Source organism: Pseudophryne corroboree, chromosome 2 (assembly GCF_028390025.1).
Source record: "Pseudophryne corroboree isolate aPseCor3 chromosome 2, aPseCor3.hap2, whole genome shotgun sequence".
NCBI lineage: Eukaryota > Metazoa > Chordata > Amphibia > Anura > Myobatrachidae > Pseudophryne > Pseudophryne corroboree.
In genome coordinates, this window is record NC_086445.1 from 625171777 (window position 1) to 625460134 (window position 288358).

Sequence of the window (288358 nt, forward strand, 5' to 3'; positions counted from 1 at the left end):
TGATTGGCAGTCGGGGGAGATCTTACAATGGGGTACCATCTGTAATAAAGAATGTATTACGCTTCCTATCCGAGTAGCTGCCGCCGTTCCCGCACCCATTCCTGTGGAATACCAGGATTTTGTTGATGTATTTTCCAAGGGCAATGCGGATATTCTGCCTCCCCATAGGCCTTATGATTGTGCCATTGAGCTAATTCCTGGTGCCACGTTGCCTAAAGGAAGGTTATATGCATTGTCTGGTCCTGAAACTGTGGCCATGAATGAGTATGTGAAAGAAAGCCTTGGGAAAGGATTTATCAGGCCATCCAAATCCCCTTTAAGTGCAGGTTTCTTCTTCGTAGAGAAGAAGGATGGTTCTCTCAGACCCTGCATTGATTTTAGAGCTTTGAATAAAATCTCAGTAAAGAATACTTACCCTCTGCCGCTGATCTCTGTCCTCTTTGATCAGCTACGTTCGGCTGTGATTTTTTCTAAGATTGACCTGAGAGGAGCATATAACCTCATCAGAATCAAGTCAGGGGATGAGTGGAAAACGGCATTCAGTACTCAGTCAGGCCACTATGAGTATCTGGTCATGCCATTTGGCTTGTCTAACGCTCCGGCAGTCTTCCAGGATCTCATTAACGATGTGCTCCGTGAATTTCTTGGAAGGTTCGTTGTAGTCTACTTAGACGATATTTTGATATATTCTGATTCTGTAGAACAACATGTTACCCAGGTGCGTCAAGTTCTAAAAAAATTACGTGAAAATCACCTGTATGCCAAGCTGGAGAAGTGTGAATTTCATGTTACGGAGGTATCCTTTTTAGGGTACATTATTTCCCCTCGGGGATTCTGTATGGAACCAAAGAAGCTCCAAGCCATCCTTAGTTGGGCGCAACCCACCAACTTAAAAGCAATTCAGCGCTTTTTAGGGTTTGCGAACTATTATAGAAGATTTATTCACTCTTTCTCTGACCTAGTTGCTCCCATTGTGGCACTAACTAAGAAGGGAGCAGATCCTACCAATTGGTCACGTGAAGCTGAGTTATCTTTTCAGGCCTTGAAACAAGCCTTTGTCTCAGCCCCTGTCCTCGGACATCCCAACCCAGAATTGCCTTTCATTGTTGAGGTTGATGCCTCGGAGGTTGGAGTGGGGGCTATCTTATCTCAGAAGGATCCGGATTCCCTTGAATTACATCCTTGTGCCTTTATGTCCAGGAAATTCTCATCTGCAGAATCCAACTACGATGTTGGTAACCGGGAATTGCTGGCTATTAAATGGGCTTTCGAGGAGTGGAGGCATTGGCTTGAAGGAGCGACTCATACTATTTCAGTTTTGACTGATCACAAAAATCTTCAATACATTGAATCAGCTAAGCGACTTAATGCCCGGCAGGCTCGTTGGGCTTTATTTTTTACTCGTTTCAAATTCATTATCACCTTCAGGCAAGGTTCCAAGAATACTAAGGCAGATGCCCTGTCACGCAGTTTTCTTCCAGTTCAAGACAACAGTCCTGTTACTCCCATACTGCCGTCTTCAACCATTCGGGCAGGCCTCACACAGGATGTATTTACCCAGTTAAAGCTGCTTCAACATCAAGCTCCTGGAAATACTCCTGCTGGTCGTCTTTTTGTCCCTGAGTTTTTGAGAGCAACTGTTTTGACGGAGTTTCATGATAGCAAAGTTGCCGGGAATCGCTAAGACTTTGGAATTAGTCTCCCGCTCAGTATGGTGGCCTGGTCTTTCCAAAGACATTAAAGAGTTTGTTTTTTCGTGTCAGGTCTGTGCACAGCATAAAGTTCCCCGTTCTTTACCCATCGGTCAACTTATGCCCTTGAATGTTCCTCTTAGGCCATGGTCGCATATCTCCATGGATTTTGTGGTGGACCTCCCTCTGTCAGCCGGATGCCGAGTCATATGGGTGGTAGTGGACCGTTTTAGCAAAATGGCCCATTTCATTGCTCTTCCCCGATTGCCATCTGCCCAGGGATTGGCAGTCTTGTTCCTCCGCCATGTTTTCAGACTCCATGGCTTACCCACTGATATTGTTTCTGATCGGGGTCCACAATTCATTGCACAATTTTGGAAGTCTTTTTGTGCTTCATTAAAGATGAAGTTATCTTTAACGTCCGGCTATCATCCCCAATCCAATGGGCAGACTGAGCGAGTTAATCAATCTCTAAAACAATATTTGCGTTTGTACTCGGCCAAACTCCAAAATGACTGGTCGGAGTTTCTTCCAATGGCGGAGTTTGCTTATAATAATGCCTGTCATTCTTCCACCAATGTGTCTCCATTTTTTGCAGTTTTTGGTTTTCACCCCAGAGCTAATTCATTTTTTCAACATTCCTCTGTCTCCTCACTGGCCCTGACCTCTCATCTTAAACTTATTTGGAGAAAAGTGCACCTGGCTCTCAGAAAAGCGGCATTCCGGGAGAAAAGATTTTCTGACAGGCTCCGGCGGCCGTGCACTTTTAAAGTAGGAGATAAGGTGTGGTTGTCGACTCGCAACATTAAACTTCGACAAACCTCAGCCAGATTGGGTCCTAAATTTATTGGACCATTTCACATTATCAAAAAAGTCAATCCAGTTGCTTTCCGGTTACGTTTACCAAAAACTTTACGGATCGGAAATACCTTCCATTGCTCATTGCTGAAACCATATGTTTCGTCCAGTAGATTTCCTCGTAAAATATCTCAGGGGAGATCACCTATAAATGTACAGGGTCAGCAGGAGTTCTTGGTGGAGAAGGTTCTCGATTCCAAGTTGTCCCGGGGTCGGCTTTATTTTTTGGTACATTGGAGAGGTTATGGGCCAGAGGAAAGGTCTTGGGTCCTGGATGAGGATCTTCATGCCCCGAGGCTCAAAAGGGCATTTTTTCGAGAATTTCCTCAGAAACCTGGCTTTAGGGGTTCCTTGACCCCTTCTCAAGGGGGGGGTACTGTTAGGCGCCGGGGTCCGCTCGTCGGTGCGGCCCGGCGCCTAGCAACCAGGGACGCCGTGCGCGTACAGCCGCCGGCTCCCTGGCAACGCTAGACGCCGGGCGCACGGAGCCGCTCTGACCCTAGCAACGGGGACGCCACGTTCGGGCCGCGTTCCCCGTTGCTGGGTCTGTTCTAATTGTATCTTGATGTGCTGATTGTATCATGGTGTGCTGGCCGTGCAGCATGCAAGCTGCACGGCATTAATTGTGATGACCCAGTCTGGCTCCTGATTGGGGAGCTCACACTTATAAGCACCCTTTGGACTTCTCACAGACGCCGGTGATAGCTTCCTGTTTGCCTTTGTCAGTTGCAGAGAGTTTCCAGTCCTGCTCAATCCGGTTGTTCCTGTCCTCAGTGGTCCTGTACTCGGATATTTGTCATCTATTCCTGGAGTCTGACCGAGCACCTTTAACATCCTGTGGTGTTCGTGAGTCGCGGCGCAGCCGTGTGTTGCGGCTTGTCCGCTTACTGTTTATTATTTAGTATATTTGTGTTCTGGAGCTTTTGCGGAGGATTCCGCTCCCACAGATCCACTCTGGTATCCAGCGGTGCTGGATAGGAGTAACGGATCAGTGGATCTTTGGTTGTCCTTTTCCCTGGCGGCTAGTCCGCACATACCTTGGTTTAAGTTAGTTAGCTTGTAACCCCTGGCCTGGTTGCTTAGTCAGAGGGCCCCTTGTTATCACCCTGTCTCGGATTTCCCTTTGTCTCCCATTAAGACCTGAGGGGGCATCGGGGTTGGGCAGACATAATCCGCCCTTCGAACGCGGCTGCCATGGGCTCAAGCAACCATAGTCTCGCAGGGGATTTCTGATAACACGGGCGAGACAACGGAGTTAGGGCGCCAGGGGTTACTAGGCTCTCCTGCTCCCACAACCAGCAAATCTTCCCAGTACTCAGACCTCTGCCATTAGATCTCCTCTGGTCTGGAGTACGGGAATCATAACACAATGAAGGAGATCAATTGGGAAATTGTATTTCATGGTAAGAATACTGCTGAAATGTGGGACGTTTTTACAACTGCGCTCAATAAGTACACTAATTTATATATTCCCAAAGTCAACAAAAACAGAAGTAGGAAATTCAAACCGATGTGGCTTAATAAGAAGGTCAAGGAACAAATAAGAGGCGTGCTTTCAAAGCATTTAAGTCTGACGGAACTGTGGAATCATTCCAGTTCTACAAAGAATGTAACAAGAAATGCAAAAAAGCAATCAGAGCAGCTAAAATCGAAAATTAAAAACAAATCGCAAAGGAGAGTAAAACAAACCCCAAAAAGTTATTTAAGTATATAAATGGTAAAAGGTTGAAAAGGAAGAATATTGGGCCTTTAAAGGGCAAGTTAGATGTCTTGATTAATGATAGGGAAAAAGCGGATTTATTTAATAAATTATTTTCATCAGTATTCACGAATGAGGACAGGTTGACGAGAGTAGAGCATAACATAAACTATAATAACGACCCGTTGCTTGGTACTTGGTTAAACGAGGGAGTAGTCCGGGAGAGACTAAGTAAAATTAAGATAAATAAATCTCCTGGGCTGGATGGACTCCACCCCAGGGTTCTTATGGAACTCAACGTAGAGCTATCGAAACCTCTATATTTGATCTTTAGCGACTCAATTAGATCAGGAATGATACCAAAGGACTGGCATATAGCAGAGATAGACCCAATATTTAAAAAGCGTATTAAAACACTCCCTGGTGTCACGATCCGGGTATCTGGACGCCATTTCTTACCCATCAGATGCCTCCTAAGGCTGGCTCAGCGCTCCAGGACCGGATCCCATCTGTTATCCTAATGTTCACATTCCTGCATCCTCTCCTGTCTCTCTGAGACGCTGTCACAGTAACGCCTTATTACATCTGGCATGGCGTCTCCCGCGGCCTCTGCCGCCGTCCCTGAGCTTCTGCATGCAGAGTGTCAGAGTGGCGATTACGTCAGCCGCGGCCTCCGCTGTGTCCGCGTGGTTGGATGTGCACTTGTCAGCCTGGCGTCTCCTGTCTCCAGTGGCCGGCGCCGCCATTACTGTTTTCATTACCACATGGATTACAAACCAAACTTCCCTCCAAGTGTCTGCATGGGCGCAGCCATCTTGGATTCTGTCAGCTGATCATTTCCTCCAATCTGTTGTCAGTATTGTTAATCTGCATAATTGCCTAGCCAATCCCTTCCTTGCTGCAGGTATAAATACACTGTGCCTGAGCAAGGAAGGCGTCAGTGCTTTGGTTGTCAAACCTAGTTCCTGTTTGTCTCTCTCCTGTGATTGTCTTCCAGGTTCCAGCTCCTGTCTCAAGACTTCCACCATAGAGACCCGCACCAGCATTCCACCTGCGGTGTAGCCTGACTCTCCAATCCATTGTGGATTCATCTGTTTCCAGCTACAACATTACCTGCTTCCAGCTCAGCTTCCAGCAGAGTACAGCTTCCCTTAAAGGGCCGGTGTCCTTTCTACACTTTACCACTCTCCACCGGTATTATTATTTCTCCGCTCTCAAGTTCTACATTTCAGTTCATATTTCATCGCTCCCAAGTTCATTTATTATTTAACTGGTTCCAGCCAGTATCCACTCCGTGCTAACAACAGTCTGGTTCCAGCCAGTATCCACAGCAGCTGTTTTACCTTCAGCAACCCAGCTTTTCCTGGAACACCAGCTGGCACAATCCTGGGTTATCTCCATTGCTACAGTCGGGCCTGGTAAGGACTTTCCATCTAGAAGATCATAAGAACTATCTCACACTACCAGTGCCCTGTGGCTCCTGCCATCCTGTAGTACCCAGGAACTGTATTTATTCTTTGCTGACTTTTACGTTTTCTTTTACTGCTGCTGTGTTGCGGAGTTGTCATAATAAACATCATTGACTTTTATCTAAGTTGTCGTGGTCACGCCTTCGGGCAGTTATTATTCATGTCACTTACATGTCCAGGGGTCTGATACAACCTCCCAGGTTCCGGTACATCTCAGCCCCTACAACTGAGGCTGCCTCCCGTCAGCTCAGGCCCTCAGTTGTGACAGTAAGCACTGACCTAATGAATCCAGCCGGAGACCAGGATCAAGCGGCCAGGCCGATGCAAGAACTGGCAGCCCGACTAGAACATCAGGAGGCTGCACAGGGCCACATCATCCGCTGTCTCCAGGATCTCTCTACTCGGCTGGATGGGATTCAGACAACTCTCCGTGGATCAGGCGCATCTGGTGCGTCAACCACAGTGACTCCAGCTATAACCCCACCCACCTTACCCATTTCTGCTCCACGTCTTCATCTTCCAACGCCAGCAAAATTTGACGGATCTCCAAGATTCTGCAGGGGATTTCTCAACCAGTGTGAGATTCAGTTTGAGCTACAACCTGGCAATTTTCCCAGTGACCGTACAAAAATTGCCTACATCATCTCTCTTCTCAGTGGCTCCGCCCTTGACTGGGCATCACCGTTATGGGAGAGGTCCGACACCCTGCTATCTTCTTACACTGCATTCGTGTCAACATTCAGGCGCATCTTCGACGAGCCAGGCCGGGTAACCTCAGCTTCATCCGAGATTCTCCGTTTACGCCAGGGGTCACGTACTGTAGGACAATATCTGATACAGTTCCAGATCCTGGCATCCGAACTGGCATGGAACGACGAGGCCCTGTATGCTGCATTCTGGCATGGCTTATCTGAGCTTATTAAAGATGAGTTAGCTACCAGAGACTTACCTTCTAAGTTAGATGAGCTAATCTCACTCTGCACGAAAGTTGATTTACGTTTCAGAGAGAGAGCAACTGAGCATGGAAGATCATCTGCTCCAAAATCTTCTGCTCCTCCTCCTCGTCAACTGTCACCATCTAAAGATGAGCCCATGCAAATTGGCCGTTCCCGTTTAACTCCTGCTGAGCGCCGAAGACGTCTCTCTGAGTCTCTTTGTCTTTACTGTGCAGCTCCGTCTCACACCATCAATGCCTGTCCCGAACGTCCGGGAAAACTCCAAACCCTAGCTCGCCCAGGATAGGGCCGGCTAGGAGTAATGATCTCCTCTCCATCTCCTCATGATTGTAATCTCCCAGTCTCGCTTCAAGTTGCTCAACGTTATCGGAACGTCATTGCTCTCCTTGATTCCGGAGCAGCTGGGAACTTTATTACTGAAGCCTATGTTAAACGGTGGTCCCTACCCACCGAGAGACTTCCTTCCTCCTTTTCCTTAACTGCCGTGGATGGCAGTAACATTTTTGATACTGTTATTGCTCTAAGGACTCTACCAGTTCGTCTGAGAGTGGGAGTTCTTCATTCCGAACTTATTTCACTTTTAGTGATTCCAAGAGCCACACATCCTGTGGTCCTGGGCCTTCCATGGCTCCGTCTTCACAATCCTACAATTGATTGGACGACTACGCAAATCCTGGCATGGGGTTCCTCCTGTGCAGAGACATGTTTGTTTAAAGTATTGCCTGTCTGTTCTTCCTCCCCCAGGTCGTCTGATGTTCCACCTCCTCCATATCAAGATTTCACGGATGTGTTCAGTAAAGCTTCTGCTGATATCCTTCCTCCTCATAGAGAATGGGACTGCCCGATTGATCTCGTTCCAGGGAAGGTTCCACCTCGAGGCCGAACTTATCCGTTGTCTCTGCCTGAGACGCATTCTATGGAGGAATACATTAAAGAGGACCTAGCAAAGGGGTTCATTCGACCTTCTTCTTCCCCAGCCGGCGCAGGCTTCTTTTTTGTAAAAAAGAAAGATGGTGGTCTGCGGCCGTGCATCGACTACAGAGGTTTGAACGACATTACCATCAAGAACCGTTATCCTTTACCCCTGATTACTGAGCTCTTTGACAGAGTTAGCGGAGCTACCATCTTTACAAAGCTGGACTTGCGAGGTGCATACAATCTCATCCGGATCCGTGAGGGTGACGAGTGGAAGACCGCCTTTAACACCCGTGACGGACATTATGAGTACCTCGTCATGCCCTTCGGATTGAGCAATGCTCCAGCTGTCTTCCAGCATTTTGTCAATGAGATTTTCAGAGACATTCTATACCGTCATGTCGTGGTCTATCTAGACGATATCCTCATTTTTGCCAACGATTTAGAGGAACATCGTTTTTGGGTTAAAGAGGTTCTGTCCCGTCTCCGTGTCAATCATCTCTATTGCAAATTAGAAAAATGCGTCTTTGAAGTCAAGTCCATTCCGTTTCTAGGGTACATTGTGTCCGGTTCCGGACTAGAGATGGATCCTGAGAAACTACAAGCAATTCAGAATTAGCCGGTACCCTTAACCCTCAAAGGGGTCCAGAGGTTCTTAGGGTTCGCCAATTATTACCGAAAGTTTATACGAGACTTTTCCACCATTGTGGCGCCTATTACTGCTTTCACCAAGAAGGGTGCTAACCCGTCCAAGTGGTCTGAAGAAGCCATGCAAGCTTTTCATCTTTTAAAACAGAGGTTCATCTCTGCGCCTGTCCTGAAACAGCCTGACATCGACTCTCCTTTCATCCTAGAGGTGGATGCCTCCTCCGTTGGAGTAGGAGCGGTGTTATCTCAGAGGGCTAAAGATGGCCATTTACATCCTTGCAGTTTCTTCTCCCGGAAGTTCTCCCCAGCTGAGCGCAACTATGCCATTGGCGACCAGGAGTTGCTAGCCATCAAGCTCGCTCTAGAAGAGTGGAGGTATCTGTTGGAGGGAGCTTCTCATTTAATCACCATACTTACAGACCACAAGAACCTTTTATACCTGAAGGGCGCACAATGTCTCAACCCTCGTCAGGCCAGATGGGCACTTTTCTTTTCCAGGTTCGACTTTAAACTCCAGTTCTGTCCGGGCTCTCAGAATCGCAAGGCCGATGCCCTTTCCCGCTCATGGGAGCAAGAAAATGAGTCAGAGTCTTCAGACAAGCATCCTATTATAAATCCGTTGGCATTCTCCACGGTAGGGATGGACTCTACGCCCCCATCAGGGAAAAGTTTTGTGAAGCCGATGCTAAGGAAGAAGCTCATGCATTGGGCTCATGCTTCCCGTTTTGCCGGACATACAGGTATCCAAAAAACCCTGGAGTTTATCTCTAGGTCCTATTGGTGGCCAACTCTGAAAAAGGACGTCTTGGAGTTTATTGCATCTTGCCCAAAGTGTGCCCAACATAAAGTATCCCGCCAGTCGCCTGCGGGGCAACTGGTTCCACTATCCGTTCCCCGTCGACCATGGACCCACTTGTCGATGGATTTCATTACAGACTTACCCATGTGCAACAAGTTCAATACCATCTGGATGGTAGTTGACCGGTTCACCAAGATGGCACACTTCATTCCTCTCACCGGTCTTCCGTCAGCTTCCAAGTTGGCTCAAGTATTCATACAAGAGATCTTCCGACTCCACGGTCTTCCTGAAGAAATTATCTCAGATCGAGGAGTTCAATTCACAGCCAAATTCTGGCGAAGTTTATGTCAAGTCCTCCAAGTCAAGCTAAAGTTTTCCACGGCTTACCATCCTCAGACCAATGGTCAAACCGAGAGGGTGAATCAGGACTTGGAGGCCTTCCTCCGCATCTATGTGTCCTCCTCTCAAGATGACTGGGTTCAATTACTTCCCTGGGCCGAGTTCTGTCATAACAACCAGTATCATTCTTCATCTGCTTCAACACCATTCTTCACTAACTTTGGATTCCACCCTAAAGTTCCTGAGTTCCAACCGCTTCCAGCAACTTCTGTTCCCGCAGTGGATATCACCTTGCATCAGTTTGCCAATATCTGGAAGAGCGTACGATCAGCTCTGCTCAAGGCATCGTTCAGGTACAAGAAGTTTGCGGATAAGAAGCGTCGAGCAGTTCCTGCTCTCAAGGTGGGTGATCGGGTATGGTTATCCACGAAGAATTTGAGGTTAAGAGTTCCCAGTATGAAGTTTGCACCTCGCTATATCGGTCCTTTCAAGATTGAACAAGTCATCAATCCTGTTGCTTACAGACTCCAGTTGCCTCCCTTCTTAAAAATACCCAGGACATTCCATGTTTCCCTGTTGAAACCGCTGATCTTGAATCGGTTTCATTCCTCACTTCCTCCAACTCCGAAAGTCCAAACTCAACGAGGCGTTGAGTATGAAGTGGCCAAGATCCTGGACTCACGTCACCGTTACGGTCAACTACAATATCTTATTGACTGGAAGGGTTATGGTCCTGAGGAACGTTCATGGACCAATGCTTCTGATGTCCATGCTCCTGCCTTGGTCCGGAGATTCCATTCCAAGTTTCCTCAAAAGCCAAAGAAGTGTCCTGGGGCCACTCCTAAAGGGGGGGGGTGCTGTCACGATCCGGGTATCTGGACGCCATTTCTTACCCATCAGATGCCTCCTAAGGCTGGCTCAGCGCTCCAGGACCGGATCCCATCTGTTATCCTAATGTTCACATTCCTGCATCCTCTCCTGTCTCTCTGAGACGCTGTCACAGTAACGCCTTATTACATCTGGCATGGCGTCTCCCGCGGCCTCCGCCGCCGTCCCTGAGCTTCTGCATGCAGAGTGTCAGAGTGGCGTTTACGTCAGCCGCGGCCTCCGCTGTGTCCGCGTGGTTGGATGTGCACTTGTCAGCCTGGCGTCTCCTGTCTCCAGTGGCCGGCGCCGCCATTACTGTTTTCATTACCACATGGATTACAAACCAAACTTCCCTCCAAGTGTCTGCATGGGCGCAGCCATCTTGGATTCTGTCAGCTGATCATTTCCTCCAATCTGTTGTCAGTATTGTTAATCTGCATAATTGCCTAGCCAATCCCTTCCTTGCTGCAGGTATAAATACACTGTGCCTGAGCAAGGAAGGCGTCAGTGCTTTGGTTGTCAAACCTAGTTCCTGTTTGTCTCTCTCCTGTGATTGTCTTCCAGGTTCCAGCTCCTGTCTCAAGACTTCCACCATAGAGACCCGCACCAGCATTCCACCTGCGGTGTAGCCTGACTCTCCAATCCATTGTGGATTCATCTGTTTCCAGCTACAACATTACCTGCTTCCAGCAGAGTACAGCTTCCCTTAAAGGGCCGGTGTCCTTTCTACACTTTACCACTCTCCACCGGTATTATTATTTCTCCGCTCTCAAGTTCTACATTTCAGTTCATATTTCATCGCTCCCAAGTTCATTTATTATTTAACTGGTTCCAGCCAGTATCCACTCCGTGCTAACAACAGTCTGGTTCCAGCCAGTATCCACAGCAGCTGTTTTACCTTCAGCAACCCAGCTTTTCCTGGAACACCAGCTGGCACAATCCTGGGTTATCTCCATTGCTACAGTCGGGCCTGGTAAGGACTTTCCATCTAGAAGATCATAAGAACTATCTCACACTACCAGTGCCCTGTGGCTCCTGCCATCCTGTAGTACCCAGGAACTGTATTTATTATTTGCTGACTTTTACGTTTTCTTTTACTGCTGCTGTGTTGCGGAGTTGTCATAATAAACATCATTGACTTTTATCTAAGTTGTCGTGGTCACGCCTTCGGGCAGTTATTATTCATGTTACTTACATGTCCAGGGGTCTGATACAACCTCCCAGGTTCCGGTACATCTCAGCCCCTACAACTGAGGCTGCCTCCCGTCAGCTCAGGCCCTCAGTTGTGACACCTGGGAACTATAGACCGGTAAGCTTGACATCTATAGTGGGGAAAATACTAGAAGGTATATTAGGGGATAGCATACTAGAATACTTGGATACCTCCAAGGTTATTACTAGGAATCAGCATGGATTTGTGAAGGACAGATCGTGTCAAACTAACTTAATAAGCTTCTACGAGAAATTGAGCGATAATATTGATCAGGGTCAAGCAGTGGATTTGATCTTTTTGGACTTCGCTAAGGCCTTTGACAAAGTTCCACACAGGAGACTAATTCTCAAACTAAGAGAGCTTGGGGTAGGAAACACTATTTGTACTTGGGCGAGTAATTGCCTGTTTAATAGGGAACAGCGAGTGGGGATTAATGGAATGTACTCTGAATGGGCTTCAGTACTCAGTGGAATACCGCAGGGCTCAGTACTTGGGCCATTGTTGTTTAACATATTCATTAATGACCTAGGAGAGGGACTGGAAAGCACAGTGTCAATTTTCGCAGATGATACTAAACTATGTAGAATAATTAATTCAGACAAGGATGTTGAGTCTCTACAGAATGACTTATCTAGACTTGAGGTCTGGGCGGATAAATGGAGAATGAGGTTCAATATAGACAAATGTAAAGTTATGCACTTTGGGACTAAGAACAACCAGGCAGCCTATAAACTAAATGGGTAAAATGTAGGGATAACGGTAGTTGAAAAAGATTTGGGAGTGCTCATCGATAATAAACTTGGTAGCAGTATGCAATGTCAAAATGCAGCAACAAAGGCTAATAAGGTGTTAGCATACATGAAAAGGGGGATGGATAAAAGGGATGAGAGTGTAAACCTGCCTCTGTATAAATCATTGGTGCGGCCACACCTGGAATATTGTGTACAGTTTTGGGCACCATACTATAGAAAAAATATCTTGGAACTCGAAATGGTTCAGAGGCGAGCCACTAAACTGGTTAAGGGGTTAGAGGCACTGGATTATGAGGAAAGACTTGAAAAGGCTTGATATGTTCAAACTGGAAAAGAGGCGACGGAGAGGGGACATTATTAATATTTATAAATACATTAAGGGACAATACAAGGATTTATCAAATGATTTGTTTACCAAAAAAGCACTACTTAGGAAACGAGGACACCCCCTGAGGTTAGAAGAAAAAATATTCCATACTCAATGGAGAAAAGCGTTCTTCACAGTAAGAGCAGTAAGGATTTGGAATGCTCTGCCAGAGAAGATAGTAATGGTGGACTCAATCAATAAGTTTAAAAATGGATTAGATAAATTCCTAGCAGAAAAAAATATATCCAGGGATACAGCATTTAATTAATATAAAAAAATAAATAAATTGAATATAGGTTGAAATCTATGGACATTTGTCTTTTTTCAACCTCAACAACTATGTAACTATGTAACTGCTTATTTAAAGGCCCCCGAACATCATCTCCCAAAGTGCCCCGATTCCCTGACCCCACGGCACCACCAATCTGCTGTTCAACGGCCAGTGATGATCATCGAGATATCGGGGAATCGGGAAAATTAAACAGTTTAAAGATACCCAATTCCCAATCCTGACCGAAACAGACGGTATAGGGGATCAGGATTTGAAACATGTTTAAAGTACAGTGTTCCCAATCCCCTGACCCGGCCATCGAGGGATTTGGGGCATTGTCCCCAATACATCTTAGACCAGGGCCATAACTCTTATTTTATTATACATCTCAGGATGTGAGGAGAGAAAGAAGCTGCGTCTCAATCATGTGGAAATTATTATAATACTTCAGCTATATTACTTTCCAGTGTACCCAAATATTCACATGTTTACACCATCTCCACAATTATCCAAAATATCCTTAATGCTTGAGCTAAGGGGAAAGTCATTGATTTTATTTATGTTTTTGTACTATATTCAATTCTTTTTTGCACTTGCATAGTGACACCTACACCCATTATCCTTCGCTGTCATATGTATAATGAAAATGTTGGCAATGGTGATTCATGTCTAAATAGACCACATGCTGATCACATAGGTGATAAATAGAAAATAAATGATAGCCCGGTAGGGGCTGATTGGTGACCTCCTCACAGTGTGACCGGCAGATCAGCCCCCCTGTATTTCTATTCCTACATATTGTTCCCTTTATGCCAATGGCTGTAAAAAGCCCCTCCCTGGTGTACATTCCAGCAAATCATTGTGCAAGGACTGAGCTGACACCATCGGACACACCATCCAGCCCTACAGCAGGTGCAGATTTTCTGTCTGAGTATGGCCTCCAATGTGAACAATTGGGCTTCTGTATATGAAAACACCTCAGCGACACGCCTTCGACACTTCCATAACACGCCCATAAGACAGACTATAACCCTGCATCAGTTTAGCCACCTCCCAGATACCGCCCAGGAAAGCCCAGCACTTTACCTAGACATTTCTGATACCTTGTGTTTGAATTGCAACAGTGTCTGTGCACCGACTCTGCGTAACACCCGCACCATAAGGATTTTTGAGCATGCACAGTAGCAAGAAATTGCTTAAATCCAGGAACATTGGCAGTGCGTGCATTAGGCCCATAGTGTGTCCATGATGGCTGCCTAGCCTGGTACTATTCGGTGTAGGATGAACAATCTGTGGAACTGATGACTCTGTTGGTTTCTTATATTTGATTTTCATATTTTGTATTCATCCTCTGTAACTATAATAGTGTGCCTCCTAATAATATGGTGTCTGTACTGCAAATGTAAAGCGCTTTAAGTCCTCTTGGAGAAATGTGCTATAATAATAATAATAATAATAATAATAATAATAATAAAATAATAACCATCATCATCATCATCATTATTATTATTATTATTATTATTACTATTATTATTATTATTATTATTATAATTATAATTATTATTATTACTACAGTATGTGGGTGAGATAATGACACTGGGGATCTATCGCCACTGGGTGGAGGGGTGGGAGCAAAGTTACAATGGGGACCTATGGACACTCCCTAGGCATATTGTTTTTACTAAAATATATTTATTAATTAAAAAAAAATGTTTTTAACTTAAATTTCAGTGGATCCCAAACTGGGTACCGTGGCACCCTAATGTGCCACAGGCCACTTGCAGAGGTGCAACAGATTGGTGGTTCAGTATCAAATCAAAAATTTTATAGGCAGTTTGATAGGCAAAACCAGAGCTGGTGGCTGACACTCATAACATATGTGACAAAAAGACGCACAACCCTGTCCACCAACACATAACTGACCCTAAAGCACAATTTACCTAATGCAATCATTTTTGTTCAGTTTCTCAACAAGAAACTTTGGGCTTGGGGTACCATGAAAACACTGCTGACACTCAAGGAAGTTTGGGAAGCACTGGGTTAAGTGCACTTGCATTGCTTGAACAGCACTAAATTATTTTAGCCCATCTGTTGTGTTGTACACATCTTGCAATGTGACTGCCACCTATCTGTAGGCTTGGGTTAGTACCCGTTATCATCAGCAGTGTGCGCACACACCAGACCATGTGTGTTTATGCTTTTGTCTGACTCTGCATAGCCCACAAACATAGCCTACTAACTTACATTAGGTCGACAATCAACAGGTCAACAACTATTGGTCTATATTAACAAGGTCGATACATGAAAATGGTTGACAAGGGACAGGTCGCCACATGAAAAGGTCGACGTGACATTTTTACACGTAACATGACTAGGAACCCCAAATGATGCACCGCGTCCCCTTGCATGGCTGCCTTCACTCGTCATGCTGCGGGCAAGTTGGCTTGCTCCGTTACTGCTGCACTCGGTACAGGTTACTATTCCCATTTGTAGTCCATGTGGATGGTAAAGTATGAAAAAGTTAAAAATATATATTTTTTAAAGTCATGTTGACCTTTTCATTTGTCGACCTGTCCCGCGTCGACCATTTTAACGTGTCAAACTTTTCTTGTGTTGACCATGCCAATGTCGGCCAATAATGGTCGACCTATTGAATGTTGACCTAATCCATGTCGACCTACCATCTGGATACCCCCACTAACATCTCCTCACTGTAAGTTACTTAGATATGAACACCCCATTACATCTCAGTTACGCCCCTTAAGTTGCAAATTAAGAGGCCATTGAATGGTGTGGTATTCATGTGACCGCCGGTCAGCTGACCGACAGTCACATGACCTCCTCCATGAGCCCGACGGCTCACTTTCCCGATGGTCGGCATGCCGACCAATAGGGACTATTTCCACTCGTGGGTGTCCACGACACCCATAGAGTGGGAATAGAACCCGTGGCGACCGCAGGTCGCCACCGAGCCCGCAGCGTGGCGAGCGCAGCGAGCCCACAAGGGGCTTGCTGCACTCGCCCCTCCCCGCCGGGATCCCGGCGTCGGTATGCTGCCGGGATCCCGGCATCGGTAAGCTGACCGCCGGTCAGGAGACCGCCGGTCAGCCATACTACACCCCATTGAATGCACACCACTCTGCATGGCCATTACTTGTTTATGCATGATTCCACAAATGGGCATACGTCCAGTCCAGCGCTGCATCAGCTTCTATGTTAATAACAAAAACTGACAGATAGTACAAGATGGTTATAAGAGTAGCCCAAGTAAGACATCTGAACCAAACTAAAACACTAAAGTCATTTAGCTATTGCAGTTGTCAGTGCCAGATTAAGGTCCACATTGGCATGGAGCTGAAATTGATGAAGGGCCTATTGTGTGCCACCACAGGGAGTGTGACCAGTGCTTTGGTGGTGTGACTAGTGATGTAGGAGGTCCTGTGGGGCAGCATCCAGGGGTGTAAAGTCATTCCAGTGGCAAGTTAGAATTTCGAGCTCATGTGGTCCTCTATGTTCGTATGTGCCTACAGTATGCCTATATGTGCTGCACTATGTCTTTATGTGCCCATGTCCGTATGTGCCTATGCCTAGAGAGTAAAGGGTGGAGGAATAGAGAGAGAGAAAGTAAAGGGAGGAGACAGAGAGAGAGAGAGAGAAGAGAAAAGGGGGGGGAGACAGACAAATAGAAATAAAAAGGGGGAGATGGAGAGGGGAGAAGGGGAGGGAGAGAGAAAGAGGGATACAGAAAGAGAAAGAGAGAAAAGGGGGAGACAGTAAGGGGGAAAGGGGAGAGAAAGGGAAGAGGGGTGAGAGAGAAGAGGGCAGACAGAGATAGAAAGAAGAGAAGACAGAGAGGAGAGAGAGAGAGAGAGAGAGAGAGAGAGAGAGGAGAGAGAAGGGAGGAGACAGACAGAGAGAAATAGAAAGGGGGAAGAGAGTGAGAGAGGTGGGATAAACTCAGGTTGAGAGAGAAGGATGGGAGAGGTGAGAGTGAAAGAGGGGGGGGAGAGGGAGAGAAGGCAAGAGAGTGAGAGAGGACAGAGAAAGCCATAGAGAGAAAGAAAGGGGAGAGAAGCGGGGAGACAGACAGAGAGAGAAAGAAGGGGGGGGACAGAGAGAGAGAGAAGGAGAGACAGAAAAAGGGAAGAAGTGTGCATGAGTGAAAGGGGTGAGGCAAGCATCTCTACCCCCTGCCCCAGTACAGTCGCAGTAATACCTCCTCCCTCAACACCCCTCCCCCAATTACCTCCACACACACACACAGATACACACACACACACACACACACACACACACACGTATCAGTGCTGCAGCAGCGGGACCCCCATAATCAGTGCTGCAGCAGCAGGACCCCCATCATCAGCACCGCAGCAGCGGGACCCCCATCATCAGCGCCGCAGCAGCGGGTTCCCGTCATTAGCACAGCAGCAGCAGTTACCTGTCATTAGCAACAGCGGGTCCTCATATGGTTTTTGCACCGAGGCTGGTCACTAGATCATGGCATTGAGCCCCGGCAACAGTAGTGTCAACGAGGAGAAACTAAGAGCAGAGGAGGGGGAGGAAGCATGAGGGAAGGGGAAGGTGCTGAAATACCTCTTTCTGTTTTGTTTTGACCCATGGCCGGCATATGCCCTCTTAGCACTGTGTGAAGGATCTGCCATATGATTCCAATGAAGTGTATGTGGGCACTATGTGGGGTAGAGAGGGTAAGGGGGGAGTGGGCAGGGCTTCGGAGGGACACTAATGGTGACAGAAAAAAATCACCAATGGCTATGTGCACACTAGTACGATGTGCGACCCATGCGATATCGTATACGATTTCCCGACATATGATATTGGGCATACACACTGGCCCTCATTCCGAGTTGTTCGCTCGCTAGCTGCTTTTAGCAGCATTGCACACGCTAAGCCGCCGCCCTCTGGGAGTGTATCTTAGCTTAGCAGAATTGCGAACGAAAGATTAGCAGAATTGCGAATAGAAATTTCTTAGCAGTTTCTGAGTAGCTCCAGACTTACTCAGCCATTGCGATCAGTTCAGTCAGTTTCGTTCCTGGTTTGACGTCACAAACACACCCAGCGTTCGCCCAGACACTCCCCCATTTCTTCAGACACTCCCGCGTTTTTCCCAGAAACGCCAGCGTTTTTTCGCACACGCCCAGAAAACGGTCAGTTTCCGCCCAGAAACACCCACTTCCTGTCAATCACAGTACGATCACCAGAACGATGAAAAATCCTCGTTATGTCGTGAGTAAAATACCTAACTATTGTGTAAAATAACTAAGCGCATGCTCTCTGCGAACCTTGCGCATGCGCAGTAAGTGACTAATCGCAATATAGCGAAAATCGGCAACGAGCGAACAACTCAGAATGACCCCCACTATACAATGAAACAATAAGATAAGGTGATATTATATCTTATCGGGCTGGAGTTGTTTTAAGTGGCTGACGTCAACCCCCTAAAATCGTATGGTTATATGTACAAACTACAAAAAACTCACAATATTGCACCGTCAAGACGGCATGCAGGTCCGATGTTTGATGTCAAATGTGACCCGCGCAGCCACGCATCATGTGATATATTGTGTGTACACACTATGCGATATTGTATGCAATCATACAATATCAGCAATATTGTGTCTGCTATGTTATGCTGGTTGTCGGGATCCCGGCGTCTAACATACCAGCAGTGGGGTGAGCGCAAATGAGCCCCTTGCGGGGACAGTGGCGCGCTATGCGCACCGTGCTATTTATTCTCCCTCCAGGGGTGTCGTGGACCCTCCAAGAGAGAGAATAGTTGTCGGTATCCCAACAGCCAGCATATAAATGCCTCCCGCAAAAGTGTATGCAATAGTGTGTACGCAGCCAATGTCTAACAGCACTGTCTGGGCCTGTTTTCATGAGGGGCCTGGAGGTGCAGCTCCATCCGCCCCATTGTTAATCTGCCCTTGACTGTTGTACAATATATACAATTTATTTTTTCATCCAGTAATAGAGGTGCTTGTGGGAAAACTTGTGCTGCGCAACAATAGTCAGTTACACTGACATCTTGACAGGGCCTAAGCGCTGACCCACATCTTGACTCCTGCATGGCATAATCTCCTGATGCTTCTCGCAGTATTGCTCACTGTGAAGACGAAGGGTCAAATTGGAAGGTTTAATTGCACTACATTAGTTGCGCCAATGACTTGCAACTGTTTGTAACTGTAAATAAAATAAAAAACTTGCAGAGTTTGCCCCTCAATGATGTTTATACTAATTGCTAAACTCCATAAAAATTGCAAAGAGGATATTATTTTCAGTATCTGTTTTACGCTATATGCTGAGTCATCTAGGATGTATTTAATGATGAAGGTTAAAAATTATGTTTATTAGGGTTATAGGTCATGTTTGGAATGTCACTGTTGTTAGCGAACTACAGTATCTGTCACATATATTGAACCTACCTGTAATAAACTGTTTCTGAAAATTATTTAGATAATAATTACAAAAGATAAAAGTGTACTCAGGGGTGTAACCAGAACTTTGTGGGCCACATTGCGAAATATTGTAGGGACCCCTGTCCCAGTGCTTCTTAACAGACACATCTCCACAGCAGTTATTCATTTTATGCCCCATAATAGTTCCCTAGTTAATTTTTTAAACCAAAGTAGTGCCCTAGTTTATTTTATGAGCCATAGTAGTGCCCTAGTTCACATTAATGTCACATCGTAGGGCTGCCAGTAGACAATATACCACACAGTACCCCCCATCCCCTAATTCACTGTGCCAAGTAAAAGTGCCCTCCAGGTCAAATTATGCCACGTTACAGTGCCCCAGTTCAAATTATACAGGCATATCTTGGAAATTGGTATGAAAACCTTGGTCCGGGACCCGCTAAGCCTCTGGGCCCTATAACAGTGGCACCCCTTACACCCACTATAGTTACACTAATGCACGTACTATATATTATGTACATACAGATGTGTTCTTGTACATAATTACTGCAGTCGTGCCAAACAGACCCTTTTGGTGTGCCAGGTCCCATGATACTCTGCTATCATCTTGCTTTTTTTTTTTTAAGGAAATGTGTCTTAGTCACAATGCGATACAACTAGAACACACCAGTAGACTGTGCTAATAAATTTGATATATCACACTTGTACAGTATATCTGTGTGCGAGGGAGTCTATGAATCTATATACAACGTGCTACAATGTACTGTAGCAGCCGCAGCTTTTTTTCCTTGCCAACTTCCGTTGTCCTCTATATGCACTGTCTCCTAAGTCATCGTAAGCTAAGATGCATTTTGGCAAAAACTGATCCTCAACGCTAGCAGAGTTACATGGGACCTGGTGGCTCACTCACATCAGGCTTCTCACACAGCATGGCATATTGAGGATAAATGTATGAGGGCACATCTGTACAACCAAAAAGACTTGGGTGTGTTATACATTAAAACAAAAGCAGGTGACAAATGCATCTGATAAAAGACGCAATTACATGTGCTTGCAGGCAGACCAACCAGTGCTATATTCCTGGAGCAATGTACGGTAGACTCTAGCGCATGGGTCTTCAACCTGCGGCCCGCCAGCTGCTGTGGAGCTGCACATTCCAACATGCTCTGCCTCAGTTTTGCTATTAAGGCATGCGAAAACTGAGCAGGGCATGCTGGGATGTGTAGTTCCACAACAGCTGGAGGGCCATAGGTTGAAGACCCTTGCTGTAGCGTATGTGCTGGAGCCGTGTAGGCGGCCCACTACACCATTTTCCTGTAAACATGCGCATGCTTAGTAGACTCTGGCAGGATTAAGTGGACCCACTCCAACGCTGCACACAAGCCCCCTCTCCTCATTAGACCTCCCTGGTCTATAGTTTGCACAAAGGTGGTCATTCCGAGTTGTTCGCATGTTGCCGATTTTCACTATGCTGCGATTTGTTGCAAATTGCGCATGCGCAAGGCACGCAGGGCACATGCGCTTAGTTATTTAACACAAAACTTAGCAGTTTTGCTGTGACTTCAGCGGCACTTTTCAGTCGCACTGATGTTCGGTAAATGATTGACAGGAAAGGGGCGTTTCTGGGCGGCAACTCAGCGTTTTTACGGCGTTGGCTAAAAAACGCAGGCGTGTCAGGGAAAAATGCGGGAGTGTCTGGAGAAACGGGGGAGTGGCTGGCCGAACGCGGGGCGTGTTTGTGACGTCAAACCAGGAACTAAACGGACTGAGCTGATCGCAATCTGTGAGTAGGTCCAGAGCTACTCAGAAACTGCAACAAATTATTTAGTAGCAATTCTGCTAATCTTTCGTTCGCTATTCTGCTAAGCTAAGATACACTCCCAGAGGGCGACGGCCTAGCGTGTGCAATGCTTCTAAAAGCAGCTAGCGAGCGACAACTCGGAATGACCCCCAAAGTGTAGAGATGCAGCTTGACAGTGTTAATACTGTAGTAACTGCTAAAGTCACATTACCCTGTTTGTATACACTATGTGGGGTGATTCCGAGTTGTTCGCTCGCTAGCTGCTTTTAGCAGCATTGCACACGCTAAGCCGCCGCCCTCTGGGAGTGTATCTTAGCTTAGCAGAAGTGCGAACGAAAGATTAGCAGAATTGCGAATAGAAATTTCTTAGCAGTTTCTGAGTAGCTCCAGACTTACTCAGCCATTGCGACCAGCTCAGTCCTTTTCGTTCCTGGTTTGACGTCACAAACACACCCAGCGTTTGCCCAACCTCTCCCCCGTTTCTCCGGCCACTCCTGCGTTTTGCAACTAGAACGCCTGCGTTTTTCCACACACACCCATAAAACGGCCAGTTTCCGCCCAGAAACACCCACTTCCTGTCAATCACACTACGATCAGCACAGCGATGAAAAAGCTTTGTTATGCCGTGAGTAAAATACCTAACTTTTGTGTAAAATAACTAAGCGCATGCGCTCTACGAACCTTGCACATGCGCAGTAAGCGACTAATCGCAGTATAGCAAAAATCGGCAACGAGCGAACAACTCGGAATGACCCCCTATATGATCCTGTAAAGAAGTATCATTAGTTAGAAAAGTGTTGGACAGTGTTATTAATAAATGTGAAAATCACACTTACTATGTAAAATACAATAAAATGAAGTCACAAAAAAATAAAAGTACAAATGAATTTAAATTAACATTAAAAAAAAAAATTATTCTCTTCCTGTTTAAAAATGGAATGGGAATCTTCTTTCCTGCCAAGGTCTGAATGCATATGTGAATAAATGGCAGCTACTTCATAACAAAATAGCAGCCACAGTAATATATAGTACAGTATATACTATTAAATACTATCAGTGGGAGGGGTTTGGATGCAATTGTCCAATCAGAAGTGGCTGCCAATCATCAGTTTGTATTTTGCACCAAGGGGTCAAGGATTTACAAGAGATACTTTTACTGACAGATATCAGAAATGAGAGGTCAATCGCTGCACATGCGCAGTGCGGCTTTGGTGCCTTCACAGTGGCAAAAAAATCACTCTACTACATCCGACATCGACATTGGGGGTCATTCCGAGTTGTTCGCTCGTTGCCGATTTTCGCTACGGAGCGATTACGGCAAAAATGCGCATGCGGTTAGTATTTTAACTCAAAACTTAGTAGATTTACTCACGTCCGAACGAAGAATTTTCATCGTTGAAGTGATCGGAGTGTGATTGACAGGAAGTGGGTGTTTCTGGGCGGAAACTGCCCGTTTTCTGGGTGTGTGCGAAAAAATGCAGGCATTTCAGGGAAAAACGCGGGAGTGGCTGGAGAAACGGGGGAGTGGCTGGCCGAACGCAGGGCGTGTGTGTGACGTCAAACCAGGAACGAAACTGACTGAACCGATCGCTATTTGTGAGTAGGTCTGGAGCTACTCAGAAACTGCTAAGAAATTTCTATTCGCTATTCTGCGAACCTTTCGTTCGCTATTCTGCTAAGCTAAGATTCACTCCCAGAGGGCGGCGGCCTAGCGTGTGCAATGCTGCTAAAAGCAGCTAGCGAGCGAACAACTCGGAATGAGGGCCATTGTGCACACATATGAATCAGACCCTCAGTAACATGTTACTCAGCATGCACACACCTATTCCTTCCCAAAGCTGATAAAACAACTGACAAAGACCAATTAGCAAATTGAAAGTAACTAAAATGTTCACAGTGTAATTAGTCTTCAAACACCAAACACTGTTGACATAGCTTACACCTCCCTGGATTTTTATGGTACAATATGTAAGTCTTAACTGTGAAGCTGCTGAGAAATGTTTTCTTCTGGACAAGACTTTAGGCTTCCTACCACTCCCCATCCCACTACATAAAGGACTAACCATCTATAATGCCTGTAAATTCAGTACCCGCCCCTAATCTGTTCTCTCAGTGAGCCTTACACGTCTTTGATCATTCTTCCGTGCTTCACAATACATGTGCAATTAGTTTTGCCAACTGTTATTAGGTACTTTTTAGATTTAGTTAGAATGCCTAGATATTTAGGGGTTGATATCAAGATAATATCATTATTACATGGGGGCCACAAATGTGTAAATTGGTTCATAGAAATTAGTCATCTGTCCTGTTTAGCCACCCACGTGACCAAAGTGTACACACATCTGGGTATTTGGGATTAGGCTGAGCATATAGATTATAACATTGCCAACATTAGTAATTTACAAATATTTGTGTATAATAATCTTATGGAAGACATTGGGATATAAGCTACATGCAATCTAATAATAATAATAATAATAATAATAATAATAATAATAATAATAATGTGTCAGTATACAAATAAGATCTGTACATAGGAGTCTACTCTGTGGGTGCTTTAACTGTATACTGTATGTGGTAGTAGTCACTATCTTGCTGTCATAGTTTGTGTTGGTGGCCTAGACATTCCCAACCTCAGTCCTCAAGGCACAGTAGCAGTGCCTGTTTTAGTGATATCCAGAATACAGCACAGATGGTTAAATCAAAATAAATGAGGTACACTACTAATTAAGCCACCTGTGCTCAAGCATGGATATCACTAAAACGTGGACTGTTAGTGTGCCTTGATGACTGAGTTTAGGTAATCCTGCTCTAGAGCATGGGCTTGGCGATGACTTCTTACATATGTGACAGAACAAACTTACATAGGGAAAAAACCTAGGGAATAAGAGGAAAGAATCAGAATGAAGATGGCCATACCTGTGAGTGGTAACCTATTAAAGGGGGTAAGGGGGCTGGGGTTGGTTACCTGAGAAACATAAATGCTGGAGGGATTGGACCACAAGTTAGGAAGCTAGGGTCTGAAGTATTTTGAAATCTTAATAATGCTTTGGGTCCATTGGGGAAAACACCATTAAGTACGCAATAAATGATACTAAGGGTGATTCAAAGATGGACAAGATATCCTTTTGCATATACATAAATGTGCTATTGATCACTTGCATTTTCACTTCTGTTTGTGAGCAATACACATCTTACTACATGTATACCTTTTAACCATACCGATTTCAGTGAGGCAGTCCCAGTTTGAGGATTGTCCTGATCGCCGAGGACTAAATTGTTCTTATTGCCAGGCATTTGGGGAGCTGTGGCTATCAACTACTGCTCTACAGTGCAGTAGTGAATGGGTGCTGCTTACCCCTTATACTGTCACACGTAACAGTTAAAGGCTTATACTGTAGTATGCAGTCAATGGGCAGTTTAGTAAACTCCCTTAGTGATACATGTACACCCCCTCTGTGACGTGGCCATGTTCCCTGTCCCAAGATGCCCACCTCTGATGGGGTATATTATATGTGCAACCTTATTTTATAGTCCATAGATGGATGAAGTGCAAATATACAGTTGCAAGAAGCACACTTTGCACAATACTTAACAATTGGTTCTTTGCACCAATGGCAAGAAGTCATCAATGTGCATTCTTACTGTTTGTGATGGGCCAATCAGGCAAGGTTAAAGGACTGAATGGGGTGTGGCTAACAAGCAGGCCAACCACAGAAGGGGGCGGGACTGATTAGTGTCCCAGAATGTGGAGGTAAGCTCCATTTCTCTGCACCTGAAATATAAAAACACTGCATCCTTCTCTGCAATCGATGCCGGAGAACCATCAGTTCTCCATCAATGGTAAAACTATCTTGGTGGCAAACCATTGATGGTTGTTAACCATAAGGAGTCTAGTAATCTCCCTGAGACTAGGATGGGTGTGCGCAACACAGTCAGGTCATCACTCACAACTTATCTTCAAATAATCACCAGGGAGATGAAAAAGGAGGATGCGCCAATGTGTACTATAAGAAAATGGCCATCGCTCTCTAGTAAACTGGTGGGTGTATGAGTAGCTATGTATCCAAAGATGTGGGATTAATTACAGTTCATTTAAGTGTTATGGAAGATGTGTGTTGCATTAAAGGGCTACAATACTACAATAATTTTTTTTTTCAGGGATTGTGAGTTGCACTACATGGAATCTGTGCTGAAAGGTAAGTACTGTATTACAGGGGATTTGTAACAGTTGCATGAACCTGGGGAAGAGAGAGAAATAGAGGAAGTAATTTAAGATGCTAGAAATAATAGGGTGCAGGATATATTCACTGCACTATCACATCCTATGGCAAACTCTGGGAGTGTATCTTAGCTTAGCAGAATAGCGAACGAAAGATTAGCAGAATTGCTACTAAATAATTCGTAGCAGTTTCTGAGTAGCTCCAGACCTACTCACAAATTGCGATCAGCTCAGTCCGTTTAGTTCCTGGTTTGACGTCACAAACACGCCCTGCGTTCGGCCAGCCACTCCCCCATTTCTCCAGACACTCCCGCGTTTTTCCCTGACACGCCTACGTTTGCAAGCCGGGGAAACGCTGAGTTGCAGCCCAGAAACGCCCCTTTCCTGTCAATCCTTTTCTGAAAAGCGCCGCAGAAGCCACAGCAAAACAGCTATGTTTTGTGTTAAATAACTAAGCGCATGCGCCCTGCGTGCCTTGCGCATGCGCAATTTGCAACAAATCGCAGCATAGCAAAAATCGGCAACGAGTGAACAACTCGGAATGACCCCCATGGTTTCCAAGGTGAATCGTTATTATCAATTATCGTGTCTGAGACCTGATAATTCTAATTATATATCACCGCTATTTGCTGCAATAAGGCACTTCTTATAAACTACCGAGGCGTAAGTTTATAAGAAGTGCCTGGAAGCTAAAAAGTTATTGGTGTCCCCCACCTACACATACATGAGGTGTGGTATATGTTGCCAGCGGCTGGGATCCCGGAGGTCAGCATACCAACGCCAGAATGCCTGAGGAGGGGAGAGCGCAAAATGGTCCTTGCAGGCTCACTGCACTCACCTCGCAGCAGGCACGGTGGCTCGGTGCGCTCACCAAAGGTTCTATTCCCACTCTATGGGTGCCGTGGACACCCACAAGTGGGAATAGCCCCTGTTAGCTGGGATTCAGGGTGGTGGCATTGTGAGTGTTAGGGATCCCGGTGTTGGTATGCTGACTGCCGGGATACCGGGCGCGTGCGATGTCACCTAATCCCCATACATGCACACATTTATTACCAACACCCAAGCAGCACCCAGACACTCCCCTCATTCACCAATGAATCCCCTCCTCCCTCATTCACCAATGACACACCCTTATTTACCACCATCCAGTCCCCGACACACCCCTTGCCATTTACTAGTACCAACACCCCCTGCAACACTCAGACATTCGTCCTGGCCCTTATTTCTCTACCAATGCCAAACAGCAACCCCCCCTCCCCCGCAGGCCCGGCGACAGGGGGGGTCAAAGGGGACAACCCTCCCGGGCCCGAGCTTCAGGGGGGGCCCCATCCAGGCCCGGCGCTACCTGCTCAGCGAAGGGATGCAGTGCAGGCAGGCGCTGGGACGGAGAGGCGCTCCCCCTGCTCTGCATTCCTTCCCCGCTGCGCCGTCCTGTCCCCACTGCTGCTGCTGCTGCTGTGCCTGTATGACGGGCACTGGCAGCGGCGCTTGTAGCATTAAAATCCTCCTCCCTCCCCTCCCCTCCCCTCACCTTTGTGACAGGACAGCGCTGTGTATGGGACAAAAGGGGGCGGAGCTACACGGGACGGAAGGGGCGGGGCTAAACGGGACCGAAGGGGGCGGAGCTACACAGACCAGGCTGCTATAGTGTACAGACTCAGAGGGAGACTGGCTTAGGTAAGTGAAGGGTGAGAGGGAAGTGTGTGTGTGTGTGTGTGTGTGTGTGTGTGTGTGTGTGTGTGTGTGTGGTATGTCTGTGTGCGTTTATGTGTGCTTTAAGGACGCTACTACTACAGGGGGGGCATTATGTGTAACGTCGCTACTAATGGGGGGGCCATTACGTGTAACAACGCTACTAATGGGGGGGCCATTACGTGTAAGAACGCTACTACTAGGGGGGTCATTACGTATGAGGACGATACTACTACTTGGGTGGGCATTATGTATAGGATGCTACTATTACTTGGGGGGCATTACATATAACAATACTACTACTACTTTGGGGGCCTTACGTATAAGGACGCTACTACTACTGGGGGTGCACTATGTATAAGGATGCTACTACTACTGGGGGGGCATTATGCATAGGGATGCTACTACTACTGGGGTGCATTACATATAAGGACGCTACTACTACTTGTGGGGCATTATGTATAAGATGAATAAGACTGTGCTACATTGTGGCGTAATTTTGAATGGGGGTACTATTGTGTGGCTATGCCCCTTACTTGTGAGACCACACCCCTTTTCCCGGTGCGCGCCAAAGGAATATGGGAGGGCGCAAATTTATAGTTTGCAGGGGGGCGCCGAACACCCTAGCACCGGCCCTGGCCCCATCACTTGCTTGGTCTGGTTGGTCTACGCTTTGTTGCCTTCATTATGCTTGCGGCATGCCTCTCTGCCGCCCCGTCCCTGTCTGACGATCTGCTGCCGCTGAAGAACCGGGCAGCAGAGCAGCAAACACAGGCTACACTGACTGTGTGAGTCAGGGCTCCTTATAGCAGCTGCCCGCAGCACTACCTCTGTCCAACCCTGCTCCCTACGTGCCTGGATGGCACCGTCACAGCCCGTCATACTGTATACTATGTCAAGGTACTGCCATATTATTCTATATAAATGTGTGTATGGTGAGTTCTATGTGTATATATATATATATATATATATATATATATATATATATATATACAAAAAATGTCCCTGGCACTCCGGACTTCCGTTCACCTTGCTCCGGTGCTCTCCCCTCAGATCTGCATCTGTGTATATGGTCCTTGTATGCCGCCCATACAAGGACCATATATATATATGTGTGTGTATATATATGTATAAATTATAATATATATATATATATATATATATACAGTATATGTGTGTGTGTGTGTGTGTGTGTGTGTATGTATGTATATATATATATATATATATATATATATATATATATATAATTTTTTTACAGCGACTTTGTGCTTTATAAGGGGGGGGGGGGAGTCAAGGCAGGGTGGGGGGCCCCGGAGAAATTGGTGTACCGGGCCCCAAGATTTCTCTTGCCGGCCCTGCTCCCCCGCATACAATACTAGTACCCAATCAGGGTTGTATCTACCCCTTGGCCAGGATGGCACTCACCAGGGTTCCGGCAAGGGGGGGGGGGGTGCCACCTATGGCTAGGGGGTAGTGAACTTTCCAGTGCCCCGTCCAGTGAGGAGGGCATCATCAACCAGCTGCACATGTCCACTGCTGAAAGTCACAAGGGGTGTAATTATCTCATCCCACTGCCTCTGCACCACTCTCTGTAACATTACTGAGGTGGGGGCTGTCACGGGTCCGGGAACGCGAGCTTTAATCCTGGCAGTCAGCACAACCAGAGAAGGAGACGGCCACCACTTATCATACAGGTCTGATAATGCTGCTCATTCACTCTGACGTCATTCCTCTGCTAGTGATGTACATGTTTAATTGCATACCTCCTCCTCCCTGCATTTGCAATGCGATCGCATGTCAGTGGAACATTGCATCTATCGGTCCTGATGTTCATCTGCAACGGCAGGCTGAGTAAGTTACCATCGGAGTGCGGCTTCCAAGGCCAAGGTAACTGCCACTCCCGTCCCTCCCTACGAATACGTTTGCATATCTGCGCCTCGATTTCAAGGCCCGTTCGCAGGACCCAATTCTTTTTTTAAGGGGTTATACCATAAGTACTAATTGATAAATAATCCCCAAAATTAAAATATCTGGTTCAAAGCACAGTCTTCTATAACATTTGCATACTACCCCCATATTATGGTACAAAAAATCCCATTGCACCGGCAAACATAAGGAGATTGACAGGAAGAGGGCATTTGTGGGTGGCAACTGACCGTTTTGCAGGAGGGACCAGGAGTTTGGAGGGAGGATTCCTGATGTCAGTACCGGCCCCTATCATCGCAGCAGCTGAGTAAGTCCAGGACTGTGCAGAGACAGCACACACTTCGATTGCACCCCTGCACAGCGATTTCCCCCCCCCCCTGTAGGCGATGACTACCTGATCGCAGAGATGCAAAAAACGCACCCTAGCGATCAGGTCTGAATTAGCCCCATAGAAAACAGGTGCGGTGCAACAAAGAAATTTTGGGCGCCAGACCATCTCGTAATGCAAGAACAGAAAAACTTTTTTTTACACTCCTCCATATCCTCCAGCACAGTAAGTGTAACGGTTTCAAGCTCTAATTCACCAACTTCCTCCAGGGCAATACTTGCAGCAGATTGTAATCGCTGTATATTTTAAGCAGGATGGTTACAAAAGGTTAGTTACACAGTATAGTTTAATTTCCACTCCAAACAAGCATCTCCAGCCAGAGCCGTAGCTGGACATTTTGATGCCCTGTGCAAGAAAGTGATTTGGTGCCCCACCTCCCCCCATATTAAAAAAAGGGACAGTGCGTGCCGCAAACATTAGTGCTTAATAAAATTAGAAGAGTAGCTTCATGGGGAAGGGGCCTGGCCACACGATAGTGCCGCATATACACATTGTGCCAAGTAGAGCCCCTTAGACACATTACACCAGGTAGATCCCCTTAGACACATTGTGCAAGGTAGAGCCCCTTAAACACATTGGGCCAGGTAGAGCGCCTTAGACACATTGCGCTAGGTAGAGCCCCTTAGACACATTACACCATGTAGAGCCCCTTAAACACATTGCACAAGGTAGAGCCCCTTAAACACACTGAACCAGGTAGAGCCCCTTAAACACTTTGCACCAGGTAGATTCCCCTTAGACACGTTGCGCCAGGTAGCGCCCTTAGACACATTACGCCAGGTTGAGCCCGTTATACACATTGAACCAGGTAGAGCCTCTTACACCACACATTGCACCAAGTAAAGCCTCTCAGACACATTGTGCCCATAGAGCCCTTTAGACACTTTGTGCCAGGTAAAACCCCTTAGACAGATCGCGCCAGGTAGAGCCCTTAGACACATTGCACCAGGTAGAGCCCTTAGACCCTAGTCACTCAGCTCAGCTGCCTCTTCCTGTTGCACCATAGCCTCCCCAGAAGCTGTCCCACTTCTCCCCTCCCACCCTGATGCTGCTGCACTTTGCAGTGCAGGGCACTATGGGTGGACTGGGGTGGACTGGGAGAGACATAATTTCTCCCAGATCCACCCACTGCTTAGTGCTGCCTGCGGCTGCCTTATAATGGGGAGGTGGGAGGGGCAGAGCCGGAGTGTCACTGATACCCCTTTCAGACTGGCTGAGCTGGGTCGCAGAGACCAGGTACTGGGTCGACTTGACCCCGGCTCACCGTTCACAGTGCACAGCATCCTGGGTCGATTTTGGCTACAACCAATATCGCAACCTGGGATGAAATGCCAGGATGCTCGACTAGGTATATTCCTTTAGGACACTTTCAGACTGAGCAAAATTGCGGATTGATGCGACTTCACATGCAATAACCTGGGAAATATATGCTAGTCTGAAAGGGGTATGACAAGAGGCTACCTGTGGAAAAGTAGCCAGGCACTGAGCTAGCAAATGGCGGTGGCTGGCAGCGGCGGCCGAGCGGGTGTTGTCAGTGGGGTGCGCCCACAGTTCATATGCGCTGTGAGCCAGGCACCACCTGCCCACTGCTAGTACAGCCCTGCTTCCAGTCTTAAGCATATGACACAGCAGTGAAAAGAGAGCACATACCTGATAGGTACACTGGGCCTAATTCAGACCTGGTCACACGCAGGCTATTTTTTGCACTGTTGCGACCAGGTAATCGCCTACAGGGGAGGGGGTTAGCGCTGTGCAGGGGTGCGAACGGCTGTACAGAGAGCTTCATAAACAAAAGTTTGTGCAGTTTCTGCACAGCCCAGGACTTACTTAGCCGCTGTGACAATCTGGGCTGCTGGTGACGTCAAGAACCCTCCTCTGGAACGGGTGGACATGCCTGCGTTTTTTCCAACACTCCCAGGAAACAGTGAGTTGCCGCCCAGGAATGCCAATCTTCTGATCGCCCCTGCGATCGCTTTCGTTATAGAAACTGTTGGTCGCTGGACAACGACACACCTGTGCATTGCGGCCCGCACGCATGCGCTGTTCAGACCCGATAGCACGGCTGTAAAAAATGCAGCGTGTGATCGGGTCTGAATGACCCTCACTAGATCTACAGCATTTCACTCCAAAAACTACATCATACAGCATACTGGAGACTCCAGATCCAAAGTTCATTGCACTTTCATTCAATCCTCATCGGAGACTGCTAACGTATAGAAGCATCCCAATACACAGGGAACTTCTCTCCTTCTGTCACCCCACATACACTTTCTTCAGACATACTGCCATCCTCTATATCCAAGGACTCTGCCACTAATACTGTACATATCCCACTATCCAGGAACCTTTCATCTAACATGCTGACAACCTTTACCTTATGCAGGCCTTAAAACAGGGATGGGGAACCTTTTTTCTACCAAGGGCCATTTGGATATTTATAAAATCCTTCGGGAGCCATACAAAAATTATCAACGTAAAAATTAGCCTGCCCCCAGTCAGTAGTTATGCCCCCAGTCACTTGTTATGCCCGATTAGATTTGCCCCCAGTCAGTTGTTATGCCCCATTAGATATGCCCACTGTCAGTTGTTTTGGCCCATTAGATATGCCCCGTCAGTTGTTATGCCCCATTAAATATGCTCCCTAGTAGCTCCACTTAAACACTCACACATTAAAAGACAAAAACACAATGCTCACCAGCCCTGCTCCTGCATCCGGAACGCTGCCCTGCCTCTCCTCGGAACTATGGGGCAGATGTCATGATGTCTCTCCCATAGCGGCGCACAGCTACACATGTACACTACCTGAGCCAGAAGCTGGAGTTCAGGAGTGAACTCCTGCCTCCGGCTGCTGCTGAGGAGCCGGGCGCCCGCTGGTGGTAAAATCTTAGCGGGCACTCGGCATCTCCTCTCGTTTAGGAGAGCCTGGCTGGGTTGGAACAAGTGGCTTTGAGGGCCTTATACGGCCCTCGGGCCTGAGGTTCCCCACCCCTGCCTTAAACCTTTCCACTGCTGGCCTCTTCCACTTATGTTTATGGTTACTTAGGACTCTTCAACAGGACTCCCCTCTAGCCTTGCTGCCATCTTGCAATGACCCCTCCCTTACTATGGGTCACTACTCCAGGGGCTATCAACCAGGGATCCGGCATTACACATCACATAGACACTCACACATGGGCTGTCTCTTCACAGGAGAGCTCTCATCTTCCACTATAGCACCATGCAGCACTCACTGGTCTACAGCAGGAGGTCACACTGTACAGGACATCTTTCCACTGCACACTTCTCGCTGCAAGCAGGGCCAGCTCTACCATTAGACAGCTTTAGGTGGCTGCCTAGTGACACCGGCCACTGGAGGGCACCACTGAATTCATGTAGCAAAAAACTGAAAGATGTCTCTGTATGCGGGTCAGTAATGAACTTACAGATGGGGGAATGGAACACAATAAGTTGCATACAAATATATGTATGTCTCTGTGTATATGTATCTATACACATACAATTAAATTGTATACACAATCAATTAAATTGAAGAATGTTTCCCTCCAGGTTTTAACAAAGTATTAGAACTCGAGGATTTAAGGGGGGTACTGACGGGAGAGATGTATGCTGAGCGATCTTAACACAGACCGCTCAGCACACATCTCTCCCCCTGCTCAGCATAGCGTGATGTGCTGGGCGAGGGGGGGTACGGATGGAGGTCCGCTTACTTCACACAACGGTGAAGTGAGCGACCCGCTAGATTGAGCCTGCATGCAGGCTCAATCTAGCACCGGCGATAGCGATGCGCGGGGCCGTGCATCACTATCGCTGGGGGGCATACACACGGCAGATCTGTGCTCAAAATCTAAGCAATCTAGTCAGATTGCTTAGATTTTAAACACGGATCTCTCTGTGTGTACCCCCTATACACTGAAACTGGAGGGAGGCAGGTTCAGTGGAAATTTGAGAAAAAATTACTTCACAGAAAGGGTAGTGGATAAGTGGAATAGCCTCCCATCAGAGGTGGTAGAGGCTAAGACTGTAGCGCAATTTAAACATGCTTGGGATAGGCATATGAATATCCTTACAAAGAATTAACAAAGAATTAAGGTTCAAAAAGGGTTGAGATTACCTAAAGGATAAAAAAAAGGGGCAGACAAGATGGGCCAAGTGGTTCTTATCTGCTGTGAAATTCTATGTTTCTATATTTCTATGTAATTAAAGGGATGTAGTTGGTATCCTGGCAGACGGATGCTGGCGTTCAGAATACCATCACCGGAATCCCAACACCTGTCAGAATCCTGACACTGGAATCTCGTCAGCCGGCATCCTGAATGTTAGTATGCCAGGGAGGGTTAGGCTGTAGGAAGGGAGGGTTAGGGTAAGGGTAAAGTGTAAGGTTAATTCATTTCTTTCAAAATGTCGCTAGGTGGGCTGGGGTGAATTGCATCATTATACATATACAGAGAAAAGGGACTTTTAAAGTGAAAGTATATTGTGAACAAAGTCACAAAATTGTGACCTGAAGTCATGCATGTGCACAACTGCTGGGCACCACCACACCGGACCTCTTTCACATAGCAAGGCGTGGGGATACAAGAACCAGTGCTATATGAAGGCAGCAATTGTTCTCACAGGCAAATTCCGGAAAATGATTGTGTCCAGACCTGATAATTGTAATTATTTATCACTGCTATTTGTGGCAATAAGAAATTTTGATTTGCCCAAATATATTATAATTCACCCACAGGAACATGTGCTCTGAAAGGAGCCCGTCCCTATCGTGTGTAACTAGTTAGATACGTTTTCGGAGTTCAGTGAATAGTATCTGACCCCTAATAATGAATGGCCCGGTACATAAAACATGTGGGAACTACCTTTTCTGCATGGATAACAGGACATTTTAGTGATGAATCCCTGTGTGACAAAATAAGAGAATCTGCTCTCATACACTACTGAGCAACTCTGCACTATTTGTAATTACTGTATATGTAGGAAATAAGTAGCTACAATGTCAGTGATAATATAAGATTACCTCTATAGGACAGACAGGTGACATTGGCTGCCACTGTGTTCAAGTTATCAATTGTTTGCTAGGGAGAAAAAATCAATGTGCATTGTTAGGATGATTCTACTCTATAATAGGTGCAGACACTGGAAAGGTCAGAGTAAGAAACTGCCAATAGGGTCATCTCTTCACTTTGCACTTTCTAGTCACAATGCGCTTAGAATAGAATTGATGTCCTAGGGGGTATTGTTTCAGCTATCCGTTTGAACATGGTGTATGCCAGGATAACAGCATTACTGATAACCTGATTAAAGGAAACTAAATCATTGAGAAAACAATATCACTATTTATACTCTATTGCCACTTATATACAGGTCTAACAAGTATATTATATCTACATGCACAGTATACCTACATATAGCTATACAGACACAATACGCTATGTTCAGTGGACTTTTTATCCCAATAAAAAGAATTCAGCCGTTTAAAGAAAAACCCCACAAGCTATACACCAACCTCGGCCACCATCCCATGCGATAATATTCCCCTGCAGGAGAAGGTGAGTGTGGCAGCTGCCCCTAGGAGAGCAAGCAGCAGGCACAAGAATACACAGCTATTATTTATGTTCCACATCATTTTGTACTGATTATTGTTGGACCATAAACACCTCTGAAAAACATTCTCATAATATGCAGTATTATGTGTGTAAACATATTTCCGTTCTGCCATCACATCAGTGCAAGCCAATTTAAAATAAAATATATATATATATATTTCCCGAGTTTTTGGCAATTTCCTAACACGCATAATATTTATCAGACTCGCAGTAATGTAATGTCCATTCTTTCACCTGCTTATACAGTACATTTACTTAATGAAAATGAAAACGTGTTTCAATTGAGACAATCTGCTGGGAAAGTCGTGAATAAAGTTGTTTCTCTCTCTTTTTGCACTTGGTAGCTTCTTGCTTAACAAGTCCAAAGTTCAAGCAAAGTTTGAGCGATAAACAGAGCCAATAAATGGTTGTGTTGTCACCAGCATAAACAGGGAACCTGAGGCCAGCCTCCATTCTCCTCCTCTCACTGCACCCTGTGTGATTCTGCTGCCGTCCCACTCATTTGCATGTGTTATATTGCCCCACGGAGGGGAGCATGGCTAGTTAGAAGGAGTGGGCCCTTTCTAGGAGGTTTCTCTGCATTTTCTGTAGTAGGCACCAAAAGAACAGGTGTTGTCCCAAGGGGATTTTCTTTTATTTATTTCTTTTCATTTTCCCCTCCCTCCCCTATCCTTGTAAAATGGTCTCCAAATTATCCTCTCTGCAGCAGGAACTACTCAATGCTCTCCTAAATTCTGGAATAACCAAAGACGTACTGATCCAAGCCCTGGAAGATATCATTCCCACACCCAGCTTTGGGGTGAAGCTGGAAAACATGCAGCTGTCTCCCGTGCACGATCCTGACATCAAGCCCGTGTTCCACACACTCACTAATGGGCACCACAAGGGCAAGCTGTCCGGGGACGAGGGTTCGGAGGATGGGGAGGACTTTGACACCCCACCAATTCTCAAGGAACTTCAGTCTCTTAACACAGAGGAGGCGGCCGAGCAAAGAGCTGAAGTGGACAGGATGTTAAGGTGAGGAGGAGAAAACTTCACAATTATTATAATTCTTTTTTGGGGGAAAAAGATTGAATTTTATATTTTTAATAATTAAAACTTTTATTGAGAAATCAGTGACTGCTTTACAGTAAGCACGGGAGTTTGTGTTACTACAGTACAAACGTAATCTTACTACAGGGGCATACATAATATTCAGCCTAGATTTATTTTACGTTTATGAAACAGCCCAATCACTGTGCCACAAACACGGACGCATCTTATAAACTCTTATAGAAAGTTGATATTAAAATACTTAAAATAACAGTAAGTAAAATTATAATATTATCTCTTCTTAGTCAGTTTACCAGGCTTCTGACTTTATGTACATTAAATGAACTTTTCTGGTTTGTAAATTGTACCTTTGGAAAACAAAATGCCTTATTTTCTAGGAAAATTAATAGTCTACAATGTGTGTTATTCCTATTTTCTAGAAACACAGCAGGTATTAGAAATTATATATTGGTAGTGGCTTAAAGAATATGGTTATGTTTTATCTGCATAAACAGCTCCTAATCACAAAGACATAGTAGTAGTAGTAGTAGTAGTAGTAGTAGTAGTAGTAGTAGTAGTAGTAGTAATAATAATAATAATAATAATAATAATAATAATAATAATTCAAGTTCACATTGATTACAATAATACTAGGAATAAAGGCATATTACTTAACTATTATTTCATGTATTAAACTGCACAAATATTTCTATTATTTTCATTAGTCTTCTACTAAATGCATATTTTGATAGTTATGTAGACTGCTTCAGTTTCCTTATATATACATTTAAAGTAGATGAATACCCTTTAAATATAAATTAGGAGTAGTCCGAGTAAAACTATAAATGGTAATACATTTAATTTGTGTAAGAAATTGCTAATTATTGTATAATAAACTGCACACAATTCCACTAATACCTGTGAAAGAAAAAAAGGGGCCTTTAGGTTCCCCTAGTGCAGAACAAATATATACAGAAATATGAACCTTTCCAAAGTTTTGTTTCTTTGTTTATACTTGTTTCTTTAAATGTAGCACGCAATCACTATTTTATATATACTCTTGTATGTTGTCGTAATTGTGTAAACGTTGTAGAGAAAGTTCTTCGGCAGCTGCAGGTGCTGCAGGAATGTAAGTGCTCCAGCAGCAATAATCAGCTACAGTATGTATACACAAAGAAAATGTATCAGATGAATTTCATTCTTTTGTTCTCAGATGCTGCTTATTTGTTCGTAACCAATAATATAAAACCTTAGTTGAATACTTTCTTATCATTTTCTAACGCCTCACATAATTATATACTAAATAACTCTAGTGCCTACTTATTTGTATCTGCTTTATACATAAGTGAGGTTGAGACAGTCAGTACCTGGTATGAAGTTTTTCGTTCATTGTGATTATATAGGATTAATAATTTTCAATGAACGTTCTGTATGCTGCGATTCATTAATTTAACCAGAAACTATGCTCAGTATTTTTTATTAATTGATGTAAAAGGAAGTTGCACTAAAATAAAATAAAACACGTACATAATAAAAACCCCAGCAACAGATGAATCATGTTTTGTTGGTGTTTATGCTTTCTCTTTTAAATATTATCTCAATACTTATGTTTTAACTAATGTAATCTTCGACCTGATTAGCAAATGTACATACTGTAATAATGGACAAAGCATTTTTCTAAAATGTATTTATCAGCCTAACATACTGTAAATAAAAGTCAATGTATGCAAAATATCGAATAGGGATTGTTTTCCATATTTCATTATAATTAAACAAAAAGTTACTATTTAAAATATCAGATATGTCGATTTTTTTATTTTAACAATAAACTTCTGATTTATTTTGTGGTGATACGTTTTGTGCACCCAACACTAACTACGAATCAGCAACGACTATGCAGCTAATTTTTAAAACACATAAATCAGAGATTCTAGGTAGAAGATTATTCATGTAATTTAGTTTAGGGTAAATAGGACGGCTTTTCATTCACTCCTACTTGTGGGGTGCTGAGTGAAACTAATACATCATAGCGGAGATTAATAGCGTGGGACTGAGTTATGCATGGAGGCGTGCATGGATACTGTACGTACATGCGCAATGCGCAGAGTAATGCGCATGCCTCCTCTGTGCGGTACCACTTTGGTGTGTGTGTAGTACACATTTGCCACACAATGAGCTGCTTAGATGAGAAGTGCATTATCACTTGTAAATGCGCTAGAAAGCTGCAATTGTGAAGTTACATACTTATTAAGAAACAAAAAAAAAAAAAGTTGAACACTGGGGGCATTTAGGAAGCGTGCGTCTTCGTAGGTGTATGTACAGTATATAGCTGTAGAGATTATTACACGCATTGCTTTTAGCCTGATGAATGAAGCTTCATAAAATAAAAATAATAATAATAATAATAATAATAATAATAATAAATAGCACACATAATCATTAATGGGTTAATAATAATGATTGCCTTTACACTATGAAACTTACTTAGAGTGCACTGTAAACTTTTTCAATGCCAGGATTACAAATGTATGTGTTCTATGAGTCACACAAGAAGCACCACTACTGCAATGACCATTATAAGCAGTCACTCCCTTTAGACAAGTACTGTAGTTGTGCACGTGGAATGAAATGTGTACATTCTACATTTTGATGGTCATAGTTGTATGTTCTGTACTCACTGTATACGGTATATGTAGCTATACCACTGTGTTTTTGAACTTTAGGTTAAACAGTAAAAAAAAATAAAAAAATATGGTAGGCTAACCGGCTCTTGAGAAAAAATAACCCTAGTGTATATGTGCATGCATTAGGGAATATAGATTGCAATAAGCCCCACTGGGGGACTGATGTGAATGACTGAATATTCTCTGTAAAGTGCTGCGTAATATGTGAGCATTACATAAATAACTGGTAATAAATAAATCATATTTAAACATACAGGCAAAGTTGTATTCATCAGTTAGTTAATGTAACGCAAAACTTATCACATGTCATTTGGCATACCACAGGGAGCTACTTTAATTAGTAAAGGACAAATTAGGGATGCAAATTTCCATTGTAGGGTAATTTATTAAGACTGTAACAAGATGCATAAACCTGCAAATATAATTTAAATATTGGTACATTTATATAATATATTAAATACATGTATATGTTAACTACATAATAATGTATCAATAGTAATATAAAATATTTATTTTCTTCACGTTTTATATATATATGTATATATATATATATATATATATATACATGCTATTTTCTTTGAAAACCTCAAGCAGGAACATTACATATAGCAGAATAACTCTACCAGTTATTTTTACGTGGTGGTCTAAAGCAATGGAAATAGCCTATAGTATGTGGATTTAGTATATGTTAAGGCATATACTGTTGAAGGCATAATCAAGGGAAGGATCCCATTAAATCATTATTACATTTGTGAAGGTTTGTCAGACACATTTAGGAATTACCTTACCAATCAATGGAATACTACATCCAGCCTGTTGGAGCCAGTTGAAAGGTATTTTTGTAGACATTGCAGTATATATTATGATATAGTTATATACAAAACTAAGGTATTTTCTTTGTAAAGCTTTTGCTTCTTAAAAAAAATGTAGATACCACATATTCTTTCATCCTTGCTTTGAATTTAGTTTTCTGAAGATATTATTTGTTCATTGTATGGCATATTACATCTGTATCATATTTTAATACTGTATGTTACATTGTTTACCAAGAGATGGAGATGTCATTTGTATAAAATAAATTTTTCTACAAATTAAGATAAAAATAAGAATATGCCTAGGATCTACATAGCGTTTCGCAAATTAAGTAAATAATCTGATTTTAAATTGTTCATTTTAATCTGATATAGGATTTGACATAAGCAGTATAAACAACAACACTATGGGTTTAATATACCATATTATCTACAGAATATTTTTACTATTTGTCTTATAGATTTATATTGTAGATTCCTGTGTCTGCTATTGGGCATGGCTGGGCATAGACTAAACATAGAAACGTATTCTCCTGCTTTTCTAGATAAATGTTCTTCATTACCAAAGAACGCCAAAGTATATTATCCTTTTACCTGTTATAGAGTAAAGTGACTTAAGGTGATTGTTGTATAATTATAACTATGCACAAATTATATGTATAATTTTTTACATTTTATATTATTTCATGTTGTATTTTTAAAGACAATACAATATAGCTAAGAAATAATGTGCCTATACTGGTCAAGTTAATACTATCAGTACAATGGCTTATTTTTACCCCACCAATGCTGAGCAGAAGTTAATTTATTGCTTACCTAATTGATTCAATGTAGGGGAGTCTGTAGCTTGAAAATCTCTTCTCTGCTAAATATTTACTGCAAGATTTATGGTAGTTGAGTCTTGCTCATGAAGCCCTTAGATGGAGATCCATTTTTCAGTCATAACATTTTCATAAACATGATATTAATATACAATATTTTAATGCAGTTGATGAAAGGTTGTTGTTCCCATCAGTAGATATTCCACCAATAAAATAAATGTTATACAGAATAATAGGTACTAAAAACAATAGGGAAGAAGCTCATCTATTCTTAAAAATAATGGATCAACTCCTGGAAGTCTGTAAACCCTGGTAAAGCACCAAGTAGCCATGAAATTCCACAGTAATTTGCTCTTTCACCATGGTAATTTGAAGCTTTTTTTTGTAGGGCCTTTCTGGAATCAAGTTCATACCACAGTCAAGTCCCTGCTGTCCAGCATTACTCTGTGTTTACCTTAGTATTACTGGGAGAGTTTAGTAAATAACCTCTTGAATAGGAGTTATAGCTATGAATGCCTGTGTGTATTTATTTAATTGGCATAAAAGAACCTGTATGTGTTATATATTAAGCAGACCTTGACTAGCAACTCCTCCACTGGCGTTTCATCTGAGCGATCTTAACACAGACCGCTCAGCACACATCTCTCACCCCGCTCAGCACAGCGCGATGTGCTGAGCGAGGGGGAAAGCCGACGGGGGGCCGCTCACTTCACACAACGGTGAGTGAGCGACCCGCTAGATTGAGCCTGCATGCAGCTCAATCTAGCATCGGCGATAGCGATGCGCGGGGCCGCGCATCGCTATCGCTGGAGGGCATACACACGGCAGATCCGTGCTTAAAATCTAAGCAATCTAGCAAGATTGCTTAGATTTTAAGCACGGATCTCTCCGTGTGTACTCCCCTTTATATCAATTAAACAATTTTGTTTTAGGTAGAATAAAAATGTGACACCTGTAGATAAAAAAAAACCTGTAAACCTTGAAGAAAAATAACCAGAGACTGAGAGAATTTACAGTACTGTAAAGTAAAATTACATTATGCTTATTTTTGCTTTACACTGCCATGGGTGACCCTCCAGCAGCCACGGAACTACACATCCCAGTATCAGGGCCGGTTCTGGCGCTCTGTGCGCCCCGGGCGGCAATAGGGGGCGTGGCTTTATACAGGGGGCGTGGTCATTTACGCCCCCTGTAAAGACTAAAATGATGTGCGGAGCGCGATGACGTCATCGCGCACCGCACAGCAAAGGTCCTCTCCACGAAGGTACACTAGACGCGTAGCGTCTAGTTCCCTTCGTGGAGAGGACCTTTGCTGTGCGGTGCGCGATGACGTCATCGCGCACCGCACAGTAAAGGACCTCTCCACGAAGGGAAACTAGACGCGTACGCGTCTAGTTTCCCTTCACAGCGGCAGGGGCCAGCGGCAGCAGGGGGGCAGCGGGCAGCGGGGGGCACACAGCAGCAGCGGATCTTGCCCTGGTGCGGCGCCCTGCGCCCTCCGGAAGGCAGCGCCCCGGGCAAAAGTCCTGCTTGCCCGTGGCAAGATCCACTACAGCCCAGTATGCCCTGCTAGTTTTGCTATTAAGGCATGCTAAAACTGAGGCAAGGCATGCTGGGATGTGTAGTTCCACAGCAGCTGGAGGGCTGCAGGTTGAAGACCCATGCGGGCCACATTATATGCAGCATGTTTTGTATGGTTACTATACAGATCTATCCATAGTCCCCTATTTAATTACTGCTTTCAATTATATGTTTGAAATGCAGAGATTAATATGTACTATAAAGTTTCTATAAAATAAAATACATACTTTACACAGTTTGTTTTAGGTTTTTTTTACAGTTTGATTTAGTTATCACTAAATTTTTATAATAAAAACATAATATAGAGCCATATTTAATTCATACAGATTATGTTTCATGGTAATATAATCTTTTCTAATATTTTTTTTGGGGAAAGGAACATATTTCTATTAAGCTGACAAACTCACTGTTTGGATGGCAGTATTATTTATGATCTCATGGTGAATATTGCCCCCATCTTTTATATACAGTTTGATAGAGGTCTGAGGAATGTCCCTCTGTAGCGCATGGATGGGCGCACACACATGCAGGACGTCATAAAGTACACATTGTTGCTAGACTGGCATTAGGTTTCCAGCAGTAACCTGTCTGTACAGGATGCTCTGGCTATGCGCTGTACTCTTGCATAAATGTTTTAATGTACTAATGACTCATTTATAAGTGGGAAAAACCAGTGGAATTGCATACAGCAGTTTTTCCCTCAAACCTGGTGCTTACGGAACCCTACCAGTGCATGGTTTCCAGATCATCTAGCTGGAGCACAGGTGTGTTAATTGACTAACACAATAGAGTTACAGGTGGTACTAATTAATCCTGAGGATACCTTGAAAACATGCTCTGTTAATCCAGGTACACACTATATGATATATCATAACAGTATAGTGTTTTGATGTAGATCGGAACAATATATACTGTATTGTATAAATTGTATAGTGTGTGTACACAAAATCCATCATTCCCCAATGTATCTTCCCATCTGATACAATCTTCCAACATGATATGTTGTGTCCTCGTTTTGAAGATTGTGTGTACACTTTTTATTGTGTGTTCTGTGATTTACTGAAATTTAAATGACTGTTGCATGGTTTGTTATATAGTATAATGTGGGGTACCATGAAGACCGAATATGACAAACACTGGCAAACAGCAATTCATACAGAAATCATCTATTGCTTGATTGAACGATCAGCTCAACAAATAGGCAGTCTGAATTAACCATCTTAGGCAGCTTTTTTTGGTTGGAGGTGAAACATTCTTAAATAACAATATATAGGAGCGCAAACTGAGCACCTAAACGTGTCTTCCTTCCAATGTTGTACTAGCTGCTTTTTGTGCAGATTACCTTTCAGATATCTGTCTTGTCAAGTGACTGTCTCTCTTCTGGATGCATGATTTGGTCTTCCTCTTTGCTTCCATGTGGTTACACTTGTACTGTGAAGTATATGTCTAATACCTAAATTTAGCCTTTGTCACACCTCTATTACTTTAGTCCCTAATGCTTTTGGTTTGGTAAAAATAAAATGTTTTCACATTAACTTAAGCATGTAAGCCTGCTAAGATAAGAAGGTTTGATGCTTAAATGCAAGCAATCACTGTTTGATGTCGTTCAGTAAACCTAGACAAGAAATAGGTGCATTGGTCTGCATTTATAGGGAATGAGCAACATTTATCCCTCCAGGACAGAATTCACTAACAGAATTTTAATTCACCACAACTAATTGACTCGCCTGGGGCTATCCTATTAGCCCCGCTGCCTGCACGTTTTGGGGATTTTGTTTTGCCTGTCCCAGGCAGATGAAACCAAATCTCCAATAAGTATTTTTTCCATGATTACTGCCACAAAAACATATAGGTCCGCTATGTGTTTCCATGCGACAGCAGGTCATTTTTTGCACTGAAAAAAATGGGCTATAATTGGATAGCCCGATAATGACCATCAGGCAAAAATTGCCATAAAAATTAATTTTTTCCATGCTAAAAATTACCAAAAGCTAATAGGATACCCTCCTAATTCTGAGCTAGACAAATGGACAGTTGATCAATCATGTTTTAAGTACATATGTCTACAGTTTAAGTGCTAAGATTTAGGCTTCAGTCACACAGCTTTATATTTAATTGTTTATTAGGGGATCACATTCCACTGACATGTTATACTGCATTATTAGGAAAATAGTATTTTTTTTTTAAATATATTTTTTATAGTAAGTCAAGAGGGATCAGGTCAGCAGTCGGAATACAGATGCCAGAATACCGACACTGCTTGGAATACCAACGCCAAGATCCTGACATGGATCTGAATGCTGGTGCTGGGATCCCAAATACCGGGATCCCAAACAAATGTCTAGGGTAAGGGATTAGGGATAGTATGCTCACCACTTTGGTGTCGGGATGGCGCTGTTGGTATTCTGACTGCCGGCATCCAAAACGCCATGATCCCGATACCATCCCTAAATATACAAGTACACAATGTACAGGTGAAACACATGCATACAATTGCATATAAATTTAACAGAGGGGAATGTTCAATTCAATGCAAGCTGCCATCGCATTTATCTGCCAGTTACAATAGGCAGATTCTGATTCCTCCGTAGGCTGCAAGCAGAATCTGCCTTCTGCAGGTGATGCACAGAAGCCACTGGGATCTGATCCATTAGCATCCACATCTAATGGATTCTGCCCCAGAGAGGTGCAAACACAAAGAAAGAGAAGGATACATTTGGGAAGGAGGGGTATACATATTCCGCAGCACTTTACAAAACCATATTTAGTCCCTTACTTCAGTCCTTGCCCCAGTGAGTTTACAACCTATATTCCCTACCATATGTACACAAACACTTAAAAAATTTTTTTTCAGAAGCCACTTAACCAACAATATGTTTTTTTTGCGGAAGGAAATCAGAGTGGAACACACACTTCATGCAGATAGGTTCTTGGTTGGGATTGAACCCAAAACCTTCTGTGAGACAGCAAGCTAAGCATTGCACCACCATGGTTCCCGGTAAAATGCATTTGTGAGCTGTTAAACTGTACTCACAAATATTTTCTAATTTTTTATTAGATTTTTTTTTCATCTTTTTTAAAATGTGGTTTCTGTTGTTTTCTTAGGAATTGTGTTGTTGACTACTACAATTATTTAGTTTTTCCTTGCTAACATTAAAAGTCAGTAATTAGAATTCTGCTTCTGCTGTGTCTTACAGCTTGGAAATGTATGCTGTCACCATAGACCACCAAGTTAGTGTCAGCAGAAATATGTGATTTGTATTGGATTGTTCCTTCTCAGTGGATCAGGTCCACCAGCTCTCTACTGCTTGTTGACATTGCTAAGAGTAACAGGAGTCCAGAATAGTTTTCCTTTACTTATATAGCACCTAAATATGCAGCACTTTACAGGGAATATTTAATCATTTGTATCACTCTCTGCCTCATTGGAGCTTACAGACTAAATTGTCAACCACATGAACACTCGCATATACTAAGGTTAATTTTTGACAGAAGCCAATTAACCTAGCAGTAGGTTTTTGGAATGTGGGACGAAACCAGAGCACCCGGAAGAAACCCTTGCAAGCATGTTGAGAACATACAATTGCCGCACAAGTGCGCAGGTTAGAATTTAACCATGGTGTAACCGCGAGGTGACTGGTGACATGGCTCCTTTACTACCTTGGGGTTGTCGGCCTGGTCACATTCTAGATTGTCTTTGATTCTCACATATATTGTTATGTCCTAAACAATTATATTAACTAATTAGAGCTCTTTCATTGAATGGAATGTACATTACAAAGTGTATTAATGCTAATCTGGTCGCACATAGTGTATTGTTATCGCTTCAGTCGGCAAGCTGAAGATCACCCCTTCTAAAGCATTGTGACTGAAGGAAGAATGCAAATCCACTGATAGCAATGGTTGACCTGATTTTTCTTGTACAGTCCTTTTGGTGGTGATGCCCTCCGGAGAGATATAAATTGGCAGTGGAAGGATTTTCTGTTAGATTCTTATCCAGCTTTGGCAACCTTTTTTTTAAAACGACGATCATGTAATTAATGTTGATTTTTATTAAGATACTTCCTTTATGACATTACATTCATTTGTGAGGATCATTAATAATAATAATAATAAATAAATCATTAATGGGGTTCATAAAGGAGGCTTACCATCACAATGTCAAAAGTGACTTTGTAGACAATAGAATCCTGATATGTTTAATATGCTACTTACAGTATTTTAACTGTGTGGGCATTCAAATTTGAATCACAATTCTAAAGTGGAATGTTTAAAGTTATAATGGGAGCACTGTTAAAATGCTTTAAGCAGCATTTATACCATGTTAGGATTCCAGAGCTGGCTTTCAGGTGTCTTCAGAGCCACTGTCAATACTGTGACTGTAGTGTAGACAGCCAGATTGCATCCCTTAAAGTGGAACACTTACAGTAGCTGTTGTGAGCTGAAACAGCAGTTTGGCATATTGCATACATGCAGAAAGACAGGGTGCTTGCACATGATAAATGATATCCTAAGTCTTGTGTTTCTCTATTATTATTTACAGAACCAGTGGTTGCCAATAAGTTGTTGTTGTTGTTGTTTTCCCTCAAATGCTTCAATTTGATGTCTGTGGAAGTAAATATTTGCCAACATATTCTGCTTATTGTACGGCAGGTGCTTTTTTGTAAAAAAATAATAAAAAAAAATAAGGATTTACTTCACTTGGGGGTCAGGGCAGGCTACTAGCTTTTCAGCTCCGACTCTATGAAACTCACTTTCCCGCACAGTTCAAGAGGCCTCAACTAAAACATTCAAATACAGACTTAAGACTTACCTGTTTATTGGTGCGTTTAATTACTGTCCCTTTAGTTCCTAAAAGAAGAAAATATCACCCAGATACATATAGCTCTCTTTTTTGTACGCTATTAATACTTTTATTTTATATGTTGTTGTTTTTTTTGTTTTTTGTTTTTAAATGCAAATGTAAAGCACTTTGAATCCCATTGGGTGAAAAGGGCTATATAAATATTATTGTGGCGATGATGGTTATTATTATTACAGGTTGAGTATCCCTTATCCAAAATGCTTGGGACCAGAGGTATTTTGGATATCGGATTTTTCCGTATTTTGGAATAATTGCATACCATAATGAGATATCATGGTGTTGGGACCTAAATCTAAGCACAGAATGCATTTATGTTACATATACACCTTATACACACAGCCTGAAGGTCATTTTAGCCAATATTTTTTATAACTTTGTGCATTAAACAAAGTGTGTCTACATTCACACAATTCATTTATGTTTCATATACACCTTATACACACAGCCTGAAGGTCATTTAATACAATATTTTTAATAACTTTGTGTATTAAACAAAGGTTGTGTACATTGAGCCATCAAAAAATAAAGGTTTCACTATTTCACTCTCACTCAAAAAAGTCCGTATTTCGGAATATTCCGTATTTCGGAATATTTGGATATGGGATACTCAACCTGTATTATTATTATTATTTGTGTTGTGTTAATTTCTTATGAACCACTCCTGCAAGTGATAAGATTCACTGGGTTTATCTATCAACAACTTTCCCATAGTACCATCACAACCCTTTTTATAAATAACATAAATAATGAATAAAAAATAATTTTACCATTTTAGTATTTGGAATAAAGCATTGTTTTTATTAGGCAATAGGTATGATATATATATATATATATATATATATATATATATATATATATATATTTATTTATTAGTTAAACTAAAAGCCCAATCTTTCTTAGTATACATTTTTTGTTTTATGTTGCCATTAGTGCTTCATTTTTAGAAATAGGTATAGAAAGTCACTTTACTATAGGACTGGAAGGTGCACAGTTTTCCCCATAAAAGCATGGGGATCAGTGTTGATGCCTGACTCCGCTATAGTGGTGTGTAATTTAAGGCCTTATTGCATTGAGAGAGAGTGTGCACTCTTCCTCAAAATACGGAAAACACCCAGTAATTCATCTGCGCTGCTATCTCATGTAAAAAGCTTTCTTGCTAAATGTATTTTGCATTTACTTGCAAAAGTGAGTTTTCTTATATGCCTAATTCATACTCAGCGAGCAATGCCTCACTCCACCCAACTCCTCCCATCAGCTGGTGCTAAGTAGTATGGTCACTTGCAAACCCTACATTTCACAAAAGCATGTGCTACAGCTTCCATTCATATCTACAGTTTCCATTCATATGGTTCACAAATGACTTTTTATTAATGAATATAAGGAGAAAATGTGTTTCAAATTATTATTATTTTTAAAATTAATTTTAATTATTATTATTTTTTTAAATAGATTTATAGCAATATCTTTCAGACACTTTACTTTTGTTTGGCTCCAGCACCAGTATAGCTAGAATACGTCTCTTTTTATTTTATTATAATTTATGCCATGTTAAGACAGAGCAACTCCTGATGTACTGTAGTATGCTCATTGGGAGGCCAGCAGACCAGGACTGGCTGGATGGTGTTACATGTAGTGATTGTGAATATTTATCTATTTAGCATTACATAGGGACACACACATATATATGTGAATTTAGAATTACATTATCTAAGGTCAATCACTGGACACACATTCATGTTAAATGAACATTTGGTTATTTTCTACATAAATCCTACGGTGTGTTGTGTTTGATCATAAAAAAACAACCATACAAATGTGTGTTACAGGTGTACTGTATGCTTAAGTAAAATAAGGGCTCATTTCATAATGTATATCAAAATTAATGTATCGACATGTGTGAAATAAAGTTTTACTCTCACGGTGTGCGTGTCCTGTTTTTATTTGGGTATTTTTTTTTCAGTAGAACTACAGGTACCAGCAGGCCCATTTTTCTCCCACATGCTGGTACTTGTGGTTCTCCAAGTACCAGCTTGCGGGGGAGGCTTGCTGGGACTTGTAGTACTACTGGAAAAAACAATATTCTTTCATTTTTTCAAAAGGCTATCAGCCCCCCATCCGCAGCCCTTGGATGGGGGGACAGCCTCGGGCTTCACCCCTGGCCCTTGGGTGGCTGGAGGGGGGGGACCCCTTGATTGAAGGGGTCCCCACTCCTCCAGGGTACCCTGGCCAGGGGTGACTAGTTGCGTATTTAATGCCACGGCCGCAGGGCGCTGTATAAAAGTGACCCCCGGCTGTGGCATTATCTACCCAGCTAGTGGAGCCCGATGCTGGTGTTAAAAATACGGGGGACCGCTACACTTTTTGTCCCCCATATTTTTTGTACCAGCACCAGGCGCAGAGCCCGGTGCTGGTTTTAAAAATACGGGGGATCCCATGTCAGTTTTCCCCCCGGATTTTTAGAACCTGGACCGGCTCGAAGAGCCCAAGGCTGGTTATGCTTAGGAGGGGGGACCCCACGCATTTTTTTTTCTGATCTTTACCATTCCATTAAAAAATAATAATAATAATAATATTTTAAAAAATATATAAATAATACTTGTGCCTCCAAAATAGACAAACCAAGTACATAATCCCTTCTAATATAAATAGATATGCTATTACCAATTAAAAAAACACAAAAAAACATGTTTTTAAATTTTTTTATTAGATTCCGCCAGCAAAGTGTGGCGGATTGAAAATGACGAATTTACTGTCTAAAAGCACTGTTGTCGAATTTACAATCTTCAATTGAATATACTTTTGTCGAATTGCCGCATTTGTACCATTGCAGAAATGTCGAATTTGACAAATGTCGAATTTCAAAAAGTCGAATATTGAAAGTCACTTTTTTTTGACGAAAAGTACTGAATTGCATTGTCGATTTTTTTTTTTGGGCGAAAATGTCCCGTTTTTCGACATTTTCGGGAATTCGACCGCAATTGCATATACCCCATAATGGTTGAAGGGGAAATATATCAAACCTTAAAGAGAGATAAAGTGGAAAAGTTGGCCATAGCTACCAATCAGCTTCTAGCTATAATTTATCTTGCACAGTCTATAATATTCTAGAAAGAGAAAAGAAGACTATCTTGGGGGCACTCTTTGAAATATAAATAGGGCCAGATATACCCTCATGACGGTGAGACAGTAGAAGCAATGTACCATGGCATACTGATCATCTTTTTTACTCTTTCCTTTTTTCTCTCTATACCAACTATTTATGTCGGGCTACTAATGAGCGCATAAGATACCATATAAATATGATGGGCATTCTGCATCTCTCAACACTGTGTATATACCATTTGGGCAAATTTTGAATTTTTATAATTATACATGTGTTTGAGAATATAGGAGCTGACGTTCGGTAAATCAATACCTATTCATGATATGGTTGTTTAAACAGTGAGAGATCATAATTGGTTATAAAAAAATCTGAATAAAAATAATTAAAACAAGCTCCTCGGTGAGCAATCAGTGTTCTCTGAACCAATAAGCTCCAAAGTGAGCAATCAGTGTTCTTTGAACTCCTTGTGATAGACAAGTGATCCCAAGGTGTATATGAATAAACCTGTGTGTGTGTTTATATATTTTTCCTTTTCAAATTCCTATTAATTTTAAAGATACAATTAAAGGTTATATTTTAATGATACCTAAGGGTATATCTGGCCCTATTTATATTTCAAAGAGTGCCCCCAAGATAGAGTCTTCTTTTCTCTTTCTAGAATATTTGGTTTTCTGACTCTGGGGAGCAACACCAACCCTGTATTATGGTGAATCTACCCGAGTAATCATAGGTATTTGGTTTTCTTTAAAGAATTAACCCCCCTCGTGTGTTCATTTTGTGTGTAACTGTGTCATCCAGGCACAAACAAGGGGGTATCTTGTTGCGGATCATCACAAATGTTTCTTCCTACAGTCTATAATATGAAAGTTAGAAGCTGTATCACTATATTTAGGTTTGATGCATCTCCCCCTGCAAATAATACAATCAGTAACATAGCAAATCAAGCTGAACATGATACCAGTAATAATTTGCTTTTACTTCCTGAAATGTGCTCGGTACTTTGGGGCCGGATGTGATAGAGTGCGAGGCGGCCGGAGCCCTGAGATCTCGGCCAAACTCGGACATTTTTTTAAAGCAGCAAACATTTACAAGGCAAAACTAGGCTGTCTTGCACTCCATTACACCCGGCCCTTGATCTGAGTTATGTTACCAATAAATGTATCAATTCACTTGTATTCATTTGCATCAGTTTGTGGTATGTATTGACATTCACTGCTTACAGTACCATGGATATCCTAAAGCTTAACTACTTTCTACATGAGTAGAGTCAGTACTAGCTCTTGGCCTTCTTCCACATCACTACAACCATTCTCTACGTAGTTGTATTGTCTTGCTGCTACTTCTTGGTTGTTTGATTTCAGATAATATGATCTGGCTCGCTGTAACAGGCTTGTGCTACAGACACACATTCATATGCCTGATGTTAAACACACTTTATGAAGACAGCACTTCAGAAAGGGTTGGGGCTGAAATGCCGACAGTGGAGTTTCCGATGGCCAGAATACCAAGCGCGACATCCCGCTGTTTAGAAAGCCTAAACCTAACAACCCCCTCTCTCTGCAACCTAAACCTACTTAAATGACTGTTAGAAGCATTGGTTAGTACTTTAGCTCTCTCCAAGCTTTGATAAATCTCCCCCAAAGTAAAAAACAGTCAGCTCCTGTCTTTTAAGTGCTGATTTGTTGGTACTTTATCTCTAGCAAAGCTTTGGTAAATATCCCCTTTTGTTTTATTAATTAATAATTAAAAAAATATTTTAATTGTCACCTGCTTCAATTTTGTAACATATCTAAAAATGTATCATGGTGTCACGGTGTGTAAAATTGACTATGTGCATCTGGTACAAAATACTCTTTATTTATATAGTGCACACATATTCCACAGCGCTTTACAGAGAATATTAGGTCATTAACATCAGTACCTGCCTCAGTAGAGCTAACGACCTATAGTCCCTACCACACATACACTAACACCCTAGGGTTAGCTTTTGCTGGGAGTCAGTTAACCTACCAGTATATTTTTGGATTGAGGGAGGAAATCAGGGTACCTGGAGGAAACCCACGCAAGTATGGGGAGAATATATAAACTCCACAAAGGGCCATGGTGGGAATTGAACCCATGATCTCAGTGCTGTGAGGCAGTAATGCTAACCTTTACACCATCCGGGGTGCACACGGATAGACTATCATGGATTGTGATTTCATGGTGATTTGATTTTATGAATTGTTTATTCACGTAAACTGTGACTGTTTCTTATGACAACAAATGTACCGTGATGGCTCCAGCACTATATGTGACTTGGTTTTCACTTTACTGATTTCAATTCCCTGCAGTGAGGATCCATGGCGGGCAGCAAAGATGATAAAAGGGTACATGCAACAACACAACATTCCCCAAAGAGAAGTGGTTGATATTACAGGACTGAATCAATCACATTTATCCCAACATCTCAACAAAGGAACACCTATGAAAACCCAAAAACGTGCTGCTTTATATACCTGGTACGTGAGGAAGCAGAGGGAGATACTAAGACGTAAGTATGCGAGTGTATGTACCAGACATATCAAACACGAGCAGTACACCCTGGGTAAAAAGCCTAATTGCAATATATATTATTTATTTACAAATCATTCATACTCATGAATAGTTATAATTCCTGAGAATATGATGTTATCCAGGAATATGAAATATAAGTATAGTGAGTGAGCAAAATAGGAACTTGAAGTAAAAGGTGTACAGCAATGATACAGCTATGATACGTGATCTCAGTTACATACTTCCCATGGTCCTAGAGGACTGTTATAAGATGTGATAATTTGGGCTTAACTCTGTGAAGGTATATCAGTACTGTAAGTAAGAGTGATGGTAGTTAGACATTTTCTTGCAAACCTCCAAAACTTAGTGACCTTAGAGCAATATCTGAGCTGGTGCCCACTTCACCAGATTCTCTGGATACAAACCCTAACAACACCCAAAAGGATAAAATGAAACACCCATGGCACTTTCCCTAGCCGCTTGTCATCTTGTACGCTTTGCTTGTTTTCTTCTATTATGAGTACACTCTGTATTAATGACCTTCATTGCTATTTTCTCTATGTTACTCTCCTTGGGGGAGATTTATCAAAACTTGAACAGAGATCTCATAACTGCCATGTTACAGGCTGTATTTGAAAAATGACAGGAGCTGATTGGTTGGTACTTTATCTCTCTTTATTCTATCTCTCTCCGAGCTTTAATAAATCTTCCTCCATGTTTTAAACACATATATCCACAGATAAAGTGCTAAGATGTAGGATTCAGTCCTTAGTTTTGGTATTTGTCATTGTTCTGTTTGATTAACAAACTGCTGTGTGCCCCTTTTTGAATTTGCCACTGTATACAGTATGTACTTTGTTGTGTGCCTGTAACTGTTCTTTACCACTCACTGGGTATATTTTGTTTGTTCCATTCCTCAGAGAAGAATATAATAGGTGAGAGGGGAATGGGGTGGTGGGGGCAGTATCTAATTATTGTTATTTTTGTAATCAGTTTTTATTGTACACACACAAAAAAAAAAAATGCAGAGGAAACAATACAAAACAGAAAGTATGCATGGGTGTACAAAAGTTTAACATTTAAAAACAGTGTACAGGTTATATCCCTTATCCAAAATGCTTGGGACCAGAAGTATTTTGGATATCAGATTTTTCCGTATTTTGGAATAATTGCATACCATAATGAGATATCATGGCGATGGGACCCAAGTCTAAGCACAGAATACATTTATGTTTCATATACACCCTATACACACAGCCTGAAGGTAATTTTAGCCAATATTTCAAAAACTTTGTGCATTAAACAAAGTGTGTGTACATTCACACAATTCATTTGTTTCATATACACCATATACACAGCCTGAAGGTCATTTAATACAATATTTTTAATTACTTTGTGTATTAAACAAAGTTTGTGTACATTGAGCCATCAAAAAACAAAGGTTTCACTATCTCAGTCTCACTCAAAAAATTCAGTATTTCGGAATATTCCGTATTTTGGAATATTTGGATATGGGATACTCAACCTGTATTATATAAATGTATTTTATAGAAGAATAAGAGGTGTAACTGACAATAATAATGAAGAGAGACAGTTATAAGAAATACATAAGAAGTAAGAAAAAAGGGGTGGGGATAAAAGAAAAAGAAAGATCCCGCAATATTCAGCTACTGTCAATATATCACCTGTGGCAATGTGATGAGCGAGGAAATCCAGAATTTAAGAATCGCTTGTTTTGCAACAGTATCAATCAGCATTCTAAATGGGGGATATACTTTTGAGCGGATGTAATCAGGATCTCGGCGGTCGAAATCCAGGCAGTCAAAATCCTGACGCCGGAATCCCGACCGCCAGAATACCGGCAGTGGTGCCACAGCTACCCCCTCTACTGGGTATCCATGACATCAAGGAGGGGGAATAGAACCTATGGCGAGCCACCGAACCCCCAAGGGGCTTTATTGCACTCGCCCCCTCCAGACGCAATTTTGGCAGCCGGGATTCCGGCGTCTGAATTTTGACTGCAGGGATTTTGAGCGCCGGGATCCCGTACCCAACGCCTTTTGAGTAACAGTGCTGTAAGTTCATCAGCTTTGGGATCCTTTATTAATTATTGATTTGTGGCAGCAAAGTTTGATGATCTCAAATGTGTGGCATTATAGAAGATCAGAAGTTGCCTAATATGGGTGTGGTGTTACTCAACTTGGTACACAGCCCCCATGGCCCTTGCAGAGGATACTGTATAGAGATTGTACAGGGAAAGATGTACTAAGCCTTGTAGAATAAAGTGGGGGGAGATAAATTACCAAACAGTCTGCTCCTTACTGTCACAGGCAGCCTGTAACATGGCACTTAGGAGCTGATTGGCTGGTACCTAATCTCTCTCCACTTTATCACTCCGAGGTTTAGTACATCTCCCCAACAGTCTCTTGGTGCCCCAGGCTCAGTCTCAATCACAAATGTTCTGTAAACCCTGTTTCTAATCACTGTTTCTTCCCTCACGCTTTCTCATTTCTTACTAAGGCTAATTAAGCATGCCAAGTCTGAACTGAATGCAGTGGGTGTGGTGCACACGGACCCCTGGGTCCAGGGCGGCATACACACCCCACATCCGGCACCCATATAATTATATTTACCACTCCATTGGCTGCAGAAACCACAGTGACCATTTCAACTACTTTCCTTCATTTCCTTCATTCAACTTCATTACAGTAGATTATGGCCATTAACACATTATTAGTTGCCTGGGCATGAGGGGTAGAATCCATTTGAAGTTAGTATCTAATATATTAGTAGTAACAGAATATTATTAGAAATAATTCCATAACTCATGTAAAATACAGCAGTAAAAACAATAACAGTATGGGGAGGTGGTGTGTGTGTGTGTGTGTGTGTGTGTGTGTGTGTGTGTGTGTGTGTGTGTGTGTGTGTGTGTGTGGGGGGGGGGGGTAGTGTTTATATACTAAAGTACTTTAATGTCATGGCAAAACTACTGAAAAATGCTGTTTCGAATATAAACTTCAGTGTCTTTTGTGGCCGACACAGTCTCTGAGGCTGGAAGCCGCGGGCAATCACACTTTCTTGTTTATCTAAAAGAAATGTTCTCTATGTTGCTTTATATACATATGCAGCAGCTAGATTTTTTCCCCCCCTTTCTTTGCAGAATTCAACCAGACAGTCCATGGTTCTGGAAATATGACAGACAAAAGCAGTCAGGATCAGCTGCTGTTTCTCTTTCCAGAATTTAATCAACAACCTCAAGTCACAGGGCAGTCTGATGATTCCTGCTCAGAACCCGCCAACAAGAAAATGAGACGTAACCGCTTCAAATGGGGTCCTGCGTCACAGCACATTCTCTACCAGGCCTATGAGAGGCAAAAGAATCCCAGCAAAGAAGAAAGAGAGGCTTTGGTTGAAGAGTGCAACAGGTAATGTGGGAATCTTTGGGGTTTATACTGAGCCAAATATGGACTGTTTTATTGGCATAGGTTGTAGACGTGACAATATGGGGCTGATTGAGAGATGCTGCTGAGTTTATGCCACAGTCACATCTGTATCTTTATGCTTATTCCGCTACAAAGCCCTTCCGTTGTGTACATCCATGCATCCGAATGTGCAAGGACAGAATGGCCCACTTGCAGCTTCTTGAGACAATGCATTTCCGTCCAGTGTATCTTTAGAGTAACCATTGCTGAAATCATGGACACTTGCACAAGCCCTACAGCAAGTGCAGTTTCTTTGTCTGACTGTGGCCTCCTATGTGAGTGGCTGTGTGTTCTGTACGTAGCCACTTTCTGCAACATACCTGCAACACTCCCATAAGATGCTAAATCTCTGTGCGTCGTTAGTCACTCCCCTGTTACTGTACCTCCCAGTCATCATCCAGGAATGCCCCTTTCATTTCTGCTCCTGTACTTCTTCTACATTTATTCTGCGACTCTACACAGCTGATGCATACGCTGCCTTAAACCATTGATTAACTGCGAGCCTCATCGACACTACATCCTTCTCTGAATCAGGCCATATTTGTTTTCTAATGTAACGGAACACCCGATTATATAGCCAAATATTGTTACCCAGCAACCAGAAACTGTAGACTTAGGGCCTTATTCAGCGTTCGCATTGCGCACGTGTGAGCAATAATAGCAACAGAAATTGCGTACAGATCGTGATCGCAATGCAGCCGCTGTTTGACTGACAGGAAGCCGGGCGGAAACCTGCCGTTTTCTGGGTGTGTCTGAAAAAACGCAGGCGTGCCCAGTTTTTAAGGAGGGCCTCTGATGTCAGCGATGACCACTTTCAGCCTCTTGTGTCGCAAGAATTGTGGACGACCTTGCCTGGCGCAGATAGGAAAAATCTTTGATGTACCCAGTAATTGCGTATGGTTTTGCGATCAGCCCGCATATTGCGATGCATTCACTATTTCTGCAATGGACCTTTTTCCTCTATTTCAGGGAGGCAACTATTTGATCTCAGCAACTGCTGTTGTGTTTAGCAGACACTGCAATCCTCGCTGAATGGGGTCCTTAAGTTTGTTTTGTTTTTGTTTTGTTTTTAAATAATTGCAAATCTGCTAGGACACAACCATGGGAGAATATCTCTATAAATGGATTTGTGTGCGTTCTTAAAATAAGAAAACCATTCTGATTGGATGATTGTAAATGAATCTCTACGTGCTCATGTATATATTTTATTCATGTGTGTGTGTGTGTGTTTTAGTAGAAAATGTTTTCTGCACTCGTGATGGAGAGTTCTGCACCTGCTGCATTAGAGGGTATTTTTCACATACTTATTGAAACCTAAAAGCATATTTTGCAAGAAAAATCTGGGTGTAAGTCTATGTAACTGATGTTGGAGATAAGCTGGGCACATATACTACTGGTGCCAACCTGTACGTATCATGTGACCTTCTGAGCATAAGTTAGACTCAGTAAGCATCCACATCAGCATCAAGTCTTAGGCCTCATCAGTGTTTTGGCCCTGCCTAATCCAGGAAGTATTTCCATTCCCTAGTAAATCTACGGTAGCATAGACCCATTTGTTACCCAGCTGTACACATCCTACAGTGGAGGCAGAAACATTGTCCCTTTTGTTTATTTTCTAACATTCCATCCCTAATTAGACAAAGAATATAATTCACAACATTCAATACAATTTCATACCCTCCAACATTTTACACATAAAAATCGGTACAAATTCGAAAAGGGGTGTGGCCATGGGTAAAAGGGGCGTGGTCACGTCACTTTCCCTGTACTTTTCATGGAAGTAATCGGTACAGATCATAAAAAAAGGTACTGTACCTGCCAAAAAGGTACAGCTGGAGGGTATGCAGTTTACAGTGGTGCATGCTGTGTGGCAGGTGCATCTATAACCCGCGTCAGACATGATACACTCTACACAGACAAACAATAATTGAGATTTGAATCAAGCATAGTGAATAAGATAAATGTATTGCTATTGTATTGGATAACAGTGTTAGAGCTGTCTCCAGGTCTACTTATTGTGTGTTGGAGATAAAGCAGTGCATCACATTGTGCGATGCTCCATCACTGCTGCTAATTCTGTCACTGCAGACGAGATAACAGAGGAGATGCAAGATTAGGTATATATGCACCATCAGATCCCAGCCAGGGAAAGACATAAGTTGCTGGTGGTGGTCAGCATAGTTGCCAATTCAGCTTATAACAAGCGGAATTGGGCTTGTTTTTTCTTCTGGTTGCTTATTTTTTTGGGTGGTTGCTTGTTGCTTGTTTTTGGGCTTGTAATTTTTTTTGCTGCTTGTTTTTGGGCTTCTTTTGTTTTTAGGTATCACTGACACCAACTTTCAGAGATAATTAGTCTTTCATCCATATAACACAGATCCTCACACAGACATACTGTAGGTGAGACGTTGTGGATTAATACCGTCTTAAAGAAATGATGGGGAGTCATTCATTATGTCTATTGCTGCCGACTGCCGGTTGTGTGTATTCAGTAGGGCTAATTTGTTTTTAACGATGACAACAACAAAGACACTGACCAGACACACAACAGTGAAGCAATTTAGGACCACTTTATGTGGTATTATGTCAGATATGGTTTAAGACGCTTGGGTATTTGTTGCAAGCATTTTAAACCAACTACCAATATGCTTCAGCACTTCAACTCAGGAATGTATAGCATGGAAGCTTCTATAGACGATGGAGACAGCTCAGATGAATTTGCTTATATCCATTTTACATAAAACCTTTGTAATTCAGTGCGCTATGTACTTTACCTCACAGTATGCCATCTGCAATGCACTTTACTTCACACAGTGTGCCATGCACTTTACCTCACACAGTGGGGGTCATTCAGAGTTGTTCGCTCGCTAGCAGATTTTAGCAGCATTGCACACGCTAGGCCGCCGCCCTCTGGAAGTGTATCTTAGCTTAGCAGAATTGCGAACGAAAGATTAGCAGAATTGCGAATTAATAATTCTTAGCAGTTTCTGAGTAGCTCGAGACTTACTCCTACACTGTGATCAGCTCAGCCCGTTTCATTCCTGGTTTGACGTCACAAACACGCCCTGCGTTCGGCCAGCCACTCCCCCGTTTCTCCAGACACTCCTGTGTTTTATCCTGGCACGCCTGCGTTTTTCCGCACACTCCCAGAAAACTGTAAATTTCCGCCCAGAAACACCCACTTCCTGTCAATCACACTCCAATCACTTCAACGATGAAAATTCTTCGTTCGGGCGTGAGTAAATCTACTAAGTTTTGTGCTAAATTACTTAGCGCATGCGCACTGCGTACCATGCGCATACGCATTTTTGCCTTAATTGCTCCATTGCGAAAATCGGCAACGAGCGAACAACTCGGAATGACCCCCATTGTGCTATCTGCAATGCACTATACTTCACATAGTGTGCCATGCACTTTACCTCACATAGTATGCCATCTGCAATGCACTTTACTTCACACAGTGTGCCATGCACTTTACCTCACAGTTTGCCATCTGCAATGCACTTTACCTCTCAGTAATTCCTTTGTTATTTATTGAATTGAGTTACTATTTAATATTTATATATGCATTTATTATTTTGAATTGTCTTAATAATCTTTTGTTTTGTTACCTTGATTTGGCCTCTATTTATTTAATAGAAGTACAAAGTTGAATGTTGTAAGATTATTTGTTTTATCTTTCCATCGAATAAATATTTCACAGTGAATACAAATGACCACAGATACAGTATATACAGTTGGCAATTTTCACTTGAGATTTTTCTTTAGAGGAAACATGAAAGTATAGTATCTTAAATTCACAACTCTAACTATAGTATTTATAAAAATTCCAGTATTCTTTAAAAGCCAGTTTTGTGCTGATAAATATCATTGTAAAGACCTTAAAGGCAGATTATATAAAAAATTATATGTATTTTAATAAGACAAACAATAATGTTTGTTTTTATATAGAAAAATAAAACTTGAGTTGGGCTTTTTTTGGGCTTTTTAGGATTGGTTTGGGCTTGTTTTGGGCTTATTTTTCAGTCATCGGTTGCTTGTTTTTCATTTCAGAGTTGGCAACACTGGTGGTCAGTCATTACAGAGCTTAACTGACTGTTAGTCTGATTCTGCCACCATCAGTTACACTCTCTAACCTTACCTTGCACAAGCCCTATGGTAGGTGCAGAGTTCTTTCTGAGAGTGGCCTCACAGTGAACGATTGAGCATCTGTGTACACAACCACTTCAGTGATACACCCAGGACACTCCCATAACGCGCCCATAAGATGAACCATCTCTGTGTGTCTGTATAGCTACCTCCTGGATACTGCTCAGGAACGCCCAGCACTTTGCCAAGACATTTCTGATACCTTTGTGCACTTGCATTGCGTTCTACAGCAGTGGTTCTCAAACTGTGTGCTGGGGTGCCTTGGGGTACTTGCAGGGGGGCCTTGGATTGGTGGTCAAGGACCAATTCAAATTATTTATGGTCAATGTAATAGGCAAAACCAGTGCTTGTGGCTGTTAATCATAAAATATGTGGCCAAACAGAAGCAGATCTTGTTCCTCACCTCATAAAAGCTACCCTAAGAATGACACATAAACATAATTTACTTAATTTAATATCTCTCTAAATTTCTCAATAAGAAACTTTTGGCCTAGGGGGTGTCGAGAATACATACAGTGCATCCGGAAAGTATTCACAGTGCTTCACTTTTTCCACATTTTGTTATGTTACAGCCGTATTCCAAAATGGAATAAATTCAGTATTTCCCCTCAAAATTCTACACACAATACCCCATAATATTCACTGTTATTGTCGAATACTTTTATATAAATATATATAAAAAAAAAATATATATATAAAAAATTCTTTTAAAGTGATTTGTCAAATTCTGGATGATATCTATGTGTTTAGCTCCCTTAGACACCACCCCTTTCTCTGCATTTGTACTATTGTATTCCGTCTAACAGGGAGTACGTTTTGAGGTTGAGCTCTCCATTTAGCGCTATTGTTAGGTCTACCCCACTTTCCATATATATATATATATATATATATATATACAGTGCATCCGGAAAGTATTCACAGTGCTTCACTTTTTCCACATTTTGTTATGTTACAGCCGTATTCCAAAATGGAATAAATTCATTATTTCCCCTCAAAATTCTACACACAATACCCCATAATATTCACTGTTATTGTCGAATACTTTTATATAAATATATATAAAAAAAATATATATATAAAAAAATTATTTTAAAGTGATTTGTCAAATTCTGGATGATATCTATGTGTTTAGCTCCCTTAGACACCACCCCTTTCTCTGCATTTGTACTATTGTATTCCGTCTAACAGGGAGTACGTTTTGAGGTTGAGCTCTCCATTTAGCGCTATTGTTAGGTCTACCCCACTTTCCATATATATATATATATATATATACAGTGCATCCGGAAAGTATTCACAGTGCTTCACTTTTTCCACATTTTGTTATGTTACAGCCGTATTCCAAAATGGAATAAATTAATTATTTCCCCTCAAAATTCTACACACAATACTCCATAATGACAATGTGAAAAAAGTTTTTTTTTAGATGTTTGCAAATTTCTTAAAAATAAAAAACTAATATACTTATATGGTAACAGTACAAATAGTATTAGATTATCAAAATGGCATACACTAAACATTTCACAGTTTAGTAATATTAAAAATGACAACTGAATTATGAAATAACATATACTGTAGGGGAAGATTTACTAAAGTGTCTAAAAATAAAAAGTGGTAGCATTGCCCATAGCACAAATTGTCTATCATTTTATAGGATGCAATAGAAAAATGATAGGTAGAATCCAGCGGTGTTTCTAGAGAGGAGGGGACCCGTGTGCAGACTCCGTGTGTGGGCCCCCTCCTCTCCTGTAGCCGTCACCGCCGCTGTTAGCGCTCTCATCGCTGACTCTGGCACAGTGCCAGAGTCTACAGCACATGCGCAGGACTCTGAAAAATGGCTGCCATGCCATTTTTTCAGAGTCCTTTGCATGCCCTGTAGACTCTGGCACTGTGCCAGAGTCTCTAGCGCCCAGTGGGCTAGCAGCGGCGGTGGAGACTACGGGAGAGGAGGGGGCCCACACACAGTCACCAATGGATGCCAGAAAGGTATATATAGAAGAAATGGGTGCAGTGTGCGCGGTGTGGGCCCCCTCTGGACCCAGGGGCCCGTGTGCACCGCACACACGGCACCCATTATAGATACGCCAGTGGTAGAATCTGATTAGTTGCTTTGGGAAACACCACCACTTGGTAAATCTATTCCATAGACCAGAGATTCCCATACTCAGTCCTCAAGGCACCCTAACAGTCCAGGTCTTAAAGATATGCATTCTAGAGCACAGGTGACTTAATTAGTACTTCAGTCAATTTGATTTAACCATCTGTGCTCACCCATGGATAGCCTTAAAACCTGGATTGTTAGGGTGCCTTAGAGGCCGAGTTTGGGAACCACTGTCTTAAGGTGCATACACACTTGCCAAGAAAATGAACGATGTCGCTCATTTTCACCCTTCCTGAGCAACGTTGTTCACTTTCCCGGTAAGTGTGTATGCCTGCAATGATGAGCAATATGCGGCCCCACGGGTCGTTAACGACCCTCGCTGTCGGGCATGCATGCAGCTCAATTTGGACTGTCATCCAAGAGCTGCATTCACGGAACGGCCGCTGAGTGACGTCACTGAGTGATATAGTCGTCATATTGCTCAGTGTGTATGCCCTATTGCCAACCTCCCCGGCCCGGGAAGGGAAATACAAGGCGACGTCGCTCATAGAGCACGTCGCATAGTGTGTACCCACCTTTAGACTTAAAACAATAAGAAATGAAAACAAGAATAAAATAAGATGTTGAAATCAATAATATATCTCACTGTGTGATGTGTTTCATGAATCACAGGCAGTATTAACGCATCAGACAATATAAACACTCTAGGACAATGGCCCTCATTCCGAGTTGTTCGCTCTGTAATTTTCTGTGCATCGCAGCGATTTTCCGCTAATTGCGCATGCGCAATGTTCGCACTGCGAATGCGCCAAGTAAATCTGCTAAGAAGTTTGGTATTTTACTCACGGCATTACAAGGTTTTTTCTTCGTTCTGGTGATCGGAGTGTGATTGACAGGAAGTGGGTGTTTCTGGGCGGAAACTGGACGTTTTATGGGTGTGTGTGAAAAAACGCTGCCGTTTCTGGGAAAAACGCGGGAGTGGCTGGAGAAACGGGGGAGTGTCTGGCCGAACGTTGGGTGTGTTTGTGACGTCAAACCAGGAACGAAACTGACTGAACTGATCGCAGTGGCAGAGTAAGTCTGGAGCTACTCAGAAACTGCTAAGTAATTTCTATTCGCAATTTTGAGAATCTTTCGTTCGCAATTTTGCTAAGCTAAGATTCACTCCCAGTAGGCGGCGGCTTAGCGTGTGCAATGCTGCTAAAAGCAGCTTGCGAGCGAACAACTCGGAATGAGGGCCAATAATATTATAATATTATTAAATAAAAAATATTTTGACCCTTACTTAAACATTTAATCTTGCCATAGCTCATGACATTACATGAATAAAATGATACTAGCTGATGTGCCCGGTTTCACCCTCTTAGAAGTCGAATTTAGAAAAAACCCTGTTTAGTGGGTGGCTGCAAATAACTGTCACAGTTTCCAGACCACCCAGCAGGTCATATGTTCCAGGTCACCCAGCAGGTGCGCAGGGAGAGTTCACCACCTGTCACATTCTCCAGAGCATAATGGTGATGCATTGTAAGTGGCAGGCGGGCATTTAGCCACATAACTACAAGACAAAGCTACCAATTACAACGCCAATATTTTTATGCAAATCAACAGACCAAGACCTTTAATATGATGTTGCTTAGACAATGGCATCATAGAAATATGTCACTCATAAAAGTCATCCTTCTGCTATTAATATATAGACTCCAGAGTTAGTTTGAGATTTGCCATCAACTATTGGGTCAATGCAATTAGTCGCAATATTATCGTGGCAACTATCACAGTTTATGGCAGTTCAGACTCATTCAAATCGGCTTGAAGCCCCATAGGGCTGTTAGTAAAATGATTCGAGCTGGGAATGGGCTGCTAGGGGTGTGAGATGTGGTGCCGTTGCCAGCATTTTAATGCCACAGCAACGGCAACTCGCACCCTTCACTGCAAATTGGATTGAGCCCTTAGACAACGCCGAGAATAAATTGTTCTTTGTACTGCGATACTGCTCCCTCATTGTCAGGTAGAATTTAGTTTGTTGCTAAGATTTCAAGACTCTTCTTTAAGGTTCACCTTTTAAGTCATATATGTAGTGTTTGTTCTTTGCCGACCTCCAGCACATGTAAAACCAATTCTTGTCTCTTACAACCCTTTCTGTGGCTCTGTGGGTTACAAGAAATTCATAGTGTTTAGCTGTTGAATGCAGGTAATATTTTTATATATGTATGTATCCTACATGCCTGCATGTTGTACTGATATTAAAAGAAGAATAAACCACTTAAATGGTTTTTACTGATTTAACAGTGATGTGGTTTATGTTTACAGAGCGGAATGTATACAGCGAGGTGTATCTCCATCAAAAGCACATGGTTTAGGATCAAATTTGGTGACGGAGGTTCGTGTTTATAATTGGTTTGCTAACAGAAGGAAAGAGGAAGCATTTAGACAGAAATTAGCTATGGACGCCTACAGCACAGGTTCCTCACAGCCACACAATATGAATCCAATGATGTCACATTGCTCTCCACACCATACACAGTCAAGTTCTTCGCCCCCAAACAAGCTACACGGTAAGAAATAAAAACTACTTGAATAGAATGCAGACATGATCACATAATAATGGTGTCTGCCCTTATGGGCACCTTTAATAAATTCCTTTCATAGCATTATATTAAAATTAATAATAGACGTCTGTCATTTCAGTTGCATTTCTTCCACTGGATTACGTTTTTTGGAGATGTAAGCGAGGTAGCAGACAAAGGAATGAATGATCCAATTTTAGTGTGTTTTGGGAGGAGTGGTGCTTGTCTGGAATGTGCGTTTGTTTAACATTGTTTAACCTTTTATGTTCTGCTATGGCATCCTGCCATTTCCAGGAGGCCACCGAGAGTACATTTTATATCACACGTTTTTAGAATGTGCATGATGTCAGTGATGGGAACAGGAAATGCCTGGCTAAAGGAGAGAGAAAATGGCTAAATAAAATGCCAGCACTATAAAAAGTAGAGATGAGCGGGTTCGGTTTTTCTCGGATTTACTCAGATTTACCCGAATCTCCTTATTGGCTCACAGATGTCACGTGTTTTGGTTAACCAATAAGAAAAATCCAGAAAAAAAGAACTTGCAATAATTCTGGCGTTAAGAATCGAGTAGATCCAAACCCGCTCATCTCTAATAAAAAGACAGTGTTGTGACAGTCACAGATCCTGTGTTGATTTGGCAAACATTTCTTAACAAAATGGAAACAGTTGGGAATTAAGTCACCGATTAAAGTTGACACATGTTGGGCTAAAAGGATGTATATTCTAATCTCCCTATGGTCCAGTTTATAATGTTGGCTAATAGCACAATTAGTTGTGTTTAAGAACAAATGATTGGTTTATTCGGAATAAAAAATAGAGTCATCATTACTATGAGAAACAGGAGTACTGTACCCACTTCATATCATTGGTCAGCACAAGTGTGGTTTACCGTTATATTTCCTAACACTTTTTAATGTGAGTTTGTAGAGCCTGTCTGTCATCAACCGACTAGCAATTAATGGCATGTCTTTTATGGTTTTTGTTTTTTTGGGAGGGAAGGTTACCAAATTCCTATCATCCACTGTCTTATTGTATTTTGCTATCATAGCAAGTTTTCTATGTTATTGTTGTATGATGCAGGCATTTTTAATCAGTATTATAAAAATAAGTTTTTTTTTACCTTTTGGCTGTTCAATAATTATAATGTTGTAGACATCAGTTACTGTACTCAGATACTTTTTCTAGAGCGCATTCATTGTGTATTTTATCCATGGCACTGGTTGATTTGGTTTATAGAAGCGTCTATATCCTATTGTTGATGTGTGTCCAGGTGATAAGATTCCAGACTAGGAGGCCAGGAGAGCTATGATGAACAGTAGGGCAGGAGGTATTGTATGATAGCACCCATTGTCCCTCTACCTGTAATCTACACACAAGCCAACTCAAAAGTCAAACAAAGGAAAGCAGACTTTGACAAGCACAAAGGTTAGCACAGGGTCAGAGCAGGGTTACAGCTCACATCTCGTTCTCAAGAGCTGCCCCATTTATTCATACATTTGTGTGCTAATGTAAGTACTTTGCTCCAGTGTAGGCCTGCAATGAAATGTAAATGAGGGTAACAATTGAACAAATGTTTACTGTAGCTCTAATAGAGTCATAAATATAGTTATCAATAATAATATATAATGCATATGTTGAAAATGGCATTGTACAGCACCCTACAAAACAAGGATGCTACAAATGCACCCCTGTAAATGGAGAGCAAATGAATTGCATGGGTTTTGTGGGTGGATGATTGGAAACTGCTGAGATGGTGAGATGAGTACTTGCGTTAATTTTGTCATTGGAGGTAATGTGATAAAATGGCGGAAATCCCTACTGCCGTTGACAAGTTGAGTTTATCAGTGGAAACAGGATTTATTTTGTCTTTTCTGAGTACATAAACAGACCAAAAGTATGCTCAGTTTCCCAGCAATATTTTCTTTGTTAAATTGAGGTGAAAAAAAAATGTATTGCTGCATTCGGAGAAGTTTTAGTTAATGTTTGTCTTGGTGCCAGTTAGACAGGGACAGAATGAATGGATTAGACTGCAACCCTACTCCCTGCTCCAGTAGAGCTTACTGTCTTATTTCCTTACCACAGACAAACACATACACATCACAGTCACATTTAGTGACCAGCCAATTAACCTCCCTGTATGTCATTGGTCCATGAATGAAACCTGAAACATTTAGAGGAAACTGTCATGAGAAGAACAAACACTATGGGCAAAGATGCGCCCAAGTGGGCTGAGATTATCAGTAGAGCAGGGGGTATAGCAGAATATGACAGAAGGCACCCTGTATCCCAGATGTCTTATTATCCTGTTATGCTACGCCCATGTTTGCCAAGTTTCCTAGGATGCATCGTCCTGTGTCTGTCTTTCTCTTGTGCCTATTCTGGTTGGGTTTTGCTATGTTAAGCATATGGGATCAATTCTTGACTGCGGACACTACAGCTTTTTTTTGCAATTTACGCCCACACTGCAACATAGAGTCAGACACATTATCACAGAGTAACATATTATATTAAATTATGTTGGGTTATAACTTAAATTCAAGCATTGAAATAAGGATTATCAACATTCTGAAATCACATCCATGTACACTTTGCTAGCTGATAGGGACATCAAAGCATGTCACAATCAGTATCGTTTAGGTGGGCTTTGGTGCACTACAACCCTCATCATGGGTTACCTGGTTATAGTTCTTTTATTTAGTTATTTATGTATTTATTTATTTATTTATTCTGTATTACAAATCAGTAATGGAACATGCCTGAAAGTGCAATAAAAGGTGTTCTTGGCTTTGAGTTATAAGACTGGGAAGCGGTTACAATACCGCTAGTCGGGATCCTAGCTTTATGTCACACATAGACCCACCTTACCAATCATTGTAGGATGCAAAATCCATTTCAGATATTCATGTACTGCAATGTTGTATATGAGTTTATATTATATGTTTTGTCACATTTACATTCTAGTCATGCGCTATTTGTATTAATTTTCAAAGACAAATTACTGTTGAGTGGATAGGTCTATAGGTCACATACTGTTTGCACTATTTGTAGACATCTTTCCTACATGACCGCATAGCCACAAATGCACAAACTCTCACCTTCAATAAATTATCAGAAACACATTATTATTATTATTATTATTATTATTATTATTATGCAGAATAATTACAGCTACAGGAATTTCCAGTAAACATACTGAGCAAGGGGAAATGCATTTTGTCCTTTGCCAGTAACACACAACTGCAGTACTGGGGTAAAAAAAAATCACCTGCAACAGATAATCTGTAAAAAGTAGAAGTGTCTCTGTGTGATACGAGCACTTTGCTACTGTCTGTATCCAAGATCTTCTTAGTACGTCTTGCTCTCCATACTACAAATGACTATAAATGAAAGCATCTGGTGCTGCTCTGATCACCTACGATTTAATAGCAACAGTGCAGACATCGTAATATCAATATCATTATGAATTTTTCCGTATTGTGAATGTTTGTAATGGCATGAAAAGCCATTGTGCATATGTTTAATTCTCCAGCTTATTATACAATGTGTATTGGAAGAACTTCTGCAGGTTTTTTACTGCAGTTTCCATGCACTAAAATAAAAATGTATTACATGATTGGTCTTTTTCTGAAATGATGACAGGTCTATAGTGTCTATTTTTTCAAATGACTAAAGGTGTGTACACACAGTAAGTTTTTCACTTTTCGATTCTCACTGTGCTATATGGACTATGGTGGTCATTCCGAGTTGATCGCAGCCAGCAACTTTTTGCTGCTGCTGCGATCAACTTGTTCACGCCTATGGGCGAGTGTATTTTAGCTTAGCAGGGCTGCGATCGCTTGTGCAGCCCTGCTAAGCTAAAAAAATTTCAAGCAGAACAAGACCAGCCCTATACCTACTTACCCTGTGCAATGGATCCAGCAATGATGGGCTCGGCTTTGACGTCACTCCTCCGCCCTCCAATCTGCTGGACACGCCTGCGTTATACTCACCACTCCCCGAAAACGGCTCCAAACGCTCCGGATCCGCCCAACCACGCCTCCTTCCTGTCAATCTTCTTAGTGGTCGGCCCTGCGACCGCTTCCTTTGTAAGTGGCGACGTAACCCGGCGACCCCTGTCGCCAGGCAATGTCGCGCACACCGCGCATGAGCATTCCGCACCTGTTCGCACCGCAGCGATAAACCGATGCATGCGAACAGGTCGGAATGACCCCCTATGGTCGGTATCACAAGCCATCTAGACTGTGCTTGCGATATTGGCTATGTTCGATTTTGACTAAGTGCCAATTTTGACTGTAATTTTATACTAGAAAGTCAAAATTGACTTGCCTGCACCGTCTATCTAGGCTTGTGATACTTACTGACCCTACGGGGCCGCGCATCGGGATCGAATCGGGATCACAAGGTGACTTTAACCTTGCTATATGCACTAACTTTCCTTGAGATTCTGACTATAGAGTCAAAATCGCAAGTACATATCTCACCGTGTGTACACACCTTTAGTTTTCAACTTATGTTCTGGTCTGGTAATAAGATATAGTGTTGACTTCCTTATGCCACCTTGTTTACTTTTATTTTGTAGGCCACACTCTGATATGGGAATGCAATTTTTGGCAGACTTTGATGAGATGACCAAAATGTGACCCTAATTCAGGAATGTCTCACATAAAAGAGTGACAGAAGAGAAGTTCTGCTCTCTGAGACAGATGCCCCAAAATGTAAGACTGTCAGCAAAGTCAGCTGTTTTCAGTGCTGTTCGCTGGCTGTGCTATAATGCACCAGCATGTAGCCTACTGTTGTCATGGCTTTGTTGCTTTTATGCATACTTAAGACAATTAAATTGTGGCTTTGTACAAGTCTTGTAGTCTTTGATGTGCCCTCATCCTTCCATTGCGTACTCAGTCACACCATGACACCCTTTGTATTATTTCTCTTAAAGGGACTGCAATTACTGTACCAGTGTTCATTTATCTTTATCCAGAAGGCCTCTAGGACTCGTAGTTTATTTTACTGGCACTAGACTGAGACAGCAGGAGCTGTCCTAGCATATAGAAGGTATAGTGGCACCCTATTCTGTGGCTCTTTTTCACCACACTGGAGTGATGGTTGCCAACATAATATGGTTACAGAAGTAGAGGTCACATAAGGTCAGTGTGAAAATTGATTGAATGAGCTGGAGACTGGTGCGCACATTGATTAGATTCCATAGAAGAAGGAAATTTACACAGGGCATTTGTTTATATGACATTGAAGCTTAGCTGTATAAATGTGGTTTCTAACAAGATAGGACAGAAAATATATTCTGAGCTGTGGATTACTGGGATTTGTAAATATTTAAAAAGCATGATACTACTAAAGAGAGAAAAATAAATGTCAAAGTAAAATGGTAAAATTGTTTATTATTGTGCTGTATCTCAATTCCAATCTTATCGTAAAAATAGTCGTAATGAAGTTGACACGTTCTAGTTGAGGTAGCACAATCAATTACTGAGGAAATAAGGATCTTCTTAGGGTAAAAGCAGAACTTTAAGCAAGTGCAACCCTGAGAGCAGACATAAAAGAAAAATTAGCATAGACTGATCCTTATAAAAGAGCTACATGTTACAAGTGTTTATGTAAAAACTCCCGAACTACTGCTAGACTGTATTCCATGGGGAAACAAATTTGTTCTATGCACAGCAGGCTTCATGTTCATATGACCAAGGAAGTCCTATACTAAAGCTATTTAGAAACTCTAGAGGGGGTCTCTCACAGCTGATTGGGGAGGAGTTCAGAAGTCAATCGCTTGCAATCAGCTAGCCAGTAAAGAGAACTTCCAATATTTTACGTTCCGTACTTTCCCATATTCCAGCAATTACGTGAAGCCACCTTTACACTTCAGGGAAGCCAGTGAATAGAATCTAATATTATGGGCCCCAATGAGAATAAATAAAATAATCATGAACATTGAAATCTGGAACATAGAGGAATTTCTGTGTAGATATTTCTAATTGTTAAATGGCCCAAGATGCCCTTCACTTTGTATCAAACTGTATTTTTAGCTTATGGATCCTATTACTTTCTCAGCAATCATAGATATATTTTACACATTAGTTACTTCACCAAATTTCCTTTACTTTACACATGTCATGGGGAAGTTTGTATCTCTCCAAGAGATGCCGTACTTTCCTTGCAGCAGAGTATATACCTTCTAGTATTCTAAAATGATATTGATATACTGAGTGGGACGGGTGCATCTACATGTTATACTTGGCATTTACTAGGTGAACCTTTGCACCTGTATTGATGCATTAATTGAACTTATGTAGTTTTGGTCTTTAATAAATATTAGTGAGTCAAGAAAAGCTCACAAAGCACTTATCACAGAGCACCTAATGAACACATAAGGATCACCTGTACTGTATAGGATGAACAGTATTGAAAAATAGGGAGAGACACTTCCAGGGACAAATATTTAAAGCCTGGGACTGCCCCATGGAAATTAGTTGACATGACTAAAATTATCTTTGGAAATAGCATAAAAATAATGGCAACTATTCATGCCCTAAAGAGCTACAAACAAATCTAAAATCAAATACTGAATTGTTAACTTTTGAGAGATAGCGAAAGCATGTAGAAATATACATGTAGAAATTATAGATGAGCGAGTTCGGTTCTCAGAGAACCGAACCCTACCGAACTTCACTATCCGAGCCCGGATCCGAGTCCGACTCCGGTTTTCCCGCCTGAATCGGAAACCAGAACGAGGCAAAACGTTATCATCCCGCTGTCAGATTCTCGTGGGGTTTGGACTCCATATAAGAAGCCGCGCATTGCCACCATTTTCACTCCAATCCTGGAGAGTGTAGTGAGAGGAAGTGTCTCCTCTCCTCAGTGTCTATGCGTGCGGGAAAGTGGGGTAGTGATTTAAGTGCTGTCTTGTGCTGCTCAGTCCAGTGTAGTGTCTTAGCTGCATCAGTCAGTCCAGTGACCAGTCACAGTGGTGGTGTCCTCTGCTGCCATATGTCCAGTGCTGCTGTATAATAAGTCCCTTACATTGTTGCTGTGTTGTCCTGCATCAGACCAGTGGTAGTGTTATGTGCATCAGTCAGTCCAGTGACCAGTCACATATGTCCAGTGCTGCTTTATAAGTCCCTTACAGTGTTGCTGTGTTGTCCTGCATCAGACCAGTGGTAGTGTCCTGTGCATCATTCAGTCCAGTGACCAGTCACATATGTCCAGTGCTGCTATACAAGTCCCTTACAGTGTTGCTGTGTTGTCCTGCATCAGAGCAATGGTAGTGTCCTGTGCATCAGTCAGTCCAGTGACCAGTCACAGTGGTGGTGTCCTCTGCTGCCATATGTCCAGTGCTGCTGTATAATAAGTCCTTTACATTGTTGCTGTGTTGTCCTGCATCAGCCCAGTGGTAGTGTTATGTGCATCAGTCAGTCCAGTGATCAGTCACATATGTCCAGTGCGGCTTTAAAAGTCCCTTACAGTGTTGCTGTGTTGTCCTGCATCAGACCAGTGGTAGTGTCCTGTGCATCAGTCAGTCCAGTGACCAGTCACAGTGGTGGTGTCCTCTGCTGCCATATGTCCAGTGCTGCTGTATAATAAGTCCTATACATTGTTGCTGTGTTGTCCTGCATCAGCCCAGTGGTAGTGTTATGTGCATCAGTCAGTCCAGTGATCAGTCACATATGTCCAGTGCGGCTTTATAAGTCCCTTACAGTGTTGCTGTGTTGTCCTGCATCAGACCAGTGGTAGTGTCCTGTGCATCAGTCAGTCCAGTGACCAGTCACATATGTCCAGTGCTACTTTACAAGTCCCTTACAGTGTCGCTGTGTTGTCCTTTATCAGACCAGTGGTAGTGTCCTGTGCATCAGTCAGTCCAGTGACCAGTTACAGTGGTGGTGTCCTCTGTTGCCATATGTCCAGTGCTCCTGTATAATAAGTCCCTTACAGTGTCGCTGTGTTGTCCTGCATCAGACTAGTGGTAGTGTCCTGTGCATCAGTCAATCCAGTGACCAGTCACAGTGGTGGGGTCCTCTGCTGCCATATGTCCAGTGCTGCTGTATAAGTCCCTTACAGTGTTGCTGTGTTGTCCTGCATCAGACCAGTGGTAGTGTCCTGTGCATCAGTCAGTCCAGTGACCAGTCACAGTGGTGGTGTCCTCTGCTGCCATATGTCCAGTGCTGCTGTATAATAAGTCCCTTACAGTGTCGCTGTGTTGTCCTGCATCAGACCAGTGGTAGTGTCCAGTGCATCAGTCAGTCCAGTGACCAGTCACAGTGGTGGTGTCCTCTGCTGCCATATGTCCAGTGCTGCTGTATAAGTCCCTTACAGTGTAGCTGTGTTGTCCTGCATCAGACCAGTGGTAATGTCGCATCAGTCAGTCCAGTGACCAGTCACAGTGGTGGTGTCCTCTGCTGCCATATGTCCCGTGCTGCTGTATAATAAAGTCCCTTACAGTGTTGCTGTGTTGTCCTGCATCAGACCAGTGGTAGTGTTCTGTGCATCAGTCAGTCCAGTGACCAGTCACAGTGGTGGTGTCCTCTGCTGCCATTTGTCCAGTGCTGCTGTATGATAAGTCCCTTACAGTGTCGCTGTGTTGTCCTGCATCAGCCCAGTCGTAGTGTCCTGTGCATCAGTCAGTCCAGTGACCAGTCACAGTGGTGGTGTCCTCTGCTGCCATATGTCCAGTGCTGCTTTAGAAGTCCTCTACAGTGTTGCTGTGTTGTCCTGCATCTGACCAGTGGTAATGTCGCATCAGTCAGTCCAGTGACCAGTCACAGTGGTGGTGTCCTCTGCTGCCATATGTCCAGTGCTGCTGTATAATAAAGTCCCTTACAGTGTTGCTGTGTTGTCCTGCATCAGACCAGTGGTAGTGTTCTGTGCATCAGTCAGTCCAGTGACCAGTCACAGTGGTGGTGTCCTCTGCTGCCATATGTCCAGTGCTGCTGTATAATAAAGTCCCTTACAGTGTTGCTGTGTTGTCCTGCATCAGACCAGTGGTAGTGTTCTGTGCATCAGTCAGTCCAGTGACCAGTCACAGTGGTGGTGTCCTCTGCTGCCATTTGTCCAGTGCTGCTGTATAAAAAGTCCCTTACACTGTTGCTGTGTTGTCCTGCATCAGACCAGTGGTAGTGTTTTGTGCATCAGTCAGTCCAGTGACCAGTCACAGTGGTGGTGTCCTCTGCTGCCATATGTCCAGTGCTGCTGTATAATAAAGTCCCTTACAGTGTTGCTGTGTTGTCCTGCATCAGACCAGTCGTAGTGTCCTGTGCATCAGTCAGTCCAGTGACCAGTCACAGTGGTGGTGTCCTCTGCTGCCATATGTCCAGTGCTGCTTTAGAAGTCCTCTACAGTGTTGCTGTGTTGTCCTGCATCAGACCAGTGGTAATGTCGCATCAGTCAGTCCAGTGACAAGTCACAGTGGTGGTGTCCTCTGCTGCCATATGTCCAGTGCTGCTGTATAATAAGTCCCTTACAGTGTTGCTGTGTTGTGCTACATCGGACTAGTTGTAGTGTCCTGTGCATCAGTCAGTCCAGTGACCAGTCACAGTGGTGGTGTCCTCTGCTGCCATATGTCCAGTGCTGCTGTATAATAAAGTCCCTTACAGTGTTGCTGTGTTGTCCTGCATCTGACCAGTGGTAATGTCGCATCAGTCAGTCCAGTGACCAGTCACAGTGGTGGTGTCCTCTGCTGCCATATGTCCAGTGCTGCTGTATAATAAAGTCCCTTACAGTGTTGCTGTGTTGTCCTGCATCAGACCAGTGGTAGTGTTCTGTGCATCAGTCAGTCCAGTGACCAGTCACAGTGGTGGTGTCCTCTGCTGCCATATGTCCAGTGCTGCTGTATAATAAAGTCCCTTACAGTGTTGCTGTGTTGTCCTGCATCAGACCAGTGGTAGTGTTCTGTGCATCAGTCAGTCCAGTGACCAGTCACAGTGGTGGTGTCCTCTGCTGCCATTTGTCCAGTGCTGCTGTATAATAAGTCCCTTACAGTGTTGCTGTGTTGTCCTGCATCAGACCAGTGGTAGTGTTCTGTGCATCAGTCAGTCCAGTGACCAGCCACAGTGGTGGTGTCCTCTGCTGCCATATGTCCAGTGCTGCTGTATAATAAAGTCCCTTACAGTGTTGCTGTGTTGTCCTGCATCAGACCAGTCGTAGTGTCCTGTGCATCAGTCAGTCCAGTGACCAGTCACAGTGGTGGTGTCCTCTGCTGCCATATGTCCAGTGCTGCTTTAGAAGTCCTCTACAGTGTTGCTGTGTTGTCCTGCATCAGACCAGTGGTAATGTTGCATCAGTCAGTCCAGTGACAAGTCACAGTGGTGGTGTCCTCTGCTGCCATATGTCCAGTGCTGCTGTATAATAAGTCCCTTACAGTGTTGCTGTGTTGTGCTACATCGGACTAGTTGTAGTGTCCTGTGCATCAGTCAGTCCAGTGACCAGTCACAGTGGTGGTGTCCTCTGCTGCCATATGTCCAGTGCTGCTGTATAATAAAGTCCCTTACAGTGTTGCTGTGTTGTCCTGCATCAGAGCAGTGGTAGTGTTCTGTGCATCAGTCAGTCCAGTGACCAGTCACAGTGGTGGTGTCCTCTGCTGCCATATGTCCAGTGCTGCTGTTTAAGTCCCTTACAGTGTTGCTGTGTTGTCCTGCATCAGACCAGTGGTAGTGTCCTGTGCATCAGTCAGTCCAGTAACCAGTCACAGTGGTGGTGTCCTCTGCTGCCATCTATCCAGTGCTGCTGTATAATAAGTTCCTTACAGTGTAGCTGTGTTGTCCTGCATCAGACCAGTGGTAATGTCGCATCAGTCAGTCCAGTGACCAGTCACAGTGGTGGTGTCCTCTGCTGCCATATGTCCAGTGCTGCTGTATAAAAAGTCCCTTACAGTGTTGCTGTGTTGTCCTGCATCAGCCCAGTGGTAGTGTCCTGTGCATTAGTCAGTCCAGTGGCCAGTCACAGTGGTGGTGTCCTCTGCTGCCATATGTCCAGTGCTGCTGTATAATAAGTCCCTTACAGTGTTGCTGTGTTGTCCTACATCGGACTAGTTGTAGTGTCCTGTGCATCAGTCAGTCCAGTGACCAGTCACAGTGGTGGTGTCCTCTGCTGCCATATGTCCAGTACTGCTGTATAATAAAGTCCCTTACAGTGTTGCTGTGTTGTCCTGCATAAGACCAGTGGTAGTGTTCTGTGCATCAGTCAGTCCAGTGACCAGTCACAGTGGTGGTGTCCTCTGCTGCCATATGTCCAGTGCTGCTGTATAATAAAGTCCCTTACAGTGTTGCTGTGTTGTCCTGCATCAGACCAGTGGTAGTGTCCTGTGCATCAGTCAGTCCAGTGACCAGTCATAGTGGTGATGTCCTCTGCTGCCATATGTCCAGTGCTGCTGTATAATAAGTCCCTTACAGTGTTGCTGTGTTGTCCTGCATCAGACCAGTGGTAGTGTCCTGTGCATCAGTCAGTCCAGTGACCAGTCACAGTGGTGGGGTCCTCTGCTGCCATATGTCCAGTGCTGCTGTATAATAAGTTCCTTACAGTGTTGCTGTGTTTTCCTGCATCAGACTAGTGGTAGTGTCCTGTGCATTAGTCAGTCAAGTGACCAGTCACAGTGGTGGTGTCCTCTGCTGCCATATGTCCAGTGCTGCTGTATAAGTCCCTTACATTGTTGCTGTGTTGTCCTGCGTCAGACCAGTGGTAGTATCCTTTGCATCAGTCAGTCCAGTGACCAGTCACAGTGGTGGTGTTCTCTGCTGCCATATGTCCAGTGCTGCTGTATAATTCCCTTACAGTGTTGCTGTGTTGTCCTGCATCAGACCAGTGGTAGTGTTTTGTGCATCAGTCAGTCCAGTGACCAGTCACAGTGGTGGGGTCCTCTGCTGCCATATGTCCAGTGCTGCTATATAATAAGTCCCTTACAGTGTTGCTGTGTTGTCCTGCATCAGACCAGTGGTAGTGTTTTGTGCATCAGTCAGTCCAGTGACCAGTCACAGTGGTGGTGTCCTCTGCTGCCATATGTCCAGTGCTGCTTTAGAAGTCCTTTACAGTGTTGCTGTGGTGTCCTGAATCAGACCAGTGGTAATGTCGCATCAGTCAGTCCAGTGACTAGTCACAGTGGTGGTGTCCTCTGCTGCCATATGTCCAGTGCTACTGTATAAAAAGTCCCTTACAGTGTTGCTGTGTTGTCCTGCATCAGCCCAGTGGTAGTGTCCTGTGCATCAGTCAATCCAGTGACCAGTCACAGTGGTGGGGTCCTCTGCTGCCATGTGTCCAGTGCTGCTGTATAAGTCCCTTACAGTGTTGCTGTGTTGTCCTGCATCAGACCAGTGGTAGTGTCCTGTGCATCAGTCAGTCCAGTGACCAGTCACAGTGGTGGTGTCCTCTGCTGCCATATGTCCAGTGCTGCTGTATAATAAGTCCCTTACAGTGTCGCTGTGTTGTCCTGCATCAGAACAGTGGTAGTGTCCTGTGCATCAGTCAGTCCAGTGACCAGTCACAGTGGTGGTGTCCTCTGCTGCCATATGTCCAGTGCTGCTGTATAATAAGTTCCTTACAGTGTTGCTGTGTTGTCCTGCATCAGACTAGTGGTAGTGTCCTGTGCATTAGTCAGTCCAGTGACAAGTCACAGTGGTGGTGTCCTCTGCTGCCATATGTCCAGTGCTGCTGTATAAGTCCCTTACAGTGTTGCTGTGTTGTCCTGCATCAGACCAGTGGTAGTGTCCTGTGCATCAGTCAGTCCAGTGACCAGTCACAGTGGTGGTGTCCTCTGCTGCCATATGTCCAGTGCTGCTTTAGAAGTCCTTTACAGTGTTGCTGTGGTGTCCTGAATCAGACCAGTGGTAATGTCGCATCAGTCAGTCCAGTGACTAGTCACAGTGGTGGTGTCCTCTGCTGCCATATGTCCAGTGCTGCTGTATAAAAAGTCCCTTACAGTGTTGCTGTGTTGTCCTGCATCAGACCAGTGGTAGTGTTTTGTGCATCAGTCAGTCCAGTGACCAGTCACAGTGGTGGGGTCCTCTGCTGCCATATGTCCAGTGCTGCTGTATAAGTCCCTTTACAGTGTTGCTGTGTTGTCCTGCATCAGCCCAGTGGTAGTGTTCTGTGCATCAGTCAGTCCAGTGACCAGTCACAGTGGTGGTGTCCTCTGCTGCCATTTGTCCAGTGCTGCTGTATAATAAGTCCCTTACAGTGTCGCTGTGTTGTCCTGCATCAGCCCAGTCGTAGTGTCCTGTGCATCAGTCAGTCCAGTGACCAGTCACAGTGGTGGTGTCCTCTGCTGCCATATGTCCAGTGCTGCTTTAGAAGTCCTTTACAGTGTTGCTGTGTTGTCCTGCATCAGACCAGTGGTAATGTCGCATCAGTCAGTCCAGTGACCAGTCACAGTGGTGGTTTCCTCTGCTGCATATGTCCAGTGCTGCTGTATAAAAAGTCCCTTACAGTGTTGCTGTGTTGTCCTGCATCAGCCCAGTGGTAGTGTCCTGTGCATTTGTCAGTCCAGTGGCCAGTCACAGTGGTGGTGTCCTCTGCTGCCATATGTCCAGTGCTGCTGTATAATAAGTCCCTTACAGTGTTGCTGTGTTGTCCTACATCGGACTAGTTGTAGTGTCCTGTGCATCAGTCAGTCCAGTGACCAGTCACAGTGGTGGTGTCCTCTGCTGCCATATGTCCAGTGCTGCTGTATAATAAAGTCCCTTACAGTGTTGCTGTATTGTCCTGCATCAGAGAAGTGGTACTGTTCTGTGCATCAGTCAGTCCAGTGACCAGTCACAGTGGTGGTGTCCTCTGCTGCCATATGTCCAGTGCTGCTGTATAAGTCCCTTACAGTGTTGCTGTGTTGTCCTGCATCAGACCAGTGGTAGTGTCCTGTGCATCAGTCAGTCCAGTGACCAGTCACAGTGGTGGTGTCCTCTGCTGCCATATGTCCAATCCTGCTGTATAAGAAGTCCCTTACAGTGTTGCTGTGTTGTCCTGCATCAGACCAGTGGTAGTGTCCTGTGCATCAGTCAGTCCAGTGACCAGTCACAGTGGTGGTGTCCTCTGCTGCCATATGTCCAGTGCTGCTGTATAATAAGTTCCTTACAGTGTTGCTGTGTTGTCCTGCATCAGACCAGTGGTAATGTCGCATCAGTCAGTCCAGTGACCAGTCACAGTGGTGGTGTCCTCTGCTGCCATATGTCCAGTGCTGCTGTATAAGTCCCTTACAGTGTTGCTGTGTTGTCCTGCATCAGCCCAGTGGTAGTGTCCTATGCATTAGTCAGTCCAGTGGCCAGTCACAGTGGCGGTGTCCTCTGCTGCCATATGTCCAGTGCTGCTGTATAATAAGTCCCTTACAGTGTTGTTGTGTTGTCCTACATCGGACTAGTTGTAGTGTCCTGTGCATCAGTCAGTCCAGTGACCAGTCACAGTGGTGGTGTCCTCTGCTGCCATATGTCCAGTGCTGCTCTATAATAAAGTCCCTTACAGTGTCGCTGTGTTGTCCTGCATCAGACCAGTGGTAGTGTCCTGTGCATCAGTCAGTCCAGTGACCAGTCACAGTGGTGGTGTCCTCTGCTGCCATATGTCCAGTGCTGCTGTATAATAAGTTCCTTACAGTGTTGCTGTGTTGTCCTGCATCAGACAAGTGGTAGTGTCCTGTGCATTAGTCAGTCCAGTGACCAGTCACAGTGGTGGTGTCCTCTGCTGCCATATGTCCAGTGCTGCTGTATAAGTCCCTTACAGTGTTGCTGTGTTGTCCTGCATCAGACCAGTGGTAATGTCGCATCAGTCAGTCCAGTGACCAGTCACAGTGGTGGTGTCCTCTGCTGCCATATGTCCAGTGCTGCTGTATAAAAAGTCCCTTACAGTGTTGCTGTGTTGTCATGCATCAGCCCAGTGGTAGTGTCCTGTGCATTAGTCAGTCCAGTGGCCAGTCACAGTGGTGGTGTCCTCTGCTGCCATATGTCCAGTGCTGCTGTATAATAAGTCCCTTACAGTGTTGCTGTGTTGTCCTGCATCGGACTAGTTGTAGTGTCCTGTGCATCAGTCAGTCCAGTGACCAGTCACAGTGGTGGTGTCCTCTGCTGCCATATGTCCAGTGCTGCTGTATAATAAAGTCCCTTACAGTGTTGCTGTGTTGTCCTGCATCAGACCAGTGGTAGTGTTCTGTGCATCAGTCAGTCCAGTGACCAGTCACAGTGGTGGTGTCCTCTGCTGCCATATGTCCAGTGCTGCTGTATAAGTCCCTTACAGTGTTGCTGTGTTGTCCTGCATCAGACCAGTGGTAGTGTCCTATGCATCAGTCAGTCCAGTGATTAGTCATAGTGGTGGTGTCCTCTGCTGCCATATGTCCAGTGCTGCTGTATAATAAGTCCCTTACAGTGTTGCTGTGTTGTCCTGCATCAGACCAGTGGTAGTGTCCTGTGCATCAGTCAGTCCAGTGACCAGTCACAGTGGTGGGGTCCTCTGCTGCCATATGTCCAGTGCTGCTGTATAATAAGTTCCTTACAGTGTTGCTGTGTTTTCCTGCATCAGACTAGTGGTAGTGTCCTGTGCATTAGTCAGTCCAGTGACCAGTCACAGTGGTGGTGTCCTCTGCTGCCATATGTCCAGTGCTGCTGTATAAGTCCCTTACAGTGTTGCTGTGTTGTCCTGCATCAGACCAGTGGTAGTGTCCTGTGCATCAGTCAGTCCAGTGACCAGTCACAGTGGTGGTGTTCTCTGCTGCCATATGTCCAGTGCTGCTGTATAATTCCCTTACAGTGTTGCTGTGTTGTCCTGCATCAGACCAGTGGTAGTGTTTTGTGCATCAGTCAGTCCAGTGACCAGTCACAGTGGTGGGGTCCTCTGCTGCCATATGTCCAGTGCTGCTATATAATAAGTCCCTTACAGTGTTGCTGTGTTGTCCTGCATCAGACCAGTGGTAGTGTTTTGTGCATCAGTCAGTCCAGTGACCAGTCACAGTGGTGGTGTCCTCTGCTGCCATATGTCCAGTGCTGCTTTAGAAGTCCTTTACAGTGTTGCTGTGGTGTCCTGAATCAGACCAGTGGTAATGTCGCATCAGTCAGTCCAGTGACTAGTCACAGTGGTGGTGTCCTCTGCTGCCATATGTCCAGTGCGGCTGTATAAAAAGTCCCTTACAGTGTTGCTGTGTTGTCCTGCATCAGCCCAGTGGTAGTGTCCTGTGCATCAGTCAATCCAGTGACCAGTCACAGTGGTGGGGTCCTCTGCTGCCATATGTCCAGTGCTGCTGTATAAGTCCCTTACAGTGTTGCTGTGTTGTCCTGCATCAGACCAGTGGTAGTGTCCTGTGCATCAGTCAGTCCAGTGACCAGTCACAGTGGTGGTGTCCTCTGCTGCCATATGTCCAGTGCTGCTGTATAATAAGTCCCTTACAGTGTCGCTGTGTTGTCCTGCATCAGACCAGTGGTAGTGTCCTGTGCATCAGTCAGTCACAGTGGTGGTGTCCTCTGCTGCAATATGTCCAGTGCTGCTGTATAATAAGTTCCTTACAGTGTTGCTGTGTTGTCCTGCATCAGACTAGTGGTAGTGTCCTGTGCATTAGTCAGTCCAGTGACAAGTCACAGTGGTGGTGTCCTCTGCTGCCATATGTCCAGTGCTGCTGTATAAGTCCCTTACAGTGTTGCTGTGTTGTCCTGCATCAGACCAGTGGTAGTGTCCTGTGCATCAGTCAGTCCAGTGACCAGTCACAGTGGTGGTGTCCTCTGCTGCCATATGTCCAGTGCTGCTTTAGAAGTCCTTTACAGTGTTGCTGTGGTGTCCTGAATCAGACCAGTGGTAATGTCGCATCAGTCAGTCCAGTGACTAGTCACAGTGGTGGTGTCCTCTGCTGCCATATGTCCAGTGCTGCTGTATAAAAAGTCCCTTACAGTGTTGCTGTGTTGTCCTGCATCAGCCCAGTGGTAGTGTCCTGTGCATCAGTCAGTCCAGTGACCAGTCACAGTGGTGGGGTCCTCTGCTGCCATATGTCCAGTGCTGCTGTATAAGTCCCTTACAGTGTTGCTGTGTTGTCCTGCATCAGACCAGTGGTAGTGTCCTGTGCATCAGTCAGTCCAGTGACCAGTCACAGTGGTGGTGTCCTCTGCTGCCATATGTCCAGTGCTGCTGTATAATAAGTCCCTTACAGTGTCGCTGTGTTGTCCTGCATCAGACCAGTGGTAGTGTCCTGTGCATCAGTCAGTCCAGTGACCAGTCACAGTGGTGGTGTCCTCTGCACCATATGTCCAGTGCTGCTTTAGAAGTCCTTTACAGTGTTGCTGTGGTGTCCTGAATCAGACCAGTGGTAATGTCGCATCAGTCAGTCCAGTGACTAGTCACAGTGGTGGTGTCCTCTGCTGCCATATGTCCAGTGCTGCTGTATAAAAAGTCCCTTACAGTGTTGCTGTGTTGTCCTGCATCAGCCCAGTGGTAGTGTCCTGTGCATCAGTCAATCCAGTGACCAGTCACAGTAGTGGGGTCCTCTGCTGCCATATGTCCAGTGCTGCTGTATAATAAGTCCCTTACAGTGTTGCTGTGTTGTGCTACATCGGACTAGTTGTAGTGTCCTGTGCATCAGTCAGTCCAGTGACCAGTCACAGTGGTGGTGTCCTCTGCTGCCATATGTCCAGTGCTGCTTTAGAAGTGCTTTACAGTGTTGCTGTGTTGTCCTGCATCAGACCAGTGGTAATGTTGCATCAGTCAGTCCAGTGACCAGTCACAGTGGTGGTGTCCTCTGCTGCATATGTCCAGTGCTGCTGTATAAAAAGTCCCTTACAGTGTTGCTGTGTTGTCCTGCATCAGCCCAGTGGTAGTGTCCTGTGCATTTGTCAGTCCAGTGGCCAGTCACAGTGGTGGTGTCCTCTGCTGCTATATGTCCAGTGCTGCTGTATAATAAGTCCCTTACAGTGTTGCTGTGTTGTCCTACATCGGACTAGTTGTAGTGTCCTGTGCATCAGTCAGTCCAGTGACCAGTCACAGTGGTGGTGTCCTCTGCTGCCATATGTCCAGTGCTGCTGTATAATAAAGTCCCTTACAGTGTTGCTGTATTGTCCTGCATCAGAGCAGTGGTAGTGTTCTGTGCATCAGTCAGTCCAGTGACCAGTCACAGTGGTGGTGTCCTCTGCTGCCATATGTCCAGTGCTGCTGTATAAGTCCCTTACAGTGTTGCTGTGTTGTCCTGCATCAGACCAGTGGTAGTGTCCTGTGCATCAGTCAGTCCAGTGACCAGTCACAGTGGTGGTGTCCTCTGCTGCCATATGTCCAGTGCTGCTGTATAAGAAGTCCCTTACAGTGTTGCTGTGTTGTCCTGCATCAGACCAGTGGTAGTGTCCTGTGCATCAGTCAGTCCAGTGACCAGTCACAGTGGTGGTGTCCTCTTCTGCCATATGTCCAGTGCTGCTGTATAATAAGTTCCTTACAGTGTTGCTGTGTTGTCCTGCATCAGACCAGTGGTAATGTCGCATCAGTCAGTCCAGTGACCAGTCACAGTGGTGGTGTCCTCTGCTGCCATATGTCCAGTGCTGCTTTAGAAGTCCTTTACAGTGTTGCTGTGGTGTCCTGAATCAGACCAGTGGTAATGTCGCATCAGTCAGTCCAGTGACTAGTCACAGTGGCGGTGTCCTCTGCTGCCATATGTCCATTGCTGCTGTATAATAAGTCCCTTACAGTGTTGTTGTGTTGTCCTACATCGGACTAGTTGTAGTGTCCTGTGCATCAGTCAGTCCAGTGACCAGTCACAGTGGTGGTGTCCTCTGCTGCCATATGTCCAGTGCTGCTTTATAAGTCCCTTACAGTGTTGCTGTGTTGTCCTGCATCAGACCAGTGGTAGTGTCCTGTGCATCAGTCAGTCCAGTGACCAGTCACAGTGGTGGTGTTCTCTGCTGCCATATGTCCAGTGCTGTTGTATAATTCCCTTACAGTGTTGCTGTGTGGTCCTGCATCAGACCAGTGGTAGTGTTTTGTGCATCAGTCAGTCCAGTGACCAGTCACAGTGGTGGGGTCCTCTGCTGCCATATGTCCAGTGCTGCTGTATAATAAGTCCCTTACAGTGTTGCTGTGTTGTCCTGCATCAGACCAGTGGTAGTGTTTTGTGCATCAGTCAGTCCAGTGACCAGTCACAGTGGTGGTGTCCTCTGCTGCCATTTGTCCAGTACTGCTGTATAAAAAGTCCCTTACAGTGTTGCTGTGTTGTCCTGCATCAGCCCAGTGGTAGTGTCCTGTGCATTAGTCAGTCCAGTGGCCAGTCACAGTGGCGGTGTCCTCTGCTGCCATATGTCCAGTGCTGCTGTATAAAAAGTCCCTTACAGTGTTGTTGTGTTGTCCTACATCGGACTAGTTGCAGTGTCCTGTGCATCAGTCAGTCCAGTGACCAGACACAGTGGTGGTGTCCTCTGCTGCCATATGTCCAGTGCTGCTCTATAATAAAGTAGAGATGAGCGCCGGAAATTTTTCGGGTTTTGTGTTTTGGTTTTGGGTTCGGTTCCGCGGCCGTGTTTTGGGTTCGACCGCGTTTTGGCAAAACCTCACCGAATTTTTTTTGTCGGATTCGGGTGTGTTTTGGATTCGGGTGTTTTTTTCAAAAAACCCTAAAAAACAGCTTAAATCATAGAATTTGGGGGTCATTTTGATCCCAAAGTATTATTAACCTCAAAAAACATAATTTACACTCATTTTCAGCCTATTCTGAACACATCACACCTCACAATATTATTTTTAGTCCTAAAATTTGCACCGAGGTCGCTGTGTGAGTAAGATAAGCGACCCTAGTGGCCGACACAAACACCGGGCCCATCTAGGAGTGGCACTGCAGTGTCACGCAGGATGGCCCTTCCAAAAAACCCTCCCCAAACAGCACATGACGCAAAGAAAAAAAGAGGCGCAATGAGGTAGCTGACTGTGTGAGTAAGATTAGCGACCCTAGTGGCCGACACAAACACCGGGCACATCTAGGAGTGGCACTGCAGTGTCACGCAGGATGTCCCTTCCAAAAAACCCTCCCCAAACAGCACATGACGCAAAGAAAAAAAGAGGCGCAATGAGGTAGCTGACTGTGTGAGTAAGATTAGCGACCCTAGTGGCCGACACAAACACCGGGCCCATCTAGGAGTGGCACTGCAGTGTCACGCAGGATGTCCCTTCCAAAAAACCCTCCCCAATCAGCACATGATGCAAAGAAAAAGAAAAGAAAAAAGAGGTGCAAGATGGAATTATCCTTGGGCCCTCCCACCCACCCTTATGTTGTATAAACAAAACAGGACATGCACACTTTAACCAACCCATCATTTCAGTGACAGGGTCTGCCACACGACTGTGACTGATATGACGGGTTGGTTTGGACCCCCCCCAAAAAAGAAGCAATTAATCTCTCCTTGCACAAACTGGCTCTACAGAGGCAAGATGTCCACCTCATCTTCACCCTCCGATATATCACCGTGTACATCCCCCTCCTCACAGATTATCAATTCGTCCCCACTGGAATCCACCATCTCAGCTCCCTGTGTACTTTGTGGAGGCAATTGCTGCTGGTCAATGTCTCCGCGGAGGAATTGATTATAATTCATTTTAATGAACATCATCTTCTCCACATTTTCTGGATGTAACCTCGTACGCCGATTGCTGACAAGGTGAGCGGCGGCACTAAACACTCTTTCGGAGTACACACTTGTGGGAGGGCAACTTAGGTAGAATAAAGCCAGTTTGTGCACATTCTGTTTGTGCCGTGAACTACCGCACTGTACACTGGTTGATAAAGAGATAGTAGTATACTCGTAACAACTAGTATGACACTATGACGACGGTATAAAGAATGAAAAAAAAACCACGGTTAGGTGGTATATATTATAATAATAATACAATTATGGATGGACGGACTGCCTGCCGACTGCCGACACAGAGGTAGCCACAGCCGTGAACTACCGCACTGTACACTGGTTGATAAAGAGATAGTAGTATACTCGTAACAATTAGGATGACACTATGACGGTATAAAGAATGAAAAATAAACCACGGTTAGGTGGTAGGTATATAATAATAAATAATACAATTCTGGTCGGACGGACTGCCTGCCGTGTGCCGACACAGAGGTAGCCACAGCCGTGAACTACCGCACTGTACACTGGTTGATAAAGAGATAGTAGTATACTCGTAACAATTAGGATGACACTATGACGGTATAAAGAATGAAAAAAAAAACCACGGTTAGGTGGTAGGTATATAATAATAAATAATACAATTCTGGTCGGACGGACTGCCTGCCGTGTGCCGACACAGAGGTAGCCACAGCCGTGAACTACCGCACTGTACACTGGTTGATAAAGAGATAGTAGTATACTCGTAACAATTAGGATGACACTATGACGGTATAAAGAATGAAAAAAAAAACCACGGTTAGGTGGTAGGTATATAATAATAAATAATACAATTCTGGTCGGACGGACTGCCTGCCGTGTGCCGACACAGAGGTAGCCACAGCCGTGAACTACCGCACTGTACACTGGTTGATAAAGAGATAGTAGTATACTCGTAACAATTAGGATGACACTATGACGGTATAAAGAATGAAAAAAAAACCACGGTTAGGTGGTAGGTATATAATAATAAATAATACAATTCTGGTCGGACGGACTGCCTGCCGTGTGCCGACACAGAGGTAGCCACAGCCGTGAACTACCGCACTGTACACTGGTTGATAAAGAGATAGTAGTATACTCGTAACAATTAGGATGACACTATGACGGTATAAAGAATGAAAAAAAAAACCACGGTTAGGTGGTAGGTATATAATAATAAATAATACAATTCTGGTCGGACGGACTGCCTGCCGTGTGCCGACACAGAGGTAGCCACAGCCGTGAACTACCGCACTGTACACTGGTTGATAAAGAGATAGTAGTATACTCGTAACAATTAGGATGACACTATGACGGTATAAAGAATGAAAAAAAAAACCACGGTTAGGTGGTAGGTATATAATAATAAATAATACAATTCTGGTCGGACGGACTGCCTGCCGTGTGCCGACACAGAGGTAGCCACAGCCGTGAACTACCGCACTGTACACTGGTTGATAAAGAGATAGTAGTATACTCGTAACAATTAGGATGACACTATGACGGTATAAAGAATGAAAAAAAAACCACGGTTAGGTGGTAGGTATATAATAATAAATAATACAATTCTGGTCGGACGGACTGCCTGCCGTGTGCCGACACAGAGGTAGCCACAGCCGTGAACTACCGCACTGTACACTGGTTGATAAAGAGATAGTAGTATACTCGTAACAATTAGGATGACACTATGACGGTATAAAGAATGAAAAAAAAAACCACGGTTAGGTGGTAGGTATATAATAATAAATAATACAATTCTGGTCGGACGGACTGCCTGCCGTGTGCCGACACAGAGGTAGCCACAGCCGTGAACTACCGCACTGTACTGTGTCTGCTGCTAATATAGACTGGTTGATATTTAAAGAGATATTAGTAGTATACAACAATACTATACTGGTGGTCAGGCACTGGTCACCACTCCTGCAGCAAAAGTGTGCACTGTTAATTAATATAATTGTACTCCTGGCTCCTGCTAACAACCTGCAGTGCTCCCCAGTCTCCCCCACAATTAATTATAAGCTTTTAATTTATACATTGATGACTGTGCAGCACACTGGGCTGAGCTGAGTGCACACAGACTGAGTCACACTGTGTGACTGACTGTGCTGTGTATCGTTTTTTTTTTCAGGCAGAGAACGGATATAGCAGAGAGAAGTGAACGGATATATTATATTAAATAAAAGTTAACTAGCAACTGCACTGGTCACTGACTGTGGTAAACTAACTCTGTCTGCGACTCTGCACAATCTCTCTCTCTCTATCTAATCTATCTCTATTCTAATGGAGAGGACGCCAGACACGTCCTCTCCCTATCAATCTCAATGCACGAGTGAAAATGGCGGCGACGCGCGGCTCCTTATATAGAATCCGAGTCTCGCGATAGAATCCGAGCCTCGCGAGAATCCGACAGCGTCATGATGACGTTCGGGCGCGCTCGGGTTAACCGAGCAAGGCGGGAAGATCCGAGTCGCTCGGACCCGTGAAAAAAAACATGAAGTTCGGGCGGGTTCGGATTCCGAGGAACCGAACCCGCTCATCTCTATAATAAAGTCCCTTACAGTGTTGCTGTGTTGTCCTGCATCAGACCAGTGGTAGTGTTCTGTGCATCAGTCAGTCCAGTGACCAGTCACAGTGGTGGTGTCCTCTGCTGCCATTTGTCCAGTGCTGCTGTATAATAAGTCCCTTACAGTGTCGCTGTGTTGTTCTGCATCAGCCCAGTCGTAGTGTCCTGTGCATCAGTCAGTCCAGTGACCAGTCACAGTGGTGGTGTCCTCTGCTGCCATATGTCCAGTGCTGCTTTAGAAGTCCTTTACAGTGTTGCTGTGTTGTCCTGCATCAGACCAGTGGTAATGTCGCATCAGTCAGTCCAGTGACCAGTCACAGTGGTGGTGTCCTCTGCTGCATATGTCCAGTGCTGCTGTATAAAAAGTCCCTTACAGTGTTGCTGTGTTGTCCTGCATCAGCCCAGTGGTAGTATCCTGTGCATTTGTCAGTCCAGTGGCCAGTCACAGTGGTGGTGTCCTCTGCTGCCATATGTCCAGTGCTGCTGTATAATAAGTCCCTTACAGTGTTGCTGTGTTGTCCTACATCGGACTAGTTGTAGTGTCCTGTGCATCAGTCAGTCCAGTGACCAGTCACAGTGGTGGTGTCCTCTGCTGCCATATGTCCAGTGCTGCTGTATAATAAAGTCCCTTACAGTGTTGCTGTATTGTCCTGCATCAGAGCAGTGGTAGTGTTCTGTGCATCAGTCAGTCCAGTGACCAGTCACAGTGGTGGTGTCCTCTGCTGCCATATGTCCAGTGCTGCTGTATAAGTCCCTTACAGTGTTGCTGTGTTGTCCTGCATCAGACCAGTGGTAGTGTCCTGTGCATCAGTCAGTCCAGTGACCAGTCACAGTGGTGGTGTCCTCTGCTGCCATATGTCCAGTGCTGCTGTATAAGAAGTCCCTTACAGTGTTGCTGTGTTGTCCTGCATCAGACCAGTGGTAGTGTCCTGTGCATCAGTCAGTCCAGTGACCAGTCACAGTGGTGGTGTCCTCTTCTGCCATATGTCCAGTGCTGCTGTATAATAAGTTCCTTACAGTGTTGCTGTGTTGTCCTGCATCAGACCAGTGGTAATGTCGCATCAGTCAGTCCAGTGACCAGTCACAGTAGTGGTGTCCTCTGCTGCCATATGTTCAGTGCTGCTGTATAAAAAGTCCCTTACAGTGTTGCTGTGTTGTCCTGCATCAGCCCAGTGGTAGTGTCCTGTGCATTAGTCAGTCCAGTGGCCAGTCACAGTGGCGGTGTCCTCTGCTGCCATATGTCCAGTGCTGCTGTATAATAAGTCCCTTACAGTGTTGTTGTGTTGTCCTACATCGGACTAGTTGTAGTGTCCTGTGCAACAGTCAGTCCAGTGACCAGTCACAGTGGTGGTGTCCTCTGCTGCCATATGTCCAGTGCTGCTCTATAATAAAGTCCCTTACAGTGTTGCTGTGTTGTCCTGCATCAGACCAGTGGTAGTGTCCTGTGCATCAGTCAGTCCAGTGACCAGTCACAGTGGTGGTGTTCTCTGCTGCCATATGTCCAGTGCTGTTGTATAATTCCCTTACAGTGTTGCTGTGTGGTCCTGCATCAGACCAGTGGTAGTGTTTTGTGCATCAGTCAGTCCAGTGACCAGTCACAGTGGTGGGGTCCTCTGCTGCCATATGTCCAGTGCTGCTGTATAATAAGTCCCTTACAGTGTTGCTGTGTTGTCCTGCATCAGCCCAGTGGTAGTGTCCTGTGCATTAGTCAGTCCAGTGGCCAGTCACAGTGGCGGTGTCCTCTGCTGCCATATGTCCAGTGCTGCTGTATAATAAGTCCCTTACAGTGTTGTTGTGTTGTCCTACATCGGACTAGTTGTAGTGTCCTGTGCATCAGTCAGTCCAGTGAACAGTCACAGTGGTGGTGTCCTCTGCTGCCATATGTCCAGTGCTGCTCTATAATAAAGTCCCTTACAGTGTTGCTGTGTTGTCCTGCATCAGACAAGTGGTAGTGTCCTGTGCATCAGTCAGTCCAGTGACCAGTCACAGTGGTGGTGTTCTCTGCTGCCATATGTCCAGTGCTGTTGTATAATTCCCTTACAGTGTTGCTGTGTGGTCCTGCATCAGACCAGTGGTAGTGTTTTGTGCATCAGTCAGTCCAGTGACCAGTCACAGTGGTGGGGTCCTCTGCTGCCATATGTCCAGTGCTGCTGTATAATAAGTCCCTTACAGTGTTGCTGTGTTGTCCTGCATCAGACCAGTGGTAGTGTTTTGTGCATCAGTCAGTCCAGTGACCAGTCACAGTGGTGGTGTCCTCTGCTGCCATTTGTCCAGTACTGCTGTATAATAAGTCCCTTACAGTGTCGCTGTGTTGTCCTGCATCAGCCCAGTGGTAGTGTCCTGTGCATCAGTCAGTCCAGTGACCAGTCACAGTGGTGGTGTCCTCTGCTGCCATATGTCCAGTGCTGCTTTAGAAGTCCTTTACAGTGTTGCTGTGGTGTCCTGAATCAGACCAGTGGTAATGTCGCATCAGTCAGTCCAGTGACCAGTCACAGTGGTGGTGTCCTCTGCTGCCATATGTCCAGTGCTGCTGTATAAAAAGTCCCTTACAGTGTTGCTGTGTTGTCCTGCATCAGCCCAGTGGTAGTGTCCTGTGCATCAGTCAATCCAGTGACCAGTCACAGTGGTGGGGTCCTCTGCTGCCATATGTCCAGTGCTGCTGTATAAGTCCCTTACAGTGTTGCTGTGTTGTCCTGCATCAGACAAGTGGTAGTGTCCTGTGCATTACTCAGTCCAGTGACCAGTCACAGTGGTGGTGTCCTCTGCTGCCATATGTCCAGTGCTGCTGTATAAGTCCCTTACAGTGTTGCTGTGTTGTTCTGCATCAGACCAGTGGTAGTGTCCTGTGCATCAGTCAGTCCAGTGACCAGTCACAGTGGTGGTGTCCTCTGCTGCCATATGTCCAGTGCTGCTTTAGAAGTCCGTTACAGTGTTGCTGTGGTGTCCTGAATCAGACCAGTGGTAATGTCGCATCAGTCAGTCCAGTGACTAGTCACAGTGGTGGTGTCCTCTGCTGCCATATGTCCAGTGCTGCTGTATAAAAAGTCCCTTACAGTGTTGCTGTGTTGTCCTGCATCAGCCCAGTGGTAGTGTCCTGTGCATCAGTCAATCCAGTGACCAGTCACAGTTGTGGGGTCCTCTGCTGCCATATGTCCAGTGCTGCTGTATAATAACTCCCTTACAGTGTTGCTGTGTTGTCCTGCATCAGACCAGTGGTAGTGTCCTGTGCATCAGTCAGTCCAGTGACCAGTCACAGTGGTGGTGTCCTCTGCTTCCATTTGTCCAGTGCTGCTGTATAATAAGTCCCTTACAGTGTTGCTGTGTTGTCCTGCATCTGCCCAGTCGTAGTGTCCTGTGCATCAGTCAGTCCAGTGATCAGTCACAGTGGTGGTGTCCTCTGCTGCCATATGTCCAGTGCTGCTTTAGAAGTCCTTTACAGTGTTGCTGTGCTGTCCTGAATCAGACCAGTGGTAATGTCGCATCAGTCAGTCCAGTGACCAGTCACAGTGGTGGTGTCCTCTGCTGCCATATGTCCAGTGCTGCTGTATAAAAAGTCCCTTACAGTGTTGCTGTGTTGTCCTGCATCAGCCCAGTGGTAGTGTCCTGTGCATTTGTCAGTCCAGTGGCCAGTCACAGTGGCGGTGTCCTCTGCTGCCTTATGTCCAGTGCTGCTGTATAATAAGTCCCTTATAGTGTTGCTGTGTTGTCCTACATCGGACTAGTTGTAGTGTCCTGTGCATCAGTCAGTCCAGTGACCAGTCACAGTGGTGGTGTACTCTGCTGCCATATGTCCAGTGCTGCTGTATAATAAAGTCCCTTACAGTGTTGATGTATTGTCCTGCATCAGACCAGTGGTAGTGTTCTGTGCATCAGTCAGTCCAGTGACCAGTCACAGTGGTGGTGTCCTCTGCTGCCATATGTCCAGTGCTGCTGTATAAGTCCCTTACAGTGTTGCTGTGTTGTCCTGCTTCAGACCAGTGGTAGTGTCCTGTGCATCAGTCAGTCCAGTGACCAGTCACAGTGGTGGTGTCCTCTGCTGCCATATGTCCAGTGCTGCTGTATAATAAGTTCCTTACAGTGTTGCTGTGTTGTCCTGCATCAGACCAGTGGTAATGTCGCATCAGTCAGTCCAGTGACCAGTCACAGTGGTGGTGTCCTCTGCTGCCATATGTCCAGTGCTGCTGTATAAAAAGTCCCTTACAGTGTTGCTGTGTTGTCCTGCATCAGCCCAGTGGTAGTGTCCTGTGCATTAGTCAGTCCAGTGGCCAGTCACAGTGGCGGTGTACTCTGCTGCCATATGTCCAGTGCTGCTGTATAATAAGTCCCTTACAGTGTTGCTGTGTTGTCCTACATCGGACTAGTTGTAGTGTCCTGTGCATCAGTCAGTCCAGTGACCAGTCACAGTGGTGGTGTCCTCTGCTGCCATATGTCCAGTGCTGCTGTATAATAAAGTCCCTTACAGTGTTGCTGTGTTGTCCTGCATCAGACCAGTGGTAGTGTCCTGTGCATCAGTCAGTCCAGTGACCAGTCACAGTGGTGGTGATCTCTGCTGCCATATGTCCAGTGCTGCTGTATAAAAAGTCCCTTACAGTGTTGCTGTGTTGTCCTGCATCAGCCCAGTGGTAGTGTCCTGTGCATCAGTCAATCCAGTGACCAGTCACAGTGGTGGGGTCCTCTGCTGCCATATGTCCAGTGCTGCTGTATAAGTCCCTTACAGTGTTGCTGTGTTGTCCTGCATCAGACCAGTGGTAGTGTTCTGTGCATCAGTCAGTCCAGTGACCAGTCACAGTGGTGGTGTCCTCTGCTGCCATTTGTCCAGTGCTGCTGTATAATAAGTCCCTTACAGTGTAGCTGTGTTGTCCTGCATCAGCCCAGTCGTAGTGTCCTGTGCATCAGTCAGTCCAGTGACCAGTCACAGTGGTGGTGTCCTCTGCTGCCATATGTCCAGTGCTGCTTTAGAAGTCCTTTACAGTGTTGCTGTGTTGTCCTGCATCAGACCAGTGGTAATGTCGCATCAGTCAGTCCAGTGACCAGTCACAGTGGTGGTGTCCTCTGCTGCCATATGTCCAGTGCTGCTGTATAAAAAGTCCCTTACAGTGTTGCTGTGTTGTCCTGCATCAGCCCAGTGGTAGTGTCCTGTGCATTTGTCAGTCCAGTAGCCAGTCACAGTGGTGGTGTCCTCTGCTGCCATATGTCCAGTGCTGCTGTATAATAAGTCCCTTACAGTGTTGCTGTGTTGTCCTACATCGGACTAGTTGTAGTGTCCTGTGCATCAGTCAGTCCAGTGACCAGTCACAGTGGTGGTGTCCACTGCTGCCATATGTCCAGTGCTGCTGTATAATAAAGTACCTTACAGTGTTGCTGTATTGTCCTGCATCAGACCAGTGGTAGTGTTCTGTGCATCAGTCAGTCCAGTGACCAGTCACAGTGGTGGTGTTCTCTGCTGCCATATGTCCAGTGCTGCTGTATAAGTCCCTTACAGTGTTGCTGTGTTGTCCTGCATCAGCCCAGTGGTAGTGTCCTGTGCATTTGTCAGTCCAGTGGCCAGTCACAGTGGCGGTGTCCTCTGCTGCCATATGTCCAGTGCTGCTGTATAATAAGTCCCTTACAGTGTTGCTGTGTTGTCCTACATCGGACTAGTTGTAGTGTCCTGTGCATCAGTCAGTCCAGTGACCAGTCACAGTGGTGGTGTACTCTGCTGCCATATGTCCAGTGCTGCTGTATAATAAAGTCCCTTACAGTGTTGATGTATTGTCCTGCATCAGACCAGTGGTAGTGTTCTGTGCATCAGTCAGTCCAGTGACCAGTCACAGTGGTGGTGTCCTCTGCTGCCATATGTCCAGTGCTGCTGTATAAGTCCCTTACAGTGTTGCTGTGTTGTCCTGCTTCAGACCAGTGGTAGTGTCCTGTGCATCAGTCAGTCCAGTGACCAGTCACAGTGGTGGTGTCCTCTGCTGCCATATGTCCAGTGCTGCTGTATAAAAAGTCCCTTACAGTGTTGCTGTGTTGTCCTGCATCAGCCCAGTTGTAGTGTCCTGTGCATTAGTCAGTCCAGTGGCCAGTCACAGTGGCGGTGTCCTCTGCTGCCATATGTCCAGTGCTGCTGTATAATAAGTCCCTTACAGTGTTGCTGTGTTGTCCTACATCGGACTAGTTGTAGTGTCCTGTGCATCAGTCAGTCCAGTGACCAGTCACAGTGGTGGTGTCCTCTGCTGCCATATGTCCAGTGCTGCTGTATAATAAAGTCCCTTACAGTGTTGCTGTGTTGTCCTGCATCAGACCAGTGGTAGTGTCCTGTGCATCAGTCAGTCCAGTGACCAGTCACAGTGGTGGTGATCTCTGCTGCCATATGTCCAGTGCTGCTGTATAAAAAGTCCCTTACAGTGTTGCTGTGTTGTCCTGCATCAGCCCAGTGGTAGTGTCCTGTGCATCAGTCAATCCAGTGACCAGTCACAGTGGTGGGGTCCTCTGCTGCCATATGTCCAGTGCTGCTGTATAAGTCCCTTACAGTGTTGCTGTGTTGTCCTGCATCAGACCAGTGGTAGTGTTCTGTGCATCAGTCAGTCCAGTGACCAGTCACAGTGGTGGTGTCCTCTGCTGCCATTTGTCCAGTGCAGCTGTATAATAAGTCCCTTACAGTGTAGCTGTGTTGTCCTGCATCAGCCCAGTCGTAGTGTCCTGTGCATCAGTCAGTCCAGTGACCAGTCACAGTGTTGGTGTCCTCTGCTGCCATATGTCCAGTGCTGCTTTAGAAGTCCTTTACAGTGTTGCTGTGTTGTCCTGCATCAGACCAGTGGTAATGTCGCATCAGTCAGTCCAGTGACCAGTCACAGTGGTGGTGTCCTCTGCTGCCATATGTCCAGTGCTGCTGTCTAAAAAGTCCCTTACAGTGTTGCTGTGTTGTCCTGCATCAGCCCAGTTGTAGTGTCCTGTGCATTAGTCAGTCCAGTGGCCAGTCACAGTGGCGGTGTCCTCTGCTGCCATATGTCCAGTGCTGCTGTATAATAAGTCCCTTACAGTGTTGCTGTGTTGTACTACATCGGACTAGTTGTAGTGTCCTGTGCATCAGTCAGTCCAGTGACCAGTCACAGTGGTGGTGTCCTCTGCTGCCATATGTCCAGTGCTGCTGTATAATAAAGTCCCTTACAGTGTTGCTGTGTTGTCCTTCATCAGACCAGTGGTAGTGTCCTGTGCATCAGTCAGTCCAGTGACCAGTCACAGTGGTGGTGTCCTCTGCTGCCATATGTCCAGTGCTGCTGTATAATAAAGTCCCTTACAGTGTTGCTGTGTTGTCCTGCATCAGACCAGTGGTAGTGTCTTGTGCATCAGTCAGTCCAGTGACCAGTCACAGTGGTGGTGATCTCTGCTGCCATATGTCCAGTGCTGCTGTATAAAAAGTCCCTTACAGTGTTGCTGTGTTGTCCTGCATCAGCCCAGTGGTAGTGTCCTGTGCATCAGTCAATCCAGTGACCAGTCACAGTGGTGGGGTCCTCTGCTGCCATATGTCCAGTGCTGCTGTATAAGTCCCTTACAGTGTTGCTGTGTTGTCCTGCATCAGACCAGTGGTAGTGTTCTGTGCATCAGTCAGTCCAGTGACCAGTCACAGTGGTGGTGTCCTCTGCTGCCATTTGTCCAGTGCTGCTGTATAATAAGTCCCTTACAGTGTAGCTGTGTTGTCCTGCATCAGCCCAGTCGTAGTGTCCTGTGCATCAGTCAGTCCAGTGACCAGTCACAGTGGTGGTGTCCTCTGCTGCCATATGTCCAGTGCTGCTTTAGAAGTCCTTTACAGTGTTGCTGTGTTGTCCTGCATCAGACCAGTGGTAGTGTCCTGTGCATTTGTCAGTCCAGTGGCCAGTCACAGTGGTGGTGTCCTCTGCTGCCATATGTCCAGTGCTGCTGTATAATAAGTCCCTTACAGTGTTGCTGTGTTGTCCTACATCGGACTAGTTGTAGTGTCCTGTGCATCAGTCAGTCCAGTGACCAGTCACAGTGGTGGTGTCCACTGCTGCCATATGTCCAGTGCTGCTGTATAATAAAGTACCTTACAGTGTTGCTGTATTGTCCTGCATCAGACCAGTGGTAGTGTTCTGTGCATCAGTCAGTCCAGTGACCAGTCACAGTGGTGGTGTTCTCTGCTGCCATATGTCCAGTGCTGCTGTATAAGTCCCTTACAGTGTTGCTGTGTTGTCCTGCATCAGACCAGTGGTAGTGTCCTGTGCATCAGTCAGTCCAGTGACCAGTCACAGTGGTGGTGTCCTCTGCTGCCATATGTCCAGTGCTGCTGTATAAGAAGTCCCTTACAGTGTTGCTGTGTTGTCCTGCATCAGACCAGTGGTAGTGTCCTGTGCATCAGTCAGTCCAGTGACCAGTCACAGTGGTGGTGTCCTCTGCTGCCATATGTCCAGTGCTGCTGTATAATAAGTTCCTTACAGTGTTGCTGTGTTGTCCTGCATCAGACCAGTGGTAATGTCGCATCAGTCAGTCCAGTGACCAGTCACAGTGGTGGTGTCCTCTGCTGCCATATGTTCAGTGCTGCTGTATAAAAAGTCCCTTACAGTGTTGCTGTGTTGTCCTGCATCAGCCCAGTGGTAGTGTCCTGTGCATTTGTCAGTCCAGTGGCCAGTCACAGTGGCGGTGTCCTCTGCTGCCATATGTCCAGTGCTGCTGTATAATAAGTCCCTTACAGTGTTGCTGTGTTGTCCTACATCGGACTAGTTGTAGTGTCCTGTGCATCAGTCAGTCCAGTGACCAGTCACAGTGGTGGTGTCCTCTGCTGCCATTTGTCCAGTGCTGCTGTATAATAAGTCCCTTACAGTGTAGCTGTGTTGTCCTGCATCAGCCCAGTCGTAGTGTCCTGTGCATCAGTCAGTCCAGTGACCAGTCACAGTGGTGGTGTCCTCTGCTGCCATATGTCCAGTGCTGCTTTAGAAGTCCTTTACAGTGTTGCTGTGTTGTCCTGCATCAGACCAGTGGTAGTGTCCTGTGCATTTGTCAGTCCAGTGGCCAGTCACAGTGGTGGTGTCCTCTGCTGCCATATGTCCAGTGCTGCTGTATAATAAGTCCCTTACAGTGTTGCTGTGTTGTCCTACATCGGACTAGTTGTAGTGTCCTGTGCATCAGTCAGTCCAGTGACCAGTCACAGTGGTGGTGTCCACTGCTGCCATATGTCCAGTGCTGCTGTATAATAAAGTACCTTACAGTGTTGCTGTATTGTCCTGCATCAGACCAGTGGTAGTGTTCTGTGCATCAGTCAGTCCAGTGACCAGTCACAGTGGTGGTGTTCTCTGCTGCCATATGTCCAGTGCTGCTGTATAAGTCCCTTACAGTGTTGCTGTGTTGTCCTGCATCAGACCAGTGGTAGTGTCCTGTGCATCAGTCAGTCCAGTGACCAGTCACAGTGGTGGTGTCCTCTGCTGCCATATGTCCAGTGCTGCTGTATAAGAAGTCCCTTACAGTGTTGCTGTGTTGTCCTGCATCAGACCAGTGGTAGTGTCCTGTGCATCAGTCTGTCCAGTGACCAGTCACAGTGGTGGTGTCCTCTGCTGCCATATGTCCAGTGCTGCTGTATAATAAGTTCCTTACAGTGTTGCTGTGTTGTCCTGCATCAGACCAGTGGTAATGTCGCATCAGTCAGTCCAGTGACCAGTCACAGTGGTGGTGTCCTCTGCTGCCATATGTTCAGTGCTGCTGTATAAAAAGTCCCTTACAGTGTTGCTGTGTTGTCCTGCATCAGCCCAGTGGTAGTGTCCTGTGCATTTGTCAGTCCAGTGGCCAGTCACAGTGGCGGTGTCCTCTGCTGCCATATGTCCAGTGCTGCTGTATAATAAGTCCCTTACAGTGTTGCTGTGTTGTCCTACATCGGACTAGTTGTAGTGTCCTGTGCATCAGTCAGTCCAGTGACCAGTCACAGTGGTGGTGTACTCTGCTGCCATATGTCCAGTGCTGCTGTATAATAAAGTCCCTTACAGTGTTGCTGTGTTGTCCTGCATCAGACCAGTGGTAGTGTTTTGTGCATCAGTCAGTCCAGTGACCAGTCACAGTGGTGGGGTCCTCTGCTGCCATATGTCCAGTGCTGCTGTATAATAAGTCCCTTACAGTGTTGCTGTGTTGTCCTGCATCAGACCAGTGGTAGTGTTTGTGCATCAGTCAGTCCAGTGACCAGTCACAGTGGTGGTGTCCTCTGCTGCCATTTGTCCAGTACTGCTGTATAATAAGTCCCTTACAGTGTCGCTGTGTTGTCCTGCATCAGCCCAGTGGTAGTGTCCTGTGCATCAGTCAGTCCAGTGACCAGTCACAGTGGTGGTGTCCTCTGCTGCCATATGTCCAGTGCTGCTTTAGAAGTCCTTTACAGTGTTGCTGTGTTGTCCTGAATCAGACCAGTGGTAATGTCGCATCAGTCAGTCCAGTGACTAGTCACAGTGGTGGTGTCCTCTGCTGCCATATGTCCAGTGCTGCTGTATAAAAAGTCCCTTACAGTGTTGCTGTGTTGTCCTGCATCAGCCCAGTGGTAGTGTCCTGTGCATCAGTCAATCCAGTGACCAGTCACAGTGGTGGGATCCTCTGCTGCCATATGTCCAGTGCTGCTGTATAAGTCCCTTACAGTGTTGCTGTGTTGTCCTGCATCAGAGCAGTGGTAGTGTTCTGTGCATCAGTCAGTCCAGTGACCAGTCACAGTGGTGGTGTCCTCTGCTGCCATTTGTCCAGTGCAGCTGTATAATAAGTCCCTTACAGTGTAGCTGTGTTGTCCTGCATCAGCCCAGTCGTAGTGTCCTGTGCATCAGTCAGTCCAGTGACCAGTCACAGTGGTGGTGTCCTCTGCTGCCATATGTCCAGTGCTGCTTTAGAAGTCCTTTACAGTGTTGCTGTGTTGTCCTGCATCAGACCAGTGGTAATGTCGCATCAGTCAGTCCAGTGACCAGTCACAGTGGTGGTGTCCTCTGCTGCCATATGTCCAGTGCTGCTGTATAAAAAGTCCCTTACAGTGTTGCTGTGTTGTCCTGCATCAGCCCAGTTGTAGTGTCCTGTGCATTAGTCAGTCCAGTGACCAGTCACAGTGGTGGTGTCCTCTGCTGCCATATGTCCAGTGCTGCTGTATAATAAAGTCCCTTACAGTGTTGCTGTGTTGTCCTTCATCAGACCAGTGGTAATGTCCTGTGCATCAGTCAGTCCAGTGACCAGTCACAGTGGTGGTGTCCTCTGCTGCCATATGTCCAGTGCTGCTGTATAATAAAGTCCCTTACAGTGTTGCTGTGTTGTCCTGCATCAGACCAGTGGTAGTGTCCTGTGCATCAGTCAGTCCAGTGACCAGTCACAGTGGTGGTGATCTCTGCTGCCATATGTCCAGTGCTGCTGTATAAAAAGTCCCTTACAGTGTTGTTGTGTTGTCCTGCATCAGCCCAGTGGTAGTGTCCTGTGCATCAGTCAATCCAGTGACCAGTCACAGTGGTTGGGTCCTCTGCTGCCATATGTCCAGTGCTGCTGTATAAGTCCCTTACAGTGTTGCTGTGTTGTCCTGCATCAGACCAGTGGTAGTGTTCTGTGCATCAGTCAGTCCAGTGACCAGTCACAGTGGTGGTGTCCTCTGCTGCCATTTGTCCAGTGCTGCTGTATAATAAGTCCCTTACAGTGTAGCTGTGTTGTCCTGCATCAGCCCAGTCGTAGTGTCCTGTGCATCAGTCAGTCCAGTGACCAGTCACAGTGGTGGTGTCCTCTGCTGCCATATGTCCAGTGCTGCTTTAGAAGTCCTTTACAGTGTTGCTGTGTTGTCCTGCATCAGACCAGTGGTAGTGTCCTGTGCATTTGTCAGTCCAGTGGCCAGTCACAGTGGTGGTGTCCTCTGCTGCCATATGTCCAGTGCTGCTGTATAATAAGTCCCTTACAGTGTTGCTGTGTTGTCCTACATCGGACTAGTTGTAGTGTCCTGTGCATCAGTCAGTCCAGTGACCAGTCACAGTGGTGGTGTCCACTGCTGCCATATGTCCAGTGCTGCTGTATAATAAAGTACCTTACAGTGTTGCTGTATTGTCCTGCATCAGACCAGTGGTAGTGTTCTGTGCATCAGCCAGTCCAGTGACCAGTCACAGTGGTGGTGTTCTCTGCTGCCATATGTCCAGTGCTGCTGTATAAGTCCCTTACAGTGTTGCTGTGTTGTCCTGCATCAGACCAGTGGTAGTGTCCTGTGCATCAGTCAGTCCAGTGACCAGTCACAGTGGTGGTGTCCTCTGCTGCCATATGTCCAGTGCTGCTGTATAAGAAGTCCCTTACAGTGTTGCTGTGTTGTCCTGCATCAGACCAGTGGTAGTGTCCTGTGCATCAGTCAGTCCAGTGACCAGTCACAGTGGTGGTGTCCTCTGCTGCCATATGTCCAGTGCTGCTGTATAATAAGTTCCTTACAGTGTTGCTGTGTTGTCCTGCATCAGACCAGTGGTAATGTCGCATCAGTCAGTCCAGTGACCAGTCACAGTGGTGGTGTCCTCTGCTGCCATATGTTCAGTGCTGCTGTATAAAAAGTCCCTTACAGTGTTGCTGTGTTGTCCTGCATCAGCCCAGTGGTAGTGTCCTGTGCATTTGTCAGTCCAGTGGCCAGTCACAGTGGCGGTGTCCTCTGCTGCCATATGTCCAGTGCTGCTGTATAATAAGTCCCTTACAGTGTTGCTGTGTTGTCCTACATCGGACTAGTTGTAGTGTCCTGTGCATCAGTCAGTCCAGTGACCAGTCACAGTGGTGGTGTCCTCTGCTGCCATTTGTCCAGTGCTGCTGTATAATAAGTCCCTTACAGTGTAGCTGTGTTGTCCTGCATCAGCCCAGTCGTAGTGTCCTGTGCATCAGTCAGTCCAGTGACCAGTCACAGTGGTGGTGTCCTCTGCTGCCATATGTCCAGTGCTGCTTTAGAAGTCCTTTACAGTGTTGCTGTGTTGTCCTGCATCAGACCAGTGGTAGTGTCCTGTGCATTTGTCAGTCCAGTGGCCAGTCACAGTGGTGGTGTCCTCTGCTGCCATATGTCCAGTGCTGCTGTATAATAAGTCCCTTACAGTGTTGCTGTGTTGTCCTACATCGGACTAGTTGTAGTGTCCTGTGCATCAGTCAGTCCAGTGACCAGTATCAGTGGTGGTGTCCACTGCTGCCATATGTCCAGTGCTGCTGTATAATAAAGTACCTTACAGTGTTGCTGTATTGTCCTGCATCAGACCAGTGGTAGTGTTCTGTGCATCAGTCAGTCCAGTGACCAGTCACAGTGGTGGTGTTCTCTGCTGCCATATGTCCAGTGCTGCTGTATAAGTCCCTTACAGTGTTGCTGTGTTGTCCTGCATCAGACCAGTGGTAGTGTCCTGTGCATCAGTCAGTCCAGTGACCAGTCACAGTGGTGGTGTCCTCTGCTGCCATATGTCCAGTGCTGCTGTATAAGAAGTCCCTTACAGTGTTGCTGTGTTGTCCTGCATCAGACCAGTGGTAGTGTCCTGTGCATCAGTCAGTCCAGTGACCAGTCACAGTGGTGGTGTCCTCTGCTGCCATATGTCCAGTGCTGCTGTATAATAAGTTCCTTACAGTGTTGCTGTGTTGTCCTGCATCAGACCAGTGGTAATGTCGCATCAGTCAGTCCAGTGACCAGTCACAGTGGTGGTGTCCTCTGCTGCCATATGTTCAGTGCTGCTGTATAAAAAGTCCCTTACAGTGTTGCTGTGTTGTCCTGCATCAGCCCAGTGGTAGTGTCCTGTGCATTTGTCAGTCCAGTGGCCAGTCACAGTGGCGGTGTCCTCTGCTGCCATATGTCCAGTGCTGCTGTATAATAAGTCCCTTACAGTGTTGCTGTGTTGTCCTACATCGGACTAGTTGTAGTGTCCTGTGCATCAGTCAGTCCAGTGACCAGTCACAGTGGTGGTGTACTCTGCTGCCATATGTCCAGTGCTGCTGTATAATAAAGTCCCTTACAGTGTTGCTGTGTTGTCCTGCATCAGACCAGTGGTAGTGTTTTGTGCATCAGTCAGTCCAGTGACCAGTCACAGTGGTGGGGTCCTCTGCTGCCATATGTCCAGTGCTGCTGTATAATAAGTCCCTTACAGTGTTGCTGTGTTGTCCTGCATCAGACCAGTGGTAGTGTTTGTGCATCAGTCAGTCCAGTGACCAGTCACAGTGGTGGTGTCCTCTGCTGCCATTTGTCCAGTACTGCTGTATAATAAGTCCCTTACAGTGTCGCTGTGTTGTCCTGCATCAGCCCAGTGGTAGTGTCCTGTGCATCAGTCAGTCCAGTGACCAGTCACAGTGGTGGTGTCCTCTGCTGCCATATGTCCAGTGCTGCTTTAGAAGTCCTTTACAGTGTTGCTGTGTTGTCCTGAATCAGACCAGTGGTAATGTCGCATCAGTCAGTCCAGTGACTAGTCACAGTGGTGGTGTCCTCTGCTGCCATATGTCCAGTGCTGCTGTATAAAAAGTCCCTTACAGTGTTGCTGTGTTGTCCTGCATCAGCCCAGTGGTAGTGTCCTGTGCATCAGTCAATCCAGTGACCAGTCACAGTGGTGGGGTCCTCTGCTGCCATATGTCCAGTGCTGCTGTATAAGTCCCTTACAGTGTTGCTGTGTTGTCCTGCATCAAACCAGTGGTAGTGTCCTGTGCATCAGTCAGTCCAGTGACCAGTCACAGTGGTGGTGTCCTCTGCTGCCATATGTCCAGTGCTGCTTTAGAAGTCCTTTACAGTGTTGCTGTGTTGTCCTGCATCAGACCAGTGGTAATGTCGCATCAGTCAGTCCAGTGACCAGTCACAGTGGTGGTGTCCTCTGGTGCCATATGTCCAGTGCTGCTGTATAATAAGTTCCTTACAGTGTTGCTGTGTTCTCCTGCATCAGACTAGTGGTAGTGTCCTGTGCATTAGTCAGTCCAGTGACCAGTCACAGTGGTGGTGTCCTCTGCCGCCATATGTCCAGTGCTGCTGTATAAGTCCCTTACAGTGTTGCTGTGTTGTCCTGCATCAGACCAGTGGTAGTGTCCTGTGCATCAGTCAGTCCAGTGACCAGTCACAGTGGTGGTGTCCTCTGCTGCCATATGTCCAGTGCTGCTTTAGAAGTTCTTTACAGTGTTGCTGTGTTGTCCTGCATCAGACCAGTGGTAATGTCGCATCGTTCAGTCCAGTGACCAGTCACAGTGGTGGTGTCCTCTGCTGCCATATGTCCAGTGCTGCTGTATAAAAAGTCCCTTACAGTGTTGCTGTGTTGTCCTGCATCAGCCCAGTGGTAGTGTCCTGTGCATTTGTCAGTCCAGTGACCAGTCACAGTGGTGGTGTCCTCTGCTGCCATATGTCCAGTGCTGCTGTATAATAAAGTCCCTTACAGTGTTGCTGTGTTGTCCTGTATCAGACCAGTGGTAGTGTCCGGTGCATCAGTCAGTCCAGGGACCAGTCACAGTGGTGGTGATCTCTGCTGCCATATGTCCAGTGCTGCTGTATAAAAAGTCCCTTACAGTGTTGCTGTGTTGTCCTGCATCAGCCCAGTGGTAGTGTCCTGTGCATCAGTCAATCCAGTGACCAGTCACAGTGGTGGGGTCCTCTGCTGCCATATGTCCAGTGCTGCTATATAAGTCCCTTACAGTGTTGCTGTGTTGTCCTGCATCAGACCAGTGGTAGTGTCCTGTGCATCAGTCAGTCCAGTGACCAGTCACAGTGGTGGTGTCCTCTGCTGCCGTATGTCCAGTGCTGCTGTATAAGAAGTCCCTTACAGTGTTGCTGTGTTGTCCTGCATCAGACCAGTGGTAGTGTCCTGTGCATCAGTTAGTCCAGTGACCAGTCACAGTGGTGGTGTCCTCTGCTGCCATATGTCCAGTGCTGCTGTATAATAAGTTCCTTACAGTGTTGCTGTGTTGTCCTGCATCAGACCAGTGGTAATGTCGCATCAGTCAGTCCAGTGACCAGTCACAGTGGTGGTGTCCTCTGCTGCCATATGTTCAGTGCTGCTGTATAAAAAGTCCCTTACAGTGTTGCTGTGTTGTCCTGCATCAGCCCAGTCGTAGTGTCCTGTGCATTTGTCAGTCCAGTGGCCAGTCACAGTGGCGGTGTCCTCTGCTGCCATATGTCCAGTGCTGCTGTATAATAAGTCCCTTACAGTGTTGCTGTGTTGTCCTACATCGGACTAGTTGTAGTGTCCTGTGCATCAGTCAGTCCAGTGACCAGTCACAGTGGTGGTGTACTCTGCTGCCATATGTCCAGTGCTGCTGCATAATAAAGTCCCTTACAGTATTGCTGTGTTGTCCTGCATCAGACCAGTGGTAGTGTTTTGTGCATCAGTCTGTCCAGTGACCAGTCACAGTGGTGGGGTCCTCTGCTGCCATATGTCCAGTGCTGCTGTATAATAAGTCCCTTACAGTGTTGCTGTGTTGTCCTGCATCAGACCAGTGGTAGTGTTTTGTGCATCAGTCAGTCCAGTGACCAGTCACAGTGGTGGTGTCCTCTGCTGCTATTTGTCCAGTACTGCTGTATAATAAGTCCCTTACAGTGTCGCTGTGTTGTCCTGCATCAGCCCAGTGGTAGTGTCCTGTGCATCAGTCAGTCCAGTGACCAGTCACAGTGGTGGTGTCCTCTGCTGCCATATGTCCAGTGCTGCTTTAGAAGTCCTTTACAGTGTTGCTGTGGTGTCCTGAATCAGACCAGTGGTAATGTCGCATCAGTCAGTCCAGTGACTAGTCACAGTGGTGGTGTCCTCTGCTGCCATATGTCCAGTGCTGCTGTATAAAAAGTCCCTTACAGTGTTGCTGTGTTGTCCTGCATCAGCCCAGTGGTAGTGTCCTGTGCATCAGTCAATCCAGTGACCAGTCACAGTGGTGGGGTCCTCTGCTGCCATATGTCCAGTGCTGCTGTATAATAAGTCCCTTACAGTGTTGCTGTGTTGTCCTGCATCAGACTAGTGGTAGTGTCCTGTGCATTAGTCTGTACAGTGACCAGTCACAGTGGTGGTGTCCTCTGCTGCCATATGTCCAGTGCTGCTGTATAATAAGTCCCTTACAGTGTCGCTGTGTTGTCCTGCATCAGACCAGTGGTAGTGTCCTGTGCATCAGTCAGTCCAGTGACCAGTCACAGTGGTGGTGTCCTCTGCTGCCATATGTCCAGTGCTGCTGTATAATAAGTTCCTTACAGTGTTGCTGTGTTGTCCTGCATCAGACTAGTGGTAGTGTCCTGTGCATTAGTCAGTCCAGTGACCAGTCACAGTGGTGGTGTACTCTGCTGCCATATGTCCAGTGCTGCTGTATAAGTCCCTTACAGTGTTGCTGTGTTGTCCTGCATCAGACCAGTGGTAGTGTCCTGTGCATCAGTCTGTCCAGTGACCAGTCACAGTGGTGGTGTCCTCTGCTGCCATATGTCCAGTGCTGCTTTAGAAGTCCGTTACAGTGTTGCTGTGGTGTCCTGAATCAGACCAGTGGTAATGTCGCATCAGTCAGTCCAGTGACTAGTCACAGTGGTGGTGTCCTCTGCTGCCATATGTCCAGTGCTGCTGTATGAAAAGTCCCTTACAGTGTTGCTGTGTTGTCCTGCATCAGACCAGTGGTAGTGTTTTGTGCATCAGTCAGTCCAGTGACCAGTCACAGTGGTGGTGTCCTCTGCTGCTATTTGTCCAGTGCTGCTGTATAATAAGTCCCTTACAGTGTCGCTGTGTTGTCCTGCATCAGCCCAGTGGTAGTGTCCTGTGCATCAGTCAGTCCAGTGACCAGTCACAGTGGTGGTGTCCTCTGCTGCCATATGTCCAGTGCTGCTTTAGAAGTCCTTTACAGTGTTGCTGTGGTGTCCTGAATCAGACCAGTGGTAATGTCGCATCAGTCAGTCCAGTGACTAGTCACAGTGGTGGTGTCCTCTGCTGCCATATGTCCAGTGCTGCTGTATAAAAAGTCCCTTACAGTGTTGCTGTGTTGTCCTGCATCAGCCCAGTGGTAGTGTCCTGTGCATCAGTCAATCCAGTGACCAGTCACAGTGGTGGGGTCCTCTGCTGCCATATGTCCAGTGCTGCTGTATAAGTCCCTTACAGTGTTGCTGTGTTGTCCTGCATCAGACCAGTGGTAGTGTCCTGTGCATCAGTTAGTCCAGTGACCAGTCACAGTGGTGGTGTCCTCTGCTGCCATATGTCCAGTGCTGCTGTATAATAAGTCCCTTACAGTGTCGCTGTGTTGTCCTGCATCAGACCAGTGGTAGTGTCCTGTGCATCAGTCAGTCCAGTGACCAGTCACAGTGGTGGTGTCCTCTGCTGCCATATGTCCAGTGCTGCTGTATAATAAGTTCCTTACAGCGTTGCTGTGTTGTCCTGCATCAGACCAGTGGTAGTGTCCTGTGCATTAGTCAGTCCAGTGACCAGTCACAGTGGTGGTGTCCTCTGCTGCCATATGTCCAGTGCTGCTGTATAAGTCCCTTACAGTGTTGCTGTGTTGTCCTGCATCAGACCAGTGGTAGTGTCCTGTGCATCAGTCAGTCCAGTGACCAGTCACAGTGGTGGTGTCCTCTGCTGCCATATGTCCAGTGCTGCTTTAGAAGTCCTTTACAGTGATGCTGTGTTGTCCTGCATCAGAGCAGTGGTAGTGTCGCATCAGTCAGTCCAGTGACCAGTCACAGTGGTGGTGTCCTCTGCTGCCATATGTCCAGTGCTGCTGTATAAAACGTCCCTTACAGTGTTGCTGTGTTGTCCTGCATCAGCCCAGTGGTAGTGTCCTGTGCATCAGTCAGTCCAGTGGCCAGTCACAGTGGTGGTGTCCTCTGCTGCCATATGTCCAGTGCTGCTGTATAATAAAGTCCCTTACAGTGTTACTGTATTGTCCTGCATCAGACCAGTGGTAGTGTTCTGTGCATCAGTCAGTCCAGTGACCAGTCACAGTGGTGGTGTCCTCTGCTGCCATATGTCCAGTGCTGCTGTATAATAAAGTCCCTTACAGTGTTGCTGTGTTGTCCTGCATCAGACCAGTGGTAGTGTTCTGTGCATCAGTCAGTCCAGTGACCAGTCACAGTGGTGGTGTCCTCTGCTGCCATATGTCCAGTGCTGCTTTAGAAGTCTTTTACAGTGTTGCTGTGTTGTCCTGCATCAGAGCAGTGGTAGTGTCGCATCAGTCAGTCCAGTGACCAGTCACAGTGGTGGTGTCCTCTGCTGCCATATGTCCAGTGCTGCTGTATAAAACGTCCCTTACAGTGTTGCTGTGTTGTCCTACATCGGACTAGTTGTAGTGTCCTGTGCATCAGTCAGTCCAGTGACCAGTCACAGTGGTGGTGTCCTCTGCTGCCATATGTCCAGTGCTGCTTTATAAGTCCCTTACAGTGTTGCTGTGTTGTCCTGCATCAGACCAGTGGTAGTGTCCTGTGCATCAGTCAGTCCAGTGACCAGTCACAGTGGTGGTGTCCTCTGCTGCCATATGTCCAGTGCTGCTGTATAAGTCCCTTACAGTGTTGCTGTGTTGTCCTGCACCATACCAGAGGTAGTGTCCTGTGCACCAGTCAGTCCAGTGACCAGTCACAGTGGTGGTGTCCTCTGCTGCCATATGTCCAGTGCTGCTTTAGAAGTCCTTTACAGTGTTGCTGTGTTGTCCTGCATCAGACCAGTGGTAGTGTCCTGTGTATCAGTCAGTCCAGTGACCAGTCACAGTGGTGGTGTCCTCTGCTGCCATATGTCCAGTGCTGCTGTATAAAAAGTCCCTTACAGTGTTGCTGTGTTGTCCTGCATCAGCCCAGTGGTAGTGTCCTGTGTTTCAGTCAGTCCAGTGACCAGTCACAGTGGTGGTGTCTTCTGCTGTCATAAGTCCAGTGTTGCTGTATCATAAGTCCCTTACAGTGTTGCTGTGTTGTCCTGCATTAGACCAGTGGTAGTGTCCTGTGCATCAGTCAGTCCAGTGACCAGTCACAGTGGTGGTGTCCTCTGCTGCCATATGTCCAGTGCTGCTGTATAATAAGTCCCTTACAGTGTTGCTGTGTTGTCCTGCATCAGACCAGTAGTAGTGTCCTGTGCATCAGTCAGTCCAGTGACCAGTCACAGTGATGGTGTCCTCTGCTGCCATATGTCCAGTGCTGCTGTATAAGTCCCTTACAGTGTTGCTGTGTTGTCCTGCATCAGTCCAGTGGTAGTGTCCTGTGCATCAGTCAGTCCAGTGACCAGTCACAGTTGTGGTGTCCCCTGCTGCCAATTGTCCAGTGCTGCTGTGTAATATGTCCCTTACAGTGTTGCTGTGTTGTCCTGCATCAGACCAGTGGTATTGTCCTATGCATCAGTCAGTCCAGTGACCAGTCACAGTGGTGGTGTCCTCTGCTGCCATATGTCCAGTGCTGCTTTATAAGTCCCTTACAGTGTTGCTGTGTTGTCCTGCATCAGACCAGTGGTAGTGTCCTGTGCATCAGTCAGTCCAGTGACCAGTCACAGAGGTGGTGTCCTCTGCTGCCATATGTCCAGTGCTGCTTTATAAGTCCCTTACAGTGTTGCTGTGTTGTCCTGCATCAGACCAGTGGTAGTGTCCTGTGCATCAGTCAGTCGAGTGACCAGTCACAGTGGTGGTGTCCTCTGCTGCCATATGTCCTGTGCTGCTGTATAAGTCCCTTACAGTGTTGCTGTGTTGTCCTGCACCATACCAGAGGTAGTGTCCTGTGCACCAGTCAGTCCAGTGACCAGTCACAGTGGTGGTGTCCTCTGCTGCCATATGTCCAGAGCTGCTTTAGAAGTCCTTTACAGTGTTGCTGTGTTGTCCTGCATCAGACCAGTGGTAGTGTCCTGTGTATCAGTCAGTCCAGTGACCAGTCACAGTGGTGGTGTCCTCTGCTGCCATATGTCCAGTGCTGCTGTATAATAAGTCCTTTACATTGTTGCTGTGTTGTCCTGCATCAGACCAGTGGTAGTGTCCTGTGCATCAGTCAGTCCAGTGACCAGTCACAGTGGTGGTGTCCTCTGCTGCCATATGTCCAGTGCTACTGTATAAGTCCCTTACAGTGTTGCTGTGTTGTCCTGCATCAGACCAGTGGTAGTGTTCTGTGCATCAGTCAGTCCAGTGACCAGTCACAGTGGTGGTGTCCTCTGCTGCCATTTGTCCAGTGCTGCTGTATAAGTCCCTTACAGTGTTGCTGTGTTGTCCTGCATCAGACCAGTGGTAGTGTTCTGTGCATCAGTCAGTCCAGTGACCAGTCACAGTGGTGGTGTCCTCTGCTGCCATATATCCAGTGCTGCTGTATAATAAGTTCCTTACAGTGTTACTGTGTTGTCCTGCATCAGACTAGTGGTAGTGTCCTGTGCATTAGTCTGTACAGTGACCAGTCACAGTGGTGGTGTCCTCTGCTGCCATATGTCCAGTGCTGCTGTATAAGTCCCTTACAGTGTTGCTGTGTTGTCCTGCATCAGACCAGTGGTAGTGTCTTGTGCATCAGTCAGTCCAGTGACCAGTCACAGTGGTGGTGTCCTCTGCTGCCATATGTCCAGTGCTGCTTTAGAAGTTCTTTACAGTGTTGCTGTGGTGTCCTGAATCAGACCAGTTGTAATGTCGCATCAGTCAGTCCAGTGACTAGTCACAGTGGTGGTGTCCTCTGCTGCCATATGTCCAGTGCTGCTGTATAAAAAGTCCCTTACAGTGTTGCTGTGTTGTCCTGCATCAGCCCAGTGGTAGTGTCCTGTGCATCAGTCCATCCAGTGACCAGTCACAGTGGTGGGGTCCTCTGCTGCCATATGTCCAGTGCTGCTGTATAAGTCCCTTACAGTGTTGCTGTGTTGTCCTGCATCAGACCAGTGGTAGTGTCCTGTGCATCAGTCAGTCCAGTGACCAGTCACAGTGGTGGGGTCATCTGCTGCCATATGTCCAGTGCTGCTGTATAAGTCCCTTACAGTGTTGCTGTGTTGTCCTGCATCAGACCAGTGGTAGTGTTCTGTGCATCAGTCAGTCCAGTGACCAGTCACAGTGGTGGTGTCCTCTGCTGCCATATGTCCAATGCTGCTTTATAAGTCCCTTACAGTGTTGTTGTGTTGTCCTACATCGGACTAGTTGTAGTGTCCTGTGTATCAGTCAGTCCAGTGACCAGTCACAGTGGTGGTGTCCTCTGCTGCCATATGTCCAGTGCTGCTGTATAATAAGTCCTTTACATTGTTGCTGTGTTGTCCTGCATCAGACCAGTGGTAGTGTCCTGTGCATCAGTCAGTCCAGTGACCAGTCACAGTGGTGGTGTCCTCTGCTGCCATATTTCCAGTGCTACTGTATAAGTCACTTACAGTGTTGCTGTGTTGTCCTGCATCAGACCAGTGGTAGTGTCCTGTGCATCAGTCAGTCCAGTGACCAGTCACAGTGGTGGTGTCCTCTGCTGCCATATGTCCAGTGCTGCTGTATAATAAGTCCCTTACAGTGTCGCTGTGTTGTCCTGCATCAGACCAGTGGTAGTGTCCTGTGCATCAGTCAGTGTAGTGACCAGTCACAGTGGTGGTGTCCTCTGCTGCCATATATCCAGTGCTGCTGTATAATAAGTTCCTTACAGTGTTACTGTGTTGTCCTGCATCAGACTAGTGGTAGTGTCCTGTGCATTAGTCTGTACAGTGACCAGTCACAGTGGTGGTGTCCTCTGCTGCCATATGTCCAGTGCTGCTGTATAAAAAGTCCCTTACAGTGTTGCTGTGTTGTCCTGCATCAGACCAGTGGTAGTGTCCTGTGCATCAGTCAGTCCAGTGACCAGTCACAGTGGTGGTGTTCTCTGCTGCCATATGACCAGTGCTGCTGTATAAGTCCCTTACAGTGTTGCTGTGTTGTCCTGCATCAAACCAGTGGTAGTGTCCTGTGCATCAGTCAGTCCAGTGACCAGTCACAGTGGTGGTGTCCTCTGCTGCCATATGTCCAGTGCTGCTGTATAATAAGTCCCTTACAGTGTCGCTGTGTTGTCCTGCATCAGCCCAGTGGTAGTGTCCTGTGCATCAGTCAGTCCAGTGACCAGTCACAGTGGTGGTGTCCTCTGCTGCCATTTGTCCAGTGCTGCTGTATAAGTCCCTTACAGTGTTGCTGTGTTGTCCTGCATCAGCCCAGTGGTAGTGTCCTGTGCATCAGTCAGTCCAGTGACCAGTCACAGTGGTGGTGTCCTCTGCTGCCATATGTCCAGTGCTGCTTTAGAAGTCCTTTACAGTGATGCTGTGTTGTCCTGCATCAGAGCAGTGGTAGTGTCGCATCAGTCAGTCCAGTGACCAGTCACAGTGGTGGTGTCCTCTGCTGCCATATGTCCAGTGCTGCTGTATAAAACGTCCCTTACAGTGTTGCTGTGTTGTCCTGCATCAGCCCAGTGGTAGTGTCCTGTGCATCAGTCAGTCCAGTGGCCAGTCACAGTGGTGGTGTCCTCTGCTGCCATATGTCCAGTGCTGCTGTATAATAACGTCCCTTACAGTGTTGCTGTATTGTCCTGCATCAGACCAGTGGTAGTGATCTGTGCATCAGTCAGTCCAGTGACCAGTCACAGTGGTGGTGTCCTCTGCTGCCATATGTCCAGTGCTGCTGTATAATAAAGTCCCTTACAGTGTTGCTGTATTGTCCTGCATCAGACCAGTGGTAGTGTTCTGTGCATCAGTCAGTCCAGTGACCAGTCACAGTGGTGGTGTCCTCTGCTGCCATATGTCCAGTGCTGCTGTATAAAACGTCCCTTACAGTGTTGCTGTGTTGTCCTACATCGGACTAGTTGTAGTGTCCTGTGCATCAGTCAGTCCAGTGACCAGTCACAGTGGTGGTGTCCTCTGCTGCCATATGTCCAGTGCTGCTTTATAAGTCCCTTACAGTGTTGCTGTGTTGTCCTGCATCAGACCAGTGGTAGTGTCCTGTGCATCAGTCAGTCCAGTGACCAGTCACAGTGGTGGTGTCCTCTGCTGCCATATGTCCAGTGCTGCTGTATAAGTCCCTTACAGTGTTGCTGTGTTGTCCTGCACCATACCAGAGGTAATGTCCTGTGCACCAGTCAGTCCAGTGACCAGTCACAGTGGTGGTGTCCTCTGCTGCCATATGTCCAGTGCTGCTTTAGAAGTCCTTTACAGTGTTGCTGTGTTGTTCTGCATCAGACCAGTGGTAGTGTTCTGTGTATCAGTCAGTCCAGTGACCAGTCACAGTGGTGGTGTCCTCTGCTGCCATATGTCCAGTGCTGCTGTATAAAAAGTCCCTTACAGTGTTGCTGTGTTGTCCTGCATCAGCCCAGTGGTAGTGTCCTGTGTTTCAGTCAGTCCAGTGACCAGTCACAGTGGTGGTGTCTTCTGCTGTCATATGTCCAGTGTTGCTGTATAATAAGTCCCTTACAGTGTTGCTGTGTTGTCCTGCATCAGACCAGTGGTAGTGTCCTGTGCATCAGTCAGTCCAGTGACCAGTCACAGTTGCGGTGTCCCCTGCTGACAATTGTCCAGTGCTGCTGTGTAATATGTCCCTTACAGTGTTGCTGTGTTGTCCTGCATCAGACCAGTGGTATTGTCCTATGCATCAGTCAGTCCAGTGACCAGTCACAGTGGTGGTGTCCTCTGCTGCCATATGTCCAGTGCTGCTTTATAAGTCCCTTACAGTGTTGCTGTGTTGTCCTGCATCAGACCAGTGGTAGTGTCCTGTGCATCAGTCAGTCCAGTGACCAGTCACAGAGGTGGTGTCCTCTGCTGCCATATGTCCAGTGCTGCTTTATAAGTCCCTTACAGTGTTGCTGTGTTGTCCTGCATCAGACCAGTGGTAGTGTCCTGTGCATCAGTCAGTCGAGTGACCAGTCACAGTGGTGGTGTCCTCTGCTGCCATATGTCCAGTGCTGCTGTATAAGTCCCTTACAGTGTTGCTGTGTTGTCCTGCACCATACCAGAGGTAGTGTCCTGTGCACCAGTCAGTCCAGTGACCAGTCACAGTGGTGGTGTCCTCTGCTGCCATATGTCCAGTGCTGCTTTAGAAGTCCTTTACAGTGTTGCTGTGTTGTCCTGCATCAGACCAGTGGTAGTGTCCTGTGTATCAGTCAGTCCAGTGACCAGTCACAGTGGTGGTGTCCTCTGCTGCCATATGTCCAGTGCTGCTGTATAATAAGTCCTTTACATTGTTGCTGTGTTGTCCTGCATCAGACCAGTGGTAGTGTCCTGTGCATCAGTCAGTCCAGTGACCAGTCACAGTGGTGGTGTCCTCTGCTGCCATATGTCCAGTGCTGCTTTAGAAGTTCTTTACAGTGTTGCTGTGGTGTCCTGAATCAGACCAGTTGTAATGTCGCATCAGTCAGTCCAGTGACTAGTCACAGTGGTGGTGTCCTCTGCTGCCATATGTCCAGTGCTGCTGTATAAAAAGTCCCTTACAGTGTTGCTGTGTTGTCCTGCATCAGCCCAGTGGTAGTGTCCTGTGCATCAGTCAATCCAGTGACCAGTCACAGTGGTGGGGTCCTCTGCTGCCATATGTCCAGTGCTGCTGTCTAAGTCCCTTACAGTGTTGCTGTGTTGTCCTGCATCAGACCAGTGGTAGTGTCCTGTGCATCAGTCAGTCCAGTGACCAGTCACAGTGGTGGGGTCATCTGCTGCCATATGTCCAGTGCTGCTGTATAAGTCCCTTACAGTGTTGCTGTGTTGTCCTGCATCAGACCAGTGGTAGTGTTCTGTGCATCAGTCAGTCCAGTGACCAGTCACAGTGGTGGTGTCCTCTGCTGCCATATGTCCAATGCTGCTTTATAAGTCCCTTACAGTGTTGTTGTGTTGTCCTACATCGGACTAGTTGTAGTGTCCTGTGTATCAGTCAGTCCAGTGACCAGTCACAGTGGTGGTGTCCTCTGCTGCCATATGTCCAGTGCTGCTGTATAATAAGTCCTTTATATTGTTGCTGTGTTGTCCTGCATCAGACCAGTGGTAGTGTCCTGTGCATCAGTCAGTCCAGTGACCAGTCACAGTGGTGGTGTCCTCTGCTGCCATATTTCCAGTGCTACTGTATAAGTCACTTACAGTGTTGCTGTGTTGTCCTGCATCAGACCAGTGGTAGTGTCCTGTGCATCAGTCAGTCCAGTGACCAGTCACAGTGGTGGTGTCCTCTGCTGCCATATGTCCAGTGCTGCTGTATAATAAGTCCCTTACAGTGTCGCTGTGTTGTCCTGCATCAGACCAGTGGTAGTGTCCTGTGCATCAGTCAGTGTAGTGACCAGTCACAGTGGTGGTGTCCTCTGCTGCCATATATCCAGTGCTGCTGTATAATAAGTTCCTTACAGTGTTACTGTGTTGTCCTGCATCAGACTAGTGGTAGTGTCCTGTGCATTAGTCTGTACAGTGACCAGTCACAGTGGTGGTGTCCTCTGCTGCCATATGTCCAGTGCTGCTGTATAAAAAGTCCCTTACAGTGTTGCTGTGTTGTCCTGCATCAGACCAGTGGTAGTGTCCTGTGCATCAGTCAGTCCAGTGACCAGTCACAGTGGTGGTGTTCTCTGCTGCCATATGTCCAGTGCTGCTGTATAAGTCCCTTACAGTGTTGCTGTGTTGTCCTGCATCAAACCAGTGGTAGTGTCCTGTGCATCAGTCAGTCCAGTGACCAGTCACAGTGGTGGTGTCCTCTGCTGCCATATGTCCAGTGCTGCTGTATAATAAGTCCCTTACAGTGTCGCTGTGTTGTCCTGCATCAGCCCAGTGGTAGTGTCCTGTGCATCAGTCAGTCCAGTGACCAGTCACAGTGGTGGTGTCCTCTGCTGCCATTTATCTAGTGCTGCTGTATAAGTCCCTTACAGTGTTGCTGTGTTGTCCTGCATCAGCCCAGTGGTAGTGTCCTGTGCATCAGTCAGTCCAGTGACCAGTCACAGTGGTGGTGTCCTCTGCTGCCATATGTCCAGTGCTGCTTTAGAAGTCCTTTACAGTGATGCTGTGTTGTCCTGCATCAGAGCAGTGGTAGTGTCGCATCAGTCAGTCCAGTGACCAGTCACAGTGGTGGTGTCCTCTGCTGCCATATGTCCAGTGCTGCTGTATAAAACGTCCCTTACAGTGTTGCTGTGTTGTCCTGCATCAGCCCAGTGGTAGTGTCCTGTGCATCAGTCAGTCCAGTGGCCAGTCACAGTGGTGGTGTCCTCTGCTGCCATATGTCCAGTGCTGCTGTATAATAACGTCCCTTACAGTGTTGCTGTATTGTCCTGCATCAGACCAGTGGTAGTGTTCTGTGCATCAGTCAGTCCAGTGACCAGTCACAGTGGTGGTGTCCTCTGCTGCCATATGTCCAGTGCTGCTGTATAATAAAGTCCCTTACAGTGTTGCTGTATTGTCCTGCATCAGACCAGTGGTAGTGTTCTGTGCATCAGTCAGTCCAGTGACCAGTCACAGTGGTGGTGTCCTCTGCTGCCATATGTCCAGTGCTGCTGTATAAAACGTCCCTTACAGTGTTGCTGTGTTGTCCTACATCGGACTAGTTGTAGTGTCCTGTGCATCAGTCAGTCCAGTGACCAGTCACAGTGGTGGTGTCCTCTGCTGCCATATGTCCAGTGCTGCTTTATAAGTCCCTTACAGTGTTGCTGTGTTGTCCTGCATCAGACCAGTGGTAGTGTCCTGTGCATCAGTCAGTCCAGTGACCAGTCACAGTGGTGGTGTCCTCTGCTGCCATATGTCCAGTGCTGCTGTATAAGTCCCTTACAGTGTTGCTGTGTTGTCCTGCACCATACCAGAGGTAGTGTCCTGTGCACCAGTCAGTCCAGTGACCAGTCACAGTGGTGGTGTCCTCTGCTGCCATATGTCCAGTGCTGCTTTAGAAGTCCTTTACAGTGTTGCTGTGTTGTCCTGCATCAGACCAGTGGTAGTGTCCTGTGTATCAGTCAGTCCAGTGACCAGTCACAGTGGTGGTGTCCTCTGCTGCCATATGTCCAGTGCTGCTGTATAAAAAGTCCCTTACAGTGTTGCTGTGTTGTCCTGCATCAGCCCAGTGGTAGTGTCCTGTGTTTCAGTCAGTCCAGTGACCAGTCACAGTGGTGGTGTCTTCTGCTGTCATATGTCCAGTGTTGCTGTATAATAAGTCCCTTACAGTGTTGCTGTGTTGTCCTGCATCAGACCAGTGGTAGTGTCCTGTGCATCAGTCAGTCCAGTGACCAGTCACAGTTGCGGTGTCCCCTGCTGACAATTGTCCAGTGCTGCTGTGTAATATGTCCCTTACAGTGTTGCTGTGTTGTCCTGCATCAGACCAGTGGTATTGTCCTATGCATCAGTCAGTCCAGTGACCAGTCACAGTGGTGGTGTCCTCTGCTGCCATATGTCCAGTGCTGCTTTATAAGTCCCTTACAGTGTTGCTGTGTTGTCCTGCATCAGACCAGTGGTAGTGTCCTGTGCATCAGTCAGTCCAGTGACCAGTCACAGAGGTGGTGTCCTCTGCTGCCATATGTCCAGTGCTGCTTTATAAGTCCCTTACAGTGTTGCTGTGTTGTCCTGCATCAGACCAGTGGTAGTGTCCTGTGCATCAGTCAGTCGAGTGACCAGTCACAGTGGTGGTGTCCTCTGCTGCCATATGTCCTGTGCTGCTGTATAAGTCCCTTACAGTGTTGCTGTGTTGTCCTGCACCATACCAGAGGTAGTGTCCTGTGCACCAGTCAGTCCAGTGACCAGTCACAGTGGTGGTGTCCTCTGCTGCCATATGTCCAGTGCTGCTTTAGAAGTCCTTTACAGTGTTGCTGTGTTGTCCTGCATCAGACCAGTGGTAGTGTCCTGTGTATCAGTCAGTCCAGTGACCAGTCACAGTGGTGGTGTCCTCTGCTGCCATATGTCCAGTGCTGCTGTATAATAAGTCCTTTACATTGTTGCTGTGTTGTCCTGCATCAGACCAGTGGTAGTGTCCTGTGCATCAGTCAGTCCAGTGACCAGTCACAGTGGTGGTGTCCTCTGCTGCCATATGTCCAGTGCTACTGTATAAGTCCCTTACAGTGTTGCTGTGTTGTCCTGCATCAGACCAGTGGTAGTGTCCTGTGCATCAGTCAGTCTAGTGACCAGTCACAGTGGTGGTGTCCTCTGCTGCCATATATCCAGTGCTGCTGTATAATAAGTTCCTTACAGTGTTACTGTGTTGTCCTGCATCAGACTAGTGGTAGTGTCCTGTGCATTAGTCTGTACAGTGACCAGTCACAGTGGTAGTGTCCTCTGCTGCCATATGTCCAGTGCTGCTGTATAAAAAGTCCCTTACAGTGTTGCTGTGTTGTCCTGCATCAGACCAGTGGTAGTGTCCTGTGCATCAGTCAGTCCAGTGACCAGTCACAGTGGTGGTGTTCTCTGCTGCCATATGTCCAGTGCTGCTGTATAAGTCCCTTACAGTGTTGCTGTGTTGTCCTGCATCAAACCAGTGGTAGTGTCCTGTGCATCAGTCAGTCCAGTGACCAGTCACAGTGGTGGTGTCCTCTGCTGCCATATGTCCAGTGCTGCTGTATAATAAGTCCCTTACAGTGTCGCTGTGTTGACCTGCATCAGCCCTTGGTAGTGTCCTGTGCATTAGTCAGTCCAGTGACCAGTCACAGTGGTGGTGTCCTCTGCTGCCATTTGTCCAGTGCTGCTGTATAAGTCCCTTACAGTGTTGCTGTGTTGTCCTGCATCAGCCCAGTGGTAGTGTCCTGTGCATCAGTCAGTCCAGTGACCAGTCACAGTGGTGGTGTCCTCTGCTGCCATATGTCTAGTGCTGCTTTAGAAGTCCTTTACAGTGTTGCTGTGTTGTCCTGCATCAGACCAGTGGTAGTGTCGCATCAGTCAGTCCAGTGACCAGTCACAGTGGTGGTGTCCTCTGCTGCCATATGTCCAGTGCTGCTGTATAAAACGTCCCTTACAGTGTTGCTGTGTTGTCCTGCATCAGCCCAGTGGTAGTGTCCTGTGCATCAGTCAGTCCAGTTGCCAGTCACAGTGGTGGTGTCCTCTGCTGCCATATGTCCAGTGCTGCTATATAATAAGTCCGTTACAGTGTTGCTGTGTTGTCCTACATCGGACTAGTTGTAGTGTCCTGTGCATCAGTCAGTCCAGTGACCAGTCACAGTGGTTGTGTCCTCTGCTGCCATATGTCCAGTGCTGCTTTATAAGTCCCTTACAGTGTTGCTGTGTTGTCCTGCATCAGACCAGTGGTAGTGTCCTGTGCATCAGTCAGTCCAGTGACCAGTCACAGTGGTGGTGTCCTCTGCTGCCATATGTCCAGTGCTGCTGTATAAGTCCCTTACAGTGTTGCTGTGTTGTCCTGCACCATACCAGAGGTAGTGTCCTGTGCACCAGTCAGTCCAGTGACCAGTCACAGTGGTGGTGTCCTCTGCTGCCATATGTCCAGTGCTGCTTTAGAAGTCCTTTACAGTGTTGCTGTGTTGTCCTGCATCAGACCAGTGGTAGTGTCCTGTGTATCAGTCAGTCCAGTGACCAGTCACAGTGGTGGTGTCCTCTGCTGCCATATATCCAGTGCTGCTGTATAAAAAGTCCCTTACAGTGTTGCTGTGTTGTCCTGCATCAGCCCAGTGGTAGTGTCCTGTGCATCAGTCAGTCCAGTGACCAGTCACAGTGGTGGTGTCTCTGCTGCCATATGTCCAGTGCTGCTGTATAATAAGTCCCTTACAGTGTTGCTGTGTTGTCCTGCATCAGACCAGTAGTAGTGGCCTGTGCATTAGTCAGTCCAGTGACCAGTCACAGTGGTGGTGTCCTCTGCTGTCATATGTCCAGTGTTGCTGTATAATAAGTCCCTTACAGTGTTGCTGTGTTGTCCTGCATCAGACCAGTAGTAGTGGCCTGTGCATTAGTCAGTCCAGTGACCAGTCACAGTGGTGGTGACCTCTGCTGCCATATGTCCAGTGCTGCTGTATAATAAGTCCCTTACAGTGTTGCTGTGTTGTCCTGCATCAGACCAGTAGTAGTGTCCTGTGCATCAGTCAGTCCAGTGACCAGTCACAGTGATGGTGTCCTCTGCTGCCATATGTCCAGTGCTGCTGTATAAGTCCCTTACAGTGTTGCTGTGTTGTCCTGCATCAGTCCAGTGGTAGTGTCCTGTGCATCAGTCAGTCCAGTGACCAGTCACAGTGGTGGTGTCCCCTGCTGCCAATTGTCCAGTGCTGCTGTGTAATATGTCCCTTACAGTGTTGCTGTATTGTCCTTCATCAGACCAGTGGTATTGTCCTATGCATCAGTCAGTCCAGTGACCAGTCACAGTGGTGGTGTCCTCTGCTGCCATATGTCCAGTGCTGCTGTATAATAAGTCCCTTACAGTGTCGCTGTGTTGTCCTGCATCAGACCAGTGGTAGTGTCCTGTGCATCAGTCAGTCCAGTGACCAGTCACAGTGGTGGTGTCCTCTGCTGCCATATGTCCAGTGCTGTTGTATAATAAGTTCCTTACAGTGTTACTGTGTTGTCCTGCATCAGACTAGTGGTAGTGTCCTGTGCATTAGTCTGTACAGTGACCAGTCACAGTGGTGGTGTCCTCTGCTGCCATATGTCCAGTGCTGCTGTATAAAAGGTCCCTTACAGTGTTGCTGTGTTGTCCTGCATCAGACCAGTGGTAGTGTCCTGTGCATCAGTCAGTCCAGTGACCAGTCACAGTGGTGGTGTTCTCTGCTGCCATATGTCCAGTGCTGCTGTATAAGTCCCATACAGTGTTGCTGTGTTGTCCTGCATCAAACCAGTGGTAGTGTCCTGTGCATTAGTCAGTCCAGTGACCAGTCACAGTGGTGGTGTCCTCTGCTGCCATTTGTCCAGTGCTGCTTTAGAAGTCCTTTACAGTGTTGCTGTGTTGTCCTGCATCAGACCAGTGGTAGTGTCGCATCAGTCAGTCCAGTGACCAGTCACAGTGGTGGTGTCCTCTGCTGCCATATGTCCAGTGCTGCTGTATAAAACGTCCCTTACAGTGTTGCTGTGTTGTCCTGCATCAGCCCAGTGGTAGTGTCCTGTGCATCAGTCAGTCCAGTGGCCAGTCACAGTGGTGGTGTCCTCTGCTGCCATATGTCCAGTGCTGCTGTATAATAAGTCCCTTACAGTGTTGCTGTGTTGTCCTACATCGGACTAGTTGTAGTGTCCTGTGCATCAGTCAGTCCAGTGACCAGTCACAGTGGTGGTGTCCTCTGCTGCCATATGTCCAGTGCTGCTTTATAAGTCCCTTACAGTGTTGCTGTGTTGTCCTGCATCAGACCAGTGGTAGTGTCCTGTGCATCAGTCAGTCCAGTGACCAGTCACAGTGGTGGTGTCCTCTGCTGCCATATGTCCAGTGCTGCTGTATAAGTCCCTTACAGTGTTGCTGTGTTGTCCTGCACCATACCAGAGGTAGTGTCCTGTGCACCAGTCAGTCCAGTGACCAGTCACAGTGGTGGTGTCCTCTGCTGCCATATGTCCAGTGCTGCTTTAGAAGTCCTTTACAGTGTTGCTGTGTTGTCCTGCATCAGACCAGTGGTAGTGTCCTGTGTATCAGTCAGTCCAGTGACCAGTCACAGTGGTGGTGTCCTCTGCTGCCATATGTCCAGTGCTGCTGTATAATAAGTCCCTTACAGTGTTGCTGTGTTGTCCTGCATCAGACCAGTAGTAGTGTCCTGTGCATTAGTCAGTCCAGTGACCAGTCACAGTGGTGGTGTCCTCTGCTGTCATATGTCCAGTGTTGCTGTATAATAAGTCCCTTACAGTGTTGCTGTGTTGTCCTGCATCAGACCAGTGGTAGTGTCCTGTGCATCAGTCAGTCCAGTGACCAGTCACAGTGGTGGTGTCCTCTGCTGCCATATGTCCAGTGCTGCTGTATAATAAGTCCCTTACAGTGTTGCTGTGTTGTCCTGCATCAGACCAGTAGTAGTGTCCTGTGCATTAGTCAGTCCAGTGACCAGTCACAGTGGTGGTGTCCTCTGCTGTCATATGTCCAGTGTTGCTGTATAATAAGTCCCTTACAGTGTTGCTGTGTTGTCCTGCATCAGACCAGTGGTAGTGTCCTGTGCATCAGTCAGTCCAGTGACCAGTCACAGTGGTGGTGTTCTCTGCTGCCATATGTCCAGTGCTGCTGTATAAGTCCCTTACAGTATTGCTGTGTTGTCCTGCATCAAACCAGTGGTAGTGTCCTGTGCATTAGTCAGTCCAGTGACCAGTCACAGTGGTGGTGTCCTCTGCTGCCATTTGTCCAGTGCTGCTTTAGAAGTCCTTTACAGTGTTGCTGTGTTGTCCTGCATCAGACCAGTGGTAGTGTCGCATCAGTCAGTCCAGTGACCAGTCACAGTGGTGGTGTCCTCTGCTGCCATATGTCCAGTGCTGCTGTATAAAACATCCCTTACAGTGTTGCTGTGTTGTCCTGCATCAGCCCAGTGGTAGTGTCCTGTGCATCAGTCAGTCCAGTGGCCAGTCACAGTGGTGGTGTCCTCTGCTGCCATATGTCCAGTGCTGCTGTATAATAAGTCCCTTACAGTGTTGCTGTGTTGTCCTACATCGGACTAGTTGTAGTGTCCTGTGCATCAGTCAGTCCAGTGACCAGTCACAGTGGTGGTGTCCTCTGCTGCCATATGTCCAGTGCTGCTTTATAAGTCCCTTACAGTGTTGCTGTGTTGTCCTGCATCAGACCAGTGGTAGTGTCCTGTGCATCAGTCAGTCCAGTGACCAGTCACAGTGGTGGTGTCCTCTGCTGCCATATGTCCAGTGCTGCTGTATAAGTCCCTTACAGTGTTGCTGTGTTGTCCTGCACCATACCAGAGGTAGTGTCCTGTGCACCAGTCAGTCCAGTGACCAGTCACAGTGGTGGTGTCCTCTGCTGCCATATGTCCAGTGCTGCTTTAGAAGTCCTTTACAGTGTTGCTGTGTTGTCCTGCATCAGACCAGTGGTAGTGTCCTGTGTATCAGTCAGTCCAGTGACCAGTCACAGTGGTGGTGTCCTCTGCTGCCATATGTCCAGTGCTGCTGTATAATAAGTCCCTTACAGTGTTGCTGTGTTGTCCTGCATCAGACCAGTAGTAGTGTCCTGTGCATCAGTCAGTCCAGTGACCAGTCACAGTGGTGGTGTCCTCTGCTGTCATATGTCCAGTGTTGCTGTATAATAAGTCCCTTACAGTGTTGCTGTGTTGTCCTGCATCAGACCAGTGGTAGTGTCCTGTGCATCAGTCAGTCCAGTGACCAGTCACAGTGGTGGTGTCCTCTGCTGCCATATGTCCAGTGCTGCTGTATAATAAGTCCCTTACAGTGTTGCTGTGTTGTCCTGCATCAGACCAGTGGTAGTGTCCTGTGCATCAGTCAGTCCAGTGACAAGTCACAGTGGTGGTGTCCTCTGCTGCCATATGTCCAGTGCTGCTGTATAATAAGTCCCTTACAATGTTGTTGTGTTGTCCTGCATCAGACCAGTGGTAAAGTCCTGTGCTGTATATTATTTACTCCAAATAAAGGGGTTATTAACATTCAATCCAAATATAATTTTTACAGGGTTTGCCCTGTGAGGTGTAGGGGTACGCTCTCCTGTGCCGCATATTGTGTTATATAACTCCAGAAAAATAATGGAGAACAAAAATTTGGAGGATAAAATAGGGAAAGATCAAGAACCACTTCCTCCTAGTGCTGAAGCTGCTGCCACTAGTCATGACATAGACGATGAAATGTGTGTAAATAGGTTACTCCCAGCGCTTTTAAACAATGGATGAATATACAAGTAGTAATTTGAAAGTATAAAAATATTTATTTCTTTATAAAAAAGGAATTATCATTAGAGATGAGCGCCTGAAATTTTTCGGGTTTTGTGTTTTGGTTTTGGGTTCGGTTCCGCGGCCGTGTTTTGGGTTCGAACGCGTTTTGGCAAAACCTCACCGAATTATTTTTGTCGGATTCGGGTGTGTTTTGGATTCGGGTGTTTTTTTCCAAAAACACTAAAAAACAGCTTAAATCATAGAATTTGGGGGTCATTTTGATCCCAAAGTATTATTAACCTCAAAAACCATAATTTACACTCATTTTCAGTCTATTCTGAATACCTCACACCTCACAATATTATTTTTAGTCCTAAAATTTGCACCGAGGTCGCTGTGTGAGTAAGATAAGCGACCCTAGTGGCCGACACAAACACCGGGCCCATCTAGGAGTGGCACTGCAGTGTCACGCAGGATGTCCCTTCCAAAAAACCCTCCCCAAACAGCACATGACGCAAAGAAAAAAAGAGGCGCAATGAGGTAGCTGTGTGAGTAAGATTAGCGACCCTAGTGGCCGACACAAACACCGGGCCCATCTAGGAGTGGCACTGCAGTGTCACGCAGGATGGCCCTTCCAAAAAACCCTCCCCAAACAGCACATGACGCAAAGAAAAAAAGAGGCGCAATGAGGTAGCTGTGTGAGTAAGATTAGCGACCCTAGTGGCCGACACAAACACCGGGCCCATCTAGGAGTGGCACTGCAGTGTCACGCAGGATGGCCCTTCCAAAAAACCCTCCCCAAACAGCACATGACGCAAAGAAAAAAAGAGGCGCAATGAGGTAGCTGACTGTGTGAGTAAGATTAGCGACCCTAGTGGCCGACACAAACACCGGGCCCATCTAGGAGTGGCACTGCAGTGTCACGCAGGATGTCCCTTCCAAAAAACCCTCCCCAAACAGCACATGACGCAAAGAAAAAAAGAGGCGCAATGAGGTAGCTGTGTGAGTAAGATTAGCGACCCTAGTGGCCGACACAAACACCGGGCCCATCTAGGAGTGGCACTGCAGTGTCACGCAGGATGTCCCTTCCAAAAAACCCTCCCCAATCAGCACATGATGCAAAGAAAAAGAAAAGAAAAAAGAGGTGCAAGATGGAATTATCCTTGGGCCCTCCCACCCACCCTTATGTTGTATAAACAAAACAGGACATGCACACTTTAACCAACCCATCATTTCAGTGACAGGGTCTGCCACACGACTGTGACTGATATGACGGGTTGGTTTGGACCCCCCCAAAAAAGAAGCAATTAATCTCTCCTTGCACAAACTGGCTCTACAGAGGCAAGATGTCCACCTCATCTTCACCCTCCGATATATCACCGTGTACATCCCCCTCCTCACAGATTATCAATTCGTCCCCACTGGAATCCACCATCTCAGCTCCCTGTGTACTTTGTGGAGGCAATTGCTGCTGGTCAATGTCTCCGCGGAGGAATTGATTATAATTCATTTTAATGAACATCATCTTCTCCACATTTTCTGGATGTAACCTCGTACGCCGATTGCTGACAAGGTGAGCGGCGGCACTAAACACTCTTTCGGAGTACACACTTGTGGGAGGGCAACTTAGGTAGAATAAAGCCAGTTTGTGCAAGGGCCTCCAAATTGCCTCTTTTTCCTGCCAGTATAAGTACGGACTGTGTGACGTGCCTACTTGGATGCGGTCACTCATATAATCCTCCACCATTCTATCAATGTTGAGAGAATCATATGCAGTGACAGTAGACGACATGTCCGTAATCGTTGGCAGGTCCTTCAGTCCGGACCAGATGTCAGCATCAGCAGTCGCTCCAGACTGCCCTGCATCACCGCCAGCGGGTGGGCTCGGAATTCTGAGCCTTTTCCTCGCACCCCCAGTTGCGGGAGAATGTGAAGGAGGAGATGTTGACAGGTCGCGTTCCGCTTGACTTGACAATTTTGTCACCAGCAGGTCTTTCAACCCCAGCAGACCTGTGTCTGCCGGAAAGAGAGATCCAAGGTAGGCTTTAAATCTAGGATCGAGCACGGTGGCCAAAATGTAGTGCTCTGATTTCAACAGATTGACCACCCGTGAATCCTTGTTAAGCGAATTAAGGGCTGCATCCACAAGTCCCACATGCCTAGCGGAATCGCTCCGTGTTAGCTCCTTCTTCAATGCCTCCAGCTTCTTCTGCAAAAGCCTGATGAGGGGAATGACCTGACTCAGGCTGGCAGTGTCTGAACTGACTTCACGTGTGGCAAGTTCAAAGGGCATCAGAACCTTGCACAACGTTGAAATCATTCTCCACTGCACTTGAGACAGGTGCATTCCATCTCCTATATCGTGCTCAATTGTATAGGCTTGAATGGCCTTTTGCTGCTCCTCCAACCTCTGAAGCATATAGAGGGTTGAATTCCACCTCGTTACCACTTCTTGCTTCAGATGATGGCAGGGCAGGTTCAGTAGTTTTTGGTGGTGCTCCAGTCTTCTGTACGTGGTGCCTGTACGCCGAAAGTGTCCCGCAATTTTTCTGGCCACCGACAGCATCTCTTGCACGCCCCTGTCGTTTTTTAAAAAATTCTGCACCACCAAATTCAAGGTATGTGCAAAACATGGGACGTGCTGGAATTTGCCCATATTTAATGCACACACAATATTGCTGGCGTTGTCCGATGCCACAAATCCACAGGAGAGTCCAATTGGGGTAAGCCATTCCGCGATGATCTTCCTCAGTTGCCGTAAGAGGTTTTCAGCTGTGTGCGTATTCTGGAAAGCGGTGATACAAAGCGTAGCCTGCCTAGGAAAGAGTTGGCGTTTGCGAGATGCTGCTACTGGTGCCGCCGCTGCTGTTCTTGCGGCGGGAGTCCATACATCTACCCAGTGGGCTGTCACAGTCATATAGTCCTGACCCTGCCCTGCTCCACTTGTCCACATGTCCGTGGTTAAGTGGACATTGGGTACAACTGCATTTTTTGGGAGACTGGTGAGTCTTTTTCTGACGTCCGTGTACATTCTCGGTATCGCCTGCCTAGAGAAGTGGAACCTAGATGGTATTTGGTAACGGGGGCACACTGCCTCAATAAATTGTCTAGTTCCCTGTGAACTAACGGCGGATACCGGACGCACGTCTAACACCAACATAGTTGTCAAGGACTCAGTTATCCGCTTTGCAGTAGGATGACTGCTGTGATATTTCATCTTCCTCGCAAAGGACTGTTGAACAGTCAATTGCTTACTGGAAGTAGTACAAGTGGGCTTACGACTTCCCCTCTGGGATGACCATCGACTCCCAGCGGCAACAACAGCAGCGCCAGCAGCAGTAGGCGTTACACGCAAGGATGCATCGGAGGAATCCCAGGCAGGAGAGGACTCGTCAGACTTGCCAGTGACATGGCCTGCAGGACTATTGGCATTCCTGGGGAAGGAGGAAATTGACACTGAGGGAGTTGGTGGGGTGGTTTGCGTGAGCTTGGTTACAAGAGGAAGGGATTTACTGGTCAGTGGACTGCTTCCGCTGTCACCCAAAGTTTTTGAACTTGTCACTGACTTATTATGAATGCGTTGCAGGTGACGTATAAGGGAGGATGTTCCGAGGTGGTTAACGTCCTTACCCCTACTTATTACAGCTTGACAAAGGGAACACACGGCTTGACACCTGTTGTCCGCATTTCTGGTGAAATACCTCCACACCGAAGAGCTGATTTTTTTGGTATTTTCACCTGGCATGTCAACGGCCATATTCCTCCCACGGACAACAGGTGTCTCCCCGGGTGCCTGACTTAAACAAACCACCTCACCATCAGAATCCTCCTGGTCAATTTCCTCCCCAGCGCCAGCAACACCCATATCCTCCTCATCCTGGTGTACTTCAACACTGACATCTTCAATCTGACTATCAGGAACTGGACTGCGGGTGCTCCTTCCAGCACTTGCAGGGGGCATGCAAATAGTGGAAGGCGCATGCTCTTCACGTCCAGTGTTGGGAAGGTCAGGCATCGCAAACGACACAATTGGACTCTCCTTGTGGATTTGGGATTTCAAAGAACGCACAGTTCTTTGCGGTGCTTTTGCCAGCTTGAGTCTTTTCAGTTTTCTAGCGAGAGGCTGAGTGCTTCCATCCTCATGTGAAGCTGAACCACTAGCCATGAACATAGGCCAGGGCCTCAGCCGTTCCTTGCCACTCCGTGTGGTAAATGGCATATTGGCAAGTTTACGCTTCTCCTCCGACAATTTTATTTTAGGTTTTGGAGTCCTTTTTTTTCTGATATTTGGTGTTTTGGATTTGACATGCTCTGTACTATGACATTGGGCATCGGCCTTGGCAGACGACGTTGCTGGCATTTCATCGTCTCGGCCATGACTAGTGGCAGCAGCTTCAGCACGAGGTGGAAGTGGATCTTGATCTTTCCCTAATTTTGGAACCTCAACTTTTTTGTTCTCCATATTTTATAGGCAGAACTAAAAGGCACCTCAGGTAAACAATGGAGATGGATGGATTGGATACTAGTATACAATTATGGACGGACTGCCACGGTTAGGTGGTATAAAAAAACCACGGTTAGGTGGTATATATTATAATAATAATACAATTATGGATGGACGGACTGCCTGCCGACTGCCGACACAGAGGTAGCCACAGCCGTGAACTACCGCACTGTACACTGGTTGATAAAGAGATAGTAGTATACTCGTAACAACTAGTATGACACTATGACGACGGTATAAAGAATGAAAAAAAAACCACGGTTAGGTGGTATATATTATAATAATAATACAATTATGGATGGACGGACTGCCTGCCGACTGCCGACACAGAGGTAGCCACAGCCGTGAACTACCGCACTGTACACTGGTTGATAAAGAGATAGTAGTATACTCGTAACAACTAGTATGACACTATGACGACGGTATAAAGAATGAAAAAAAAACCACGGTTAGGTGGTATATATTATAATAATAATACAATTATGGATGGACGGACTGCCTGCCGACTGCCGACACAGAGGTAGCCACAGCCGTGAACTACCGCACTGTACACTGGTTGATAAAGAGATAGTAGTATACTCGTAACAACTAGTATGACACTATGACGACGGTATAAAGAATGAAAAAAAAACCACGGTTAGGTGGTATATATTATAATAATAATACAATTATGGATGGACGGACTGCCTGCCGACTGCCGACACAGAGGTAGCCACAGCCGTGAACTACCGCACTGTACACTGGTTGATAAAGAGATAGTAGTATACTCGTAACAACTAGTATGACACTATGACGACGGTATAAAGAATGAAAAAAAAACCACGGTTAGGTGGTATATATTATAATAATAATACAATTATGGATGGACGGACTGCCTGCCGACTGCCGACACAGAGGTAGCCACAGCCGTGAACTACCGCACTGTACACTGGTTGATAAAGAGATAGTAGTATACTCGTAACAACTAGTATGACACTATGACGACGGTATAAAGAATGCAAAAAAAACCACAGTTAGGTGGTATATATTATAATAATAATACAATTATGGATGGACGGACTGCCTGCCGACTGCCGACACAGAGGTAGCCACAGCCGTGAACTACCGCACTGTACACTGGTTGATAAAGAGATAGTAGTATACTCGTAACAACTAGTATGACACTATGACGACGGTATAAAGAATGAAAAAAAAACCACGGTTAGGTGGTATATATTATAATAATAATACAATTATGGATGGACGGACTGCCTGCCGACTGCCGACACAGAGGTAGCCACAGCCGTGAACTACCGCACTGTACACTGGTTGATAAAGAGATAGTAGTATACTCGTAACAATTAGGATGACACTATGACGGTATAAAGAATGAAAAAAAAACCACGGTTAGGTGGTAGGTATATAATAATAAATAATACAATTCTGGTCGGACGGACTGCCTGCCGTGTGCCGACACAGAGGTAGCCACAGCCGTGAACTACCGCACTGTACACTGGTTGATAAAGAGATAGTAGTATACTCGTAACAATTAGGATGACACTATGACGGTATAAAGAATGAAAAAAAAACCACGGTTAGGTGGTAGGTATATAATAATAAATAATACAATTCTGGTCGGACGGACTGCCTGCCGTGTGCCGACACAGAGGTAGCCACAGCCGTGAACTACCGCACTGTACACTGGTTGATAAAGAGATAGTAGTATACTCGTAACAATTAGGATGACACTATGACGGTATAAAGAATGAAAAAAAAACCACGGTTAGGTGGTAGGTATATAATAATAAATAATACAATTCTGGTCGGACGGACTGCCTGCCGTGTGCCGACACAGAGGTAGCCACAGCCGTGAACTACCGCACTGTACACTGGTTGATAAAGAGATAGTAGTATACTCGTAACAATTAGGATGACACTATGACGGTATAAAGAATGAAAAAAAAACCACGGTTAGGTGGTAGGTATATAATAATAAATAATACAATTCTGGTCGGACGGACTGCCTGCCGTGTGCCGACACAGAGGTAGCCACAGCCGTGAACTACCGCACTGTACTGTGTCTGCTGCTAATATAGACTGGTTGATATTTAAAGAGATATTAGTAGTATACAACAATACTATACTGGTGGTCAGGCACTGGTCACCACTCCTGCAGCAAAAGTGTGCACTGTTAATTAATATAATTGTACTCCTGGCTCCTGCTAACAACCTGCAGTGCTCCCCAGTCTCCCCCACAATTAATTATAAGCTTTTAATTTATACATTGATGACTGTGCAGCACACTGGGCTGAGCTGAGTGCACACAGACTGAGTCACACTGTGTGACTGACTGTGCTGTGTATCGTTTTTTTTTTCAGGCAGAGAACGGATATAGCAGAGAGAAGTGAACGGATATATTATATTAAATAAAAGTTAACTAGCAACTGCACTGGTCACTGACTGTGGTAAACTAACTCTGTCTGCGACTCTGCACAATCTCTCTCTATCTAATCTATCTATCTCTATTCTAATGGAGAGGACGCCAGACACGTCCTCTCCCTATCAATCTCAATGCACGAGTGAAAATGGCGGCGACGCGCGGCTCCTTATATAGAATCCGAGTCTCGCGATAGAATCCGAGCCTCGCGAGAATCCGACAGCGTCATGATGACGTTCGGGCGCGCTCGGGTTAACCGAGCAAGGCGGGAAGATCCGAGTCGCTCGGACCCGTGGAAAAAAAAGTGAAGTTCGTGCGGGTTCGGATTCAAAGAAACCGAACCCGCTCATCTCTAATTATCATAAGGTATATAATTTGAATATCCAATGGCTATACAGATAGAGGACAATTCTCTATACAGTGTGTAGTTAAAGAGTAAAAAGGAGAAAAGACAATACTAGGGCCCTCATTCCGAGTTGTTCGCTCGCAAGGTGATTTTAGCAGAGTTACACACGCTAAGCCGCCGCCTACTGGGAGTGAATCTTAGCTTATCAAAATTGCGAACGATGTATTCGCAATATTGCGACTACAAACTACTTAGCAGTTTCTGAGTAGCTTCAGACTTACTCGGCATCTGCGATCAGTTCAGTGCTTGTCGTTCCTGGTTTGACGTCATAAACACACCCAGCGTTCGCCCAGACACTCCTCCGTTTCTCCAGCCACTCCCGCATTTTTCCCGGAAACGGTAGCGTTTTTATCCACACGCCCATAAAACGCCGTGTTTCCGCCCAGTAACACCCATTTCCTGTCAATCACATTACGATCGCCGGAGCGAAGAAAAAGCCGTGAGTAAAAAAACTATCTTCATAGCAAAATTACTTGGCGCAGTCGCAGTGCGAACATTGCGCATGCGTACTAAGCAGAAAAACGCTGCGATGCGAAGAAAATTACCGAGCGAACAACTCGGAATGAGGGCCTATATTTGATGAATATAAAGCGCTGGGAGTAACCTATTTACACACATTCAACAGGGCTAGTGGAACCCCTTTTCTCTCCTTAGCTGCTACTTAAACTTAAGGTTTTAGCGCAGCCCTCATAACACATTTCTTTTAGTATAGACGATGAATTGCCATCAACGTCGTCTGCCAAGGCTGATGCCCAATGTCATAGTAGGGGGCATGTCAAATCCAAAAAGCAAAAGATCAGTAAAATGACCCAAAAAAATAAATTTAAATGGTCTGAGGAGAAACGTAAACTTGCCAATATGCCATTTACGACACGGGGTGGCAAGGAACGGCTAAGGCCCTGGCCTATGTTCATGACTAGTGTTTCAGCTTCACATGACGATGGAAGCCCTCATACTCCTGCTAGAAAAATGAAAAGAGTTAAGCTGGCAAAAGCACAGCAAAGAACTGTGCGTTCTAAGATGGTATTACAAATCCCTAAGGAGAGTACAAGTGTGTCGGTGGTTGCGATGCCTGACCTTCCCAACACTGGACGGGAAGAGGTGGCTACTTCCACCATTTGCACGCACCCTGCAAGTGCTGGAAGGAGCACCCACTGTCCAGTTTCTGATATTCAAATTGAAGATGTTACTGTTGAAGTACACCAGGATGAGGATATGGGTGTTGCTGGCGTTGAGGAGAAAGTTGGCGCGGAGGATTCTATTGGTGATGTGGTTTGTTTAAATTAGGCACCCGGGGAGACACCTGTTGTCCATGCGATGAATAAACCCATTGTGATGCCTGGGCAAAATACCAAAAAAAGCCACCTCTTCGGTGTGGAATTATTTCTCCACAAATCCGGACAACAGGTGTCAGGCCGTGTGTTGCCTGTGTCAACCTGTAATAAGTAGGGGTAAGGACGTTAACCACCTAGGAACATCCTACTTATACGTCACCTGAAGCGCATTCATCAGAAGTCAGTGTCAAGTTGTGAATCTTTGGGTAAGAGCGTAAGCAGTCCACTGACACCTAAATCCCTTCTTCCTCTTGTACTCAAGCTCCTGCAAGCCACACCACCAACTCCCTCAATGTCAACTTCCTCCTCAGTCAGGAACATCAGTTGCCATGTCACTGGCAAGACTGAGTCCTCTCCTAACCGGGATTCCTGCGGAGGATCCATGAGTGGTACGCCTGCTGTTGTTGCCGCTGTTGTTGTTGCTGCTGGGAGTCGATCATCATCCCAGAGGGGAAATCGGAAGACCACTTGTGCTACTTCCAGTAAGCAATTGACTGTCCAACAGTCCTTTGTCAGGAAGATGAAATATGACAGCAGTCATCCTGTTGCAAAGCGGATAACTGACGCCTTGACATTTATGTTTGTGTTAGACGTGCATCCTGTATCCACCATTAGTTCAGTGGGACTTAGAAAATTGTTTGAGGTAGTGTGTCCCCGGTACCAAATCCCATCTAGGTTCCACTTCACTAGGCAGGCGATACCGAGAATGTACAGAGACGTCAGAAAAAGTGTCCTCAGTGTCCTAAAAAAATGCAGTTGTACCCTTTGTCCACTTAACCACGAACATGTGCACACGTGGGACAGGGCAGACTAAGGACTATATGACTGTGACAGCCCACTGGGTAGATGTATGGCCTCCTGCAGCAACAACAGCAGCGGCAACAGTAGCAGCATCTCGCAAACGCCAACTCGTTCCTAGGCAGGCTATGCTATGTATCACCGCTTTCCGTAAGAGGCACACTACTGACAACCTCTTACGGAAACTGAGGGACATCATCGCACAATGGCTTACCCTAATTAGACTATACTGGGGATTTGTGATATCGGGCAAGCCACCAATATTGTTCGTTCATTACATCTGGCCAAATTCCAGCATGTCCCATGTTTTGCACATACAATTAATTTGGTGGTGCAGAATTTTTAAAAAAATGACAGGAGCGTGCAGGAGATGCTGTCGGTGGCCCGAAAAATTTCGGCCCACTTTCGGCATTCAGCCACCCCGTGCTGAAGACTGGAGCGCCATCAAACACTCCTGAACCTGCCCTGCCATCACCTGAAACAAGAGGTGGTAACGAGGTGTTATTCAACCCTCTCTATGCTTAAGAGGATGGAGGAGCAGCAAAAGGCCATTCAAGCCTATACATCCACCTATGATATAGGCAAAGGAGGGGGTATTGACCTGACTCAAGCGCAGTGGAGAATAATTTCCGTCTTGTGCTAGGTTCTCCAACCCTTCGAACTTGCCACACGTGAAGTCAGTTTAAACACTGCCAACTTGAGTCAGGTCAATCCCCTCATCAGGCTTTTGCAGAAGCAGCTGGAGAAATTGAAGGAGGAGTTAAGACGGAGCGATTACGCAAAGTATGTGGGACTTGTGGATGGAGCCCTTCATTCGCTTTGCCAGGATTCAAGGGTGGTCAATCTGTTGAAATTAGAGCACTACATTTTGGCCACCGTGCTCGATCCTAGGTTTAAAGCCTATGTTGTATCTCTCTTTCCGGTAGACACAAGTGTGCAGAGGTTCAAAGACCTGCTGATCAGAAAATTGTCAACTCAAGCCGAATTTGACCCGTCAACAGTTCCTCCTTCATTTTCTCCCGCCACTGGGGCTGCGAGGAAAAGGATAAGATTTCCTAGCCCAACTGCTGGTGGTGATGCAGGGCAGTCAGGAGCGAGTGCTGACATCTGGTCCGGACTGAAGGACCTGTCAACGATTACTGACATGTCTACTGTCACTGCATATGATTCTGTCACCATTGAAAGAATGGTGGAGGATTATATGAGTGACAGCATCCAAGTAGGCATGTCAGACAGTCCGTATGTATACTGGCAGGAAAAAGAGGCAATTTGGATGCCATTGCACAAACTGGCTTTATTTTACCAAAGTTGCCCCCCCCTCCAAATGTGTACTCCGAAAGAGTGTTTAGTGAAGCCGGTCACCTTGTCAGCGATTGGCGTAGGAGGTTACTTCCACAAAATGTGGAGAAGATGATGTTCATCAAAATGAATTATAAATTCCTCCGGTAAGACCTTTACCAGCAATTGCCTACAGAAAGTACACAGGGACCTGTGATGGTGGATTCCAGTGGGGACGAATTAATACTCTGTGAGGAGGAGGATGTACACACTGAAAGGGGTGAGGAATCGGAGGATGAGGATGAGGTCGACATCTTGCCTCTGTAGGGCCAGTTTGTGCAAGGAGAGATTGATTGCTTCTTTTTTGGTGGGGTCCCAAACAAACCAGTCATTTCAGCCACAGTCATGTGGCAGACCCTGTCACCGAAATGATTGGTTTGTTAAAGTGTGCATGTCCTGTTTATACAACATAAGGTTGGGTGGGAGGGCCCAAGGACAATTCCATCTTGCACGTCTTTTTCTTCTTTGCATCATGTGCTGTTTGGGGACTCGTTTTTTAAAGTGCCCTCCTGTCTGACACTGCCGTCCAACTCCAGGGGTACTGCCATATAAGCCCAGGGGTACTGCCATATAAGTCCAGTCCAGTGGTGCTGTCTTGTGCTGCATCAGTCCAGTGGTGGTGTCTTGTGCTGCCATAAATCTAGTGGTGGTGTCCTGTGCTGTATATTATTTACTCCAAATAAAAGGCTATATACATTACTTATATTATTATCCAAATCATTTTTACTGGGTTTGCCCTGTGTGGTGTAGGGGTACGCTCGCCTGTGCTGCATATTATTATAATAGCTCCAAATAAAAGGGTTATTATCCAAATTAATTTTACAGGCTTTGCCGTGTGTGTGGTTTAGGGGTACGCTCTCCTGTGCCACCAATATTGTGCATGTATTACATCTGGGCAAATTCCAGCACGTCTCATGTTGTTCGTGCTGCACACTTGTGTCGCTTAGCTTAGTCATACAGCTACCTTATTGCACCTCTTTTTCTTCTTTGCATGATGTGCTGTTTGGGGCCTAGTTTTTTTAAGTGCCATCCTGTCTGCAACTGCAGTACCACTCCTAGATGGGCCAGGTGTTTGTGCCGCACACTTGTGTTGCTTAGCTTAGTGATACAGCTACCTCATTGCACCTCTTTTTCTTCTTTGCATGATGTGCTGTTTGGGGCCTATTTTTTAAATCTGCCATCCTGTCTGCCACTGCAGTGCCACTGCTAGATGGGCCAGGTGTTTGTGCCGCACACTTGTGTCGCTTAGCTTAGTCATACAGCCTCCTCGGTGCAACCTTTTGGCCTTAAAACAATATTGTGAGGTGTGAGGTGTTCAGAATAAATTGGAAATGAGTGGAAATTAATGTTATTGAGGTTAATAATACCGTAGGATCAAAATTACCCCCACATTCTGTGATTTTAGCTGTTTTTATGTTTCCCCCCAAAAAAATCATCCAGATCCAAAACCAAAACCAAAAAATGAAAGGGTGGTTTTGGCAAAACCAATCCAGATCCAAAACACGAGGATGGAATCAGAACCAAAACCAAAACACAAAACATGAAAAGTGCCCACCGCACATCTCTAAAATCCATTGTATAGAGTTCATGACCATTTTCTGATGGGACACTGGCAATTGTGCCTGTCCCACAAAGGTCATCATATGTAGCTTCTAACAAAATGCTCTCATTTTTTAAGCTATATTATAAAAATAATAGCACACACCACCTAACGTAATTGACCCTATTGATTTCTATAGTACTATTTACATCTTTGAGTTGACAGTATGTAGCTATTTACTTTGGCTTTTTCCAAGTACTGCATGATACAATTTTTAGTCCATTAAAATGCCATTTCCCTTTTATTAAATTAAAAGTGTCCTATCTAATATACGAAAAGGCCATACAAACCTCTGGTTATTATATGCTTTTGATACACTTCCTGGGATGTAGTAAGTTGCACATCTTTTAAAGCATGTACCAGAGAACACGTAGTAGATCGGGACAACTTGAGTCATCTCCCTACATGGGGTGCAAAGGATTATTATTATTATTATTATTATTATTATTCATTCATTTATTTATTAATGTTGCATGTAGGAGAAATACTGACTCTTTAATTTACTGTACAAATAAATACTGGCCATTATTACTTTTATATTATGATGTAGAGTTGAGCCTCTACCCACCTCTATCTGTAAATGTGTCCAGGGTCGGACTGGCCCACAGGGGTACCAGGGAAACCACTGGTAGGCCCCACTGCCTGAGGGCCCACTCCTTCCTTTAGGTATCAGCTTCCAGACTGTGCACTTGTATTATACATGGTAGATATGTTGCATTACACTGCACTAGACTATTGTGTATTTCAAGCCTCTGTAGAGGCTGGCCACACACCCTTTGTAGGCTGGCCACACCCCTAAGTATGGGCCCCTATAACGGCATTCTCCCCGGTGGGCCCTTCATGCCCGAGTCTGACAATGAATGTGTCTGCCCATTTTCAATTATCCCAAAGTGCAACATGTTTTTGCCAAGGTGTAAAATTGTGCCGTTTAACTGAATGGGGATACGTACGATTTGCCGGAGTATGGAATGCCTACTGTCATGATCCCGACAGCAGGATCCCGTCTACCAGAATGCCGGCAGCAGGGCAAGTGCTAGAAAGCCCCTTGCAGGCTTGCTGCACTCATCACACTGCAGGTACGGTGGCTCACTGCGCTCGACACAGGTACTATTCTCCCTCCATGAGTGTCGTGGGAGAATAGCCTATGTCACTGGTATTCCGGCGGCGGCATTTTACTGTTGGGATTCCGGCATCGGTATTGTGATCCCGGCAGTATTTTAACCTCCTCCCACTGAATGTACTCCTTACTTTACATTATGCCTAATAGGTATACAGTTTAACAGTGTAACACTTTAAAACATCAAATGCAGATGTGTGTATGAGTACTGGAGTGTAGAGTACTGAAAGTCGTCCTTACAGTCTTCAGTGATGCTTCTTTTGAGACAATTTTAGAGAGAGAGAGAAAGACAGAGAGAAAGAGATTGTTTTTGCTTAACCTTTAGTTAATAAATTGAGATTACAGGATAATTTCATTATTGATAACAGTGCAATCTTTAACTAAGCCCACACTTCCAGCAGAAGGAAGTAACAGCTTCAGGTTTAAGTTACTAACCATATAATCCATCTCCCCATTAATTTACTAGTAGCTGACTCCTTAATGACCGTGGCAATATAAACAAAGATAATGGTGTTGGGATTACTAGTGCAGCAGTTAGAAATGGAAAAGAATCTACCACGCTGAGGGAACAGGTATGTTAGGTTGGAGGAGATTCTGAACTAGGAAAAGGGTGTCTTGTGGAAGAATAAATTGGGCAGTACGGATGGTGTAATGGTTAGCATTGCTGCCTCACATAACTGAGGCCATGGGTTCGATTCCCACGATGGCCCTAACTGTGTGGAGTTTGTACATTCTCCCCTTACTTGTTTGGGTTTCCTCCGGGTGCTCCGGTTTCCTCCCACAATCCAAAAATATGGCTCCCCTGCTACTGTAGCATGAATGTAAGCTCCACTGGGGCAGGGACTGATGTGCATGTCCAAATATTCTCTGTAAAGTTCTGCAGAATATGTGTGTGCTATATAAATAACTGTCAATAATAATAATTATTACAATAAGACAAGGATACACAAAATCATAGGGGCAGATTCAATTCAATGGGAGCTCGCATTGCCCATTTATGTAAGGTTGATTATGGCTGTACTGGCATAGGATGCAAGCAGAATCAGCCTCAGTGGGGCCTGGCAGCTTCCATGCTTAACTGAATATGTGCCATATGGGCAAATTCAATTAGCCTTGGGACTTACTGCATGGCTGCAGTTCTGACCTGAGCTATTCAATCACTGCTGCTACCCTACCCCGTAAGCCCCAGAGAGTGCACTTAACACAGATTTTTCCTTGCAGCTTTTGGAAATGTCCATTTAGCCCAGGAGCAATGAGTTAACACGTGTGAGCCACAGACATACCAAAGGCGTGAAAATTGGCAAGTAATTGAATAGCTCTGGGCATTAAAACCTGGAGCTGCATCTGCGCGGTAAGTCAAGCTGCTAATTAAATCTGCCTCATAGTGTCAATAGAGAGGGAGTGAGGTATGGACTCTTAAGGCCCATATAGACAGGCCGAAGCGGGAGAGATGTGTGCTGAGCGAACCGCTCAGCACACATCTCTCCCACCGCTCAGCACAGCGCGATCTGTGCTGAGCATGCGGGGGGGAGACGGGGGAGGCCGCTCATTTCACCCAGTGAGTGAAATGAGCGACCCGCTAGATATGCCTGCACTGCAGGCCAATCTAGCAGCAGCGATAGCGATGCGCGGGGCTGCGCATCGCTATCGCTGTAGGGGCTACACACGGAGCGATAATGCTCAAATTCTAAGCAGTCTAGTCAGATTGCTTAGAATATCGCTCCGTGAGTACCCCCCTTTATATAATGTTATCTTGGACAAATCAAAATGAAACAATTCTGAAAATACAAAGGGAAAGCTTCAGAACGACTACTATATTTATGCGACCTATCAAAGTCATTGTTCTTAATGTAGGCATTTCCTTACCTCATAAACAATACAATGCACAAAAATACATTGTTATCAAACTTAAACAACAGCCTAAACTATATACATATTCCCTTTATTCTTAATAGCTGACAGATCAGTTTGTGCTGTATATAAATATGCAACTGCATTTAGGGTTACTGTTGAAACACAATGTTTTTCTGCGGGTACAGGGTCCTTTCTGCCTTTGGGCCCCGCAACAGTCACAGTGGCTCCAATAGCTATTGTTACACCCTGATACGCTTGCTAATGCATGAAGACTGTAAACCTGGAGAGCTGGAGGCTATTGCAGTAAATGAGAAATACAATGTGATTGGAATTACTTAGACATGGCTGGATGGTTCACAAGATTGGACAGTGAATATGCTGTAACTTTATACTTTTACACAGTATAGAGTTGGACAACAAATAATGGGAGCGGCCACTGCTGACGGAAGTTGGGTGCCGAAATACATCTATGCAGATAAAAGCTAACTGCTGGTTGATTTCTGTAGTCAATTACACATGTTGCAGCTAAGTGCAATGCCAGTAAATTACATATTTATTTCCCTATTTAGGGATCATGCAGCAATAAAAAATATTTTGACAGCAATGTATATAAAAAGAAAAAATCACCGCAGTAGCCGAGCAATGCTAATCAATGACACTGGCTTCCAGCACTAACAGGGGGCCTAAGGTGTCAAATTCAAAGCTAATTGGACCGGGCCCATTGAGTTTTTGTGAATCAATATTTTTAAGATTGAACAAAATGTTTTAGGTGGATATAAAAATAAAAATATGTTTTGTTGAGAGGAACTTTTGCAACATATTTTTAATCTCTCACACCAAAAACAGTGGCAGGGACAATAGTGAAAAAAGTCATAAACCTAAAGTAATCCAATAAACCTAAATTAATCTAGTTAAAGATGAAGAAATCAAGATATAAATATGTTTGCTGAACCCGCTAGAGTGTACAAAGACAATAAAGTCAATATCTGTTCCATAATCCATTTATCTAATCCCAAATCCCTCTTGTCAGTCTTAAGGGGGGTACTCACGGAATCTGACTAGATTGCTTAGATTTTAAGCAGTCATCTCTCCGTGTGTATACCCCCACAGCGATAGCGATGCGCAGCCCCGTGCATCGCTATTGCTGGTGCTAGAGTGGCCTGCATGCATGCTAAATCTAGCAGGTCTCTCATTTCACCCGCTGGGTGAAATAAGCACTCCCCCCTCCCCCCCATCTCCCCCCGCACGCTCAGCACACATCGCGCTGTACTGAGCGGGGGAAGAGATGTGTGCTGAGCGGTTCACTCAGCACACATCTCTCCCCAAATCGGACCGTGAATTGTGGTAATCATCAATCAATACATCAATTTGGTGATGTGGTTTGATGCCAATGGGCAGGTCTAATGTCATTTTGAGTATGAGCAGTATATAGCAGCATAATACCATAACACTATGTCAAGATGCACCAGGATCCCGACAATCAGAATACTGATAGCGGAATACCGACAGATCCCAACAGTAGGTAATGGGGTTTGTGTAAGGCAGTAAGGGGAGGGTTAGGCTTCAGGGGTGGGGGGCTAGGGTTAGTCTGGCGCAGGAGGGGGCAGTTAGGGTTAGGCTGTGGGAAGGAATGGTTAGGGTTAGGTTGAGAGTTGGGTGAATTACGGTTAGGGAAATGGGTAGGGTTAAAATTTACTTGGATCCGCTGGGATTTTGACTGTTGGGATTCCGCTGTCAGCATCCTGAATGTCAGGATTGTGACAGGCAGGATTTTGTACCAAACCCACGGTGTCTTAGCGAAAGTACCAGCAGCTAAGTGGAGACAATTGTTCTCTATTAGCAGACAGCAATACATACCTGCACAGTAACAGATTTTGTTTATCAGTTTGTTAGGTTTAATATCCCAAAGGCGATGCGACAGCAATTTCAGTGATGGGACCCGTGCATGCATGCGCAGGTCCCATCCTGCACGGGCACGCAGTTAATGCAGTCACCCCCCATTAACTAAAAATGCCTCTGCCTGATTGGCAAATCTTGTTTTTTTGTGCTTCTTTTATTAAATTTACTTTAACTGAACTTCATATCCTGCTAAACTACTGTAAAGAGCATACATTCCTTTTATCAGCAAATGTATCTTTATTTATTTTTTATCATGGATATCTTTCTTAAAGTGTGATCGATGTAATACAATATGATGTTCCTGATACAGAACCTCAGAAACATGCAATGTTTGGCTGTAAATGTCAACATATTTATGCATAGCTCCTGCTGTATTTTCTTTGGTAAAGTAGAATAAAATGTGCTTCTTCAGGGGTTAGCAGTAAGTAAGCAGAATATATATTTACATGGTCATAGCAAGTTTACAATAACCAGCATTATCCTTCAGAGTAAAAGGTTTGTAGCTCAGCAGGGCTGTACCACTGCTAGAAAGCCATCAATTCTGAATCATTGTTGGTCATGTAAGGTTTCCCAGCTTTCTCAGAGTGAAGTTTAGTCCTTCAGTCTTTGGTTTTGGATTTACACTTGGGATTATTGGACATAGTCTACGTTTTAAATAACTACTTTACTTCAATTCAGTTTCAGATATTGCCTGTCAAGCCAATACTTTTACCGTATAACCATGGGAATACTGGGATACATGCTCGGCACTCCACATTTAGGGTGGTCTTCTGTATGCCGAATGTCGGGATCCCGGCGCACAGTATACCGACAAACTATTCTCCCTCGTGGGGGTCCACGACCCCCCTGGAGGGAGAATAAAATAGTGTTGCGCACGTAGCGCGCCACCGTGCCCGCAGCATGGCGAGCGCAGCGAGCCCGCAAGGGGCTCCTTTGCGCTCGCCACACTGTCGGTATGCCGGCGGTCGGGCTCCCAGCGCCGGTATGCTGGGCGCCGGGAGCCCGAGCGCCGGCATACCGTACGACACCCCACATTTAAACACATAGCAGCTCACCAAGTGCCATCAGCGTTGAACCTTTATTCAAATAGATATATCTCAATAGGAATGCTGCTCTCATTGGGATATATATATATATATATATATATATATATTGCATCCGGAAAGTATTCACAGCGCTTCACTTTTTCCACATTTTGTTATGTTACAGACGTATTCCAAAATGGAATAAATTCATTTTTTCCCTCAAAATTCTACACACAATACTCCATAATGACAACGTGAAAAAAGTTTTTTTGAGATTTTTGCAAATTTATTATAAAAATACAAAAAATAAGAAATCACATGTACATAATTATTCACAGCATTTGCCATGAAGCTCAAAATTGAGCTCTGGTTCATCCTGTTTCCACTGATCATCCTTGACATGTTCCTACAGCTTAATTGGAGTCCACCTGTGGTTAACTCAGTTGATTGGATATGATTTGGAAAGGCACACACCTGTCTATATAAGGTCCCACACTTAACAGTGCATGTCTGAGCACAAACCAAGCATGAAGCCAAAGGAATGAGCCATTGGGGGAGAAGGGCACTAGTCAGGGAGGTGACCAAGAACCCAATGGTCACTCTGTCAGAGCTACACAATTCCTCTGTGGAGAGAGGAGAACCTTCAAGAAGGACAACCATCTCTGCAGCAATCCACCAATCAGGCCTGTGTGTTAGAGTGGTCAGACGGAAGCCACTCCGTAGTAAAAAGCACATGGCATCCCACCTGGAGTTTGCCAAAAGGCACCTGAAGTACTCTCAGACCATGGGAAACAAAATTCTCTGGTCTGACGAGACAAAGATTGAACTCCAGGCATCATGTGTGGAGGAAACCAGGCACCGCTCATCACCAGGCCAATACCATCCCTACAGTGAAGCATGGTAATGGATGTTTTTCAGTGGCAGGTACTGGGAGACTAGTCAGGATAGAGGGAAAGATGAATGCAGCAATGTACAGAGACATCCTGGATGAAAACCTGCTCCAGAGCGCTCTTGACCTCAGACTGGGGTGACGGTTCATCTTGCAGCAGGAAAATGACCCAAAGCACACAGCCAAGATATCAAAGGAGTGGCTTCAGGACAACTCTGTGAATGTCCTGGCGTAGCCCAGCCAGAGCCCATACTTGAATCCGATTGAACATCGCTGGAGAGATCTGAAATGACTGTGCACTGATGCTTCCCATCCAACCTAATGGAGCTTGAGAGGTGCTGCAAAGAGGAATGGACGAAACGGCCCAAGCTTGTGGCATCAAGTTCAAAAAGACTTCAGGCTGTAATTGCTGCAAAAGGTGCATCAACAAAGTATTGTGCAAAGGCTGTGAATACTTATGTACATGTGATTTCTTAGTTTTTTATTTTTAATAAATTTGCAAAAATCTCAAAAAAAATTTTTTTCACATTGTCATTATGGGGTATTGTGTGTAGAATATTGAGGGAAAAATTAATTTATTCCATTATGGAATAAGGCTGTAACAGAACAAAATGTGGAAAAAGTGAAGCGCTGTGAATACTTTACGGATGCGGGATGCACTGTTTCATATATATGTATATATATATATATATATATACTTATAAATATAGTTAAAGGTTAAGGAAAAGGTTATGGATCTTAAGGGCCCCATACACTACAGCGACATGTTGGACCCTCAAGTCGCATAAGATTTCCCTTGAACCAATCAGCAACTTGCCGGGCAGCAGGATCGCATGCGGTCCTTTTGCATATGATGTATCGTATGCGATCCCAGCCATGCCTGGCGGGATCCAAGATATCTTTAGTGCAGCACTACCGATGTAGGTTCTCCAATTTGATGCTCACAGGACCGCGCATCGGATCGGAAGTAAAGCACATGCGATTTTCCCATTTTCATCCGATTTATCGTCCCGAAACGTCGGAATCGGATGAAATCGGGCATTATCGTACTAGTGTATGGGGTCCTTTACTCTTTTATATTTCACTGATAATTACAAACAAAGTAATCAAATAGTGACAAAAGAATACAATGTTACAAAAAGTCTCCAGTCTTTTATACGAATTAGAAAACTAGAAGAAAAAAAATGTTATATAGTGGTGTGAGAGTGAGAGGGGGTGTGTGCTTCATATAATTAAAGGGGAGAATTAAATTGCAGGCGAAGGGTGCAAATTGTTGTTGCCACAGCATTTAAATATCGGCAACAGCACCGTATCTCACATCTCTCGCCTGCCTGAATCCTGAATTTGCACAGTTTTGTGCGAGATTGGGCTGCCATAAAGTGCGGCTCTTCCCGTGCTGATTCCGCCAGGCAAAGACATCGCCTGTAATTGAATTCCCCCCAAAGTCTCTGCCATAGACTTCTGTCCATGAATAAGTATACTTGTGAATTATACTTTAATACTTTAGAAAAAAATATAAAAACTAAGAACATGATGGAAATATTACTGCATCACAAACCATAACAGATATATGAGGTGTCATGTCATTACCCATGAAATGCTTCATATGGATGCAGATGTACATTTGTAGCTTACTGCGCTGACATGTCACTACATTCTGATGCTGAAATATCTTCTCATTTTATTGGGGTAATAAGATCTTTGAAACCACTGCTGAGTGGGTTGGGTTGGTTGCCATAAACTGGTTTATGATGGACATAAAAGCTCCACTTTATAACGTTTTGTGACATAATTACTCTCAAGGAGCATGAATGTCAGGAGATTTAAATGGTTATGTTACTTAGGACCAAAGCCGTTACCACTCTCATATCTGTGATACTCTCCCAAGGTAACATATTTCTGCTTTGCTGTACCAATATAAGTAGAAGTTTTCCTTTGAATGGGGTTGTGCTCTTGTTCTGACAGATGTCAGTGTGGGTTTGCAAATGGTTGCTCAATTCCCTTCCCCATCTCAGTCTGCTTATCTTTATTGACTCACGGATAAGGACACACTTGGTTGCTAAGCACTGCTTAACAATGGTGGGATCACTTAATAAATGTGCATTATGTAAAATAAAGGAAGAAAATAAGCATTTTCTGTTACTATTGTTACAGTACATTGCATTGGGGAAGCTGGGCATATGGATTTAATAATGTGGCTCTGTCACTTTAAAAAGACTCGCTGAAAGGGGAGTGCTTCAGAAGTGACTGACCACTGTTACATTTAAAGGCGTACACAGCAATATAGTAATTACACAATAAAAATAATGACATAGGAAAAAGTAATTGTGCTGGTTGATTGAATGAGGTTGCGCAAAACGCTCTCTGCAGATAAAGGTATTTAGAAGGAAACTATAATTGGATTTCTCTCCATACCTGTGTATGTGCAGCAACCACTATTTTATTATGTAATCCATCTCAAAAGACAAACAGAACATCTGCTGCAGTGTCTGTCCCATGTTTATTTCTATTTTAAGTTGATTATTCTGTCTTATATGAAAATAATTAGCTTTTTATGTTTGTTATCATAGGTTACATTCTTGGTTATTATTTATTACTAGTTATTTACAGAGAGAATATTTGACCATTCACATCAGTCCATATTTGCCTACTTTTGAAAAAGCATTTCAGGGAGATTGTGAAAGTAAAACTTATTAGCTTTTATGTTTACTGCTACATCTGAGAAGCGTGTCATGAAAATTACTTACATCCAATTGTAAATGAGCCCTAAAGTTAATAAGATCTACTTGTTGAAGAAAAGACACTGATATTTTTTAGGATTTGTTTGCTTATTGTGTTTTACAAGAGGTTCCATATACTGTACTGTAAGTGGCCATGAGAAACCCTGTTTAAAATGCATGTAGCCATAGGGATCATTGTGCCTTATAACCAATGCAGGGAAATGGCACTGATGATCCCATTTGAACGTATGTATCTCTGATTTCTCCCCCCCAAGGATTTAACAGCTACATAATGGGGGTCAGGTGCAATCAGGGAGATTGCTGGTCCATTCAGGGAGTGAGGGAGATTGCTGCTATTTCAGGGAGTCTCCTGCAGAATGAGGGAGGGTAGGCAACTATGCATCAGTTCCTGCCCCAGTGGAGTTTACAATCTATATTCCCTACCACATGCACACCAGGGTTCATTTTGTTGGGATCCAATTAACCTACCAGTATATTTTTGTATTGTGGGAGGAAACCAGAATACCTAGAGGAAACCCACACAAGTACAGGGAGAGTATACAAACTCCACACAGTTAAATCCATGATGGGAATCAAACCTGTGACCTCAGTGCTGTGAAGCAGTAATGCTAACCATTACACCATCCATACACAATATGTATCTTTCTAACTATAGCACTGCACAAAGGGTCTGATCTAAGTCGCATGCAATCCACACACAATGCCAACGTTCATTTAGTTGAAAAAGTTTTTGCAATTGTGCATGCGCAAAAATTTCTGGAATCTATGGAGCACTAGTTAACATAGTGCTCGCACAAAGATGCTGTTGTGATCGACACAGGCGGTATCAAAAATGGGGCAGAATAGTGATTGGCCTTGCTGGGCGGGGACTGTGAAGTGGCTGGAGTGTCGTGGGCATGTAAAAGCAAGCGGAAGCATTCACATATGTACAGCCATAGTCATAGGAGAAAGACGGACAAAGTCTTGTTTTTCCTAAATTTTTTGGTTGTGTTGCCCCTATAAATGCCTGCAAAAATATGTGTGAATGCAGAAATAGACATGGGCTTATTTTAATTTGAACGTGCATCATAGATATGCACACATGTAAATATAGATTTTCATCTGTTATTGACTTGAGTCCACTTACAATGTCAGAATGGAAGCAAGCATGGGTAGGAAAGTAGAGGCTGAGTTTAGTAAGTATTGTCACATAATTGCAACATAATTAGACATTGATGCATTCCCAGTTACCACTTTTATTTTTTTCTTTCAAGATTCATTTTTATTAGTTTTTCAAATAATTTTTTTTCTTTGGGGGGGGGGGGGGGGGGGGGAGTACAGAGATAAAAAGGAGGGAGGGGGAAGGGGGCAGACATTGCATCACAATAATACATAAATACAGTGTTCTCAGCATTAAGTAGATACAATATATCAGTCTACATCATATGGGACAATTGTAAGTCATCTCCTATAGGGGGTTCGGTATCTGGGAGTAATAGAGGTGGGCCATCCAAAATTAAGTTTTTTGGAATGCTCTGGAGATCCTCTCTGAAGAGTGGCTTTTACTGTTAACAATGAAGGCATAACCAGGGACTCCCAGCTTCCAGTTTGGGAGCATACTATCGAGTTAGAGGAGGTGGTCTCCAGGGAAGCGTGCCCTCCTAAATTCACTCCATACCGCCCATTCTGTGGCTTGCCTGGTGTTTCCTGAAGCAAAGGTCATGCCGGCTATCTCAAACTCAAAATGTGACTGAACAGAGGCTTCAATGGTGGAGATCATAGGTATCACTGGGGAGCGCCAATTGCGTGCGAGTAACGTCTTTGTGGTGGCCAAAATGTGGCCTAAGACATATCTAGTTTGATAAGGGATATACCTGGGAAATAGGTGTAGTAGGGCCAATGTAGGTTGGGGAGATATTGGAAAGCCCACAATCGCAGAGATGATATCAAAAACTTGATGCCACTGGGCAGCTACTATAGGGCATGACCAAAACACGTGTATGAGTGTACCTACGTTACCACATAAGTGCCAGCAGTTATTGGGGGTAGTTGGCCATATGGAGTGGAGGAGGGCCAGGGTGAGATACTGGCGATGAATTACCAGTTACCACTTTTATGAGATGTATGTCTTATGGGTACAGGAGGGCTTGTGCGGTGATATGCGATGAAGATGATGAGTATTAGACCAATATCTATCTGCTTCTGATTGGCTGGGAGCCTGATGACAACTTATACTTCTTAGTACTGAACCACTAGCTATGCAGCTATCATGGTTGTCTAGTCATATTATTAATTTGATATTAATACTGCAGTAGAGTGTCATTTGATTTTTTACATTGGTAAACAACAGATGTGGAGGTCAGTGGCGTATCTATAATGGGTGTAGTGTGTGCGGTGCACACGGGCCCCTTGGGTCCAGGGGGGGGGGTCCCAGAATGCACACACTGCACCCATTTCTGCAATACTTACCTCTCCGGAGAGTCGGTCCGCTGCAGCAGCGCTGAAGAATCACCAGGAAAATGGCAAGCTGGCTATTTTCCCGGTGGTTCACGCGTGTGCAGCAGGAAAATCGACAGGAAAATAGCACTGCAGCAGGCTTGGAAGACTCTAGCATGGACTAGTCTTAGCGCTCACACTGACTATGCTGCTGGCTCTCCTCTCTTGATATGCCCCTTTTGGAAGTGTTTGTTATTTATTATGGGATGCAGTTAAGTTCCCGACAGTCGGGATCCCAGTGGTTGAAATACCGATGCCGGAATCCAGACAGCAGTCAAAATGCCGGCAGTATGAAATCCTGACCGCTGCCCAGTATTTCCACTAGGGTGGTGACCTATGCCCCCACCTGAGGGGGAATATAATAGTGTGGTGAGCGAAGCTCACTCCAAGCCCAAAGCGTGTCCAGCACAGCGAGCCCACGAGGGTACACGTTGCGCTTGATGTCGGGATTTTGACTGTCGGGATTCCGACAATGGTATTTTGACCGACGGGATCCCCACTGTCAGGAATTCATACTGAATCCTTTATTACAGTTACATAGAAAATATAACTTGCATTTATAAATAATTGTCAATATTCTCTAATGTATATATGACACTTTATTACATTGTTATATTGTGTACAAACTTGGTATTGTGGCAGTAGCATTCACTATTACCACTGTTAAGCAGAATCTCCAGGCTGTTGTGGGTGTTACTTATACACACTTGTTATTCCTGACTTACATCCAGGGTTGGACTGGCCTACAGGGGCACAGGGGAAACCCCCCCGTTGGGGCCCACCCAGGTTCCAGACTGTGCATGTGAATTCTACATTATACATATGTTACATTATACTGCACTGGATTATGGTGTATTTTCTATAGTACATTGTAGCACTGTATTTAATATATAGATTTATCATGGGGCACAGCCCATGCACTCTGTAAAAGTTAGGCAAACCAATGTGATGGCAGGCCACACCACCTCTGAAGACTGGCCACACCCCTAAACATGGGCCCCTACCACTACATTACCCCGTGGGCCCTTCATACCCCAGTCCGTCACTGCTTACATCCAATGCTGTGTTTGAGCTGGATGCAGAGGCAGATCAGTGCGGTCACACACACATACTGTACACACACAAACACACACACACACACACACACACACACACACACCACAGCCTTCTCACCTCCCCGGACCCACCGCAATCCACATGCAGGGGAGTGGGGTGATCTGCCTCTGACAGGACTCTTGAATCTCATAATTTACCTGTATATGAGGCTGAGCACATTTATTTGTATGCATCATTGAGTAATATGCCCAATTAATGTATACTCACAGCATAGCATGACCTGAATTTGCACTGGCCATAAACAGTAGTGTGATGATGCCCATATTTTATTTTTAAATGATAGGTAATTTATTATTTATTATGCAGAACATACTATCTACACTTCTTAACTTCTTAAGGCCAGTACTAACGGGAGAGATGTGTGCTGTGCGATCTTAACAAAGACCGCTCTGCACACATCTCTCCCCCCGCTCAGCACAGCGCAATGTGTGCTGAGCGAGGGGGACGGTGGGCCACTCACTTCACACAGCGCTGAAGTGAGCGACCCAATAGATTGAGCCTGCATGCAGGTCAATTTAGCACCGGCGATAGCGATGCGCTGGGCTACGCATCGATATCGCTGCGGGGCATACACACGGCAGATCCGTGCTTAAGATCTAAGCAATCTACTCAGATTGCTTATATCTTAAACGCGGATCTCTCCGTGTGTACCCCCCCTAAGTCTATGGTCACCATTCTTTGTCTATGGTCACCATTTGAATTTAGCAATCATCATGAAAGATGTAGAAGGCTTTAGGATAGATTTGGACTCTATCCTGATCTTTAATCAAAGCTTGCTACTGGATATAATTATGATTACAAACTGCAGATCTGTTTGTTGCCAGTATTTATATACAATTTCTAGGCACAGGTCTGGTTGCTTGCTGGGCATACAACAGAGTATACAACAATACGACTAGCTAATGACCATGATCTCCAGTATACTGGATATGCCCCCCTCCCCCACTTAAAATAAAACAAATAAATAGTCACCCGCCCTTAAGCTAAAAATGGGCCTAATTCAGACCTGATTGTTAGGGTGCATTTTTTGCATCCCTGTGATCAGGTAGTCGCCGCCTACAGGGGAGGGTGAAATCACTGTGCAGGTGTGCGATCCCATGTGCAGGAGAGCTGCACAAACAGACGTTTGAGCAGTCTCTGCACAGCCCAGGAATTACTCTTCCAGTGTGATGATCGGGGCCGGAGCTGACATCAGAAACCCTACCTTCAAACGCCTGGTCCCTCCTGCGTTTCTCTGGACACTCCTTAAAAATGGTCAGTTGCCACCCACAAACGACCTCTTCCTGTCAGTCACCTTGCGATCGCCTGTGTGATCACTTTTTTCTCCCATCCCGTCACTGCCCGCCAATCCTCGTCGTTGCAGACCGACGCGCCTGCGCATTGCGGTGCATACGCATGCGCAGTTCAGACCTGATCGCAGGCAGTACGAAAACGCAGCCTAATGATCAGGTCTGTAATAGGCCCAATATCCAGTGCAAATATCACCACATTAAGAAGGAAAAAAATAAGACAGCTATCAGGAAAATATTCACTCACCACCAGCAGCAGATAGGACCATTACAGAGAAATAAACCGAATACGTCTGGAAACCAGTGGCGTGCTGTGGGGTAAGGCTGGTGAGGAAGGGCCTTTACTGTAATACTAACATTTGAACCAGAGTTTTGACTGTATAAAGTATATGAATAATACAAAGAATATGTTAGAAATATCTTCTTTACATTATTCTAATAATTTTTATAATCAAAACTCTGGAATAACAAGTCTATGGCAGGTGAGGTGCCTATCTTTTCCACACTTCTCTGATCAAAACTCCCAAAATTTCCACCAATATATATTGCTGCACCTTTGTATAATGGCCATGTGAAACCTTTGGCTCATAAATTGTGTGTTAATCTGGCTCTGTTACTAGTCAGTGCCTCCTGAGCCACTTACCTCACAGCATGTCCCAGCTGGTGTGTGAATGCCATCATGTTTTTCCATATATAAACAGTATATATATATATATATATATATATATATATACATATACAGTGTGTATGTATATATATATATATATATATATATCTATACAGTATATATATATATATACAGTATATATATATATATAAATAAATATATATATATATATATATATATATATACAGTGTATGTATATATATATATATATATATATATATAAAGAGAATGCTGCCAATTCTTTCAAAACTATTATTATGTGCTATACTTAAAAATCAGGGACAGTTGATAGCAACTCTTTATATGCATCAATATTTGCAAACCTGTTTACAAAAATACTAACCTACAGTATATTTGGTCGCAAACTATCTTAAATTTGTCCTTAAAGGTTCCCAGTCCTACCCTAATCATATTACATAACAGAATGAATAGACCATTGTTGTTTAGCTCTTCTTAGACTATAAAATTACTTAACATGTGATTTTACAGACACATGGGGAGATATATCAAACATTGGAGAGAGATAAAGTACCAACCAATCAGCTTCTGTCATTTTACAGGCTGTGGGGCAGATGTACTAATGGCCTTGAAAAGTGATAAATTGCACGGTGATAAAGTACCAACAAACCAGCTCCCAACTGTCATATGTCACATCCAGCCTGTAACATGGCAGTTAGGAGCTGATTGGCTGGTACTTTATCACCGTGAAATGTATCACTTTTCAAGACTTAGAACATCTCCCCCTGTGTTTGAAAAAAGACAGAAGCTGTTTGGTTTGTTCTTTATTTCTCTCCAAGGCTTGACACATCTCCTCCACAGTATGGAATGATGAAGTAATAGCAGATGTTGAAGATGGCATGACTGGTCTGTTCCTCCATGAAACTCCATTTGTGGAAAATGACATTAAGATTTTGTGTACATCTAAGTCCCACCAATGAAAAGGACTCATCTCTTATTATGCTGATGGCATTTTAAAAGGCATAATCAATTTTAAAAAATGATTTAATTAGCCATATTTCAATTTGAAAGGGATTTTAATATTTATTTTTAAAATCAGACACAAGATAAGTCTTTGATTGTCTCTTTTTTAAGCCATGTCATTTTTCCAACCTCAATGAATGTGCAACTACGTGACCAAATTCTATAAATTCTTTCTGTAAACTTAAGATAAGGTTGCTGGGTTAGAACTTGATGTGTCTTTCATACAAATTCTATGTGGAGAACATCCTCAGACAATGGGGGTAATTCCAAGTTGATCGCAGCAGGAAATTTTTTAGCAGTTGGGTAAAACCATGTGCACTGCAGGGGGGCAGATATAACATTTGCAGAGAGAGTTAGATTTGGGTGGGTTATTTTGTTTCTGAGCAGGGTAAATACTGGCTGCTTTATTTTTACACTGCAATTTAGATTGCAGATTGAACTCACCACACCCAAATCTAACTCTCTGCACATGTTATATCTGCCTCCCCTGCAGTGCACATGGTTTTGCCCAACTGCTAAAAAAATTCCTGCTACGATCAACTTGGAATTACCCCCAATGGTCTGTGGACACTACATAAATGCAACGTTTTCATTTTACTTAGGTACAACTTAAGTAAACACATTAGAAAGAAATTTGTCATGAAGTGCTATAGCACAATAATTATTTAAGAAAAATAAATGTTCAAGTATTATAACAGCTTCTTGAGAATAATATATTGCTATTGTCTATGTAAACTAAATTGTCTTGCTTTTTACTTTATTTGCCCATTATTAAAGGCTACAAAAAACAAAGGGGTCTACCTATTAATGTTAATGATAAGGCTGATTTTCAAGCACTGCTTATCACATATATATAGGATATTCCCACAATTCACTAGGAAAGTTTTGCCACTGCAGTTGAGCGATACTTGGAGATATTGGCAGGTAGCAGAATGGCTGAACTTCCCGCTTCACTGGCTTGTCCTGCTCCTTTTCTCATGAACTATCTTCAGGCTCTACTTATATAAAGAATAAAGACCCTTTCTCAGTCCCCCAACCCCACCCCCGCTCCCACATTTCCATTCTGCAAATGTGCAATGGGCAACAAAGATATGATGCCATCTTTGCATTTGTAAAAGAGCCCATTTCAGGCTATTTTTCTCTTTGCTAGGAAAGCCCATTTACTGTGCGGTATGTCCCAACATTAGAAAATATAAATATACCTTGAAATTTACAGTGAAATGCCATGAAAAGCAACAAAAGTTTATCGGCCAGATGTACTGAAGTCCGAGTTTTACAGAGGTGCGGGTTCCTGGCCAAACGTAGAATTTTTTTACAGCGGCAATCATGTTCAAGGCAAAACCATTTAACAAAATGTCTGAGTTCAGCTGGAATCCTATACCTCCAGCCAACTCGGACTTTATTACATCTGGCCCTATAGGTGGTTTTCACTAATCTTTTTAAATAGAGCGCTTGGGCATTCAGTGGCAGTCTCAATAGAAAAAAAAATAGAATTCAAAAAAATGATAATAAATGTTTCATTTTTATACTAAATTATTTTTTCCAGTAGTGGTCCTCTATTATCATCAAGTGGTAGGAGAACAGCCAGGGGTTCTTGTACTGTTGCTGTTCTTATTAAATAGGGAGAAGTTCCATCACCTGGCTGCAAAACATCCAGAATTTAGGTTTATATTTCTTAAATAAATGTACCCCTTAGATAAAAAATAACTATTAACATTCACATCCAGTTCTTTGACATAACAGATATTTCACAGTGTGTAATATTCTTTATTGCGTATTCTGTAGTGACACTTTGTAATTTGTTAACACTGAATTAATATAATATTGAGGTATTATTCTCCATGTGTGGAAGCAAGCTCAGTACAGTATGTATGGAGTGGTAAAATAGTTTACCAGGAAGGAATGCATTGAAAGAACTCTCCTTTTGTGTTAGGGTCTCCTGCCCTGTGCTGCCACGTCGTCATGGCAACCGGGAGACAAGTGCTAGCGGAGTGACCTGAGCGCAGCTGATACTCCGGTTCGGGTCTTTTGCTGTGCAGTGGTTATAGGCTCTGTGCATGGCAGGGGATCCGGTGCTGGTTTTTGTGCTCACAGTCTGTGAGGTCTGAGTGGGGCGTGGACAGCACCTGCTTTATAAGGCCTCTTCTCAGGGTAAGCAGATGCTGCTGAATCTTTGTTGGTTAGTCAGTTTCTGAAAGTTAGCCAGTACTGTGTAGCTTTGTATTTGTTTGTTGCTTACTGCAATTAGGCCTGGGGATTTGGTATTACACTCTGCCAATCCACACCTAGCAGTAAGACTGGAGTCAGTCGTTTAGCTTGCTGGGGTTCTGTTACTACTCTGTGAACTTAGCAAGTTTGCGGCTGTATTCTAAGACTTGCCTGTCTAATCCTGTCTCACTGTGCTAGGTGTCAGGGGTCAGTTTAGTGGCAGTAAGCTGAACCTGTGCACTGCAAGTGAGAATTAGGATTGTGGAGACTCTCCTTGTGTCTATCATTCCATCTCTGACCAAGGAGTTTACTGCCACACCCGTTGGTAACCCTTTAGGGTTTTGCTGTTGCCCTTAGCAACAGCATTTCGGGTTCTCTACGTATTAAAACACAACATCTTGCTTTTCCCATCTGAGCAGTTCTAATACAAGGGAGATACCCAGTTCCTTAGCCTCTGGGCTTCTCTGTTCACTTTGTGTGTATTTTGTTACCCTATCACCTTCTGTGTACGTTATGTCATATTCCCCAGTCTGTCTGTAAGTCCATTTGTTTTGCATAACAGTTCAAACACCAGTACATTCCTGCAGGCACTGGAGTGCATAACAGTCCTGACACCAGTACTTTCCTGCAGGCACTGGTGTGCATAACATATTCAGCAGCCTAATACTCCTGTTGAAATTTTGTGGGAATATGGAGCATACCCCTCAAAATACGTTGCAACAGGTGGTCGATCAGGTGCAGGTCCTGACTCGACAATTTAATGATTTGTCCATTAAAATGCACACCTCCCAGGCTGCTGGCGGAGCTCCCGCAGCAGCAGCACCTGCAGGGGTTAAGGAGCCAAAAGTAAATCTCCCGGATCGTTTTTCTGGAGATCGCTCGCAGTTCTTTTGTTTCAAGGAGAGCTACAAGCTATACTTCCGGCTTAGGCCTCAGTCTTCTGGGTCGGAGATTCAGCGGGTGGGCATAGTGATTTCCTTGCTACAAGGAGACCCACAGGTCTGGGCATATGGGTTGCAGCCTGACTGTCCGTCGCTTAAAAGTGTTGATGCTTTTTTTACGGCACTGGGCATGTTGTATGATGACCCTGACAAGACGGCCTCAGCCGAGGCTCAGATTTCGATCCTTAAGCAAGGGCGAAGGCCAGTTGAGGTTTACTGTACGGAGTTTCGGAGGTTGGCCCATGATACCCAGTGGAATGACCCAGCCCTGAGACACCAGTACCGAAGAGGTCTTTCTAACCAGATAAAGGACCAACTGGTACAATATCCCTTGCCTGATAGCTTGGATCAGCTCATGCAGTTATCCATCCGGGTGGATAGACGGCTGAGAGAGCGTAGGCTTGAAAGGGAGACTGAGATTTCCTTCCTTCCCAAGGGAACCTCAGACTCTGAGGAATTTTCCGAGGAGCCTATGCAGATTGGGGCTACCCGCCTCTCCTCGCGTGAGAAGACGCGGAGGAGACAGCAGGGGTTGTGTTTGTACTGTGGGAATAAAGGTCATGTGGTAGTATCATGCCCAGAAAAGCCGGAAAACTTCAGGGCCTGAGGGTGATGGGAAATATCCTGTCAGGCCAGAAGTCAGAATTTCCCAAGAAGACTTTTATCATTCCGGTGACCTTGAAGATCCTCGGTCAAACTGTCAAGACTGAGGCCTTTGTGGACAGTGGGGCCGACGGGGTTTTTATGGACCGCCAATTCGCCCTGAAACACTCTGTTCCCTTAGTACCCTTGGCATCGGAAATTGAGATTTGTGGGTTAAACGGGGAACCATTATCCCAAGGTAAAATTACCTCTTGCACTAGCCAGATTTCTTTGTTTATTGGAGCCACACACTCTGAAAAATTGTCCTTTTATGTGACTGTCTGTACTTTTGCCCCATTGGTGTTGGGGTTACCCTGGTTAAGGGCCCACAATCCTCAATTTGACTGGGTCTCTGGGGAGATTCTTAGTTGGGGTACTGATTGTTTCAGGAGTTGCTTGAGCCTTCCAGTCAGGCTCTCGCAGCTAAGTTTGCCAGGATTGCCAGGGTGTTATGCAGATTTTGCGGACGTGTTCTCCAAAAAAGTTGCAGAGGTACTACCTCCCCATCGCCCCTATGACTGTGCCATTGATTTGTTGCCAAATGCTAAGCTTCCCAAGAGCAGGTTGTACTCCCTGTCACGTCCTGAGACTCAGACTATGGCAGAGTACATTCAGGAGAACTTGGCTAAGGGATTTATCAGACCTTCACAGTCTCCAGTTGGGTCGGGGTTCTTCTTCGTGGGTAAAAAGGACGGTTCGTTGCGACCCTGCATCGACTTCAGGGAATTGAACCGTATCACGATTAAAAACTCATACCCACTGCCTCTCATTTCGGTCTTGTTTGACCAGCTTCGTACTGCCACCATTTTTTCTAAGATTGACCTACGCGGTGCGTACAATCTAATCCGAATAAGAGAGGGGGATGAATGGAAGACTGCCTTTAATACCCACTCAGGGCATTATGAATATTTGGTGATGCCTTTTGGGCTCTGTAATGCCCCGGCAGTCTTCCAGGATTTCATGAATGATGTGCTCAGGGAATATTTGGATAGATTCTTAGTTGTATACTTAGATGACATCCTAATCTTCTCCCATTCCCTGGAGGAACATCGGAAGCATGTACGCTTAGTCCTCCAGAAACTCAGAGACCACCGGCTTGGGGCGAAGCTGGAGAAGTGTGAATTTGAAGTTCAGCAAATCGCATTTCTAGCATATATTATCTCCCCAGAAGGTTTCCAAATGGAGGGTTCCAAGGTACAGGCAGTCCTGGATTGGGTGCAGCCCACTAGTTTGAAGGCGCTTCAGCGTTTCCTGGGCTTTGCGAATTTTTATAGACGATTTATCGCTGGATTTTCGTCTATAGTGGCGCCCTTGGTGGCACTCACTAAGAAAGGGGCGGATGTTGCTCACTGGTCTTGTGAGGCTAAAGCGGCTTTTGCCCGTCTCAAAAGGGCATTTGTTTCGGCCAAGGTGCTGCGACACCCAGATCCAGAGCGTCCTTTTGTGGTGGAGGTGGATGCCTCTGAGATGGGTATTGGGGCAGTGCTTTATCAGATGGGAGTGTCTGATAATCGCCTTCATCCCTGTGCTTACTTTTCCCGTAAATTTTCGCCTGCCGAGATGAATTATGACGTGGGTAACCGGGAATTATTGGCTATTAAGGATGCACTCGAGGAGTGGAGACACTGGCTTGAGGGGGCTAAGTTTGTGGTCTCAATTCTCACTGACCATAAGAATCTGGCATATTTAGAGTCAGCGAAGCGTCTCAATGCCAGGCAGGCACGATGGGCTTTGTTTTTTGCTCGCTTTAATTTTTTGATAACATATCGCCCTGGGTCAAAAAACATCAAGGCTGATGCGCTCTCGTGGAGTTTTGCTCCAATCCAGGAGACCACCGAGGAGCCGTTGCCCATTGTTTCCCCATCATGTATTAAAGTGGGCATTACCCAGGACCTCTTATCATTAGTCCTTAGAGCACAGGAGCAGGCTCCTCCAGACCTTCCGGTAGGTCTTTTGTTTGTGCCTCCTAGGTTAAGACAGCGAGTGTTCCTGGAATTCCATGCCAAGAAGTCTGCAGGTCACCCGGGTATTGCCAGAACTCGGGAGTTGCTATCTAGGGCGGTGTGGTGGCCCTCGGTGGCTAAGGATGTGGATCAGTGGGTTCGGGCATGTGACATCTGTGCCCGAAATAAGACTCCTAGAGGGGTTCCTGTTGGCCCATTACATCCACTCTCTATCCCATCTAAGCCATGGACCCACATTTCAATGGATTTTGTGGTGGACTTGCCCAAATCCTCGGGGATGACAGCCATCTGGGTTGTCGTTGACAGGTTTTCGAAGATGGCGCACTTCGTTCCACTGGTTGGGCTGCCATCGGCCAGACGCCTGTCTGAATTATTTATGCTGCATGTTGTGCGTCTCCACGGGTTGCCACTTGATGTGGTCTCTGACCGCGGATCCCAGTTTGTGGCCAAATTCTGGAGGGCATTTTGTTCCGATCTCCAGATTTCTGTCAGCTTGTCGTCGGGCTACCATCCGCAGTCTAATGGGCAGACTGAAAGGGTGAACCAGTCCTTGGAGCAGTTCCTCAGGTGTTATGTCTCCAAGTGTCAGACTGACTGGGTTGCTCATCTGTCCATGGCGGAGTTTGCCTATAACAACGCGGCTCACTCTGCTACAGGGATCTCTCCCTTCCTTTGTGTGTATGGGCATCATCCTAAGGCCAATTCTTTTGACCCCCTGGACTCCACGCCTGGTGGTTCCTCTGTGGTTTCGGTCCTTAGAGGTATTTGGCGGAAAGTGAAGAAAGCCCTTGTGTCTGTGTCATTAGTGACCAAAAGGGTTTTTGATAAGCGGAAAAGACCCTGCAGCTTCAAATTAGGAGACTTCGTCTGGTTGTCTACCAAGAATTTGAAGTTGAGACAGCCATCTCATAAGTTAGGCCCCCGGTTCATCGGCCCTTATAAGATCACCAGGGTTATCAATCCGGTGGCATTTCAGTTAGATCTGCCCCGTTCTTTGGGTATCAATAAAACATTTCATTGTTCCCTTTTAAAACGGGCGATTAGTAATCCTTCTTCCAGTGGAAGACCTTCCCCTCTTCTGATACGTGGCCAGAGGGAGTTTGTTGTTGAAAGGATTCTTGACTCCAAGGTGGTTCGGGGTCGGCTGTCATTTTTGGTGCACTGGAAGGGGTATGGCCCGGAGGAGCGGTCGTGGGTGCGCAGTTGTGATCTTCATGCCCCCAGACTGATACGCTCTTTCTTCTCGCAGTTCCCCGATAAACCCGGTGGTAGGGGTTCTTTGACCCCTCGTCAGAGGGGGGGTACTGTTAGGGTCTCCTGCCCTGTGCTGCCACGTCGTCATGGCAACCGGGAGACAAGTGCTAGCGGAGTGACCTGAGCGCAGCTGATACTCCGGTTCGGGTCTTTTGCTGTGCAGTGGTTATAGGCTCTGTGCATGGCAGGGGATCCGGTGCTGGTTTTTGTGCTCACAGTCTGTGAGGTCTGAGTGGGGCGTGGACAGCACCTGCTTTATAAGGCCTCTTCTCAGGGTAAGCAGATGCTGCTGAATCTTTGTTGGTTAGTCAGTTTCTGAAAGTTAGCCAGTACTGTGTAGCTTTGTATTTGTTTGTTGCTTACTGCAAATAGGCCTGGGGATTTGGTATTACACTCTGCCAATCCAGACCTAGCAGTAAGACTGGAGTCAGTCGTTTAGCTTGCTGGGGTTCTGTTACTACTCTGTGAACTTAGCAAGTTTGCGGCTGTATTCTAAGACTTGCCTGTCTAATCCTGTCTCACTTTGCTAGGTGTCAGGGGTCAGTTTAGTGGCAGTAAGCTGAACCTGTGCACTGCAAGTGAGAATTAGGATTGTGGAGACTCTCCTTGTGTCTATCATTCCATCTCTGACCAAGGAGTTTACTGCCACACCCGTTGGTAACCCTTTAGGGTTTTGCTGTTGCCCTTAGCAACAGCATTTCGGGTTCTCTACGTATTAAAACACAACATCTTGCTTTTCCCATCTGAGCAGTTCTAATACAAGGGAGATACCCAGTTCCTTAGCCTCTGGGCTTCTCTGTTCACTTTGTGTGTATTTTGTTACCCTATCACCTTCTGTGTACGTTATGTCATATTCCCCAGTCTGTCTGTAAGTCCATTTGTTTTGCATAACAGTTCAAACACCAGTACTTTCCTGCAGGCACTGGTGTGCATAACACTGAACCTGTGCACTGCAAGTGAGAATTAGGATTGTGGAGACTCTCCTTGTGTCTATCATTCCATCTCTGACCAAGGAGTTTACTGCCACACCCGTTGGTAACCCTTTAGGGTTTTGCTGTTGCCCTTAGCAACAGCATTTCGGGTTCTCTACGTATTAAAACACAACATCTTGCTTTTCCCATCTGAGCAGTTCTAATACAAGGGAGATACCCAGTTCCTTAGCCTCTGGGCTTCTCTGTTCACTTTGTGTGTATTTTGTTACCCTATCACCTTCTGTGTACGTTATGTCATATTCCCCAGTCTGTCTGTAAGTCCATTTGTTTTGCATAACAGTTCAAACACCAGTACATTCCTGCAGGCACTGGAGTGCATAACATTTTGAAACATATCCTGTGATAACATATCAGGTGCACACTTTGTGGACCCTTGGCAGTGCTGCTCTACTGGAATAGTGTTAGAACTTACAGTATATGAACAATTATTTTTAAACCTGTAATAATGTTCCTGCAGAACATTAATAATAACAACATATATTGCCTTCTGTGCCTAATAAAGAATTCAGTAATACTCTGTACCTGTTTAAGAATGTTACTATTACAGACATTTATATGAACAATGTTTATATCATTATGCACACATCCTCCGGCAATCTGTCATCATATTAGCTAAAATGCTACTTAATATCATACAAAGAGGTCTAGAGGTTTGTGATGACTAACCCATTGCCTAATGTAAGTTTATAGAGCGCCAGATGGGGCCATGATTCCACTCGTGTCCATACCACCACAGAACTGGGCTACAACCCAAGCTCTGCAATATTGCCAACACAGGACATTTTTAAACTGGTTTATCAAATTTATATTATATAGAAGATGACTATGAAACATTGGCATGGATTTTAGAAATGTCATGGTGGTGGGATGATCCTGCCACTTGCTGGTCATTGTTCACTGCCGACACACTAGTAGGTGTTTTGCCTGGGATCCAGCTGTTCTGCACTTTAGTTCAGAGGTGAGATCACTCCTGGCTTCAATGCAACCTAGTACTGTGGCCAGTACTGTACTGTACAAGTATGAAGATAACAATCATCCAAATGCATTTTTTCACCATGACCGGTAAAGATCTCATTGCATCATGGCTGTTTCAGGACCAAACTCAATTACAGTACCTATTATTGGTTATGATATTGCCCTGTGCATGCCAGCTTTAGACAGTGAGCCATGGCAGTATTTTACTTTAATGAGGGTTTACCCACCTAGGTAATACCTCCCACTAGTGGAATGTCTAGAAGCAAGTTGGTAAGGATTATACTTAGCCAACAACATGCATTTCTTCTCTTCCTGTTTCTTCTGGCTTCTGTTTCCATTTTCAGCTGAAGCCACTTGACTATCACACAGCAAAATAGCAATTTGGTACAATGCAATTTAGAGGATTTCTGGGCCCTTTAATGTCAGCTAAAACATACTGCAGATAAATGTAGTATTATGCTGGAGCTTACCTGGTGTACATATATGTATCCGAAAGTGCAAGGACTGAAACGCCCACTGTTAGCATCCATAGGAGCTGTACTAATGATTGGTGATCTTTAGACATTCCATCGGTCATATCATCGAAACGTGAACCAGCTGTATGGAAGGTGAAGTTTCTCAGTTTGAGTGTGGCCTTCTATGGGAGCAGTCCAGCGCCACACCCACGGCACACCTCCCAGTAACCATCCATTCCAATACATTTCTGATACTGTGCATCTCGATCACAACAACATCTTTGTGCTTATACTCTGTGTAACACATATGCCAATGTTAACATCAGTATTGTGCACAGCTTTAAATTAGGCCCATTGTTTAGTTATAGGAGATCATCACAGGTTGTCTACTTCAGTAAACAAAAAACAATGCAAATCAGTTATGTTATGAGTGGGGGATAGCAAACTTCCATGGTCTGACGGCAATTGTTAATGTTTAACAATGGATTAGAGACCTTCGATGGTAAACATTGGTGGCAGCCCGATGGTGAGTACTGGTCCCCTCTAATGCATGGTCTCACCTTTGATGGTTAATTACAGATGGTTAAAAACCATTGAAGATGGTATACAGCAGTGGTTCTCAACCGCGGTCCTCAAGTACACCCAACAGTTCATGTTTTCCAGGTCTCCTCACAGGATTGCAAGTGAAATAATTTGCTCCACCTGTGGGTCTTTTATAATGTGTCAGTGAGTAATAAATACACCTGTTCAACTGCTAGGTGACCTGGAAAACATGAACTGTTGAGGGTACTTGAGGACCGAGGTTGAGAACCACTGGTATACAATACCAGGGTATAAGGATACTGCAAACACTTTGTTTAATCAGTAAAAATACAGGCCAGTGATATCAAATAAGAGTAGAAACTGCTAGTGATGTGGTGTATGTAAACACATATTAGTATTGCACAGGTTGTACTAACAAGCAGACAGAACCAGAAATAACAGCAACACATAAAGGAATATTTTGAGGTAATTTTTTTATTAATAGAACAGCATATATACAGAGACACATTGGGGCTTTGCACCTGGACAAACCATGGGATGCAATTAAATTATTTTTGCATGCATGGTAAATACTGGCTGCTATTGCATGTAGTCTTCAAATACTGAATAGCTTTCAACACTACAATTTACATTTAGGTTTTGACGTCCCCCTCCGAAATCTAAATCAGCACTTTTTAAATCTGCCCCGCCTGCAGTGCCACATCATACTTACCGACCTTTAAATTGTCCTCTCCTGGAGAAGCCCAGAGAGGAACTGCAGCTGGAAAGTTTGGGGGGGCGGGGCTGGGTACTTGCATCATTATGCACCACCCACACAGCGGCAAATTGCCTCAGTTCATGGGTTAATGTGAAGGCGTTGGAGCTATTTGTGTAATTTCGCACACACACACACACACACACACACACACACACACACACACACACACACACACACACACACCCTCCATACACGCTAATGATGGCATTACCTACCCATCCTGCCCGCTTCACTGGGATTGGGCACCCAATCTTCCGGGGTGCAGGAGACTACCCGAAAAATTGTGTGTTTCCCGCGGGTTCTATGAGAGTAGGTATGTCAACATGGTTTTGCCCAGGTGCAAAGTTACTTGATTTTCTTTGCTTTGTTGCCAGCTAAGTATCAGTGACATTCCTGTGATTATAACACAGTGAACATTTAAGAAGAAGAATTTCTGTTCCATAGAGTAATTTGATTATTCTAAAAAAAAACATTTTCCCCTGTGCAATGAATTTGAAATGATTATCATTGTGGTTGTGTTTGGGTTTCTTGATCAACAGTGGGGTAATACAAGAAAGCTTGAACTCTGGACTTGCCTTTTTCAAGCTTAATAACTATGCAACTATGCATGAGGTTAAAAATACAGCAGAAGAATGTGTATGAAATACAGCAGAAGAATGTGTATGTAACATTGCTTGGGTTAATTAATGTTTACACTTAGAAAGTGGGGCTCTTTGCTGGTTTGCTTATTTTTTAGAAGACTATTTTTAAGCAGATAAATAAGCTTTGCTTTCCCAGTTAGATAATCACTGAATAATGTGCTAAATAACAAAAAAATGTAGAACAATTTTTTTACGGCAATAATTAATTTATACTCAGAAGGGCGTTTGGAATGCCGGCAGTCAGAAAACCGGCACTACTCGGAATACTGACACCAGCATCCTGAATCAGGTCACCAGCCATTATGTGCACCTTGAATATCCTATTTTACAGGGCGTTAGACAAGTGAGAGTGCATCTCCTGTGCATCTGTGTCTACCCTGGTTTGGTTAGGTGTGGTATAGAAATCTACACTGTATAGATCAGTGATGGCTAACCTTGACACTCCAGCTGTTGTTGAACTACACATACCAGCATGAGCTGCTACAGTTTTGCTATTTGGCCTTGCTAAAACTGATGCAGGGTATGCTGGGATGTGTAGTACAACAACAGCTGGAGTGTCAAGGTTAGCCATGACTGGTATAGATAGACAGTCATTAGGTCAACCCCATTTGGTCGACATGCATTCGGTCAAAAGATCGACAGGTAAAAGGTATACAGTGGCTAAGGTCAACAGGATTCAAAAGGTTGACAGGGTCAAAAGGTCAACATGAAAATGGCTGGCACAAAAAAGGTTGATGCATGTTTTTTTATTTTTTGGGGGTATGACTTTTTTGTTTAACCATATCTATGCACATTAGTGGAAATGTACTATCGTGGGCTTGTTTCGCTCGCCACACTTCAGGCAAGGTGGCTCACTGCACTCGCCACAGGTTACTTTCCCTATCATTGTCCACATGATAGTAAATCAAGCAAGAGTTGTAAAAACATGAAAAAAACACAAAAAACTTGTGGCGACCAGTGTCATATCGACCTTTTGAGCAAGTTGACCTTTTGTAGCTGTCGATCTTAAGCACTGTCTACCTTAAACCTGTCAACCTTTTGACCCTGTCGTCCTAATGTATGTTGACCATATGGGGTCGACCCACTGGTTGTTGACCTAGACGCTGCCGACCTATACATTGGAACCTGTTTGACCTAAACAACTTGTAGTCAATCAGGTCATCAATATGTACATAGGTGCATAGATGATTTTAGGAATTGATCCTGTGGGGTAACAGTGAAAAGGTGAATGGGAGAAAGTAGGAGGCTACGTACTGACAGACATAGGACACAGATGCTGGAGTGGCTATGTCTTTTGGTGTTCGCTCATCTATGACATTATGCAAATTACACTACAAAGTCTTTCCCTGCTGTACATCCGTGCATATAAATGTGCAAGGACTGAGACACTCACTTTCAGCGTAGCCACTGTTATACCACCTGGTGCATCTTCTTTATATGCCAACATTGGCAGCACCATCAAAACATGCATCAGCCCTATGGCAGATATGAGTATGGCCTATGATTGAGTGTCCGAGTACAAACCCTTCATTTACACATCCACAACACTCCCATAGCACGCCCATAAGATGGACCATCTCCTTGTGACTGGAATGCCCAGCACTTTTCCAAGATCCCGAATGTCAAGTTTGTGTGAAATTGCTAAAAGAAGATTGTGGTGTCAAATCTACAGTACATGATACAAGCCTCTTACATTCAGCATTGCTAGTATTGTGAACAAATATAGATATAAAATATCTGAAAGTATCATTCTCAAGTCCTATATCACTGGGACACATTTAGAAACATCACTTAGTGTACAGTATGTAAACTATGGGTAAGACACCTGCAAACCTGGGGAAAATGATTTATAATATCTCTTTTTGTTGTCTTTCACTGTAATTTTGTGTGAACTACGTGGTCTCAGCACTGTTTTGTCTCTATTATGCACACATTACAGGGTGCTATAGTCATAGTAATGACCTATACGGAGGTACATATTGGTACTGTTGCAGTACTTTGGTAAACAGGAAACAGAAACCTACTACTGTAACCTTTAATCTTCGCTCATCTGTATTAGTATACTCTAAAGTTGAGGCCTATCATGTCCATACCCTCCAACTGTACCTTTTTAATATGTACATTACCTTTTTTTTATGGTCTGTACCGATTTTTGGCTCTCCAAACTTCCATTTGAAAGTATAGGAAAAGGGGTGTGGCAATGCTCCCTTTACCGTGGCCACGCCCCCTTTTCTCATTTGTACCGCTTTTTATGTGTAAAATGTTGGAGGGTATGCATGTCTGTTTACTGTTAACAATAGCATGTACAGTATATAGGTTTATAAATAAATATTCAGACATGTTATACTGTATATGCACTGCTCATTTATAGCCTAATCTGTATAAATATACATTTTTAAATGTTATATAGCAAGTACTCACTATCTGTATATATTATTTTGCAGGAGTAAGATACAGTCAACAAGGAAACAGTGAGGTCACTTCATCTACCATTAATCACCATGGTAACAATGCCATGTTGACCAGCCAGTCAGTGCTCCAGCAAGTCTCTCCAGTGAGCTTGGATCCTGGCCATAACATGCTTTCACCTGATGGTAAATTGGTGAGTACACCTGGCCTATTGTAGCTGCAGCGCTGATAAGATAAGAGAGACAAGCAAGCAAAATACACAGTATTCTTTTTTTTAGGTTCTCACAGGGTCAGAAGTAAACAAAGAAGCATTGTACACTAAAAATCTTGAATGCTCAGTTTGCACTAAAAAGCAGTACTCTGACCCACTTTAAGGCCTTTTTGAAGCTGACCAATAAATGTAACAAAGAGCTGTTCACTTTTTATTGATTAAATACCTTACAAAGTAGAAAAGTGGGTGGAACAGTGTTTGTTTTTCCTTGCAGATGACATACACATTGATAAACCTGGCTCTCCTAAAGCATTCTCTTTAAAGGGGTAGGCTAGGTATAGACAGGTCAGATTCTTTTCACTGATAGTAAATTACTTTCCCTTTTTCTTTTCCAGTCATTGGCTTCTTTATTCAACACATCTTTTTGTGTCATTAGTCAATACAGAGATGTCAGCTTCACCACCAGTGAGATAATAAATCTAGTCAGGGTTTAACACCTTATTAAGTGAAAACAATTTTGTTAAAACAAGAACTTTAAAAGACATGTATGATTTGATTGGGATCCGGTCTGAAGATCGACACTGTCTAGGTCGACCACTATAGGTCGACAGTCACTAGGTCGACAGGGTTTCTAGGTCGACATGTGCTAGGTCGACAGGTCAAAAGGTCGACATACGTTTTTCAAAATGTTTTCTTTATTTTGAACTTTTTCATACTTAACGATCCACGTGGACTACGATTAGAATGGTAATCTGTGCTGAGCTAAGCGGTAGCGGAGTAAGGCACCTTGCCCAAAGCAGGGGACACGGTGCACTAATTGGGCTTCCCGGTCACTGTACGGAGAAAACGACACAAAAAACACACATGAAAAACTCATGTCGACCTTTTGACCTGTCGACCTAGCACATGTCGACCTAGAAACCCTGTCGACCTTTAGACCCTGTCGATCTAGTGACTGTCGACCTATAGTGGTCGACCTAAACATTGTCGACCTAGACACTGTTGATTTGATGATCCACACCCGATTTGATTATATCACTGATGAGATGAACATGACAGGGAGCCTGCCAAAGTTACGCAGAGAGAGGGAACGGAGAACAATTGTTGTTACTAGTCTAAAGGGGCCTACCTTTAAGGAGGAGGGTGGCTGCCACTGGCCAGGTCCCGGGAGATGAGAGCGCCGCTGCTGCCACTGGACGGGTTCTGGGAGAGGAGTGAGCCGCTGCCAGCTAAGTCCTGGAATTGTGCATGTGCGGTCAAGCAGCGGCTTGACTGCGCATGCGCAACCCCCTGGCAGCTGTGGACTGTACCTGCTTCAGTCCATAGAAGCTGGGGTTAGCGCATGCGCAGTCAAGCATCCACTTGACTGCGCATGCGCCGATCACTGGGGAACGCAGCACAGTCTGGCATTCCCGGAGGGAGGAAACACCTCCCAATGGAATTGCCTATACCGGGCTTGACTGGCAGGTAGGACCTCTAATAGAAGTCATCACTGCCAGTCACTGTGTAGCCAGTGCAGATAGACTGCAACTGGCTTACACCCTGCAGTGGTGGACTTTACTGGGGGGGCTGCAGTCCTGCAGCCCATAGGTAGGATCCGCCACTGTTAACTACCGAGATGGACTATATAGTCCATATTGGTAGAAAACATTGTGCATATTGCACCAGGCGGAAACACCTTGCGATGCCGATGCACAGGCACGTGGGATTGGCATTGCAAGGAAAAATAGACTGTGCAGGCAGGCCAATATTGACTATATAGGAGGATCATGCCTCCGGGCAGGTCATATAGTCAATATTGGCTGTAGCCTGAAACGCACCGTGTGTACCCGGCAGAAAGATCCCCACGCACAGCACGATATAGCTGCCGATCTGCCGAATTGGAACAATATACTGTATCAGCTATACCATTCCGTTTGTGGGCATGATGTCATCCATTGCGCACACCTGTGAGGTCGTGCGCCCGCATTGCTGATCTTTCTGCATGTTCAAATTATCAGTGATGCGGGAGGACGCTCTGTCGCATCGGCCGCACACATACCTCTCTGTGTGGCCAGCCTAAGGGCTTCATTTGCTGGAATAGAGCTTCTACCGATCTAAGAAAAGGCATTATTTGTTATTGTTATTTCTAATTGTAAAGCGCAACGGAATTTGCTGCGCTATATAAGAAACTGTTAATAAATAAATAAATAAATAAATTATCAGCAGGAACAGTAACTACTGTTGATGGTAGGTTCCACTTGAGAAAAGATTTGCCGGTACTTGCCAGTGAAAGCTTCCATATGCAAAGTCTGTTGATCAAAGCATTGCAGAGGTATAAGACACAATTCCTTTTCTGTTATCACCATCTCATGTTGATAATAGCAGACAAAATTCAATAAAAAAATTGTTCTATTATTGAAATAAAGCATATTTTCATGGGAATAATATCACAATATTTTTTCTGTTTTTCATAATTTCTTTGTATTTTTATATTCAACAAGTAGAATGAACTGAAAGTCCAAGTGCAAGCTTTCAGTTCCACTGCTCATGTGTGTGCCGGCTAGCCAGATCACACATAGGCAGAATTTATGCTGTATGCCGGACCAGCTCCCTGCACATGTGCTGTCATAATGTCAGCCGCCAGGACTTTTAAAAAGAGCAGTGTCCAAAGGACGCTCCTAGCAGGTGTACAGGCTGCAGGGTGCTGTTCCAGGCACCATGCACAACTAATGCTGGTGCAATGTGACAGTGACAGTGCATTGCACTGCACCTACCAATAATACAAGTAAAAAAAATATTTTTGTTATTTATCATTGTTAAATGGCTGTTCCTCATTTGTACTATCTGAGGGACACTAGAAATAAGGGGTTTAAGTGGTAAGGCTGATGAGTAGGCACTAATTAGTTAATTCTATTGAGGCTGAAGCTTTCTTCCCTTTTAACCACTTACCTGGCATGGTCGCATCAGATGACATACCAGCAAGTGCTTTATCTGACCTGGTCGCACAGGATGCGACCAGTCAGATAAACAGTGTTTACAGTGGCAGGGAAGAGAAACTTCCCACCGCTGCTGCTGTCAGAGGGACCCTCTGCTTCCCTGCACTCTCCCCTACTGATTGCTGTGCTGCCGATCACTGCTGATTGGTCAGCATGGCAGGACCCCCTTCCAGCGGCTGCAGACAATAGGAGGTGTAAATTAACGCCGCCCCCCCCCCCCCCCCCCCCCCCTCCTGTGTAACTGGAAGCTGTCCCGGCTTTCAAATGAAAAGCCACGATGGTCGCGATGTTCCGATGGTCATGACTGATGTTCCGATGTTGGGGGGGGAATCAAATATAAAAAAAAATATGTTAACTGAAATCGATTTAGATGATGTTAAATACACATTCTTCACCTAACTGACTAATTTAAAAAATGACAATTTCTGAGCGTTTTTTGGGGAAATAAATCGTCAGTTAAGTGGTTAAACCCTCCCATCTCCACCTGCAACTTAGTTTTTTAATTTTGTGTCTTCAGGAGAGTCACAGAGATGTTAGGAGGCTTTACTTTGTTTCTTGCCATTTGTTTTAGTTAGTATTTTTCCCAGGGCATCTCAGCCCCCTTATGAGACTCAGGGGTAAATTTACTAAGATGGGATGTTGCCCATAGCAACCAATCAGATTCTACATCTAATTTATCTAGCACCTTCTAGTAGATAATACCTGGAATCTGATTGGTTGCTATGGGCAACATCCCATCTTAAATACAACTCCCATCTTAGTAAATCTACCCTTCAGTGTGCCCACGGAACAGGGATACATCATCAGTAGCTATATGGCCACAGCCCATTCCAAAACACCCACGGGTGGGCTTGGGTCCCAAATTACCGCACCTTCCCACTAAGCTAATGATTTGTTTAAAAACACTCAGAATTTGTCATTTTTGTATGAGTGAATTAGGTGAAAAACATGTTTTTAAACTTATCCAAAATAATTTTATTAAAAAAATAAAACTTTTGACCATCACCATCGGAACATTGGAAAACATTGGAAATCACATGGTGAGATGACTATATAGTCAAAATCGTAAGAAAAGTTAGTGCAAATCGCAAGGTGTTATGCCACTTGCGATCCTGATTCGATCCCGATGCACGGTCCCGCCAGGTCGGTATCGCAAGAAAAGATAGATTGTGCAGGCAAGTCAATCCCAGCTAGATCGGTGTACTATCTAGTTCAGTGGTTCTCAAACTCGGTCCTCAGGACCCCACACAGTGCATGTTTTGCAGGTAACCCAGCAAGTGCACAGGTGTATTAATTACTCACTGACACATTTTAAAAGGTCCACAGGTGGAGCTAATTATTTCACTTATGATTATGTGAGGTGACCTGCAAAATATGTGTGGGGTCATGAGGACTGAGTTTGAGAACCTGTGATCCAGTTCATCTCACATGTCAATTACATCTCACATAAGCCAAAATCTCACATAAGCCAAAATCGTAAGCACACATAGTCCATATCTCAAGAAAAGTTAGTCAAAATCGGTGGTACTGGGTTCCGGGGAGTACAGGGGAAATCGCAAAGTGAAAATCGGGCATAACAAGGATCTCACCGTGTGTACACACCATAACTTTTATTTCTGCAGTGGCTGCTCATCTGAGCAGCCGCCAGGTACACACTGGGGGGGCTGGGGTGGGGTTGTTTAGTTATATTTTCCTCTGTGGCTGGGAGGTTTCTCTCTGAGTGGTGGCTTGTAAAAGATTATCTTCCAGCAGCTGACCACTCTGTGTATCTGACTGATTGCATCGCTTGCGACCAGATGAAATAACGCACTACCTGATATGGTCACAAACAACTCAACCATGCCAGGCAAGTGGTTTAGAACCCCATCCCGGGAAGCTGTCTGAGGGTCTGCTAGCTTTAGAAGAGACACCTGTCTGGGCAAAGGCCATTTCAAATTTGCCTGTCAGAAAGAGGTTAAGTGTTTCTACTCCACCCAGTGCTCAGCCATTGTTAGCTGAGGGGTCACCTATTCCTATGGATCAGGGTAATATGGTAGAAGAAAAGGTTGGCCATTAATAATGAGAAGTCATTCTCTCAAGCTTTTAATTCTATAAATTGGTTGCTTCCAGTGGCGGAAGTACTGGAGACTATGGAGTCGGTTGCCGCCAGGCACCAGCTCTGAAGGGGGCACCCTGACCTCCTCCATTGATCCTTGTGAGCTCCCTCCAGGCTCTGTGTGCCAGCCATGTGTATGAACAAACAGCGCTGCAGTGGCAGTGCACACCAGCATCATCATAGACTTTCAGTTGCTGGAAGGAGGTGGGGTTTACCAGTAGTATTAGACAATGATCCCACCTCCTGACCCCTCTGCTGCTTGTCTTCTGAAGCCCGCCAGCTCCCTCCCTCCCGCCGCCCCACCCACCCTTGCAACAGCTCATGCTATAGATGAGGATGCTATCTGTCTATATGTGATTGCCTATATGTGACTATGTTTGTATGTATGTGTATATGTGGCTGTCTGTACATATGTGGCTGTGTGTCTGTGTATATGTGACTGTGTGTATATGTGGCTGTCTGCATATGTGGCTATATTAGTATGTGGCCATGGTGTGTATATGTGACTCTTTGTGTGGCTGTGTGTATATGTGGCCAGAGCCGGCCCTAACCAATATGATGCCCTAGGCAAGATTTTGGCTGGTGCCCCCTAGAACCGCCACTAGTTCTGCAGGAGATGCCTGTCATGAGTCAGCTGGCAGCTCTGCTAACGCCGGGCGCCTTTGTTTATGAAAATGCTACTTATGTGCATTACTATGTGGCTAGGGTGCACAAGCAGCTTCTGCTGATTAAAATGATATGCAGCTTGCCTATATTCTGTGTTTGACTGAGGCTGTATCTGCATATGAAATGCTACATTACAGTGATTTCCAGGAATACACTGCAACGTAGCATTTCGTATGCAGATACAGCCGGAGTCACACACAAAATATATGCATGCCGCATATCATTTTAATCAGCAGAAGCTGCTGGTGCCCCTAAGCATACCAAATGCCCTGGGCATTTGCCTAGTTTGCCTATGCCTAAGGCCGGCTCTGTATGTGGCTATGTCTATGTGTGTTTATATGTGACTGCGTGTATATGTGGCTGTCTTTGTATGTGGCTATTTGTGTTGCTGTGCGTGTGCATATGTGGGTGTGTGTGTGTGTGTGTGTGTGCATATGTAGCTGTGTGTGTGCGTGTGTGCATAAGTGTGTGTGTGCGGGGGAGGTGGGCACAGCCATTGTCTGATTCGTCTTCATGCGTTTGGTTTGAACTTTCTGTGACAACATGCTCTAAGAAGGGCCAAATTGGTCATGGAGCCATCTTTCTAGATTATTTTTCAGGACAATGAGGAAACTTTAGTTTAGGTTTGGATTGACTATTCAGAATTGGACGAGAACTCCCCAGATTATGTGGGAGTCCAGGATCCTATTATGGACAAGAAAGGTTGGGGCTCTACTTTTCTGGTTTAAAAACCAGATGGCTTCTTTCGTTCAATCTCATAGGGTTGAACTGTGACATTGTGGAGACTTTTTATGCAGGTGGTTTGTAGGATTCAGCTTCCCTACATTCGGCCAGTTCTACCATGTGATCCGAATCTAGTTTTGGAGGTGTTACAGCAAGTTGTTTTTCAAACTTCTTCACGCACTAGATGTAAGGTGGCTTATGTGGAAAGTTGTTTAATTTTGTTAGATATAGCCTCTAAAAGGAGTCTGTGAGCATGTGGATCTCTCTTGTAAATCTCCATTTTTACTTATTCCCCCTGATAGAGGTATTTGGGGTACAAGTCTGTAATTTCAGCTGAAGAATATTTGGAGTTTCTCATACGTCCTAGAGGATACTGGGGTCCAATTCAGTACCATGGGGGTATAGACGGTTCCGCAGGAGCCATGGGTACTTTAAGACTTTTCAAGGGTGTGAACTGGCTCCTCCCTCTATGCCCCTCCTCCAGACCTCAGTTTTAGAAATGTGCCCAGGCAGACTGGATGCACTCCAGAGGAGCTCTACTGAGTTTCTCTGAAAAGACTTATGTTAGGTTTTTTATTTTCAGGGAGAACTGCTGGCAACAGTTTCATGGGACTGCTTCGTGGGACTGAGGGGGCAGAAGTAGGAACCAACTTCCTAAAGAGTTTCATGGCTCTGCTTCTGGCTGACAGGACACCATTAGCTCCTGAAGGGAACTGAACGCTAGCCGTGCCTAGATGCTCACTCCCACAGCATGCCGTCACCCCCTCACAGAGCCAGAAGTCAGAAGACAGGTGAGTCTTAGAAGACAGATCTTCAATCAAGAAAGTGATGGCTAAAGGCTCTGGAAATCCAGAAAATGGTCAAACAAATATTGAAACCAACAAGCGTGTCGATCCATCAATGCATTCGGTTGTTGGGGAAAATGGTAGCGGCCTACGAGGTCATACAGTTTGGGCGATTTCATGCCAGAGTATTCCAGTGGGACCTGTTGGACAAGTGGTCCGGATCCCACCTACACATGCACCGGAAAATAATCCTGTCCCCCAAAGCCAGGATTTCGCTCCTGTGGTGGCTACACATTTCTCACCTACTAGAGGGATGCAGGTTTGGGATTCACGACTGGGTCCTAATAACCACGGATGCAAGTCTCCGAGGCTGGGGAGATGTCACACAGGGGGAAAGCTTCAAAGGAAAATGGTCAAGTCAGGAAGCCTGCCTTCACATAAACGTTCTGGAATTGAGAGCCATTTACAACGGCCTTCTACAAGCGGTACATCTTCTTCAAGATCCCGTGCAGATCCAGTCGGACAATGTAACAGCAGTCGCGTACATAAACAGGCAAGGCGGAACGAAAAGCAGAGCGCAATGGCAGAGGTGACAAGGATTCTCCTCTGGGCAGAAAGACATGTTAGAGCTCTGTCAGCAATTTTCATTCCGGGAGTGGATAACTGGAAAGAAGACTTCCTCAGCAGACACGATCTCCATCCAGGAGAGTGGGGCCTCCACCAAGAAGTCTTCGTAGAGGTGACAAGTCTTTGGGGAGTTCCTCAAGTAGACATGGTGGCATCTCGTCTAAACAAGAAGCTTCAGAGATACTGTTCCAGGTCGAGAGACCCTCAAACAATAGCAGTGGATGCACTGGTGACCCAGTGGGTGTTTCGGTCGGTATATGTTTTCCCTCCACTTCCACTGATTCCAAAAGTTCTCAAAATAATAATAAGAACAAGAGTTTGAGCAATCTTGATTGCCCAGACTGGCCAAGGAAGGCTTGGTATACAGATCTTCAGGAGTTGCTCATAGAAGATCCTTGGACTCTTCCTCCTCGAGAGGACCTACTACAGCAGGGGCCATGTGTGTATCAAGACTTACCGTGGCTACGTTTGATGGCATGGCTGTTGAGCGTCGGATCCTAGCCCAAAAGGGTATTCCCAAGGAAGTCATCCCCACTCTTATTCAGGCCAGGAAATAGTAACGTCTAAACATTACCACCGTATTTGGAGAAAATATGTGTCTTGGTGTGAATCCAAGAAGGCTCCTATGAAAGAGTTTGAGTTGGGACGTTTTCTCCATTTTCTGCAGGCTGGTGTGGATGCGGGCCTTAGATTGGGGTCAATCAAAGTCCAGATTTCGGCCTTATCAGTTTTCTTTCAAAAACAATTGGCCTCCTTTCCAGAAGTTCAGACGTTCGTGAAAGGGGTTCTGCACATCCAGCCTCCATTTGTGCCTCCAGTGGCACCATGGGACCTTAATGTGGTGTTGCAGTTCCTTCAATCAGATTGGTTTGAACCTCTGCAGGAGATAGAATTGAAGTTTCTCACTTGGAAAGTGGTGAAGCTTTTGGCCTTGGCATCCGCAAGGCGGGTGTCTGAGTTGGGGGCCTTGTCTCACAAGAGCCCTTACCTGATCTTCCATGAAGATAGGGCAGAGTTAAGAACTCGTCAACAATTTCTTCCAAAGGTGGTTTCGTCCTTCCACATAAACCAACCTATTGTGGTGCCAGTAGCTACTGACACTTTCACTGAGTCACAGTCTCTAGATGTGGTTAGAGCTTTGAAGATTTATGTCGCAAGAACAGCTCGATTACGGAAAACAGAGGCTCTGTTTGTCCTGTATGCTCCCAGCAAAATTGGGTGTCCTGCTTCTAAGCAGACTATTGCGCGCTGGATCAGAGGGACAATTCAGCACGCTCATTCTACGGCAGGCTTGCCGGTACCAAAGTCGGTGAAGACCCATTCTACTAGGAAAGTGGGCTCATCCTGGGCGGCTCGGCTTTACAACTTTGCAGAGCAGCTACTTGGTCAGGGTCAAACACATTTGCTAAATTTTGTAAGTTTGACACCTTGGCCGAAGAGGACCTCAAGTTCGGTCAATCGGTACTGCAGGGTCATCCGCACTCTCCCGCCCGTACTGGAGCTTTGGTATAACCCCATGGTACTGAAGTGGACCCCAGCATCCTCTAGGACGTATGAGAAAATAGGATTTTAATACCTACCGGTAAATCCTTTTCTCCTAGTCCGTAGAGGATGCTGGGCACCCGACCCAGTGCGTACTTCACCTGCAGTTTGTTCTTTATAGTTACACAAGTTGTGTTTTATTTGTTTTCAGCATGTTGCTGTAAATGGTTCATGCCTGTTGGCGTGTGTCATGTTGAATGCCATGTTGTGTGGCATGGTTGAGGTGTGAGCTGGTATGAATCTCACCATTAGTATATAAGTATAGTTTGGAGGAGAGAAGGGAAAGGGGGGACATGATAGAAACTTTTAAATATATCAAGGGTCTTAACAAAGTTCAGGAGGGAAACATTCTTCAAAGGAAGAGAAATATTAGAACTCGAGGACATACACTGAAACTGGAGGGGGGGAGGTTCAGGGGAAATTTAAGGAAAAATTACTTCACAGAAAGGGTAGTGGATAAGTGGAATAGTCTCCCATCAGAGGTGGTAGAGGCTAAGACTGTAGAGCAATTTAAACATGCTTGGGATAGGCATATGAATATCCTTACAAAGAATTAAGGTTCAAAAAGGGTTGAGATTACCTAAAGGATAAAAAAAAGGGGCAGACTAGATGGGCCAAGTGGTTCTTATCTGCTTATTAGAACCACTTGGCCCATCTAGTCTGCCTTTCCTCGAAATGTCCATCTACCTGGGCACAGTTCCAATAACTGAGGTCTGGAGAAGGGGCATAGAGGGAGGAGCCAGTTCACACCCTTGAAAAGTCTTAAAGTGCCATGGCTCCTGCGGAACTGGGGGTGCGGAACCGTACCCCCATGGTACTGAAGTGGACCCCAGCAAACTCTACGGACTAGGAGAAAAGGATTTACCGGTAGGTATTAAAATTCTATTTTTCTTATCAATCAGCAGATTGTTTTGGCATTTCGGCAGTCAAATTCTTTTTATATGAATTCTTCCATATACCACTTGGATGTTGTTAAGGCATTGCACATTTATGTGGAGCAGACCTGTTCATTTTGCAAGACAGATAGTCTTTTAGTTTTGTTTGGCTCTCACAAGTGAGGCTGGACAGCTTTCCAACAGTCCTTTGCTTAGTGAATTAAATTTACTATTAGACTGGCTTTTTGTCTGTGGGATAGCCGATTCCGGATCCTATCAACGCATTCTATGACAGCTGTGAGCAGTTGATAGGGTGCCTCTATTGAGCAGTTGTGCAGGCTGGCTACCTGGAACTCTATGCACACCTTTACAAATGTTTTGCATCTAAAGACGCCAGTTATGGAAGCAAAGTTTTACGCATGGTGTTGCTGCAGCGTAGGCCTCCCTATCAGGCTTGCTTTGGGAGGTCACATTGTTCCCAGTGTTGCCTAGATAGGACGAAATAGGAAACAAGATTTTGTACTCACCATGAATTCAAGTCCTTTGAGTCCATCTGGGGGACACTGGGTTCCCTCCCTATTTAATTTTGTTGTGCATGGTGCACGATAGTGTTTTCCATAAGGTTTTGGAAGACTAAAAACGGAGTTGCAGGTGGAGATGGGAGTGTTTAAGAGGGAGGGGAGCTTCAGCCTCAATACAGCTAATACCCCTTTTCCACCTCTGTAGCACGGGTCGCAGCTGTGTCGCCTGACACGGCTGCGACCCGTGCTACAGCCCCCTTTCCAACAGCGCTCACAACCCGGCACGTTGCCGGGTTGGTGACGCTGCTGCTGATGCGGCAGGAGCTGCACTGGGAGATCACATGATCTCCCAGCGCCGCCCTTCCATTCATTGTGAACGGGAGCCGTGTCGCCTCGACACGGCTTCCGTTTACACTACACAGCTTACCGGGTTGAACACGTGTTCAAACCGGCAAGCTACTCGGGTAGGATTCCCGGATCACTTGATCTGGGAATTTGCAGGGGGACCCTTTTCCACTAGGGAAAAACATGGGTAAATGCGCGCCCCCGCGCATGTACCCGTGTTTTAAAAGCTAGTGGAAAGGGGTATAATTAATTAAGCCTTCCCACTTAAAGCACATTGTTTTCAGTGTGCCCCATATGGCTTGATTTGCAACCTAACTCTAAATAAGGCTAATTATTTATACTTTATCTTACTTTAATTTCTTAATTATCTGTTATCCCTTAAAATGATGTGTTTTGTTCTATGTGTTTTTTTTTAAATGTTTCTCGATTTCTTAGAAATATTCTTATTTCATCTCAAGTAATTTCAGTGATTGCCATGTTTGTGTATTGCATTAAACACTTTCTCCTTCTTTCCAGATCTCTGTTTCAGGGGGCGGACTACCACCAGTGAGTACCTTGACAAATATTCACAGTTTGTCACAGTCAGTTCACCACAATTCCCAACAATCGCAGAACTTAATTATGGCCCCAATTTCTGGAGTCATGGCAATAACACAAAGTAAGTACATATTAGATATATTCGAAATAATTTAGAAAATAATAAAATCTTTCAAAATCAGACTAACTTTACTGATTAATTGCTCTTGTTTTTCATGAGATACTGAAAAGATCATAGCCAAAACATTAAACATTCTCTGGAGACATCCTTATACACCAGTTATGCAACCTGCACGCCCAGTCGTTGGCCACCACAGGAAAAAAAATGATCCTGATTCACGACCCTTACATTATTTGTCATTTTTCCTCCTTATAGTAATGCCCAGTATACATTATTCCACATACTGCAATGGCCCTTAGACATTATGCCACACACAATAATGCCCATTACACAATATGCCACACCGTAATGCCTGTGACACATTATGCCACGCATCGCAATGCCCGTTATGCATCATGCTACACACTGCGATGCCCCTGAAACATTATAGCACATACCACAATGCCCGTGATATAGTATACCACACACCGTATTGCCTGTGACACATTATGACACACAACGCAATGTCCGTGATACATTATGCCACACACCGCAATGCCCATTACACATTAAGCCCTACAGTAAGGCTTCTAATTACTTTTAAATTACCTGCTCATTGCCAGGGGTTTCATGCTCTTGGTTCCATGCACGGTGCCAGGTGTTTTCATGCTCAGGGTGTCATGCTCGTTGCCAGGGGTTTCATGCGCTAGGTGTTATGCTTGTTGCCAGGGGTATCATGTGCTGGTTGTCAAGCTCGTTGCCAGGGGGTAATATTCGTTGCCAGGGGTTTCATGCATTGGGTGTCATGCTCGTTGCTAGGGAGTAATGCTTGTTGCCAGGGATTTCATGAGCTGGGTGTTGTGCTTGTTACCAGGGGGTAATGCTTGTTGCTAGGGCTGTGCTCCTAGTGCCACATATGCCCCCAGTGCCAGATATTCCCCCACAGTGCCAGTTAAAAATATGCCCCCATAGTGCCAGAAACACATGCCCCCAGTGCCCCATATGCCCCCCCCCCCAGTGCCAGCTACACATATGCCCCCAGTGTCAAATATGCCGACCCAGTGCCAAATATGCCCTCCCAGTGGCAGGTACACTCCCTTCCTCACTGCTGTGCGAGAAGGAGCCGGAGGGCACAGCGCACGCCTCTCCTGGCTGTGTCCGTTCTGTGTCTCCAGCGGCATGTCAGTCAAATGAAGTGCCGGTTCATGAGCCAATCAGTGCTTACGGACCGGTAGCTGGGGCTCCTGATTGGCTGCCGGTCCGCGAGCTCTGATTGGCTCACGAACCGGCACTTCATTTAACAGACACGCCGCCGCAGGAGACCCATGAGGGACACACAGGAGAGGCCCGCACTGTGCCCTCCAGCTGCTTCCCGGACTCACAGCAGTAATTAACCCTGCGCCTCCAAGGGTCATTTTTTTAGCAGAGCTGCTATAGAATGTCTGGTTATCACTGATCAAAATGTGTTTTACTTTAATGTCTGAGCATTATTCAGTTATTTCAGCACAGTTCATGTTGTTCAAAAACTGACCACAGTGTTTACAGAGACAATAGAGACCTGCTTGCAATATCTATAAGTGAAATATATACAAAATCCAAATATGCCGGCAATCACTGTAGTCTCACAGTATTCTTCCAACTGCTCCCAGTCCTTGTTAAAGAAGTAATAACAGTCCCAAAATAAATGCCATTCAGAGTGCAAATAGTGTAAGATGTTAAATGTAAATTGTGTAATGAAAACCTATATTTCAAGGCCATACCAGCCTTTTTGTCAGGGTCACCCTTATAATTTATAGACGTTATCTAATTTATCAGAGTTTAAATATTAATACTCAATCAACAGGACATAAAGGGCCTTATTCAGTGGTTGGAATTCAGTGCGCTAACGGGACACACAACGCACAATGGCAGCAAACTGACAGTGATTGACAGTCTGCTGCTATCCGGGGCAGGGAGGGGGCGGCCTGTGAAAACAGAGGCGTGTCACTGCTGTTTAGAGGGTGGGAAGAGGCCATGGATCTCAACCCTCTGAGACCGGCGACTTGCACAGCACCATCGATGCTGTAAGCCGCCCGATGGTGACTGAGTGATCCGTTACTGCGTCCTAGGATGCAGGTCGGATCACTAGAGCAGCAGGAGGCGTCTGCTTGTAATAGATGCCTCTTGCTGCATCACCATACAGCGCTGTCACTGCAGTAATAGCAACTCCAACCACATCTAAATTAGGCCCATATGCATATTACGCTTCTCATGTTGGATGCAGAAATACATGCAAGAAAACACTAATTATTTTGTGGCAATCTTGTTCTTAGATTTGAACACCACTCAGGCACAGAGTGTCCCCGTCATCAACAGTGTTGCAGGAAGCCTGGCAGCTTTGCAGTCGGTGCAGTTTTCATCATCGCACAGCCCACATCAACAACAAATAATGCAGCATTCTTCTGCTCATATGTCACAACAGCCGTTTATGGCTACAATGACACAATTTCAGAATTCACACAGTAAGTACTGTGCTAAAGTAATGGCATTGGACTGGTCAGGCATTATTTGTGTTTAGCAATGTGCTTTCATCTTGTTTTCCTAATAAGATCAACTTATCCATGTTTTATTTTATTTGCTTTGCATATTTTGTACAGAGTCTATAAAAATGTGGATTAGAAAGTATCAATTTTAAATTAAATCTCAATGCACAAACAGAAAGAGGAAATGGTTCCTTATATACCCACATATGTACTTTTCTCTGCATAAGTTAATTATTGGCTGCATGTCATACAAAGTGAAAAAAAAGATTTAATATGACTGTCTTCTCCCCAAGCTCATTAATGCCCCAATATCTGAACTCAAGTAAATCTCAGAAAAACAATTTTGCTAATTTTCTGTTCATTCCCTGCTTTAAGTACCTAATTGTTACTATGGTGCATATTCATCATTGTGTCCAGTCGGACCTCCGTTGCTTTGGTATCCAACTCACTGTGAGTTGCAGCGCCGGATACCAAACTACTGGAGCACTGTTACTGCGTATGTATGAAATGAGTTTCAAATAGAAAAGGATTAAAAAATACCCCAAACACAAAAACTGGTGGACTATGTTTCTGTCATCAAATTCAATTCTTCACTATAAATTCTAAAGTTGTGATTTTCACTGTCTTGAGAGGCCAAAGGTGTTTACATTTATTGTGTAACGTAAGTACATCTGCTTTGATGCTATGTGTCTTTTACACTAAATATAATGTCTACACAGTGCAGAAGTGATGTAGATTGTACTATCATTGTAATAGTGCTTTCTGTTTAATAGCAATACTTTATTTAATGCAAGTTATTTAATATGTATTATTATTACTATTATGTTATTTATATAGTACTTTTCTCCAGCAGGACTTTAATACTGCTTTGTGTTTATTATACATTCTGTAGGGCTTCTCGGAATACTGATTATATGCTGTATTTGCACCTATAGGAGAACCTTGTGTGCTGACTACAAACTGTTTCCTTGAAACGTAATAAATATTGTTCTTGTGTTTTTTGGTGTCCATAGTGTATGCACACAAGCAGGAACCCCCCCAGTATTCACACACATCCCGCTTTCCTTCAGCCATGGTTGTCACAGATTCAGGCAGCATCAGCACATTATCAAACATGTCTTCCAGTAAACAGGTAAGTGACAGACGATGTTGGAGTTTTTACCACTTCCATACTCTCCATACATATGTTACTGTATCATTTAATACTCTATAAATGAAACCATTCTCTTAGTGGGTATGCATATTTTCCCTGCTGCAGCTTCTAAGGGGGAGGTCCACTACCATGCATCCAAGCATGTCGTCCTTATGAGTCAGGATTATACAGTAATTAGAAGGGGGCATGGTCAGCACTTCGGATGAGCTGGAATACCCCAGTCCCATTCTTCTTCTTTTCAATGCTATGCACACCATGGCAGGTGTACCCAGCACCCATTCAGAATGGAAAATCATATTGTAAATCTTCCACACAACTTGGAAAGCCATGTGTACACTAAAACTTATTTCACATACACAGATAACAGATGCCCTCACATCAGGGGATTCTACAGTCATGTACTAATTTAAATACAATTAATAGATATTATAAAGTCTTAAAGTCTTGCAGTTAAACTGTTTCAGAGACTCTCAACGGGATCAGTATGATTTGCCGATGGAAGGGATACCGACAGTGGCATCCTGTCCATCATAAACCCGACAACCCCCAGTAAGCCCCCTAACCCTCCTCTGCTCCCTACCCTAACCATACCTTGCTAAGTGCCTAACCCTAACCCTTCCCCGCTGCCTAAATCTAACCCTCCCCGCTTGATGCCTAAACCTAACCTCCCCCTCTATGCAGTGGCGTAAGTTCGTCGCAGTTGCCCGGAGGCAAGATAAATATTGGTGCCCCCCTATTTCCTATATTAAGATAAATACATGTATGTATGTGTGCGTGTGCGTGCGTGCGTGTGTGTGTGTGTGTGTGTGTGTAGTGTTCTGAAAAAGATTTATATACTGTATTTATACATTTAATTGTCGTTTATTTTAAATCACACATTTAAATCACGCAGTCATACACAGGATTAGAACCCATGACCTGTTACACTAACAGCAGACACTTTACTGATGGAGCTATTTGCTCCTGTAGCAGAAGCATGAGAATGCTAACTATATGAAGTTATGAGTAATTGTCAGAGAAGTATCTTCATATAGTTAAAATTCTCATATTTCCTATACAGGAGCAAACAGCTTCATCAGTAAGGTGTCTGCTTTCAGTGTAATAGGTTGTGGTTTCTAATCCTGGGTGTGACACTTGTAAAATGTGTATATTCAGTATAATAAAGAGGGTGTGATTTGTAAGGTGCAGGGACCAGTGAGGAAGTCGGCCAATGAAAAGACAGCGACAGCTATCAATTAACTTAATTCAATGGTGTCACAGAATGGGAGGAGAGGTGCTCCCCTTCAGAGCAGGAGCCCGGCGGCAGATGACTCTGTTGCCTCCCAGAGTTCTGCCTCTGCCTCTATGTGCCCAACGCTAACCCTCCCTCCCCGGTCCCTAACCATAACCTTACTGGCCCTGCAGCCTAACCCTAACCCCCTTCTTCTGCCTGTCGGTATTTCTCTAATGTCCTAGTGGATGCTGGGGACTCCGTAAGGACCATGGGGAATAGACAGGCTCCGCAGGAGACTGGGCACTCTAAGAAAGATTTAGTACTACCGGTGTGCACTGGTTCCTCCCTCTATGCTTTTCCATCTTTATAAGTGGGAGCTTAGGGCCTAAATCATAGGTACCCCATGTCTAATTTCATGACGGGCAATAGTAAAATTCAGCATTTATAGACCAATTTCATTACTCAGTTGCAAAACTATAGCCCCCATTACCAAAGTAATCCATCAGGAGCAAGCAGACCTTACATAAGGCATGTAGTACCTAAGCACTGCATTGTGTGTGAGAGACTGTTCATCTCATTGCATATTGTCTCCTGTCTTTTTCCTGACGCTCCTGAGCTGGCGCATCTTTGTATGTAGCCCAGCTGGCCAAGGTGCCCAGTAATGGTATACAGCATGCTATCTATGATTGTTTTGCCATGAATATATTATTCTGAATTTGTGTAACTAATACAGCTACAAATGGATGAAATAGAAATAGGAGCACTACTTGCAGAAGTTTTTGTGGAAATATTTGAAATGATTAGAGATACATTGAAGGGAAAGTATGCCTTTTTGCAGATGATACAAAGATATGCAACAGGGTAGACACATCGGGAGGGGTTAAACAAATGATTGATGACCTAGCTAGGCTTGAGAAATGGACTAGAATGTGGCAACTACAGTTCAATGCTAAAAAATGCAAAATCATGCACTTGGGTCTCAAAAACCCAAAGGCTAAATATAGTATCAAGGGTACTATAATGGAAACTACTGAGGAGGAAAGGGATTTAGGAGTCACTATTTCAAGTGACTTGAAGGCAGGAAAGCAGTGCAACAAAGCAATGAGAAAGGCAAGTCAGATGCTTGGTTACATAGCCAGAGGAATCAGTAGCAGAAAAAAAGAAGTGATAATGCCACTGTATAGGTCATTGGTACGGCCTCATCTGGAATACTGTGTCCAGTTCTGGAGACCATATCTCCAGAAGGATATAAATACATTAGAGACTGTACAAAGAAGGGCAACTAAAATGGTGCATGGCCTACATCACAAAACTTACCCGGAAAGGCTAAAAGATCTTAACATGTATAGTTTGGAGGAGAGAAGGGAAAGGGGGGACATGATAGAAACTTTCAAATAAACCAAGGGTCTTAACAATGTTCAGGAGGAAAACATTCTTCAAAGGAAGAGAAGTATTAGACATACACTGAGACTGGAGCGGGGTAGGTTCAGGGGTAATTTATGGAAAAATTACTTCACAGAAAGGGTAGTGGATACGTGGAATAGCCTCCTATCAGAGGTGGTAAAGGCTAAGACTGTAGAGCAATTTAAACATGCTTGGAATAGGCATATGAATATCCTTACAAAGAATTAAGGTTCAAAAAGGGTTGAGATTGCCTAAAGGATAAAAAAAAGGGGCAGACTAGATGGGCCAAGTGGTTCTTATCTGCCGTCAAATTCTATGTTTCTATACATAAATATTTATGACAATTGCCATAAGCCATTATGCGTTTATTATCAAGATATAGCTAGCACTGCTTCACCATGTTTAATAAATGTAGATATTGATTGTATCCCTGTATGGTCTGACGTGGAATTTGTAGATTCATAACACCTTGCAAGAAAAGCTACAGTAATACTAAACATATCTCAATTCATAACCTAATAATGTAAAGATGCTACATTGTGTCAAGCAGACATGGTGAAGCCCTGCAATTTGTATGTAATGTTTAAAAATAAATAGTGTTGGAAAGAAAAGACAATCTAATTCAACCTTAATCACGACATATTCAGTGGAGCAGTAATTGCGGGTAGTTGTGACATCCTAACGGGCAGAATCGTAATGCACTTGGATTAGATAATTATGTCCTGCATCTGTAGGGCTTGTTTCAACAAGCATCAAAGTCGGCTTGGGCAAGATGAATAATTAATCAGGTTTGGTTAGGGCTGAGTGCCCACTAGATGGATTGATAAGACCTTCCAAGGAAATAGTATTCCACGGAGCCTTGTTGTGCTTGATTGCCTGACTGATTATGATTTGTGGGGTTAGATAAATGTTTTTCTCCTGACTACAAAGAGTGGGAAATCTAAAAAAGAGCTCACCGGGAATACATGGAATTACATTTTCATTATTGGCTCTGTCAGACAAGGGCAACATTAAACAAGTCATCCGTTTACTTTTCAGCTTTTTTTATTCAGACTGTCTCTGAATATTTTCAGGCATATGGACAGTATAATATTTGTTATAGTTTTAGCCCATAAAATACTTACAGCCATAAAAAAGCTATCCAGAGTTTCATTTCAATAAATATCCAAATATTTACATTACGGTTACTGATTCAGTGAGAAAAAAAGTACCAACATAAATAATATACACAGTTTCTTTACTTAAAGGGGCAGTCTGATGCATACATTTACACCATAGTGCAGGGTAGACTGATGGACTGCGTCCGTCTTTCCAAAAAGTGACTCTCCTAATATGTGACACATTCAGGAGATGCTGAAATCCAATCAGTGCTGTCTTTTTTAGCCGCTACAGTCCAGTCAAATGGGAATCGCAAGGAACAGACAAGTCTTTTTAATCAAGTGCAAAAATCAAACCATTAAAACGTCACTGGTACTGGTAGTGTTCTTTCATATTACAGCTTCCATAATGCATCTTGTTCAAGCCATTCCCTAAGTGCGGAAAATGCATTTTGGAAGCCTAAAGATCCAAACAATATATAAATGAATGGTTCCTTTAATAAACAATTTCACAAGCATTTCTACTAGTGTTAGAAAACACTAACAGAAACAGTATAATATATGCTTATTGATGTGCCCTTTTTACTTTATTTATTGTACCCCTCACTGTAGGCGGGTTGAGAGCTTAAAGTGGCACTGGAAAAAAAATGTGCGTTTCATCACAAAGGTAAAACCAAATCAACTGTAGATGGGACAAAGCTAGACTGGGCCTAGTACACCACTGTCTGTAGATTCAACGATAGGTTGAGTCACTGCAATGGCAGGCGTAGGCTGTCGCCAGGGTCGTAACTAGGGGTGTGCGAGTGGTGCTGCTGCACAGAGCGCAAGGCTCTCTGGGCGGTACTATCACTGCCCCACGGCCCTTGCTTGTGGCTTGTCTTGAACGGCACCCTGCAGCTGCTATCTGTTCAGCAGTGCTTTACTTCCCGGTGTTCTGGAGCCCTGTTATGGTACTGGCTGTCACAGTAGTCAGGCCTAACACATAAGTAGGCAAAACACTGCACTAGTATGTGCAGCAAACACAAGCAGGCACAGACAGCACACCAGTTGGTGGAGTGCACACAATAGTTGTGTGAGTGGTGCAGTTTAATCCAACAGCAGAGAGCTTTGTATAGCAGTATTAAAGAGAAAAATAAATGACACTGCCTCTAGTTACCTGTACCTGCATGTTTAGAGTGTCCCGGTCATACTAGCATGCATGCCCTTGCTCCCTCAGAAGAGTTTCCAGTATTTCATGCCAGCTGTATCTCTTCTTGGGGGCAGGAGTGGAATTCAAAGTTAAAATAAAAACATTTACATTTGATTAAACCGTATCCGAGTAACATATATTCAACACAGAGAACATCCTTGAGACAGCCATAAAATGCAAAGAGCATAAAAGTGCAAACATATATACAGAGAGTATCCTAGTGACCACCACACAATACTTAGAGCTTCCTAGTAATATTCCACAGTACAATACAGAGAGCATCTAATTGGCTTCTTAATAAATATGTTTATTTCTCACACAATTATTGAGACATTATAATAAATAAGTAATTATAACATGGATGATTGGTTCTACCCTTACCTCCAGAACTAACTCTATCTCAGTATGTCCCTCCAGATTTCCTTGAGTATTTTAATAGCTGCGTTCCCAGCATTTTAAATACTCCAAGTCCCTCCTCTATCTAAGATTATAGCTAAAATATAAAAGAGCTTTCAAAGTGAAACCCTTGATTTCAAATATTGCACATCAGCCTCTTCTCCCTTAGTTAAACGGTACTCTGGCACATTTCCAGTACGGAATTCCCTACCTGACTCTACTCAGCATTTATTTTATACTTAATGCCTCCCAAACTGGTACTTTGCTATTACTGTAAAAACTACTGTACAATAATCTAATCATTCTCAATCTATATATTATGCTTGGCTATAAAGAACATTGCATGCTCTTCTGATGAATTACTTTTGAACACCTCTGGGCTGATGTTTGGCGTTGAATTCTTAATTATCTGCTGTATGTACCTTTGGTTCTTTTTGCCATATTTGCTTTTCATAACCCATGTCTCCCTGCTAAAAACCAATACAAATATAATCAGTTGAACAAAATATAATAGTAATAATTACCTTATTCTTCCTTCTGTTCTAACAGGCCAGATAGCTCTAATTGGATGTGTGTCATGACTTGTCAGAATCATTTTTTTTTTTTTAAATCAGCCATGAAGTGGTTTGATGTACAGTGGCCACTGCCGCCAGGGCCGCTGCAAGGTTTCTCGACAGTTGACACCCTAGGCAAAACATCAGTAACGCCCCCACCACCACCACCTCCCCGCCAACATCCACAACCACCACTTCTCAGTCCCTCAGGTGAAAGTGTGGAGGCAGCGTCTTATGAGTTCCACAGCTGTATTAAGTATTACAAGCAGGTCTCTCTCAGAAACATCTTTCATTTTGTGATCGCAGACCCCAAATGCCGGTGCCCTATGCAGCTGCCAAAAGCTGCCTAATGGCAAAGCCGGCCCTGACTGCCACAAATCACATGCGGCATGACTTTTCAGCCTCTAAACCACCAGTAGGTAATTCTGGCAGAACTGGCTCTGAATACAACATGCGATTTGTGGTTTGGAAACCATACACTCAACTGCTGCATATTAAATCTTCCCCATACTGTGATTGCCAACATAAGAGCTGCAGATTGCCCATATTATCCTTCAGATGTCTATAATATATATGCAAACAGTAGATATTGTATATTTGATGGTAGACCATAGGACTCCGGTGTCCTCTTATCTTGTTAACAATGTTTGCTCTTAACAGAATAATTAAAAAAAAAAACAACAATCTGCAAGACTGCAGATTTTTCTCCATGTTTGACCTTTTTATTTGTCTCTCGCGGTCTATATTCACACATGTTACTGCACACAACCCTATGGCAATAAACATCTGCAGCTATATCTGATTCTATAATGGACGTGTCCTTCTTGCTACTTGCACAGATATGCTGGTTGTCATGTTGTATTCTTCTTCAAGTTTACCTATGTACCTTCGTACTGTCACTATATATACATTGAAGGGCAAGTCCATATTTCATGGCCAAGTAGCACTGTAATAAAATTAATTTGCTGTGCCATAAAATCATATGGCTAAATTAGGGTCATTTATCATAATCAAATCCAGTTTCAGAAAGTTCATATTTTCTTCTTTCTTCTTTGCAGTGTCCTTTGCAAGCCTGGTGATATCCGCCTGAACTTACCTTCCTTTGTATAGAAACATGAACAGTTTTTCACAACATCTCAGGGTAACATCTAGGACTTTCAGATGTTGCCAGGAGGAATTGACTGGAGATCAACTTCAGCTCCTGGCTGCTAAAGACCTGAGGGCCAGAGTCTCTGATCAAGGTGGATACGTGTTAGGATGGATATTGTGATCGCCAGTATAATACTTGGTTTTCAGTCTCCATCCCAGGTGATTTCAAGACCTGAGGGCCAGAGTCTCTGATCAAGGTGGATACGTGTTAGGATGGATATTGTGATCGCCAGTATAATACTTGGTTTTCAGTCTCCATCCCAGGTGATTTCAAGACCTGAGTATTTTCCTTCAAACTCGTGCCCTAGACATGACATGGAGATGGAGTGTGATAAAATGCAATAACTTATTTGTGAGAGGAACCCATGAGGTACACAGACTGCTGCTGGAACAGTGCCATGAAAACTGGAAAATCAGGAGCCCAAAATGTACACAAAGCTGAACTGAGCCATTGTAAATGTTGGGATAAAAAAGTGAATGATTGCCGTAGACGTTCATCTGTTGAATAGCTGTAAATTGTAAACAAAGTGCAATTATTTTGTATATAATGCATAAATATGTTTGAGCTTGTTTAAAGGGAAAGGTCAAATATCTGTAGAAATAAATAAATAAACCTTTGATCAATATGCATACAGCCATGGGATGAATTTGCAGTGTTGCACAAAACTACGTTGTGTACTGCATTTAATGCAGTCCATGACTTGCTGTTATCATTGGAGCCTATATGTGACCAAAGGCTTCTTAGCAGACTTCTGCTGTTGCCATAGGAGTCAGCTCTGTAGTTGCTTGAGTACTCCTACTATTTGTGTTGCCTCTGCCACTAAACAGGCGTATCCATAGCATATTTCAGTCTTATGGGGTTACAATCTTTTTTAAAAGTTGGCTCCTATGGCTGATTTACCTGTGTAATGAAATGTTTGCTTGGTTGGACGTTTTTCTAGGTTAAATGGACACTGAAGAGGAAAACATAACAAAATGTGGCAGACACATATGTACAATCTGAATAGAAGGGGCTTGCCAGCTTATAGCATGTTAAAGAACAATAGCTTGTAACTAATCGGTGACAATCTCTATACATCATGTTGGTCAACAATGCAATACTGATGTTCCTATATTCAATCCTTAATTTTATTAACTTTTATCACTGTTATATCACTGCCTTAACATTATTCATTATATAAACTAATGTCATTATAAAAAAAATCAAATAAAAAGGAAATGAACATTCAGTAGATGGTACCCATAGCCCAGAGCTGCTGGGAGCCTGTCCAAAGTTCAGGTCACTATATCAAAGTCTTCTCCCATAGGTAGGTAGTAATTGAACGTAACTGTAATTAATGGATAACATACATTAAAATAGGTTAACATCTGTGTTTGATGTTTTGGATTGCAATACGATGCAATCAAAAACTGGATCTTGTACTTTAATATGAATCGCCCAATAAAAAATAGGTTAACATCATCTTTACATATCTGTCATTTATGTACAGAAATATCTGATTGATGTGCCGAAATACAATCTTCTGATATTTATATTGTTTCTTCATCTTTCAAGGCAATAATAAGACAGATCTTATGGTGCCCATACACTTGTGAGATAATCGGTGCTAACCTTCTATTTCGACCGCATCTGTGAGAGAAATCAAAGGATTGTATGCACATTTTAGGTACCTTTTGACGCGATGCGCGGGCACGCCGGTTGAATCTCACGTCTCAAGATAGTATGTGCTGCACTTAATATTTATCGAATCGCAGTGCGAACGCATGTGTTTTAAAAACATGCTATATATCGCACTGCGATATGCGATGGGCACCCGCTGGGAGCGGATGGAGGCTGCTCACACTCGGTGGTGACATGCCCATCACATGATTAACATGCGATCTATCACATGATCGCATGGTAATCACTTTGGCAGTTCAGGTGCAATTTCATCGCACCGGCACCCCGCGATGTCGCGTCGCGGGGCATCACACAAGTGTATGGGCACCATTACTCTTTTTAAGCAGCAGTTTATAAGTAGCTAGGTAAATAGTGGAGTCCATAGGTCAAACCGAATGACTGTCCCTTAACTTTTCAAATCAAAAGAAACACACTATGGAAATTAACTATATAAAATATTAAAAGGTAATATTTAAAGTTAACTAAATGTATTATTTTTGAATATTTTTGTGGTGACTTTCCTCCTTTACACCACTAGTGATCTAGCTGCCTGTCTATAAACTCCAGCTGAGCTCTGCTAAATCCAAATGACCAAGTGAGTCCATCTATTCATTTGTTACCAGTATTCACTTGAAGCAGGAATGGAAATGAAATATGATACAATATTTAGATCCAGCACCTGTCATGTACTTCATTAGGGTACCTTATGATGGAACATTTTTGTATTTAAAAAGCAATTATACTTACAAATGACTCCTATATTTGTACAGTACATACCTGGCCTCCTGGCCTAAATTATGAGAAACACTTTTATCTTTCTGTGTAACTAACCTTTCAAACTGTCATACAGTGTTATCCCAATGATTCTCTATTTATGTTAACTATTTCTGTTCTAATTTATGTATAGAGTAGAACAGACATAGTTAATTTCATGTTGCCCAATTAATAGCAAATGTTAGGTTCATTTATTTATTCACACTACAGTTGAGGACAGACGTGAGTTTGTCATGTGACCCCCAAGCTCTCTCGCCTCATTGAACAAACTAGTATCTTTTTTACTGTTGTCTTTGGAAGATTGGAAGTCTATACTGACCATCAAATTAGTAAATTGGAGCAAAGGTCAACGAGAAAGGGAAGGAAAAAAACAAACATCTCTACATCACTGGGCAAAGACGGAACTAAGATGTAGGATGTTTACAGTTGCCTTTTTTCTACTAGTAATCAAACACACAGAAGAGAGAAAAAATAATACAGCTATGTCATTTCATTTATAAACAGTATTAACATCTCCTTATGATTTAACAGTGCATTTATAACTGTACAACATACATACAGTGTATTTTTATGTTTATTTTAAAAAAGGATCATTTGACAATGTTTTATATGCAACAGTATTAATTTACATTTGGTCTTTTGTTTCATTGTAATGTTTTAAACAATATTTGTATCCAATGATGCGTCAAACACAATGTTCACACTGGACAAATTCTTCCCACTACAGATTTTTTGGCGAAAATGTTTTCTCACCTGTGCTAAAAATGTAAAGAACAAGTTGAGAAAGTATCAGCCCACCACAATTACTGCCAAAGATCCTGTCCTCTATAGGGAAGGAAGATTTCACTTGATGATTTCATGTAATATATTATTTGTTTGTAAGAAATTGAAGCCAATCTTTTTGTAATCATATTTATATTTGTTGTAAAGTCAATTTTTCAAGTAAACCAGAAAGATGTATAAAATACTATGTGTTGCCTTGTCTTTAAGCATATGTTGTTTTTATTATAATCGCCAATATCTATGAACATATACATTAAGTTTAGATATAGGTCAGTTTAGATATTTTCACAAATATTGCATATTTGATTGAATAGAAAATAAACAAAATCAGTTTATTTAATAACATCTAGTTACCACCGGGGGCCTAACTATTGTGTGTTTGGGGGATGCCATTGCTTTGTGTTTTCATAATGTGATCTGGGGCTACTGTGCGGTATAATGCAAACTGGGATAGTACAATGTATGATAATATAAACTGGTGGAATTAGTGTGGCATAATGTGTACTGAGGGCATTGAGTTGCAAAATGTGAACTGGGTGCACTACAGTGTGGCATAATATGAACATGGATACTGTGTGCTATAATGTGAACTAGGGCACTGTTATGAGGCATTACATGAAGTAGGGTACTGCTATGGGGCATAAAATGAACAACTTCTGTGGAGAGGTGCAGAATTACAACCTTTTCAGATCTTTCTAACAAATAGGCATTTAGGGGTACTATATGTTTACTAAAGGTCGATTTGCATTGATTTAAAATTGCTAGAAATCAATGAAAAAATTACCTTTAGTAAATATAACCCTTATGCCGTGTACACACTAGAGCGATGTCGGCACAATATGCCGTTTAATAATGACATTTTGCCTACATCGCTCAGTGTGTAAGCATTTGGGTGTGCTCCCGCGGTTGCTAGCGAAGGACACTTGGATGTATGTTCTGCACATAAAACCAAGTGTTGTCGCTAGTGTCCTGTAGTATGCTAATGAAGGACGGAACATGTTTGTTACGACCGTCATTAGTATCGCCCCAGTGTGTACACAATCTGGGCTGAAGGGGATTTGTTCTGACATCGGAATGAATCCAGTGTGTACCCGGCATTAGTGTTTTATTTGGAAGAGAGTCCATACTGCTGAATGACTTGAGAAGCAAAGAGGTTTGCAGCAGTTGCAAAGAGGTTTGCAGCAGTAATTCCGAGTTGTTCGCTCGTTGCCGATTTTCGCTATGCTGCGATTTGTTGCTAAATGCGCATGCGCATTGAACGCAGGGCGCATGCGCTTAGTTATTTAACTAAAAACTTGGCAGTTTTGCTGTTGTTCGTGCGGCGCTTTTCAGTCGCACTGCTGATCGGTGAGTGATTGACAGGAAAGGGGCGTTTCTGGGTGGTAACTGAGCGTTTTCCGGGAGTGTGCTAAAAAACGCAGGCATGTCAGGGAAAAACGCAGGAGTGGCTGGAGAAACCGGGGAGTGGCTGGCCGAACGCAGGGCGTGTTTGTGACGTCAATCCAGGAACTAAATGGACCGAGGTGATCGCAATCTAGGAGTAGGTCTGGGGCTACTCAGAAACTGCAAGAAAAAATTTAGTAGCAATTCTGCTACTCTTTCATTCGCTATTCTGCTAAGCTAAGATACACTCCCAGAGGGCGGCGGCCTAGCATTTGCAATGCTGCTAAAAGCAGCTAGCGAGCGAACAACTCGGAATGAGGGCCTATGACAACACTCAAATTCGCATAGAAAGACATTTGTTTTAATTATTTGCCCAGGGCTGGCTCTACCATTAGTTAGCTTTAAGTGGCGCCGACAACTGGAGGGCACCACTGAATTCATCCAGCAAGAATACTGAAGGATTTCTCTGTATGCGGGTCAGTAATGAACGTACAGATGTGGGAATGGAACACCATAAGCAGCATACAAATATATGTATGTCTGTGCGTATACACATGTAATTTAAGGGATATTGGCATCCCAGCATTCAGAATGCTGACGCCGGAATCCCGACAGTCGGCATCCTGAATTTTAGTATGCTGGGGAGGGTTAGGTTGTAGAGAGTGTAAAAATTAAAGAAATACGTAAGTGCGCAGTCAACAGCAGCTGGTAGGAGGATGGTCAAGTCCTCCAATAATAAAGAAACTGTTTTCCTAGGTTGTGGAGAGGTAAATACAATAAAGTGCAGTGTACATTGGCGCTCATACCATAAGATGAATGACTGATAATGAGGATAAAAAATCAAATACATTTATTATAACAAAAAATCAATTTTGGATTCATGCATGATATTGCACTGATTAAAACATGAGGATAGAGACCTGCAGACAATGTCTGAAGCAAAGTGACTGTGCATAGAGGGAGTGTGAATCTCTCACCGTGTCATGGCCCTGCGGTGGGCTAGCTTTCAAGAAAGCAATTTGCGGTCCAGAGCTGATGCTGCCCGGCACCACCGCACAGGGCTTGGATCAGCAAAGTGTGTCCCTGACGAGTCAATGCTCCACTGGTTCTGCTGTAGTATATTCTCGTTGACAACGCGTTTCGGTAGGTATGTCCTACCTTTTTCAAGTCAGTAATGGTTCTGTTGTAAACTGTTAGGGTTTTTATACCCATTACCCTAATTTCCATTAATGTCACCTGTGTCCTGAAGGCGGAACAATGTTTCTCCGGCATGTGTGGCCGGAAGTGACGCACCATGCGTTCCAGCGCATACCGGAAGTTGGTATGGCGTGCGTTCCATGTTACTCCGGCTTTGTATTTCCGGAAGTTCCGCGTCTTGCGTTCCAGCGATACCCGGAAGTTGACATCGCAGGCGTTCTATTCGTTCTGGGAGTGAAATTTTAGATTGAAAATCCACCACGATCATGATGCTTTTTATTTATACATATCCCAAAACGGAGGTTGTAAACGAACTGCCTGTGGTGAATGGTTCTGTTTCCAAACTGACACCATCATAGAAGAGTCCTCATCCTCCATCTTTGTTATGGGAACGGACCCGCCATTTTCCAATTCTTAAGATTCCAAATCTAATTCCAAAATACTTTTATTTATCTTCCGGAGAATAGCCCACTCTGACCAAGCTCAGTGGTACTTCGTATTCCCACTAGTCCTTCCCTAATACCCGAGTGGGTTTACTCCATTATTCACGGTATTTAATATGGAATTTCGTGATCATGCAGGAAATGACATGTAAGAGCAAAAGATAAAAAGAGAAAAATTAAAACAAGAGATTAAACCACTGTATAAGAATAAAAGATTAATCTAAAAACCACTTCAGTTCAAAATCAGAGTTATGACCATTGGGTTTCAAGGAATTGAGATCAAATATCCAGCGCATCTCACTCTGCGCCAAGCGTTTTTCAAGATCCCTGTTTCTCCAATTAGTTTTTATTTGCTGGATGCCTAAATACCTAATTATATTTCCCTCACATTTTTTGTGTACTTTGCCAAAGTGTTCTGAAAAAGGGTGACTCTCCAGGCCTTTGCGGATGTTGTAGATATGTTCCGCCATTCTAGTTTTTAAAGGCCTGGAGGTTTTGCCCACATATAAAAGCCCACATTTGCATTCAAGGAAGTAGATTACGTTCCTTGAATTACATGTAACGAAATCTCTGATTTTGTGTTTTTTTCCATTCACTATAAAATCAGTTGTTTTCCGTGGGAGATCTTTTTTATATGTGGTTCGACACATTAGGCATGCTCCACACCTGTGGAAACCCTGATTGCATGTCCTAACCAGGGATTTGTCTGGTAAGCTACTTTTCACCAGACAATCCTTGAGGGATTTTGCTTTTTTATAAATAAACATAGGTTTGTTGGGAAGGATTTTTCCAATAACCGGGTCATCCTGTAGGATCCTCCAATTTTGTTTGAAAATTCGTTCGATTCTTCTGTGATGCGCTCCGTATTTGGTTACAAAAGCCCATTCATAGGGGTTGTCTCTTGTTTCCTTTGGCATTTTTTCTAGTAGTAATGTATTCCTATCTATTTGGGTTACTTGTTCTTCTGCCTTCTCTAGGATAGATTCAGAGTATCCCTTTTCACGAAAGCGGTCTCCCATCTCTTTTAATTGAATGCCTAGTATTTCAGGATCCGAGCAATTTCTTTTAAGCCGTTTGTATTGCCCAACTGGGATGTTTTCTAACCACTTATGGTGGTGCTCACTGTCAATATTAATATAGGCGTTGGAGTCCGTCGGTTTTCGATGGGTAGATGTGCAAATACGATTTCCTTGATTATAAATTTTAAGATCTAAAAAAACTAACTCATTCCTACTCTGAGTAAAAGTGAGGTGAATATTAAAATTGTTTTGATTCAATGATTCTAAAAAGGGGGATAGACTTACGTCTGTACCCTTCCAAATGAATAAAATATCGTCTATGAATCTCCACCATGCCACCAGGTTCACCCCCGTCGTTCTCATGGTATCTATTGTTTGCATCTCCCAATAGGCCATGTACAGATTTGCATAGCTAGGGGCGAACCTGGTGCCCATGGCGGTGCCCCTGATTTGGAGATAATATACACCTTCGAAATAAAAATAATTATTATTCAGGATAAAATCAATGGATTCCAAAATAAATAACTGAACTACATCTTGGTACTCACTTTTTTGTAAATAAAACTCTATTGCCCTTTTTCCCTCATTCCAATTGATGATGGTATGGAGGGTACTAACGTCCGCACTGACCATTGTGCATTCATTGGTCCATGAGACTTCTTCTAGTTTTCTTAAGACATCTCCTGTATCTTTCAGGAATGCAGGAGTTGTGGTCACTAAGGGCTGGAGGAAGGAATCAACCATCGCTGATAGATTTGACGTCAGACTGTTTGTACCCGTAATTATGGGTCGACCCGGCGGATTCGCCATGTCCTTGTGGACCTTCGGCAGGATATAGATGGTTGGGGTGGACGGATTGTCCAGATGTATGAAATCCCGTTCTGTACTGGATATGGCTCCAGCATCTACTGCCTTCTTGGTTAATTCTTCTAACTTCTTACTCATATTAGTAAGGGGGTCCACCTTCAGTTTCCTATATGTGCATTCATCTCCCAATTGCCTTTCAATTTCCCCAATGTATTGGGACTTGTTCATGAGAACAACCCCCCCGCCCTTATCTGCAGGTTTTATGATAACATCCTTGTTATTCTGCAGAGACATGAGGGCCGTTTTTTCTTTTTGTGTGAGATTACTGGTTTTACATTTGGGGATTTTTCTTAATTCCTTTGTCATGATCGAGTTGAAACACTCTATACTTCCCCCTTTCACATGCTGGGGGTAGAAATGGGATTTTTTTCTGAAGCCCCTCCCATTAGTAGAGGGGGCGTCACTACAGGGTTCTTTTGCCTGGAAGAATTTCTTTATGCTCAATTTCCTGATGTATTTTTGCAAATCCACAAATAGCTCAAAGGGGTTGGGGTTATTTGATGGGGCAAACTTTAATCCCTTCATTAATAGTGATTGTTCAACCTCAGACAAAGTGTGATCGCTGAGATTGAAGATTTTACTACTGGGTACTGATGTAACTGCTGTGGGTGTAGTACCCTTCTCAGGGTTCATTGGAGGATTTTCCACTGGAATGGATATTTTCCTTTTGTTTCTATTCATTACTTTAAGTTTGGGGATACCCCCTCTCTTCCCCCGCCTGTTGGATTTGGAGGCTATTTTCTTCTCTCCGTCCAACGGCCCTGTTCTAAAAAATGGGGGTGTCTACGTGGTGTTTGCCATTCATTTTCTGGCATGGGAGCACTTCCTTTGTGATACCTCTGTCTCTGTGGTTTAGGCCCTTCATGGTAGGTTCTATGCTCACTACCTTTTGGGGTTTGGTAGATTCTACGCTCACTGCCTTTTGGGGTTTGATGGTAATTATCTCCCCTTTCTTGGTGTTGGTTGTAACCCCACGATTTAGCCCTCCGGCTATCAGTCTCGTTTTGGACTGTTGGTTTAAACGGGGGCCTCTCTCTCCTGGGGTATTTATCCTCCACATTATTTGGAGTGCGAAAAGGTCTAGTCCCTTTGGTTTTTTCATGCCAGTAATTGTTCTTTTTGACAGTCGGCATCCTGAATTTTAGTATGCTGGGGAGGGTTAGGTTGTAGAGAGTGTAAAAATTAAAGAAATACGTAAGTGCGCAGTCAACAGCAGCTGGTAGGAGGATGGTCAAGTCCTCCAATAATAAAGAAACTGTTTTCCTAGGTTGTGGAGAGGGTTAGTGCTAGGGTTATTAATTTCATTCAAAATGTTGGTATTATAGTGGTCGGGATCCCACTGTCGGTATTTTGACCCTGGAATCCCGTACCCAACCCCAATTAAATATCCCCACCAGACCCAATATACATTATTATACAGTATAAAAAGAATAGATGAGACTGAAGTACTTTTGAAGTTAAATATACTGTGAACAAAGTAAACATTTTTTGCAGGGGTTTGCAGGTTAGGGGAAGCTAGGCTGAAGCTTTGCCTAAGGTGCAGAGAGAATTACAATAGAAGATTTTGGTTTCTGACACAATTTCAGAGAACCACCACTCACAGTCATAAAATTAAGAGACACAAGAACGTTTTGCATAACCCCTGACCAGTTCCGAATCCCAGGATGCTTCTACTGTACATTACTTCTATAAGGATTCAATGAAAAGTTAGTAGTAATGGAGCTATTTATTTCATTCCCCTAATTTACAATGAAACTATAATTCATCTACTTACATTAGTATATGGATAATTAATATCAAATGTCTCTGGACTTGATTCATTTATCAGATCCCTGTACCTGTGTGTAGAAATATATTAGCGTCCACTTTAAACAATAGTCACTGTTGAAACTCAGTAAACTTATGTCAAAAGAAAGTATTAATGAAAACATATCTTCTGAGAACAGAAAGCAGTCTCATTTGCGTGAAGCAGGTAAGTAAAGGCATAATAGGGAGTATGAGGACAACTAAGCTGTTGTGTTGCTACTACTCAGATAAGTAAGGCGGGCTGTTTCACTTATACACAGTCACGCGGAGACTGCATAAAATAGCATTAGTATATTTTGCACTTTAACTGGGAAAGTGATTGTGTGTGCGGCAGCATTAGGGTACAAAAAAGAACTCAGGTCCTGTGTCTCAGAGATGGTCCATTGTAATATGGCAAATGCTGTTACCATTGGGAGGGGTAACCAGGATTACAGAGCAGAGGGGTACTATTATACAACCGTGGTTTGTCTGAGGAGGGGCAATGCAGCCAAGGACTCTAGAGTCAGAGCAATGTTCCCGTGGTGCAATATTAATAGTAAAATATTTTCATAGCAGATATGGCCAAGTCCCGCTTTAATGTCCCCGGGCCAGCAAATTGTCTTGGCAGCCCTGGGGACATGAGTGTAGTTATAGTTGATGCAAGGGATGCCATTGCTATGGGGCCCAGAGGCTTAGTGGCTCTGGACTGAGTTGTCCAGCCTGAATGGGCAGACATTGTGGCGTTACTAGGGGGTTCAAGTGGTGTGAGCCATACCTGGGAGTCACCCTCCTAGAGGTGACACCAAAATGCAGACGACTCCTCAGTGACATGAGCCGGGTGCAGCACTGTGACATTACATGCAGCACTCGGCTCCTGTCACAGTATAGGAGCTGGTAATGCAGCCAGATGAGTCTCCGGGGGCAGCACAGCATCTACAGGAATGCTAGGTACACCAGAGTGGGGGTCTATTTACTAAGCCTTGGAAAGAGATAAAGTTGAGAGATAAAGTACCAGTAAATCAGCTTTTGACTGTCATTTTACAGGCTGTGTTTGAAAAATTACAGTAGCTTGTTAGTTGGTACTTTATTTCTCTCCATTTTATCTCTCTCCAAGGCTAAATAAATAGACCCCTAAGCCACCCTTAACCTGTGATCTCATGATGTCTCACTGAGGGGCAGGGCTGCTGGCATAAGGAAGTGGAGCACTGCCAGGAGTGTCCTTAGAATGATCCTGGCACTCAGCTCTACAAGGCTGCAGGGTGAGTGCCAGGAGCATCCCTGGGACATTCTAGGTGGCTCTGTAGCAGCACTACTGTCGGCAGGGTGCCCTTCCAGGCACCACGTAAGCCAAATGCAGGTGACATGGGGCAGCAGCGTGCTGCCCCGCACAGCTTGCATCAGGGGTGATGGTGCCACTCACACTTACCTAGTTACAACCCAGCTACCTATATTGACTTGGTAGCTTATATTTTTAAGTCCCTATATGAAAGTAGCTACTATTCAATACAGTCATATCCCAAAAGACCCCAAAACAGGAAAATAATTACTTGATTTACTCAGAGACAAGAAGATAAGGTTGAGTAACAAGCATATTTGGATAGTTTGACAATGTCAAGCTCAGTATTTGGAGGTCAAGGGAAGCTCACACTGTGGTCAAAACACAGGACAATACAGATAGTATTGTTTAGACCTGTAACAAGGACACTTAACTGAGAAAAGATTGAATTCAGAAGCAGGATTATATAGACAGAGAGGCTGATTCAGAGTTGCACACAAGTCCATTTTGCGTACGGGTCTTGCTTTTTTTTGCACTGCGCATGCTTAGTAGCCGTGCATTTCCACTACAGGTGATGCAGAGTTGTACATATCACAGCTGCATCTCCACGTGGCTTAGCGTGTGGGCGATAGCTGTGTGGCAGCCGGGCCATCGAACATGGTAAAGTAGTTCCATGAGTGTATCATGGGTGCATTGACTGAATTCTGGGCTATGCAGAGGTAAGTGGATAAATAGATCAGTCTGATTTAACACAGATCCCTTGTACAAAGGATAAGGCTGGGAGAAATATGCATACTTTCACAAGCAGATCAATAGAGGTGGTGCGCCTGCATTTTCCAAGCACACATTGTTGCTGCAACAGTGTCCAGCTTGCATAAAACTCTTAGGACGGTATCCAATTATCGGTGAGAAATCATCGGGCATGAAAAATTGAATTTTTTCGCAGTGTTTCCTGAATTTTTTCACCAATTTTTTTTGGGCCAATCCTATTAGGACGCCCGAAAAAAATTAATTCTTGCTTTATAACACACATGTTCAGTGAAACCTGTTTGTTTTTGCATTCACATCCCCAAAAAGCCAGAGCTTACCAAGTATTTTGTTTCGCCTGAATGAGCAGAGTCGGCCCTAGGCATTGGTAAACTAGGCAAATGCCTAGGGCATTTGGTATGCCTAGGGGCACAAGCATATTCTGTTGATTAAAATGATATGCGGCATGCCTATATTCTGTGTGTGACTGCAGCTGTATCTGCATATGAAATGCTATGTTACAGTGTATTCCTGGAAATCGCTGTAACGTAGCATTTTGTATGCAGATACAGCCACAGACATACACAGAATATAGGCATGCCACATAACATTTTAATCAGCAGAAGCTGCTTGTGCATCCTAGCCACATAATAATGCAAATAAGTAGTATTTCCATCAAAAAGTCACCTGACGTTAGCAGATCTGCCATCTGACTCATGCTAGGCATCTCCTAATGCATGGCGTATTGAGGCAAGATGTACAGTATGTGGACACATCTGTTTCCAAGCAGAGGTAGATGTCACAGTGTTAGCAGCCATGTGAGTGCTGTGTGTGGGTGGGTTGGTTGTGCACTAGTGTTCGTCACATGTGCAAGGGGAATTGTGTGTGTCATGTGTATAAATGCATTAATAATGTGCAGCAAATATGTAAGGGGCACTATGCGTGTCATTGTGTGTATAAGTGCACTAATGATGTGCGGCATATGTGAAAGGAACATTATGTCTGTCATTATGTGTATAAGGGCATTAATAAAGGTTGACATAATATGTAAGGTGCATTATGTTTATAAGAACATTAATAATGTGTGCCATATGTGTAAGGGGCATTACTGTTTGGTATTATGTGTATAAATGAATTACTAATGTGTGGCATTATGTGTATAAGGTACTCTACTGTGTATATATTACGTATAGAAAGGGCACTACTGTGTGGTCTAATGCGAATAAAGAGCAATATGGTTTTGTATAATGTGAATAAGGAGCAATTCAGTGTGATATAATGTGAATAAGGGGCACTACTGTGAGGAGTAACGTTTATAATGTAAAGTGGTACTACTGTGTGATGTAACATGAATTAGGGACACTATCGCATGATATAATGTGAATAAAGTTGCACCACTGTGTGGTGTAATTTGAATTAGGGGTGATATTTTGTGGCCATGCCTCATCCCAGCAAGAACACAACTCTTTTTGGGCTGTGCGCTGAATGTGCGCACTGTTCCTATTTAAAATATAGGGGTAGGGACACCAAAATGAGAACTGCTATGGGTGAGGTGTGATGATGCTGGGAAAGGGGTGCAGGGTCAGAGGCAAAACTAGCGGTGGTGCTAGGGGGCACCAGCCAAAATCTTGCCTAGGGCATCATATTGGTTAGGGCCGGCTCTTTGCCTGAGGCTGGTGAAAAAAAATCCCAAATAAAATAAGCCACAGCTCATGACAACTTTTTGGGGACTACAGGATAGCCTGAATCCATTAGCTGCGGTAACTAATTGGATACCACCCTAAATCAGCAACAGATCCAGATAGAAAGGTAAGAAACATGAGTACATGACAATTCAAATGAACACTTATGTTTAAAGTTTTAAGTGCATAATAATGCTGTAGCTTGCTTGATTAACATAGTATTTTATAGTATTTTATAGTGAAGGAAAATAATAAAGATCCTCGTAGCTTAACTTTTGGGGTTTAACCACACCTTACCATTAAGAGCAGCTTTCTCACACTCTAAACAATCAGTGATGCTGCTCCCTATTGATTAGTACTCAAAGGCCTATCAGAAGCAGGTGCGTATAATCCATGTGTTTATAAATAACCATTTGGATTAAAAGCCTGAAGATAGACGTACTTTGGAAACTAATGGGCCCTACACACTGGCCGATATTTTGAAAGATATGAACGATCTCGTTCATAAATGAACGAGATCTCGTTCATATCTTTCAGTGTGGAGACTTAAGCGATGAACGATGCGCGTCCCCGCGCTCGTTCATCGCTGGTCTCCTGTCGGCTGTGCATGCAGGCCAATATGGACGATCTCGTCCATATTTGCCTGCACGTCTATGGAGCCGGGTGACGGGGGGAGTGAAGAAGCTTCACTCCCCCCGTCACTGCCCCCTCCGCCGCCGGGTCGCTCGTCGGCCGTATCGGCCGTCGGGCACCTCGGCCAGTGAGTAGGGCCCATAAGACACAGGAAGATCTTTACATTTTATTATTGAGTCTGTTTTATTTTCTTCTTTAAACCGTATTTTTTATGTGGAAAAACAGATCACAGCAGCCATAGGCAGTTTAAGAAAGGAGAGGGACCGTGTGCAGACTCCGTGTCATGTTCCCGATGACTTCTTTACTGCACATGCACAAATCTCTGGAAAAATGTTTGCCATGCTATTCTCCCAGTGATTTCTGTTGCTTTACAGCACCGGACATTGGCCCTCATTCCGAGTTGATCGCTCGCTAGCTGCTTTTAGCAGCAGTGCAAACGCTAAGCCGCCGCCCCCTGGGAGTGTATCTTAGCAGAAGTACGACCGAAAGGTTAGCAGAACAGTTCTTAAATTTTTTCATGCAGTTTCTGAGTAGCTGCAGACTTACTCCTACCTTGCGATCATTTCAGTCTATTTAGTTCCTGGTTTGACTTCAAAAACACACCCTGCGTTCGGCCAGCCACTCCCCTATTTCCCCAGGCACGCCTGCATTTTTATCTGACACGCCTGCGTTTTTTAGCACACTCCCAGAAAACGGTCAGTTACCACCCAGAATACGAGTTTTATGGTAAGAACTTACCCTTGTAAAAACTCTTTCTGCGAGGTACACTGGGATCCACAAGTCTGGACAATGGGGTGAAGAGTAGGATCTTGATCCAAGGAACCAACAGGCTCAAAGCTTTGACTGTTCCCAGAATGCACAGCGCCGCCTCCTATATCACCCCGCCTCCCAGCACAGGAGCTCAGTTTAGTTAACCAGCCCAATGCAGTAGCAGGAAAAGAGACAACGGTTAGTAGCCACATACACCACACTCTCACGACAAAAGAAGTGTCAGCGGCTAATGCCATACCAACCCAAAGAAGCTAAGTGCGTCAGGGTGGGCGCCTTGTGGAGCCCAGTGTACCTCGCAGAAAGAGTTTTAACAAGGGTAAGTTCTTACCATAAAACTCGTTTTCTGCTGCGGGGTACACTGGGCTCCACAAGTCTGGACAATGGGGATGTCCTAAAGCAGTTCCTTATGGGAGGGGACGCACTGTAGCGGGCACAAGAACCCGGCGTCCAAAGGAAGCATCCTGGGAAGCGGCAGTATCGAAGGCATAGAACCTTATGAACGTGTTCCCGGAGGACCACGTAGCCGCCTTGCACAATTGATCAAGGGTCGCACCACGTTGGGCCGCCCAAGAAGGTCCAACAGACCGAGTAGAATGGGCCGTAATGTGAACAGGAGCTGACAGACCAGCCTTCACATAAGCATGCGCAATCACCATTCTAATCCACCTGGCCAGGGTCTGCATGTGAGCAGGCCAGCCATGTTTGTGAAATCCAAACAAAACAAAGGGAGAATCAGACTTTCAAATAGAAGCAGTTCTCTTCACATAGATACGGAGAGCCTGTACCACATCCAAATACCGCTCTTTGGGAGACAAATCAGGAGAGACATAAGCTGGAACCACAATCTCCTGATTAAGGTGGAACAAAGAAACCACCTTAGGTAAATATCCGGGACGAGTCCTAAGAACCGCCCGGTCACGGTGAAAAATCAGATATGGGGAACTACAAGACAAGGCACCCAAATCCGACACTCTTCTAGCAGAGGCAATAGCCAGCAAGAACACCACCTTAAGGGAAAGCCACTTAAGGTCAGCTGAACCAAGAGGTTCAAATGGAGGCTCCTGCAACACCTCCAAAACCACCGACAAGTCCCAAGGAGCCACAGGCGGGACATAGGGAGGTTGGATACGCAACACACCCTGAGTGAAAGTATGAACATCAGGTAAAGTCGCAATTTTTCTCTGAAACCACACCGACAAGGCAGAAATATGAACCTTGAGGGAGGCCAGACGCAGGCCTAAATCTAGGCCCTGCTGTAGAAAAGCCAAAAGTTTGGCTGTACTAAACTTGGAAGAGTCATAATGGTAAGATGCGCACCAAACAAAGTAGGAATGCCAGACCCGATGGTAAATCCGAGCAGAGGCCGGTTTCCGGGCCCGCAACATAGTTTTAATGACCTCTTCAGAAAAACCCTTAGCTCTTAAGACGGAAGCTTCAAGAGCCACGCCGTCAAAGACAGCCGGGCTAGGTCCTGGTAGACACAGGGTCCCTGAACGAGGAGGTCTGGGTGTTGTGGAAGTAGAAGTGGACGCTCTGACGATAGGCCTTGAAGGTCTGAGAACCAGTGCCGTCTGGGCCACGCCGGAGCTATGAGAAGCAGAATTCCTTTTTCTTGCTTGAACTTCCGAATTACCCTGGGCAGGAGTGACACTGGAGGGAACACGTACGTCAGCCAAAACCTCCACGGCACTGCCAGCGCATCCAGGAATGCTGCTTGAGGATCCCTTGTCCTTGCTCCGAAGACCGGAACCTTGTGATTGTGTTGAGACGCCATCAGATCCACATCTGGAAGACCCCACCTTTCCACGAGGAGTTGAAACACTTCTGGATGGAGGCCCCACTTGCCGGCATGCATGTCCTGACGACTGAGAAAGTCCGCTTCTCAATTCAGGACTCCCGGAATGAATATTGCCGATATTGCCGGTAGATGGCGTTCTGCCCAACGTAGAATCCGTGAGTCTTCCTTCATTGCCAAACAGCTTCGAGTGCCGCCTTGATGATTTATGTAAGCCACTGTGGTGGCGGTGTCCGACTGTACTTGAACAGGACGGTTCTGAATCAAATGCTGGGCTAGGTTCCACGCATTGAAGACCACCCGCAATTCCAGAATGTTGATCGAGAGGAGAGATTCCTCCTTGGTCCACCGACTCTGCAAGGAGCGCTGCTCTTGCACCGCGCCCCAACCTCTTAGACTGGCATCTGTCATCAACAGGACCTAGTTGGATATCCAGAAGGGACGGCCTCTGCACAATTGTCGGTCCTGGAACCACCAGAGCATCGACAGACGGACCTCCGGAGTCAAAGAGATCATTTGAGACCTGATCCGATGAGGCAGGCCATCCCACTTGGCTAGAATCAGCTTCTGGAGGAGGCGAGAATGGAATTGAGCATACTCCACCATGTCGAATGCTGATACCATGAGGCCCAGCACCTGCATTGCCGAATGTATCGACACTTGCGGACGAGAAAGGAAGCAACGAATCCTGTCCTGAAGTTTCAGGACTTTCTCCTGAGACAAGAACAACCTCTGGTTGTGAGTGTCCAACAGCGCTCCCAGATGCACCATGCTCTGAACAGGGACCAGGGAGGATTTCTTCCAGTTGATGAGCCACCCGTGGGCTTGTAGAAACCGGACCGTCATATCCAGATGACGCAGGAGAAGATCTGGGGAATTTGCCAGGATTAACAAGTCGTCCAGATATGGCAGTATCCTGACCCCTTGACGGCGGAGTACCACCGTCATCACCGCCATAACTTTGGTGAAGACTCGCGGAGCCGTTGTTAAACCAAAAGGTAACGCCCGAAACTGGTAATGGAGGTTGCCAATAGCGAACCTCAGGTATTGTTGATGTGACACTGCTATAGGAATATGCAGGTAAGCATCCTGTATGTCCAGGGAGACCATGTAGTTCCCAGGTTCCAAGGCCAGAACTATAGAGCGAAGGGTTTCCATACGGAACTTGGAAACCTTCACAAACTTGTTCAGTGCCTTGAGGTTGAGAATGGGCCGGGAGGACCCATTCGGTTTCAGGACTAGAAACAGCGGAGAATAGTACCCCCGGCCCCTCTGAGCAAGAGGCACCTGTACTACGACTCCTGTATCCAGGAGGGTCTGTACCACCGAATGCAGAGTGTTTGCCTTTGTCTGGTCCGACGGGACGTCTGTCTGACAAAATTGATGAGGGGGTCGGTTTTTGAAGGCTATGGCGTAACCTCGAGTGCCGACTTCCCATACCCAGGCATCTGAAGTGGTCTTCAACCATTCCTGGGTATACCCTAGAAGCCGGCCCCCCACCCTGGGATCCCCCAGGGGGAGGCCCGCCCCATCATGTGGCAGGCTTATTGGTCTTGGCTGCTGGCTGACGGGCAGCCCAGGCTCTTTTGGGCTTCGGCTTACCAGGTTTGGAAGTGCGGGCCTGCTTATGGTACGCCTGACCTTTTGCTTTACCTGAAGGACGAAAGGGGCGAAAGGACGAGCCTTTGGCCTTCGACACAGAAGGAGCTGTATTAGGCAGACAGGCAGTTTTGGCAGTAGCCAAGTCAGCCACTATCTTATTTAAGTCCTCCCCAAACAGAATATCCCCCTTGAAAGGGAGTACCTCCAGGGTTTTTCTAGAGTCCAGATCCACAGACCAGGATCTCAGCCACAATATCCTGCGAGCCAGGACTGACGTAGTAGAGGCCTTGGCTGCTAGGATACTGGCATCAGAAGCCGCCTCTTTAATATAGCGAGAAGCTGTGACAATATATGACAAGCATTGTCTAGCATGGTCAGAGGAGATTTCAGCTTCTAACTCCAAGGCCCATGCTCCAACAGGCTCTGCCACCCATGTAGCTGCAATAGTGGGCCTTTGTGCAGCACCCGTGAGGGTGTATATCGCTTTTAGACAACCCTCAACACGTTTATCCGTAGGCTCTTTTAGAGACGTGACGGTAGTGACAGGTAGAGCTGAGGAAACCACCATCCTAGCCACATGTGAGTCTACTGGAGCAGGCGTTTCCCAATTCTTAGACAGCTCTGGTGCGAGGGGATAGCGAGCCAGCATCTTCTTTTGAGGCACAAACTTCGTACCCGGGCTTTGCCAGGGTTCCTGATGTATATCCACTAGGTGGTCAAAATGAGGTAAAACTTGTTTAATCACCTTCTGACGCTTGAACCTATCTGGTTTCTTAGGAGGAACGGATGGCTCGGGATCATCCGTAATCTGCAGAATTAATTTAATAGCCTCCAAAAGATTAGGAACATCCACATGTGAACTACCCTCCCCATCAGCCGTATCTGAGTCAGAATCTGTGGGGTCAGTGTATGTGCTGTCTTCATCAGACGAGGTGTCAGTGACAGCAGTGGATTGTGAGGAGACGAGTGCTTGCTTAGAGGACCTCTTGGACTTAGGCGAGCGATGGTCAAACTTTTTAGTAGTCAGGGACTGGTTCAACTTCTTTAATTGGGCAGATAAATCGTCCGCCCACGGCGGGATAGCTGCAGGGACCACATACGGTTGTACCGGCATTGGGGGTCCCATAGGGGGTGTTAGTTTATGAACTAGCGTATGCAGAAGCGTGGCAAAAGAGGCCCACGGAGGGTCAGTATGTGCCTCCGTTGCCACAGTCCCACTGTGGGGCAAGGAGCCCCCGGAACCAGAGCACACAGCTGCTATATTCTCCCCATATGTGCATGTGGTTTCAGCAACACCAGCAGTGTGTTCCACCCCAGAACCGTTACCCTCAGAAGCAGACATGATATACTTGCAGAATGAGGTAACACAGTACAATTATTAGCAGCACTATATCCTTAAACCCAAACCCCTGCGCAGTGTAGTCAGCACCAGCAGAGATAAAGGAGAGATATGGTGACTAAATCACAGAGAAAAATACGTAATACAGTATATCTTTGCGAAAATCCTATATTAAATAACACCTGACGCACCAAGCCCCCTCAGGTTATAGAATATAGGGATAGCAAGTTGAGTGAAAGACACGAGATGGACACCACTCAGCTATCAATGCACACACAGATAGTCACAGTTTGTACAATGCAGAGGTTATTACAGACAATAATACTGCACTGGACAAGCTTTACACAGCTATATAGTCAATAGATATAACACTACACAGTAAGAAACTGGATGTATATCACATGGTAATTGTACTATAAACCCCTGACTAAGTGCACTCTTTCTTACTAACACTGACTAAAAAGGCAGGTAGAATACTTAAGTGTCATGTAAAGGCACAGCGCTGACAACCAGGCGGCTTTACATAGGAGGATTTGCCCAAGCAGTTCCAGGAACAGTGAGCTGAGGAGTAATGGCGCCGCAGACACTGACAGGGAGTGAGGAAAAGACAGAGATGCAGCTCCAGGGCGGGAACACTTTCTGTAAATGGCGCCCTGGGGCTGGGGGAGGGGCTTCAGGTCTAAGCCTTATCCCCCTTGCTGGCAAAACCACCAGGTACTGTGGGCGATATTAAAATCGGTTTGGAACATCAGTATGGTTTTGTGCGTGGCCGCCAATAAGTCAAGGCAATTCGTACAGCCATTGCGGCGACGGTGGCGTCCAGAAATGCCCCTAACTCGGACTACATGCTTTTAAGCCTAGACACACACAAGGCCTTTGACACTGTGTCATGGCATCATCTGTTTACCGTGTTACATTACAGAGGGTTTACAGAGACTTTTATAAATGTTATTAAATATCTATATACCGCTCCGACGACCTCTTTGCTGGTCAACGGCAAACGAGGTCCACGGATTTCGATGCAAAGAGGTACAAGACAGGGGTGTCCCTTGTCACCCCTTCTATTTAACTTATCCATAGACCCCCTCTTCCGGGTACTACAGAACTCGATGATCTATCAGGGTATTCCAATTGGGGATAGAGAAATAAAGCTGTCAGCATTTGCAGATGATCTGTTGGTTTATATTGGAAACCCTAAAGATTCCTTGCAGGATATTTTAGCTTTATTGGACAACTTTGGACAAATTTCGGGCTTCCAGGTTAATCTTTCAAAATCCATAGGGCTATATTTGAAACACGGGATAAGATGCCCGGGATGGGGGAAACGGATCCCTATAAACTGGGCTAACACCTACATAACATATCTGGGCATTAACCTACTGAAATATCCTTCGGAACTATATAGGCTGAATGTTAAGACGACAATAACTCTCATTACGAAGGAACTTGCAGGATGGAACCATTTAATGCTTTCATATTTAGGCAGAGCTGCCTTGATAAAGATGTGTACATTTCCACGGTTATTATACATTTTACAATCCCTCCCGATATTGCTTAGTAGATCAGATCTGTCCCACATAACTAAACTGTTCCGACAGTTTATTTGGAAAGGCAAGAGAGCTCGTACTGCCATGCATAAGTTACAACAACCAAAGTCTAATGGCGGAATTAACTTCCCTAACGTTTTGCTTTATAACCACGCATCTTTATTGAGGTTCTTGAGAGACTGGTTAAACGACACAGACACTTATGCAAATACGCATCTTGAGACACAATTTATAAAATCTAAAAACTTGACAAACTTCCTCCACTGTATGGAGGCGGACTGCGATCGGGATCTATGAGATAATCCCCTTCTGTGGTCGGTCTATCGCCTTTGGCACTCCTTGAGAAGATCAGGAAACTTAGGGAGACATAAATCCTTGTTTCTACGGTTTCTGGGTAATCCTGACTTCCAGCATGGGGAGGCGGGGTTCCCCTTTAAGATGTTCCACGATGAGGGTCTACAAGACATAGGACAATTAGTCAACACAGACACAGGGAAGCCTCTCACATTTACTCAGGCGCAGAACAAGTTCCCATTCCTACGAGATTATCCGTTGGCCTTTCTCCAGTTGCAACATTATACCTGCTCGGTCCTTAGGACATTGTCAAAAGAGGACTTGGATAACACACTAGATGCCCTATTGCGCACACCTTCAGCACCGAAGAAGGCCCTTTCACTGCATTATAAACGTTTAAGCACCCAGCTAGATCACTCTCAATCGGACTCGGGAATGCGCAAATGGATATCAGACTTCCCTGACCTGACATGTGATATACTACTACAAAGTTTGCTACACTCCTGCAAACTTTTGCCCTCAGCACAATACCAAGAGATGTTTTACAATATTACTCACAGAGCTTATTTCTGCCCATATAAACAACATAAGGCGGGTATGACGGCCTCGGACAATTGTCTGAAATGTCACGCTCCCAAAGCGGACCTATTGCATTGTTTCTGGTCGTGCCCACTTCTTCGTCGCTTTTGGCTTCTGGTACGCCAATATGCTATGGAGCATCTGGTAAATTTTATCCCTTTTACAGCAGAATGGGCATTGTTTGGAATAATTCCAACTGGGCAAAGAATAACGAAAGGGGGAAGACGATTGCTGCTGGCAATTAGTGCAGCAGCACGTAAAGCGATCCTACAATCTTGGATAGACAAGAACCCTCCTACTCTGTCATTATTCAAAGGGAAGCTACATCATATATTTCAGATGCACTGGATAGAAACATCTTTGCAAAAAGACAAGCTAGTAGAGCAATTTTTTGAATCCTGGGAAAGCTATGTGGCTACTCTCCCGGTAGATTTCCAAACTAGAATCCAAACTTCACTAAAACACACTGAATGGTTCGAAACAAGAATGGCAATTGGAGATCCTCCCATATTGCTGATGGATTAGGGGTTGGGGGTGTCGCGGGGCCTCGGCCTTCTCATATCTCTGCTATAAATAGACTGACAGGTCTTTAGTACAAATTCTTGATTTGCATATTCTTTCACATGATGTCTATGAGATTGTGTAACATATAGAAGAAAATCCACTAATGTACATTTAATGTTCTCTTATCATCATGTTGTGACGCTATTCATATGTACTTGTTCATTGATAATGCAACCGACTTTGTAACAATGAAGCAATGTTTTAATAAAAATTTTTATACTTTAAAAAATAAAATAAAATCGGTTTTAAGAGAAAACCTGACCTGCGCCCATGCCCTGGTGATCTAGTGGGATCGCCTGTATCCACAGTGTCCACCACCAGGGCGTGCGGCCCGCCTCCCACTGAACGCGCCGGATCACGATAAAGACTGGGTCCCGCGAGCGGGACCCACTTACCACCTGCCGAAGCGTGGCCACGCGATCCTGGAGAGCCCCAGCCGTGTGTGTCTAACATGAAGAAAACCGGAGCCTCCGCTGTAGGTACCCGGCAACCAGGGCTCGGGAGTGTACAGCGCCGCTGGGGAGAGCTGGAGCTGCAGCAGTGAATGTCACAAGACATTTACCACCGCTGCTGCCTGTTATGAGCCACGGCTGTGGCTCATTTCCATTTTGCATTTTGGTTATGTATTTTATGTTATACTTCTGTTTATGTTCCCCGTGGGTGTCATGGGGTGCTCGGATCTCACCCTTAAGGAGAGGATACTGTTATGAACCACAGGTAGTGGTTCATTCCTATTTTATGTTTATAAGTTGTCTTGCAGGCCAGGATTTCCCGTTGCTCTGTTTAAGAATACTCTTGTTTGCTGCCGGTGGTGAGTCTGTGTAATTGCAGCTTGTTCCCATGTGTTCAGCCTCGCCTGGCTGCTAATTGCATCTTGTCAGTTTGGAGTCATGCAACAGGGCAGCTGCATGACATAATTAATTAGGCCTCTCTGTTATATGCTGGCTGAGTGCAATTCACAGACGCTGATGATATTTCTAGGTATCCAGTCTTCCAGAGTGCTTGAGTTCTGAGCTTGTTCCTGCCAGTTCCTGAGCTCCTGTCTAGCAGTGTCAGTCTAGCTGCTTCCTGTGTCGATTCCTGTGTCAGTCCCTGTGTCGATTCCTGTGTTTGATCCCGTCTCCTGCCGTGAAGCGTTCCTGTCCAGAAGTCCTGTGGCTTTGCCTATGCCTGGTCGAGTTTCTGGCTTCTTGGTGTCCACCGGCCTGTCGTTTGGGATTCTGCCTGTCCTCCAGTTCTGAGAGTCTGTGTCGGCAGCATTGGGGGTTCCTGTCCGTTTGCCAGTATTTGTACCGGTTCCGTCCGTCGGCCTAGGCCGCTGTATTCCTTGGTTGTATCTGTAACTGGTGTTTTGCAGAGGGTTCTGCTTATGCTGTCACCGCCGGTACACAAAAGTATTGTGTCGGCGTGTGGTCAGCATTTCCTTTGTTGTTGTTCTTTTCCTTTGGCGGCGGGCCGCACATACATTTAGTTTTAGCCTAGTTAGTAGCCCCTGGCTTTGGTTGTTTCAGTTAGAGGGCCCCTTGTTATTACCCTGTCTCAGTTCACTCTTTGTCTCTCCTTAAGACCTGAGGGGGCATCGGAGTTGGGCAGACTTAATCCACCCTTCAAACGCGGCTGCCATGGGCCCAAGAAACCATAGTCTCGCAAGAGTGAATTGACAGCACGGGTAAAACAACGGAGGTAGGGTGCCAGGGGCTATTCCCATTCTGTTTCCCTTTCCCAGCATTACGTCCTGGTGCTCTGGACTCACTTCATAACATCTCCCTTGTTCTGAGCACCAGGAACCTAACACTGCCCTTGAAGTCTTCACTTTTTACCTCATAAAAAGCTTTTCTCAGGGCTGCTTGGAGCAGCCCCTCTGTTAAGTGCCTGCTTACTGCAGCACCAACTGACAAACTGAGCTCCTGTGCTGGGAGACGGGGTGATATAGGAGGCGGCGCTGTGCATTCTGGGAACTGTCAAAGCTTTGAGCCTGTTGGTGCCTCGGATCAAGATCCTACTCTACACCCCATTGTCCAGACTTGTGGAGCCCAGTGTACCCCGCAGCAGAAACACCCACTTCCTGTCAATCACTCACTGATCAGCAGTGCGACTGAAAAGCGTCACTCGACCTTTTGTGAAACTGCATAGTTTTGTGTGAAAGTACGTCGCGCGTGTGCGCACTGCGGCCTGTACGCATGCGCAGAAATGCCGATTATTTTGCCTGATCGCTACGCTGCGAACAACGGCAGCTAGCGATCAACTCGAAATGACCCCCATTGTGGGACTCCAGAGAGGTATGTATAATGATATAGGTGCAAGGTCTGCTGTGTTGTCCTCCTGGACCCAGGAGCCCGTGTGCGCTGCACACCCTGCACTCATTATAGACATGCGATGCAGCAGGCCTGCTGGGATTTGTAGTTACAAAATACAGCATACTCTGGCAGCCATGCTATGCTACATACTTACTGACTCTTGAAAGTTCCGCTCCGAGAGTTCACTGGAAAGAACGAGTGAGGTAAGTGGAATTGGAGCAGGGCGGCGTGAATGACGTCATTGTGGCTTCATCCATGTGTAATTTCCTAGGCATTGCAATTCATAGTGAATCATATCACCATGCCCCATTGCTCCGCCAACTTTCACATGTAAGCGCTGGAGACCACATGGTTACAGGAGAATTGTCCTAATTTCCAGTCTCTCTCCCTAATTTGTGTAGTTCTGGGAGAGTGGGCAAGTATGATGTACTAGTACTTGTTGTTCCACAATCATCAGCATACTCAATCACTTTATGGCTGCCATAAACTGCTCTAACCACTAGTGCCACATAGTGCCACAGGGGGTGCTGGCAGGGAACCAATTGGATTCCTCTCAGAAGGCAGGCTAACGACACATAAAGATGGCATTACCCAATGGCTCCAAGCCCCGTAATGTATCGCATTGCGGAGCTTGGAACATATGGGAATGTGGTCATAACTCAGAAAATCTGATTTTTATTGTTTTGGCCACATTTCTGCCTTTAGTACACCCCATCCTAATAATGCTCATAACCTTGAAATTAAGAGAATACACCATATACTGTATTCTACGTACACTGAAGATCCCTTCCCTTTCTTCCGCATCTGCAGGTGTAAGTAAGATAGGGTCGCCATCAGAAATTGTGGGAATTAGTTCAAATGACACACACTGCACCTCCTTCATGGATGCTTAGGTGCAGCCTGCAGCCTGGTGGGTGGATCAAGCGTGTGCTATAAACCTACATCCAAAGTACAGAATGTCCTCTAGATCTCCCCACATGCCATTAGACCTGACACTTGAGAGACACAGACCTATATATCAATTTTTTTCTAAATGGCAGAAATCCCACTAACATGATTGGACATCAGAGATCTAATGATAGTGCATGATTTCCGAGTGACCGCACACTTCCCAGCTTAACCGTCCTCCTGAACAACTTCCAACTGTCACCAAAACATCATCACTCATCCCCTGCAGTATCGGTATCCGGTCTTTAGGTTGACATCACTTAGGTCGATACTCATTAGGTCGACCACTATTGGTCGACATGCATTAGGTCAACATGGTCACTAGGTTGACATGGCAAAGGTCGACACATGAAAAGATCAACATGAGTTTTTCACATTTTGTTTTAATTTTTTTAACTTTTTCATACTTTACAATTCACGTGGACTATGATTGGGAATAGTAACCTGCAAATTGAGCCATGCAAGGGGACACAGTGCACTAATTCGAGTTCCCAGTCACAATACGAAGAAAACAACACCTTTTTTATTTTTAAGAACTCATGTCGCCCCTTTTTCATGTCGACCTAGTCACTGTTGACCAATAGTGGTCAACTTAATGACTGCCGACATAGTTACTGTCAACCCAATGATCCACACCCAGCAGTACCACTCCACAACTGCACACAACACTCACAGAAAAGCAGCACTGCACTGCCTCACGGACAGCAGCATATCCCTGCCTCACTGATAGACACACATTTCTGACAGAAAAATGTAAAAAATCCTAACTAAATATGACTGTTACAATGATGAGCTTTTTTATAAAATATAAATACCACTCTTGTTTGTGTGATCACGCTCTGATATATGCATGCCTAGGGAGGCTGAACACACTTGAACTTCGGCCTCCTGCATCACAACGCAAACCAAGGTATGCACATGACAACATACACAAGAGCATACCCTCCAACTGTACCTTTTTGCTAGGTACAGTTCATTTTGTTTATGGTCTGTACTGATTTTTGGCTCTCCAAGCTTCCATTGAAAGTATAGGAAAAGGGGCGTGACCACGCCACTTTACCAGTGGCCACGCCCCCTTTTCAAATTTGTACCGATTTTTATGTGTAAATTGTTGGAGGGTATGCAAGAGTGGTATATCTATTAAATAGATATACACAAACATATGAATGTGAACCCATAAGCATTAGAATTGTAAATAAGCATAGTTGAGGAGGACATTCACGGGCAACACCATGTTCCCTTCGTGATCAGGACCTGGAAGTGACATAACGAGAGGGCAGGAGAGACCTTCCGCCCTTATAGCACCTAAATGTTTTCTCCATTCTCCGTTTGTTTGTGGATAAAAAAAATTTCTATGCACCACTGGACCTTCACGGGCTTGGTATCTCGCTCCGCTCTGCTTCGCTTGCCACAGGTTACTATTCCAAATAGTTTGTGACATGGACCCAGGGGCTTATGGGAAAAGTCCTTTCCACACAGGGGAAACTAGACGCTACGATATAGTGGGTTAGATGTTACAATTTACACTTCACAGAGTGCATAATAAAAAGGGGGAGTGGCCACATAGAAAGACAAAAAAAGATGTCAGCAGAATTAAAAAAAAGTCCTAGCTATCGGGATCATCAGCACTGCTGAGCCCCCTGTCATCCAGTGCCCCTTATAGGTACCCCCCTGATGGCAGCTCTAAAAGAGGCACAAGTCAGGCACAGGTCAGGTATTTGCAAAATCTTAACACAGCTTCAGGCACGCTCCTGTTCTTCCAGTTAAACATGTAGTCCCTTTTGATGCCTACAACTGGCTGTTTCATTACTTGCTGTGATATATTTTTGGTTCAAACCACTGGTCCATTGAATTTGAAGCAAAAAACCAAACCAATAAGACCAGATTTCTGGCTCATGCTAGCCTTGGATGCAGGTGTGTGATGGCGGCTGATAATCAGTAGTGAGGTGTTGTCATTATGTTAAATATCTCAATGTTGCTAGTCAGTAGCACAGTATGTGAAATGTTTAAAATGTTTAAAATGTTGACACCCCACTTATAGACATCTGCAAATGTCGACAAAAGAAATGTGAGTGTTAGTGTGTATGGCCAGCGTTAGTGTTAGGGTTAGGCATAAACTTGGGTGCTGACATTATGCACCTGTTGAGATTTTGAAAGTTTTTAACTTTTGTCAGTGTGCTCATTTTGCAAGCCGACATTGTGGTTGTAGATATTCTGAATAAATTGACATTTTGTCTGTCGACATATTGTACCTATCAACAATATGGTGTCTATATAATGACTGCCAAAACTGTGATTATCCACAAAACACTCATACTGAAACCTCTATCCATGGGAGGGTCTTAAATACAGTATATCGTATACGTCGTTTATTATGTTTGACAAGAGGTGAGTTGCTGAAACAATAAAGAATAGAGGGCATCTTATATTTATTAATCACATGAACAAGGTCAATTGTTCTCTGAGTGTTGTCTCTTGCTTGTCGGCCTGTGATGAAGCCTACCTGGTCCGCATGAATCAATTGTGGTAAAATTGTGTTTAAACTTAGGGTAAGAATCTTAGAAAAAAGTTTGATGTCATTATTAATCAGCAACATAGGATGATAGTTAGAGCATACATTAGCATCTTTCCCAAGTTTATGAATCAAAATAATACATGCTTCCAACATTCGTGAGGATAGAGAATCACCCTGGAGGAGGCCATTGAAAAGTCTACATAAATGTGGTAACAATAAAGTTTTACATTTTTTCTAATAAGATATAAGTATACTGTCTGACCGGGGGGCCTACCTGGTTTCTGAAATTTTAGAGCTTTTTCTAACTCCTCAAAAGTAATCTCAGACCCTAACTGAGAGACTATAGAGTTACTCAGACTAGGTAACTTAAATTTATCAAGGAAAGATTCAATCCTATCATTTAACACTAAAGATGGAGAGACGTTAACATCAGCATTATACAATGCTTTATAATAATCCACAAATTCTTTAAGAATTTGTTCTGGGTCATGTGTTATGTCCCCATTTTTAGTTTTAATTGTTAAGATATTTTTGGAAGATATCTGTGCCCATAGTTTCCTTGCCAGAATTTTATCAGCTTTATCGCCTTTCTCATAATATAGTTGATTAAGCCGCCTGAGGGATTCTTTGTTTTTGTGAGAAATCAACAGATTGCGTTCACCCCTAGTTTTAATAAGTTGATCCAGATCTACTGGGTCTAAAGAGATTTTATGCTTTTCCTCTAGATGTAGCACTTGATCCGTCAGATTGAGTATCGCCTGGGTGCATCTTTTGGCAAGTTTAGAAGTAATCTGACTAAAATGACCTCTCACGACAGCTTTGTGTGCCTCCCACAGGGTTATATCACTTATATCCAGAGTTTAATTTAAATTAAAATAATCCTCCAGAATCTGAGTGATTTGATCTAAGACATCTTTATTCTGAAGTAACGCTTCTTGTAGACACCAAGCAGGCTGGGATGAGTTACGCATTATACCTGACAGGACCAGAGATACTAGGTCATGGTCTGACCAAAATACAGGATGTATAGTGATCTTTTGCACCTTAGAGGTCAGATCATGACCCAGAAATATCATATCTATCCTAGTATATATTTCATGTGCAAACTAAAAATAAGTATAATCCAGAGTTAGAGGATCATTAACCCTCCAAGAATCAAACAGTTGTTGATTTTTTGAAAGCAAATGTACTGCTTTAGAGTTCCGCTCATTAATATAAATTTGGGAGTTAGGGAATGAATGGGAGCGATCCAATCTATGATCCAGATCCCTTTTAATCTGAAAAAAAAAAATAGTATTATTTTAAAATAAAGAGAAAGTATTTGTGTGCCAACACTATGGGAATGATTCTTTTAGGGGTGAGGCGGCTTGTACTGCAAATAAGTGCACGCATATGCGGCACATACGGTAGCCTCGGACTCTCTGCTTTTTGTTCTCAGTCCCATATGGCTGTTTACAAAATTCTGTGAATCAAGGGTAAGATGGGCGCAAAATGAGGTGCCAATTCTGGCAAATTCACACCGTTGCTAAGGACTTCACCCTACTCGCCCCTAAGTAAATTGATCACTGTGAATATAAATTAGTTTTTAATGTGTCAATTAAAAACCAAAATTAAGTCATCATGACTTAACGTAATGGTGTGCAAAGAAGGTAGATCAAACCACAGCTCAGTTGGAAGTTGTTTCACTGCCCTAAGCCTGAAACAAGAAAAGCAAAAGTTTTCTTTTAGTGTATAGGGAGTTGTAAGACTTCAGGGGGCTGGGTGGGGGGCACAGGGTCAAGAAGTTGTGACCAGGTTACAACACAGGGAACAGAAGGACAAGACAAAGCAACAGAAAGTGGAAATGGGCAAATGAATTGAGGAGCATGTTTCTTTCCTCAAAGAGAATAGACACTACATCAAGTCCTACTGAGATCTAAAGGACCTGAAGCCTGCTAATGGTTTGGAGGACACAGCAGGGGTCTCAGGTCAGGAGTCACAGCTATAATCATTGGTAGTTATGTGCATATTAGCTAAGACAATACAGCATAAACAAAGTGATTTAACTTTTCTGGGCTGAACACACTTAACAATGACTTTTCTATGAATGATGGTCCCCTAGGAAATTACTTGTGGACCTTTCTTTAATCAGACATACTGCAGCACTTTTTCAAAATGAGATAGTATAACCATAATGATTTGTATAATTATGACAAATGCCTACAAATAACAGGCAGTGAGTGCAGTGTACAAAGTCGCACGCTTCAATATGGCTGACCTTAAGATACATTCATTAAAATGCCGTTAGGAAACATGAGTCTAACAATCATGACATGTTTTTGGGGTAACAGCGTATAAGTGTGAAACAGTAGACGCAGGAGCATTAATATAATATTTTCAGGTGATAAGTCTAAATAATGTAACGAAAACTGGATATATTTTATACTTATATATTCTAAATATAAAATATATAATTATATTGTTTTCATGTGCATATCTCCTATATAATAGCCCAGATCTGTGACTCTGTGCTTGTGTGTATAATGCTGGGCGTGGCTAGGAGCTCTCATTGGGTTAGCAGCAGGTCTATCACACCCAGTCCACAGCTGATTGCGCGAGAAAAGCCCTCCCACACAGGTTACATCCAATGGGCGGCTCTGCCCTTTGGTTGCTGTGTGTTCCCAGAGCAGGATTAACAATGGGGCTGATGTAGCTGCAGCTCCATGCCCACACCCCAAAATAGGCACACTGTATCTGCAGCAACATACTCTCCAACAATTTACACATAAAAATCGCTACAAAATCAAAAAGGGGGCATGGCCACAAGTACAGAGACGTGGCCATGCCCCCTTTCTTATACTTTCAATGGAAGTCTGGCGTGCCAAAAATCGGTACAGACCATAAAAAAAGGTACTGTACCTGCCAAAAAGGTACAGTTGGATGGTATGCCACTGCATGTGCAGCAAGTCTCTGCGCTGTAGATAGGAAGGGGGGGGGGGGGGAACCTTTTACTGCAACGTCCTATGTCCTGCTGCCAGTCCGCCTGCCCCCTCCGGCATCAACAATCCCCACTCCCTAGCCACGGCGCAGGTGGAAAAAAAGCTGCTGCGGACACCGGCATAGATGTGTATGAAAGCAGCGCAGCGGAAGGCTTTCATAGCCCACCCTGCGCCACATACTCTCTGAGCCCCGTAGCCTCCTCTGTGCGTGATGTCACAAAAGTGCCTCCCAGCCACAGCCGCGGCCAGATCCCCAGAGGCCCTGACTCCGCAACACAGCACCTGGCCTGCCCGCCTGGAAGCCCCGAGATGGCTAATGTAACGGATAGAGTGGGTGATATCTCGGAGGGTAATGTCTGGACGCTGAATCAATGTGAAAGGTGGCTGTGCTGTGCAGTGCAGTGCAGTGGGTGTGCAGTGTCACTGACACTGCACAGCACTTTCACCTTTTACATTGATTCAGCGAGTCAGTCAGTTCTGCCAGCCAGTCACTATTGTTAGCACTGGTGTCCCAACGTGCTGCATTACAGTGAAGAAGACACACTAAATAAACTACAGCTCCCAGCAGCACTTAGCGCAGGAGCATTCTGGCCCTTAGGACTGCTGGGAGCTGTTGTTTATTGAGTGCATCTTCTTCCCTGTAATGCGGCACGTTGGGACACTGGCGCTAACAATAGTGACTAGCTGCTTGGCTGCTGTGCGAGTCTCCGGGAGAGTCACTGCCAAAGGGAGGACAGCAGCTTAGCTTAGCTGCTTCCAGGAGGAGAAGCAGGAAAAGCATTACCCTCCCCTCCCCCACTTGCAGTACCTCAGGGCCCCATCCGCGGCACCCCCAACCCCCCCTCCAGTACCCGTGGTGGCTCTGGACCCCTCCCCCAAACGCAGCACCCCTGCACCCGCCCATCCCCCACCCGCAGCACCACCGCCCCACACTCCCCCCTCCCGTGGCACTGGACCCCACCCGTGGCCCACACGCACCCTCCCCACCCGTGGCATCACCACACAAGACCCTCCCCCACCCGTGGCAACCCCTGGACCTCATCCGCATCCCCCTGCACCCGCCACTCCCCAACCACAGCACCTACTAGGTGATTCATCAGGCCCTGCTTCGACCCCTGAACCATTGCCCGCCCTTTGTCCGTGCAATATTTAACCACTCACACAATTATGATTGGAGGTAATATTCCATATATTAAAAATGTTGCACGCCACCAGGGCGTGCAAGGGTTAAGGGGGCGTAGCCCCTTAACGTAGTGTGAAGAGCGCCCATAGGGCGCGATGAATCACCTAGTGTTTTAAAATAGTTAAATAGGAAAATTGTAAGCGTGCAAGCAGGGCCTTCTTACCTTATGGTCTGGCCGTTAATACCCAGTTTTGTTTCATTAATGTGTTTCCAATTGTAAAGCGCAATGGAATGTAGTGGTGCTATATAATTAGTTGTTAATAAACAAATATTTCATCAATGTTAGCTTTGTTTTTTTATGTTTGTTTGTTTTTTTGGTATTACTTTGTTCAGATAACTTAAGCAACAAAATCCATGAGTACGTGCTGTCAATTTTGCTATTAGCGAAATAACAATGATTTTGCTATAGATGATTTTGTTGAAATTTATATCTTGCAAAAAGACTGGTAAAATCATATTTTCAAAGACTTCTACTTGTGCAATGATGTAACTGTTGTAATCAGCTGTGAGCGGCAATAGCAGCTTCTCAAAAGACAGAGGACTATTGCTACAACTGAGCTCAGCAGTCAGCCCATTCATAGTTCCAGACATATGGCATAAAGTTGTACAGTGTATAAAATTGAACTAATGACATGTTCTTTATCACAGGGGCAATGGCGTAACTATAGAGGGTGCAAGAGATGCAATTGTTATGGGGCCCAGCCACTTAGGGGGCCCGTCTGCTTAGCAAGCAATCCCACTGCATCGTGTTTTTATTATTATTATTATTTATTTTTGCGCTGCCCGCGGATTCTGGGTCCGACAATATACTTCCTGGTAGTATAATATTGACATTCACACAAACCTTGCCTTTTGTACAACATTAGCCATACCCACTCTGGTGGAGACCTGAGTTGGGGAGCTCCTTATAAATTTCGCTATTGGGCCCACAAAGTTCTAGTTACACCCCTGCACAGGTGTATAGATTTCACAAATCTGTTATAAATGAATTATAGACTCAGGACCAGGGCCTTTAATTTCATGGGTTATCAACTCCTTCCCCCTAATTATTAATCAGCCCAAATTCCAGAACAAATGAGTAACAGAAAGTAGTGCTCACTCACTTTTCAGGAAGGCTGACAAAGCTGGCAACCCCAGAAGTGATGCATGCAAGTGAGGACCTATACAGTACATCTCACAATAATAATAAAACAGAAATTAATGAATTAAATCAAAGCTGTCTAAAGGGCAGCATGGCACATGGGCCGGAGTCACACTTCCAGGGACTTTTTCTGGACCCAACTTCCTTTTGATTTTTTTCTGTAATACTTGGCCTCAAACTATGTAATAATTACATAACTTCATCATGGGCTAGATTAACTCAATTCAATACACAATATGGCTTATTACTTTGTCCACAGTTAAGGTACATACACACGGATAGATTTGACAAACGATATGGGTGTTCCCAATCGATGGGAACGACCAATCGTTCAAAAAGATCTGAGGCTGTTGCTAGTGATGCCATGCTGCTGAATGCAGCATGGCCCCCGCTCCACCCCCTGTCATCATTCGTCGCAGCAGACATCGGCAAGTGTGTATGCACCTGCTGATGCCGGCCCTGACGCTGAGTCCCGTCGCTGACGATTTTGAATTGTCACGTGTACCCACTAGTAGGTGCAAAATTTGCAGTGGATCACATCAACCAAATTCCTTTCTAGTCTAGCTAAACAGAGGGTAGCCTTTGAATGGTTGCCATAGTTTAATGCAACTTTTGCACTTAAATAAAGCTTATTAAGTAAGCCCTTGTATCCTGGAATAAACAAGGATGACACAGAAGGGCTACCAAGTATTATTATAAGACCTAGAAAACAGATCCAAGCAGAGCATCCCAGAATCCTACTGTACATGCTTCCACTGTAGATACTATTCCAGCTCAATGAAATATAGACTGTTCCTTTGCATTATTCACTCATCATAGAAGAGCAGTAACCCATTCATTAAATGAGTAACTGGCATTTTAAAGCTCACATACAGTAAAGTCCCTCTAAGAACATGCAGCTACATTGAGAATATACAGTATGCCATGGTATGAGGTGCTCTGGAAGAGAAATCACTATTGCTGCAAAACATTGTTCCTGTCTGTTGCTGACAGCCAGGACTCCAGGGGGCATTTTGGAAAACTGTTTTTATCTATAACAATCAATTAAACATTTGTTATCATTTTCTTACATGCCCTAGAAAAGGCTGGGGGAAAATATTATCTGGTCAAGACCACCTACTTCCCACACTTTCCCACACACAAAATGACCAGCATCCAATAACTTACATGTTGGTTTTTATTGACAGTTTTAATTTAATGTTTTTGTCTTGTTTTGTATTCTCATTGAAAGCACTATGGTCCCTATTTACCAAAGGGAGAAAAGCCCTTTCTCCATTGGAAACAGGTGTTTTTTATTGGCTATAGTGCATCTCCCTTTTAAACATGCCCCCGACTGGCAATTGCTATAACCAGGTATTGCCAGGTTTAGCTTTCACTGGGTCCCACGGAGGAAGCCTGTTTAACAAGTGCTGCATTCATTTATCTTAAAAATGCAAACGAAAACTAAGTCCAGGTTTCCAGTGCACTGTGCATGTATAAACTAGTGATGAGCGGGTTCGGTTTCTCGGAAACCGAACCCCCCCGAACTTCACCCTTTTTACACGGGTCCGAGCCATACTCGGATTCTCCCGTATGGCTCGGGTAACACGAGCGCGCCCGAACGTCATCATCCCGCTGTCGGATTCTCGCGAGATTCGGATTCTATATAAGCAGCCGTGCGTCGCCGCCATTTTCACTCGTGCATTGGAAATGTTAGGGAGAGGACGTGGCTGGCGTCCTCTCCGTTTATGTTAATGCATTGCAAATATTTTGTGCTTGCTTATTACTTAATTGTGGGGACTGGGGAGCAGCTGTATATAGGAGGAGTACAGTGCAGAGTTTTGCTGACAGTGACCACCAGTATACGTTGTCTGCCTGAAAAACGCTCCATATCTGTGCTCAGTGTGCTGCATATATCTGTGCTCACACTGCTTAATTGTGGGGACTGGGGAGCAGCTGTATTATATAGCAGGAGTACAGTGCAGAGTTTTGCTGACAGTGACCACCAGTATACGTTGTCTGCCTGAAAAACACTCCATATCTGTGCTCAGTGTGCTGCTTTATTGTGGGGACTGGGGACCACCAGTATAATATTATATAGGAGGAGTACAGTGCAGAGTTTTGCTGACCAGTGACCACCAGTATATAATATATAGCATTACGGTACAGTAGGCCACTGCTGTACCTACCTCTGTGTCGTCATTAAGTATACTAGTATCCATTTACATTCTATACCTGTGGTGCATTTTAGTTTTGCAGTTTGCTGACACAGTGACCACCAGTATATATAGCAGTACGGTACGGAAGGCCACTGCTGTACCTACCTCTGTGTCGTCATTAAGTATACTATCCATCTACATTCTATACCTGTGGTGCATTTTAGTTTTGCAGTTTGCTGACACAGTGACCACCAGTATATATAGCAGTACGGTACGGAAGGCCACTGCTGTACCTACCTCTGTGTCGTCATTAAGTATACTATCCATCTACATTCTATACCTGTGGTGCATTTTAGTTTTGCAGTTTGCTGACACAGTGACCACCAGTATACTATATATAGCAGTACGGTACGGAAGGCCACTGCTGTACCTACCTCTGTGTCATCATTAAGTATACTATCCATCTACACTCTATACCTGTGGTGCATTTTAGTTTTGCAGTTTGCTGACACAGTGACCACCAGTATACTATATATAGCAGTACGGTACGGAAGGCCACTGCTGTACCTACCTCTGTGTCGTCATTAAGTATACTATCCATCTACATTCTATACCTGTGGTGCATTTTAGTTTTGCAGTTTGCTGACACAGTGACCACCAGTATACTATATATAGCAGTACGGTACAGAAGGCCACTGCTGTACCTACCTCTGTGTCATCATTAAGTATACTATCCATCTACATTCTATACCTGTGGTGCATTTTAGTTTTGCAGTTTGCTGACACAGTGACCACCAGTATACTATATATAGCAGTACGGTACGGAAGGCCACTGCTGTACCTACCTTTGTGTCATCATTAAGTATACTATCCATCTACATTCTATACCTGTGGTGCATTTTAGTTTTGCAGTTTGCTGACACAGTGACCACCAGTATACTATATATAGCAGTACGGTACGGAAGGCCACTGCTGTACCTACCTCTGTGTCGTCATTAAGTATACTATCCATCTACATTCTATACCTGTGGTGCATTTTAGTTTTGCAGTTTGCTGACACAGTGACCACCAGTATACTATATATAGTAGTACGGTACGGAAGGCCACTGCTGTACCTACCTCTGTGTCGTCATTAAGTATACTATCCATCTCATTCTATACCTGTGGTGCATTTTAGTTTTGCAGTTTGCTGACACAGTGACCACCAGTATACTATATATAGCAGTACGGTACGGAAGGCCACTGCTGTACCTACCTCTGTGTCGTCATTAAGTATACTATCCATCTACATTCTATACCTGTGGTGCATTTTAGTTTTGCAGTTTGCTGACACAGTGACCACCAGTATACTATATATAGCAGTACGGTACGGAAGGCCACTGCTGTACCTACCTCTGTGTCGTCATTAAGTATACTATCCATCTACATTCTATACCTGTGGTGCATTTTAGTTTTGCAGTTTGCTGACACAGTGACCACCAGTATACTATATATAGCAGTACGGTACGGAAGGCCACTGCTGTACCTACCTCTGTGTCGTCATTAAGTATACTATCCATCTACATTCTATACCTGTGGTGCATTTTAGTTTTGCAGTTTGCTGACACAGTGACCACCAGTATAGCAGTACGGTACGGAAGGCCACTGCTGTACCTACCTCTGTGTCGTCAAGTATACTATCCATCCATACCTGTGGTGCATTTCAGTTTTGCACAGTTTGCTGACCACCAGTATATAATATATAGCATTACGGTACAGTAGGCCACTGCTCTACCTACCTCTGTGTCGTCAAGTATACTAGCTTAGTCACACAGCGACCTTGGTGCGCCTCTTTTTTTCTTTGCATCATATGCTGTTTGGGGACAATTTTTTTGAAGTGCCATCCTGCCTGACACTGCAGTGCCACTCCTAGATGAGCCAGGTATTTGTGTCGGCCACTTGTGTTGCTTATCTTAGTCACACAGCGACCTTGATGCGCCTCTTTTTTTCTTTGCATCATGTGCTGTTTGGGGACTATTTTTTTGAAGTGCCATCCTGCCTGACACTGCAGTGCCACTCCTAGATAGGCCAGGTGTTTGTGTCGGCCACTTGTGTTGCTTAGCTTAGCCATCCAGCGACCTCGGTGCAAATTTTAGGACTAAAAATAATATTGTGAGGTGTGAGGTGTTCAGAATAGACTGGAAATGAGTGGAAATTATGGTTATTGTGGTTAATAATACTATGGGATCAAAATGACCCCCAAATTCTATGATTTAAACTGTTTTTTAGGGTTTTTTTAAAAAACACCCAAATCCAAAACACACCCGAATCCGACAAAAAAATTTCGGTGAGGTTTTGCCAAAACGCGTCCGAATCCAAAACACGGCCGCGGAACCAAATCCAAAACCAAAACACAAAACCCGAAAAATGTCCGGTGCACATTACTTGTATGAACCAGAAAAGCTGGATCACACATCCACCATGGAACGAGGACTGTCAGATGAAACAGTAATGGGGAGATTTATCAGTGCTTGGAGAGTGATAAAAGTACCAACCAATCAGCTTCTGTTATTTTATGAGCTGTGTTTGAAAAATTACAGGATCGTATTGGTTGGTATTTTATCTCTCTCCACCTTATCTCTCTACAAGCGTTAATAAATCTCCACCGTCTTCTACTATCAGTAGCTGCTAAGTATTGGTAGGAAATCATCTTAGTAACTAGTTCTGTATACGACTCTTAACTAGCTGTTAATGTTCTGATTCATGGAAGTGGGTCTCACGCACATTGCAGTATATTTTAGATTCTTACAGTTCTTTCTATCTGATCATGTTTTTGTGCCTAATTTTGCCAACCACCTTGTGGGTACCGATGATGGCCAAGCCACTATTTACTTTATTTTTGTCATTTGTTGCTGTTGCTGTGCATGAGTGGTTTGTGGAGCTTTTAAACAACTTTGATTGTAATTGTATTGACACAATTTCTCTTATAAAATAAAATAAAAAAACAGTTCAGGTACTTTCTAGGGCTATAATAACTAACAGTAACTGTAAAGGTAATCAGTTCCCAGCCAAGTAAAATTTATAGACATTTATAAAAAGTAATGGCTGATTTTGTACTTTTACAACCCCTGTTAATCGCTTAGAAATAGATAAAGGTATCTGGAAGATTATTGTTATGTTCCTCTTGTTATGGGCAGGAAGGTAGGCATAGTAACACTGATCTCACTAGGCTCTCACTTAAGATTCCCCAGCTCCCTACCTGGGGCACAGACATCAATATGGCATATCATACAGGGTATAGTTTAGCAAACACATTTAAACTTCCCAGCTGGAAAACACATGGGCATGAACTATTGTATGACACAAATCTACAGCCCTTCAGGTCATATAGTCATTTTTATATGAATAGTTTTTGGTCACATGGAAGGAGCTAAGAAAAGAGATGAATCTCAACCCTTTTCCCTTAAATATACATAAAGAAAACATTGTTATCTCCTTTACCTATATATTCACTTTTCCAATTAGTAAGGACCAATTTTAGAACACTTAAGTTTTCCAGCTGTACACCCTACAGTTCTTGTCTTGGCTCAGCCTGTGAGAAAATATAAAAAGATTGATAGATTACTTCAATACAATTTTCATCCCAGCAGAAATTCCCATGTGAAGCCTTGTAAAGTGATTGATAGGAAAGGGGCTGGCATGCTACAGTGTATTGAAGGACTAATTATACTGTAAATCATGCAAACGTAGACATGTGTGAACAAAAGTTGTTTGGGAGGTTTTGTCTCCTTATTTAAATGAGATAGTAGGTTTTTTTTTAATGAAATTAGGCAGCTCTTGTAATTACTTTCTCATTAAGATTATTGTAAAGATCCAAATGCAGAAATGACCCTATAAAGATGTACCACAGATTTACGGATACAATAAATGTAAACATTTTCTAAAGGTTTAAATGATTTGTGTGGAGAGTGCTAACGTCTAAAAACATATTGTTTTTTTTATTAACTAAATTTATATGTATTTATGGCCCATTGCAAACCCCCCCCCACCCCCACCCCCATCAATATAAATTCATCTTTTAGATATGATGTCAACTGAAATTAATAGTGTGGATAAATGTTTAAGGAATACATTTCACTATCAAATGAACTGAATGTTTTACACTTTCACAGATACAAAATGACACCCAAATACATAAAGTTTGTCTAAGCACTTTATACTGTTAACCTACAACATGCTTGGCTTGGTGTGCTGTCAGCACATTCCTTAAATAAAAATAATTGGAATATGTATATATTGCATTGAAGCTGTGATTTTAACTTTTAAACTAAATATAATTAATAGTAACATAGTAATTGAGGTTGAATAGAGGCAAATTGCCTATCGTGTTCAACCTGTATTAAGTTGTGATGATTCAACATACCCGCTGAGTGATGTTTTATGACTAGTTAACTACTATAACTCTTATTACCCCCAGATTAACCATGTAGATATTTTAAATATTATAACCTTGGATATCATCTTAATTCAGAAATTTATCTATTCCTTTTTTAAATCCATTACCACTTTCCCTGGTAGGGAATTCCAGATCCTTATTGCCCTAACAGTGAAGAATCCTTTCCTCCGTTGCGTTCAGAACTTTCTCTCCTCCAGCCGCAGCGAGTGCCCACATGTCCTAAACTGTGTTCTTTTAATAAATAATTCCTCTGAAACTCTTCGTGATGTCCCTTTACATATTTGAAGATATTAATAATATCTCCTCTTAGGCGCCTCTTTTCTAGTGTATACATACATATTCAACCTAGTAAGTCTTTCCTTGTAGTCCAGTCCCTCTAGGCCTTTAATCAATTTAGTAGCTCGCCTTTGAACCCTTTCAAGTTCACCGATATCTTTTTTATACAGTGGTGCCCAAAACAGAACACAATATTCCAGGTGCGGACGTACCAATGCTTTATACAGCGGCAGGATTACATCCGAGTCCCTTGCCTCAATTCCCCTTTTTATGCATGCTAGCACCTTACTTGCCTTCTTTACTGCGCTTTGACATTGTGCATTGTTGTTAAGCCTATTATCAATGAGTACCCCCAAATCTTTTTCCAATTCTGTTTCCCCTAGATGTTCCCCATTTAATATGTAGGCTGCGAGTTTGTTTTTAGTCCCGAAATGCATAACCTTGCATTTGTCTGTATTGAACCTCATTCTCCATTTAGACACCCAGAATTCAAGTTTAGATTATTCTGCAAGGACTCCACATCCAATTCCGAGTTAATTACCTTACACAGTTTGGTATCATCTGTAAAGATTGACACTGTGCTTTCCAGGCCTATTTCTAGGTCATTGATAAATATGTTGAACAGTAGGGGCCTGAGTATGGACCCTTGTGGTATTCCGCTGACTACTGGGGACCAGGCTGAGGACTTCCCGTTGACCACTACTCGCTGTACCCTGTTATCCAGCCAGTTACTTATCCATGTGCAAATAGTTTTTCCTAGGCCAAGCTCCTTTAATTTGATGATCAGTCTCCTGTGAGGTACTGTATCGAAGGCTTTTGCAAAATCTAGGTAGACCACATCCACTGCTTTTCCCTGGTCAAGATTATTGCTCACTTCCTCATAGAAGCTAAATAAGTTAGTTTGACATGACTTGTCCCTCACAAACCCATGCTGGTTCTTGCTAATAATCCTAGTGGTCTGTAGATACTCCTGTATGCTATCCCTTAGAATTCCTTCCAATATAATAATAATAAAAATATAATCATTTTTATATAGCACTCTTTCTCCAATAGGACTCAAGGCGTTTATCATTCTTTGTAAACAATTAATGCAAAAACAAAGGGTGATTATATAAACTAAAAGTTATCATCTAAACTGCTCATTTTTCCTTCTCATTGTTATTGATCTTCAGTACCAAACTGCTGTGCAAACTCACATAAAAGCTCATTATTATTACCAGTTATTTATATAGCGCACACATATTCCGTAGCGCTTCACAGAGACTATTTGCCCATTCACATCGGTCCCTGTCCCAGTGGAGCTTACAATTTATATTCCCTACCACATGTACACAAGCATACTAGGGTTAATTTGTGTTAGGATCCAATTAACCTACCAGTATATTTTTGGATTGTGGGAAGAAACCGGAGTACCCAGAGAAAACCCACAAAAGTACGGGGAGAATATACAAACTCCACACAGTTAGGACCATGGTGGGAATCAAACCCATGACCTCAGTGCTGTGAGGCAGTATGCTAACCATTACACCATCCACACTGTCCCACAGGCTATAATTTACAAACGTGTACTTAGCACTGTCCCTATCAGGAAATTAGTGATTACACACATTAATATTTGAAGCATGGCGAAAATTGAGCAGTCAATGTAAATGTGTCTGAGAAGTTACAAAAAGTAACAACTGAGATCTGTGATATCGATTGCTCCCCAACTGACTAAGGCTCTGGCCACACATATCGGCCAAGCGGGTCCCGTTGGTCGGGAGGGGGGGGTGCACACGGATCCTGTTCTGCGGTATTCCGCAGAACAGGATCCGGCCAGTGACACACGGGATTTCAATAGAACACAGTGCGGCACAGCGCGGCGCCCATATGCAGGCTCCTTTTGGCCAAGCGGGTCCCGCTGAACTCGACCCGCTTGGTCGCTATGTGTGGCCCTACGCTAATTGTGAGCGTGCTGCAGTCATACTGTTTGACCATTGGCTGCAGGGCTGCATTAGACAATCAGTGGGATGGGTATGGAACCCCGGCGAGTGGATCCCAGCTGTCAGAATACCAGCACTGAAATCCCAGCTGCCAGAATGCCAGCAGTGGGGCTGTGCTTGCCACAGGTTCTATTCCACTTTATGGGTGTCGTGGACACCCACGAGTGGAAACAGCTCTGGTGCTGCAGTGGGCATTCTCGGCGGTCGGGATCCCGGCGTCAGTATTCTAACCAATGGGATCCCGACCGCCGGGATATTAACTACATCCCATGCATAAAATGTATGAGCTTTTTCATGCCTATGCACACCAGACTTTCTACAGTAAGAATCAGCCTACGTTTTTATGCTTATGATGTTTTGCCCACTGGGACAACATATGTAGATAGATCAGTGGATCTCTATACCATACAGTTTGCTGGAGTTGTTGTTGTTGTTGTTTTTTTTTGTAGAGGGAGAGAACAAACTCTTTGCAGGGGGCAGTGTAATATACAATAGATAGAGCATCATTGCAAATATGGTGTGTGAACAACATAAATCAACATATATAGATTGTCACAACACCGATTTTATATTCAATATCATGTTAATCTTTGGCTATCCTGTATACTTTGAAACCTGCACAGTCACATATTATATATAACAAAAGTGAATTTCATACAATACAGTAAAATGTGATATAATCAGAAGTAAAATATTCTGCACCTGCCTTGGTGCAAAAATCATGAAGTATCAGTTATAAACAACCTGAAATATAGTGCACTGATGCACTTCTAAATGCAAAACAAAAGTCCCTAAATAGGAATTCATATCAGGTCTGCTGGGCATCTACTGTCTGCCATGTGGCTGATTGCCCGCGACAGCCAGATGACAGCACTTCCATGAGCAAGTCACTGAGGATAATGGAAAGGTCTACATCTGTTGACAGACAGAGTCAGTGGGTTCCCATATTAAAGTAAAAACTGTACTGTATACAGCTGATGAGGATCCTCACCAGATTTGCTAATATCTGTATTGGTCCATGTCACTGAATGCCTTTCTGCCATTTTATCTTGGATGTCACCTCGCCACCTCAAACTTAATATTTCCAAAACAGAGTTAATTATATTTCCACCTGCCAATAGTAGTTACCAACCTGATATCTCTATCTCTGTTGAGAACTTGACAATCATCCCTACCCCATAAGCTCGCTGCCGAGGTATCATCCTTGAATCTGAACTGCCCTTTGTACCCCACATTCAATCTGTCTCAAAATCATGCTACATGTATCTAAAAAGCATATCCAAAATACAACCATACTTTACACAAGACACTGCGAAAACTCTAATCCATGCTCTCATTATCTCCCGCATTGATTATTGCAATAGTCTTCGTACTGGTCTTACCAAAAAGAGACTCTCACCACTACAATCCATTCTGAATGCAGCTGCGAGGCTAATTTTCCTCGCTAGACGTTCATCGTCTGCAGATCAACTCTGTCAGTCCCTCCATTGGTTACCTGTATTCTACCATATCCAATATAATATACTTTTACTCACACACAAGGCTATTAACCAATTACATCTATGTACATTGTCATTGCTATCTTGTTAGATTGTTACAGTGTATACACGTATACTTCCTCTCACTAAGCCGAAGAGGCACACTATCACACAAGACTCAGGGGGAGAGGAACATTACCATTACTACTTCACCCCACATACCAACCGCTGAGCGCAGTGCTCCATCTATATTTATTGTACACTTATGACCTATATTTACTGTTCGCTTATCCCAAAATATCTCCCAACCTGACCTCTTCACTTTTCACAAGATCTACGTCTCTCATCCACACTCAATACTCGCTCCCATGCACAATTGCAGGACTTTCTTTGGGCTGCACCCACTCTGTGGAATACCCTAACACACACAATAAGACTCTCCCCTAGTCTTCAAGCCTTCAGGCATTCCCTAAAAAAATCACCTCTTCAGGCAAGCTTATAAAATTCCAGAACCACTCACATAACCTTCATAAGCTTTACTATCCAATTACTGTATATCCTCACTGCACAGTACACACATATCCTCACATATTTTCTCTTTTTTCACTTTCCCTTCCTCCTGACCTTGGTTCATCATTGCTGTGATGTGATGTCATGCAGCCCACCGAGAACCTTTGCAATTTGATGGACTACTATGCAATGTATAGCAGCTATCCTTGTGTATCAATGCCTATTTCCCTATAGATTGTAATTTTGCAAGCAGGGCCTTCCTACCTATATGACTGTTTATTACCCAGTTTTGTATTATCATTGTGTCCACAACGACATTTGCTGCACTATATAAGAAACTGTTAATAAATAAATAAATAAATAATAAAATGAGGATAGTAAAAAGAAACTTGTTTGAAGGTACCTGGTAGATGCAAATGAGAAGATCTGTTGGTGCCAAGATGTGAATGGAACTGTTGTGTGTACAAGAGGTGTTCCTGTGGTCTGAATCACTTATGGCATGATTGAGGCCTATAATGTAAGTGAGAGGTGACAATACACTTGGCTCATAGCTGTTACCTGCTGTCCTCTTCTTTCTGCATTTATCAACACTGTGATCAAGTGTGAGCCACACATAGTGTCATTTAGGGCAAGTTGCCCAGTACCAGCTGAGAGTTAGCAGCAACCACGTCCCAAATAAGTGTAGCGGAGCAAACTAGAAATACAACCTATGCAAACATATTAAAATATTGTGAATCAAAATAGTCCAAAATTGAAAACATATGCAGTTTATAAGAATCAGTATTAGTTGATTGGACGATTTCACTTGAAAATAAAAATTTAGATTATGTGGAATTAAGTAGTACTACATAATCCTTATAATATCAATATTCTGTGGTTCGCCAGTGACTATAAGTTCCCAGCATCAGAGATTTACCTCCATTTCAGGTGGTCTTTCTTTGAATTGGGTAAGCGCGTCCGGTGGTCAGGAGACCTCTGGGGGGGTGCGAGTGTACTTGCTGTGCACGCCACGTTGCGGAGCTCAGTGGCGACCTGCAGCCGCCACAGGTTCTATTACCACTCTATGGGCGTCGCGGAGTGGGAACAGTCCCTCTTGGATGGCATGCCGACCATCGGGTTTCTTAGGGGGCGGGATGTAGGTGGAGGTAATGTGACCACCGATCTCCTGACCACCGGTCACATAACTACATCCCGTTCTTTTTAAAATAATAACATTATAGGTTGTTTCCAGCTATGTTCCCACAGACCAAATGGGAAGATAATTACAGGTTGAGTATCCCTTATCCAAAATGCTTGGGACCAGAGGTATTTTGGATATTGGATTTTTCCGTATTTTGGAATAATTGCATACCATAATGGGATATCATGGTGATGGGACCCAAGTCTAAGCACAGAATGCATTTATGTTTCATATACACCTTATACACACAGCCTGAAGGTAATTCTAGCCAATATTTTTAATTACTTTGTGTATTAAACAAAGTTTGTGTACATTGAGCCATCAGAAAACAAAAGCTATTTTATTCTCACTCAAAAAATTCCGTATGTTTTGGAACATTCCGTATTTCGGAATAATTGGATATACCTGTATACTGCTGCATTTGTACCATCATTAGTTTGGCTCCTATTCCCAGGTCCATAGAGAGATTTCCTGGGCCTCGATAGTGTAGGGGACATGGTCTAATCCGGGAATTGTGCCCACGCCACCTTTAAAAATAACTTAAATAAATCTCTGTTTCAAATGCCACAAAGTATCGCCAACCAGGACAGGGGGGCTCTGTGTACCCCTCAGCCACTGTTAGATCCAGTGACGGTGCAATCAGAGCAGGGCCAGCCCGAGGTCAAATTTTTGGGTAAGTGGCTATATCCTTCGGTTCTCCCCAAGTACTTATGCGTGTACCATAGAAATAAAGGGGCATGGTCTCACAGAAAAAGTCCAGTTGTAGTGCCATTTATACATTTTGCCTACTGTAGAAGTGCCCCTTACACATTTTGCACACTGTAAGTTGCCCCTTACACATTTTGCCGACTGTAAAAGTGCCCCTTACACATTTTGCCCACTATAGTAGTTGTCACAGCTGCAAATATTTGTGAATCCAGACTAGGACTAAATACTGGGTTTGGATTTGAGAGCCGAGGGCAGAATTGGGCAGGCTTGAGATATCTCCTACTCATGCTAATGTGCAGGTTAATCAGAACATTGGGATTGACTTGACCAGTGAAGCAGTTTCTCAGGATGTCGGGATTGGCTTTCCGACCAGGCATGTTTTCAGGATGTCGGGATTGGCTTTCCCACCAGGCAGCTTTTCAGGATGTCGGGATTGGCTTTCTGACCAGGCAGGTTTTCAGGATGTCCGGATTGGCTTTCTGACCAGGCAGGAGCTCAGGATGTCGGCATTGGCTTTCCAACTAGGCAGGAGCTCAGGATGTTGGGATTGGCTTTCCAACTAGGCAGGAGTTCAGAATGCTGGATGGAACCAGCAAGACAAGTTTTCTGAATGCTGGGCGGAACCAGCAAAGCAGGAGTTCAGAATGCTGGATGGAACCAGCAAGGCAGGTTTGTAGAATGCTGCGCGGAACAAGCACAGCAGGTTTTCCAGATGCTGGACGGAACCAGCAGAGTAGATTGCAGAAGACTGGACGGAACCAGCACAGTAGGTTTTCCAGATGCTGGATGGAACCAGCGGAGTAGGTTTGCAGAAGGCTGAACAGAACCAGCACAGCAGGTTTTCCATATGCTGGACGGAACCAGTGGAGTAGGTTTGCAGGAGGCTGGACGGAACCAGCACAGCAGGCTTTCCATATGCTGGACAGAACCAGTGGAGTAGGTTTGCAGAAGGCTGGGCGGAACCAGCACAGCAGGTTTTCCAGATGCTGGATGGAACCAGCAGAGTGGTTTGCAGAAAGCTGGATGGAACCAGCACAGTAGGTTTTCCATATACTGGACAGAACCAGAGGAGTAGGTTTGCAGAAGGCTGGATGGAACCAGCACAGCAGGTTTTCCAGATGCTGGACAGAACCAGTGGAGTAGGTTTGCAGAAGGCTGGGCGGAACCAGCACAGCAGGTTTTCCAGATGCTGGATGGAACCAGCAGAGTAGATTGCAGAAGGCTTGGCGTAACCAGCACAGCAGGTTTTCCCGGAAGTTGAATGGTGCTGTATGAGCACAGCAAGGTTTTTGGATGCTAGATGGAACCAATAAAGTCACTATGACTGCAATGATATGCAGGATAGTCCCTCTGGATCACTGGAATGGCACACCAGTGAATTTGGAAATGCTGCGAAGTTATTGCAGTAGTGGCCTTTAAATAATCCTGGGAGTCAGGTAGTGCTAGATATGGATATTGCACTAAGTCTTTACCAGCAGGCGATACTAGAGCTTACTCCAGGCTGAGAGACAACAAAGCACTGACAGCTTGCCAGTGATGGGACTTGGAACTTATAGCCCTTGCTCACTGCTGACTGGATGAGGAATTCACATGACAAGGAAGTGATTCCGGATTGGGCCCAGGAAGGTCATGGAGACGTCCATAGCTGGTTTTGGAGGGAACTCCAGCATTGTGGGACCACATGGAGGTAGTAATGGCCGCAGAGTCAGCGGAGACTGTATCTGGTGACCACTGGAGTCAGGGAGGCATGTAGTATAATGACAACATGGACAATGCTGTGTCAGCATGGAGAGACTTGCTGAATTCAGTATTCACACAGAAGGTTAATCAGCACAGGTGCAGCTTGTTAACAAGCTTCACCCTCCAGTCAGGAGAACTCAGCACTCAGGGAACTCATGGTACTGGTGAGCTGTTTATTCCAGTGAGCAGAGAATATGCAGAATCCAGGACAGATGGCAGAGGTAAGTCACCAAATGATATGAATTTAGACAGGATTGTGACAGTAGTGCCTTTGTGCAACCCCTGCTTGAAGACTCAAGTAGTGGTGTTAGTGCCACTGCTCGGTGTGTGGCAGCGCACCCACCTACAGTACTATGAAGAATCTAAAAATAAACTACCGCTCCTAACTGCTGGACAGCAAGGGCTTCTGAGAGTGGTCATGTATTTTGCATGTACAGTACTGTGAAGAATCTAAAAATAAACTACCACTCCCAGCAGCCCTTGTTGTCCGGCAGCAAGTGCTTCTGGGAGTGGTAGTTTATTTTTAGATTCTTCAAATTACTGTAGCCGGGTGCGCTGCAGGGAAGGACATGGCGTGGCGACGTCAACACCACTACCTGCTCCGGGAGTCTCCAGGCAGGCACTGCAGTGCACAGGGGGCATATCAGGGATTGTGTTACACATGTCGCTGGTGCAGCTGAGTAGGGAACCCTACCCAGCTGCGTACCCAACGTATGTGTAAAACTGGCCCTGAATAAGAGTGAACGCACTTCTCCAGCAGACAGGCTCAGCAGCAGCAGGCTCCATGGATCCACCAGGCTGCTGCCGGCTAACAGGTGAGAAGGGGAGCCTGGGCCCCTCCAAGATGCCCAGGCCTGGGTATTAGTACACGTTTACCCTTCCTCTCGGTGCTACTGAAAATACCTGAGTACTGTAGTATTCTATAGGCACTGTATTAGCCATTTATCCATCTGCACGGGATGTAGTTAATATCCTTGCGGTCAGGATCCTGGCGGTCAGGATACCGGCGGTCAGAATACTGACGCTGGGATCCTGACCACCAGGAATGCAGACAGCTGTGCCAGGACTATTCCCACCCGACCCATATAGCATGAATAGAACCTGTGGTGAGCGTAACAAGCCACCGAGCTCGCAAGGGTCTTTCTAGCACTCGCCCTACTGCCAGCATACAGCCAGGATCACGGTGATGGTATACTGACCTATGGGATCCCGGCCACCAGGATTCCATCTCCAGCCCATCTGCACGCCATTACCTTGACGCAAATGAAAGAAGTAACATTATAACTGATGCATTTTGACAAACTGCATGATTTTTTTTATCACTCTTACTCATTTTCTTTTCTTTAAGTGCAGGTTCTGGTTTATGTGGGGCTGTGTGGTAGGGTACATATATCTGTTTGCTACAGAGGGGAGATAAGTTTGTGAAGTGGCAAATATAGGATACACTGTACAATGCATTATTTTCTTAAATGAATCATCAAACCTTCCCATATAAGGCACACAACATACATGTATATAAATAGGAGTGATAATGGCCTGGTAAGCTATATTTATTTCTGATACAACTGCATACGGTGGAAGCTTTGTTTGGGAAACAAAAGTTGGGAGTTGACATGATTTTAATCTGAGTTCTGCAACAATATGTCAAGCAAAATGAAATGTAACTATATAAAAAGTCTACTCATATTTTATATATACACTGAAGTGCCAAAGTCATGGGATAGCAGTATGTAAAGGTAATGGTAGGTGGTGCCACTATAGTGTGACATATTGGAAGTTGGCAGACCTGCATCAGTTGTAATCTGATGTCTCAGGAGTCAGTATGACCACTGGCTAGGCTGCTCAGGGCAAGGTGATGTGAATTATCGGAGTTCGAATGGGACATGATAGCAGGTGTCTGACAGATGGGACATTCCATTTCTGAGTTTCAACATTCCTCGATCTATGGTGTCATGTGTGTAACGGGAATACCTCATGGAAGACATTACTATGGACATCGCAGTGGAAGACCATGGGTGCTCAATGATTATGACCAGCAGCATCTGGCCAAAATTTCCTGTGGTAACAGACAAGGGACACTGGCTTAAATCACATCCACAATGCAGGAGGTAAAAGAAGCATATCAAGCAGGTTATTTAGCTTTCATGAGATATGGGAGCAGAAGACCCACTAGAGTGCTCTTGTTAACACTACGACACTGGATACAGCGACTCATCTGGGCTCGTGACATCGCTAACTAGATACTGGAGGCGTGGTCTGATGAGTCTTGGTTACAGTTGTTTCGGGCTGATGGTAAGGTTTGGGTGTGGCACAGACACCATGAGGCCAAGTTCCGACGAATAGTGTGGCCACCACGTTTGCCCAACATGTACCCAAATGAGCATTTGTGGGATGTGGTGGAGAGGTCTATTTTGCATCCAAGATCACACACCTTACAAATATCAGGCAGCCCGGAGAAGCTATACAGACACCATGGGTCAAATTTCTAAAGAGGTCTTCTGTTCACTTGTGGAATCGATGCCACATTGAGTAACTGCACTTTGCCGGGCCATAGGGGGGCCTACTTGATACTAGGCACCTATCCCATGACTTCTGGCACTACAGTGTATATTGTCCCATCTACTGTATGACCAAACTTACCAAGCACAGATTCATAGGGGTAAATTTACTAAGATTCGTATTTTCCCGTTTCAGGTCAAAGTTCAATCACGAATGACATCGAAAGTGTAAAACTGCAACTTTTTGAATTGATTACGACTAATTTACTAAGCTGTCGTATTCGGGTTTTTCTTTTGTTCCGATGTCGATGTCATTCGTGGTTTTTTTTCTATTTTTACGGCAGTGATTAGCAAAACACTGCCGACTTTTTTACAATGAATCTCGGCCGGATCTGTGTGATCCGTGCTGGGGTTAATTTTTTTTGTTTTTTTTAAATTAAACACTGTCAAATATTTTAAAAAAAATTGCGTGGGGTCCCCCCTCCTAAGCATAACCAGCCTCGGGCTCTTTGAGCCGATCCTGGTTGCCGAAATATGGGAAAAAAAATGACAGGGGTTCCCCCATATTTAAGCAACCAGCATCGGGCTCTGCGCCTGGTCCTGGTTCCAAAAATACGGGGGACAAAAAGAGTAGGGGTCCCCCGTATTTTTAAAACCAGCACCGGGCTCCACTAGCTGGACAGATAATGCCACAGCCGGGGGTCACTTTTATATAGTGCCCTGCGGCCGTGGCATAAAAAATCCAACTAGTCACCCCTGGCCGGGGTACCCTGGGGGAGTGGGGACCCCTTCAATCAAGGGGTCCCCCCCCCAGCCACCCAAGGGCCAGGGGTGAAGCCCGAGGCTGTCCCCCCCCATCCAATGGGCTGCGGATGGGGGGGCTGATAGCCTTTGTTGTAAAAGAAAAGATATTGTTTTTAGTAGCAGTACTACAAGTCCCAGCAAGCCTCCCCCGCATGCTGGTACTTGGAGAACCACAAGTACCAGCATGCGGCGGAAAAACGGGCCCGCTGGTACCTGTAGTACTACTACTAAAAAAATACCCAAAAAAACACAAGACACACACACCGTGAAAGTATAATTTTATTACATACATACACACATACATACATACTTACCTTATGTTCCCACGCAGGTCGGTCCTCTTCTCCAGTAGAATCCAAGGGGTACCTGTTGAAGAAATTATACTCACGAGATCCAGGGGTCCAGGGTCCTCGGGGAATCCAGGTGTAATCCACGTACTTGAAAAAAATAACAAAACGGACACCCGAGTCACGCACTAAAAGGGGACCCATGTTTGCACATGGATCCCCTTTTCCCGACTGCCAGAAACCCACTCTGACTGATGTCTAAGTGGGTTTCTTCAGCCAATCAGGGAGTGCCACGTTGTAGCACTCTCCTGATCGGCTGTGTGCTCCTGTACTGAGTGACAGGCGGCACACGGCAGTGTTACAATGTAGCGCCTATGCGCTCCATTGTAACCAATGCTGGGAACTTTCTGCCCTGCGGTTGACCTAAAGTGACGTCACCGCTGAGCAGAAAGTTCCCAGCATTGGTTACAATGGAGCGCATAGGCGCTACATTGTAACACTGCCGTGTGCCGCCTGTCACTCAGTACAGGAGCACACAGCCGATCAGGAGAGTGCTACAACGTGGCACTCCCTGATTGGCTGAAGAAACCCACTTAGACATCAGTCAGAGTGGGTTTCTGGCAGTCGGGAAAAGGGGATCCATGTGCAAACATGGGTCCCCTTTTAGTGCGTGGCTCGGGTGTCCGTTTTGTTATTTTTTTCAAGTACGTGGATTACACCTGGATTCCCCGAGGACCCTGGACCCCTGGATCTCGTGAGTATAATTTCTTCAACAGGTACCCCTTGGATTCTACTGGAGAAGAGGACCGACCTGCGTGGGAACATAAGGTAAGTATGTATGTATGTGTGTATGTATGTAATAAAATTATACTTTCACGGTGTGTGTGTCTTGTGTTTTTTTGGGTATTTTTTTAGTAGTAGTACTACAGGTACCAGCGGGCCCGTTTTTCCACCGCATGCTGGTACTTGTGGTTCTCCAAGTACCAGCATGCGGGGGAGGCTTGCTGGGACTTGTAGTACTGCTACTAAAAACAATATCTTTTCTTTTACAACAAAGGCTATCAGCCCCCCCATCCGCAGCCCATTGGATGGGGGGGGGACAGCCTCGGGCTTCACCCCTGGCCCTTGGGTGGCTGGGGGGGGACGGACCCCTTGATTGAAGGGGTCCCCACTCCCCCAGGGTACCCCGGCCAGGGGTGACTAGTTGGATTTTTGATGCCACGGCCGCAGGGCACTATATAAAAGTGACCCCCGGCTGTGGCATTATCTGTCCAGCTAGTGGAGCCCGGTGCTGGTTTTAAAAATACGGGGGACCCCTACTCTTTTTGTCCCCCGTATTTTTGGAACCAGGACCAGGCGCAGAGCCCGATGCTGGTTGCTTAAATATGGGGGAACCCCTGTCAATTTTTTCACCATATTTCTGCAACCAGGATCGGCTCAAAGAGCCCGAGGCTGGTTATGCTTAGGAGGGGGGACCCCACGCAATTTTTTTTGAAAAAATAAGCACTTTCCCACCCCTTCCCACTGATATACATGCACGGATCTCATGGATCCGTGCATGCCTATCCAATCACGAATAAAAAAAAAAGGTCTGGTTTTTTTTAGCACTTTTTTACGAGTTGTAATTTTTCACGGCAGTGTTTGTTTTTTTTTGCTTTGCACTTCTTAGTAAATGACCGAGATTCATACTTAAACAGCCGCGTTTTGACCGATGGTGTATTCATTCGTGATTTTTTTCCTAGGACTTCAAAATATTACGAATGCCCTCATCACTGCCGTGATTATTGCTTAGTAAATTACCGAGATGACACTTTGATGAAAAAACGGCATCTCGGTCAAAATCGGGAGCTTAGTAAATTTACCCCATAGAATACTTATTTCTTTATGAGAGTGGAACATATTATTCTATAATGGATTCACAGGTACAAGTCATGTGATGAATTATTTGTAGGGATATATATATCTAAACACTAGACTCTATTTACCACCCTCTGATGAAGTTACCTGGTAGAATGAAATGCATAAGAATTTTTGATCTTTAAGCAGCACAGTAACACTGAGAATTATTCAGTTATGCATCAATAGTCTTCCTGGATTTATATTGGTTTACCATATGCAGAGTTCTTCCACCGCCTCATCTGGTTCCTAATTTTATCTTGCACTATCAGTGGGCTATCCCAGAAACACATATAATATGTTAACATTGTAGATATTTTTGACTTAAACTTATATATGTTTGTCATGTTTCTGTAATGTTTTAAAGTAAAAACACATACATAAACACAAACGCACACATAGATATTCAATATAGATGAACACAGTGGCACTCAGAGTCTTCCAATGAATCAATATATTATAATTCCATAAAGCCAACAATTCGGGGATTGCACACCCCATTGTCAAAGGGGAATGCGAGCCCCAGAATGTCGGCTTTATGGTATCATAATATATTGATTCATTGGAAGGCTATCATGACCCAGAGGGCACCGGAGCAATTTGATCAATTAGTGGAGTGCCAGGCTACCTGGACCTATACATATGTAAACCATACTGTGTGAGTTCAAACTTAGTGGGGGAACATTGACCTTGAACTATCCCAAAATGGTTTTACAAGTTTCATCCCTCCCGCATAGATATTTTGCATCACACAGCATTCAAAGAAGTTGTGCTTATCCCCTGCATTGTAAAAATGCTTAGTTCAAACGTAGATCAATGTTAAAGTTAGTTAGAAGAAATGCCCACAGAATCTTTCCCTATGGTAAATGATGCTTACGGGACATATTGTATGTTATGTGCTCATGTGTTTGAGTGGCACAAAAGATTGACAGTGACAGTTGTGAGGATGTCAAAGATGATGAATGTCCCGGAAGGCCTTGCACATAAAAACAAAAAATGTGGGAAAATGTATAAAATTGCTTGAATTGCCCAAATCAGCTTCCAAATGGTAGCAGAAATGGTAAACATTGAGAAACAAACTGTTAGGCAAGTTTTGCATCAAGATCTAACATGACAAAAGTTTGTGCTAAGATGGCTTCTCACTGCTGTGCAAATAGGAAACCGAAACAAATTTATACAGACATTTTGGTACAAATTCAAGCGGATTTGCAGTTTTTAGAAAAGTTATTTCTTGAGATGAAATATGGATCTTCCAGTACGATTCTGAGACAAAGTGCAGGTCTATGCACCGGAAAGCCCTTTCAGCATCCAAAGATAGTTTTGTTGTCAGTAACAAATGCCTATTTTGATATTGGTGGATGATAATGCCGCTGCCTTAACATACACATGTACACGATTTCTTAAACGATTATCCCTTTACTTCTTATAGTCTAAGCTCATTTTCTACCGATTCATCAGATATTTGCATGTTAGGGTGGGTATACACTAGAACGTTATCGGCCTGATTTGACGTTTCCGGCCATATTGTAAAGTGTGTATGCACGATTTGCATGCTCCCATGGTCACAGGTGACATCTTCTGGTCAGCCCTGCTGCAGGGTCAACCAGAAGATATCGCTAACATTGTCATACTGCCGAATGCAGCATGGCAAGTTAGAATGCTGTGTCGCATTGTGCAAGTGTGTATGCACTTGTCGATGCTGGGTGCCATTGCCCGTCTGATCGACCGGCTACACATCGTTCTGATGTCTTCCCAGCCTTAAGGGTCTATCTACTAAGTCTTAGATGGAGATAAAGTCGCTGGAGATAAAGTACCAGCCAATCAGCTCCTAACTGCCATGACACAGGCTGTGTTTGAAAAATGAGTTAGGAGTGGATTGGCTGGTACTTTGGGGGTCATTCCGACCCGATCGCACACTGCACTTCTTCGCAGCCGTGCGATCAGGTTGGAAATGCGCATGCACGGTGGCTGCATTGCACAGGCGCGTCGTTGCCTGGCGATGGCAGCGTCGTTGCCTGGCGATGGTAGCAACGCTGCAAATGAAAAATCGGTCGCAGCAGCGACCGCAAGAAAATTGACAGGGGGAAGGCATTCTGGGGCGTCAACCTACCATTTTCTGGGAGTGGTGCGGTGAATGCAGGCGTGGATGGCGGATGTCTGAAGTCAATTTCCGGACCTGCATCGCTGGATCTTTTGCACGGAGTAAGTAACTCTTACTCTAGTCTACTTCTACACAAAACTTTTTTTGCATAGCAGGGCTGCATAAGCGTTCACAGCCTTGCTATGCAAAGAAGCCCTCCCCCATAGGCGGCGTCTAGTGGATCGCACGGGCAGCAAAAAGTTGCTACGTGCGATAGACTCGGAATGACCCCTTTATCTCCAGCGACTTTATCTCCATCCAAGGCTTAGTAAATAGACCCCTTAGTCTTTAGTCATCTCTAGCTTAGACAAGAGATCACCATCTATATTTTTAATCATGCCGTGAGTAGTAGCTGAGGAAATCAATTTAAAAATCCTGGACAGCCATTTTTGAGTCTTCTCACATTTAAGAAAAATATAGAGTTTTTGAGATGTTGTTTTTTGGGAGGAGCATGAAACTGTCAGAATCTGTATTTGTTGTGAGCACAGGACTGGGTTCACGGGCAGGAAAGGTACAAACAGGAGTATGAGAGTATGTGGTGCTTTAATGAACTGTTACAGGAACTCGATGCAAGACAGGATTCACACTAGGAGTCTAGGACATGTGCCCTCCAGTGGTATAGGATGTGAGTGAATGCTGGAAGCCTGTATGCAGCACAAGTGCTGTGATGAATGAGCAGATAGTGGAATGAGCTGAGAAGCACAATAGATGAAATTTGCACAGAAGTAACAGATGGTGGTAACTGCTTGCAGGCAGGCTTGGACTGGCCCACATAGGTACAGGGGAAACCACCAGTGGGCCCCACTGTCTGGGGGCCCACCTCCTGCTCTAGGGATCAGGTTCCAGACTGTACACTTGAATTATACATCATACATATGTTACCTTATACTGTACTATGGTGTATTTTCTACAGTGCATTGCTGTTATTAATCTATTATTAATCTGGTACATTATCATGCATTCAGCAGATGAATTTACTGTATATATTTATGAAGGGGCCCAGATGTTGCACTCTCTAATGGCTAGTCAAACCAATGAGGTGGCAGGCCACACCCCTAAACATGGGCCCCTACCTCTGCATTCCCCCGGTGGGCCCTACATGCCCCAGTCCAACACTGCTTGCAGGGATATACTGGTGTACTGCACAGAGAACCAGTAAATCTGACGTGCATTGTTGCTTACAAGGGCCATGCTGCCGAATGCAGCATGGCCCTGCTCCTCTCCCCGCCGCCACTCGTTGTAGCCCACATCAGCAAGCATGTATACACTTACCGATTTTGGGGTCCCATCGCAGACGATAATGTATGTTAGCGATATCTTTGTGATGTGTACATAGCCTTAAAGTGTATGGCCGGTTTAGCTGAGATTACGGTTTTCAACTGATTGTCAATTACTTTGCAGTAGCCAATTACTGATCAGGGTGGTTTCCAAAAGAACATTGAGAAAACCTACTAGACCCATTTGTAGCTCTGAGATCAACTATAATTTACACTTTTACACTAATATGATTATGTACCTGAATGTATTATTTTGATTCTGATGGTTTTATTCTTTTTTTGAGTTTTGAATATCTTCAGACTCTTAAAGGGGGTACACATGGAGAGATCCATGCTTAAATTCTAAAGGGGGGTACTCACGGAGCGATATTCTAAGCAATCTGACTAGATTGCTTAGAATATCGGCAGGATCGCTCCGTGTGTAGCCCCCTCGGCGATAGCGATGCGCGGCCCCGCACATCGCTATCGCCGCTGCTAGATTGGCCTGCATGCAGGCCAATCTAGCGGGTCGCTCACTTCACCCGCACGCTCAGCACGTCTCCCCCCGTCTCCCCCCGCACGCTCAGCACGCATCTCTCCTTGATCGGCCCGTGAGTACTGGGCTTTAGAAAACTGACTAGATTGCTTAGAAATTAAGCATGGATCTCTCTGTGTGTATGCCCATAGCGATAGCGATGCGCGGCCCCGTGCGTCGCTATCGCTGACTCTAGATTTGGCATGCATGCATGCATGCCAAATCTAGTAGATCGCTCACTTCACTGCTGTGTGAAAGGGGGGCGGAGGGGGCGCTCATTTCACACAACGGAGAAATGAGTGATGTGCTAGATTGTGTCTGCATGCAGGCCAATCCAGCACCGGCGGTAGTGATGTGCGGGGCCGCGCATCGCTATCGCTGTGGGGCATACACACGGAGAGATCTGTGCTTATCTTCTAAGCAATCTAGTCAGATTGCTTAGAATTTAAGCACGGATCTCTCCATGTGTACCCCCCTTAATAGCCTGATTCATTAAGGATTGCAAATGCAAAGCTGCCCTCAGCACCATATATTAGCAATATAAGGTTTAAGGCAGCTCGGGTGTGGATTATTAGATCTACACTAAAAAGGTCTACAGTCAATAGGTCTTACACTAATGGTCGACAGGGTCAAAAGATCAACATGGAATAAGTAGACAGTTGAAAAGGTCGACAGGGTCAAAAAGTCAACATGGAAATGGTCGACACAAAAAAGGTGGAAACATTTTTTGTATTTTTTTTGGGGGTGTTTTGGCACTTTTCTGCCACAAACAGGCCCCACTAGTGTACCGCAGCCCCTCGCATGGCTTCGGGAAAGTTTAAGTTACTATTCCCAATTGTAGTCCACGTGGATGGTAAAGTATGAAAAAGTTGGAAAAAAATAAAAGAAATTAAAAAAAATTGTGTCGACCATTTTCACCTCGACCCTGTCGATCTTTTGAACTGTATACCGTTTACATGTCTACTTTTTGACCATGTCAACCTAAAGCATGTCGACCATTAGTAGTCGACCTATTGACTGTAGACCTTTTTACTGTAGCTCTATAGAACGGATACCATGCAGCTCATGGGAAGCAATCTAGAAATTGTGACATACAGTACAGATGTGTCTGTTAGAAGAGGACACTAGACTATTGGTGGGCATATTATTTATTAAAAGTTATTTTTATAGCGCACACATACACCACAACACTTTACAGAGAATTTTTGGATATTCACGTCAGTCCCTCCCTTAGTGAAGCTTACAAACTATGGAGACTATTTACTAAGCCTTGGAGAGAAATAAAAAAGTCCCAAACAACCAGTTCCTGTCATTTTTCAAACACAGCCTGTAAAATGGCAGCTAGTAGCTGATTGTCTGGTACTTTATCTCTCTCCAAGGCTTAGTAAATAGACTCCTATGGTCCCTACCAAATGTATACAGTCAATACCGGTATACACTCCAGTATACTTTAGGAGCGTGGGAGGAAAGTCACACAAGCACAAGGAGAATATATCAACTCCACACAATTAGGGTTATGGTAGAATAAAGATTAAATAAAGACCTCAGTGCTGTCAGGGGAGACAATCACGAGACTGCCTGTCAGGATCCCGGCGGTCACAATGCCGATGTCGGAATCCTGACAGGTGGTAAAATGCCGCCGCCGAAAAGCCAGGGAGGGCTACAGGCTTTTCTCTCTCTAAGGGTGTCCACCATGGCTGCAGCGTAGCGAGTGCAGAGAGCCCCCAAGTGGCTTTCTAGCGCTCGCCCCGCTGCCAGCATACTGGTAGCTGGGATCCCGTTGTCATGATCATGACAACCGGAATCCCGGCCATCGGTAAATCGTATGTACAGTGTATTTCGTTGTCAGACAGTAATGCTAATCACTATGGGGGTCATTCGGAGTTGATCGTAGCTGTGCTAAATTTAGCACAGCTACGATCATCTTCCATGACATGCGGCCCCCCACACAAATACAAAAGCATCGCTTCCCCCCCCGCACAAATACAAAAGCATCGCACAGCGGCGATGCTTTTGTATTTGTGGAGTAACTCCCGGCCAGCGCAGCTCCTGCGGCTGGCTGGAAGTTGTTCGTCGCTGCCGCTGGCCGCAGCGGCTGCATGAGATGTCACGCAGCTGCCGCGGCCCGCCCCTCCAACGGTCCAGCCACGCCTGTGTTGGCCGGACTGCACCCCCTAAACGGCGGCTTAACGCCGCCGTTCAGCCCCCTTCCGCCCAGCGACCACCTGTCTCCGAGGCGATCGCTAGGCAACGATGACTGCCATGGCACCGGTGAATGCGCAGTTTCGACCCGATCGCTGCGACAAACTGCAGCGAGCGATCGGGTCGGAATTACCCCCTATACCAACCATGCTAGCAGGAGTAAAGACTGTGGAATCATTGGAGGAAAGTAGAGGTCATAACAGTCAATACATAGTGGTCTCTAAACAAGGCAAGCTGTTGTCTGAACTTTGCTTCTGCTAGGTTTGCAGTGAAAAGTATTCATGGACTGAAAACAGGTGATGCTCCTTATTTGCTGTTGCTAGTGACATAGCAGAGCACTTTCGTGGTCTGACTCACAAGTGTCCTTGTAAGTTACTGATGTTACATAAAGAGTGGCCGGAAGAAAGAAGTTTGGGTGCCAGTGACAGCCGTAAGCTATGGGCAGCCCACAATGGGGAAGATGTACTAAGCAGTGAAAAGAGTGGAGAAGTGAGCCAGTGGAGAAGTTGCCCATGGCATCAAATAAGCACTGAAGTAACACTTATAATTTGCATAATATAAAATTATACAGAGCAGCTGACTGGTTGCCATGGGCAACTTCTCCACTGGCTCACTTCTCCACTCTTATCACTGCTTAGTACATCTCCCCCAGAGACAGGCACCACTGACTGCTGGCTGTTCAGCCTTGTGCCCTGGTTGGTAGTTTCTGCCTCACACCACTTGTGACGGTCCTGGCTGATTCCTATTGCCACTAACTAGCTGTACTGATATTAGTTGTGCGCTTCAGATGTATACAGTGTTGTCACCCATTGAGAATCACTGGCATAACATTGATTATTATGCATACAGTTGTTCATTCCTGGGACATCTGTCACATAAATAACACTTCCCAACTTTTGGGTGAAGTATGATAAGTATATAAGTGTGGTCAGCACTAATGATGCACTGGACCACCCCCCAGTCCTATTCCCTTCCCATGAAGTGGTTCTATATGTCATGCATGCCATGTCAAGTGTGTGTGGCATCCATTCACCACCATTCAGTAATGCAGAGCTACAAGCCTCCAAACCTTCTAGATCAGTCACATTCTGGAGCCACTAGATTTACCTAATGCTGGGAGGATTAATTTTCCCTGAATGGGCCAAACTGAAATGCACTATGGGCCTAATTCAGATCTGATTGCAGCAGCAAATTTGTTAGCTAATGGGCAAAACCACGGGGCTAATTCAGACCTGAACGCTGCTGTGCGTTTTCGCACAGCGGACGATCAGGTCTGAACTGCGCATGTGGATGCCAGAGATGCTATCAGCATCTCAGCCCAGTGATCGCCTCTGCCTGATTGACAGGCAGAGGCGTTCGCTGGGCGGGAGGGTGCGGGACGGCGGTGTTAGGCCACCGTTTTGGGGTCGCGGTCCGGTCAACGCAGGTGTGCCTGGGGTGGGCAGCGGTGGCTGCTTGACGTCACACGCAGCCCCTGCAACCCGGGACATGGAGAAAAGTCGCGTACCAGCGCAGCAGTGCTGCGCAGGTAAGGACTTAATTGCCAGATGCAATAGCATCGTTGCTGTGCGACGGGGGAGGGCCAGATATGTGGGGCGGACTAGCCCTGTGCTGGGTGTCAGATCATAGCGCACGGCTACGATCGGGTCTCTATTAGCCACCACGTGCACTACAGGTGGGGCAGATATAACGTGCAGAGAGAGTTAGATTTGGGTGGGTTATTTGTTTCTATGCAGGGTAAATACTGGCTGCTTTATTTTTACACTGCAATTTAGATTTCAGTTTGAACACACCCCACCCAAATCTAACTCTCTCTCATTGGCGTTTTTATAATGGGTGCGGTGCATACGGGCCCCTGGGTCCAGGGAGGCCCACACTGCACCCATTTTAATACTTACCTTTCCGGAGTCCAGCGCCGGGAGCTGCAATCGTGGCAGAAATCGCCACCAAAATGGCCGCAGCGCATGCGCGGTAGCCAAAATGGTCTCCTGATCATGGCGGGCGCCATGTTTCCGGAGACCTGCGCATGCGCAGTAGACTCCGGCACAATGCCGGAGTCTACAGCGCCGTACAGAGGAGGGGGCCCATCCGGAGGTGCACACAGGCCCCCCTCCTCTGTAGAAACGCCCCTGCTCTCTGCACATTATATCTGCCCCACCTGCACTGCACATGGTTTTGCCCATTAGCTAACAAATTTGCTGCTGCGATCAGATCTGAATTAGGCCCCATGGGAGTCATTCCGAGTTGTTCGCTCGTTACCGATTTTCGCTATGCTGCGATTAGTTGCAAAATGCTCATGCGCAAGGCACGCAGGGCGCATGCGCTTAGTTATTTAACTAAAAACTTAGTAGATGTGCTGTGGATCCTGCGGCGCTTTTCAGTCGCTCTGCTGATCGGTGAGTGATTGACAGGAAAAGGGCGTTTCTGGGTGGTAACTGAGCGTTTTCCGGGAGTGTGCTAAAAAACGCAGGCGTGTTAGGGAAAAACGCGGGAGTATCTGGAGAAACAGGGGAATGGCTGGCCGAACGCAGGGCGTGTTTGTGACGTCAAACCAGGAACTAAACGGACTGAGCTGATCGCAATCTGTGAGTAAGTCTGGAGCTGCTCAGAAACTGCAAGGAATTATTTATTAGCAGTTCTGCTACTCTTTCGTTCACTATTTTGCTAAGCTAAGATACACTCCCAGAGGGCGGCGGCCTAGCGTGTGCAATGCTCATAAAAGCAGCTAACGAGCGAACAACTCGTAATGAGGGCCCATGTACACATTGGAAAACCTCCTGCTCTTCTTGTGGGTGGTTTAGAGCACAAGAATTTTGTCTGAATGGATCCTGTACTCAGCTGTTTTTTTTCCTGCTCCTGTCCAAAAATTCAGGTCTGACACAACATTCTTCTATATAAAAGTCTTACATAGCATCCATTATCCCAGTGCAAGCATATGATAATATTAATGAAGAGCCAATAAAAGTAATTGCCTTTTTTAACAGCTTAAAGGGAAAGCAATGTGTTCTCCTGTGAATAATATAAATGACCTTTGACCAAGCTCTGCAAAGTCCACCATATGCAGTCACTCCTACAATTAATACACACATGACACATGGGCGGAACTATAGTGGGTGCAAGGGGTGCCATTGCTACGGGGCCCAGAGGCTTAGGGCTGCCTGGACCCAGGTTATAAAGTTGCATACCAATTTCCCAGATTTGCCTGCTTAGCAAATGGGTTTGATCCATTGGGCCTGAATTATGTGACATTACATTTTCAGTGAGAGGAGTGTGTAGAAGACATTATAATGGTAAGGGGGCACTGTAAAATGTGGCACAATATGAACTGGATAGCACTGTAATGTGTCATAATCTGATCTGCACATTGTAATGTGGAGGTCACTATAATGTTACATAATAAGAATTAGTGTAACATGTAACAAAATATGAACTGGGGTACTGTAATGTGGCATAATTTGAACAGGAGGGCACACTAATGTGGCACAGTGTGAATAGGGGGGCAGATGTATTAAGCCTGGTGAAGGCATAAATAAGTGATAAAGCTATAATAAGTGCAAGGTGATAACGCACCAACCAATCAGCTCCAATATGTAAATTGACAGTTATGAGTTAATTGGCTGGTGCATTATCACCTTGCACTTATCACCGCTTTATCACTTCTTTATGCCTTCACCAGGCTTAATACATCTGCCCCAGGGGGCACTGTAATGTGGCATTATAAATGAACTGGGTACACTGTCATAATGTGAATTTGGGGTACTGTGTGATATAATGCATATTGGTAGTCCTACAAAATGTGACATAATGTAAACTAAGGAATTACAATCAGTGGCGTCACTATGCCTTGTCACACCCAGTCCGGTGGAAATACCCCATGCGCATGCAAAGGCATGCAGCAATGAAAAGAGAGTGTGGCCTCATGAAGGGGGCATGGCCTCATGACCCGACCCCCATTTTCATCACTTTGGGGGTCCCTGAGATCATGACCACTCAGCTCCTGTCACTGAGAAGCTGGTATTTTGGTGCCACCTGTCGAAGTCAAAAATATTACATAGACAGAACATACAAACTACACACATTATGAGTCGCTATACTTGCAAATACGCTCAGCGAGCACAGCAATATATGGTAACACACGCATTTACACGGACATGCCACAGAGATGGAGTCGACACTTATTTCATGCAGTACATAATTATAATAATATCAAGCGCCGGACATCATGGTGATTTGGAATTGTGTAATGAAGTGGTGTCATGTATGTGTATTATTTGAACAAAACAAGATAGACCAGTCATATTTACTATTAAAGCAACCAGATTAATGTGTAGATTCATTTGATACTTGTTATAAAGTTGTAGGACATTGCAACAAATAATTATGATTAAATGTATGTAAGCTAAAATGACTTTTATTAGAACAATAGATATTCCAAACAACAGGTAGTGGACAGGAAGCTCAGGCCAGCCCCTTTGGACGTCCCCAAGGCTGAACCTGTTCAGCATATACAAAGAGACTAGTGACTCATCATGAATGAGTGAGTCCCCTCCCCCAGAAACTAGATAACCACACAGGAAGTTAGTTGCTTTTTTTGGAACCAGAGGATGAAGGAGTTGCTGGCAGACCAGTTCCTGCATTTATTTACAGAGAGAGAGTGATATGGAAAGACGAATTTATATAACTTAAGGATAATGGTATTGTATGCTGGCCTGTTACTGTATGTAACTGTATGTAACTGTGACTGTAACTGTATGTTTTAACTGCTTACTGTGTGAGTTGTAACCATGAAACTATAGGTATACTGTACTTTGTAATATATATCTAATCCATATCCTTTTAATAACAAATATATACATCAATGAGCTTTGGAACTCAGATAATGTGTGGGTGTATTGTTTTCTCTGATGGGATACAGTGTTTTGCGATATATAGCGCACATTCATGGGATATGGTAATAAGAGGTGCAGGCATTTACAATATATATTAGAGCGGGCATTTTAAATATTTGTGAGAAAGCAATTTGGCATTCACAGATCAGAATCAGAATCAGCTTTATTGGCCAGGTGTACTCACGTACACTAGGAATTCTTTGTGGTACAATGCATCGCCAAGCAGCAACATGAAGGGGGAATACATAGCATAAGAAGGGGGAAAAACGTAGCATATATTACAAACATTACATGTATGAGTTGATACTGCACATTGCAGCTGTACAATAGACTCGACATATTACACATATTATACATGCAAGACTGAAAACGAAGGCTGCTTGGCAGAGCAGCACCGAGGCAGCCATCCGCGGCGCCAACTAGAACTCAAACAGTGCACATAATACAGAAGATTTAAGTATTACATCGAAAGATAAACCACACAGACAATAATGCATGATCGGTGTAGGCATTTTGGGTAATAACCTCCAGGGGCTGTGTATTCCACCCTCACAAGGTACCAGGTGCGGCAGCCATCTTAGGTGCACTGCGTAGGATTACCCAGGGTGGAATAGTCCACCCCTAGAAGAGAACACAAAATGGGGAGATTGCAGAGTCCTTAAGTTCAGAGTAGGGTTCCAATAAAACCATCAGGTCCATGTATTTTTCATCCCATCCACAAGCGCACCAGATAAGGCAACCATGTTGGACGCACTACGAAGGTTACACAGTGGGAGATGAGCCATACAAGGGCCAAATGCATGTATTGGAAAACTGACACGTGTGTAGGAGTATGCTATGCCCTGCATGGAAAGATCCAAATGAAGCACACTCTGCCCATGGAGGAACCATCCGAGGCAGACATGTGGGGCGTACTGCGTAGGTTACTGCTGGCAGGGTGTGCAATCAATGGAGGTACACATTACAGGAATAGCACACAGTGGGGTGGAAGTACCCTGTAAGAAGAAAGAGAAGAGAAAAACACATTTGCAGGAAAACTGTACTAACATTATTTTGTGAAAATGATAAATGTTCTGGTCTCATGAGAGCTGTGCGGGTGGTTGTGAGAATGTGGGGTGCACACTAATGTCCAATGGAACTGACCCAGCAAAGTCTAGTCCTGATGCGCACGCCCCTCAGTTCCCTGCTCAGCATGAGGGGTAGTCCTGGGGGCAGTCATGATGTTCTTGGACAGAGGAGTAGTAGGCATTGGTCCTGGTGTTCTCATGGCAGAGGTGAGAGGCCACATAATGGTCCTGAGTTGCAGTGTTTGGGGAACTAGTTTAATTAGAGATTTTAGCGTAGTCCAAATCCAGTTCAAACTCCGGTTCTAACTTCATTCTTACAACACATTCTTAACAAATGCAATCTTCGCAAATGCAAGCAGGCCAAGTCCTGACTGCAGGCCTTGATAATATTGCTCTTAAATGCTACAACTATATCAGCTGGCAAAGGGGGAGGTGTGTAATCAGAAGTTCAGCTAATTAACAGAGGGGATTTTGCATTGAAGAAGGATCACAGACATTTGCAGACAAACTTTCTTGGGGTGTGAAAAGTGTAGCCAGAGAGAGAGGAGAGACTCAGATATACAAGCATGAAGATGGTGTTTTTACCTTGTGTTCCTTTTTAACTGGCGAGTGGTCAGCTAAAGTTGAAGCTGCTGATATTCTGACATTTTTGGAGGTCTTGCTACTGCGTCTTTAACTTGTACTACTCTATGCGGACATCTCATCAAAACCACGGGATTGCATTCCTGCGCTGAGATACACGCTGGATTGAAACCTCTGCATCTCTCCACTGAGAAGTCCTTCAGTTTGGAATCTGCTGTACTCTGCATTGGACATCCCAGACAAGGTTCTGTGGACTACAACCTATCTTTGGCTCCATCCAGCCCCTCACTTAGACATCATTCACCTCTGAGGGCTCTTACGGGATATCAGGGTCTTAATGATGCACTGTACATTGCAAACGCGTCTGTAATCGACCGTCTCCGATGGACGCATCGCGACGCTGATGAAAATAACATCCACGTGTATTGTTGTGGTATCAGTAAGCCAATTATATGAAATTTCAAGGGACAATGCGTTTCTCATAATATTTAAGATGCTAAAATTTATTTTTATTGTTGCAAAACAAAGTTCAAATAAGTCATATTGTGTTTGATTCAGATTGGATTGTTTATCTGTTAAGTAGGTTTAAAAGTATGTTTAAAAGTTGCTGCATAGCCTTGATATAGTTTTTTTTTAACTCAGGCCTAAAATAACTTCTGGTGCTTGTATAATGTGATTTCTTTGTGACAAAGGAAGCCGCATGGTCTGTCCTCCATTTTGGACTAACCACATGGCCTGTCCACCATTTTGTGTAAACCACATGGATGTGGAAGGGGGAGGAACAGTGGCCATTTTGGGAAGGTCGTTTTCTAAATAGCTGATTCTCAGTCTGCTCAGAACAATCAGTTTCCTTGGTCACATCTCACCATTTATGAGTTAGTAATGCATTTATTTAACCCATGTCATAGTCAATTACAAATGGTTTCAGTTGGGCATAGTAAGAGTAAATGGTGAGATAAATGCTTGGCTTGCTGTAAGAACTTGAAAAAAACAAAAAAACAGCAACTTTTTTTTTCTTCTTCTTTCCCAGGATTTAGTTAACTCTCCGCTTGCTATAAGATAGCCATTGAAATGCAAATTAACCTGTGTAACTGCTTTTTTTTTAGCAGGGAAAAGCAAATAGCTTTGATATGCAAATAAGAGGTAAGGTGTCTCATAGGAGACCAGTGAATGGTACATATATATATAATATTATTATAATTATGTGTATATTTATATCAGTGTATGTTCTGCAAGATAGCTATCCAATCTGAATGATATCATTTAAATTATTGATTATTGCTAGAGTCATTATAGATCTGTGATAGGATAGATTTGTTGCTATATAGGTAAATTTGAAATAACAGTATTTTAAGGAAGTGTAAAGACACAAACGCAGGTCTGCATAAAAGTTTATACAAAACAAGTTGTGTCTAGTGGGCAATAGTAATTAGTATTGTTCACATTTATAGAGCTGTGTGATTTATTGCGGATGCAGGGTTTTGTACACGTCTCAGACAAAGTAAAGACTGCGCACGCAGCGTAAGAGACACGCACAGTACGCTAAGTACAAATTATACAATAGTGTCGTTTAGTTCAAAGGTGGGATAGTAGACATTTATTACAATAGCACATAACTATCAGATTTCAAAAGCAGGTTACTCTAAATTTAGTTTAAAAACTGTATTGCCTCTGGGGTAAAGCTGCCTATCTGAATGAATTGAAATTTTCTGTACAGAAAAACCAAAGTGTATTCGAGTGAGCGAATGTAGGAGTGAGTGGATTTGAACCCCGGAAATCGGGTCCCGTGGTACACCAAGTAAGTGGAGGCTTGGTGGTGTGAGGCGGCTGACTCACGTTGATATAGATTGAAATACGCAAATCGTGAGATTTGTAGAGGAGCGTAATAGGGAATTGTGCATTGTGTAGTATTGAAGTAAAAAGTTTTTTTTGTTACGCTCCGAGCTGAGGGTCGCAGTTTGTACATCGACCCGTGGTTGTACGGCAGATAGGTAACAAGTACCTATACGCTGTGCGATTGGGCCGCGCGTTTGTGGGTGCGATATATAGCTCAACTTGATACCCCTTTTATGAGCTTTTTGCGTAGAATCGCGGTATCATTAGCGCTGATAGAGCATACGCAAGCGTGATTTGTGTATAAGTGTATAGGGAGTTTTCGCTGGTCTCTCTCAGGTAAATCTCCAGCGGCAGATATTTACTGGAAAAGGTAAGTCACTCCTAACACTTCCAGTAAATAGAAACTAGATAGGGCCTCACTGGGTACGTGGTGTTCACTATTGGAGTGAGTCGTGGTACTCAGCAGAGGAGCGAGTGAAAGCGCTAGGTGTCTTTCACCATCTATCTGCGGTGTGCATTGGGGATTGCGTTTATTGGCAAAAAGTCCGCGATGGGATCCAATTGCACAAGCAGTGGGCGTTTAGTAGCTAAGGTTCAGGCTGAAGTGGGACCGAAAAGGTCAGAATTGCGACCGAGAGGGTCAGCAAGGTTTGTTATGTGTGAAAAGTATGGTTCACACACGGAGGCTTTTTGCAATGAATGGTTATGTATGACTGACAAAGATAGGGTACCATTCCCTAAGGTGAGCAGCTTTGAACCAGAGGTATTGCAGAACTTAAGGATAAGGATATGTCTGATAAAATCCCGAAAACAAAGGGTCAGACATACAAATTGTTTAAACCTGTGGCAGCAAGAGGGGTTGGTGAGTTTGATCCTAAGGTATTGCAGGTGGTATGTCTAACCAAAGTCATATAAGACAAGAATGGAAATATAAGAACTGTTTGAACTTGTAGCAACAATAAACAAGTAGAAAGAAAAAAAGAGAATGCAAGTACACCACCATATGTAGATGTGGAAGCAGTTACGGCCAGCATGCAAACTATAGAAAATAATAAAAATATGAAAAATATGACTGTAACCTATATATGTACTAATGAATGTTGAAGTTTTATTTAGGAGAAGGTGACCTGATTGTTTTCAGCCATTTCTCATGCACCCAGAGGAGTATCCAACCGGTAAAAGAAGAGCAGTAGCCTGTGGGGGAAGTGGCTGAGACCAGTGGAACAGGTAAGTATGGTATCATTCGTGTACATATATAGTAAAACCCAAAAAATAAAACCAAAAAATCAAGAAAGTAACGTCAGAAATGGAGAAAAAAACCTGTCCGCACATTAATATTTGCCAGTAGGAAAGCTGACAGAGACAAGGTAACCCCAGGGTATTTCTTTCAGTTACCATATAAGAAGTATTCATTCCTAGTAATGCCCCTAGTCAAGATGAGCTCGGAAATGTTTGTTGGACCATGTACAAACCCTTAATACAGGATGAGAAGGATTGAGTGAATACTTCGCATGACCTAGAAGCTTGTTAAAACTTTTTTTGTTTTTGTCTCTTGCAGTAATAGAAAACTCTCCATCTGGATAAGACCACTGGTAAACACTAATTCGGCAAATGGGAGGTGGCTGTCTCTGTGCAAATGGACGGGCTCAATAAGGCATTGAGTATCAGGGTGCAGACTTATTTGCCAAATTGGAAAGGGGTCACAGTAGCTAATCTTAGATAGTGTGCTATTGAACATCACAAGAATAGTGCTAGGCGCAGAGAACAACAGGTGGAGAGGTTGAAGACAGTAAGTATACTGGCACATACAGGAAAGACCCATCAGTCCAAACCCCAGATCCCTAATGGTCAATAATATGTTACACTTGTAGGAAGGAAGGGCATTTTGCCAGAGATTGTAGGAGTAGTAGGACACATAGTCAATATAGATCCCCTAGATAGAAAACACAAGCCACATTATTAAACACATAGACGGGACCAAGGGACATATAGTAAGGAATCATAAGCCATATAGAAAACACAGATTCGGCAAATGGGAAGAACAAAATAAATGCAACATTACCCTTTGACAAAACTTGCTGGGGCCTCTAAACTTTTGCTTCTTTTTCCTAGCAGAAATGACCCGATTAATTTAATTTTGTTAGATATGATATACATATACTGTGCTCCATCTCAGGAAGTACAAAGTATGTTAGACACCCACAAAGACTAATGTCGCATTCTACTGTTCTAGATGCATGTCCATCACAGGTAGAGGAAATTATCTCACAGATACCGGGTTCCCTAAGAACTTAGGATGGACAGGACACTGTATTGATGGCTGGGATAGTCCCAGTAGAGATAAGACACACAGATTTTTTTTTAGGGGTATAGACCAAGTAGAGAATCACTTCCCCGTAGTGCCCAATCCAGTTGTCAAATTTTTATAAAATCTTCACCTCTACAAACTCATCTGTCACCAACCTCTATTCTGTTTCTCTAGTTTCCTCTTCATCTTTTGCGTTCACACAGGGTGGTACAATACATGGACCCAAGTACAGTTCAAACTCCACATGCCTAGGTCCTTCAGAGTTCTGCCCGAGCCCAGTATATCTCAACAGCACGATGACACCAGTATTACTGCAGTGTGCCCTGTCATGCACAAAGGGTGGAGAATGGGAATACTGGTGAAGGGAAATTTTGTATAGACACTGATATGCCTGTTGGTGAATGGCAAACCTGACATTTTATTTTTCATTTTCTTCTTCTTTCTCTCCTCTAGAGATGTTTCTTTTTTCTTTCCTTTTTTTTTGAGTTATGCTCATGGTACTCTACATTGCAAACACACGATAGTTAAATTAAGATAAAAATTTTTTCGTGTTCCCTACAGGAAAAGGCAGTCTGGAGGACAAAGGGGTATGGCCAGGAGTCCTCAGGATTGTGGGCAGGTGGACACGGTAAGCCAGTAGCCCCCAGAGCATACCTTCCAAGTCTAGCTGAGTTGGCACACGGTCTGACTCATCTAGGCAAAGAGGGTAGGTGCAGGCTGATGTGAGCCTACTGGTGTGCACCAGGATTCTATTCTCATGCAGGTAAGTGAGCAATGACCTGTCTTGCTTGCTTGAGGAAGAATATTGGTAAAGCAATACCAACAGAGCCATCTCATATCCCTCCTGCAGACGGATTTTTTCAGGAAATACAAATCGACTTCGTACAGTTAACACCCTTTAGGAATTATTGTTATGTATTGGTGTGCACTGATGTTGTCTCAAACTGGGTAGAGGCATTTCCTGCCGCCACGGATGCTGCTGTGTTTACCGCAAAGAAAAATTGTGCAGAAATGTGTGTGTAGATAATGGTACCCCTACAAGTAGGAGCAAAGCTTGAAATTGTACTATTGTGATCATAGATACTGCCACTAGTATTATGTAGCTTCAGAACCACTCCCAGATCTTCACTCAATGAATCACCCTCTTCTAAATTTGTTTTTGTTTTGGTATTTGTGTCTTTTTTTGGGTTGTTTTTGGAAGACAACCTCATGTCATGATTGATCCGTACAATGATCAGAAATACACCAATGAGGTGACAGTACAGTACCTTATTGAGATGAGCCAGCATTTGAGAACTTGACAAAAGAACTTGAAACTGTTGATTGCTGGTATGCCAAATACTAACTGTCTTGATTGTGAACCAAGAGACTGTGTGATTGTTCTTACGCTCAGGTTGCCTAATAGACAGGTGGGAAGGACCATACCAAGTTTTGTTGACAGCACTATCCCAGTGAAAGTAGCCGAGAGTGAGACTTGGGTCCACGATTCCCATTGCAGGAAAGTCCGTAGTCCGGAAGGAACGCGTAAATGGAATGAGATCGCAAAAGTTTCACCAGAGACTCTGTTCCATGAAGACTGAGAGGCGGCACTGTTGAACACTACCTGAGCGTACTAAAGGATTGCAGAAAGACCAGTCATTGTAATTGATTTGTTATGAACAAGAGTTGTTTTGTTCTATTTCTTTTTTCTCTCTTTCCCGCTGACAAATATTTTCTTTCAGGATATTCTATTTTTGCGAGGTTTTTTTATGAGGAGTCGAGTGTGGGACTGGAACTGGTTCTGGAGGAAGGAGTGATTTCCTTATAGGATCCCAGGATAAGCCGATCAGTTTGTTAAAGTCAGAGAAAAATCAAAGTTCTAGTAGTTATGGAGTTCAGAGGTAATCAGGAACAATCAGACAATGGCTATTCACACATTGCAGATAAAGAGCTCATTAATATATGTGGAAGAAAGGTTTATGAGCGGCTCTCCCCGAACTCCGAAGGTTTATGTTATTTAGGAAGGACACTACTTATAACCCTTGTTCAATGATTAAACAGACCTAGCATACGTTCCTGAAATGGAAACAATGTTCAGAAAATGATAGGAATATGTAGATCATGAAAATTTTATATGTCACTGTCACGATTTGTTTGTGTCTTCTTCATCTACCCAGCAGAACCTCAATCGAATCCAAACATCAGTGTACAAAGACGTAGGTACATGCATGTGTGAAATGTTCGTCGCAAATCAGACATTATAGGCCAAAGCACTGTCCCAGCATACTCTATAGGTTGAATGTTGTCCCACACCCAACCAGTGGTCCCGTGACCACTGAGTGCATATAGAGGATGTCTCGTCTTCCTCCCTGTCTTCCCCAAATATAGACAAGTGTCTGATTTGCAAAAAATTAATACATACTTGTGTCTAGGTCACCGATTATTGTATGAAATTTTTTTTTTCTTATGTTAATAATTGATGGCAGTTATTGTTTACTGCCAGAGGGTGAACTGTCGAAGTCAAAAATATTACATAGACAGAACATACAAACTACACAAATTGAGTCGCTATACTTGCAAATACGCTCAGCGAGCACAGCAATATATGGTAACACATGTATTTACACGGACATGCCACAGAGATGGATTCGACACTTATTTCATGCAGTACATAATTATAATAATATCAAGCGCCGGACATCATGGTGATTTGGAATTATGTAATGAAGTGGTGTCATGTATATTATTTGAACGAAACAAGATAAACCAGTCATATTTACTATTAAAGCAACCAGATTAATGTGTAGATTCATTTGATACTTGTTATAAAGTTGTAGGACATTGTAACAAATAATTATGATTAAATGTATGTAAGCTTAAATCACTTTTATTAGAACAATAGATATTCCAAACAGGTAGTGGACAGGAAGCTCAGGCCAGCCCCTTTGGACGTCCCCAAGGCTGAACCTGTTCAGCATATACAAAGAGACTAGTGACTCATCATGAATGAGTCCCCTCCCCCAGAAACTAGATAACACATTGCTGACCACACAGGAAGTTAGTTGCTTTTTTGGTACCAGAGGATGAAGGAGTTGCTGGGAGACCAGTTCCTGCATTTATTTACAGAGAGAGAGAGAGAGAGAGTTATATGGAAAGACGAATTTATATAACTTAAGGATAATGGTATTGTATGCTGGGCTGTAACTGTATGTAACTGTGACTGTATGTAACTGTGACTGTATGTTTTAACTGCTTACTGTGTGAGTTGTAACCATGTAACTATAGGTATACTGTACTTTGTAATATATATCGAATCCATATCCTTTTAATAACAAATATATACATCAATGAGCTTTGGAACTCAGATAGTGTGTGGGTGTATTGTTTTCTCTGATGGGATGCAGTGTTTGCGATATACAGTGTTTGGGATATGGTAATAAGAGGTGCAGGCATTTACAATATATATTAGAGCGGGCATTTTAAATATTTGTGAGAAAGCAATTTGGCATTCACACACCCCACAGCGTGTGACACCCAGATGTGGCCCACACCCCTGTAGTGACGCCCCCGACTACGAAGGTTCATAAAATAAACTATGCCACTAATATGGGGTAACTAGGACACTACTATGGTTTAGGAAATTAACTATGGCACTGTTACGGGGCAAAAAGTTAATAACTGCTGCAGAGAGGTATCTATCAAGAATCACTGGGGCATGGGTCCCTTCAATATGCTGCTATGGGGCCCACAAAGTTCTGGTTACACCCCTTGCATGACACAGAGTTACAAACAGGGACAGATCTACTGTTTAACTAATGAAGCTTAAGCTTTAAGGACCTAATCCCAGAGGCACTCTGAAGCAACTTTTCTTTTAATGAGTGCATTTTTCAACAAAATTGATGGAGTTTTTTTAAGTGTGTGTTATTAAAATAAGGTTATTTTAGTGATAGAATAATCTCTCATCGCGCTTGTGCATTTTAACACCAAAAATCTGATTTTCACCTGTTGTTTTTGTGTACTGTATGGTTAAAGCTCGTCACCAATAACACCATGACAACCAGTCTTCTAGTACAGCACAGCTGTTATTAAATCTTGGATGTGCATCACTTAGTACCACAGGAGCTGCTGGGTGTTGTAGTCTAGGTCTGTGATTTGCGCTATGTAAATAGCGTGAAACCTGTATACGTTTTAAACTACAATTCCCGACAGCCTGCAGAACTTCTCATTGTTACATTCGGAGATTAGAGGGCCCATCCTAGGAAGGAGGTTGAGAGCAATGAATGGTGAGAAGGAGCCCAGGACAAGGTGGCATTTAATAAGGTCATTTTGCTTGCACTAAGCAGTATGTGCTGTCCCTTTGGACCTTGTAGGGTGTTGCCCTATTGTTGCTGGTTGTGAAGTGGCCCCAATAACAGTTCAAGCTTCAGGGACCCAAAAATATAGGTCCGCCACCAGGGGTGTTTTAACAGAGGAGGCATGGGTGCAACCTTCTCTCTCTGGGCTCCCTCCTCTGCTGCTGGCACACAGTAACCACAATACAGTCTGTGCACTAGAGGGGCACAGACTCTATTGCACATGCGCAAATCTCCGGGTAAATGGTACGGTCGCATTTTCCCAGAGATTTCCTTACTGCGCATGCACAAATCTCCAGGAAAATGACGGCCACATCATGTACCTGGAGATTTGTAATAGATGCTGCTGCCGGCGAGGGACTCCGGAGAGGTGAGTATGGAAAAAATGGGTGGAGGGTGTGTGGTGTGACCCCAGGGGCCTATGTGCACTGCACACACTGCACCCATTATAGATACAACACTGTCTGTCACTGGTTACAAGTAGAGATGCTTAGGACTTTCCGCTAGACTCTGATCCCAGAACGAGGCAAAACGTCATCATCCCGCTGACAGATTCTCATGGGTTTTGGTTTCCATATAAGGAGCTGCGCATCGCCGCCATTTTCACTCCGAACTTGGAGAGTAAGGGAGACAGACCTCTGTCTTTCTCTGTGGGTGTTGGCATTGGGTGGGGTCAGTGTGTGCTCTCTAGGGTTTTTTTTTCCTGTCACTGTGCTATCCTGTGCAGTTAGGGTTGCTGTCCTATCACTGTGGTGTCATGTGCTGTTAGGGGTTCTGCAGCTGTACATGGGTGTTGCTGTTCTGACTGTCACTGTGCTGTACAGGGGCACTGTCTTATATTCTGTGAAAATACAGAGGTGCTGTGAAAATACAGGGGTTCTGGTTCCGTCCTGTATGCTGTAAAAAATACTGGGGTGTTGTAAAGGTACACTGGCCCTGTCTTGTATGCTGTAAAACTTCAGGGGTGCTGTGAAAATAAATGTACACTGGCCCTGCCTTGTATGCTGTAAAAATTCAGGGGTGCTGTGAAAAGAAATGTACACTGGCACTGTCTTGTATGCTGTAAAAATACAGGGGTGTTGTTAAAACACAAAGCAGCTGGCCCTGTCCTGTATGCTGTAAAAATACAGGGGTGCTGTGTAAATAAATGTACATTGACCCGGTCTTATATGCTGTAAAAATACAGGGGTGCTGTGAAAATAAATGTACACTGGCCCTGTTCTGTATGCTGTAAAAATACAGGGGTGCTATGAAAATAAATGTACACTGGCCCTTTCTTGTATGCTGTAAAAATTAAGGGGTGTTGTGAAAATAAATATACACTGGCCCTGTCTTGTATGCTGTAAAAATACAGGGGTGCTGTGAAAATTAAAGGGCACTGTTCTGTGTGTAATAATAAAAGGGTGCTGTCCTATGAAATGGAGAACAAAAATTTGGAGGAAAAAATAGTGAAAGATCAGGAACCACTTCCAGTTCCTAGTACTAGTGCTGAAGCTGCTTCTGCCACCAGTCATGACATTGATGATCCATCAACGTCATCTGCTAAGGCCGATGCCCAATGTCATAGAGAGCACGTAAAATCCAAGAAGCAAAAATTAAGAACCAAAATAAAAATTACCTGATAAGAAACATAAAATTTACAATATGCCATTCACGACACGAAGTGGCAAGGAAAGGCTAAGCCTTGGCCTATGTCTATGACTGGTGGTTCAGCTTCTCATGAAGATGGAAGCCCTCCTCCCTCTCAAAAAATTAAGCTTGTTAAAGCACAGGAAAAAACAACTGTGCATTCAGAGATATCACAAATCCCCAAGGAGAGTCTAATTGTGTCTATGGTTGCGATGTCTAGGCCTGACCTTCCCAAGACTGTATGGGTAGAGGAGGCCACTACCACCATTTGCACACCCGCTGCAAGTGCTGGGAGAAGCACCGCCAGTCCAGTTGCTGATATTGAGAATGTCACTGTAGATGTACACCAGGGTGAGGAGGACATTGGTGTAGCTGGCGCTGAGGAGGAAGTTGACAATGAGGATTCTGATGGTGATGTGGTTTGTTTGAATCAGGTACCAGTGGAGACAGTTGTTGGCCGTGGGATGAAAAAGACCATTGTCATGCCTGGGTAAAATACCAAAAAAGCCACTTCTTTGGTGTGGAATTATTTCTCCACAAATCCGTACAACAGGTGTCAAGCCATGTGTTGCCTTTGCCAATCCATAATATGTAGGTGTAAGGACGTTAACAACTAGGAACATCCTCCCTTATATGTCACCTGCAGCGCATTCATCATAAGTCACTGCCAAGTTCAGAAACTTTGGGTAATAGCGTAAGCAGTCCACTGACACCTAAATTATGTGTTTTTTTTTTAATAAGGCACAAATGGAGACAGTTGTTGGCCATGGGATGAAAAAGTTTTTTTGGTGGGGGCCCAAACGTGTGACAGATCCTGTCACTGAAATGATTGGTTTGTTAAAGTGTGCATGTCCTGTTTATACAACATAAGGGTGGGTGGAAGGGCCCAAGGGCAATTCCATCTTGTACGTCTTTTCTTTGTCTGCCACATTATTCCAGGAGTGCTGCCCTATATGGGGTGCTGCCCCTCTGCCCTATCAGTCCAGGGGTGCTTCCCCACTGCCGTTTAAATCCAGGGGTGCTGTTGCCTGCCTGCTATGCTGTGTAATTCTCCAGGGGTGCTGCCTATGCTGTATAAGTCCAGAGGCGCTGCCGTATAATTCCAGGGGTGCTGCTGTACTTGATCTTAGGTTTAAATTAAAGCCTAGAGCAGAATATGAAACAAGCATCAACATCACAACCAGATTTGTGAAAACATATAGCTGCAAAGGTTGAAATGGAAATTGCAATTTTGAAAAAGTGTTTTTGAATGAGACCACAATTGTGGCCAAAGTCAGTCAGACTCAGAAGAGAATCATTATCTAGCGCAACTGCCGGAGGAAACTAGATTTGCCAAAAACACCTATGTCTATATGTATGTCATATAATTCCAGGGGTGCCCCGTCTGAACCCGCTCATCTACATCTTCTAGTGTGCACTGTGTACCCAGCATTAGAGAGAGGTTCTTCCCAATGATTTCATGTTAGGGACTCAAATGAATAGCTCTAATTAGTCAACCTTAATTTTGATTTATTATTAATGTTCCACATTTTGGGATTATTTACAAGATGCGCATTTGTTGTACAGGGTTCTTTTATTTTGTAAATGTTTTCTCCTTAATAATTGTACAATGTAAGGGCTGCGTATGGTCATCGCAAGACCTTGCCGTGTTAGAAGAACAGAGTTTCAGTGATCTTGCATTGCATCAGCTTTCCATTGCACTGCGGCACTAGATGGGCCAGGAGCTCCCGTGAAGCACACTTACTGAATAAGACCCAGTATGGAGTCTCATGGTGGCTTACAGCCAGGAAGATATTTGGTTTGCCAGGCTGAAGCATGCTGTTGGCACAGAAGTTAGCATTGCTTCCTACCACAGTCCTACTTATAGTATGAAATGAGTTTCGACTGCAGAGTGGTAAGCTCCACTAGGGCAGGGGCTCAATAACAAAAAATTCACTGCACAATCCTGCTTAGTACTTTACCGATCCCAACAGAATTTAACTTGCTCTATCCGGGGCTGATGTGGGGGCTCACGAGGGGCTGCTAAAACATCTAAGGGGCTGCTTTATTTAAAAACAAAATATGAATAAAATAAACAAGACACACAGGTATGCTCACATGCGTGTAACTGGGACACACGAGATTTTCACAAAATATGTCTCCAGACTCCGTGGAGGGGAAAATATCCAGTCTTGATCCTGTAGTATACACCAATCTATTTGCATCCCAGCATTAAATCCGAGATTATCTTAATCCCTGAAAATGGAGAAGGGGGTTCTAATTCGGAGGCTTTGACCCCTACTTTATCAGTTTGTTCAGTAATGTGGTAATTATATATTTGCTGGGTAAAGTCCTTTCCGTTCCACACCAATATAGGAGTGGAGGTGAAAGCCTATGTGTTGTTCCTGATTGCGTGTGCCTCTCTAATTTTTAATCACCTTCTTGACACTGTCCTCTTCTTTTTGACTCTTCTCATAATGTGAAAAGTCATCAAAGAAGGTGGTATGTTTGTAGCCAGCTATGATTCGGAGAACTTGGCGAGCTTTTTCCAGGGGGACCACCTGTCGCTGAAATGATGGGTTTATTAAACTGTGCATGTCCTGTTTAAGCAACATAAGGTTGGGTGGGAGGACCCAAGGACAATTCCATCTTGCACCTCTTTTACTTCTTTGGGGCCTAGTTTTTAAAACTACCATCCTGTCTGCCACTGCAGTGCCACTCCTAGATGGGCCAGGTGTTTGTGCCGCCCACTTGTGTCGCTTAGCTTAGTCATCTTGCTACCTCGGTGCAACCTTTTGGCCTAAAAACAATATTGTGAGGTGTTCAGAATAGACTGGAAATGAGTGGAAATTAATGTTATTGAGGTTAATAATACTGTAGGATCAAAAATACCTCCAAATTCTGTGATGTTCGTTGTTTTTATGTTTAAAAAAAAAAAAATCCAGATCCAAAACCAAAACCCAAAAGGGTGGTTTTGGCACAACCAATCCAGATCCAAAACACGAACGGAGATTCAGATCCAAAACCAAAAGCCGAAAAGTGTCCGCCGCACATCTCTGGTTACAAGTGACCCTTATAGAAGGATAGTTCAGGTTATTCCAGATTTAAGAGATTCCTGGTGATTTAGGCTTCTGTTTAACTATCTCCACTAATCGCAGTTACATAAATCTTCTATTGCTGCAGTTTATTGAACATAGGCCCTCATTTCGAATTGTTCGCTCGCTAGCTGCTTTTAGCAGCTTTGCACATGCTAAGCCGCCGCCTACTGGGAGTAAATCTTAGCTTTGCAGAATTGCGAACGAAAGATTCGCATAATTGCAAATAGAAATTTCTTTGCAGTTTCTGAGTAGCTCGGGACTTACTCTGCCACTGCGAACAGTTCAGTCAATTTCGTTCCTGGTTTGACGTCACAAACACACCCAGCGTTCGCCCAGACACTCCCGTTTCTCCAACCACTCCCGCGTTTTTCCCAGAAATGGCAGCGTTTTTCCGCACACACCCATAAAACGTCCAGTTTCCGCCCAGAAACACCCACTTCCTGTCAATCACACTCCGATCACCAGAACGAAGAAATGTCTTCGTTAAGCCTTGAGTAAAATACCTAACTTTTTGGCAAATTTACTTGGCGCAGACGCACTGCGAACATTGCACATGCGCAGTTTGCGACAAATCGCTCCGTTGCGAATACCACTAACGAGCGATCAACTCGGAATGAGGGCCATAGGGCCTGAGCAGAAGTGGATGGATTTGCAAAGCCACACAAAGCGGCTTTGCAAATCTGTCCACTGAAAATGCAGGAGGTATCAGACATCTCTTGGTTGCACTTGCGTCCCCAGCACTGTGACTGAGATCGCAGCCTGGGATCAACATCGTTACCAATGGTCTCAATGTTTCTCACAGACAGCCAGGTAGGTAAGCCCCAGCCTTATTTGGCTGGCCGTCGCAGTGCGCCTTGTTAGGCCAGGAAGTATGCTTCCAGAGATGCATACCCCAGCCTTGCCACTCCTGGAAAATGGACGTGACCCCCCACTTTTACAGAAACGCCGGTCGTCTCCACACTGTCCTCCGAATGCCTGCGGGGGACTGCATGTGAACACTCATGCACATGCACAGAATGGGTCCTGCTTCTGCACACATTCCCGATAATTGGGTATCTGCATGGGCATTTCAAATGTGCTGAATCATGCCCATAGTTTTCAGCTTGTTTTTAGTCCTTCTATTCACCCCTCTTTGATGCCATTATAGAGTGATGAACTCAGAAAACTTGTAGGTATTAGTTTGCAGCTTCCTGGGCCCACTAATTAGAAGCATCTAGTCAGTGAAAAACAACCACATAAGCGTGAATGTTGCTTTAGCACAAGTTTTCCAATTAAATATGAACTTTCAGGATTATTCAGTCAGACAGGTCTCAATCGCTGCCTCTGGAGCTGTCCCTATATTACAAAAAAAAGTAATTTTTGTAAAGAAATGTGTTAATATTTACCTATTTATTCCTTGCTTTTACTGTTTGATTATAATTCCGCAGAGTGCTTCATAACCTCAACCAGGGGTGTGAGAGTGATGGGCACACCCCAGAGAGGTGAAGGCAGGGTTATGCAGTGAAGCCACACCCCTCCCTGGTAGGCCATGCTTCTTTTCCAGCACATGCCGGGTTTCCAATTTGGAATTTACAAATGTTTTTTCTTGTTTATGGTTTGAAATAACAGTTTTGACCTTCAAACCACTGGACATGTCGGCATTTCAAATGTTGGTATTCTGTCTATGTCGGCATAGCAAATGTCGGTATATTGACCATGTCAGTATTTTGACTGTAGGTCAATGGCTGTCGGGATCATGACCATCGGTATTGTATCCGTCGGTAAATCATACTGAACCCCTTTGTATCAATCTAAAGTAACAAAATTCCACACGGCACACAAAATGATTATGTACAAAAGTACTTCTACAGCCTATTCCAAATCAGACACAGCTTTGTTTTGTCATTTAAAAAAAAAAATTCTGAAGATTACATTACTAATTTTACAAAAAAAAATAATTGTAAAATAATGATGCCAACTGGGAATGGTATACTTGTATACTTATAGTATGTCTTAGTCCCAGTCCTGTTCTTTAATGTTGGCTAATTGCTTTAATATTTTTTAAAAATTTTTCTTTTTTTGGGGTGAGAGGGGCGGCGGGGTGTGTGTGTGTGTGTGTGGGGGGGGGGGGGGGGGGGGTAACGGTAAAGCGAGTAAAATGTATATTTCTATCCCTGTAATAATGTTTTTTAATAAATAAAAAAAAATTCCCCAGAAATTCTTTCATTCCTCCAGTGTACGCTATAGAAATACTTGGCTTAAGGCATTTAGCAAAAACAGTTTTGCTCTCTGACATCTGTAAACTAACAGGGAACCTAGGGTGACTTTTATTGAATGTCAATCCTTGTTTAGAAAAAGTGCAGGCTATATTTATGTTGTCAATTGAGTTTATACTGTTATGCAGTGATGACATCTGGTGGTGATATGTGGGTAATACACTTTGGTGTCCTACAAACACTGGGCCTGATACAGAGGTGTAAGCATCGCTGCTGCGAAAATATGCTAATGCCACAGGAGGCATCTGCCAGCATTGCATATCCGAGTGCTGCGTCGGAAGATGCAGCCCTAGACCAGAGGTTCTCAAACTCAGTCCTCGGGGGCACACACAGTGCATGTTTTGCAGGTCTCCTCACAGAATCGCAAGTGAAATAATTAGCTCCACCTGTGGACCTTTTAAAATGTGTCAGTGAGTAATTAATACACCTGTGCACCTGCTGGGTTACCTGCAAAACATGCACTGTGTGTGCCCCCGAGGACCGAGTTTGAGAACCTCTGCCCTAGACCATCAGTCACAAATCTATGGTTGCAATCATCACCCATCTGCGTAAGTCTAAGCTTACTCAGAATGGATAAAAGAACTCCTATGTCGGGCCATGAAATGGCCTCGACATGCCCGTTTTGAAAAACAGTTCCAGTTGCTTCCCCCAAACAAACTGCGGCTTAGCGGGCACTGCGTGTGACGATGCGGGGCCCATTCTGCACATGCGCAGTGTCTACCCATAGTTGTACACAAACCATCGAGTTTGCGTACAACAATGTACCAGGACTTTGTTAGGAACATTAATAACTAGTGAGAACTGCCCTCCGCTACCATACTTACTGCATAGTAGTCACTCTCACCTGGTGATATTGCAACAGGTAAGTATCGGTGGAGTGTTGTTGTGAGTGCAGGTGTCAGTGGACATACCTGGATTCTTCACCCAGAATCACCTCCTGAACCGGATCTCACTGCGGGAACCCTAGGCAGAGGGACAAGGAACCCCCACCCCAGATGACCCAACACAATAGTCACCACACGTTAGGACGGTGACAGAAAGATTTATTACTCAGGATCAGAATGGTCACCGCTGTGGAATTAATTAGTTAAGAGGCAAAGCAATTCATAACATAAAGCAAGTAATACAAACTTGAATTTACAGTAGTATTGCAAATATCAGCATGAAATTTCCTTGCACAGGTGTAAGACCACAATATACCGTTCACTTTTACACTAAGACATTAATCACGTGAAGTGACTCTAAACATCCTATGGGTAGCAGTTTAACCCTTCTCAAGATGCAAGTTAGTCTAACCAATGCCTATACATAGTTAAAAGTTAAAGTTCAGAAGCAATAAGAATATACTAAAGTTCAGAAGCGTAAAAGATATATTAATTGCAGGCTCAATGTTAGCATGTCAAGTTAGTTGCTGGCAGTCAGTAACTGAGGCACAGTATGAAGAGTACTGTTCCATGCAAAGTGGATGGGGTATGCAAGTACTCAACTAAGTTCAGTCAGTACGTGATAACGTATCCAAACAGACAGGTAAGTGAATTGGTAGCAAGCATAGGACTCTGGCTAGTCACAGTGGGAGCTGGCTAACAAATTCATGCAGTCTCCAACTTAAAATAGGATTTTAATACCTACCGGTAAATCCTTTTCTCTTAGTCCGTAGAGGATGCTGGGGTCACATCAAGAACCATGGGGTATAGATGGGATCCGCAGGAGACATGGGCACTTTAAGACTTTGAATGGGTGTGAACTGGCTCCTCCCTCCATGCCCCTCCTCCAGACTCCAGTTATAGGAACTGTGCCCAGCGAGACAGACATTTTGAGGAAAGGATTTATTGTTAAACCACGGTGAGCATCTTACCGGCTCACACCTCAAGCATGCCGCAGAACGTGGCATTCCACATAATACAAGCCAACGGCATGAACAATTGCAGCACCTGGCTGACAAGAAACGTAACACAACATGTGTGTAACCACAAATAATCACTGCAGATATAGTACACACAGGGACGGGCGCCCAGCATCCTCTACAGACTAAGAGAAAAGGATTTACCGGTAGGTATTAAAATCCTATTTTCTCATACGTCCTAGAGGATGCTGGGGTCACATCAAGAACCATGAGGTTATACCAAAGCTCTAGAATGGGTGGGAGAGTGCGGACGACTCTGCAGTACCGAATGACCAAACGTGAGGTCAACCTCGGCCAAGGTATTAAACTGTATTACTTAGCAAAATTGTTTGCTAAAAACTGCTTGGCAAAGTTGCAATGCCGAGACTCCCCGGTGAACCGCCCCGGACGAGCCCACCTTTCTAGTAGAATGGGCCTTCACCTATTTCGGTAACGGCAATCCTGCCGTGAGATGAGCATGCTGAATCGTACCACAGATCCAGCGCGCAACGGTCTGTTTGGAAGCAGGACACCCAATCTCGTTGGGATCAAACAGGACAAACAGAGCCTGTGTTCCTAAACGGAGCCATTCTGGCGACATAAATTTTCAAAACTCTGACCACATGCAGAGACTTTGACTCAGCGAAGGCGTTGGTAGTCACAGGCACCACAAAAGGTAGAAATCGTAGACAAGTTTCCAACTCTGCTCTATCTTCATGGAAGATCAAACAAGGTCTCTCCTACTAAGGTGGGAGTTTTTTTAAAACTGGTGATGTTACACATAGCAACCAATCAGAGTCTACTTAACATTTATCTAGCTGCTCCTAGAAGATAATAGCATCTGATTGTTTGCTATGGGCAACATGACCAGTTCTAAAAAACTCCCACCTTAGTAAATTTACCCCAAGGCCGCTAACTCAGATACTCGCCTTGCGTATGCCAAGGCCAACCAGACGACCACTGTCCAAGTGAGGAAATTCATTCCTCCCTACTTAAAAGTTCAAACCAAAGTGATTGAAGGACCTGCAACACCCCATTAAGATCTCATGGTGCCACCGGGGCACAAATGGAGGTTGGATGTGCAACACGCCCTTCACGATTTTAATTGAGCCCAAGTTTAGTCCCGCATCCACACCTGCTTGTAGAAAATGGAGAAACGTCCTAGCTGAAACTCTGCTGTTGGAGTCTTCTTGGATTCACACCCAGAAACTTATTTTCTCCAAATACGGCAGTAATGTTTATACGTTACCCCTTTTTTAGCCCGAATAATTGTGGAGAACTAAGTCCGTGGGAATACCCTTACAGACTTGGATTTTGCGGTCAACCGCCATGTCATCAAACGTAGCCGCGGTAAGTCCTAATATACGCACAGCCCCTGCCGCAACAGGTCCTCGTGCAAAGGAAAAAACCAGGGACCTCCCATGAGTAATTCCTGAGATCTGGATACCAATCTCTCCTTGGCCAGTCTGGGACCATGAGGCTCGCTCGAATTTCCTTTTTATGATCCCAGAACTTTTGGAACGAGATACAACGTAGGGAACACATATACCGACTGAAAACACCCACGGTGTCACCAGTGTATTCACTGTTCCTGTTTTAGGGTCCCTTGACCTGGAACTCTGAAGCTTCTTGTTGAGACGAGATGCCATCATTCTTACTTGAGGAAATCCCAACTATATGTCACCTCTTCGAAGACTACTTGGAGGAGGTCTTCCCTCTCCTGGATGGAGCTCGTGCCTGCTGAGGAAGTCTGCTTCTCAGTTGTCCACTCTTGGAACGAACATCGCCGACCGAGCGCTTGTATGTTTTTCCGCCCAGCGAAAAATCCTTGTGGTTTCTGCCATTGCTCTGCTCTTCGTTTGTAGAATACCGTTGTAAAATGGCCCTTAACTCTAGACCGTATATGTGGTGACAAGTTTCCTAACTTGACCATCTTCCTTGGAAGTTTTCCCCCCTGTGTGACTGCCCCCCCCCCCGCCTCGGAGGCTTGCATCCGTGGTCGCTAGGATCCAGTACTGTATCTCGAACCTGCGCCCCTCTAGGAGGTGAGAACTGCGCAGCCACCACAGGAGTGAGATTCTGGTTTTGGAAGACAGGATTATCCTCTGGTGTATGTGTAGGTGGGAGCCGGACCACTTGTCCAACAGGTCCAACTGGAACACCCTGGCATGGAACCTGCCAAACTGAGTGGCCTCGTAGGCCGCAACCATCGTTTTCAGCAACTGAATGTATTGATGAATTGACACTCTTGCTGGTCTCGGAATTTGTTTGACCAGACTCTGGATCTCCAGAGGCTTTTCCCCTGGAAGAAAAAACTCTCTGTAGTTCTGTGTCTAGTATTAATCCCAAAACCGACAACCGCATCATTGGGACCAACGGTGATTCCAGCAAGTTCAGGAGCCAACCATGTTGTTGAAGAACTGTCAGGGAGAGTGCAATGTTTTGCACCAACTGGTTCCTTGTCTACTGAGACCATGAAAAAAAATCCTTTTTTCAAATTGGAAATCACTGCCCTGAGAGATTCAATCTTGGATTTGAATTTCTTTAAGTAGAAATTGAGAGATTTCAAAATTAGGATTGGTCTGACCGAGCCGTCTGGCTTCGGGACCACGAAGAGGCTTGAATAAAAGCCTTCTCCCTGTTGTGACAGGGGAAACCAGGTCAATGACCTGATCCTGATACAACCCTTGTATTGCGTCGCATACTACCTCCCCGTCCGGAGGAGAATCGGTAATTTGAAAAATTGGTGAGGAGAAACGTCTGGAAACTCCAGTATGAACCCTTGGGACACGATTCGTAAAAGCCCCCGGGTCCTGGTCCGTTCCAGGACTGATTGAAGAGTTTTAGACGTGGTCCCACCAGTGTGGGCTCCGCAAGAGAGTCCCAGCATCATGTGGTGGACGTGGCAGAAAACAGAGGATGATCTCTTCTCCTGTGAGAAGACCGCCATGGAATTGGTCCGTGAAACCAAGAGTCCTATATCCCTTGCAGTCACACGAAAGTATGCTGCCGTGTCCTTGATATGACCCAACATAAGGAGTATTTCCCAGGGTATCTACATCGGATGACAAGGTAATAGGTATCCGACCATATTTGAATACTACTACTCCCCCATGCGCATGTAATGGTAGGATTAACTAACGTAGTCGTGGACACGACTAGAATATAACGTAGCTTCCTGCAGAACAGGGGGCGACTCCCACTTTATTCTGTCCGCGACGGGAAAATAAATAAACAATCAGAATCCTCATGAGGATTTGAAACCATTTTGTCAGAGCTGACCCAGACTTTCTCACACAGAGCTCTCAGCACATGAAAAGGAGGAACGATACCTCAGCTTTCATTATAACTTTATATATACACAATCATTTATATATACACAATCATGTATACATATATATATATATATATCCACCCACACATAGACCCATCTGTCAGGAACAGCCAGAGTCCTCAGTGACGTCTTTAATGTGCACTACTCATGTACTGAATGCCCTTTTTTTTTTTTTTTGCGGATCTAATCAGGAAACATTATGGTCGACACAGGAAACAGTATCCGTGTCGATATCAGGGAGTAGTAACTGGGCAAAATAACATTTTTGCGACCCCGAGGGGTCTGAGGGAAATATAGCTATGAACATGACATCCTCCATAGATATTTCTACTTCTGTGTTTGGGACACAGAGTTATGCTTACTATATATATATATATATATATATAAATATATATATATATATATAGATGCTTTGTAACAGCGGCACTCAGCAGACTGATCAATGGTGGATAAAAAGCCTTTATTTCGGTCCTACGCCGTTTCGAGGATCAACCCCGTCTTCAGGGACAAACAGTACATACAAAGGTGCAAAAGAATAAACCTTATATACCCCATCTAACTAGTGCTCATAATGGGTAACGTTACTCACCTGTCCGGCACTGCCATTCCCGCCGCGTCCAGCTGCTGTGTGTGCGGGTCTCTAAGCGATATAGAGGCTGGTCACGTCCGCGCTACACAAGGTTAGATCTTCCGGTAGCGTACCCAATGATTGTAAACATACCAACAGCGATGTTGTATCTTTAAGGTATGATGGAATAACCTGAATACATGGATTAAGAAACGCATCTAGAAAAATGGCTACTGGATGATATAGGGAATTCCTGCCCGACACTATGGGTCGGCCAGGTGGATTTACCAGCGACTTATGTACTTTAGGTACAGTGTAAAACAGTGGAATCTTAGGGTAGTCTACAGTCATGGCACGTTTCTGCTCCAAAGATAAGATCCCTGCCTCACTGGCCTGTGTCAATATTTCATCCAATTCCTGTTTAAACCTTCCTGTTGGATCATAAGATAAAAGACTATATGTCTGTTGATCAGACAATTGGCGTTTACTCTCCAGTACGTAGTCAGACAAGTCTTGGATAACAATAGCCCCCCCCCTTGTCTGCACTACGTATTACTATATCCGTCCTTTTAGAAAGATCATTCAATGCTGTAAATTCCTGTCGGTTCAAGTTAGAATAATACGGCTTAACCACTTCCTTCTGATACACTTCCTTCTGATACTTAATCTGAACGGGTTTGTTGTATTAATATGCACCGCTTTGTTGTTATGTACAGGAGTCGCTTAGCAACATTCTTACCGACTCCCTGATCGGTTCTCCCTGCCTGGCGCTGACCGCTGACGTCATCGCTTAGAGACCCACACACACAGCGGCTGGACGCGGCGGGAATGGCAGCGCCGGACAGGTGAGTAACGTTACCCATTATGAGCACTAGTTAGATGGGGTATATAAGGTTTATTCTTTTGCACCTTTGTATGTACTGTTTGTCCCTGAAGACGGGGTTGATCCCAGAAACGGCGTAGGACCGAAATAAAGGCTTTTTATTCACCATTGATCAGTCTGCTGAGTGCCGCTGTTACAAAGCATCTGTTCTGGATTACAATATCCCCGGATGGCACCGCAGCAAGTACACCCACAAGCGAGTGCCGAGCCTTCCTGCTGTATATATATATATATATATACATACATACAAACAAACACACACACACACACACACACACACACACACACACACACACACACACACACACTCATATATATATATATATATATATATACCCTTTCTGATATGCAAATTTTTACCCAGTCAGATATTGGTGGTGCCTACATGGCCACCCACACACGTCTGTGTCCCTAATATCGTTTTCCCTTGGGAAAAACATTCAGCCACCGACGTGTCGACACACATGTACAAAGTACCACCAGGAGCCGGCGGTGCCGACATGGTCACTCCCACAGCCATTTGTGGGAGGAACACTCAGCCTCAGACATGTCGACACACGTGTACCAAAACCCACAGACACACCGGGCATATAGGGGACAGACCCACAGTAAAGTCTGTCAGAGAGACACAGAGGACGATTGCCAGCCCACAACCCAGCGCCCAATCACCGGTTCTGAAACACTAAGGAATGTCCCAGACTTGCAGCGCTTTTATATTAAATATATATATATATATATATATATTGCACCAATATTTCTGTGCGCCCCCCCGTTTTGCAACCAGATATTTATTCAGAAGTGTGAGGAAGGACGAGCGTGTCTGCATAGAAAATGGCGCTGAGCTGTGTGAGCTGAGGACTAAGCCCCGCCCCCTCAACGGCGCGCTTCAGTCCCGCTTTTTTTTTTAACTAAATCTTTATACTGGCGGGGGTTAGGACAGTGCCTAAGCACCTATGTCCCCTCTTGCCAGTCTTATTTTGAGGTTTATATGCCCCCCCATGCCCTGCACCCTGTAGTGCTATTGTGTGTGGGAGCATGGCGCGCAGCGTGCGATCGCTGTGCGGTACCTCATAAGCCATCACTGAAGTCTTCTTTTCTTCTTCTACTCACCTGTCTTCTGACTTCTGGCTCTGCAAGGGGGTGACGGCCGGCTCTGAGCCCCTAGGCGTACCTAGCGATCAGACCCTCAGGAGCTAATGGTGTCCTGTAGCCAAAGAAGCAAAGCCTTGAAACTCACAGAAGTATGTCTGACTTTTCTCCCCTAAGTCCCACGAAGCAGGGAGACTGTTGCCAGCAGTTCTCCCTGAAAATAAAAAACCTAACATACGTCTTTTCAGAGAAACTCAGTAGAGCTCCTCAGTGTGCATCCAGTCTCCCTGGGCACAATTCTAAACTGGAGTCTGGAGGAGAGGCATGGAGGGAGGAGCCAGTTCACACCCATTCAAAGTCTTAAAGTGCCCATGTCTCCTGCGGATCCCGTCTATACCCCATGGTTCTTGATGTGACCCCAGCATCCTCTAGGACGTATGAGAAAAGCAGGTAGGTGTGAAACATGCAGGCACTCAGGTGATTGCAGATGAGTAGGTCAGAGGACCGATAACATACAGGCAGCAGCAGGGTTCAATGAGAATGCAACTAAAGATCCGTTTTCTGTCAAAGCAGTCAGGTAATAAGCACAGCTGGTAGTAGCAGGCTATATTAGTAGCTGAAGCTCTGAATAGCTAGAGTCCGGCAGCCAGCAGCCAATCAGGAGCCGCTGCTGCGGCCGCTTCCCTGATTGACTGCCGGTCCGACAGCTCCAATTGGCTGGCGGCCGGCGCTACATTTGAAATGCTGCCGGCGCGGTCAGTATGTGTATTCATGCTGCATGGCACAGCTTTAACACCCCGCTGCCACCCAGGCCATACAGCCAGGTAGCGCTGTGCTATAGTGCTCAGCGCTGCCTGGCAAAAGTGTGCATGCGCAATGCAATCCCGTGTATCCTGGGATTCAAATCCCGGCATATTTGGGTCAGCATCCTGGGATCGGCCTCCCTATCTGGTTATTACAGCAATACATACATAGCCCAAAACGTACTCTGGACTCACATAGAGTAGGATGTAAACATAAGTAGCACTTTCTTTTCCTGGTTTTGCCATTCTTCCACTGTGCATGCATCCAAAAAATTATTTCTAGCCTTACAACTCCTTGCGCTTTGGGATTGGAGACAGCTACTAAGCATGCAAAAAAGACAATAAGGGTATATTCCCTCAAATGCTTCTCATGCCAACCACAAGAACGAAGCAGCTGTGCCTGTCAAGAGGGGGATCTTCTCCTCTTTGGAAAATGCAAATGAATAATGATGATCATTGGCTGCTTCTGATAGGATGAATGAGTCTGAAATCCCCCACTTATACTATTATTATAAGTGGGGGATTTAGAACCCCAGACTGGACCGCTGGGGAGGCGGAGTGGCCATCTGCTTTAAAAAAGCACTTAAACTTAGGGTCTGGCCAGTGGAAATTACTCACTCATTTGAGTGAATTGCTGCCCAGAGTTCTACAGAATTAGGTTTCAGAGTACTTCTCATTTACCACCCCCCTGGAGATGGAAAGATATTTCTACAAGAGTTTGCAGATATTGTTGCTGGACTAGTTCTGGAGCACCAAAGATGGCTCCTCCTCTGGGATTTCAATGCATGGGTCGATGATGAGCTCTCATGCCTTGGCCAAGATCTCATGTGCACAATGAATGGTCTGGGGCCCACACAAGTCATTCCCTCTGCTATACATAAAAGTAGTCACACTCTTGATCTTGTCTTTCAGATTGGTTTAGGAGTCTCTGACCTAAAAATAAACCCATTCACATGGTCAGAACACCACTCAATATCAGTCGCAACACCTAAAAATAGAACTTTGCCCATGGAATTGACCAGGTATCGTCAAAGGAGGTGTATGACTCCTCAGGCTCTTGCAGCTAACTTGGACCTCTCTGCAGTAATGGGGGCCTGTGAAGATCCGTGTTCCCTAGTCCGTTATTATAACAGGGATGTGACAGCTGCAATGGATACTATCGCCCCTGTGCATATATGACCCTGCAAACCACACCGTCAAGCACCTTGGTTTGACAACAGTATTCAAGATCTTAAGAAAAGGGGTTGTAGACTTGAAAGATGATGGAGGAAGACAAACCTGGTAGAGGAAAAATTAAATCCATTCAAACACATTGGAAAAAATCAACAATCACCTGCAAGAAAATAGCGTTCCTTTCAAATGAGATCATAGCAGCAAAAAATAGGCCAGCTCAGCTTTTTCATACAGTGGAGATGCTTTGCAAACCAGAATGCCTGCAGCCTGATTAAACCCTCTCCCAGTCAAGATGCAATGAGTTTGCAAAATTCTTTGCAGATAAAAGTATCCACCATATGGGCTGAAATCCTCACAGAGTACCAATTTAGCATACCTGCCAATGAAAACCAGCTGTCTTCATGGACCAGCTTTCACCAAGTGTAAGTACAAAACATTGCTGAAATTACCTGAATATTGTGTCCCTCCACCTTTGATCTGGACCCTGTCTCAACCAAGCTTCTATTAGGGTGTATGGAAACAATCGGCCCTGTATTTGCAAAAATAGTTCAATGCTCTTTGCAGACAGCCATTTTTTCCTGAACCTCTAAAGGAAGCAATAGTCAGACCACTTCTTAAAAAATCAAATTTAGACTCTGACTGCATGACCAACTACAGGTCAGTTTCAAACCTTCCTTTTATAGGAAAGATTATTGAGAAAGTGGTTGCAACTCAACTAAAAACCCACTTATCAACCCATGACATTTATGATCCATTCCAGTCAGAATTCCAGAGAAGACATAGCACCGAAACAGCGCTGGTATATGTGCTTAATGATCTACTAATGGCAAGAGATCGAGGTGACTGTTCAATCTTAATCCTTCTGGGTATCTCGGCAGCATTTGACACCATGGACGATGGCAATCTAATTGAGCGCCTAAAGAATTTCTGAGGTATGGATGGCAGTCCTTAGCTGGTTCAAATAATTTCTCTGCTGGAGGAAGAGAGATGCAGATGCACACTCTTAGCACTAAGAACACTGATAGTAAAAATAATTAAATAAACCCTCACAATTAACATGGAGTATAATTGAAGTTCTTAGCACACATTTGTGCAAATATGCGGGCCCATGTACCGCGGCCAGGTGACTTCATCACATGGGTCCCTAACATTCCTAATACTATTACATTCTATAAATTTATACAGGACTTACCTCTAAATAGGGCCTTATCAATGTGTGATCTGAAATGCAGGAACCCAGCTAATTAAAACACCTGAGGGTGAATGGGAGGAGTGCCAATACCAGAGGAAGGAAGCCATGCCTTCCAGTGTACAATATATACACAAATATAGTGGAAAAAGGGGGGGACCTGGATTGCACATCTTATTACTATAGATATCAGGAGGTGCTATCATGCTGAGGCTTCTAATACTATGCTGGGGGAAGAGAGATGCAGATGCACACTCTTAGCACTAAGAACACTGATAGTAAAAATAATTTAAATAAACCCTCACAATTAACATGGAGTATAATTGAATGTTAGGGACCCATGTGATGAATTCACCTGGCCGCGGTACATGGGCCCGCATATTTGCGCAAATGTGTGCTAAGAACTTCAATTATACTCCATGTTAATTGTGAGGGTTTATTTAAATTATTTTTACGATCAGTGTTCTTAGTGCTAAGAGTGTGCATCTGCATCTCTCTTCCCCCAGCATAGTATTAGAAGCCTCAGCATGATAGCACCTCCTGATATCTATAGTAATAGGATGTGCAATCCAGGTTCCCCCCTTTTTCAAATAATTTCTCGTAGGCAGGTCACAGAGTTTTGTCTCGAGTATACTCTTGCCACCAGTGCCATGGACTTGTGGTGTCCCACAGGGTTCTATACTATCTCCCATGCATTATGTAGTATACATGCTACCACTGGGTGAAATAATCAGATGTCATGGCCTGGTCTACCACTGCTAAGCAGACGATACACAACGGTACCTGTCCTTTGCTCCAGGTACTAATAACCCAATAACAACCCTAAATAGCTGCCTAGCTAAGCTCCAGGAGTGGATGAGTCCCAGTTGGCCGAGACTGAACCCTGATAAAACAGAAGTCCTAATGATAGGTCACATCTGAGGAACATAGCCAAAATCAAGCTCTTAGTTCCCTCAGAAGACCTACCTAAAGTCATACATGCATTTGTATCATCACGCCTAGACTACTGCAATGCCCTCTACCTTGGTCTCTCAGCAAAAGAATTGCACCGCTTGCAGATGGCACAAAATACAGCTGCCAGACTATTAACCAACCAGCCCCGTTCCAGCCACATAACATCCTTTCTCTACTACCTTCACTGGCTACCTGTATAATGGCGAATTGTTTTCAAGATTGGCTTAATCACTTTCAAAGCCCTACATGACCATGGTCCAAGGTACTTGAAGCAGCTTCTGAATCCTTATTGTCAGACTCGATTACTACGATCTGTAAATTAAGGACTAATAACAGTACCTAGAATCTCCCAGGATTCATCTGGGGGCCGAGCTTTCAACTTTGCGGCTCTGACTCTATGGAACTCTCTTCCGCGCACAGAGCAAGTGGCCCCCAGTCTAGAATCCTTCAAAAATAGACTAAAGACTTATCTATTTACTCAAGCATTTCACTAATATTTAGTGTTAAGCATGTTTTGTATTTTGAGCTGTAAAGACAATTGTAAAACAGGATTTTGGTACTTACTGGTAAATCCCTTTCTCAGATTCCACAGGGGACACTGGAGTGCTCTTTACAATGGGTATAGAGTGTGTGCTAACCAGTAGCTGGGACTTTAAGAATATAGAAGTGTGACTAGCTCCTCCCCCTCTATACCCCTCCTCCAAGCCAGTCTTAGTAAACCGTGCCCGAGGAGAGCTGGAAGAATAAACTTCAGAGGAGGAGTGAAACAAGTACACACAACGGACACAACACACAACAGGTGTGAAACATAAGGAAACAGTCAAAAGAAGAACTGAAAACAGTTAAACACATTATGAAATAACCCTGACAGGAAGAAAGAGCACAGGGTGGGTGTCCAGTTCCCCTGTGGAATTGGAGAAAGGTATTTACTGGACAAAAGTATGCCGGCCGGACCCAATGGCTGCTCGGCAAAGTTGATCCATTGAAACCACGAGGGCAACCACCCATAGAGGACCCACTGAGAGTGTAGAATGTGCTGTAATGTAAGCCAGATGCTCCCTGGATAAGGACACACAGGCCTGTCTGATGGCCATACCTATCTCTCGTGAAAGCATCTGCTTTGATGCCTGGGAAGCAGGAGTGTCTTCTGGAAGCAGGAGTGTCTTCTGGAAGAGCCAGTACCACAAGAGGTTGTTAATGTGGAAAGCCGAGACCACCCTTGAAAGGAATGACTTTCCTTTCGGAGTTCGACCCTATCTTCCTGCAAAATCACGAATGGAAGGCAACAGGACAGAGCTCCGAGCTCTGACACTTTTCTGGCAGTAGCCAGGGCGAGTAGAAGTACCACTTTCCATGATAGGTACTTCAACTCCACCTTCTCCAAGGGTTCGAACAGAAAGGACTGTAAGAACGAAAGGTCAATCCCTAGGTCCCACGGTGCAGTGGTAGGAACAAAAGTGGTTGTTAACAGACAACCCCCTGAAGAAAGGGTTTCTTCTGGAAGGAGATGGACAACGTAGACACCTGTACCGTCCCAGACGTAATCCGGCTGCTAAACCTGCATGCAGAAAAAAGGAGGAGCCATGGCATCTTGAAGGTAGTGGGAAACGTTCCATTACGTTCACACCAGGATGCATAAGCATTCCAGATGCGGTGGTAGTAACTGGAAGTAACTTCCTTCCGGTCTTGAGCATAGTAGCGATGGCTGCTGCTGGAATCCCTCTTTGCCTTAGGATTGCCATTTCAACTGCCACACCATCAAAGCCGCCTTAAGTCTGGATAGACGAAAGGCCCCTGTTGTAGCAGATCCTCTCACAGCAGTAGAGGCAAAGGATCATCTATCAGAAGCAGGCAAATGCTGGAATACCAAGAACTGCGTGGCCTTCTCCCCTATGATACATTGAAGAAGACGAGGCAGAAAAAGGGAATGGTGGAAATGGGTAGACAAATCTGAACTGCCAGGATGTCGTGAGTACATCTACCACTACAGCTGCTGGGTCCCTTGTTCAAGAACAATACAGCGGCAGTTGCTGATTTTGTCTGGGCGCCGTAAGGTCAACTTGTGGAAGGCCCCACCGATGGACCAGATGTTGAAACACCTAAGGATGGAGAGCCCAGTCCAGGGGATGCATGTCCTGATGACATAGGTTGTCAGCCTCGCAACTGTCCCCGCCAGGACTAAATCTTGCTGATATTGCCACTATTCCACCACTCAGAGAAGAATGCGGCTTACCTCCCACATGGCTGCTCGACTTCTGGTGCCATCTTGTCTGTTTATGTACGCCACAGCCTTGAAATCCTCCGACTGGACTCTGATGGCTTGCCCCTGCAACAGGTGATGTGCTAGCTGTAGAGCCCAGAACACTGCCTGTCGTTCCAAGATGTTTATAGACAGCATCACTTCCTGTTGAGTCCAAATGCCTTGGAAGTAGGTGTCCTGAGTCACTGGTCCCCGCCCTCACAGGCTTGCTTCTGTAGTGGGAGTCCAATCCCACACTCAAAACCTCTAGTCCCATAGGTGAGATGATTTCAGCTGAAAAGGTCTTGAGTGGAAACGGCCGTAAGGAATTGCTTCTAAGGCCACCACCATCCTCCCAAGTAGTTGTATGCATAAATGCAGCGACACTCGCCTGTGTTGTAGGACCAACCAAACCCTATCCTGAATGGCTTTCACCTTGTCCTGAGGGATGACGATCCTCTGTCTCACCGTGTCCCGGATAATACCCAGAATTTAAAGTCACTGCGTCAGTTGTAGATGGGACTTTGGAAAAGTCATGATCCACCCATGTCGTATGAGGAGCCTGTGAGTCACTCCTAAGTTCTGGAATAATTGGTTTCTGGAAGAAGCCTGCCAGGTAGGAAATGTGTCCTTAGGAGTGTCATCATTATCGCCATGACCTTCGTGAACCCCCTGGCAGGCCAAAGGGTAAGGCCTGCAACTGATAATATGCATTCCGACACTAGGAACACTTTTTCATCTAATCCTGCCATGACTAAATGAAAGAATTGTATCCTGAACTTGAAAAAAATAGGATTTTTATTACTACCGGTAAATCCTTTTCTCGTAGTCCGTAGAGGATACTGGGGTCCACATTAGTACCATGGGGTATAGACGGGTCCACTAGAAGCCATGGACACTTTAAGAAATTGATAGTGTGGAACTGCATGTGTACTGAAAGTACAACTGCTAGAGATAGCGTTTTTAAAGTAACAGTGTCTTGAGGTTGCATCACCCATTAACATTGAGACGGGTTGGGTACGTGCAGTGGCAGCATGGAACCTACCATAGAGGGACCTGATGTGCAAGAAATACCTGGCTGCAAAGATTTTAGAGTACCTCCGTGTGAGACTTTCAGTTTTACTATGGACGAGATACAAGGAATACTATTTAAAGAGCCAGTAACGACATCAGACCCAATCCATACCCTTGAGGATATACATCATCAGCTATTTAAATTGAATCGTCGTGAAATTGATTACTTGATGCACGGAACGTCTTTATCTGATTATGTACGGGAGAGAAAAATCCCTCGTGGCTTCAGGGTTAACAATATACCTACAATTGGGAGACAAAACCCAGAAGTGGTCCGAAAATGGATTGGGATCTTGAACTGCTTGAAGATCCAGCAGTATGAGAGTGAACATCAAAGTATACTGGAGGATGTAGCCAACGCAAGTTGGCTGGCTAAATTACAACAGCAATGTGACCAGTACAAAAAGAATTTAATTAAATTCAAGAAAAACAAAAAATACACTGTGGACGCAGACTATGAGGAAAATAGGGTATACAGATGGCTGACTGGTGGGGGCCCAGGAGCTGGTAGTAATGCCATAGAGAGACGTCGCAGACCATGGCATCAGCGACGCCCACAAAATCAGTATCGGAACCCAGTGCCCCAGAATAATAGCGACAGTGAATTTGCAGTATCTGACATCGAGGAGGCGTCTTCTTCTGAGTTGGCCCCTTTAGAGGGGGGATCGGCCACCCTAAAGGGTGGAGGAAGACCACCCGCAGGGGCGGGCAAAATCAACGAGGTAAGAGAAGTCAGAAGGAACCGCTCCCGGAAAAAAGTTTAATCTTCAATTTGTCAAAAAGAGAGCTGACTGCAATGGAACTACAAGTACTTCAAAAAGGTCTCTCGTTTGTACCTACTAACTCTCATGATGATTTCACATGGAAACTGGATCACCATAGATTTTCAAGAAACCTGAGGCTGAAAGAGTATTTCCAGCATCAGCCCTCGACGGTAGAACCGTCAGTATTTGATACCTTTCTTAAAGGGAAATCGAGGTCTAAATTTGATCCTGTTTCCATGAATCCATCATTAAAAACGTTTGATCGTCTTTTACAGAAATCTGTCACAAAATTTACTGCGGCACCAGGTAAAATTAGGAAGAATCTATCAAGAGAGGAATCTGTGGCACTAAAAAACCTGGGTACGTACGATGATATCATCATCAGGCCCGCCGATAAAGGCGGGGCCATTGTGGTGCAAGATATTCACGAATATCGCGCTGAAATTAGTCGTCAACTAAACGAGGAGGGAGTATATAGTCAATTGCCTGGTAATCCGACAGCGAAATTCCAGAAAGAGCTATGGGACATTTTGAGGTCGGCAGTTCAAGATAATATGATTACTGTTAAAATCAGTAAAGCGTTGGAGGTGGATCATCCAAGAGTACCGGTACTATATACTCTACCAAAACTCCACAAGGACAGTAAGACCCCACCAGGTCGTCCAATCATATCAGCTCGTGGATCCTTGTATCACCCGACGGCACAGCTGCTGGATTACCTCCTGCAACCCCTATTACTACGAAAAGACGCTTTCCTAAAAGATACGACTGAATTCCTGAAACTGCTACGGAAAATTACTGTGGTCCCTAAAGGCACACTGATGTGTTGCCTGGATGTATGCAGTCTGTATACATCAATACCCCATGAAGGGGGGTTGTCATCCATGAGTAGCTTCTTAACAGAGTTCCTTGACCCAAATGTATTTGACCATGGTTTATTCTTAAAGTTGTTAGAATTAACTCTGCAGAGGAACTACTTTCTATATGATGGGCATTATTACTTGCAGCGACGTGGGTGTGTGATGGGGTCACCTGTGGCCCCATCGTACGCCAACGTATATATGTTTGAACAAGAAGAAAAGTTGCTCTTGAAGCACCCGATGGCATCTGGATGTGTTAAATTATACACCAGATACATCGACGATATTTTCTTATTATGGTCAGGTGGCATGGATCGGTTTGTGGCTATTATGGATGAAATTAATGGCAGCACTTCGGCCATTAAATTCACATATGTGTGTAGTGAAGAGCAGACACAATTTTTAGATGTACAGGTGACAATCCACGAGGGTACCATTGAAACGGAAATATTCAGTAAAGATGTGGATAGAAATACTTTTCTCCTGGCATCTAGTCACCACCCGTTACCACTTAAGCAGGGTTTACCCCTGTCTCAGATGATGCGGGTGGCTCGAATAACTAGTGACACATCAAAAGTTTCCTCCAATATTGATAAATTGATCACTAAATTTACTATCAGAGGTTATGATCCCAAAATGCTTTTAGATAACAAACTGCAAGTATTGAGTATGCCGCAATCAAGATTGATGCAATCCCGTAGTAGTAAGCCGGGTAAATTTTTACCCTGGGCCAGTAGTTTTTCTACAACTAGTCCAGTAATTAAACATGCTACTAAGGCCCTTTGGCCAATTGTAGCTACTGACACGGATTTACCATGCTTTACTGATGTACGTCCGTTGGCTGCATTCAGGAGAGGTCGGAATCTTAAAGATAGACTGATGATCACAGACATTACAGGGAGAGGCATCCCTCGGATGCCCAATGTATATACAAAACCAGCTGGCTGTTATAGCTGCCATAATTGCACGACCTGTAGATTTATGATAACATGCAAAACCTTTAATCATCCACATTCTCAGAAAAGCTATGACATCCGACATGTACTAACCTGCACCTCATCTTTTGTGGTGTACGTGATTACATGCCCTTGTGGTTTGTATTATGTAGGTCAGACCTCACGTAAATTTCGTGAGAGGATGGCCCTACACCGGTCAGCGATCCATCTATCTTTGGAAGGAAAAACGAATGATCAACCGGTGGCCCGCCACTTTAAAACGATGGGCCACTCTTTAACTGATCTGAAATACTTTGCAATTGATCATGTACCGGATTCACCAAGGGGAGGAGATAGGGTAAAATCCTTAATTGTTACAGAGGCACGGTGGATAGTTCGCCTCGACACAATTATTCCAAAAGGATTAAATGATAAAATTAATTGGAATAGTCTCCTATAATTAGCCCTAAGGGTGTATAATCCGGCAGAAGGGTATACTGAGAAGGACTAGGGGTACACTTTACCAGAGCGATTAATGCACGATTGGGTACTCTAGCAATAAGTGTGATGGTATTCAGTAAGAAGTTGGCACAACAGGCTATTTAGAGTACAGTAGGTCTAAAAATGTTGGTGTGATGATCACAAGTGCTGTTTTTTAGATTGTTACGTTTTTTAGATTGATATGTTATTTTGTGTCATCTGGGTGTTTTCCTTCCAGCCCCGTTCACTGTCAGCGCCGTCCGACGCCGGAAGGATCTCTGATGCTGGAGCGCAAGCAAGGGGTTGCTTGGCAACAACAGCCAGCGTTTACCCGGAAGTGAGGTACTCGAGGACACTCGGCGGCTGCAGCTGTGAGCGGAGTTGGCGGGGGAGGACAGGATGACCAGCAGGTATTTAAATGTTTGTTTGTGTATGTGTTATTTGTTTGTTGGTGAGTCCTGAAGAAGAAGCTGCGGCTTCGAAACATGTCGATATTGTAACCACAATTAAAGTATACATAAGAAGAGTCCCTTGGAGTGCCGCGTTACTGCTGGAGGAGTGTATATACCTTTATGCGAGCGCCGGGACCGGTTGCAGAGAAGTGTGGAGTGCCGGCTGAATTGGATAGCTATATATATATATATATATATATATATCCCAGTGTGTGTGGGGGTATCAGTACGTGTGTGTCGGCATGTCTGAAGCGGAAGGCTCGTCTAAGGAGGAGGTAGAGCAGATGATTGTGGTGTCTCCGTCGGCACAGTCGACACCTGATTGGATGGATATGTGGAATGTTTTAAATGCAAATGTGTCTTTATTACATAAAAGATTGGACAAAGCAGAGTCCAGAGAAAAAGCAGGGAGTCAATCCATGGCTTTGAGTGTGTCACAAGGCCCTTCAGGGTCTCATAAACGTCACCTGTCCCAGGTAGCAGACACTGATACCGACACGGATTCTGACTCCAGTGTCGACTACAATGATGCAAGGTTACACCCAAGGGTGGCCAAAAATATTCATTATATGATTATTGCAATAAAAGATGTTTTGCATATCGCAGAGGACCCCTCGGTGCCTGACACGAGGGTATGCATGTTTAAGGAGAAGAAACCTGAGGTAACCTTTCCCCCATCTCATGAGCTGAACGCTT

General features: G+C 44.6%; 1 protein-coding gene across 1 annotated transcript; it reads left to right on the forward strand.

Annotated features, from left to right (window-relative positions):
* Positions 1-35426: 35426 nt before the first annotated feature.
* HNF1B (HNF1 homeobox B) lies at positions 35427-190546 on the forward strand. The gene is made up of 9 exons (XM_063954842.1): positions 35427-35927; positions 52141-52340; positions 55503-55767; positions 64379-64623; positions 164496-164653; positions 176345-176486; positions 178778-178966; positions 180001-180119; positions 187052-190546. The coding sequence occupies exons 1-9, from the start codon at positions 35590-35592 to the stop codon at positions 187070-187072; spliced, it is 1677 nt and encodes a 558-aa protein (XP_063810912.1). The 5' UTR covers positions 35427-35589; the 3' UTR covers positions 187073-190546.
* Positions 190547-288358: the final 97812 nt, after the last annotated feature.

Coding starts and splice junctions, on each gene's coding strand:
- HNF1B (XM_063954842.1), top strand. CDS start 35,590: ATGGTCTCCAAATTATCCTCTCTGCAGCAGGAACTACTCAATGCTCTC. Junction 55,768..64,378: donor TTGGTTGAAGAGTGCAACAG/GTAATGTGGGAA, acceptor TTATGTTTACAG/AGCGGAATGTATACAGCGAG. Junction 178,967..180,000: donor ACAATTTCAGAATTCACACA/GTAAGTACTGTG, acceptor TGGTGTCCATAG/TGTATGCACACAAGCAGGAA.